The sequence below is a fragment of the Epargyreus clarus genome, unplaced genomic scaffold (genome assembly GCF_041222505.1).
Source record: "Epargyreus clarus isolate Ecla_fem2 unplaced genomic scaffold, WU_Ecla_fem_2.2 ptg000007l, whole genome shotgun sequence".
In the NCBI taxonomy this organism is placed as follows: Eukaryota; Metazoa; Arthropoda; class Insecta; order Lepidoptera; family Hesperiidae; genus Epargyreus; species Epargyreus clarus.
In genome coordinates, this window is record NW_027332215.1 from 25,926,919 (window position 1) to 26,172,461 (window position 245,543).

At 35.7% G+C, this 245,543-nt stretch overlaps 4 protein-coding genes, 1 long non-coding RNA gene and 1 other non-coding gene across 34 annotated transcripts; 4 read left to right on the plus strand and 2 right to left on the minus strand.

The window, feature by feature from the left end:
- The first annotated feature begins 2,316 nt into the window (after positions 1-2,316).
- Positions 2,317-136,250, plus strand: shaker (potassium voltage-gated channel protein Shaker). 8 transcript variants are annotated; one of them, XM_073075258.1, is made up of 10 exons: positions 2,317-2,530; positions 66,095-66,528; positions 67,226-67,246; positions 113,304-113,421; positions 130,624-130,727; positions 131,569-131,730; positions 131,841-132,484; positions 133,104-133,233; positions 134,819-135,024; positions 136,034-136,250. In XM_073075258.1, exons 2-10 carry the CDS (start codon positions 66,419-66,421, stop codon positions 136,075-136,077), a joined length of 1,539 nt encoding a protein of 512 aa, XP_072931359.1. In that variant the 5' UTR covers positions 2,317-2,530; positions 66,095-66,418; the 3' UTR covers positions 136,078-136,250. The 8 variants fall into 8 exon arrangements, with proteins under 8 accessions (XP_072931359.1, XP_072931366.1, XP_072931360.1 ...); XM_073075259.1 differs by lacking the exon at positions 2,317-2,530 and adding an exon at positions 65,749-65,848 and having other exon boundaries at positions 66,092-66,528; XM_073075260.1 differs by lacking the exon at positions 2,317-2,530 and adding an exon at positions 65,750-65,844 and having other exon boundaries at positions 66,092-66,528.
- On the minus strand, positions 92,137-94,001 carry LOC140743738 (uncharacterized). Its single transcript, XM_073075266.1, has one exon. It carries the CDS (start codon positions 93,918-93,920, stop codon positions 93,564-93,566), a length of 357 nt encoding a protein of 118 aa, XP_072931367.1. The 5' UTR covers positions 93,921-94,001; the 3' UTR covers positions 92,137-93,563.
- A 2,603-nt stretch (positions 136,251-138,853) lies between the features above and the next one.
- LOC140743742 (uncharacterized) lies at positions 138,854-153,854 on the plus strand. The gene is made up of 2 exons (XR_012102508.1): positions 138,854-139,027; positions 144,746-153,854. It is a non-coding gene; the product is annotated as an uncharacterized LOC140743742 (long non-coding RNA).
- Positions 153,855-156,218: 2,364 nt separating this feature from the next.
- Positions 156,219-170,386, minus strand: LOC140743740 (protein angel). Of its 15 annotated transcripts, none has more exons than XR_012102507.1 (11): positions 170,209-170,311; positions 169,071-169,536; positions 168,737-168,873; positions 167,694-167,851; positions 167,301-167,465; positions 164,315-164,532; positions 163,866-163,955; positions 163,467-163,587; positions 162,578-162,798; positions 159,458-160,913; positions 156,219-159,420 (listed from the first exon to the last, which is right to left on the minus strand). XR_012102507.1 is itself a non-coding variant. In XM_073075274.1 (11 exons), exons 2-11 carry the CDS (start codon positions 169,502-169,504, stop codon positions 160,760-160,762), a joined length of 1,566 nt encoding a protein of 521 aa, XP_072931375.1. In that variant the 5' UTR covers positions 169,505-169,536; positions 170,311-170,339; the 3' UTR covers positions 156,219-160,759. The 15 variants fall into 15 exon arrangements, 14 of the variants coding, with proteins under 14 accessions (XP_072931375.1, XP_072931371.1, XP_072931374.1 ...); XM_073075274.1 differs by having other exon boundaries at positions 156,219-160,913; positions 169,071-169,358; positions 169,491-169,536; positions 170,311-170,339; XM_073075270.1 differs by having other exon boundaries at positions 156,219-160,913; positions 169,071-169,367; positions 169,491-169,536; positions 170,311-170,339.
- Positions 161,469-161,582, plus strand: TRNAL-CAA (transfer RNA leucine (anticodon CAA)). The gene is made up of 2 exons: positions 161,469-161,506; positions 161,538-161,582. It is a non-coding gene; the product is annotated as a tRNA-Leu (tRNA).
- Positions 170,387-175,500: 5,114 nt separating the features above from the next.
- Positions 175,501-239,049, plus strand: Vps13B (vacuolar protein sorting 13B). Of its 8 annotated transcripts, none has more exons than XM_073075284.1 (88): positions 175,501-175,676; positions 185,216-185,336; positions 185,486-185,663; positions 185,814-185,877; positions 186,038-186,222; positions 186,435-186,573; positions 186,818-187,008; positions 194,391-194,566; positions 194,999-195,184; positions 195,839-195,979; positions 199,083-199,285; positions 199,518-199,648; positions 199,826-200,039; positions 201,357-201,450; positions 201,774-201,912; positions 202,165-202,299; positions 202,561-202,680; positions 202,788-202,848; positions 203,121-203,275; positions 203,519-203,595; positions 203,790-203,918; positions 204,251-204,450; positions 204,969-205,054; positions 205,135-205,409; positions 205,591-205,664; positions 205,769-205,787; positions 206,232-206,375; positions 206,714-206,829; positions 206,906-207,012; positions 207,275-207,458; positions 207,928-208,059; positions 208,290-208,353; positions 209,086-209,231; positions 209,620-209,728; positions 209,820-209,866; positions 210,040-210,169; positions 210,598-210,695; positions 211,022-211,201; positions 211,328-211,434; positions 211,673-211,784; positions 212,044-212,197; positions 212,532-212,657; positions 212,790-212,900; positions 213,171-213,321; positions 214,751-214,869; positions 214,961-215,042; positions 215,131-215,350; positions 215,570-215,852; positions 216,381-216,502; positions 216,694-216,838; positions 217,202-217,325; positions 217,531-217,640; positions 218,227-218,408; positions 219,308-219,472; positions 219,667-219,859; positions 220,203-220,486; positions 220,678-220,754; positions 220,984-221,177; positions 221,579-221,706; positions 221,882-221,970; positions 222,735-222,865; positions 223,187-223,338; positions 223,489-223,614; positions 223,961-224,072; positions 224,439-224,618; positions 224,854-225,009; positions 225,315-225,416; positions 225,754-225,845; positions 226,181-226,376; positions 226,811-226,972; positions 227,197-227,362; positions 227,858-228,000; positions 228,381-228,446; positions 228,702-228,741; positions 229,306-229,385; positions 229,696-229,735; positions 230,182-230,277; positions 230,697-230,845; positions 231,013-231,253; positions 231,389-231,606; positions 231,879-232,014; positions 232,466-232,673; positions 233,468-233,538; positions 233,654-233,838; positions 234,775-234,921; positions 235,824-235,919; positions 236,008-236,076; positions 236,482-239,049. In XM_073075284.1, the coding sequence occupies exons 2-88, from the start codon at positions 185,250-185,252 to the stop codon at positions 236,650-236,652; spliced, it is 11,925 nt and encodes a 3,974-aa protein (XP_072931385.1). In that variant the 5' UTR covers positions 175,501-175,676; positions 185,216-185,249; the 3' UTR covers positions 236,653-239,049. The 8 variants fall into 8 exon arrangements, with proteins under 8 accessions (XP_072931385.1, XP_072931388.1, XP_072931390.1 ...); XM_073075287.1 differs by having other exon boundaries at positions 236,485-239,049; XM_073075289.1 differs by having other exon boundaries at positions 233,654-233,739.
- Positions 239,050-245,543: the final 6,494 nt, after the last annotated feature.

Sequence of the window (245,543 nt, forward strand, 5' to 3'; positions counted from 1 at the left end):
ACTCGTACATATTTTCTCACTTTTAATTTCCTAATTAAAAAATAAGCCTTAAAATCATAAGGCAAAATTTTTATCGTGTTTTATAGATGATTTTTTTTTATAATATGGGAGTAACAGACGAGCATGCAGTCCACCTGATGGTAAATGGCTACTGCTGCCCATGGACATCTGTAATCAACCCCAGATAGGATTGGATATTCCTACCTGAAGTCAGCCACAGATGCGCCGCTACCCCTGAGGATTAAGGTGGTAGGCCTCGGAAAAGTATGTCTCCCTTACCACACCCTTCAAACCGAAACACAGTAGTACTTAACACTGCTGTTATAAGACAGAAAAAAGTGTTGCGGTGGTGCCTCCGGAGTCGAACCAAAAAGGGTTCTACCACCTTCAAACCATTAACATATATGTTAACATATTCATTTTCATAAGTAATAATCCTTTCACCTCATATGGTTTCTTCATGTACACAGTTCATTTAATATCCCTGATAACAGTAACGTTAACTTTGATTATAAACGTTCTGTGTTTTAACTAAAAATTAATGATGATATTATCTTACTTTGGACTTGTTAACGATGTATTTGTTACTATTAAGTATAAAAGACTTTTGACTTTGTGACTTTGATCTCTTTGTGTTACAATAGATAAAGACGTTCAGCATTATTAAGTTACTGTTCTGTCTGTCCTGTCCTGTGACTTCGGCTGATGATGGCAATATAATTTAACACTTTCAGTCATATAGGATTTCACATACTTAATGACATCCATTTGAGAACCTTTGTGAACTTTACTTTGCTATATCTACTGGAACTTTGTTGTGACTTGTGAAGTGTTTGTAAACTGCTACACCAGAAGATTATAATGAAATTCTATGTTTTCTTTCTTCTATTCTTTTCTATGTATTACAAGCTCACGAAGATTTGTTGGTGTACGACGTGTGAATTTCGGTTTCCTATTAATAACAATCAAGGGGACTATAACTTTTTAATCTTATTAAATTTTACTAAATATTACATCATTTAACATCTTTTCATTTTCCTGTAAACTGATTATGTTTTCGTAGATATTAAAATTTGGTAGCCAGAAAAGTAAAGCCTCTATGTGGACTATCAACTTAATCATTTTATTTCTGAAGGGTTCCCATGCCCGTTAGATAAAGGGCCCCATAATGGGATATGTGAGATGAAGTTTTCGTAAGTATTGCGCATAAACAGTAATTGTGGTTGGCGTTGCCTTGAAGTATGTCATGTTTTTCATTTTGGGTCGTAGGTTATATCCGCAATGCCCTCCCTCGAGACTGGATCGTAATACTGACTGTTCGGTTTTGGCGCACACTCCTTTCTTCGTGTCCGATTTACATTTTCATTTAGGTTGCGTCTTTTAATAGTGTACTGCATGGGGGTAAATGTTGCCAAAAACTATCGCAGATCTACTTTTAGGTTCCTGAATTGGTACAGTTTAAACATTTGAAGAGATTTATATCAGCTATGATATATTTTATGGAAGTTTGTCAAGGTCTCTCTGCAGTTGCAATAGCGAATTCATGTTTCCTAATACGTACAAAAAATAGCTATCTATGATGAAATTGTTATAGGTTGTATAATAAGAGTATATTTTATAGCACAAAAAGCAGTGGTAAGACAATATTTTTTATTTTGAAACAAATTATTAAAACCTAGTGTTGTGATTTATTTTCTAATATCGAGAGCATATATTGCACCCATGATTACGATATTTCACAGAGCAGTAGGTTGAACTAACTCCGACTCCAACTTCCACCTGTAAGCCCGAGGTCGTTAAGCCCGGCCACGTGTGTTCCGCTCATAAACAATCGTTCGCTTCCTGAAACTTTGCCTTCGTCGCTTTTCGTTTTAAACCACAGGAACTCCAAGTTATGATTTACTTTGCACCTGATTTCCTGTTTAGTTTGAATCTGAATGTTAGATTCAATTTAGCGGGCAACTTTAAGCTTCGTATAATAAATTACATCCATTAATAACTCGAACCTCTTTAGCTAAGTTTACTTCGATACTTCAAAGTTATAAGCGTGTGGAGGCATCCCTGAAAGTACGAGAAAAGTTTATGAATCGCACGTCGACGACGTCCGCGACGGCAGCAACATGTGGCGTGTGAAGGCGGCCGGAGAGGCCTTAGCTCTTTGTGCGGAATGTTTCCGCGCCGAGGGCGGGTAGAACGCAAGAATGCGGCGTGCGTGCGGACGATGGTGCGGTAGGGTGCGCGGGGTGCGGGGCGGTGGGGGATGCGTCGTGGTGCGGGGCAGGCGCGGGTTGGCGCGTGCCGCAGTAGCGTGGAGGCGCCGCCGCGGCCGCTCGCCGACCACGCTCGTCGCACCAGCAGCCGGCAGCCGCGCCCGATGTAGCGCGTCCCGCCGCCGCGCCACTCGCTCCGCGCGGTAGTCACTGGTGGTTCCCGCTCGACCCCACGCCATCGCGAGTGCCCTCTCTCTCCGCTCCACAAGTTCAGTGCAACTTTTCGAGTTTCGCGGACAAAGCGCGGGCAAGGGCTGCCGGTACTTATTGTTGCGTCTCCCGCCTCACGCTTATTGTAATAAAACTCTCATACACTACTCATCGCTCACTTGCGTACGAAAGATTGTTTCTGCATTGCGAATTTTATTAAACAATATCCTCGAATTAACTTTCAAATTTGTTTCAAAGTTACTCGGTATTTTCATGAATAGCAAAGTTAAGTCGCTTACAGAGTTATGGTTAAATTTTGACTTACAAAATTTGCCCGCAAAGTTCTTAATTCAAGATGGGCTCTAAGTCACCGGAGAGATTTTCTTATCACGAAACACTTGTCACACCTTTAATAAAAGTATTACGACCAATTTGTTACATTAAATATAGTTTGCGGTAGTATTTGAAATGCCGCCAAGATATCACTAGAAAGCACCATCTACACACCGATTAATGTCACCAAATGCGCCATTAAAGTAAAGATAGTCCCTACGTCATATTTAACCTATATTTTAAATCCGTTGTCCTTTTTATTAAAAATAAACATATGATCTTCCGCTTCAGACATAGTATAACGTAATAACAGTAATAGGCGCCACGCTTTCATTTTAGTGTTTCCTAAATTCTGATAAAACTTCACACAATAAAATTACCAAGAAGCAATATATAAAGGAATCCCTTCAGAAGAATAGGAGCCCAAACACACTGCAAAACCCGTCAAAAGCCTAATTGTTATTAATATACGTAATGTATGACCTTAATAATAGATATAATTAGTATGAAATGTTTCTTAAAATAATATAATCTAATTTTATTGGGGGAGAGTCCGACATAAAAATCGTACCCACATAAGATGATTGGCAAGTGTCAAAACGGTATAAACCTAACCTATTATACATACATGTCACGCATTATTGTCTCATTTCCTACGGGAAGATTTATATAAGTCATACACGTAGCGTATTTCGCCGTCCCCTTACCGGCTACCTTGTCGGTAAACGTCGAGATAGCGAAGCTTCATTATTATTGCCCCGACCTTGGCTCAATATTCTTAAATAGTCCTTGGTACTTGCCAAAATCGTATTTCACGTTGATAAGAAAAAGCAATGTCATAGATTTCCACAGGCCTTAGTGTAAAATTCAGACATACTCAACGTTACATAGGTTGAGGGAAACAATTTGTATCGTTTCTATGTTCTTAATTTCAATGAGGTTTTTATGTAATCGACATTTTTCTGTAGATAGTAAGTTACAACGTTGAACCTAAAGCTACTTCCACAACTCATCTTGGGTACTTTTGAATGGACCTAGCAAGACCAGATTGTAATTCGTAAACTAGTTTCCTAATAAATAAGAGTATATTTGTCTTCATAAAAGCATATCTTTTCCAAGACAGCGTGTAAGTAGTATTGAATTGCCAAGAGTGGCCCGAATACGATATTTGTGTCGTTTAAATCAAATTAACATCTTCGCTTGATAGAATAACTTATGTGAAATAATAACATAACATGCGTGTGTGATACAGGTGACAAAAACCACTTTTAGACGTTTCCTATCAAGTAAATCAATATAAACATGATATCATGTTAGGAATTGTGACAATTGTGAGAAAGTTGTTCTCGATCTAATTTGTTTACTTTCTTCACGTTGTATTACTACGTTATTTCAAGACATAACTTTTCAAGATTTGTAAGAATTAATTCTTAACAAAATCTTACTTATTTAAGTGCCAATTCACAACTTCGTGACGATAAATATTGCGTCAGAATATTCGCTTTCCAATTATCATTTCTCTTCTCTTGTTTCTATTGTAAAATTCGTCACAAACCGCATCCGTTTCAAAATGAAAGACAATGCCTTTCCTGATTGATACTTTCCCCTTCTTATTATTTCTTTCATTTTCATTCTTTAATTTTCCTCGTCACCCAACATTTTTATCCTCAATATTCTTTGATTGATTTCCCTCGTCCTTAAAGCAATCGGATATTTATTATGCTACGATTCAGAATTGTATTTAGAAAAAATATATCGTTCAAATTATGTTTTTATCTGAAAACACTAAAGACAACACACTAGTTTAAATATATTTATTCTATATAGGTATTACAATTCATATGTTGCAAAATTACGAAGCATTTTGCTGTCTTTGCTTTATTATTATTACTCGTAGACACAAGATTTACTAAAGAATTTTGTTAAATTTATTACTATAATATACAAAATTACATTTAGCATTAGATGTCGTAGTGGATAATATCACCAACATAATTAAAATGAGACATCTACATTTAAACACCCATTAGGTTTAGGGATTCCCTTAAATCGGGATTTGAGTATTCAATTTACTTAGCGATATTATAATATCCGAGAACAATCACATCTAAGCAGACAGTACACAGTTTGAATTCAGCCATTTAACCAATTTCATTTAGATGTTCTTATCTATTTGAGGGAGACAACGCTCTGGCTACATCTTAACTGACGGTCCCTCCACTTAAAATAAATTCCTTTTGCAAACTAATAGCGTTAGGATGAGCGACGCAATGTGACTTTACACGTGAAAATAAATACCCATTTAAATTAATCCTATAGAATTCAAACAGTCATCTCTCTGGTTCTCATTGCCTATTTATATAAATTAATTTCGTATACTTTTTTCTTGGATCAGACAATGAAGGTCTTGTATAACACCTTCGTAACCACGATAACAAGGAAATTTTTAGGAACGAATATAGATACATGACAAACGCTCGGTACAATTGTAAAAAGATTCTCTTACAACAATTTTCTATTGCCTCTCACATTTTAATAAGTTTTCTGAAAGTGTAATAAAACAGATTTAATCTCACACCAATATTTAACGAACAGCGATAAAGTTTACAGAATATAATAATTATAAATGAATATAATGCAGTTTATACAGGCATTTTAGGAGAATCTATATAATTTCGTTATTATTATATTTAAAGATGGTTCGTATGTACAGAAGTGGTTACACAGTAACAATATCTCAATTTATCGTCCAATATACCGTAGTATTAAACTCTCAAATTATATTTTACGACTGTACTTTAACGTTGATGAAACATGGCAAGTTCTTAATATTAAGAAACTTATAGATGTCTGCAAGCTCGCAAAAGTTTCTTAAATATGGATTCTAAAAATGCGTCAAATTAAGATTGAAGCAGACTTTTCGATAAACTTTTATAAAATAATTATGTTTTTCAATAGGGAATTATAAGGTTAGAAAAATGACACGTTATTATTTGTTCTATTTTTTCACGTATTTAGTCTTTAAGATTAAATGAAAATAACTCATAAGTACCTACACTGTAGTGAAATCCAATCGTGATTATGCTAAAGAGTATATTGTTTACTAATTCCACAACAAAAATATATTTATACGATACAAAGTCAGTACTTCATAAACGCTGTAAAAGACGTCATATAAATAACTAGCTGACTCGGCGAACTTTGTACCGCCTTAAAATATATTTATTAAATATATTTCATATAAAATATAGCCTTTGTAACTCGTGGATAATGTAGCTTTCGAATGGTGAAAGAATTTTTAAAATCGGTCCAGTAGTTTTTGAGCCTATTCATTACAACCAAGCAAATAAACAAAGTTTTCCTCTTTATAATATTAGTGTAGGAGAGTCATATTCATCAAATTTGGCTTCTAGCTTATGAGATTATCCACTTTCTTTTGTAACTGTCCTTGACATAGGTGAATTCAAGTAAGTAAAATATATCAAAGTCTTCTTCATAAATTATAGATCTATAAATAGATCAGTAGCATCGTTAACAGATTAAAATCGATACCATCTGCCAGCGGACTGGTATTGGCAAATAAATCGAAGCTCGGAAACACTGATTGAATTCCCCATTCATTCGTAACCGACCGTCCTTTTTTCCGCCAAACGATTGCTTTTCCAATGCGCAAAGTGCAATGTGCGAAATCGGTTAAAACCGCTCGCACAAAATAACAGAAAACATGTGTTTCGGTGAAATAGAGAGTTTTTGTTTTTAATTTCTATGCAAAGTAACTTTATATAGTTTCTAGCACTACATCAGGCATAAACATTATATGTAAAGCTACCCTGGTTTATATAATGGCATAATGTTTGTGGACGGACTTCGGGGTTGCCACCGGCATACCTATTCCTGGTTGAATACAAAAGTGGTAAGCGCTACTGTATTCTGGTTTGAACCACGTGGTAAGATACTTTTCGGGGCGTTTCAACTTAGTCTTAGTTACATTCCTAAACTTATTTAAATCATACACTTATTGATATCATCATTGCTTGCATGATGTGCAACGCGAATTGACCATTTTTGATTTTTCATGTATTTCTATCATAATGTAATGAGGAAACAGCCATGCGCCGCTCACAAAACCATTTTGAAAACATTTCACAAGTGACCCTGAAATGTATTTCCACTTTCTTTTAAAATACAGAGTATCGCAGAGGTTCCACAATATGATTATTTTGGATATTAATTGAGAATGTTCTAAAATTAGTTTTGATTTTGTAAAAAAGACAATAAAAATAAAAAATGTAAAAAAATCATAGTCAACCAATTTGATTAAGTTAGGATTATTGAAGTTCATACTTTAAAATCAGTCAGTACGTATATTAAAGTCAGCTATGATTATTTTTAATAGATACTTATACCTAAAGTACCGGATCTGGGATTCGACTCCTGGACTCTAAGGTCGGGCACCATAGTTACGTGAAAACTAGGATAACTATTCCGAAATAAGAAATAAAAAAAAAAACAGAAAAAGGAAAAAAAATATGAACAACTCTTTCAAACCAAACCTGGAGATCTCTGTATTTGCAAGAATAGTCCCTCAACAGACAGATGTGATGATACGTTATTTATATTATATTATATATGTGCGTAAGATATCATCTTAGTAAATTTAACAGTAGTACAAAATGTTTAGTATATTTTTTTAATCTTATATTTGGACATACATACATACAAATCACGAAACATTGGCTTGCGATAGAATAGAACTTGCGCTCTTGTCATTTCAGTTTTCTTTATCGTAAGTGTACATACCTACGTACAACCTGTTTAATTCGGCGTTTTAGCTATTCCGACGTAACACTCAATTATGTTATATATTATGTTACAATAATATATTGAAGAGGGTCTTGACGAAAAAAATGTTTTAGTGAGAATTTATAATATTTTCCTGATTTATCAAAGCAAGAGATAATTCATTTCCAATCACTTTCTTCGAAATTATTTGCAATTCTATATCTATATATATTATTACCTTCGAAAAATCAGAAGAAAACCAACACCATACCCGAGATTAAGAGCAGTAAGCAAAATTAGGAAAAAGTATACACAAGCGTCTAACTATAAAATGTATTTTTACTTTAATTTCAAGAACTAGTCGCTTTTGATCTAGTTAAGATCAATGTATAAAGCATAAATTATCCCAATTCGCGTCATCCATAATAATGTGCGTCTTGTGACGCTCTAGTGAATCGTCTCGGCACACCTCTCGATATTAATATTCTTCGGTGAAGGTTAGACAGTGGACCTCTAAATTCTATTTAAATTTTAGTGTACTTGTATTCCTAACAACATTCACTATGCCATTTAATTCCCTATGATTTTACAAAATTAAGATATTGTGGCCTCTCGGATGCTACACAAAACAAAGTATGTTGAAAATGTATGTCAATTTTAATGTATTGTGTTAAAACGTGGTTAGAACTGTTGAAAGATCGCAACCATTAAGCGAGGTTAGCATTTACCAATATTTAATTGAAACAAGTATTTTTATGTTTATTACGTAAGTATTATTACGTAGTTGACAAAGATAGAAAACATTAATCATATGTTCGTAAAACAGTGCATCAGTGCATTGTTTTCATATGTTCCTTAGATATGAATTTAGTATCCAGGAATGTGTCTACTTGCCGCACCTCACGACTATGTTAGAGCGTAATGTGTGCTAGGTAAATACACTCCAGTCACTCTACACTCAGTCTAAATCACTAAAACGTTTCAGTTCGAATACGGCATTACTTCTAAATTTTTACAATGTCAAAAATTCAACCAACTACAATTGCACAAAATGACAACTTATTAAACAAACATCATCTTCCTGAATAATATAAAACACGTTAATTAATGGAATAATAAAAGGTTGAAATAATTAAACAATCGTTTTCATTGTTGTAGTTCGCTTCCTGAATATATGATCACAAATATCATTTATAAAAATTATTACCTTTGATGTGTGGTTCAATAGTTACCAGTTTGCAGTTCGCAGAACCACCTCGCCCAGACTTAATTCAGCGAATGCATTTCATTGACCGACATAGCTGACTTCATAAAATATGAACGTTGATTTTAACACTAAATACACAACAACAATGTTTGACGATACAATTGAATGTTAAAAAGCTATGCTTAGCCACGTCACCAATGTCAAGAAACTTAAATTGGACATGAATCATGAACATACATAAATAACTTTTATTTTAAATAATTCATTGTAAAGGCACTAAATTGAATGTATTTAAATACATTCAACTAAGTGCCTTTACAATGAATTTTCTCACATACCTGTTAAACGAAACAGCATTATTAATGTTTGAAACTATCAAGTAGTCCGTTATTGTAGATCTTTTATTGATTTGTAGCGCTTTGAATTTGCATATTTTTGACACCATACCCGTCTATTAGGTGGTGGGTCGATGAACGACACATTTGCATCGAAAACTTGGTAAAACACGGTTACGTATAAGCCTTTGCTGATTGCAAAACGCCCTATTTATGTCTTCACAAATATATCCGAACACGGTCACGTCGCGCGTGTACTGCCGTTTGAGATAACAAATACCAAATGTAAATACTCGTAAGTTGGAAATGCAGAACATTGCTTATATCACCCCCAGAAGGAAGTGTGCCATTAAATTATCTTTTAGACCCTTCGCAGAGTTTCATCGCTTCTTTATGGTAACATATTAATTCAACAAGTTTTTGTTAGCATCTGAAAGATATCTGATATGCTTAATGTTGCTTTTTCATTCCGTCAAGTTTCAAATCACAATGGGTCTAAAGAAGTTTTCTATGGGTCTAAAGTATTTCAAGAGTACATAAGTAATATAGCAACATATCTATTAACGTGTTTTTGAAATCTATTCCGTAATGATGTATGATAAAAACGTTGTTACACTTGCTTTGCCATTATGTTGCATAGCTAAAAATCCAAAATACTAAGAGTTACTCTTCACGGGGCAGCAATAAAGTGTCGATTCTTCTTTGTAAATTTTACTTTGTATTATTATTTTTGTAAACGTAAAACCACAAAATGCGACGCTGTTCACATTTTTTTAAACAAATCGCTTAAAAAGACAATAACTGGATAACCTTGAATGAGTCCAGGATTAGACGTAACATCGTTAGCCCTTCCGCGACGTAATGCCCGTGATAAATCATTTCCATTCTGAAGGGAGCTTTCGGAACTTCTGCCCGCTTCCGAACTTCGTTGTGGAACGATCCTATCACTGTTAGGGATTCCATTTTGGAAATTGAGAAAGCAGTTCAGGTCGTAATAGGTACACAGTCTCATTTATAAATTTATTGAGCGAAAGTAATGATAAAATTAAATAGCACATTCTTTGTACAACTTTAATTAAGACATTTTGTACATTATGTATAAATATTAATACATTTTTCACCAAACATGATATTCGCATTCTCTCATCATTTACAAAGTTAGTGAGTCCCATATAGACATACGTATATATTCCACAAGATACGTTTAGAATAGGAAATTACATAAACATAAAAAGCAAACAAGTATTTTTAACAAATACATACAAGGTTTATCAATTACACTAAAAATATTCGCATTATAATTCTTATGGTAGCTAGTATTATATTGTGTGCAGTGTAACAGGAGGTGGTAGAATCCTTTGTAGTTCGACTCCGAAGGTACCACCTGCAGTTGTGTTCAGCTCAAAAGGGTGTGCTAAGGAAGATATACTTATCTAATGTTCCAACTTAATCGTCATGTACCAGTGCAACTGTGGACAACCTCAGTAGGAATCTAATCTTATCTGGGGTTGATTCGAGATGTCCATTGTCCGTGGGGGCTAGGTCTGTTATGTTTAGTTCTGGAATACTTTATTTGAGTTAAGTATTTGAGAGGTATCTTAATTGCTTTGTAGTCAATGCATTCACTTCTCATACCAACAGTTACATAAATGCTCTAATATTTCAAATACATTTGTATTTGTACAAACTCTTATGTAACTAATCCCGTAATAAGAAAATGCCGTCCTAAGAAACACACAGTTTGCAATAGATACTCTGTTGTAGTGAAACTAGTCCCCAATACCTTCCAAAAGCAAAATCTTCCAAAACGTCCATTCAATTCTACAAAGCTGCTTTTAGAGAGGCTGCCACCGACTCGCTTCCATACTTCATTCTTAATGAAAAATTTCCACTGAATCATTCTTCGCAGCAGTTCTTAATTTAGCTTATTAAGTTGCATAAAGTATTGTTAAATTCTACTGCAGAATTTTGCAATTCTCCCGCTGAAGAATGCTTCTTTATGCCTTACACGTGTCGCCATTTTTAATTCAACAAAGTAATTACTGCATTATTATTGAATATTACATTTTATTGTTAATAATCACGAAACAATAAGTGTTAATAAATGAAGCTTTTCGGAAAATTTCTGAAATATTAAATAACTTAACACAATGCCCAATTTTAGAGTTATTTTCACTAAAAAAACATTTAAAGTTTGAGAGGCGAGCGAGACGCGGTATTATCTTTTTTCAAACAATGCTAGAACTGGCATACTCTTAGCATATTTTTAAAACCTGTCGAACAGAAGTTATTCAGGAGGCGAATGCGGTCGGCGTTTTTAAATTGAAGTGAATAAATTGAGCCTTGCGACCGTTCGATGAGTTGCATGTTAATGGGAAAACTAGTTTTATACTACCAATTTCAGTATAAAGTGCCGAAACTTGTTCAAACAAGTTGGAATAAATTCAATGTTACCAATCTACTAGAACGTTTGATAAATATTTTTAGGTGTTTTTTTTACCTTATTTACGTAGAAATCATGAAATATATTATATTTTGTATAGGCCAACGACGGCACTTACAAAATGTTTAAAGTGAATCTCATTTCACTTAATTAGACTCCAAAATTAACCAGACAGGTTACATGTATGAACTAAATAAGTTAATGGGAATTTTTCCGCTTAGCAACCGTAGTATGCTTAGACGGATTTCGTTTTACAAATACACACTGGATAAATAAATAACTGGATAAACGCCACGATTATAACAATTACTCATACGTTTTTATTCGATAACCAATAGCAAATCGCAATCAAGCACTCTGTACTCTAGAAATAATTAAATTTTTCATCTCCACCCATCGTATCTAATGCACCGTACATTAATACAACTATTAGTCTTCAAGTATTTTCCAATCGCTCCCCTTTCGCAATTATCTCCAACAAGCAATCTCAATGTACACTGATTGCTGTGTTGTTTTATAAGAAGACGGGGCGGATAAAATACCGTCTTTAAAAACAGACTCTCCCCAAAGCTAAGGTAATAGTAATAATATGTGTTTTTCAATGTATTCGATTTCACAAACAACAAACTATTGGTTTGTGATTAGGTTACACTATATCATAACAGAATAAAACATATTTTATTAAGTATTGGTTAAGGTTACGTCATTTCAGCGTTGTCAGTTTTTGAGGAAGTCTCTGCCACCGAAATACAAGAACTACTAATAATGAGATTGATGGTATTCTTTGACTTAATAAGGTCGGTATATTTATTTAAAATGCTACTTATATGTATAATTGGATATGAATGCGAATTGGCATTATGTTAATCTTTAATAGATGAATATTTAAACTTATACGTAAAGTGGAAGATTTAAAGTGATCAAAGAAACGAAATTGCGAGTAGAAACTAGTTTTGTTAATAAAATATAAATTCTAAGGCGTGGTGTTAAGTAACAAGTCAAAGAAACGAAAGGATTCTTAAAGTAAAATGTTGAATGTATTTTAAACAGAGATAAACCAAAATTATTCTTCTTGAGAACTGTCGAAACATCATTGAAACGGTAATAAAAACTTCCCTCTAGAAGACGTCAACACAGCTACAAGCTACACGTGTCTCGTAGTAGTCACTTTATTATGTAGCTTTCCCGTGCCCACTTCGTTGAGCGTTAATTATATTTGTATGATGCAATTATGTTATGAGAACTAATAGAGAGCAACATTATATTCGTCTGTACTGAACCGTTTAGTTAGCGCACGCCGGTAAAGCATCACATCTTTCCCAATTTCCGCTGACTTGATATACATATGCCATTACTTTTCTCTGAACTTTTTGTTCAATCGTAATAAAATAATCAATCTATTCAATGTTTTGCCTATCCAAAACTGAAAATTGATAATGACTGTCTACCAGAAGTAATCAAATGTCGATCTTTTGTAAGCAAAAAATGGCATAATTGATTTTATATAACAACCGTAAGTGTTATCATATTATAAAATTTCAGTTTTAGCAAAACGTTTCTGTTACCGCAACAGTAAATTCGTCACGTTGGAAAAAATCTCTAACAAACCGAAATACGAGAAAAATTCTTTACTCGAAAAACTATTTCGTCGTAAATATCGAATATCTCGTTGCGTTTGTTATATTTTCAATATTTGTCAAAAAATACGCTATAAATCTTTAAGCTTCCTCAAACATTACAACATCGGACCACGACAAGCTGTCTGGCTTTTCTCTTACACATGAGTTATAAAACTACAGCGCAGCAACCAACAAGATTAACTAGATGCTATTAATACGACTGTTATCCTCAGCTTTATACGCCATAAAACGACTGCATTTAGAAGTAATGGAGCTTTAAAACCATTAGCTCTATCTTGTATTTGTATTTTAACAACAGATGCATAAACTTATTAAATTAAGTTTATCTCATTACAGGATTCCGTAGAATTGATATATTTTTTTTTTTATTTAGGACCATTTAAAATATATAGTGGTTTTTCGGAAAATCTTATTTTCCGTGACTGCTTCAGTGTTCGGCTAGGCCTTGCTCTTTTCATCACCTCTTTTCATCTTACTTAGAGGGTAGATACTTATCTACTTAAGTAAATACTACAGGTCTTTGGTAATCGTAATGGTAAATTTTGGTAATGGTAAAGTTACCATACTACAGTAATGCGAATAGGTTGAGTTAATTATTAAATGAAAAACAAATTTAACATATGCAAACACAGGACTAAAGCCAAGACCTTCCAAAATAGTGTCAATGTGTGCCACTATGCCAGCGCCACTCGATCGTAAAATTAAGAATTTCATTGGAGGGAGGTACCAGACGTCTGCTTAATTAATTCCCGTTTGCTATTTCATTGTTCTTAAAATCAATTATACAGAAACGCTCTACAGTTATTTCGAGTATGATTGAGATCAAAATTTAGTCTTCCGTTTTATTTTATAATTAAAATATCTGTCATTATTTTACACCATTATTGTATTGATTGACAAAGTGTTTTTCTTTGACCTTTAATGCTGCGAAGAATAACCAATTAATTTTAAAGTGTCAGAAATTCCTGTATTTTACTAGGATTTGAGACCAGAGGTAGCCAGGTGCTACGCCGGAGATTTCAATTGGAACGTCATATCCTCTTCAGCCTGGAACCCAGCTGGCCTGACAGAGTCATTTCCGTATCTGAACTACGTAATTCGTCTCAATAATCAGTAAATTAAGCATAACAAATACATGTGTTACATAAGTGTAACATATCTAAGGAAAACAAATTGTCCTGTCACATCTATTTCCGACTCACTATTTGGTCGACTGCATGGTCATTTTTTACAAATTCGTAAATATATGTATTTTCTTTTGTAAAAAAAAATAATTTGTACTTAGAAATTGTAATCTTATTATTTATTATTAGTAGCAGACTTCCTCAATGTCGTTTTTTGGAATCGACAACAATTACTGATGAATTACACCAACTGCTGACTGCGTCATAGAACGTATAAATTTAAACAACAGATATTTTAGAGTGATCGACAGTACCAATGTTTTGTGCTAATAGTCTATACGTAGAGTTAACAAACATATTGGGTAAAGACTTAACTATATTTTGTATATATATTGAAGTTAAATGTTATGTGAGGTGTGCTACGGCTCTGTTGACATATATTAAGCCACATGAAAGCTTCCGACATGTAACAACGACATATCTGGACTAAGATCGTGCCGTCCACTCGTGGAGAAGGCCTTAGAGAATATCCCGGAGAAATCGTGCATTACCTTTATTATTCACTTTGCTTTTCTTGTTACAGCCAACAATACTGAATTTATTTCTTATGACTTAAAATTAAATGAACTCCAACGTGCTAAGATTGATACCACAGAACTACATATCATTGTTGTCTACTCACGCGTCATAATCCGCCTAAATGGAGTCAGGTACCAATCCACCGTCACTAAAAAATGTACCAATAATCTCAACTAAACCGCCCGTAATGAGCTTATCATTTACAACACCATTTCGGCTATGTTAGAATTCATTTTAATATGCCGATGCACCGCAATAAATCCATGAAATTAAGACTGTGGATTCGCTATTCAATTTCGCGCTTAAACGCAAATTTTCTTGTGCAAGCAACTGAGCTGTTTATTCCGCGATGCGACGTACGAGCATATATGGGCCAAGATGGATAGTTGATAAAAGGATTATTATTCAATTATGCGCTGAAAGATATTTTCTTGGTAATCCTAGTAATTTTCAAACTATCGTCTTCAAGGAAAACAATATGTTTAACGCTAACAAAATTTCCTACTACGAGTTCAAGGTCTGATTTTAAATGCACTTCCTTATTAAATAATTTACTTCAACTAAAGACTTGTATCTAAACATAGTTTAATTTGCTTAATGATTTTTTGTTCAGCTAGCTATTCCATATAACAGAAATACTAATTTATATCTTGAATATTTATTGTATGTAAAATGACGAATAAGTGGATTACTAACACTGCATACAATTAAATAATAATTCACATGAAGATGAATTAATTGTAGCGTCGAGACATAGTGTAACCAAATTACCCGCGCCTTGATCTTGCGTCTAACTTTGTCGTTTCGACACTTCGCCCAAGGTTTATGAAACTGACCACGTCCCACGTTGAAATATATATGACGTTATACCTGCCTAATTTATAGCGCCAGAATCGGTTGATCCAATGAAACGAAATATAAATAGAAATAGTTATTTCAGATAAACAACACAAAATTATGACATGTTTCTTGAAACATATCTGTCCTAATAATTATGTTTCTTTAATCCGTCCGACTTGTGAATGAATTATGAAAGCAAAATGGTTTCATTACACTTTAGACTACGTATTACGTTTGAAGATGTCAGACGTGAAACATATTATGTACACTAATATATAAATGTGAGGATAACGTTGCGTAGTATTTACGCTTTCACAATTAAACAGAACCGATTATAATTAAATTTTACATTAAAACCGGTTGTGCTGTGAAGAAGTATATAGATTTTTTTCAAAATGAAATAAAAGGCTGTATCTACCTATTTACATATTTCACCCCAACTCCTAAGGGTATAAAAAGAGCAAATAAAGTTTGTAATGTGTAGTTCTTGTACAGAAGCTACATACAAAGATATTTTCAAAAATCCGACATACGTAGTTTCTGGGAAATATAATATGATCTATGATTCCTGTTACTACAAAAATATACACTTTCTAAATATAAAGGTCAAATGCGCTCATTTAAATTTAATACAAAATATATTTCTGTTTTAAAACCCTTAAGTATCCTGCTTGAAAATTTCGTCGAGCGATACCTTAATGCTTACGTCACAATTGTTATATTCGGGTACATAAGGTATATGTGACAAGAACACGGTCATGTCTAACAGATTTTCCGACGAATTTCGGTGGACCGACGAAATTCTTCCGGGCTCCGACAATTCCATCTGAATTCCGTCGTAACGTAAGACGCGCTCCGTTGTGCGGTGTGCATACTCGTCGGAGATGTCGCAGAATTAATTGCACACACCACATTCTGTGTCTGTGCTTGTCGGATTCGCTTACACGGGCGTAGTTCTCAATATGCAGTGTTTATGCGATAGTGGGTGATTCTACTTTGGCGCTTTGATTCTTCATACACCTAAAACGGAAATGTATATTAAATTTGATACGTTCCGAACCAGATTGTCTTTCTTTATGATCATAGCGTCGTATTTTAAACAGTACTTTGTATTACCAACGAAGGCAAGGTAGGCCGAGTTGAGTGCTATTTTTTCCGTAAAAAATTTGAAGCTCCTTTCACTTAGGAGATAAGAAAATAAATAAGTAAGCGCTTAACAAGTTTAAGCCGCAAACGATTTCAGTAAAAGGAGATTTACGTTGACCGTTCTCGAAGTTTTGAAATGCGCTTTTCAATACTGGTAAGTCCTGCGCCACTTTCAATAAAATTTTATACATAATACTACGTAAGTAACATTTTCTAAAAGTTTCTAAACATCGTCGAGCGAGCGAATATTAAATTCTAGGGAGCATGTAATCCTTAATCATCATTATACATTAGGAAAAAAGGTTAATTTCCCACTTGCCCTAAATTTCAAAAGAAAGTTAAACATTTTCTAAGCAGAGATGTATATTTCGTACTACCAAATTCCAAGTGCCCTTACTCTATTTGTGAGAAGCCCCAAGATCATCACATTCCGCCAAATACCTTCAAGCAATAATACTCAAAACACATATTAATAAAGAATGGATTGCATTTTTTTTTTTCTAAACGATTCAAGCCATGTAAATCGCAAGGTAACTTCATGCCTAATTGTTTTAAATAATAACATAATTTTATTTTCAGCAATGGGACATCACATCAAAACAATTATAGCAAACTATTTCACGAGTAGAATTACATATGTCCAATTCAGTAATACGGTAAGAAAAATATTCCCACTAACAAATTGTATACCGTTCGCATACAAAAATAAACACGATTAATATCTAGGGATCACAGAAAAAAGTTAAATGAATTAAAACATCAGTCTAAAAGCCTAACCGTTTGCTTTGCAGTTTATTTCGTAAAAAAAAGTGTCACGATTACTGAGCTTTCACAAAACCAACAAACGGGTTTGATGGAAAACATTTTGAACAGCTCGGAACTCGATGCAGTCGTGGTTTGCCGTTAAAACGCAGAATTTGCCGTAACTACTCGTATTTGTTGATTTCAATCACGTGCCCGGTTGGAACGCGACTGCCGTAGGAACAAGTAAACTGAGCTACAGCTGTTTGAGCGATCTGATACCCGTCATACAAAATGAAAAGTCAAAAAATACGATTCACAGTTGAAGCGGCGGTAAATTTTTCTAACCTATTTGTGTAATTCATTTTAATTTTAAATTCTATAATCTAATTAATTACCTGTGCTGAAATAATAAGTTTAACGAAATATATTGCTGATAATAATATATTATTCTACATATTTATTAAACTAAGTAAATTTATCAACTGTGATATTAATACAAATTATTCAACTATTAACTAATGTGAATTTTTTTCATGAATTAAGACACTAAACAGACTACCATCTACAAAAGTTTTTTATCGATCGATCATGTGTAGAATAAACATGAAAAATGTTTACGCGCCTAAGAAGTTTCATTTCAAAAATTTAAAGCTTGTAAAGTTTCTACACACATAGCAGTGTCTTAACAGTATTACAACAAAATCCGCTTCCGGGGATTCTATTCAAATCGGGGCATCTCAACTCAGCGGTGTATGAAAGCTATAGTATGCCCCCGGCGCGTGACACTTTGGAGCATATTAAGACGGCTTGACATTTGCCTCATGCTAGATTATTACACGAGATAAATAGCAGGTGTTCTCCACAGCTCGTATAATTGTCTCTCAAATCGTCTTCCTGGTAAGCTAGCAAATGTTATCCCAGTATATATCCTGTTCATTCATAATGGACAGTTGCTACATATAACGATTTGTAATTGAAAGTATCTATATTTTAAAAGACTCCGGATGCAATTAGACTATTAGTAAAATTAATTAAAATACTATTAGTTAATATTGTTTTGAATTCTCTTATAACAAAATCTTATATCGTATATAAATCAAAAGCGTTACCACCAAATACCAAGTTCCGACGAACAAATAAACATTTTAATATTATGGTTATGTAAATTATGATGAATAATTTACATAACATAACAATATTATTTTAATAAACCTTATATCCTATTAACCTCATATATGAGATATCTTACTGTTCTCTGTGCGCACTATATTAAATCTAAATTATTATTTAATTAAATCTAAAGATTTCGCTTCACGTATTAATATATAAATAACGTTTACGTTGAACGTGCCTACATAATTACACAAATCGGAACTTAATATGGTATATGATTGTCTCGTAATCCTACACTCAAATGCAAATAAAACATTCGTCTACAGTATACTTTGCTCAGGGAATTGAATTTTCCGTCAGATACTACATTTCTTCGTAAATTTAGATAAATATTGTGTTCTTGAAGTTCAAACATATTATACAACCGTAAAGGTTGATCTGTGTAGCCATTTCTAGTTATGCAACCCGATATTTGCCTCGACAACCTATGACAAGATCCTTACTTCCAGATAAACTAGCTAAAGTTAAAGCTTCCCTTTTCTTAAAATCAACATATGTATTCCGATAGTTAGTAAACATCGTTTAATCTCCTGGTAAATAATAAAAAAACATTTAAATACAACCTACAGTAAATTCATGTCGTATAACCCTAATAGAGCAGTAGAAATCGCAGTGAGTATGAAATTCTAAAGAATACTCTATTCGAGATCATGTTAATATCCTGTATTATCGAACCTGATACGTGAGGAGGAACTTTATCCAAGTTTCCGAGAGCACTCCATCGGGGATCGTGCAGTGCCGGGTTAAGCTGGCCGACCGCCTTACCGCGTCTTAATGCCTTGCCATAAGTGATTTGATCGAATGTACAATTTCTATTATAAATATATTTTTGGGACATTGTCCCCGAGTATGATTTCCCGAACAATATTTACAGAATAAACCTACCAATACAACGTTTTCAACCGCATGCAACTCCTTATAACATTTTATTTCTATTTTAATATATTTAGTTCATTATTATAATACTCGTGTTCCTCTTTTCAGTAAATAATTTTAATCAGTTGGGATTTTTTTTCTTTTTAATAATTTTTCGTCTTAAGTTCTCAAAAAGCGATAATCTCTATGTCCTCTGCATGGCAAAACCACATTAACTCTTAAATGTCTCACATGCTAACTGATAATTGATAATTAATTACATTAAACACAGAATAACATACAAAACAAGCGCTCAATCTATACGTTGCTTCCCTCCATTAGGAACTATATTGCGCTACACTCGGGAATTAACAGCTTAGCTCAGACCCTCTGCTCTATGATGTTCCAGATTGCATTGCCACAAGGTCGTGATGCTCCAATTTCCCTTTTATTCGGTAATCGGTCCCAGAAATCAGTTGCAGCTTTATCGACTTGAACAATCACACCGCAAACGAGAGGCAAATTTAAATTAAAAGTAAAGAAAAAAATATTTTTTTGTCAGAAGATCATCTTTTAGCGTAACAATATTTGTACTATTTTTATATGGTGTAGATTTCCTCAGATTGATAAGGGCTTAGAATTCTAAAGGTGTTCCTTTTGTACTATAAAACATGTACCTAAATAATAAAATTTTAATTAAGATCAATACGCACGTAACAACGAAAGATTGAAGTTATTACACACCTTTTGTCACTTGAAGAAAGCCCTCTTTCTTAAAGATATTTCGGATATATTCGTTCTACTAATTTCATCATCTATGTGCGATGCTTGAAATAATATACACAGTATAGGGAGGGTTCGAAACTCTAAAATAAAAGGCAAATTATCTGAAACTTTGGGCGCCCAATAGCAGTACACTTAAACATAGCAATTACATTTAATAGCTTGCACCTCGCGCCGCAATCAATTCGCTATTCACTAAAATGCGCCTCGTTTTCTGTTTAAATGCAAGCCTGAAATGTATTTTGCTATTACTCTTTTAAACTTCTTCCAATTTATCGTAACTCTATTCGGATGGTGTTGAAACAAATATTGATATTTACGCTAACGTTGTACAACGTTCATTTTTATACATAAAGAATACTTGACCATATTACATCTTAGAATATATTGTCCTTTAAAGTGGTTCACATGGTTCGGTAATTTAGGCTTTGCGATAATTAGTGAGTAAGTTAGTATCCTATCACATTAATCTATATAAATAAAAGAGGTCAATATGTGAACAAAATGTCCTGTAAACATCCTCGGATAGACCGGAATATGCACTTAAAATCCCATCAAATACCCATTGGTGCCGGTCCCAGTAAAATTTTTGGATACAAGAATATTTTGCGAGACTTCGTAATCTCGTATACAAATATTTTCCGTTAACAAACACTGCAATAAGTTTGTGACTCCTCTCTGAATCGAATCTTTTCAGGAATCTTAAAACCTCTTAAACAAAGTTGACTCATATTAATTTCATGCAATGCCAAGTTGTAGACAATCTTTTGTTTGGTCAGTCTTTCAAAGAGTGGGCGGCGACGAGTACCTTAATCAATTACTGTCGGTTGGAATCGAATAGCAGTAATATTGTCAGTGGAGCTTAATTAAATACTTCCGACATAATGATGTCTGGCAACTCACCAACTTGGTAATCTGCGCTAAACAGCCGACATTCAATCAATTATAAATTTCAAGATAAATTAAAGGATTTTTAATATGAAGTATCCCCTCAGAAAATATGGACAGGCTGCTATCGGCCATACCAGATGTATACAATATTGAATCATATCTAGCCGTCAACCAACCTACGGGCCAAGTATGAGTTATAAAATTCGGATGCCCTTGATAACATTAGTTATGTCAAGGGTTTAGGTTTCTTCGCAATTTTTCACTCAGTCATCATATCTGTAAAAGAATTAATCAAAGTCTACACAAGACTTGTACACAAATACCGTCAAAAAGCAATTAAAACATGGCCTATGAATATCCAACATAAAACAATAAAAAGCTAGATAACCGAAAAAGCCAAGGAAAAAGCCTCATGTCTCCTTATTGTATTAGTTATTTATACTTTTTCCACGTGAACGCACCGAGCATTAGCTGGTCACTAAGCCACCCGTGCCGACACACCAAAGCCGATTACAATACAACATCGACTATTCAATCAATACAACCTTCGTGTTTATGTTTTTATTGCCCGTACACCTCAGTTAGCTATATGGAATACGTTAATATTCCGTATCGGCCCGATCACAAAGTTTAAACTACATTGTCTAACTATTTGAGGCAATTTTGTTTTTGTAGAGCAAACAAGCTGTACGTTATTGTAGTGAATACAGCTTAGTTCAGTGTTAGGAATTTTAAATTATATGTGACTTCTTTAGGTCACTCTGTTGGCATTTGGCAGAAAATGAGCGGAGTGATTGATTGCAATAGACCATCTCCTAAATTTAATCGCTTAATTGATTATCAATTCTCAAACTTATTTAAAAATTTGTAACTTAAACAAAAGCTGCTTAGTTTCTTACTTCGGTGGTCAAATTTGTACGGATTTATTATATATTTAATGCTAATGGATATTAGCCTTATCCAAGAGACTGGGTTGTATTATTCTGACCGATAATCCACAACGTCTGTCCCAAAACAGATATCGTGATTCATTTGCCTCGGCAAGAATTGTACTCAAAACTTCCCTTAAACAACATTAATATTACTCACATGGCGTATTTATTATCTATTATACACAATTAGTATTTATCTATACTAATATTATAAAGAGGAAAGCTTTGTTTGTTTGTTTGGTTGTAATGAATAGGCTCAAAAACTACTGGACCGATTTTAAAAATTCTTTCACCATTCGAAAGCTACATTATCCACGAGTAACATAGGCTATATTTTATTTGATAAATAGATTTTGAGGCGATACAAAGTATGCCGGGTCAGCTAGTTTTAATATAAAGTCACATTGGCTCATATTGAATAATATTTTGTGTTTGTATGTTGTATGCAGTCTATAAAAATATGTATATTTTTAAAAGTCTATTTTTATTTTAGTATTACCTGTTTAGCGTCAACGTACCTAGTTCAAGTCGTTTAATGTTTCCTTCGAGTAAATCCCCACGATTTTCACCTTCAACCAGAAAGTACTCTAATCGAATATAATATTCTAACAGGATCGAGCCGACTATCGTAAGCCCGAGGTATTCTTGCGTGAATGAAATAAACCTACAACATATTATTAATTCTTTTCTCACTTTTTAATTTTGGAAATAAAAAGGATATATTATGTACTAAGTAATATTTTAAAAAAAATCAGTGTATCATGACACATTTTAGTAAACATACATAAGTAACCTAACTTGATAACTTCATTATAAAATAATAAAGTAGAGAACTGACAGATAAATTGTACCAGAGTCAAGGAAGCCATCTGAGTTCAATTAATGAAAATAAAAGTAAAGAACACTATTGTAAAAAACAAAAATATAACTGCTCAAATATATGCCCTTAGATGACTCCCCCAATTTTGAAGAATCAAACGACGAAATTGAAGAGTGAGACATACATTTGTGTTGTGATTACCTTCCGCAGTCATGTAATAATACGGTAGTTTCTTTGAAAATACCCAAAACACGAAATTGTATATTTAGTACAAATAGTTTACGCCTATAGTAAGTACTTTGACGCAATGACAATTATAAAAGCTTTATAGACATTGTACAAAAACGTAAAAAAGTATTTAGGTACTCGCAACACTCGATTTCTTGTATTGCGTCAACGTCAAACTTTTACTTAAGTGGTTTGTGTAAAAACTTAGGAAGAAAAATATTCATTGTCACGTTCCTATGGTATTCTTGTATTGGCTTAGTTTTACAGCACTTTAGTATTTTAGTAGTAGACGACCCGCGTGGTAGAGCGACCATGCGTGACCATGAGAGTCACCATGCCGGCCTGACGCGCGAAGGGTTCCGGGTTCGATCGCCGGCCAGACAGATATCTGAATGATGAATTTAGATGTCTGTTCTGGGTCTGGGTGTTTGTGTATTTGTCTTTGTGTGTGTCCATGGCACCCACCACACAGGGAATCCTAGTGTGGTGCTGTTAGTGTAGAAAGCGTTTATTTATTTATATATAAAAAATTAGAGAATCTAAATGTATGGACCTCGCGGGCGCGCCCGTCACTAAAGATTTCTTAAATAATTTTCTTTGAGTAACTTTTAGCCTCGAATAGTCGGTAGAACGAAATACGCGTATAATAATATAATCTATCCTTAATTTGATACTTAAGATACCCATTTTTATCGTCCATTTCTTTGGCCGTTTTTTGGATAGCAACATCTCTCGATTTTATGTAGCAGTTTAACGTGCTATGTTACAATTCATTGTACTGCTGAAATCTTTGTTCTTTAACTTTCTTTCTTTAGTAATAACAAGTTATAAATAACTATAACAGATGTACAAACAAGCAGCTGAGGTATGTTTAAAATTGTAATTTGTCAAATTAATTTCGGAATAAGAATATTTTTTTTTTTTCAAGTAGTTCGAGGGCGTGTAGCACTTAATGTCCGTCTGAATGGGAGAAAAAAAGTACTTTCCGAGGTCGCATTTCACATTCGTCTTGATTCTTTGACTCGTTAGCAGTGTTCATTATATTTCTCTCTGTTCAGCGAAGTTTTATATGGAGCAAGGTACCTTCGTCACGGTCTGATTCATTTTGTAATTTTATGAAAATTGAGTTACAAAAAGTGTGTAGTGCCCTAGTGTAGTTTGGAGATGGTAGAACCCTTTGTGGTTCGGCTCCGGCGGCACCACCGCCACACCTATTTCTACCTAATAACAGCAGTGTTAGGCGCTGCTGTGTAGCGGTTTGAAGGGTGTGGTAAGGGAGACAGACTTTTCCGAGGCGTTCCAGCTTAGTCTTCAGGGGTAGCAGCGGAATATCTAATCCTATCTGGGATTGATTACAGATGTCCATATCCGGTGTCCGGTGTGAATGTCATACTCTAAAGCTATAGGTTAGAGTCTCAGACTTGCTTCTTACGTATTCCGATGGTGTAAGTATCAGATAGTAATCATTACTAACTCCACCAATAACCAATTTAAATACATTTATAGGCTAGTTATCAACTACATTAAAAACAAACCACTACAAAACGAAGATATTCATGACTTCTAATATAGGCCGAAAAATCAAGCACAAAACATAATATATAGCAAAACAACAATAAACATGCGATTGACAATCAATACAGCAATGAAACTCCATATAAAGTACACACATAAACCGTAACGTTCGTATACGTATAACCTATTACACTGGGTATATTTAATGCACTTCTTTCCTATGGCGTCATATTTCTACGGAACCCTCGGATCTGGAACGCGTCCAAAAGCGACCTTAGGGCACCCGTCCAGAGCGTTAAGAAACTCATGTATTATCGCTGTTGAAAAGGGAAAATATCTTACATAATGAGACGAAATGACGACAGGCGACAGGTTATTAACGAAATAAACTGCTGCTATATGTGTGTTCTCGTTTGAAGTGCGTTACACAAGACCTTTTAATGTATTCTTCAGGTCTAGCAATACATTTGCATCGACTTCAGATAGGACTGTTCAGTTCTATTACAGATCTTCATAGTAACTCATCAGATAGAGTGCAAGCTGGTTGTTACTTTCTTTCTTAAAAAACAGTACATACAATATTATATGCACTTGGTACATATTAATATTTCATTATTCGAAAGAGCTTAAATCAATCATTCATTCGATAGTTTTAAGTACACTTTTGATGAATTTTATTAAAGCAATTATTGCAGAACTTTCACTTTGTTTTAATTAATTATTGTGCTTTGTCGCTGGCTTACTTTATAATTCAGTAATAGCATTAATTAAGGAACACAGAACATCACCGCTATACTACTACTATATGAACTTATGTTTAACAATGGTGCCCCCCCCCCCCATTTTAATTGTTCTACCATGATTCTTGTACCATAGTGTTTTTTTTTTATAACATAGGAGTCGCAGACGAGCATACAGCCCACCTGATGGTAAGTGGCGACTGCTGCCCATGGACATCTGTAATCCACCCCAGATAGGCTGAGATATTCCTACTTGAGGTCGGCCACAGATGCGCTGCTACCCCTGAGGACTAAGCTGAAACGCCTCGGAAAAGTCTGTCTCCCTTACCACACCCTTCAAACCGGAACACAGCATCGCCTAACACTGCTGTTATTAGGTAGAAATAGGTGTGGCGGTGGTGCCGCCGGAGTCGAACAACAAAGGGTTCTACCACCTTCCTTCGTGTAACTACATAGTTCTACCATAAAGGTGGTTCGGCTCTTATATTCATGGGAGACGGTAGCCACTTGCCATGAGGTTGACTGCATGCTCGTTAGTTACTTCGGTGTTATAAAAATATCTTATATCGATAAACAATCCATGGAATTTCCTACCAACCATGAGTTCCAAGCGATAATCTCCATTCAACCGCTAGCACTACGTTCAAGCCTGCGATCATTCCAAACACACAAGGCAATATCTTAAGGCCGCCTTTTTCCAAAGTCCACATTTCCGTAGCATCTCAAAGCCGCTATTTATTAAATACATTCCTCTGTGATGTCATATCTTCACAATGGCCAAGCTTTGTGTGGCCAATGCATTCAGCTTAAAATGTTCGGAGGTTTTATTCCAGCTATATACCAGTGACGTCATCTGCTTGGGATGACGTAACTCCGATACGGGCTTTGTTTTCGTATTGTGATACTGTAAGATGTTATGTTTTGCTAGAAATGTAACAAGATATTTCCTCGGCCTAGTCTTTCGAACTTATTCGGAACTGTCAACGATATTGGTTAATTTCTCACATCCTAACGCAAGAATTATTCGTATCTATAAGCGGTAGATGTCCAGGTTTCTGAAACGCCGAATGATTATTGTTTGCACTTTTTCAAGATTTTCTTGTACAATAAAAATATCCACACATTTGTCCAAATCAATTAGTAAGTAATCTGAACCAATCAAGGCAATCATTGCTTCTACATCCGTCTAATTGTTCCTACTTTAGCTACCCCGCTATTTGCGATGGTCTCTCCAAGGTCATATTTTTTATCATGTAACCATATTCATTACTCCCTTGTATATGGGCCTGTAAATATCAGAAACAAGTAACAATAAATGCACAGGTCAGATTCCCAATATTACTTTTCAACTAACATACACCGGGGTAAATCATTTCATGCCGCCCGTACGCCGTGAGTGACATATCACGGAATGAATTGAGTTACATATTCACGTGATGCAATTTAATACACGGAAGGGTGATTCGATTGCCAATACTGTGCAATGTAACAATGCATTTTACATTTTTAATTATTCATCCGTTTATTTAATAACGTAAATGAATGATATTTGTAATAAAAGACGCAAAGACCAACAACGCATAGATATCAATAACCAGTTTTGCACCCTTGTCTTTAAATATAATATATTTTAAAGTTCAACCTAGTCGATCCGAAAGTCGATGACAGATGTGTTACCCTTGAAGAATAATTTTAAAGGCGTTATATAAGAAAGTAAACGTTATACCACAAAAACTCCTACTTTAAAAAAGCTCTCCCCCTGTAGATCCGGGACCAGAATAGGGCTACGGTACCCTGCCTGTCGTAAGAGGCGACTAAAAGAGGGCTCCCGGGGTTGCGGGCGGCAAGAGTGGGAGCGCAAACCGCTTGGCCAGCGACCCCGGGAAGGACGTCGGTATGTGTGGTCGCATACCGCCGTGTACACCATATGGTGTGGCGAGCGTCATGCTCACCTGCGCGGAGCCCGACTGGGCAACGCGCTAAGAGGACTCCGGTTGCATTCCTTTTTACATCCTGGAGTTCTTTACGCAGCGCCGAGGACCGCCACCGGTGGGTTTTAGTGGCCAAAAAAAAGATTAAAACAAGCTCAAACATTGCTAGATCAAGGAAGTCGTTCCATCGTTTAAAAGATGTTCTCAATTCCATTTATATTTATCATCTATACACGATTTTATATCTAATATATGGATATATTGGTGTTTAAAATTATTGACGGGAGAGCAAAAATGCGTGAATGTAAAAAAATGTGTATATTTTGTTTTGTTAAAACCTTTGGAATTTCCTTAACTTATTTGTGAAACGAAGTGTATTAAAACTTGTATACAAAACAGTCTTTATTCGCTCCTTTAAAGGGTAGAGGCTGTATAATTGACAACGTGAGAAGCATTCCATCTAACTCCAGTCGAAATCCACCTGCGACCCTATTCAGCTAGACCGAAGTTTCTTGAACAGACACTTGAAAAGTTGTGTATCTATCATGTTTGAGTTAACACTATCTACCTCTATCTTGGTACTAAGTTTTAAAACTTAAGCAAAAAGAGGCAAATGACAAAACTTTCTTATAATAAACTGCGCTACAAAATTCCCGAACTCTTTAATACTCGTACAGTTAAAGAGACTTAAAATTTTAAAATCCGTTGATCCATTTTGTTCACTATAAACTCGACTTATAATTAATTTTTTATTAAAAAGACGAAAAGACCACCATAATTATTCGTTTATTGCAAATTATTTCATTAACTGAAACACAAAATTTTATATGGTTTTTTTTGAGTTTGCTAACCCTACTTTTCTTTTTATTTTACTGTTGACGACAAAAACAAGGAATAAAACTGCCTCTTGGATATTTAGAAGCTCAATGACACATAGTTCTACAAAGGTGGAAATTCAATTCTGATCTATAAATCCACAACTACTACCGTTTTTTCTTCATAACCATAAAGCGTTCTAGAGTGTTATGTATAAATTAATCCATATATATATTATAAATGTTCCGAATAAATAAAGAAATGGGAAAAGGTATTCTTGATTGTACGATTACTTTTACAGAATTTGCGTATTTAAAAACACTCATCCAATTTCAAAACGAAATAAGTGTTCCATTTACATCTTTATATGGGAACGCTCACTAGGAGCTAGCTCTGCACTGATACCTAAAATTACTTTAAAACAACTTTGACTGAGATTAATTGCCACTGGCGGTCACCCACTATTTCCAATTACCGGTCCAATGACGCGAGAAAGTTGAGCCGCTGGCGAACCGCGCGTCTAATGGTAACTGTAGGACCAATCGATTCGAAACTGATTTCACACTGAAACTCCACTGCGATCGTGGTCAATTTTATAAAGTATTTTCGATCTTGTTTCCTGGCAGATTTCCTATAGTGTTCACAAAATAGGTAAATTAAGAAATACATTTTCTGTAGTGGTCTCTTAATATATATTTTTTATATTAAATATGTAATATATTTAAAAGTTGAACTGGAACAGACGTAATCCTCTCTCAAAAATGTTGGTATTAGTGCCACTAATTAGGTTTGAAAGTACCTATTTTTCAAGATGGCATCAAGTTCTTTGCAAAGGTTGTAAATAAATAGTTTGTAGATATGTGCCCCTCCTTCTGTTGGTAAGACATCGCTACTGCCTGTGGGCTGTTAACAATCCCAGATAGGTTCGGAGTCCCACTTAGGAAGATAACAAATGCCTTGAAGTAAGTTAAACGTATCTCATATTGTTTTACTTGACTAAATCCTGCAAAACAGAGCACAGCGGAGAAATATGACGGTGGTGTCTTTGAAGTTGAACCAACATAGTTCTACTAAGTTTAGTTCTTACTTATAAGTGCAATGACACGCGAAAGTTAATTTCTGTTGTAACCGTAAAGTTAAGTTTAACATATATATACCAATCGATTAAAACTAATTTTATACAGTTGTTCAAACTATATAATTTGAGAAGTATACAAAAGATTGAACTTTTTGGAGATATTATTATTTTAACCTTTTATATCGAGATCTGAACATTTTTCGGTGTAGAAAATTGACACGTACGCTCGGACGTGCTTCGGTAGAACTAGCGCTATTGTCATAGATATAGCAAGCCTAAATATACAACGACGCTATCAAAATGTATTTCTATTCTATTTAAGGCTACATCCGTACATGATTGGAATACATCGTTTTAAAATATGGAATATAGTATAGGTATCAAATACTCGTTCGTCTTTTACGATAAAAAAACTAAAACTATGTTTGGTTTGTACGTTACTAGCATGGATACGTTGTAGAACACCACTCATATCGGTATTGAATACCTTTAACTTGTGATCCAGCGACTTTCGATAATATGAAACGATTTTAAGGAATAAGAAGTTTCCATCGATTTAGAAACAATCGCTTAGATACTCGTACGTAGAAATTAAATCAAATAATCAAAGTTAACTAACATTTTGCCTAACAAAGTTCACAACACGGACCTGTTCCCTTACCATGAGTTTTTACGTTTTGACAAATATGACTGTTTTGGTATTTGTTTACGGATTGGTCCATACGATTTCCAAGTTTTGACACAATCCGCTAGGGGCGCTGATTGGAAATTGTATGGACAAATACGTAAACAAATACCAAAACAGTCATATTTGTCAAAACGTAAAAACTCATGGTAAGGGTACTGATGTCATTTTTATAACGGTGAACTTTGTTACGCAATATATTCATATTTAAAACTGATTGTTTATATTAAACGTAATAAAAGTAAGACATACGGACAAATGAGTGTTCTGTTGTGGAAATTCAGTTAAAATCTCGAAACAAAATGGACAAGTGACGTTATCCGCGAGCCTTATCGTGTCGCTAGAAACTTCTCCAGATCTAAGACTTAGGTGAATCACTTCAAATGGTCTCTGTGTTTTATAACTTCCACTGACTTTAGTTTTAAAGTATTTTACTACCTACCTACAAATGACTCTAACCGATTCAAATCCAAAATAGTTCAGTTCCAAGTAAATTATTTACAGAATCTTCATCAATAACTTGATATTCTCAAATATTTCTGTAAATAAAAATGTCATTTATTAATCAATAAGCTAATGGAGCAAGCGGCGCCGTCGCTATTTTAGTCCAACCTTTTTATTGTTAGGTACTTAGTATTTATATTCAATCCTTTTTAAGCATCTCTCCACTATTAAGAAAGATTGCTTACGCCTCTACGTTTTCTAATGTGATTTGTGACATTCCTCCTTCCGACAAACCAAACCTACACTTAAATTAAGTTTCGTTAACCTACACTTAAATTAAATTAAGGTTCTACACTTAAATTAATTTAACTGCTCTTTCAAACTGCACAAATCAAACTTATTTTAGATGGTTTCATGTTTTTGATTTTTTGCAATTGGTTGAGCAAGTTTAGTTAATGTTTTCGTAGCTCGATGACGACCAAATAAGTACACATAAGTCAATAAGTAAGGAAGACCCATGTTTTTTTAATTACGCGAATACTTCCGAGCTTCGTTGGAACTTGGAGGCTTCTTTTAAGCGGATTATTACAAGGAAGGGCCGTGTCGAAATGAGATTCGAGTTTTTCGCCCTAAACTCTAAAAAAGTTTGTATATAGTGTACATTTTTACTTTAGAAATTCGCTTTTGAAATTCGAGCTATAAAACTGTAAACAAAATATAATGAAGTATGACATATATCGTTATAATACAATTATATTGTAGTGATAATAAATATTGCTATATTGACAAGGGTTTAAAAACAATACATCAAACGATAGCCGTTAATGTCATTTTTATGAACAGTTAATGTACACAAATGCGTAGAAATCAATATAAATATTATATACCTAAGAATGGTCCGTAAAACTGCGCTACATAACCTACGGGAACCTTATAAGACGACACACTATATTTTATTAATACAAATAAAAGAGTCATACCCCAAAAACAGAACTCAATATATTTTTCAACTACATCCAACACCACGCACACATGTACACATGTGGTAAGTACTCACAAGTCACCCTCTGAGTCGAGGTCGATCGCAGCAAACCCCAACTCGTCCTGGCACCCGATCAATACAGGTATTATACTAAACTTACTTAATATACATACGTTTGTGTCATTAGTTGTTTTGGTAAATTTAATAAGAGCCTATTCGACAAAATTGCCCTCCGAATTATTTAGTCACGTCTTATTTAGTATTTAATTAACAGGCGTAGTATAAATACTTAAAATTATATTGGCCCACGATTATATTGGAATTAAACTGTTTGTTTGTTTATTTCATTCAGAATTGGTTATTTTTTACACTTATCATTACTGTCCTACAGCTGGGCGGTCCATTCGAGAGTTGGAGGAGTTTAGGCTTCACACATCTTTGAGAACTTTTTTTAGATAACTCTCAGATATGCAATTTTCTTTTGCACGTTATTATGGCTGGAATAATTAGCTATTATGGTTTATAGGTATATTTATTTCAATCAAAACGCTACGAGAAATACGATATGTGTAGTATATAAATAAAAATAAATCATTGGCTAGTATCTGTGCTAGAGTAATAACATTTTGTTCCCGAAAATAATACAATGGGAGCTTCAGTCCAGCTTTGTGCTACCGTCAGCCGTGAAATTCTTTTGTCAGTATTGAACGCTCTACCGATCTTTTTGTTACGATTCAAATCAGTGGAAAATACAAACTTCGTTCGAATGTTAAAAACAAACTTATCTTGAAACAATGCTTAAAATGAATAATTGTATACATAAACAACAAAAAGAAAATACACCTTAAACTTCTTAAATAACGGCAATAACGATATTTTAGAAGCCTTAGTGATTTGACTACTACCACACCTCTTTCTGCCTTATTGCAGGTAGAAGTACCAGACTGGTTTAAAGGTAGAGAAACTTTCAGACATTCTAACATAATCTTTATATATGAGATTAGATATACTATTAGATAAAATATCCTATAAATATAACTGCCTTTCATTAGTACTTCAGTACAGATATGCATGGACACTACACCTTCAGTAGAGCCGTAGTAAAAAATAAACAAATTTATATTAATTTCCATTTCCCAGCTTATGTATTTCTTTCCAATAAATAAAATAGGTATTCAATCTGTCGGTTCGTATCGTAGCCAATATTTATGCCACCGACAGTACCATTCCTTGGCAATTTAATTTCCCTCTAGACTTGAATCTGCTAATGGCATCTTGTCATACAAGTTGTCTGAATATTCAAAGTACAAATCAGAATCTAGTGAACCGTTTCTTGACGATTGTATTGGTCAGGAATAAAGTATTTCATTTATTTTAAAAGTTTTAACTTGCAAGAGTCGCGTTTTATATAAGTTTTTCTGGTTGTTCAAAATATTTTTAATGAATATAAAAACTATTCCTTTTTGTAGCATTTCTGAGCATTATTAAAACAAGTTCGAATTGAATTATTTAAGTATAATTTGGCATCAATTATTCATTAACAAAAATATTTGTTTGCCCTTAGTTGGTACCATGACTAAAACCGACAACATGTTTATTAAATTAGCATTTAAAATATATCGCCTTAACTAAGTTTTAAATCGTTTAATTAAAATGAAATGATCTTTGCCTTCTGCCGGGAGTTTTCAAGAAAATGTATTCAGCGCATCTTCAGGGTGTTATATAGGAGTTAATTGTTTAGTCTATAACAAGTTTCCTTTGAATCTCCAGGTGCGGCTGCACAACATTAAGACTCATTAAGAAGTTTTCATAAAAACTGTACTCAGGTTACTATATAGATCACGCTGATTAGTTAAGTAGATGTTTATTACCCGAGTGCATGTAGCACAATTAATTTAGATAGCACATATTATAATCGAAGTAAAGTAAGTATATATTGTTTATTTGAAAGGTAGTTTAACTGGGGCGGACTACCGCGGCCCTTTCTACCGTGGAGCAGTTCTTACGTTACGTTGGAAAAGTGTGAACGATTTATATATAAGCCGACCATGTAAGTCCTCAGGAGTGACGATATACCTGTGATCGAATTATTGTAGAACACCTGTTCTATATATCATGAGGACTGCATGCTCCACGGCGTCTCCAATGGCATAAAAATATTTTTTTATGAGATGGAGACGCCATTTCAGAATATTTGTATATTCTTTATTTAATCTAATTTAATTTAACTTTTACATTATAAATGAAATGAAACCTACGTAGCTTCAGTTATTGGAGCGCACTTTCAACGATTTATGCATAGATTATACAGCTTATGCATGTCACAGGCCTGCATCCACCGTATTTAAAATAACACATCTTGTCATTTGAAAGCCCCTCATATTTAGTCGCTGGTAGAGTCTTGTAACCTTGTTACAAAACAGGTCAGCATAAAATCATAATAGAAATAGGTCTATGACGCAAACTAACAAAAACAGGCTGAATTAATTGTACACTAAGTAGCAAAAAGAGCGACTAATTTGGACTACTATTCCATTTTTGGATGGAACTCCACAGTGTCATGAAAGAACGGTAAATGAAAAAAGTCTACTAACTAAAAACGCGTGAACATCTATTGTCTGTCTGTTTAATTACGGGGCAGAGCACCAGTCTTTCCTCGGTGGCCGCACTCAACCTATTTCTACCACAGCGCTAGGAATTTAAATAGAATTTAGCCGAAAGATAAACCGCTTAATTGCATATAGAAATTATAATGCATAGACGAACATTTGAAAACACGAGTATATATTAATACACATGCTTGCACAATTATACATGTACGCCTTTACTACTATGTTTAATAGTATTGAAAAATAATAAATTCATGTCAGAAACAAACAATCGTGTGTGTACACAAAGAGCCAAAACAAACACATGTAGACAAATACCCTGGCTCATTTAATTATCTTTTTCACTGAGGATTTAACATTTGAAGTACTCTCAGGTAAATAGCAAAAATGTCATTTAATTTTTAATTTGTAACTTTATATTCAACTTACTCTTCTGGAAAAATTATTTCGTAACTTGGGTCCCTGATGTGGTTTTGTGAATGAAACACCTCATCGCGTCGACTGAAGTGATGCTTTCATTTACATACAACTATGAAAAGCCTCAGTTTTGAAATGTTGTTTCCATGTAATAAAATAAAATTCGGGTATACAACATACCAGTACATAGATACTTCTAGTTTTGTGTAATAATGCATTCTAGTATTATATACAGCTTTTATTAATAATATAACGCTTTTTCTTTCCAATAATATAAACGAGTTTTTTTATATCAGTACAAAAAGTTACTTTTCTATATAATTAAAATCACAGCAATTAAACCCCAACTATCTATTTGTTATACTTAAAATAATTTCATCAAATGAATAAGCACAAAAGCGATTATTGAAAAACTTTTCTCAGCTTTATAAACAGGAAAGTTGTCGAAAAGTAGAGAATGTTTCGAGAATATAGTGAAAAGCAGACAGTTTGGTAAAAAACTCTCCGGAAACGAAAACAATGGAGGCCAGTGGATCCAAACATTGCCAACAGTATTTTAAATCACTACTGCAGCAGAAATCTAAATGCTACAAAAGTTGAATAGAGAGCTATTCAACATTTTCAGTTGTAGAGAAAAGTAATAAAACTCTTTATTACGCATAAAAAATTCACTGAGCTTAACATACGAGTATATTCATATGTATTCGTTTGAAAAGTCAGTTTTTTTGTATTATGAATAGGTTAAGATTCGTGATCCTTTCTAGTTCAAGCTTATGTTCAAACACATATCTCAATTATAAAGGAGCGATTGCAGTATGAATTTGTGTGAATTGTATTGAATCTATTAAGATCACACAGTGTTTGTGATCTTAATAGATTCAATAATCCTCTGAAAGATGCATCTACCTTCTAGATCGATCTCTTACGACCGTTATTAACAATAAAATCAGTCTTTATAATTTCTGGTTAAAGACATTTATTCTCAAAAGAAATATACATTTCACTTTATGAGATAACTTAATTTAAAATAAACAAATAGTGAGCATGCAGTAAGTAAGTAAAACATTAAGGAGTTTTGTGTTATTAGAATTACTTTCGTGAATTTTATAGTTTCGGAGGACTTATTTTTCACAGATTATAAATACAGCTTCCATTACTGTTGTACTGCGTTGAACCGCTCGATAAATTAATGTAAGGCACTCTCAACATTTTTAGACGTTACAATAACTACAAAAAATATTCTATATTAAACAATAGGTTGATGATTAAGCATCGTATCATCGTAACCTCGGCATATAGAGTACCCACCTCCGACTGAGCATGTGAAACAGACGGGAACATCGATCTTGTTAATCTACAACTTAGAGGGTTTCTTGGCTTACGCCCGTTGTAAGAAAATCACTTAATATAAGATGGTATATGATGAATACGCTAATACCTAACAATAGCAAACTTTAGAACTTTAAGAAAATGCATCTATTTGAGATAACTACTCAGCTTCAATAATATTGGATTCACTGACAAATAAATCAGTATGCGAACATATTTACATAGTCATTATGATCTATATTGTTGTGATACTTCAATTTCAAAGGCAGCATTTTTTAAGGACACACTTTAAACTGTTTTGTGACGTTTTCTCGTAGACTCTCATTCTCTCTTCTCTCTCATATGCATATGTACATGTTTCTCTCTTTTTGGATGATCGAGTGTCAAATAAAATCGGTTCTAAAGTTATCACTTTGAACACTTCTATAGTTTAGTACTCGTTACTCGCTGTGGGTAGGTAACTAATATTAGGCAACCGACTTCCAAACACCCGCCTGTTTTCCTACTTTGTTTCCACTGTAAATATTTTCCTTTTTGTAGTAGGCGAGTAGTTTTACGGCTAAGTTTACAGTTTTCAAGCTTCCGAAGAAAACTATTTCTGTACTAAGTTTTTCAGAGATTTTTTTATAGTGAGATGATTCTTTATGAAGGTTTTCTTTGTAGCAAAGAGTTTACAAAATATAGTGTCCTTGAGGGACTCTCATAATTATGATAACGAATACTATTAAATATATGTTGTAATGTAAGTTAACTATAGTGAATCGGTTACCAGTCTTACGAGTTCATAATAAAAATATTGACGAAAAGGTTTAAAAAGAAAATTGTGCGCGAGCTGTACCTTTTACTAAACTCAAAGAAAAACAAAAATACACTTACACTCGCATTAAGATAAAAGCGAGAGAAACAAGAATAATCCACTTTTATCGCATCGGCAATTCTCCTTAATAATTGAGGATCGTTATCTCAAGATTCCCTTCCAGTACTTTTTCAGTTATAGAACATATACTGATGCTAGTATGGTATGGTGTGGTATGGTATTGTATGGTAAGATATGGTATGGTATGGTATTAGTGGGTACTACGCTATATTAAATGATAGAGTTTTAATTAAACAAATGAACATTTTATTTTTTATAATATAAGAGTAGCAGACGAGCATTTAGTCCACCTGATGGTAAGTGGTTATTGCCGCTCATGGACATCTGTAGCCGACTTCAGGTAGGAATATCTAATAGGAATAACTATCTGGTGTTGGTTGCACCGCTACCCCTGAGGACTGAGCTGGAATGCCTTGGATAAGTATGTCTCCCTTACCACACCCTTCAAACCTGAATACTACAGCGCTTAACACTGTTGTTATGAGGCAGAAATAGATGTATCGGTGGTGCCGCCGAAGTCAAACCACGAAGGATTGTCCCACCTTTACGTAGACAGTACTTTTTACCTTTACATAATGACGATACATCATTAAGGAGGTTTCAAAGAAACTTGTCTACCATACGTAAAATGCTGTTTCGGGTTCCTGTTTCTGGGTTCTGGGTTTCTGGATGATCTGGATGTGGTTGTTTAAGTACGCGTGTCTATGTGTGTGCGTTATCAACGTCATAAGAAATATAGGTCTGATCTTTTTGTATTTTGATAGTTATTAAAATGTTTTCCAGGAAAATGGTTTTTACACAAAAAATTACACAATTAGGATTTTATTATTATCCAATTACCCAATGTACACCTATGTTTTAAACCTGTGTCCCACAATAAATATTGATTGGATGGTATAAAATTTCAAATTACAATTAAAAAGGAGGAATGAAAACGATCGAGAAGCTTTCATTTGTCACTCGAAACAATACGAGGATAAGCAACCGCTTAATGCACTCGTATTCTCATTGATTTTTCTACCAACAATCGAATAATGACGTGTGCACGTTTGAACAATGGAGTGACTGTCGCGGCTGCTCGCGTACTGCCACTTAATACCGAGCCTGCTTATTACTGCATATGCTAATGTATTGATGTACGTTAAAGCGTTTGTAACTCAGCGGTAGTTATCGATTAAGTTTTTAAATCTAAAAATTTAAAGAGCTATTTGATCATTTCCACAAAAAAACGTCCATTAGACAATCCGTTTCATTGCTTGAAAATATACTTAATTATTCAAACAATCCATTTTAGTGTAACAGAATATAACCTCGTTTAATATAATAAATCTGTTTTCAAACAACTTCGTGATATTTACTGAAGTTTACCCATTTCAATTGTATGCTACGTAGACAGGCGTAGAGTATCTACACGAGCCGTAGATCGTCTACGTGTACGACCTACGCTACGCCCACGTAGGAGTGCGCAGATCCTACTGCCGACATCCCATTGTTTAGATGAGAAATTTTATATTTGATCTGCAAAGTAATATTTTAAACATGTCATAAAGCGTATTACCTGTTACTCAAGTAGATATGGCAAAATTCGTAAACACCGTATATGCGAGGTCCTCGACATTTTCATACTCTAAATAGCTGAAAAAAGTTGCTATAATTTTTATATTCTATTTTATATGCTACTTATCTCTTACAATAAATTTCAAAGTATGAAAAATCGTCACGGAATATGTCGAAACATTTTTTAATTATTTTTTCTAATAAACTAATAGGAAAGAAATACTGATAAGCGAATAAGCACCTAATTAAATGATCAAAAGAGGAACCACTCGAGCAGCTGAGCGCGAGGCTTCGAACCGCTGACTTCGAACGACTTGAAGAGGTTAAGAACCCCTGATGTGTCACGATCTGTGCTCGACCGCACCGACCTTATTGTAGAAGGAAATCATGGCCTCGTAATTAGTAATAGAAACAATTAATTATAAAACAGAAACACAGACATTCAAATTAATTAACTGAAAAAAGATATCGTAATGTAATGGGAAGACGAATCCAACAACACTGATAGAGAACGATACACATTTTGACGCCAAATAGTACTCTATTTTTTTGAAAATAACAACTATGTTTTACTTGTATTTTATACCCGTTTTTCAAACCAAAACCAACACCTATTCTGGATGAATATGGAGGCGAAGAAAGATACAAAGAATAAATTTTTAGTATACAAGCAAATGGTACATTTGTGCAAATAACATGAATTGCACATCATAATCTTAACTTATTATAATCCCAGTCCAAAACAGTGTTAGTCAAGTGGTATGCGTATAAAAACTCACACACTGCAAGTCCGGATTTCGCGTCCCAAACGAATTTTACTTATCTGTCACTTAACATCAGGTGGGCTGAGGGCTCCAGCGCCACTTATAATAAAATAAGATTACATAAAAAAAGGTTTTTACCTTTCTTTCGCTGATTATAGTTATAAAAAGTTTTAATAAAAGTCACCTCTGTTCGAAATTCAGAATTTTTAAACTTAGATATGTATAAAGAAAATCTGAAGCCCATTCGTAAGATGGATCAGCTATCGCCGTCAAAGCCGAAGTAGAAACTCATTTACCGTCCGAATGATTCATTTATTCAAAAATGATTCATGAATGCCTTTTGAGTCTCAGAAGCCAAAGGTTGATGGGTGTAAAGGGAAAGGAAATAAAAATAGAAATAAAAGTGATAGGATGAAATTTAATCAATTGTAAAATGGTTTAGTTTAATGGTAGTTCTGTTTTAATAGGATGCTAACAATCTTGTCCCTGTAGTCCCGGGACTAGAATAGGGCTACGGTATCCCCTGCCTGTCGTAAGAGGCGGCTAAAAGGGGGCTTCCGAGATTGCAGGCGGCAAGAGTGGGATCTCGAACCGTCTAGCAAGCGACCCCGGGAAGGACGGCAGTATGTGTGGTCGCATGCCGTCGTAAACACTACATGGTGTGGGAGGAGTGAAAACTGCTCCCCCAGGGCAGAGCCCGAAGTTGAGGACGGCCACCGGGGGGGTTTCAGTGCGGTAAAAATCCCACATAACCCGGCGTCGCTCCCACGTCGTCGGGTACCTTTTGAAGGTTTCCCCCTCGTAAACAAAAAAAAAGATGCTAACAATCTATTTCTATCCCACAAATGGCCTCTCCTAGAAAGGTTTGGACCAGAGTCGACCACAAAAGCTAAGTTAGACTTCACATATCTTTAAGAACATTTTCATAGAACTCTCTGTCCTTACCACTGTCCAGTTGTCCTTACCATTATTTTAGAACTCATGGCATTTGAACCTTGGCCCCTTCGATTGGAGTTCCTGTTCGAATACACTATACTGTCACAATAAAATATAATTACATTAAATTTTACATTACGTCATGTATTAAAAATATTTATTGCCGTAACCTCCAACCGCAGTGCTTTATTAATTTCTGAATGATGACAGTGCAGTAAATTTAATTGCATTTAACAATCTAAATGTATAACGTTGCAGGAATGTTCAGAACTGGTTTAAGATAATGCAATTGTTGTCTGAAGATGAAAGCTTTATCCAAGTATAAACTCGTATTATTTTATAACTGAGTTATCAATTAGTAAGAGAATGATTAACAGAAATGAGTTCACATAAGTTTGTTTTAAATTGAAATTATCTACAAAATCGGACTTTACGTTTAAAAATCGTCAAAAGTGCCTCTTCTATGAAAGCATCTCTACCCGGTACCACTTACCAACATGGACCGTGCATAGACTTGGAAAAAGTCTGCCCCTTTACATTTTGACCTATTTCGAGTGCAAGAGCAACAAGTATGTTCATTCTCCAAGGAATCCAGTCTTCGATGACCATCTTGTTGACCTAATTTATGAGAAAAACACAATGTGGTATCATAAAATGAATGAGATACATGCTTGGAATTATATTATATGTGTATACCTATAATTTTTATAATAAAGAAGTAGCAAAAGAGCCTGCCGTCCATAAGTCCTAAGTATGAGTTTTGACGTATTTTAAAAAATGTTTTTTTTGTATTTGTTTACATATTTTCCCATACATTTCCAATCAGCGCCAGAACTGATTGGAAATGTATAGGAAATACGTAAACAAATACAAAAACGGTCAGTTACTGATGCTAAGTGGCTATTGCCGTCCGTGGATATCTGTAAGTAACCCCAAGTAACATAAGCTTCTTACTTGAAGTCGGTCACGGCTGCGGTGCTTCCCCTGAGAACTAATTTAAAACATCGCAAAAAGTAAGCAACATCAGAGTCAGTACCCTTACCAGGAGTTTTTACGTTTTGACAAATATGACTGTTTTGGTATTTGTTTACGTATTGGTCCATACAATTTCCAAGTTCTGATATAATCCGCTAGGGGTGCTGATTGGAAATTGTATGGGAAAATACGTAAACAAATACCAAAACAGTCATATTTGTCAAAACGTAAAAACTCATGGTAAGGGTACAGAGTAGGACAATGTCTCGATCATTTATAAACTAATACAGCTACTCCGTTACTTTTGCACAGATAAAGAAAACGTTTTAGCAATAAATAGACTCAAAAGTCATTATAAAGTAATCAAACTCTGTTGTATAGATATTATTTCCGCTGAATGCAAGAAAATTTCCAGCTTTTATTTCTAGAAAGAATTCATTAAGGCAAGTTTTGCTATAAAATTTTGAGTAATTGAGAATCGGAGGATGAAAATGAAATTATTATATTCTTGAATTATATTTGTGTGCTACTCCTGCTTTAAAAATGGTTCATGTACTACTTCTCAAGTTAAATAGAGCATCCTTTTCCTGAACTCTATAAGCTCTCATTACAAGCCCAGTGCTGGGTACGGGGTTTTCTTACAATAAGAGAAGTTTAGGCCATAGTCCATCACGCTAGCCCAGTGCAAATTAAACTTCACACACTTTTGAAAATATTTCTAATTAAAAACACTCAGGCGGGTTTTTCCTCATGATGTTTTCCTTCACCGTTATAGCAAGTGATAATAAATACGTACATACCTTTCAAAACTTAGAGGTGCATGCCTCTGCAGATGAGGATCTCGAACTCCGTAATGAAAGGCAGAGTTTCGCCCACTACGCTGTTATTTTAAAATCTGCTGCACTGCTTTAAAACCTTATTACCAACTGTGAAACTACAATCTTGTATTCACACATCTGCTACCCTCAACGTAACAATTCAATTAATCACTGTAACTCTATGCTTTGGAAACGCAAATTAAATCCCGGGTAGACTCGCGAAGTTTAAATGAGGCCGCGATAACCGCGATACATAGATCATTAACGAAAAACAGGGAAAACGTTCAGTGTTTTACGTAAATTCGTATACTTACCTAAAACATTACCTAATGTATTTAACTTGCAGCTGGTGTGATATGTTCATCGTTTATAACTGTTTCTGTAAGGAAACTGAATTTATTATTTTTTTATTCTTACACTTCTTAAACGGATGTTGTGTTTGAAGATGAGTGCATGTTTGTTAGGATTTATAACAGATAATAATAAAAATAGAAATAATAAACGAAAAAGAAAAAAATGTTTAATTAATCACACTTTAACTGAAAATAAACGTTCGTATCAAGAAAGCAACAAAATATTTTTAATTAATAATGTATTTATTTATTTAATTTATAAAAGGATTTTTCGCTGAGCGAACATATCATCCCATACAACCACATTACGATACAATCCATTCATCATAAATAATCAATTATATGTAGGTACCATTATGTAATATTTTGTAATATTTACTTCTTAAAAGATTTAAATTTGCACACATACAAAGTTTCTTTTCGCATGTAAAACTTAAAGAATCACGTCTACATTTCGTTTAATATACCAATTGCGTAAAACATTTCTAGACACGGAGTCCAGAGATTTCGGAGTCCGAAACTTGATATCTGGAAACCAATTGTGAGTTACATTGCTTTGAGTTCTCCTTTGTAGTCGGCGTAAGCCTGTTAAATATCTGCTTTGTGATTGTCCAGTTCTATGTAGAAACACAGTACAGTAGTCTAACAACACTTAAAACAAATTTATTTTCGGTACAATTTTTAATTATTGTAACAGTACGAGTAATTATAATACGGACTAATTTTTTTCGAGCCTTCATTGACAGCATGTCCCTTGTAATATGTAACAAAACGAGTGCCGATAACTAACACAATCGAGTTTAATATTTAAGTATTGAACAGCCATTTATAAACGTACCCAAATTACACACGTAGACACATAATAAAACAAACATATGAAACAATTTACTACAATGGTTGTGTAATCACGGAAGGCTGTCCACAGAATTGAGGGCTGTAAAAACATTACCGTAAACATTCAGCTTAATCGACGATCGTTAAATGCTTTATAATTTCGGGGTGAACTGTAACACTTCAAAATTTATAACGCCTACCCTTCCACGCTATTTCAATCGTTTTCGAACTAAAAACAAAGGCGATAATCCGATGCCAACGTTGCGACTTTTGACTATTAAACGCCTATATATATAATAAGTATGAGAATTTCCTTCAAGTTTTGCCCTGGACTATTTATGAATTAAATAATAAACGCTTTCTACACTCACAGCCAGACACTAGGATCCCCTGTGCCGTGGGTGCCATGGACACACACATAAATAAATACACAAACACCCAGACCCAGAATCAAAAATCTAAATTCACCATTTAGATATCTGTCTGCCCGGGAATCGAAACCGGGACCCTTTGCGCGTCAGACCGGTATGGTGACCGCTCCGCCACGCGGGTCGTTTTACAAGTAATTACGAGGAATGCTGCGATATTTTGGTATCGTTACCCAGAAATCGACACCATATTATATATATTATATCTATATATTATGTAGAAACAGATAACAGTTTGCTCTGACGGCCGATTGGTAAATGAGGATAGTTTGACGTTAGTTTGTGGTAGTATTACCGCTGCATTTATTTTTATCTTGCCTTGATGGACAGTTGAGTAAAACTACGGCACTCTGGTTAGCAGGACATACATAAGCGGACATAATACGAGATATTTCGATTTGTTCTAAGGAGCAATAAATATCTGTGACCACACTCAGGTAGGATTACTGTTATTAGCAATGGCAACAATGACCACTTACATAACTTTCCTAACATAACTTTCCTATTTTGACTGAAAAAAATCTCCAAGTATAAAAACCTATTGACAATATTGTCTTTTTATAATAGCTAATCTTGAAAGCAATAATAAATTACAATATAAATAAATAATATAAAAAGAATGAACTGACTATCAGCTCTCTTTCTGTATCCACACGTGATTTTGTAATGAATTGTGCGAACCGTTTTGTAAAAGCTTAACGGTAAATGCGGATTTATGGTCCTCACAAACTTGCTACTTTTAGTATTGGCAATTCGCGTTTTAGTCATATTTTGTAACTTATTAAGATGAAAATATATGACCTTTATAACATTTTGCTTTGTATTGTCGCAGTATCGAAAACGCGCATTTAAACAATTACATTAATGCTGTATCACGTTTTCCGCGCTCAGTTTCTGGATCCAGCGTCTCAATGTTGCTGCAACCTGCGCTCTTACATAATATATACATTAAGCTTTTAAAAAGCAGCTCTATTGAAGTCGCCAATGCTAAAAATAGCGTGTCTGCTCAGGTCCTTAGTGCGATGCGATTTGTACTGCAATACATTTTTGTGAAGCAACGGCACGAACTATCGGAACGCGACATGCAATCCGCTGGTTTCCTGTTTTGTATACTCAAAAATCAAACCTACTTTGTGAAAAATATAGTCGTTTTTAACATGAATACGAGCACGACGAATAGCGAATTTTCAAAAAGAAACCACTAATTTGTATCAAATATGAAATCGGTTGATTTATACGCATTTCGTATAAGTACTTTGAGATTTCTTAAGTAAAGCTACGAGCTAAGTCTTTATAGGTAGAAAAGACTTTTTACGAAAATGTTGTAACAAAATAGTAAGTCTTGAAGGTGGTAGAACCCTTTATGAATAGACTCCTGAGGCATCAGCATCACACTACATTTGCCTAAATCATCAATGTAAAGTTCTGATGTGTTCCGTTTTGAAGGGTGTGGTAAGAGAGATATTATTATCCAAGGCGTTCCAACTTAGTGCTCAAGAGAAGCAACGCATCTGTGACCAATCTCAGGTAGGAATCTAATCTTGTATGGGGTCGACTACAGACATCCATGGGCAGCAGTATCACTTATTATCAGGCAGACTTCATGTTCATTTGCAAAAAAAATATGCCTTGCGACATATTGAGCACCGTCATCCACATTTCTTTTATCAGCTTTAGAAATCACAACGAATGTGAGTTTTAATTTATATGTCTTATTTTCGTTCTTTTTTACTTACGTTAATATCCAATAAATTTAAACTACTATCTAAATAACTGTGACAGAAATACGAGTGTTATTTATTAACTCTATTAGCCTATGTTTGTTCTGCGACATAATATTTTTTAATTCTCTCAATTTCAACCAATTTCCCTTACGAGTAAAACGGAATTGTTTATCAAATTAATTCCCAGCGGCGTCTTAGTACGGTAGCTGCATATGTGAGTTGATACATTTATCTACAGGTAGATAAAAAATAGTAAACTCACGCAATATCATACATTTGCCGGGAATAACAAAACGTGTAAATGTTTCTGTATCCCAACAGATTGTCGAACGAAACACGTAACAGGAAATGTCGGAAACATATAGCGCTAATGGCGGTACATTACGTGTGATAGGGGAGCATGATTGATTTATTCTAGAATGCGATTTATGTATCTAAATTGAACATTTTGATATAAACAGGTCCCAAATTCACTCATGGATAGTTAATTACTTAATATTCAGTAGTAAAGCCCAAGGGAACTCGACGGCTATACCCGACTTTAATTACGACTCGTAACTATACAAATAGTGTGGCCTGTTTGATATCAATCTAATGCAATGCCCTGTTGAGTAACCCAAACGGACAAAGCATATACATTACGGTACAAAGTGATATGAAAGACGAGAAGAAAGGGCATATTGTGCCGCAGCTCGTGTAGATTACAACCGATTTACAAACAAAGCAATGCCAGGTGCGTTCGATTGTTGGATGGGTGGCCGTTGGTGTTTAGGCTTCATGTGCGCTGACAGACTTCAAAAGTCACGTTAACTAATCAACTTGGGTTGTAATTGTTGGATAGTTTGAAAACAACCAATCCAGGTTGTTCTTCAACCAATCCGCCACTAAAGATTATGCTCCAGGTTATGCCCGTTCATGAGAAGATTTCTGCCCAGCAATCCTATTTAAGAATGTTTGAAGGGTCAGAACAGCATGGACTATCCTTAAGTTCCACGATCAAATAATTTAAACGGTCTATTACGTAAAGTATAGAGCCGAAATGTAGTTTTTTAAAGCAAACCTCATCGGAAAGCTCTCAGGTATTCTGTATAGTATATTTCTGTAGGTATTTCGCACCGAGACCGGATTTGCAACGATGAAATCCGTAGATCTATTAAGCTTACTGACATAAAGCACCGAATTAGAAAGATGAAGTGACAAAAGGCTACCCAAATCACTCAGAGGACCGAAAATAAGATTATGTTATAAAATAATTTTAGTAAGTAAGAGTAAGTAAAATCACGCTATCGCACGAGCGAGGCGTTTTATTTCGTTCATCTAATTATTTGGTTTCAATAAATGTTTTGAAGGTGGTAGAACCCTTTGTGGTTCGACTCCGGCGGCACCACCGCCACACCTATTTCTACCTAATAACAGCAGTGCTAGGCGCTGCTGTGTTCCGGTTTGAAGGGTGTGGTAAGGGAGACAAACTTTTCCGAGGCGTTCCAGCTTAGTCCTCAGGGGTAGCGGCGCATCTGTGGCCGATCTCAGATAGGAATATCTAATCCTATCTGGGGTTGATTACAGATGTCCATGGGCGGCAGTAGACACTTACCATCAGGTGGACTGCATGCTCGTCTGCTACTCCTATATAATAAAAAAATGTTAATTAATATTACTTAAAAAACTATTTTTTAATTTGTGGTGTACCTCCAAAAAATTTAATTTTCCTAGATGTACCTTGAACACAAAAGTTTGCGGAGCACTGATCTATTCAACCCCAGATAAGATAGGATTCTTACCTGAGACCGGTTATTGCAAATTGAAATTAAGTTTTATGCCCAGCAGTGGACAGAAGGGTCTGATGAGTCTTGAAATTGCCTATTTAATAAATCGTGAGTAAGTAAATGGATTAAATATTTAACTTGCTTGCATGGTTTAAGTGCAGTATGAGTGAAGCTGATTCATTTTTAAGTGCAGCCCATTTTAAAAACTCGTTTGCCCTATTTTAAAACTTTTGAATGCAGACTCATTCATTTTTTCAAAACTTTTCCCAATTTTTCAAAGCGATTTTACAAATGTGGATTTTTCACGACTTCCATACGATGGTGAGTTGTAACGTTATTTGTAATGGAAAGAATGGGAGTATATCGAGTAATCGATTAATTTTCTTAAGGCTGTTTAATTTAGTAGCCGAATCAATAAAAATCGCTAAGCAAGAAATAAATTATCTGTTTATATTCGATAGCAATGGTAAAGTTTTTACCACTACAACGAGAATAGTGACTTGAGGAACTTAAATGTATTAAAAAATATTTTCTACACGCACAACCGCAAAAAAGGACGAATACACTTTACCCAGACTCTGAACAGAAATCTAAATGTATCATTTACTTCTGGCTGGCCAGGGAACGGGCTCGGACCTCACTGCACCAGTGGTGATGACCGCTCAACCACGCGGATAAAATGGAGAGGGAACTATTCTAAATCAAAACCACTCTCCACACCACACCTCCACAAAATGAGGCTGCCCTAGACATAAGAGGGAAGAACTAGGCCTAAGACAATGTAGACAGACATACCTGAGACATTCCCACTTGACCTTAGATAGAACTATCTAAACTTTTTATCATTAAACACGCTCCATGCTTTATTATCAATTTCATAAAAAACCTATATAGATTGTAATATAGTAAAAGTTCCGTTTCTATTATAAGTTGCATTTGCTGTTAACAGCACTAAGGAGAAACAAATAAAGACAGTTTGTAACACCACCCCGATGATCACGAGGGTCTTGACGGCCGGATAAATCCGGATTTATCCGGAGAAAATCCCAGCGGATGACAATCTTGGTCCGACGGTGTATTATTATTTTTAATATCATTTAGGGACGAGGGTCGAGGCCAAGAATCTTTATTTGCTCCTAACCGCGCTCATACTAAAACATGTGTGCCCTTTCATATTATAATTGCCAGAGATAAAACGGCACCTTCATACATTTTTTCTTTACACATTCTAATCAGTTGGACTACAATCATATAGAATTAATTTTATACTTCAACATGCACTTATTACTGTCCCACTACTGAAAAGGTCACCTCTCAGAGAGGGATGTAGGTGATAATCGGCCATGCTGCCACAGTGCAAATTGGTGACTTCACACACCATTAAAAACTTTTATAAAGAACTTTTAGATTTTACATTATTTATGCATCGTTCTCGTAAGTACGGAGATCAAATATTGCCGTTTTATTTGAACTTGGATTAATTCATGTTCTTTGTTTAAAATAATATATGCCATCATTCATTAATATCTATAATGATTTAACACATTAATCTTATATGCTTTCGCAATACTATAGTCACTGTAGTCGGTAAATAAAGTAAATTCAATCAATATAGTTATAGATTAACAAAGGCTTTACCAACGAAGCCGAGTAAAGACTTCTAAAATATGGACTGCTCAAGACGTCGTAAACATATGGGTAATGAGTGCCCGAGTCCCTTGCATGCCAAGCCAAGTTGCCAAGTTGCCAACAAGCCAACTTGCCAACTTACCAAGGTAATGTTACGGTTAATTGAAATTGAATATGTAGGAGCCCTGAACGGTACACGGCTTTCCTTTTTGCATTTTTATAACCTACCTTGATTTCTGGTCGGATTTTAAATGTACTTCTTGTAACTCCATTGGGACTTAACTTGTATACTCATTGTTCACAATACCTTAATAGCAAAATTTCATAGTATAATACCTGCAGTAATCGTGTGCTATGTATACTCGTATATACAAGAATCGTCGGGGAAGTACGTAGCCGTCTATTATTACGTCTTATGATAGAAGTACCAGCGGCCGTGCTTAAGAAATAACTTGCATAGTTTAGTTACGAATCTTTGAAATAAATCATTCTTGCTTTTTAAACTAAAACCTGTTCGTTTACGGCCAACTTTCGATACCTTTTAAAGATATACTTGCCCTGAACCATCAGGTGGACTATTTTATTTGCTAACTCAACAATATTTATATAAAACCTCCGTATATTAATACAATAGCTCTCGAAAACAGATTAAATGCGTTTACCTCGTCGGCCATAGCGTAAATAGTGCCTGCTTTTTCGATATCAATTTACCTCGGCTTTTGAATTTATCCTTCTACCGAATGAATTGTTACGAAGTTGTCGCGCGGATGTCACTAAATTTGAATTCGACCAGTTTCAATAAATGCATTTATTTACGGGGCCATATTTCAGCCGAGAGCTATCATGCGATTTAAATTCACGGAGTTAAACGTTGCAGTTTCGATCTTTTAGAGTGTGTTTTATTCATTGTAATTGAAAAAAAATCAATTATTAATTTATTTTTAATAGTATAGATGTATGGATGGAAGGATATTAGAACCGGTTGATTTACATATGAGGTGACGATTTTAGCCTTCAGGCGCTATGCCTTCAGATGAATGCATCTATGATAGGTTTCAAATAAAACCCCTTTTCTTTATGGAGTTGGTTTCAGATGGGCTGCAGTAGTCATTAATCATCAAGGCCTTTTTTCTTTTATAATAATTGCTGCATGCTTGTTTGCTTCTCAATCTTATAAAAGGTATCCATGAACAACAGCGAAGTCTTTGATATCTAATGGGATAGTCTTTACCTCCATTACAAAATTTAATATAAAAGTTAACGTACAGGTAATTAAAATCTTAAAATTAGGGCACCTGATTACATGAATCACTAAAAACAACACATTACATATTTCATAACCCTTCCTGGATGGAAAGCTATTAGCTTTAATAAAAGCTATATATTCGCGTGAGAATTTGAAAGTTATGTAGCTAATTTAATGGTGCAATTATGTTATATGCAAATGATCATCCCTTAGGGAGATTGTTAACTTTTAACGATGTACAAGCGACCCTTGACAAGGGACTAGGTATGCAAAATTATTTAAAATGACTATAAAATGATTGTGCTAGCTATTTTTCAATATTGTATGTGTTTAAAGATAGGAACGCATTATCCAATTAGTTAGTAACCTTTAATTTCAGTAAATAATTATTTTAATTTTGTACAAAAATATAGACAATTCTCAATACATTCATCATAAATTCCAATTCAAAATTACATAAAGCGAACATAAACTATATTTTAAATTTAAAAAAATGTTTTAAAAGTGTCGAGTCCTCAATAAAATCTTATTATATTTGTTGGTATTTTTTATTTCTCACCAAAAAGTGCCGCCAAAAAATCAAGAATACGATTAAACAGAACGAGCTAAGTGGCATTTATTTCATCTGAAAAAGAGTAATAACTGGATCACGCCGAATTCTCTCCACGGAATTGCCCATAAGAAAATATTATTATGAGGGGTTTCAAAGAATGGAAACTCCACCAATAGCTAAGCTCGATCGTATCTCCGCACTGGCGTGAAGCCAGGATCTGTGTTGACCTGAAACTTGTAAAACCTTACCGATTTGTCCCACTGTGCACGGCAGAGAGATGGACAATAAAATAATTGAAATCACAGTGAAATACGATTAAGCTACATTTATATCTTCAGACACGTAACCTATCAGTCTTAGTCTTGTCGAACAAAATAATATCATCCTACATATACAAAGTGTGTGAATGTATTTCATTTCATTTCCATTCATTCATTCAGATTTCATAACGCGACCCCACAACTCAAAATTGTTAATAACGTTCATATTAATGTACCATTATTAAAGACAGGGTATTAAACTTTAATGTTTGATGTCCCTACTCGTTTACAACTATGAGGAAGTTTTATTAAATTCTATATATTTAAATAGTAATGTACTCGTATTTTAGGTGCTGTACTATATAAACTTATATCAACATATAATATCAAGCAGACTCCATAAACTTCTATAATAACACAAAGTAATTTTGTTTACCCATAAAATCATTATAATTTAGTTTTTTTCTTAAATAACTAGTTACTTATTTGATGGTAGAACAAGTCATTCTAGAACAAGTCTTAGTAGAATCGTTCCAATCGATAAAATCGGGTGGGTGTTACGACTTCTTGTTTACGCGAATGTTTCGTAGAATTCTCATTCTACTTAAAGGATAAACATTTAAGAATTTCATATTTAAACAGTTAGGTAACGATAGGATTTATAAGATTTTTTTTATATTAAGCCATTATTCATTTCCCAAAACGGGCAGAAAACTTCCATCGGGCAGAAAAATCTAGGCGAAATAGTTACTACTCTTACACTATTTGTACCTTACATTATTTGTACTCAAAATGACAATATATACAGAGACTATATGACATAAAACATATTACACAGACTTTCACCCATAGATATAGGATGTCAAAGATACACAATGTCAGATTAAACGCGTTACCAAAACTTATAGTTGTATGTGTGCGTAATAGTGTTGTTACCTTCATATTTTTTATCGATTAACATCCAGTATTAAGTTGGCAAAGTAGCTTTTGTGTTCAAATTATTACAAAAAATAATGAAATAATAATTTATTAATATTATAAAACATAAAACAAGTATTACGAAATATAAAAAATTAAATTAAACGATACATAACTCATAGAAATGTCTTCCTCGAAATATTTGCTACATATAACTGCCGATTTATTATTTTTATCCATTTGTCACGAACCTCGCTTGATCGACTCGGTATCCTTGAAAAGATATAGGTGATACAAAAATTATTCGAGTTATAATAACAGGGTATTTGACATAAAAAATCAGAATATGTAAATTTCGTTACTATCCGTGAACCAAGTTTATGTTCTGTTTATATAGGAAACAAAGGATATAAAGGATATAAAGGAATGATATTTATTTTTACAATATATTATCGACACATTATCGATACAATATGACGTCACCATATTGTCAAGCCCTAGCGTGGATTAATAATTTAGTTCTCGTATATATTTTGGTAACTTTACTTCTAGCTATAAAATATATGTATTTATAGCAAGATAAATTAATATGAAATTGTATAAACTATGTATAAAACCAACTAATATGAAATTTGACGAAATATTGCTTAAAACCCTGGGATAGAAAAATCGTATTTACCTGTGAAACGTATACTTTTGTGGATTATTTTTCCTTGTAACAATACACTTAACAATACAGCAAGACATCATTGTAACCAAAAATCGGAAATACATAAATAGTAGTTTGATTTTCACTAAAACATTAAAACGTCTCGTAGTCGGGGGAGCTTAAGGCCGCTTATTCGAAGAGAAATTGACACACTGTCACTTTTGTTGGCATCTCTTTCTCTCTAGTAGATTGTCTATATGAGTTGTCATATGTCTGTCTCATGCTTTGTTGGTCTTTAGCGTAGCGAAAAAATTCTAAGTCTATGCTTTCACCCTATTATCTTCTTAAATGGGATATCTGAATATTTTGACAATTAGACATGAGTGATAATAGAGTGAATATCAATCATGATTCCGCATACATACGATCAAAGTTCGTGCTTGACAATGATTGACATACAGGTTTTGAAGGTACCTGGTGGACTCTTTGTGTTTCGGTTAAGGGAAAACATACTATTTCAAGACGTTCCTACTTAGCCCCCAGGGGTAGTGGCGTATCTGTGGCTGATGTTAGGTAGAAATCTAATCCTATCGGGGGTTGATTATAAATGTTCGTTGGCGGCCGCTTACCATCAGGTGGATTGTATGCTCATCTGATACTCAATATCGATGTGAAGTTTACTATATGCAATATTTTCGATATTAATACAGTCTAACAATTTTATTTGCTGATTATCTAACGAAAGCCTTATTTTGAGTTAGCTTATGATTTTAAGATTACCTATTCTATCGTATTCTTTGAAGCGTTGAACCATATAGCGACAATGAACAGGTTGAGATCATTAGACTTGTGCCCAGCTGACATGTAGGGTTATCAGTCAAATTTACATGCGATAAAGTCATAACATGCAAACATAAATTATGTATTGCACGACGGTCATGCAAGGCACTTTCAAATAATTGCGTTCCTCGGTCGATCATCTGACTACTATTTTTATTTATTGGTTGTTGTTCAGTTTACACATTTAACACGCGCGCCGAACGGTTAGCGCGATAATCGGTTAATTTTAACGCGAACTATTAACAACAAACTAAACATAATACTCGTATAACAGAAGTCAGTTGATTATAATATCGGGTTTTACTCATTACTCTATTTTATATACTAAGAAAATTGCAACTGACGATAATATTATAATAAATATAATCAATTATAACATATATACTACAAATGCTTCAACAATTTTACAAGAAGTCAAACATTAAACTGTTCGTTTCCTCTTAATTAAACAACGAAGAAAGTCATAACAGTATGTCTTCAAAACCCGTTAACCTTCCAATTTCGCTTTATAAAATAGCTCCACGGAACTAATTCCAGTCCGTTCTACTCATAAAGAATAGTAATAATTGCGAAGAGCAAACCTCCTGCGACCGTTTAAGTAAATTCCTGTCGAGACGTCTTCGCCTTGGACTAACTGACAGATTAATATTCGGAAGTTAATCTCGATATTGCGAAACGAATAATCATAAGTCTCGTTTAATTGCTATTTTAATTTCTAAAAGGACTACACAGAATCATAACAAAATGAACGCACGGGAAGAAAGGCATTTATTATAAAAACAATATGCTAATGATTCTGATATGTGATGACGATGTTAACTGGTACCTAACGCACCAAACTAGATTAAGTCTATAACGCATCTGTAATTCAGATGATGGCAGATGCGTTGTTGCCTATGGTATAAACTGATGTCTTTTAGTATAATTACATCACTATAACAGCAATACGAAATTAATTTAAGCGATACATTTAGATATCTTTTAAAACGTGTTAAATTTAAAGCCATAAAGTTTTATGACCGCATGCTTCGATACCGACATTATCTAGGCAACCGTACGAATCTAGCTTTTCGATCGGTGAAATTGTGGTTCCAAGCCAGTAAGTATAAATCATTTTTACACGCTATTTTATTGAATCAAATGTGTACGGTTTACACAGTGGAAAATGGTTCCTTCCGCCCGTCGACATCCCCTGTTATCATAAATACAACAATATACGCGTTTCTCGCATTGAAAAGTAAGTTTAAAAACCCTCAAACCAGAACACAGCAGTGCATAACTCTGTTATTCTTAGGCAGAAATGGGTGTAGTGGGCTACCACCGTAGTGGAACCAAGAGAACCAAGAAGACCTTTAAAGAAACTGCATTCCTGCATAGGGATGCAGATAGCTAGGTAGAGTAAGTAATCAGTCCGGTCAGTATTTGACATTCACTCTCAATTTCGTTTGTCATAAAAGCAAAGTCTAAGGTTAAGAATGTCAATATGCAAGATAATAAAATATATCATTGGACAGTCTAATCTTATTACCTGGCGAGACGAACGAACGAAATTTATGAGGTACTCATCCGAGATGGTATTCCCACCTCGTAAATGAATCGCTCATAGATGGACTTACTACTTTAACTGATGCTTCAAGCGCTTAGGATCGAAATTCACTGTAACTTCTTATTTAACTAACTTAAAAAGGTTATTTTATAATAATGCTACTTTGCTGTACATAGAAATCAAATCTTGTGGATACATGTACAGCAATATGTCTAAATCTAAATAAGCGCTTTTTTATAGATTACAATACCACTTGTGGGTATGAATATGGAAAGTCTGGTACTCCATATCTAGCTCCTTTAAACTAGGTTTGTTTTTATATAGAGTTAAGACCTACAATAACATTAAAATAAAATGACGCACAAACTTATTGGATTTAAAATAATTTCGCTATTACGAATTGAGACCCGATATTGTGGACACAAACAATAACCGGAATAAGTTTTGATAAGAATTCATCGCCAGTCGCTTACTACAAGTTGTACGATCGACGCTTAACGAAACCCGTCTCCGTCGCTGTATTTGAGGAGAATTTAAATTATTTTGCATATCCCGGGACCAGTGAGGCCGTATCTGAGAACAACAGGGCAAAGCTTTGCCGCCGATCTCTCATTGTCGTTTCAATAACAAATTCGCTGGCGAATTTGCATGACGCGCGAGGGATTGACGGAGTTTGGATTAGAATTTGGTTAATAATGTGCCGATGGTCTGATTTAAGTAAGTTAAAGTTTACTAAATGACAACTTATCTCTTATTACATATATAAGTTATCTTATATACGGACAATATTTTCAACGGAAACAACCCTGGGGAATATTGTGTTGAATTATTTTATTTGCATCCAATTATACTTCGCATGGGCAGCGGAGATCCTTTTAAATGAATTAGGCTGTAAGCCGATTACCTACTTCTGTCCAATTTAAGGACAAAACTCAAATACGCATAAAATTTTTCTAAAACTCAGACCGACACATCAACTTGATTACAAATAATTCTATAGATTAGCTTTAGCCAGTGACTTAGACGTGTAAATTATAAACTAATATAATGCAAACGTTAAGACTCTATTTTACTCCCTTATGGTTGATTATCTAAAATGTTGAAATAGATGTCTCATCATTTCTCACCATAAAGCCTAAAATTAAGTTCCAAAATTAGCGAATTTACAAACATTCAACCCCGACATCTCCTCTCGCTTCCTCCCCGCCCTAGGGGTGGAATATCAAAAATCGTTCCTTAGTGGGTGCCTACGTCGTAAAAGGAACCTATTGTCAAATTTTCACTCTTCTATCTTCAGTAGCCTGCAAGAAATCAAGTATTTTTATAAGTAAATATAGATTCTAAACTGTTTGTCTGACTCCAAGTGTCACAAGTTTCATCAATGCAAAATCATGACCAACCGGCCGTCAGCTTCACAAGTAGGCCCGGAGCCGGCCCTTGACCTAATTCCAAGTTACCATTCGCTTTTCTTTCGATTTACTCGTTGCTTCCTTGTTTCATCAATTGTTCGATAGCAATGTGTCATATGTATCGGAGCATTACTCCGATTGAACGAAGTTTATTTAATATTTCATATCACGTACGACGTACCTATTGAAAAGACAACAATTAAAGAAGTGTGATATATATATATTAAAAAAATTGGGTTTCGTCTACGTCTTCGCTTATGCATTTCATACATTGGATAAAACTCATTTTATGTCGGAAATTAATTGCTTGTTAATTCATTGCCATTGTTAAAAATGGCTTTTAGATTTTCATTTTAACAATTGCGCTCACTCTAGTTAATTTCCCACGCTCTCGTATCGCCCGTACTGCATTCTTAACGGGATAGCTCAGCGATCCATCCAGCTCGTCGGAATGAATAGCTGAGCTCTCTTTTTAAATAAATTCCCGACAGACGTTCTCGAATATCTGAGCTCAACGGGCTCAATTTGATTGACAGTAGCAAAAAGATTCCGGTTCAACAAATATATCTTAGACAATTAAAACTCTGTAAGTAATTAAAAAATCCCATATCATTAATCATCAAATATCGATACCCTGTAATTCCTTCAACTTTTTCAGCAAAATATAAGCCAATCTAATCTAATTCACGTTAAATATTCTTTTTCCAAGCGATATGATTAAACTTTTTAGCTACATAATCAGATAACGGTTTTAGATCGAGACATAGACCGGGTCTTCTCGATAAGATCCAATAGATAAAGTCTGAGCCATAAGCACGCTCACTTATATGCTAAAGATATCAATTAGTTATTTACTGGACAATATACTTATTTGTACACTTAAATAACTAAAATGTAAAGACTTTTAAAAAATTAAAAATATACGTAATATAAACTTTATCTCCTATTAAAGTCTTACGGTTTTATTCATAAAACAATGTTCTTACTTATCATTAAACACTTACTCAATAATAAATTTAAAACATTTTCACTGCCCAATTTAAAGTATCCAATAGACAACAAAATATCAGTCGCAAATAAAACAAAACGTAGGTATACTCTTCTCCCTTGATATCACTTTAGCACGAGAAACTGCGACCCTTTAGTATTACACTGGGTTTTACAATAAGCGCAAGGGGGCGACAAGTACATATATTGCAGACCTACTGAGGACCCACTTCCGACGAAAACTCAAAGGCGTCGTTCGTTTAGCTCACTACGCTTGCATTCGAAATGGACTGAAGTATACTTTTTGCTTAGAACGGAAGAATTTAGAAATGCGCATCATTTAGAAAACCATTTTTATTTTTAACTTTGTGTGCCGATACGTTCTCTTACCAATAGTGTTAATTGCTGCTGTGTTCTGGTTTAATATCCGAGGCGTTCCAACTTAGTCCTCAAGATTAGCAATCTGTTGCCAATCTTAGGTAAGAGTCAAATCTTATCGATTACAGATGTCCATGGTCGGCAGTAGCCACTTACCATCAGGTGGAATGCACGTCCGTTTGACACTTCAATGATATAAAAAAATGTGTTATATACTTTATTGGGGCAATAGGACTTAACCTAATTTAATATAAGCTCCTTTGATTTTATTTATATTCCCAGACCTTTTGTCGAACAAATCATATCTAGTCAGAATTTGAAATACAAATAGAAATACGTCATCAGATTTAAGATACGAATATGAGTAAACAAACTTTCATTGGGCATTGATAACAACAAAATTTATAAAGAAATCGACGAGGTAGAAATATATTTAATTTTTTTTATTCACAGTCGCATCAAACTTAAAAACAATATAAGAAAATTTTGTTAGCGATACTGTGAAAGAAAATAAAAGAAAGACTTCAACTAGGTTTGATATTTTCATATATTATGCAACCGTTTGACGCCTGCTCGGTAACTGCGGATAGACACATAAATAAATCTCTCGCCTTCAAAGGGACCATTCACCACGTACATCCATTTCACTCACACACCACCTATCTCGTTTCCACTCGAACCCCTCGAAGGCAGGACGCTTTTCGGCACAAAAGACGTCTGCACGAAATAATTCTTTTGGGACCCAGCGGGGTTAGAACTGTAAACATTTGCACCCCAAAATAGTTTTAACGTGCGTGCGTTAAACAGACGTTTTAAATAAGGTTTAACCCACAGAAACTCAACTTTTCAGTTAGCGAAAAGTAATAATACGCACAAACAAAAGAGATTAAGTGTAAGGCGTAGGAAGGCCGAGCTCTGGCCGAGCGATTTTAGGCAGCTTTTTCGTTAGCTTTAATATCTGTACTACAGCGCTACTGTGGACTGAAGTCATTTTAGACTCTTAAAGCCGCCGTTTTATATTATAAGATTGCTCCTTACGGGTGAGTAGCGCTTCAGTATCCTCCAACACACATCGACCTAGATGTGTCGTTCGAGCTCGGGCGACGGTAAGCCACTGGCGAGTGTCCGGTCGTTGGTCGCTGGTGACAGTCCGCAGCTGTTGCCGGCGCCGCCTGTCGCCCGTACATTTGCTTCCTTCGCTATTTTAGTACTATCTGTATTTATGCATAACTTCTTTCCTATTTCAATTTGATTATAGATGCTAAGCAGGGACCATTTGTGTAGTTGTTGCAGAAGTAACGTAGTAACTTCTATCGTAAAAAACCTAATACACAGATTGATAATAGCGTGAATATGTAATGACATCTATTACGTACCAAATAGATGTTATGTAATATTAATGCCGTAAGTGCCGTAAAAAATTAACTCTATCAACGTAAGCCACACGTCGTTTATCAAACGCTGCTCCAACCACACATCCATCTCACATCCGAATTACGTGCAAAAACAATTTACCCTGACATTGTACCGCGGTCTGCGAAACACTCGCCAAGCCTCATTAGCGTACTATTCCAATATCAACTCATTATATCATTAATGAGGTCGACTTTACAACGACAACAATCTGTTATGGAATCACGTTCCAATAAATTCACTTTAGGCCGTTTATAGGTATATTAGGTCGATATAGGTATATTAGGTATATTTTAAAATGCAAATTTCTATGTTTAGATACAATATCGAAGAAAAATATCACTGTCTAAAATGATTAAAATGCCTTACAATAATTATCAAGTGTACTATCATTTTTTAAGTGGATGTGTATGCAATGTCTTACTTTAATTTCAATAAATAACATTATTCACTATCGGCTTATGGAACAATAAGGTCACTGAAGCCTTTCAATATAATGAAAAAATAACTAAACTATATTAGTATTTTTTTCTGCTTTAGAGACGTACTATTACCGTACTTAATTTCGTAATTCTGTAGAACCACATAGTAATTTAAAAAAGAGAATTGTGAAAATGTATAAAAAAAGAGGTTTTATGTAAGCAAACGTACACGCGCCTCTACCATGGTTTTATTTAGTATGCAATATGGTAAAAGTGCAGAACTACAAACACATAAACACATACACATTATTTGTCTCACACGGTTAAAGCTGTGGGTACCGAGCGCATTTCCTTCGTTGAAAACCGATTTGTCTCCAATAAATGTAGGAGTTCCCGGAATAGCCGAGTACAGTGACCATGTAGTCGATATGTACGGACATTCCGAACAGCTGTGAGCTCGGCATTCTCCGCTCGGCCAATCGAGACACTATTTACAATGCGGTGACCAACTATTTGCTTTGCGGAGTATTGCATCTTCTACTTTATGTTCAATCTTTTTAAATTTGTTTACATGTCGCGGTAATAGAGAACGGTCGAAGTGCTCTTGTTTATTTAGCAATTTATTCAATTTTATTGCTGTTTATTTAGGCCTTACGTTAAAATGTTTTAGAAATTATGAATGTTTCAACAATACTAAAATGATTTATTTTATTTTTCGGGTATTTGCATGTCGTTATCGTGATAAATATAAACATACATATAAACCGAAGTTTGAAATGCAGACATAAATAATAATGATTGAATGTTATTGGATTTACAACCACAGAACGTCCGCGATGCTCCGTAGCTCTTGGATTAAGGGATATATTCCGGTCATTAATTTAATTTATCTCACATTTACATTGATGAATAATTAATGCTAATTATTATTAATAATTATATTTGCAGTTAAATAACTAATCAGATTAATTTATAGTATCAACGTTTTCAAATAATTATAAAATGAAATTGTTTCGAACGCAATTGAAAAATAATATGATGCCACTAAATATATATATCCATTTTTACGTCATAACTTTTCTTGTAAGTATAAGACAGTCGCCCAGGTTACTTATACTATGTCCCTGTAGTCCCGGGACTAGAATAGGACTACGGTATCCCCTGCCTGTCGTAAGAGGCGACTAAAAGGGCCCTTCAAGGGTTGCGGGAGGCAAGATTGGGAGGTCGAGCCGTCCTGCAAGCAACTCCGGGAAGGACGGCGGTATGTGTGATCGCATACCGTCGTAAACACTAGACCAGTGTGGTGAGTCCTGAAGCTCACCTAGGAGGAGCCCGAAGGGGCAACGCGTTCAGAGGACCCCAGTTGCGTTCCGTAGAAGATCCCGGAGTCCTCTTGGCAACGGTGAGGACGGCCACCGGGGTTTTAGTGCGTTAAGAGTCCCACATAACCCCGTGTCGCTCCCACGACACTGGGTACCTTTTGAAGGTTTCCCCCTCGTAAACAAAAAAAAAAACTATCTGTACTGAATAATTAGTCTAATAAATAATTAATAAATGAGAAATCTTTAAGATGTTATATCTATAATACTTAATTTGTTCATTTTATTCGATAGTAAAAACAGCTATTTCATGTTTAAAGTCGAAAACTCAATAACTTAGTTGTAACGATTGGAGACTTCACAAGAACGCTATTTTTCAATAGACGAATAGTTTGAATATTCAACCGATGAGTGAATAGTGAATATCTTTTCATGGTCTCGCCTCATACATCATTCATGGTGCGCAATTCCTTTTAAATTTTTAAATATTTTATTGCTAGTTCCGTCAATTCGATTTTTTACATTATTTTATCGATGCTTCATGTGAAATCTTAAGATGCAAAGCCACACTCCAAATATAACAACGCAACAACCGCGCTCTTTCTTTTAAAACATCTATCTAAAGTATCTTTAACAGCGCTAAACCCTTATAAAATGTTAAAGAAATATTTTCTCAGAGAAAATAACAAACGAAATTAGAATTAAGAGTTCCTTTTAGTAAGTATAGGTATAAATGCAATAAATAAATATAGTTAATAGAACTAAAAAACACGATTTTATGATAAACTCAACTAAAAAGTGCTTTTCGAAAACTGATAAGTGGAGCACCCGACGCTTTTTCCACAATTATACTATTTACTGTTCCTTAATTGATTCCTAGAGAATTATTTTCTACTTTTTAGTTGAGTTTATCATAAAAGCGTGTTTTATAGTTTTTTGAACTATATTTATTTTATTATTTTTTAGTATTTGTTGTTACAGCGACCATCATTATGCATCGTCTGTAAAAAAATCAAGTGTCTATCTATTACGGTTTAAGAGATAAAGGCCTGTGACTCACGAACAGACCGCGGAGGGTTTCGTTTTACCCTTTGAGTACGAAATCCTAAGAATTTCTACAAGATGTCATTATAGATATGTTTCAGTACATTTGAGTTATAGGGAAGTAACATTATATTTTTTCAAAACTAAAAATCAATCCAGTAACTTTGCCTGAACTGCCCTAAGGCGCTTTCTCTCGCCTCGAAAATCGTTAATCCTGAGGATGTTGATAAGGACAATGGTACAAAATTATTAAAATCGTGTATTGTCATCGGTTTTTGATACTTCTTCAAAATTTTGAATTAAACTGAACGTTCAAAGTAGATAGAAACCGGGTTCAAAGATTCCGTTACTGTTACGTACATACATACATACCTACATACAACCCAAGCTAATAAAAGTGTGTTAAAAAAAGACAGGAGCTTTGCAGCAACAATAAACGCGATAGTGGTGACATCTTAATGAACACTTAATATTCTAGTAGCATCAACGAAACTTCCTCGTTCCAATTTAAACTACTTGTTGCATACATTTTTTGTACAGTTTTCTGATGAATCGTGAAATAGTTTTACAGTATCCTCCTGTAGGGCTGTCCACTGACAATAATTACAAAATTATTATTAGGATAGCAGTCGGAATGATATCCCCTGATGTTGATGAAAGGTGGTAGAAACACTATGGTTCGACCAGTACCCTTATATGAGTTTTGCCCATACATTTCCAGTCAGCGCCCCTAGCGGACTATATCAGGACTGATTGGAAATGTATGGAAACTACGTAAACAAATACAAAAACAGTCATTTTTGTAAAAAAGTAAAAATTCATACCAAGGGTACAGGAAAGTACATGGATGTCGGTGTAATATTATATAAGGTGACCAGTTAGTGAGCTGTTAGAAGTACCAATGCATCTATTTGGGGGGAACCCCTGAGACCTTTTTACCAATGTCTATGGGTAGCAGTAACCACATATTATCGTTATACTATGCTGCTTGTTATTTTCATCATAAAAATCAATCAACCTCACAAAATGTATATAATGGGAATTAAGAAATTTTTTACTAATATTTTTCAATTAACTAATTACCTCCATATGAAATGCCAATAAACTAAAATGACAATTTTAAATTCATAACAGTTTATAAAATATAATGTAAAGGTGTTTTAGTAAATTTGGCGCGCCATCCTTATTTTTCTGTTGAAGATAAACTTTTAATTGCCAGACAGTTAAGTGATTTACTTATATAATGAACTGTTTTTGATTACTTAAATGTATGATAATATTTATATTATTTAAAAGGTAATAAAATCTGTAATTTACTAACCAAAGAGACTCCACACCATAAAAAAATATATGAGCGATGACAGATAAATGACAAATGAAACATATGTAAATTTGTCAGGGCGTTTATTACAAAAATCGAGTGATACGGAAGTATTTGGAGAACATAGAAAACGTTTCGTTCTCTCGTATATTATTTGTAAATATTTATTATTTGTAGTATTTTTAAAAAATAACATTAGCTATAGCTCTCTCTCTCTAAGGTGATACACAAATATGAATAAAAAAAACAATAAATACTTGTAATGAATAATGTAATGACTACTTCTTCTTAATGAGCCATCTCTCAGTTCATTATTTTACTACCTGTTCTAGCATTAACGTACCTTATAACATTAGGGATGACAACGATTTTGTCTCGTTAAAACTTGCACCACCGGTAGCCCGCCGCCGAGCGCAACTTTAAATTCAATATTGCTACCCTTATTCACTCTGCGAAGTTAAACTTTAACTTACAGGTACTTAAAACTGCCGTTTCGATTATCAGTTCGTGTAGCGCAGGAGTTCCGGTTTCTATACCCAAGCAAATATCTAAATTCACATCAATTCAACTCAAAACAGCGACCGATGATGTAGAGGTTTTAATTAAAAAATACTCTGTATACAAAAAGTCGGTTAAATGTACTCATCTATTACGTATGGAATATAATGATTTTGTTGTGGTAACGGAGACATACCTATGGTTGGCAATTAATATTCTCTTTCCAATCGTATATATATATGTAGAACTTACTTACCTGAGTTTATTCAAGCAATGAAGAGTTATTCTAATCTTTTCGGGTGTATGTTTCAACATAAGGAGGGTCACTGAAAAATAAAAGTGATATTTTTGTAGCAAAAACTGGTTTGGCTGACAGTCGTAACATATTTCACAGTACATTCTGCTCTTTGTTGGCTTTCGAATGCTCTTTCCCACATGCAACCAATTTTGTCTTTTGTTTGAAAAAAACCAGATCAAAGCAAGCTGTTAGCAATTTTCTCGTATAACCCAATACAAAAGATATATGCAGCCTTTGATTCATTATTTGGAATACAAAGCCAATAACTGTGTTCAAAAAGTTGCCATCAATTAATTCCTGTTACCTCTAATATGACCATACAATGTGCTACCATGCTGATGTGCCGATCAGTAGATTTGTCATACATTGTCCCTGTAGTTCCGGGACTAGAATAGGGCTACGGTGTCCCCTGCCTGTCGTAGGAGGCGACTAAAAGGGGGCTTCCGGGTTTGCGGGCGGCAAGAGTGGGAGCTCGAACCGTCCAGCAAGCGACCTCAGGAAGGACGGCGGTATGTGTGGTCGCATACCGTCGTAAACACTACATGGTGTGGAGCGAAAACTGCTCCCCCAGGGTGCAGGGTTCTGGTTGTGTTCCGTCGGAAATCCCGGAGTTCTCCAACAAGCGTTGAGGACGGCCACCGGGGGGGTTTTAGTGCGGTAAAAATCCCACATAACCCGGCGTCGCTCCCACGTCGTCGGGTACCTTTTGAAGGTTTCCCCCTCGAGAAGAAAAAAAGAAAAAAAAGATTTGTCATACATAGACTGTATATAGGAGTAGCAGACGATCATGCAATCCACCTGATGGTAAGTAGCTACTGCCGCCCATGGACATCTGTAATAACCCCAGATAGGATTAGATATTCCTACCTGAGGTCGGCCACAGATGTGCCGCTGCCCCTGAGGACTAAGCTGAAACGCCTTGGAAAAGTATGTCTCCTTTACAACACCCTTCGAACCAGAACATAGCAGCGCTTAACACTGCTGTTATGAGGTAGAAATATTGTGGCGGTGGTGCCGCCGGAGTCGAACCACAAAGGGTTCTCACATCTTCTCAAAATATAACTACTGTACCTCAAAATATACAATCGAACTATATACTTTAATACATAAGTACTTTGTTTCTGTTAAATTAGCCGCATTTTAATGAATCTCTCGTTACTATCATCAAAAGTTTTATGAATATTCAATTTTCATACAAAACTTTTATCGGTGTGAAAGTTTTTCACTGAAACATCCGCCATCAAACGCTTCTGTCATAACTGACACCCGATACTAACCGACTTATCGATGAAAACACTCTTGTTAGACATGAAGCTATAAACTATTTTTTCTATATATAAGAATAATTAAAAATATATGAAATAAAATTAGATGTGAACACTATAACCGAGTGGTGGCAGTGTGTTATGTTAAGGGCGAAAAGCAACAATCGAAAAAGTATACAAATACCGTTTTTTGCGATCCTGAATGTAATATCTATATTAATGTATATTTTAAATTTTATTAAAAAACTACGTTTATACACTTTACGTTTACAACATATGTTTGTCTTCTAGACCCGTCACTGAAATAAAATTGTAATCGCTTGGCTATCGCTACCATTAATCTCCGGCGGTGAAACTGTTACCTTTCGTAGTAGAGGCTACAGGAATAACGTCTCTCTAACAGGCAGGACCTAACACGGCCGCTAGTATATTTTCCACCAACACCAAAAAACAACACATATCTCAATTTTGTTCGTATTTTATGCATGTCATAGAATCTGTGAAGTACCATTTTTTATATTCTGGTATCTGCGCATTCGATCTTTTTTTTTTTATATTTTATTTAGGTACGTCAAATCTAATATACCTAAAAGTACATGTATTTATCATCTCCGATACACTGCTATCCTACAGATAAGCAACTATACGATGGGAAATATTTCGATTTTCAAGCTTTTGTAGTATCTCGGGCTCAGGTATTGTATATAATTCATATGTACACAAGCCACCATACAAATTATATATTTTCTCAGTTAATTGTAAGAAAATAAAATATCTCTCAAAAACCTTAACTCTGTAAAGACAATCAACGCTTGACGTAAAGTAAACAAAAAATAATTTAACTTTTTTTCGCACACGAAGCATCATAATATGAGGGCACGAGCTATGTCTTGGGGTCGCTATTTATCAAACGCGATTTTTTTTTAAACTTCCTTTAATTTCTGATCTACAATTAACGTTTTTTCCCAGAAGTAAATTATAGAAACAACGCAAATCGTAGGTACTAATAATTTATTAGAAACAATTTTTAAATGTCGTATGCATCGCGCGTTTGTAAATGTATTCATGATTTTACGATCTGCCATCTGAAAGATTTATGTTTACGAAATTCACATTACGCGTAATTTATTTACGGATGTCTGGCGGGTATTAATTACGCTTGTTAAGCGATAACACATGCAGCGGGAATCACCATGCACTAATGCAACTCGAATGTAACTTATGTAATCACCAATCGAATCAGCAGATGCAATTCCTGTACAACGAATGGGGAATCAAGTATCAGAAACGATATAAAATACGCAACAATAAGTTACAATAAATCAAACGTGTAATGTAAGGAGATAGAAGCAGTTCCAGTCGTCTTATGATTCGATACAATAATTAGATTGTGATGTTAAAAACTGTACCAATGAAGGCGTCCAAGTATTTCGAATTAGGTAGCATAGTTTACGCATAGCGGTGTGTTACACGGCAACACGCATTGTATATAGAGGCGCGATGTGTGCGTTGGGGGTTGTGTGGGTGATGACTATGGGTGTGTGCTGGTCGGGTACGGTGTGAGGGCAGGATGGCGGCGGTCGCCGGACTGTACGGGCTCGGCGACGAGCAGCGCGCGCGCCACCGTCGCGGACAGGCCAACGCCGAACGCTCCGAGTCGCGCGATGACAACACTGAGGCGTAAGTTGCATTTCACTACCGCTTATACAAACAGCAGGCCTAGCACTGTATGTAAAACATACATAGATGAAAACATACTCAAGAATCCTATCGTGATTTACTAAAATTCTATCTGAAATATTTTTTTCTATTGCGCTTATGATATATTATTAGAAATTTCATGCGACTTTAGCATGATTATAAAAAATACGTATCACATGAAATAAGATATATAAATAAGTACAAATAAAATATACATGCATTTATTGTGATAAATCCAAAAGTAAGTTTACAAAAATACTGAAATACAAACTCGACACTGGGCCTTTAGAAGCCTAAGATTGCTTTAACCATTGAAAATATATAAAGTAGAGAAATTTCGAGATTCATGAGAAAAATCTGGTATGATAAAACAAATTATAGTTCTAGGCCTGCAGTTCTTTATAAGTACCGGCATCCTTACACGATGTCATCGAACACATCGACCGCGACTTCGTGAGTGTTACAATTAACATTACTCAATTGGCAATTACTTTACATAAATTCTTTTACTTATTTTTATCTATTAGGCATATTGTTCATCGCTTTGTTAAAAAGTATGTTATAAAATAGTGCATGTTTTGAAATTCGAAATTTAAATAGGAACACATGTCGTAGTTTTAAATATTTTCTTCCTGATGTAAACTGCTTCTTAACGTTCTTTATAAATGTTATAAAGGTCTTACTTGGATTCGTTGCCGTAAGTCTACTATGCCAGTTGTGATACTTGTTCATCAAACTTGTTTGCATTACTGGCTCATTCAGAAGTAGAATGGACTTCGTAAGCTTGCAATCCATCATCAAAAGATTGGCAACTATATAAAACTGTTTACAAAAATGTCCCTTTTGGACATATCACACCACTAACTAACAAGGCGAAATTTTGTCAAAGCTTTGCCAAGTACTTAATATCATTAGAATCGATATGAATGAAAGTGCTGCTAATATTTACCGATTAGACATATAGTTTAGTCAATTTTTGGTTACAATAAAATAAATGTATTATAATATCTGCTTCAATTTGATCAAAAAAGTAGAGATGTTAAAAATAATCAATTTTTATTTTAATCGATTGTATAAATTACGTGTTTAAATCTATTTTTACAAACAGTTCGTATCTATGCAACGGATGAAAAATCTTGAATTAAGTTCATTACATATAAGTTGATTAAATAAACACGGTGCCATGCCGGTGCCGGTGTAAATTTAATAGATTTATAAAAATCAATTATTATTACTGTAAAAATCGATTATAAGAATGTGCATATCATATTATAAGAATATAATAATCGATATTAAATAAAAATCGATTATTTTTTAACATCTCTACAAAAAAGGCATACACCAAACAGTAAAGGGCTAACTGTAAATGAAGTTAGATTCGACATTTGGCAAAGCCTTGCAGAGTCATTCTGTTAGAACTAATACAAATGAAGGCTTCGACGTAAGGTAATTAGCTAGCAATATTCAATCTTTTTTCGTGCCATCTGTCAATTTACTTAACGTATCTTTGCTTTGATTATAGCTACTTTATTTTTACGTAAGTTGTTTTCATAAAACTGTAGATATCACTATTTTATGTTATTTAGAATATTTTATACTTAATAAAAGTCATTTCTTTCCCATCGCTGGTCATGTGTCTCTGTAATCATGAAGATGCGAAGAGCACTTCTTTTCGACGCTCCCGTGTGATCACTGAATATTAATTCACCGGCATTGATTTTCATTCGACGAAATCGCTAGAGACTTCATACAATTCCAAAAGTATGAAAAAACGTTCATTAAATGGGAATAGTTGCAGTTGGCTAGTGGAAAAGTAATTCAATTAGAACGAATACGGACGAGATACCGGTCTCGTAAGCGAGTGCACTCTTTTATTATTTTTAACATTCCGGAGTAAAATCATTGAGCTAAACTTGTGTAGTGCGACATTTTGTGTAAACTTAAAAACCCTTTAATAGCCCACTGTCAGATAATAAATATATGATAGAAAAGTTCTACCTTAGACACCATGCGTGGTTGTGCTATTGGTTACAGTACATAAATTATATTAGAGGAATATGCTGCTGTCCATCTCTTGATCTACACCAAGACATAAGCCTTATAACATGATATATGTAGACTATTAACATTATATAAAAATCTCAAATATTGAGTAAAGAGCTATTCTAAGCCAACACCAAACCAATTTTAGTATAATCGATGAGTTCATTTTGAACACACTACATTTATGTTGTTTGCTTCTAATTATTTTAATGCATCATAATGAATAGTCCGGTTTAAAAGAATGTAATTAAGTAAAGCTCAGCAAAGTCATTCAATTAGACAAATATGAGGCCGGGCAGTGCTTGACTGAATGCAAGTGATTCTATTAGCGATCGCGATTCAAGCGCTAAATGAATAGGGTGTTAATAATCAATCTATCCAAGACCTATCCTATCCTACAAAAGACTGAAATTTGTCAATTTTTAAATACTACACTATTCAATTTAGATTTTTGGTATAGAATAATAGAAATGATTGATTTTATTAATAACGGACATAATAAGAATGAATGAATTTGTATGTATTTAGTTCTAATACTCATTTAGAGTTAACATAATTATGTCCCTGTAGTTCCGGGACTAGAATAGGGCTACGGTATCCCCTGCCTGTCGTAAGAGGCGACTAAAAGGGGGCTTCCGGGGTTGCCAGCGGCAAGAGTGGGAGCTCGAACCATCCGGCAAGCAACCCCGGGTTAGGACGGCAGTATGTGTGCTCGCACGCCGTCGTAAACACCAGGTGTGCGGGAAGAGCGTAAACTGCTTCCAGGGCAGAGCCCGACCACGGCATCGCGCTCGGAGGACTACAGTTATGTTCGGCTGAGGACGGCCACCGGGAGGGTTTTCGTGCGGTAAAAATCCCACATAACCCGGCGTCGCTCCCACGTCGTCGGGTACCTTTTGAAGGTTTCCATCTCGAAAACAAAAAAAGGGTTAACTTAATTAAAACTTAATGAACTTTTTTATACTACTCTTTGACGGTAGAACTCAGAGGTTGAACTCACTCCGGTAGCATTACCGACATAGCTATCACTAACAACGATGCTAAGCACTGTGTTCCGATTTCAAAAGTGGTAATACAAAAACAAATATACTAAGCGTTCATTTTCAATTCTGAGGGTTAGCAACGCATCTTTCTGAAACCACAAATAGGACGTCATACCTATCTGGTCAATAACATTTGTCCACAGAGGGCAGCGGTTACTTGTCAGGTGGATTCGATATATAAATAAAGATCACTGATAATGAACTAAGTGATATTTGAGAAGTATTTGGTATTTGAGACCTACAAAACGAGCAGCTCAGCGAAGTTATTCAATTAGAACAAATACCACTGAGGGCTGATCTTCAAAGCGAGAGAAATTGCGCTTCAACTATTTTTATCGTTCTACTGAAGCGAATCATCGCATAATGACTACTCCAGTAGGTACTCATATATAATCATGCGCTAATATCTAATTTTATTGTGTAAACTATTATATCCCTCAAATGAAATGTAATTTACAACCAGGAAACGTAGTTGTGTTCGTTGGAAATATACCTCAGATTTTTGTATCACTCTCTTAGCTGTGTAAAATGCTTAATGAACTAATTATTTTAAGTATTTTACATGGATTAATTAAGAGGAATATAAGAGACAATCGTTAGCATATTAACTATACTACCATGAATTATATGTATATTTGACGTGATTTAAATATTTTCAAAGGCTTGCCAAGTTAATAGCATGTGTTTTAATTTTAACTTTATATTCCTCTTTTAAATACAGGAGACCAAAAATGTCACTCCGGCCTTTTATACCATTTGTAATAAATTCAATAAAATTATGTACGTAAGCAGATCTCTTACATTTAAGTTAAATTGGATTTAAAAAATAATTATTTCATAAGAAATGAAAACGTATTTGAACTGCCGCGCGCGTTTGATTAAAAATAAACACATAATGTGTAATCATAGTGTTAATCCGATCAACAGGTGTTTGACTTTCCACTTTGCACTTTATATTTTCCATTTATCCGTCAGTTCATGATAAATAAAATAGAAGTAAATTTTATAAAACCTTCTTACGTTAAGCTGTTTAACTCGAGGTTCAAGGAAATAAATAGTTAGGAAATAGTTCAGAAATATATTAGATTGCAAGCGGTCATAAACTAAATCAAATTCTAGAATTTACCATCCACACTCATATTCTGAAGATGAACGTTATCATATACAATTTGAAAAAATGTATATTTATGAGGCGGCTACTTCGCTCAAAGACTAAGCCTTGCCGTTTAACAAGGAAACGCCGCCAGCGTTTTGGGAACCATGCCTCACACGGCAATTTTAGATAGTTTATTTTATTTATGATTTTATCTTTTTTAATATTGTTAATTAGAAATAATTTGTATATATTTTAGTTTTAATAATTTCTTGTTATTTAGTAATAAAATTAAGATGTATTTTCTCATATAAGTGAGTAGTACTCTTTTTGGAAAATAAATATCTTTAACCCAATATTTATGAGATTTCAAAATAGATTTGATAGGTTTTCAGATTCGATGCCCGGCCTGGGAGACATTTAAATAATTTCTATTTAATTAAAAAGTCGTTTAGACTTTAGGCATTCGTCTTTGTGCGTGTCCTTGGCAATCAACATATGAAATCATAACCTTAAATTTGAATATTAAGAGATAAAGCGTTAATGATATTAGAGACTAACTTAATTGATTTCACGGACAAAGTAAATAATATTTGGTTGATTATATAAGAGTTACAGACTAACATAAAGTCCTAATGGTGGATATTGGCTACTGCCGCCCATAGACATCTGTCAATCCAAGATAAGATTAGATTCCTACCTGAGGTCCGCCGCAGATACGCTACTACCTCTGAGTACTCAGCTAGAATGCCTCCGAAAAGTATGCCTTTAAATATTTAAAATCGAACTTTTTCACCTGGAATTAATAAGCATTTGAACCAGCTGTTGGTTCCAACCTTTATGAATCCTGTTATATGCAAATTTTGTCGTAAAAGGGGCGGCCCAAGCAATACGTGTGCTGTTATGATTTTTCCGACTCTACATCCGAATATATTAAGATCAAGGAGCGATACTGTATATGCTAAATAGAGTTGTAACGACAACATGTGAAGGTATGTTAACTATACGTATTAGAGTGTTAGCGTAAATACTCGTAAATATAATCCTTATTTACTATATATATATGATCGTAAATATATTACGGAATTGTTTGTTTCAAATATGACACGGGAACACCGTTTAAAAGATATAAAAAGGGTATCCTTACTTATTCTTAAATTAAGTTTTCACGAATAAAATGGTTCTCGTCATAGCAAGTGTTATTTAAGTTTATTGTGTGTATATAGACGTAACTTATAAGTTTTCTTTATAATTTTCTTTACCCCATCGGCTAGAAAAATGAAAGTTGAACGATGAATAATAAAACAGCATGGAGCCGCGATCACTTTGCTGAATATTCTCAGAAGAAAGTTTAAGTTAACAAGTATAAGTTACCGGGCAATCGGTTAGCTCTTAAGATTTGGTTTAACTGGCGATTTAACTTTGAACAGTTTACTTACTATAAATGTTTTATAATACACGTTGTACATTTTAGGGACTTAAGTAACAATAGTACCTATGCATATACATGAGTTGCCTATTCGGTTTTTAAACTATCCTAGGTGTTACTTTTTTTTATAATATAGGAATAGCAGACGAGCATACAGTCCACCTGATGGTAAGTGACTACTGTTGCCCATGGACATCTGTAATCAACCCCAGATAGGATTACATATTCCTACCTGAGGTCGGCCACAGATACGCCGCTAGACCTGAAGACTAAGCTGGAACGCCTCGGAAAAGTCTGTCTCTCTTACCACACCCTTCAAACCGGAACACAGCAGCGCCTAACACTGCTGTTATTAGGTAGACATAGGTGTGGCTGTGGTGCCGCCGGAGTCGAACCACAAGGGGTTCTACCACCTTCAAATTGTCAGATATCTAAGAATGTTCAAATTATTTCAAGTTTCTTAACTTATCCTTTTCTATACACCACCACTACCAGCTATGGACGCCATTTTTCTTAAAATACCGCCCAGCAAAAGAATTTATAATACTTCCTGTAACATATGAGTTATATTTTATCTGAATTTTAATGAATCCGTAATTTATATCTTCGCCCCAATATCCGATCAAGGAAAATAGGTATAAGAGAAATAACTCGCAAACTATCTCAATTACCCAAGAATGCTTACTATACTATACAAGTTCTATCCGTTATTACATAATAAACTTATGTAATAAACATATCTATACAAAGTTGAGGAATTTTATACAGACTTCTGTGCATGAAGAATAAATTCAAAAGGAACGGAGGAATGTCCATGGAATTAATTTTTATTGCAGCATCAACATATTGTGGAGAACTCTTAATATTCCTGATATAAAAAGTCCCTTATTACGTTGTTACAATGTCTTTCGGCGTAATTGTGACCATCATGATACATATAATTACTATACAAATAATAATTCTGTCAGCAACGGCACTTGCCCGACACACATTTAGTGTCTGTAGACAAAAACGAACTTTTAAGCTGCGCCGCGTCAGCCAATGACATAAAATTTAAGTTTTGATACATAAGTACGATACAATATAATAGTATTCCATTTGAAATCTTACGGCCGGATGGCCTGGAAGTCATGACTAATTTTTTATTTGGACAATAGTATCTCGTTAATCTTGGGCAATCGTCTCGTGTTAAGGTTCTTTATTCTATTTCTACCTCATAACAGCAGCGTTAAGTTCTGCTGTATTCTGGTTTGAAGGGTGTGGTAAGGGAGACAGACTTTTCCGAGGCGTTCCAGCTTAGTCCTCAGCGGCGCATCTGTGGCCTTCCTCAGCTAAGAATAATCCTATCTGGGGTTGATTACATATGTTCATGGGCGACAGTAGCCACTTACCATTAGGTGGACTGCATGCTCGTCTGCTACTTCTACATTATAAAAAAACAAATTCTTCTGCTCACCGCTCCGCTAACTTTTCTCCTTGAATGCAAGCACACTCTTAGACTCTTAATCGAAGTGGCTACGTCTGCCGACCGGCAGCGTTACGCTAATTCGCTTAGTCAAGCCATCGGCCCCTGTTAAGCCGGATTCCTATTGCCCTAACTACTATACTTTCACTTCAGGCTTTCGTGTGGGTCTCAAAATTCATTGTTATTTGACAAACATGATTTTTTAACGAACTACATTAAATTGATCCTCTTAATTTGATTAATATGTCGTAACAAAATTATGTGTATCGAAAATGTCACCATGTCAGGTCCCACAAATAATATGTATAATGCAGATATTGAATCAAGGTATGTGCTAGAACCCACTGTGGGTCACTATTTGAAGCACAATTACACGTATTTCTGACTTTTTATGATAATACTCGTATGAGAATAGCAAACGGACATGACTCTAACAATAAAACACACGTTTAAAAGCTATCAAAATGCAATCGGTAACAATCTATATTAATTTAATAATTATACACGTAAAAGAAACGAATTATTTATAGTTAGTAATAACTTATAATGTTAGTAAATGAACATTTATTATAGAATAATATATTGAGAACTAAATAACTAGTTATTATTTTTACGTTCCCTATAAAATATTCACGGAAGAAAATAAACTTATTATAATTTTTTTTTTCGAACAAACAATTCCGTTTTGGGTTCGTAAATAAATAATGGTTATAGTAACCTATTTAATGAAGATACTTTTACATGAGATATACGAATTAGGGGAAAAATATATAATTCACTCGCTACACAAAATTTAGTCCATTTTTTAGGCATTCTTTACGTCCTAATTTGAAATAAAGAAAAAAACATAATGTTAATAAATTATTCTGAATCGATTGTTTCTTATACAGAATGTGAGATGTGCAATGTAATTTTGTATTTAAACCATATAATAATTATTTTCATAATCATAAATTTAATCCTTTATTTCCCGTTAAACAATTATTATCTCATTGTGAAAGATCCTACTGAACTCAACGTCAACTCGAGAAAAAGCAAAATACCGAAATAAGAGATATGAACATGTGAAAGGCCCAAAACAAGGCAGGTTACCTTAAATATTCAAACTCGAAATTACCCTGTGAATACATAAAATTTGGCATTTAATTAAAGTTTTGTCCGTTGTGTTCAGACAGACCGAACCGAACCATCTGTCTAACTCGAAATTTAATTATCTCCCAGTCTTAACTCACAGTGCAAATGTTGACTTTAATAAAAAGTAACGTGACTTAAGGTTCGTGCTTGCAAACAAATTGTCTTCAGTCAAGGGTTACAGAATGCCACTGTAACGTGAATAAAAATAAACATAACGGTAAATTTTTGTAGTGACATATTTTTGTTAATTTAATAAGTTAGCGGTAATTGCCTATATTTTTATCCTAGGTAATCGCGGTCATTCAAACTTTTTATAGAACTGAAGTAAGTACCCTTACCAGGAGTTTTTACGTTTTGACAAATATGTCTGTTTTGGTATTTGTTTACGTATGGGCCCATACTATTTCCAAGTTCTGACACAATCCAATAGGGGCGCTGATTGGCGGTTATATTTGTCGAAACGTAAAAACTCATGCTAAGGGTACAGAACAAACGTGCAATACACTCGATGGTAAATGGTCGCTACTGCCCATATAGATTTATAACTGCATCCAGAAGCCGATTATAGATGTGTTTCCAGTAATGAGAGCTGAGATGGTAGCCTCGGATGTAAATTAGCCTATTCTTAACAGAACGAAGCTTTGTTTTATGTTACATATGACACTCAAACTCAAGCCATGGGTTTACGCGCCCTTCACTCAGTAAACTAAGTAGTAAAAGTGTAGCTAAGCTTGAAAAGTAAAATCATGGCCTCGTTCCTCAAAATTTTCAGTTTTAAGGCATAAACTCAGGCCTACCTGGCCTCAGACTCATTAACCTCCTTCGATAAACGGAGGACGACGTAACGATCCCCGGAGAATATTTTATCTATCAGCTACACTAACTTTGAAAGCATTTGGGGGTGATCAGATATTTAGTGCACGACTTGTAATCCTACATAATAGGGGTATCACTTCAAGTGAGTTATTTAATGTTTCTAAACTCTCTCAATCTATAGTAGAGATAAATTTGTTAAAACTTATCATAATACTAATGGGCAGTTCAAATCTTATTTAAGTAGTTAAAAAGATCGGATTCCAAAATTAACCTGTTTAGTATTTATTAGTAATGGAGTAGTAGGTATTAGTAATTATTTTTGACATTATGTAATAGAAGAAAAACTATAAGAATAACATCTCATAGCCAGTTTATTATTCCAGTATCGATACAAAAATCCAAAAGAACGTGTTTGCTCTCCATATTCCACATTACATACAAGTATTTCTAGTACTTTAGAAATATATATTACATTGGATAAAACAAACGCAAACACCATACAAAAGAGACAAATAGCATGTTAAACACGTCAATTAATTTCATTACGTTACAGAACAATAATGACGAGGGTGCTTGAAATTACACGTACAGACGATGAAGAATTCACGCCATCTAGCGGCAAGTAGCAGGACTAGACGGCTTAGGTTCCACATTTCTGTTCACGCTGCTAGCTCCACCTAGCGGACATTGTAGGAAACAACGCCTACACAAAACTGAAACGCCAGTTTCGTTCTACAGACTCTATTTTTTGTAGATGTCTCTATTGCGCGGTAGTACTACAGCTCGCCGATAGAGGTCGTTATTTCGCCTTCGAGTTGGATTCCCAACAGAACCAATATAGATGGCACTCCTGACAACACTTTTAGCTTCTCTCATGGATTAGTTATGCAACATTTTAGAATAAGTTTTATAGATATTAAGCACTTCTTTCATAATGAGCCATTCACATTTTACTACAATATGCTATTTATCATACATTATATATACGAGCATTGGTTTACGAACAAATCATTACATTACATGTTTGAAATCGAATCACAATAAAATTAAAAAATACTATTCTTTAAAATTAAATACTTATTCATTACGTAATCCAAGTTGTAGTAGGTCTCCGGTGACTCACAGCGATGCTTAGAGCAAAGGCTTTATCGAACTAAATCGAAATTAATATGGTTATAAGGGAGTCGAAGAAAAAACAACGGTCTACTATTTCCATAGACTTTCGCTGCGCTAATTATTTCTTATTACACAAAAGTGACATATATTTTCTTTTAAAAATACAATAAAGTATAAAAAGGTAAAAATATATAAAACCTATCCCTATTGTCAGCCAGCAGCCTGCATCGCCAACACAAGTAATTATATCGTCCCTGGGAAGACTCAATGTCTAACATGCCAACACGCCTTCTTTGCGGGTTAGTCTTTTAGCCTTTCCAGTGACGATATATAAAACCCACGACTCCTCTACGAAAAATATTTTGTTCTACAACGTAGCAAACATTCGTAGATTGTCGTAGTAGATCGCGTAGAGGCTCTACAAAAGCGTAGACACGTAGCAGATGTATCGTGTTAAGTATAGTAAGTTTATTATGACAGATTTCTGATATTATTCAATATGTCTACCAATTTTTATTTACTTAACATCTTCTGTATAAATTGAATATTTATTAGGCACAATATCTTGTCCAATCTAAGTAATTAATAACTTAAAGATGAATAACAAAATTACCACGTATGAATGTTTAAGCATTTGCTCCATAACGTTAATAAGATTGCTTCATACACGAGTGAATATTATACTTTTTATGTAAGTGAACCGTGTAATGTAATTTACTTTGAACATTAACACTTATATAATTTATAGAAGAGAAATATGCAGAGAAACCGTAACACAGTCTCCGCGTGTTGAAGGAACGATCAGACGTACGATATTACTTAGATTTTTCTTATAATTCTTCTTGCTTTAAAAATGTTAAACTAGTGTTATTAGTGTAGTGCGATTTATGTTTGCTCAAATAATTATTAAAGTGCGGTTTCTTTAACATAAGAGCCAGTAATGTAACCAGCTTGTTTTATGTAACTCGAGTACTTATATTTTTCAACTAATGATATTATTGAGTTAGCCTTGTGTATATGTAAACGTTAAGGAAGAGAGATGCTTTTGGATCGCGGGTGGCAACATGTCAACGGAACGTCCCAGAAGTATGTTTAGTGTTCACCTCGTTAGTAGATAATGGTAGAAATTGTCACATCCATTTTTTTGTTCGAAGTTGGCTATTTCTTGTAAACACTCGCAGAGCCACACTACAATTGACTATATTGTGGGTGCCATGGACACCCACAAATTCCACAAACTTCCAGACCCAAGACATATATCCAAATTTATCACTTAGATATGTGTCTATCCGAGATCGAACCGGAACCCTCTGCACCTCCGACCCATCACGAGTCATCAGTTAACTAAATTCGTGGATTAAAACAACGTAAATATCATTGCCTATACATCTAGTGTTATCACCGGTATAATATGAGTTTAAATTTTCATTTCCATAATAGATGGCGCTGTGCATATTAATCCAAAGTTTCAGCTTTTATGACATTGATCAGTTACGTAATAGTTGGCGTACATAATACAGAGTTTACATAAATTTACATTATAAACGTTATCGGATGGCAACAGAATGTTGGAAACATTGTTATTAGAAAATATCGGTAATGCCATTACAGACAAACAAATAAAACCCTTAAGGACTCTTTAGATGTTACAATATTAAAAAAACATTCTAATCAGCAAATCGAAAGTTTCATTTTCTTAAGAATATAATTATTCCACGGATAATCGACGGCTGCTTATTAAATTTTTGTAATATTCATCACTTATAATATTATGCACGTCAATTTACTTAACTTTCGACGAGGGAAACGTCTCCAAAACAGAGCCGTCGTTCAATGTGAAAGTGAACGTTGTTTGCTCCCTCAGATTGTAACAGTAACTTTCACTGCGACGCCATAACAGGCGTGGGTGGTTCCTGTCGAGACCGCGCGGCACCGTGGGGCGTTCACCCCCGCGTCGGGAGCTGAAAGGACAACTGGGCTTGGCCTTGCGACTCTAGGTCACCATAGTCTACTCACTTGAAATTAATTCACGGGGCCATAATATCACATAATCATAATTGTGATACGCTTGATATTTTCTTCATTGATCTTTATCTTGTTGAATAGTTGACCATTCATTTCGTGTCATTCATTGATCTGTCACCAAATTTAATTTATAGAAGCAAAGTATTAATTAATGATGATCGTAAAAATATTAGAGTAATTATATGATCGGTTACTATGGTAGGATGCCGTTTATAAATATCTGGTAGAACCATACACTTATTTTTCGCTACGCTAATCAATTTTGGGAATGCGTTTAAACTGACATTGAGTATCTTTGATATCCTATATCTCTGGGTTAACGGCTTCGGACGCTGGGAGGTACATTTAGTGTGACGCTAGTAACGCACCAGTTAAAGCACAAGGACTTCTACTTTTTTCTTTTTTCTTGTACGGTATGTTTGAACAGTTTGTTTAGATGTTTGTTTTGATTATTATTGGATTTAATAATATTATTATAATAATAAAAAAAATCATCATGTCTTTAAACATTTTGACAATAAAATTTGATGACGTCCCAATGAAACGGAAAATAAGTCCGTACGCAGGATTACTATACTTCTATCTATCTTAGTATAGATTAATTAGACGGTCGACGGGTCGATAGAAATATAATAACTTTATACGATTTAAGGCGGCCGTCGTTGGTAAATATTGAGTAAATTTAGAAGTATTCCCAGGAAATGTGTATCTCTTTAAATTATACTATAATTATCCTTCGAAGCAAGCGATTACCACTATTAACAGTGACGGAATGAAAGCTCTTTTTGAATCAGATGTCATAATTTCATTGAACATACATTTTTTTAATATATTGTTAAACAAAACACCAAGAAAACGGAGTTGATATGATTAATACGGTTATTTTTACCTTTAGCACATACAGGACTTTTCGCTAAAACATCATAGAGCATTGTAACCCCATCGAGACAGCGTGACGTCAAAGCTGCAGGTTCGAGCGGCTGGTCAACCGGCGGCGCTCCCGGCGGCGCTGCGGCCTTGCGTATCTGGGTCACGGGACAATTGGCACAGTTGGGACTCTATCGGTTTCTAGGGATGGCTATTGTTGAACGTAAAAGATTTTTTCTTTTCTGCTTTACTAGCAGGTTTTAAAGCCATGGTTTAAATGTATGTTATGCTCGTGTGTAGAGGATTTGGTGTATCCACAACACTGGTTTGATGCGAATTGGCACACTTCACGTATCTTTGTCAATATAAAAAAAAACATCAAAATCCTTTACGTTTTTCTCAAATTATGTATATGAAGGAAAAGATATACAATTTTTCTATACAAAATTATATTATACCTCTTTCAATTCATCTGTGTGAATTTAGAAAATACTAGGACGGATTTGGTTAATGTCGATCTGTAAAAATATAAAAAATATGGTTTAAATTTTTTATGCCAAACTCTTGTCGTTGTTTTAATTTCCTTTGATATTCGGTATGTGGAGTCAACATATTAAGAAACTAATAAATAGTTTTAGGTTTATTTTCATGAAATATTTCATATGCACTTCAAAATTAGTTTAAAATTTCGAACAGTGTCAAATAGTCTATTTAAAAGTTCAAGTTAAGGTATAGGAAAGTTAATTTAATAGAAGCCCAACTCCAAAAAGCAGACCAGTCTAAAAGCTAGACTTTAGTTGAGAATTTCATGAAGTTTCACAGTTATATAAACTTCGTTCTTATATAAAATTGGCTCACTCTATCTTTTGGTTGTTACGTAAAAGGTCTTTGATAAAATACCAAAACCATTTCACGAAATATATTTGAACCACATATTATTCTCTGTTTTGTGTTCGAAAAAAATCCGTACCATTTCTGGTATCAAGAAAGAATAATACACAAATGCTGAAATAAAATAGAAGGTACTTCGACTGCGGCGGGACCACCGTCGACGTAAGGCAAACAGACCTACTTCCTATCTTCATGAGTAACGACGCATTTAGCAACGCATCGGCTTTAACTACTAGGTCATGCAATTTGATTTAAGTTGCAGGTAGATTTTATATTGATTAGAGATTAGATACTAATTATATTAAGTAATTTGCCACATTGCATCTGTGAATCGTACGAGTATTAAGTGAGTGAAATTTATGTTATAACATTATTTTTTCAAAAACTTCTCCCATAAATCATCTCAAATTTTTATGTGAGACAATATATTATTATAACTATACATATATTAATATTTATTAAGAGTATACTATTTTAAACTTTTACCAAAAAATTGGTGTTCTAAACTTCCTGAGCATTTTCTCCAGGCGGTTGCCAGTTGCTGACCGCACGTTCAGGATACGATCACGATCAGCTACGCATAAAGATTTACTTCGACGAAATCTACTGTTCTGATCGAACGTTGTCATGTAAATGGAATGGAATTACTTCTTTATATAAACGGTAGAATTTCTGCCTAGTAATAGCAGGTGTTAAGCGCTGCTGTGTTCTAGTTTAAAGAGGTACTTAATACTTTTCTGTAGCATTCCAGCTTAGTCTTCGGGGGTAGCGCAGCACCTGTGGCTGAACACTGTTGGGTATCTGATCTTGTCTGAGGTTGATTGCAGCCGACTGTGGGCTGGACAGGTACTTAACACCAGGTGAACTACATATTAGGTGATTTAAAGCCGCTGTGTTCTGGTACGAAGAGTATGGTAATATCTAAGGAGACCATTACGTGTTACTATTTCCGCCTTACCGATTTCAGGATTATTAACTAGGTCAAATCAGTTGCACATCAGTAGTGACCTCAAATATGACAATCTGTATACTACACAAACATATGCTGCTTAAAATAAATATACATAAGCTTCAACATATTAATCGCACCGATGGAAAATGCATGCCCAATTGTTTTACGGCCTTTGTAATCGTTTTCAGTCATTTTATGCTCGGTTCATAAATAAAATTTGCTCGAACTGAACGCGCTGTATACCAACCAGAAATAATAAAACAAAAGTCCTATTAAAAACTATAAAATTCTAGTTCCCACTATTCAGTGTTTGTGAAAACATTTCACGGTTGACACATTTTCCACATAGTTTTCAGTATACAAAACACTAGTATCTGCACTTTGCTCCGCCCGATTTCCAAAGGTATGTGTTATTAAATTCTTAATGTGTAGATCTTTACACATATTTGAATTAATTAATTTAAGTCCTTATGATTTACTTAATGTAAAAGCGTTCTAATTTAGTTACTACCTAATATGAAGTTCTTTTTTTCTCTATGGAGACTCTCTATAATCAACTATAATCAATTAGTATACAGATCACTTCTAATCCAAAGAACATGATAGAGCATGTCTAAAATATCAAATATACTACCACTGAAAACTCAACTAAAACGTGTCATATAATCTTCAAACCTGAAAACAGTAAAACGGTGCTGCCAGTACAGCCAAAAAGGGTTCTACTACCTCTTTAAGGTTTTCTTGACTTCATCCCAACCTCAAATACCACTTTACAAACAGTATCCACCGGTATCCATTCTCTAACGTAACATCTAACCTCTAATTACGAGGCTGTCCCGAAATCCGGGACAAGCCCCACTTTTTCGTTTCCCGGAGATAAATAGGCCACGCCCCCTCCCCGCTGTGACGTCACGCCGCATCACCCGCAGTGCACACTTCGCCTCTCCCCCCCCCCCCCCGCCCCGCCTGATACTGTCAAGTGTCAGATTGCTAACAGATAATCAAAACGTGAAGGCCGTGCCGGCGATTATGTGAATGCAATTACAAAACTTAAATCGGCTAACTTCTTCAAAACTTCTAATAACAAGCCTGAAATAGATGAATAATGATCTCTAGTTTAACCGATTTCTTAGAGGTCACAATGCTGAGTCAATATTAATTTTAACGCAATCCGAATTATTCAGAATTTTGACTGATGGCAAAAACTGATCTGTTTTAACGTAGATTAAAGAAAAGTAATGATTAACCGACATTAAACGGAAGGATTGAAATTCATTACAATTTGCACTCTAAGTAAGATAGAATTTAAAAACCTTTAAACAGCACCGACTGCCAATATGTGACACTAAAAGCTTGCAAAAAATAATGTATATTTCTGCATAAATTGGGAAAAATTGATTATCCTAGAGTACGCTTGAGGCGTACTAAGTACAGCTTACGAACACAGGTCTTTGTTACGAACATACTCACTCCTAACAAGAAAATGTACCCAGTTTTGAGAATTGAAATAGTTGCGTAAAAAAGTTTTGCCACGTCTCCGTGCTAAAATGTCCCTAAAATATTTGAAATAATTATTTATTAACTACGTAAATTACGCAGTATTAGTTATTTATTCGTAAATTCTCTAAAATGTTTTAAAAATTTCTCTAAAAATGTTTTAATTTGTCAAGAATTCAAAAAAAGAACTTACTAAAATATGCCGTTTGTGGCTTTATTTAATTTCAAGGCGGCGAAGTATCTTTACTAATCTATGGTTACGAACCCATAAGTTTGTTATCCGCCTCCAACGTACTAGAATGTATAAGTTTATATCAGTTTTAGTTTGACAAACTGTTTTGGCAAACAATTTGATATAGGTTTATTGAAGTTCATGTTAAATATTACTTCCAGCGCAGATTGTAAGACAGAATTGGAATAGTCGGACAGATCTACGCTAGACAATTCTCGTGCCAGAAATTCCGAAGGTACTCGCCATTATACTCACGAGTGATTTACAGCTCTAAGAATTTTGTTTTCTGTTCCATCATTATGATTTTAAACCAAAAAATAATTCTTCTAGGCGATCCACGCAAATTATAATTTATAATTAATGTACTCGTATTATTAGGTAATAATGAAAAAATAAATGTGACGCGAAATAAATTAAGTGTGAGTTAAAAGACAAGTTCTTATAACAATAAAGACAAATATTATATTTGACGCAAAAAATAGCATATTTATGAATTTGTTTGAGGTACCTAGGATACGATAAAATTAACTTATCTACTTACTAACAACGTTGTCTTTCAATTCATTGCTACATGCAACAACCTACTTAAATATACGAGATATATCTTTAAATTATCGATACGAACATAAAACATTAATGGAAGATAAATAATTAGCAGTCACATGCTCCAACTCAATCCGTATTAATGGAATAACAAAGTTAATTCCCCGATACGAGGGTGGTTTGATTTCTCGTCTCGACACTCGCTCTGTTGTTCTACATTTTGCCTTTGTACTGGCTGCCAAGCGGCGGCTTAGTGCGGCTAATGCCTTGCTCAAATAAGGCGAGGAATCTTGGCATACATGTTGGAGTGATTTAGCGCTGTTTAACGTGAGAATCGATATTAAAACGTGTCAGTGCTGTAATACTACAATGATTCTGAGTTGACTAAATGTATTTTTTTGGCGTTAAATATCCATATATTTAACGCCACGCCATCGTGGCTTAAATAATTGACTACTGTTGTCCTTTGGGTTTGATTACTGAGATTTGATCTTCAAATGAATACGAAGTTTAATCACATATAATTTATAGTTAAATATATATATAAGCAATAAGATACATTTTAACATTCGAAATACAGTTTGTAGAGATATGGAAAAGCTACCAGGTTGCTGGCGGAAAGCTTGTAAAATATGTTTTAAAGGAAAATAATTTTCATTAAATGGTTTAATTAGAAGTGAGAACTGCACTCGTACGATTTAATGCCCGGTAGGTCATTACGTGAAGTACTTAACTACTTAGTGGCTCTCATAAAATTAATGTCTTAATGACTTTAAAATAATATATTTTAAACGTAATAGGTTTAGTTATGTACTTCTAGCGTAATATGTTACATCCTAGTTAACTCTTACTGTAAACTAGTATCTTACTGCCACTTAAGGACGCAGGAAGTGTGTATCCTCCTTTTTAGCTCCTCCGCAAGGTCTGTCTGTAATATATTGGCAACAATTAGGGTTAACTACTCACACATATCTTGCTCCTAACGGTAATCCGTGAAGAACCGACTGCGTTTCATACTCATGCATGTCGTATTTATAGACATTATTTATGTTTAACCAACGCCTTCGAAATAAACTTAAACTCTTATAGGAGATTCTTCATATTTTAATAAAATTGATACACATTTCAAAATTAATAAATATAGATCAAAAAATTAAAAAACACGCTTTTATGATAAAATCAACTAAAAAGTAGAAAATAATTTTCAATCTAGGAATCAATTAAGGAACAGTATATTGTATAAAAGCTAATAAAAATTATAATAATAATGTTAAAAAGGGTACATTTTCTTTAATTTTTCCTTCTATAACCAATATTAAACTGATTCTTAGCTACAATGTGTATGAATACAGTGACAATACTATCAAAAATGTCTCTCAACTATCTTAGTCAGTCCTGAAATAAAGTGTCCACAGAGTAAAGTACCTACATTTTTTATTCACGTGTAATTCTGTCTAAAGTGGGACTCTACCACGGCTCCGACGCTTTACATTTCTCTTCGCCTTTTTGTACTTTTACGCTGCAATGCTAGAGAAAACGAATACCAATTACCAGCCTTTTTCGGTAATGTATATCCTTAATAACTTACTATTATTTTAGTACAACATAATAAATTCCTTGCTCTATTTCTTTATTTTATTTTAAACGTATCCCGATGGTTTCTACATAGCTCACCATAAACGTTATAAATAGAAGGATTCATAAATTAAGTATAAGAAAATCCACTACTTTTCAAAACGCTTACATATTACAAAGTAGTTAAATGAAAAAGTAATTGACATTTAAGAAAAGCAAGCATTATCGTTACATTTTAGAAGTTTTTGTTCATTATCGACAATAAAGGTATAATATTTAATTTATGCAATTAATTCATTTTATGCCATACATTTTAGCGACATCAACAAGATTACGCTCAGGCTAGACTCGTTTACGTGAAGTCCTGCTTAAGGTAAACCCTCTTAACGTGGGTTGGAGCTAACCGCAAAGTTTGCAAAGATCAGTGAAATCTACTAATCCGCACTAGGTCACTCAATCAGCGTGGTGGACTATGACTTAAAGTCTTCTTATTCTAAAACAACCCAACCCAATGGTCGCAAAAAATAACCGTTCATGGTGATAGGCATCCGCGGTGCCGTGCTCGTAATATGATTTAACGGCAAATACATTTCAGTAAATTCATTCCATCGTGCTTCATCCCAGTTTGACTGACAGTCAGTCGCCGTATACGTCCGATCAGCGTCGATCATTGCGTCGCGTATAAGAGGATATAACAATTATGATGTACCTGCTCCAAATTGGGAGCCGCCTCGGAAGCGAGCCGATCGATAGCTCGTTGGTTGTCTCGCTCGCTCTCCAAGAGCATTTCCTGTACTGGGACGTGCGTCGAGCCCGTGACGTCCCAAATTACGATTTCGGGACTCCTGTTTTATACGGTTTTCGCGTTGTATTTGTACAGAACAATGCAGTGTCGTTATTGTACTAACCTAAAGTCTCTGAAAAGGTTTTCAATTTCAATTTGGTTAAGTAAACCTTAAGAAAGATTCACATTTAAACTTTGCAGAGGACGAGTGGACCTGGGCAGATGTTGTATTGCCACAAAAATAGGTCTTCACTATCTGGTCCAAGAGTGTTCTACTGCAACACTTATGTTACCCACGAACAGAAATTACATTTTTGGCATATTGGCATAAAACTTCGGCAATAACTTTCTAAAATTTCATAGCAATCAGATTGCTGCAATTCATAAAGGATAAACGGACAAATATATTTGATTTTCATTTAGATTTTCCTTACGTAGAACCTTGTCAGGGTTATCTCAGATTAGTTTTCAAACCGTATTACATCTAAACCTTTAACTTGTGTACAACGTGTACTCTGGTGATTGAAAACCCTGGCGCATGTAATTTAAAACCTAAGTAGAGTCACGTGTAACCTCGACCTGCTCTGATAAAAAGTAATATGATGTCGCGTAAATGCAAATACGTTACATTTTATTTACTGTATATGATAACATGATGTCTTGCTGGTATGTCATAAATGATATTGGGTTAATTTCTGACGTTCTGAGCCTGGATTATTCTCTTAATGCACACACGCAAAAAATAGAAGTTGTAACTCAAAAAAACCTCATTCTAAGAGGAGATCCGTGTCCAGTACAGTACTTTGATTATTTTCAATAAATCATTATACTAAGAGTACCGTCATCGTAATCTACGGAGAATTCTTGTAAACGGCAATCAATTAACTAACCAGCGGCTTTCGACAGGAGTGGCAAACGGCTCGCCCGCGACAACTTGATCGACAGTTATCGAGTGGCCGCGAAACACGAACTATTCGAAGAATCAATGCCAAGTGCAACTTTCAATGTAACGATGCCGCGCCTCGGGAGTTTGTGTACAAACACGAACGAGTGCACATTAACGGCACTATTAATATATTTATCGCTATTACTGCTATGCATTTGGTTTTGAAGGGACGGAACGGATTGTCGTAATGTAAAGTAGTAATATGAGCGATAAGAGAGGAACGCAGAATGCAGATATTGGAATTAAATAAATAGAAAATATTTGGCTATTATTTTTTTCTATGTGTATCTCTTTGCTTCGTAAAGCACGTTATGCTTATTTATTATTGGATGGCAGTATTTAAGGCTTATCTCATGGACTGTTTCAAATATTCGACATGGATTGGTCATTAACTTGTACTACTTCGCGTTAGAACAGCGATTCCTCTCCTAATTGTGGGAGTAGAGCCACAGTCAAGTGATACAAACGTTCTATCTGGACCAAATAACATAAACACTGAGTTTGATCGAAAAACCACTCGTATTATCATGTTTCATTAAAAGTTTCCAATCGCATGCACTTCTCTGCAGATTGCCACTTACACAACTTTCAATTGGCAATTTATTTCTTATTAGGAACCGATAGCCTCCGTCCGCTGCTAACTAAAAGTTAAATACTTTACACGGAAGTTAACGAAGACAAGGTTTTTAATAACCACGAACTCAGAGAGTAATTTTATTCAATTTGCGACAATTTCATCGAACAGTGTTTAACTTTAATAATGTGAAATTTATTGGTTAAACTAAGGAATCATTTTTATTATTAAGTTAAGATTAAAACTACTTCGCAACACATCCGCTACAAATATGTATGATGGTATATATTTTAAACCATGCAGTATGTAACACCCTCCCTCCCTCAAAGGATGCATGCAGATGCAAAAATTAAAAATATACACCACCATACATACCACCACGTGGTGGTGGTGGTGGTAGTTTTAATCTTAACTTAATAGCATGGATTTCCGCAAGGTAACGCCTGATACAATTAACTATCATTTTTATTCCCTAAAACTAGTAACGTATTGATGACCTGTATATACCGGACCGGTTAATATATATGATCGATGATGGACATAGCTTGTAAACCATTAATATAACGTCCGTCAAAATATAAATTGTTCTAGGTAAATAATTAATGTGGTTTAATATTATTCCGTTCTAGTATACGAAAACTTTTATAAAATATCGCAGACTAGTACAATCTCGGAACAAATAACTTAGGCACTTAGAAACAGGATGACGCAATATTTCGCACAATGTAATAAAAATGTACAGGAAATATTGCAATAGTTTTCTCTGGGCACCGGCAATGGAAAGTTTTAATTATTTTATGTTGGTTAAAAATTGAATTCAGCGGCGAGCGTGGGCGATGTTGCGCTGCACCAAAAGTTTTGTGTCAACACCACCTTCGTTAGCGCTAGTAATATTAACGGCTGAGTTGGGTCTGTAACTCGAAAATTTGGTTACATGCGAATGCATTTTTCTGAGACTTTTTTTATTTCACAAGGCGCTCTTTTTGATGACATTAAATTTTGTAATATTCTGAGAGTGATTTGAAGTTTCACAGTCTGTCTAATATTAACTTAAAATGTATTTCTAAAAATATTATTTAAAAGTCACTATATTCTATAGTCACTACGAGTTCACAGTGGGTATCAAAAAAATGCTGCAACAATGACACAGATCAGACAGATTAAACTCTGCACTGTGCAAGAGAAAGTCAACAACCCTTAAAATTAAAATCTTTCGAACCCTCTCAGTTTCCTTTTAATTGGTGTCTAGTAAAAATAAATAGAGACTTGTTACAATATTTGTAATTTGTGTGTATTTGTGTTGACGACCCGCGTGGCGGAGCGGTCACCATGCCGGTCTGACGCGCAGAGGGTCCCGGGTTCGATCCCCGGCCAGACAGATTTCTAAATGATGAATTTAGATTTCTGTTTCTGGGTCTGGGTGTCTGTGTATTTGTCTCTGTGTGTGTCCATAGCACCCACGATACAGGGAATCCTAGTGTGGGGCTGTGAGTGTAGAAAGCGTTTTAAGTTTTTTTTAATGTAATTTATATAAGTGTGCTATGTTGGCGAACCTTGAATAAATAAATAAATAAATACAAGTAGCTCACATAAACCAGAAAATATTACATACTCGTATCTTAAAGCTACTTCCCCTACAACCACGTTGTCCTCGCCGCTCGTACGCCAAAGGGAAATAAAAAGTATGCAGGCCCTGACCCTACCTTGAAACCGAGTGGAAATGTATAGAAAATACCGGTACATTTATATAAGTACCTAGTTGCATAACTAAAATTCGGTGCCAAGACCAATCTATATATTTTTATGGCATTTAATGCAGATAGACACACAATCATCATCATTGGTATTGTTAATGTATAAATTATGGCAATGTTCCGACTGACATCATCACCCAGCGGAAGCCACTGGTGATGATGGTGACACTGGTGATACAAATAGTGGTAGAAAAATATGTAAGTAATTTTATGCGTAACTTAATACTATTGTTCTTCATTATGAAACAGGCATTCTAGCTTCTTGAGCTCCATCATTATGGTAATTTATGTAAAAATATTTACCTTAGGTATACTTTGGATATAGTTCTTAATTATAACATAAAGTCCACGTAAACAAAGGCGTAGGCGGAAGCTACAATATTATCAAGACTGTGAACAAAGCTTCATCAAGTATAATGGACCATAACAGTTGGACTGCTCCGGGCTAATTTACGTAAGAAGCTTGTACCGCTGAAACAAGACAGATATTTTAGGTCCCAAGCTGGTGCTGTGCCGTCCTACTGATTCCTGTTAGTTCCGTATCTAAAGTGAAATGCAAATCGGAATGCATATGTAATTACTACCACGCTACTAATGGATATCTTATCGTCATTCGGTCTCATGAACTCACTAACTGACCACTTGTCATATCCTGAGTTCTAAAATATTTTTGAAAGACGTTGAAAATCTATTGTTTACTTGTATACACTGTTCCGTATTGCGGTGCCATTGTAACGCCAGCAAATATTATTTGGAAATACAACTTATACTTGAAATTACAAAATACAACGAATATTTTATTTTATTTTTTATTTTTTATTCTTATTTTATTTTTTAAGAAATTATCATGTAAGTGAATGTATATTCTTATGGGAATAAAGATATCTCAAACCTCATATAGATTTGGGATATCCTTATAACATACATGGAAGAAGACGATATATTGCTTCACTATAATCGCAGTAAAACATATTATTCGAATCATTAAAGTTATTTATATTTGGTAATAAATATACATGTTGAATAATTTACAGTATAATTCCATGCGACTATGTGACAGGTATTACCCAAAAGTATGAAAAATGAAGCGTGTTTCATATTTTCCAAAGTTAATTTTTTTCAGTGCATATTGTTTTTATTACATTATGGAATCCTATATAAAACATTAAGTTTTGAATATCTGATATTTTTAAAATTTCGCACTAACTTTTTTCTCAAGTATTTTGTCTATTTACACCTTTAGTGGAATCCACTTTACTGTCTGTCCTGACAATTTTATGGACGTCAGGGGATCTTGTTAATAGTTCTACTTCTCGATACATTACACTACGGTGGTGACATGAAGGCTTTAATCCTGATGAATGGGGTAAAGTGTAAAACTTTATTGCATTTCTTTCCGAGGGAGCCGTGACCGTGTCGGCTTTAATGTAAGTGTGTCACGTGATGTTTTACGCGGTTTACTGAGTAATAACAATAATAGGGTTCTTAATTCCTATGTTTAATTTCAGAGCAAGTAATAAGAATTCATACTATTAATATTGCTATTGCTAATAAATATATGTGACTTTTAAAACTATGTCCAACACGTGGTATTTTTTCCCCATTTTATTAGGTACAACATAGCCAAACTTCGATTCGAAGAAATGAACTCTGCAATATTTAATACTTATTTAATAATCTTTTAAATAACTAAACTAGAATTAGAAAAAAGAATAACTTTGTTAAGGCGATTATTAGTTTTTAATTATTCCATTTAAATAATTTAAATTCTTAGATATCTGACAATTTCACTACTACGAGTCTACGAGATTTGCGTAGGTATTTTCGTAGCAGTAAAATAAATACCTCGCTCGTAGCAACTGTAGCAATGAATGCTACGAAACAGTCATTCAAGGAATTGGAATTCGAAAAATAAATACGTATAATAATGAATATTACGAACGAGGTCTACTAAAATATAGTTTATGTACTTTGGTTCGGGCACTATCGGAGAGCAGGTCGTACATTTTTATCGCTAAAAAAATATTCGAAGTGAAAAACTGGAATCATTGAATTATTAAGAACACATATATAGTTTCATAACCACTGCGTCAGTACGACGTTGGCAATATCAATACGCGGGTTTCAGAATTACCGTAGTGCAGAGATATGGCGATGTAGCCATGTCGATTGCAACTATAAGAGGATTTAGGCCACTGACTTCCAAACTTTGGCACGTTTTGAACTGGTTTGGGCTCGAAAGCCACTTGGCGATAGCACTCGTAAAATTGATTATTTATGACTTTGACTGACTGAATTTCAAACTTATTGTACTTATTTTTATAGTAATATCGCGGTGAGTTCCAGTCTTAAAGAAGTTTTTTAAAACGATTCAAAAATAATATATTACCTTTATGTATACAATACGTAATATATCAGCGCCATATAAAAATGCAATTTTTCACATACCTAAAAAGATTATTACTCTGTAAGGTTTTGCAATAAAACAGGAACAATTGATATAATAATATGTTTATTTCATGTTTTTTTCATAGATTACAATATTACATTATATTTATAAGACTCACGTATTATTTTGATAACATACATTTCCAAAGCATTGACATTAATTGCAATTTCTGTACATTTGATGCGCTTTAGTAATTGTATACAGGTTGAGCAGCACTGGTCTCGTAAATGTGTTTGGATTCCTATCACCGGATTATCATTTGTCAACAGTGTAGTACAAACAATTGGAACGATTGCGCCTCGCAACCAAGCGATGCACTAACAGGATTACCAGACAACTGTCTGTCATGGAGCCCTATTACGAAACGGTATTACCATGCGGACAATGTATTACTGTGTTACAAAACTGAACTTGACTTTGGTTACCGGTAGAATGGTATGTAGTATGAATGTTAGATAACGGATGCTTTACTTATTTAAAATAATTTATTTTGTGACTCTACATTTTAATGAAAATTTTGATACGCGTATGGATTTGTATTATATCGTGTATGCAAAAATGTATTTTAATATAATTTTTGTAAGTTGTATGAGGAATTATATTGTTTTGTCACTTATAGTTTATCGAAATGCGATGCGAAAGAAAATATTTGAATATATCTACTTAGTTGTTCGGCTTAGTGCAGTTAATGTCCTCTGCTGGCAAGTGCACAACCTACTGTTTCACTTTTAGAGCCACGTGACGTGTCCATTCATTTATTTCATAGAAGGCGGCGGGAAGGTTCTTTAAGTAGTTTCAGTGCGGTTCGTGCGGCCAGCACACGCGGTGCCGGACATGTGCACCCACGGGCCGGTTGAAGGTCGTTAACTTTTTATCAGATCGAACAATTTGACTCGCGAGCTGCATTTACAAGCGCGCCTTCTTTTCTTTCGGATTAGTGCTGGCTCGGCACTCACGCTGCGGCGTGCCGATGCATCACACCGAGTCTGCGTTGCAGTCGCCCGCCGGCTGCAGGCTGCATGCCTCGCACAGCCTCGAATATTCACCCGCCCCCGGTGTGATGTGAACGCTAGCGAAAATTGTGCCGTCGGAGGTCGTGGGGAGTGTGATGTAACGATTTTATTGTAACTTATTCGTTTTGATTCCCTCTGCTTGTTTAGCGATTGTGCCCATGTTTACATAGCGAGCTTCGCCGTAGCAATAGATCATCACGACGCACGGCGCTTTGCTTATATATGAGTGACAAATGTCACCATTCATTAAGTATTCCCGCACCCTGTCGAGAGCAAAAGTATATCAGCCATTACCAAGCGGGGTTTCGAGGTTCGCTATGTTTAAAGCTCACGGGAAAGTGAATTAAACACCCAGAAATACGAATAAGGGCAAGGAAAGCGAACGCTTCGTTAGGAGGTTGGCGTCTTGCAAGGCGTCGGTTCCGGCGTCGTGCGGCGTGCGGCGCGCGTCGTGCGTCGTGCGGCACGCGTCGGACGCGGGACGCGCGGGGCGGCCCGTTCCGCGGTGCAGTGGTTGGCGCGCGGTGTCGATACGCGTGCGGCGCGCGCGGGCCGCGGGCGGGCGGGAGAACGCACGCGCGCCCACGCCAGTCCACCGCCGACACGCCACGGCGACGCACGCTCCCGCTCGAATTTCGTCCGCGACGACCACGCGACTATCCGCGAGATCATGACTCGTCACACTCGGTGAGGCGCCGCCGCACGCGCCCCGCTCGCTTACGTAACTCCGTACGCCGGTCTCGGTCAGCTCGTCCGGAAGTTTAATTTTCGCGTTATCTGCAAATATTAAGAAAGAATCGGCGAGCATCGGAAAAGGCGCGCACGAACGGGAGTTCGAGTCCGGCGGGCGTGCCGCAGTGTCCGCGATGCGACCGCCGCGCCGCGCGCTCTGAGCCCATTATGCGCGGCACGGACGCGCGGGAGGGCGGCGAGCGGGCGTAGCGGCCGCGGCCGACCGCAGCACGCGAGCGCGGCATGGCGCACGAGTAAGGTGGCGGCGGCCGCGCGCGCCACCAGCCGGCCGGGGGGCGCCGCGAGCCAGCCGGCCTCTCCGCCGAGTCCTCGCTCCCGCACCGAACGCGCTCCGACCCGATGACACATTGACGTTGAGCAGCCACCATTGCTCGCATAGAGTTGGTCGAGAAATGGGGGCTGACGCCTGTCCTCAGGCCGAGGCAGGAATGCCCCCGGGCCCAAGAGCAAGGCGAAGACCAAAGGTAGGTACCGACGTAGCTCATAAGCGAACGACGACGAACCCGGGGACGGCCGGAAGGTGCGGTCTGCGGCCAGGACGTGGCTTGCGTCACGCTGGTGGCGATGGTCGGCGAGCGGCCGCCGGCACACGCCGCACAGCGCGCCCGCGGAACGTCCGCTGCACGCGCTTTGCTCCACTTCGGCACATATGTATATCGACGTTATTATGGAATATTTCGACATGTGTTGGTGAGTGCTCCGAGGCGGCCGCTACTAACGCCGACTAACCGCTTGCGGAGCGACACGCAGTCCGGTGAGTGTCGCCTTGGGTCATCTTTTCGAGTCGACCTACTTTCCATCATTACAATGTTACAGCGTTATTTATTAGCGTATGTGAAATTCGATGTGTGAACTGTCCATCGAGAACAACGTTTCACCATCGCCTCTCGTCTTATTAGACATCTGCTGGCTATTGATTTATCTTCCATGTTTTATTCCATTATTTTAAAAGGACGTCTATTGAATTTGTAGCAGCCGAATTCGAAGCTATGAGAATATCGATGATTAAGGTGGTAAAAATGTTATATACGCGACGTAGCGGCGTGCTGGGCGCGCGTTGAGAATATTACGTTCGGATGACTCTCGGTTCACATCAATAAAATTACATGACTCGATGCGCGTACTTTAATCGTGTAAAATAAATAACTCATGGGATATAGCTTCCTGAGTGCGTACATCTATAAAATACTCGAGATGTTATAAAACCTTATTACTTTGTATTACAGGAGGTAAATATAAAATGTATTACGTATCAGAACAACATTATCTAACGTCGCTTGAAATTTGTAAGTGTTTTTCCATTTTCCAAGTTTATGCAAGACATCTACCCACCCACCAGCCGTCAAAAGTCCATTGCTGAACATAATTATGCCTCCCCTAAAGGCTGGAAATTGCCATAGTCACCACACTTGGCTTTGCGTGTTTACAGGCGCCGCTGCCTATCTCCTGAATTAAGTACCGTTGTCCGCTACGACATTCACGGGAAGGAGTGACACTTTAGTATGATGTAATTGTAAAATGTGACTGCCTCTTTTCCCTTCATATTTATTATAAATAATCCGAATATTTAATAAAGAAAGGCAATGCATATTTTACGTAAAATTATTACTGAAAAAGATCATTTACCAAGCTTACGTAGAATGTCATAATTCGATAAAAGTATTATCACTACTACAATTGTCTAATCAAAATCATGTCAGTAAAATAGTAGTTTCGTGACAAAAATATATTTTTTACAAATACTTTTTAACCCCAAAAATATTAACCATTTACGAAATAAAAAGAAATATGCACGAAAATGTACCATCCTCCGTGATTAACGGGAAGGCTGGTGCGCGAGCTTTAGACCGCAAAAGCAAAAACCTGCAATGCGTGACACCTTGCGTAAAAGTTCTACGAGATAGAGGCTGTACGCACCGCTTACAATAATTTATTTAGTAAATTGTGCTGTATACCTACCTACCTACTCATTTATACAAAGAGGTGAAAATTATAAAATATTGGCAAAATTACACGTGTCACATAGATTCGGACCATGATGCTGGAAACGAGAGAGGTCCAAATTATCCAGTAAAGATGAACAAAACACAACTTAACTACTCAATTACAATACTATTATTTTTACCCATTTCTCTTAGAAAGAGGCTTGAAAATACAAGATACATAGAAAATATTTTTTTCAGAAGAAAAACCTAAACAAAGTACAATAAGCAAGTTAATTACAACCGGTTCTCTTAAAGCTACGATAACGCAGTCAAAGGTTTTATTCAAAACCCCTTCGCAGCGCAACTACAGAAGGAGAGCGGGTAATTGTATTTGCTCTGCCATCTTCACAAAGAGAATTGTTTGTTATTTTGCATTCCGTACCACGATTGTACTTTCGAGCGGTGGGTACGAATACAAGTAATTTTGAACACCGACAAATAAAATCAAAGGAACGAATTTAAAATACATAATAATGTAAAAACTGAATAATGCATTAAATAAATTATTAAACATATTATTTTAGAAATTAAAGTATTACACGTGTAAGCAATCAACCTAATGGTAACAGGTCACTACCGCCCGGACATTTGTAACAGCGTCCCAACTGAGATGCTATTTAATCCTGAGAAGTAAATGCCTTGCCACGCCCGTCCGAACACAACGGCGCTTAACTGCCATTAGAGGCAGGAGTCGATAGTCGGTGGAGGTAAAGTTGTTCATTTTAGTTCAACTACAATAAAAACTTTACCTCCACCGATTAGATACTCTAGAAGTAGGTATTCTGTTCTAGAAGCAGAAAAAATATGTAGTAACAATTTCAAATCAAATTCCCCGAGCGCATATTAATTCCGTTACTATGAAAGTTACATAATCACAGCCCAAGTCTATTTCAGATAATTATATAATCCAGTTTTTATTTATGAAACCTAATTCTCTTTTGCAGAAAATCATAATATTTAAATCATACCGTTTTAAATTACGATCCACATATTCTGTACAGTTTGCAAATTCCATATATACCATTTATTTGATTACGTACTTATACTACGATCATTGCAATATCATATGCATATAAAGTCCCACCAGTGAACACTGCGGCGTTCAGCGAAAATCTAGTGGATAAAATCAAGTTTTGTTATAATTGTGTAATTAGCGAATCAGGAAGATTTGGGCGTGATCTGGTCGTTACTTAAGTTACGTTTATATTACTTTTATGAAATATTGGAGATTTCTAATGGCATCCTCTGGTACTGTCCGTTTTATATGAAGGAACCATGAAAGCCTTACCGACAGCCTGCGTCGCTTCTACGCATGAGTCTTACACATTTTTTTCGGAAATTTCACACTGTTTTAAAATTACTTTTTATTTCAAATATATTTTCCATAAATGGTACATTATAATCTAATGTTTTATTACTAAAAGGGCCGGTTTACTAAAAGTTTGAAATATGTATTATTTAATAAAGTCCAATTATTAGAACAAAGAACATAAAATATAACCTTAGATATTCATTACGGTAATGCAATTTGTCGGTCAGCGGGGTACGAGCTAGATCCTCTGAATGCATAATTGAATGCGCTTACAGCAAAAGTCGCAACAAAGTCGAGATAAGCCCAGTTATATAACACCGCCCTACTTGCATATCATTACCCGCCTTATCATCTTGCTAAGAAAATAGGGAAATTCATTTTTAATAGAAGCATTTTTATGTAATTGAAGTAGGAAATGAGTGCATGCTCATTTCGCCTCACGTGACATTTAAGTGGTAACTGTCGCTCTTCACGTAGAAACTAAACCGAACTAGAATAATATCATGTAACTAGTGTGGTTAGACCAGGAAAATACCTTCTCCTATTTCTAACGTAAAGTAGTTCTGTGTTTTAGTGGAAGATGCCACTATCTATCTCATATGCGTCCACACGCAGGCTGGCTTACATATGAGACGCTTATGTAATCGACTTCTGGTACCATAACGGGGATGCAAGTTTGCTAATTGCATCGCTGTGATAGTAAACATAAAACATCGTTTCACAAATAATTTTATTTCAATATTTTTTGTAACTGTTTTACCTATCGACCGAGAAAAGAATCTCTATCGGATAGGTTCTAAAAAGTAAAAATAATGACAATGATCATACACATTGCAATTTGCCATAATTTAACTGACACAACGCGTAATCGACTCAAAGCGTTTGTAAAGTGTTCAAATCCGCTCACATATAATTAGAATCATCGTGGAATGTCCAGGAAATCCGGTTGATCTCGTTGGAACATGTGGGCGGGCTGCGGATCCCGGGCTTATAGGCTCACAAGGCCTCCAAACCTGTCGGGCTTAACTCCATAATTTATGGCTCCGATATAAATGATATATGCACGTTATATGTGGATTCGCACGCGTTATTGCCACGGGTTTTAAAGAATTATCTAAAATTCGTCACCGTCTGTTAGCTCTATAGAATACGTGCTTGGATTAGCTGGTTTTTCAGTACTGGCTATGATAGCAGGGCTGGATCTTTAATAAAATAAGGATATTTACGAACGATACAATATTATCGGTAAAGTATCCGAGTCGGCGATTTTTTTTTTACAGTATTTGCTATAATTTTGTATGTCGAGTTGAACGTACTTAAAGTAATTTCTAAACAAATTATTACTAACTAACGCTGGGGCAGAACATCGTTATAAATTTTTTAAACATATTTCTAATTTTCGGAAAATGTATTTTATCACCCTATTACAAATACTTTAAAATATAAAATATACAATTACTACTCGTACGTTATATAGAATTTGCATAGAGTTAAATTATTTGCATAGATATATACTAAGGAGGAATCACTATGCTACGCCACGCTATGCGATGCTACGAGCCTACGTTAGCCTACTTAAGTGAAGTTCTCTGATAGCTCCCTCGTATATATTGTTTAACTTCTGCATAATTGTGTGACGCAGTGTTAGAGGTTAATGATTAACATCGATCTATACTAGAAGATGTCATATAGGATACGTACGCATAGTTGAGTTGACACCGAATTTATTTATTTATTTAATTATTACAAAATCCACAGCTCTTAATATCATACAAATACATTTCTTATATAGTATTTCTTACAACCAATTACGGATTTACATTTTTTTAATATGAACTTATAAAACACAACCGTCACTAAAAACGCTAAACGAGTACAGCCTATTTCTAGCGGGAAGCAATGTTAGCATTTACGACGATCTTAGTCCAAAGTGCGAAGCAGCTATGATCAGCGTGTGGGCAACTGCTGTTCTATGTGGCCTAGGTTATAGACGCCCATGGGCAGCAATTAGTACTTAACATTTTATGAACAAATGCTTGTTTACTACTAACATTTTATAAACAAATCTTCCGTATATAATGTTTATAATCTTACTTCTCGGTCTATTGCTCCCTGGACCTACATTTCACAAACAGAATGAATAAAACTTCATTAAGGGCAGAATCCGCAAGCTACCCGTCAGCCGCATAGGTTTTTATTCACACGACTTATATTTATTCGTGGCTAATCTAAGTCAACCTACTTATGGTGACATATACCTACTACATACTGCTTACTTACCGCTTAACTTAGATGTTCATTAACCCAGTTCCATAAGTTGACGTGACCATTCGTTTGTTACATAACTTTATTTATTATAATTCAGTGGCTAAGGGGATGTTAACTTCTGAAGGTATCTGACCTCATAATACTCCCTTATGATGACAGTAAAATTTAGTTTTAATGTTACACGGCAATACTTATGTGTAGCGAACCAACATAAAAAGGTCTCAGGGATAGTCACGCATTACTACAAATTTATTTAACAATCTATATACTTGGAATAACATAGCTGCAATATTAACGAATAAAGTTGCATAATTACGTTAATTTCGACCAACATACATATGTATATGGATATACCATATACATATGTATGTTGGTGTTAATGTTCCTGTTATTTTAGTTTAATCGCTAAATGGTTTAAATAATAAAGCAATATGATCTATTGAACTTCCTTATTAGTGAACGTCATCCGGATAGCATTAAATACATTTACAGGTAGCTTAGATATAGATATGTCTAATGACATCAGATGATACCAAGTAAATGTACCTACAAATGATTAGATAAACGAATAGACCTCTATTTAACCTTAAAAACCATTATGAGGCTTACAAATGTTGTCGGTCCTGATATCTTATCCCTGTAGTTCCGGGATCCGAATAGGGCTACGGTATCCCCTGCCTGTCGTAAGAGGCGACTAAACGGGGGGTTTCTGGGTTGCGGGCGGCAAGAGTGGGAGCTCTAACCGCCTGGCTAGCGACCCCGGGAAGAACGATGGTATGTGTGACCTCATACCGTCGTACGCTCCACACGGAGTGGCGAGTTTCATAAGCATCTGGGCGGAGCCAGACGGGGCCACGCGCCAAGAGGACTCCGGTTGCGTTCCTTTGGAGATCCCGGAGTCCTCTACGCAGCGCTGAGAACGGTCACCGGGAGGTTTTAGTGCGGTAAAAGTCCTCCATAACCCGTCGTCGCTCCCACGGCGTCGGGTACATTTTGAAGGTTTCCCCCCTCGTCAACAAAAAAAAAATGGTCCTGATATCTGGTAAACAAATCAGTAGGTCATATAGAGAAGGTACCGTTGTGGTCTCCACGATTTAGAGACTGGCCCGCGATAAATTTTAGGGGGCAGCAAAATTTCATATCGCAATAATCGGAACACCTATTTTTGTACACAAACAGTCATTTCTGTAAAAACTGATAAGGTACAGTATTCATATTACATATTCGAAATCTATTTGATTATTTTATCTATGGAGATTGGAAACGGATTGTTCGGTCGGTTGCTTTTAATCGTATAATAAATTAATACATTTATGATTTGCTACTGCTGAATTAGATAGCAGTTGAGTAGACGCTTGATTGATCGTTGCTGGCACCGGTAGCGGACCCAATATGCGTCACCAGGTATTCCCTGCGCCAGATACAGCACCATCACTGTTTTTGTGTTCCACGCTATTCAATTGACTTCAGAAATATTTGACGAATTGTGGGGAATTACATATCTTATCACCTTAAAAGTCTTAAAAATATATAAAACTAGCTGACCCGGCAAACTTTGTACCGCCTCAAAATATAATTATCAAATATATTTCATATTAAATATAGCCTATGTTACTCGTAGATAATGTAGCTTTCGAATGGTGAAAGAATTTTTAAAATCGGTTCAGTAGTTTTTGAGTCCATTCATTACAATCAAACAAACAAACAAAGATTTCCTCTTTATAATATTAGTATAGATTTAATCTCTCCGTCACTTTATTTATAGATCCTAGTAGTGGATATGACGTATAAAGATTCCGCAAAGTAATTAAAAAATTAAGACATATTTAAAAGAACACAAATCCGACTACCATCAAGACTTTTGCTCTTGTATCAAACCTGACTACGAAATCCCACGCGAGAGGTAACTGAAACGTGTAACAGTAAAATTACTTTTCTCATTACACCGGCGTTATTTTTGTTTGTTTTCTCAAGACAACGTTTCTAGTGGAATCTATCAAAACGGCGTACGCAACATTCGTACTTAAGACAATGGAGTTACGTAACAGGTTGCTACAACGTATTGCACTCGATTGTACAGGAAACATTGTGGTGTACGCGCCGCTAAAATGTTTACAAAAAGTCGTCCGACGGTTACGATACGTCATTCAGTGGAATGGGATTTTGACGAAGTCATAAAACCGTACGCAATCGGTCGCTGCGACTGAATTCGAGTAATTCACACTCACTAAAACGTGATGAAAAGTTCCGTTCCCTCTTATCGGTCTAAAAATGATTTGGGTACTGTCCCAGCTACAACTACGACTTGAGTAGGTACGTATTTTGTCAACAGGGCTTAAGAAAAAAATCGGAGATTTATCTACGATGTTTAAAAACAGACGCAACGTAAATTGACAATCTAGACATTCGATATTCTACATACAAATAAATACGATTTAAATATTAATGTTTTTTGCGATTACATTTATATAATACGTACAAAATATGTAGTTTTTACCTTGTGAAAGCTAATAATACCCTAACCCAAGTAATATAATAGAGTCATTTAGAATAATTGCATACTCGTAACAATGACAAATACAATGTATGAATTATTCACCATAGAGTCCACTTAACTAACATAACTGATGCAACTTACTTATTGATCAACCCATTAGTACTATTGGTTGCAGTCTGACGAGCGTATTACGGGAATAGTGTATATAATATTAAACATTGTGGAGTTCTATTTCCTCGTACACATGGGAAATAATTAATTGTTCGTGTAACGCGATACCTTTGAAGTATGTGCTAGGGATTTCAACCATCGGATGGGTATCGGTATTAGGATCACTAGATCCCGTTCAATTTGAACAATGCTACTGATAGTTTACAATATAATTTGAATTATTTAGAAATATGACTGTACATATAAAATTAATCTATAAATGTAAATATTAATCTATAAATTGAATACGTTTTAGAGTATGACACGAATCTTCTTCACTAATGATCACTCTCCAACTAGTGGAAGTTGGCAATCAACTCTACATATTTCTTTTTCGTGCATAATTATGACTTCAGTAACATACTCTAAAAGATTTATATTATTTATTGTTATTATTATTAATTGTAAACCGATACCATGATAGATTGTGAATCATCCCGGGATTGTGGGATCCCGGTAGCAAAGCTTACATCACTAGTGTTACACTATTGAACCGCACATTTGTACGTACGAACGGTAAGTAAATATTCATGGATTACAAATGGCGCTCACGAGTTTAAAACGGCGGACTTTTAGAATTAAAAGCAGTAGCCACCATGGCGCGCCCGCGCGAGCAAATGGTGTACGAAATGGACTTCCGGGATCGGTTTAATGATTTGGGCATCGTCACCGTGTGCCGAAGGACTCCAAATCGAAGGTGCTGTAGGAACTAACCATCATCAAGCTATTAGTATAGAACTGCGTGTGACTGCTTTCAGATTGAGCACGATTTACTTATTTGCCTTGTACCAAGTGCGCGTTGGTTAAAGAACTTCTTAGCATTTACTCGTAACCACACCGCCTTACCTATTTACAACTGAAAAGTGTAGATAACTACAGAAGTGTAACGCCGCTTTTGTGAAAGGTGTAGGCAAAGAGACCCTCCATTTTGGTCCTCAGAAATATCAATACTCCTGTGATCCAAGTAGGACTTCTGATATATATTCGATGTATATTGATCTATCTTCTGGAATAGGTCACAAATGTATAAAATCGAAAGTGAACATTCCAAGATCTACTTTATATTTGCATCAATTTGTAGTGGAATCTTATCAAATCCAGTGAACTTAAAATGCTATATTTGCAAACAGCGAAAAATTATGTTCGAAATTTTACTACTTTCCTATAAATATTTTGGAGGTAAACACAAGAAGCCATATCGTTGTGTTTCAACTTTTCTTCTGTTTTATGTCTGTCTTTAGAGCAACACTGAGCTCTTCATCGGAACGATAAAGGCCCGGCGCGACCACTATGCTGTCAAAACGTGTGTCAGTTCTGTCAGTGACGGGCATAAAAACAAATCTAAATAGATACCGCGTTTCAACCATCTACCTACCATTTGAAACCAAGCGTGCCATGTTTATAACCAACTACGACCACGAGGGTGACCTATCTGATATAAATAATCGATTATCGATTATTTATATCAGATAGGTCAAATAGATAGATAGGTTACTCAGTAAACTCAGTCATTCGATCTAGTGAATCGATCACTGGTACTGTTCGAATAGTTATATTTAAAAAAATACAATAACAAACTGTGCACTTTTTTCTATAATAGTTTTGTTCTCCGTTTTCGCGAAATAATTTATTGGACGCAATGTAAGTATACTAAGTCGTCTACTTAGATGTTATGTAGGCGATCGATGCCGTATCGTGTCGTTATCTCCCAATGAAAAAGCACCCATTGATTGATGTCGAATACACAAGTACCCCGTGCAAGTTCAAAGGTTGCGTAATGACTCAACTCTTTAAGCGCTTAATAGCATGCCAAATTTTTAGATGATGAATGATCACGTTCTCGCAGATAAAAGCTGGCAAACGACGATGAACGGAAAAATAATTATAGTAACCAATAGAACGACCAATAAACAAAAGCTTAAAATCATTCGGTTTTCAAATTATGGTGCTGTTCCGCACTACACGAGGAATCGATGCTAAAGAATAAATGAAAGCAATAATAAAATTTATTTTTTTAAACTTAAAGTCCAGGAACCATCCAGCATTGTTCGCGGGTTCTATTCCTGCCAAGGGACCAATTTATTAATTAATTTATAGATTGAACAAATGGAATTTTAAATTAAACCTATTTGTAGATTTTTTCTTTTAAAGCGTAAATTCGCGGATAAAACGATACGAAAATATAAACATATTTCCACTGGTAATTAAAAAACAAAGTTAAACATAAAAACAGCTGCAGAATAAAATGAAAAAGCCAAAATGAGGACTCGGAACAGTTTAGATAAATTAACAAGACCACAACTGCGACGAGCAAACCGCACTGCGCTTCGGTTCACGAGTACTGTCTCATTATTTATTGACCGGGGCATATTAGACAATGTTTTAATTGTTGGTAAATTGTTCTTATCTTATTTAAATTACAGAATTGGTTCGAAGGCTTCTCTGAAAAAAAATCTGCATACGTTTAACCAAAACGCATGCGCTTAGAATTTTGCGGTGTATGTTTTATAACATTGGTTTGCCGTAAATGCAATGAATAAGGTATTTTTACTTTAAAATACTGATTTTTGATTTTTTATGAAAATAGGTATTAATATATGTTATCGTTTCGTATTTTTGGGCCTTTCTTGCACAGTTCATTGGAGCACAGTTATTAAGTAAGTAAACAAAATTGTAACAATATAGCCAATTAAGTCAAGAATTTTCTTACGACAAATGGGGATTGACCAATTAGTCGATCCGTAAAACAATTCCATGTCGCTCAAGTTTCAGCGGGAGTCGGGTTCTGGTGGCTTGTCAGATCCGAATTTAAACCTTAATTGGAGTGGTTCGAATAATTACGACTACTCAAAATTCGGAAATTGCAAGGAAAACCCGAACGTCTCTTCCGTCATAACTTGTCATTTGTTATTTGATCTCAACGTTTTACTTATATAATCTTAAATGATTCATTTATTCATTAATTAATGTTCGATCGTGACCATATCGTGACAAATTAAAGACCCTTAATAAGAGTTTGATACAGTCCGCTAGGGGCGCTGATTGGATATGTATGGGCGAATACGTAAACCAATACAAAAACAGTAATTTTTGTAAAAACGTAAAAGCTCACTAAGGGTACAGAGCGGACACAGTCAAGATTCTCATACAGCACTTTCATCCCGCTTCACGCAGATACCTCAGATCTCGGATTGATTAACGATTGACATTATTCCTGCATAACTTATTACCAATTTGTAATAAAACGTGGGTGAAACTTTTCATTTTTGGTCTATTACTACTATATAGTTGATTGTTTTTGGATGCGAATGGGTGTTCAACATTTTCCGTCCAAATCTCGTTAAGACAGCGTAGTCGTTTCATTTTGAGCTGGAACTGCTGACATGCCCGACATTTCTCTCTAAGTATGTTTAAATATGTATGTATATCCTTCTATTGTGAATGTTATTACAACCTAAAATTAAATATGACCCGATCAAGAAACACAAATTTATAACAAAATTAATAACTGTAATAAAACAGTATTATTCAATATCGTTCAAATGTCCTTGAACATATCAATGTTATTTCAATGACGGTTTTAATTAATTTAAACTTTGATCTTTGCCTCTGGCCCCGATAATAAGTCGATAATTGAACTGTTGTGGAATAATTAAAACGGATATCAGATTATTTAAACTGGGGAATCATCATTGTTTCTGCTTACTACGAAATACCAGTAACAAATAAATAGGTATTTTATCACGACGTTTAATAAAACAAATTTCAACCCATTTGGTTCAGAAGTTTCGGAGCAAATTGGCTGTAACAGACGGACGGACAGACGCACAAGTGATCCTATGAGGGTTCCGTTTTCGCACGGAACCCTAAAATGACTAACATAAAACATACATATGAATTTATTGTATTATCGAATGGAGACGTATAAATTTGGCCACAACTAACAACAAACGGTAACAATGAAATAACGAAGGAAAACTACGTATGACAACTTATGTGGTAAAGCGGTCACCACACCGAGATCGTTTGCCGAGTAGTGGAAGAAGTACCGGCTTCAATCTCCGGTCAGACAAACATAGTATTAAAATTAATTAAAATTACTGCTCTGCTTGTCCTCTTCGCAAAGATTCTTTGAGTCATAATTCAAATAGAGCTGTGGATATAAAAAGTATTTACCAGTTCAGTAGGATTTTTTTCTAAGTGTCCTACAGTATTAGGCGATGCATTATATAAATGTATTGTTTATATAATGTCCAAAATCCAAGTTAACAAGGCACTGGACAAACAACGTAAAGCTAATATTCGCCAACATGCAAATCCTTTCTACATTATTTTGACAATATTCTTAAAAGAGTAAAATTAAAGTGCCATACCCACTTTTAATCAGACACTTGACGGAAACCTGTACATGTTTTGAACTTTTCAACTAATTTTCATATCGCAAGTTTGGATTATTTTACAAGGATAATATTTTGCAAGACAGTAACGAGAGATATATTGACAGTTGAGGTATTTGATTCATATATTTTCAGTGAAAGTGTATTTTCAGTGAACCTTTCAATGTTTGCAGACTTACCGATTTGATGTGGTGTACAAGAAAAAAGTAACATAGAGTCATAATTATTATTAAGCGGAATATCTGCCCAGACAAAACAATAACTATAGCTAGTTCCTCTGTCGCACTTTAGTCATACAGCGTTAAGTACATACATTATATAAAAGTTTACTATACATTAAAGTATAATGAACTGGGAAGGTTTCGCGTCAAAAGAGATTGATGTGCCGATAATATGAAGCGTCAACGGAAATTGGTCTATAAAGAAACATCTGCCAAGTAACGACGCAAGCTTCCTCCATCACAATACACCCCATACCACAACCTCACCTTCCCCCGAGTTTAATACTTATAGGATAATATATTATTACTATATACATTTAGTCAAGTGGAGTGATAGATCTAGGGACGACTACGTTATTACTTGCTCTGAATAATCTGATTTTTCAAAGACGCACATAGCGTATTAGAAAAATAATTATCACTTGCTTAAACGGTGAAGGAAAACATCATGAGGAATCTTAAAAAAAAATCAAAGATACGTGAAACCTACCTATACGCGTAGGCCTTCTCTTTCTGAGAGATAGGTATTTATATCAGTAATAGCTATCATTATTTTCATTTTATCAGAATAATGTGGACTTTTTTACAAGTTTTTTTATTGATAGATAATTCCATAAAATTGCCGTTAACCATTGCTCAACATTTTCCTTGTTCCCGAAAGGCTGGATTAATTTTTAATAATTGGTACTAAAAAATAAATCCAGATATCGAAATAATAAGCTAACAAAGCAATCTCTGATTTCGGAAAAGAAAATGCATTCTAATATAAAACATTGAAAGGTCAAGATAACTTTGCCAGAATGATACTCGTTAATGACAAGTTGACTTGTTAAAGACAGACACCCTTTGATCCCTTAGTCGCCAAGCTCTTTCAGCGCACGAGGAGTGAGGTATAGCCATATACTAGCCAGAGCCTCTCGAGCTTTTAGTGGACTTTACTGTTGTTTTAAAATTAATACACTGCAATATAATTTAAGATTTTTTTTTCCATTTTATAAGAGTGACGTTCCAATCACTTTTTACGTTCGAGGTACGTGCGTCTTACGTAGTCTTATGTACTTAGAGATCGAGTACGTTCTCATTTTTACTGCTGTATACCTACAATAACCATTATTTTATATATCATGTTTATATAGCACCAATTAAACACGTAATTACTTAAGTAAATTTATTCTCAGCACAAATAAAGTAATATAATAAAAGCATCTCAACAAAGTTTTCAACAAACAACCAGTACAGATTTTATACGTAGAGAAAATTACACCGTATTTACAAGAGATCTTGGGCGTCGCGACCTACTCTCGAAGCCTTTGGTAAGGCTTCCGCCGGGCCTTGGGAGTTTAGCGACATGGAAACCATACGAACAATGCTCTCGACAACAAAGCGGAGCCGCGGTCGTGGTCGCCGCTCGCCGACCATTAACTTGATTGCCCGCGGGATTCTGTCGCTAATACTAAAATATATTCTTGAAACTTGAGAACTTGGCGTTATTTTTTGTTTTTAATTACGGAAGTGACGCTTGTAACCGCTGCATTTTCATCTGGTTTGCCGGCTGTTAGATACTGGTTAATAATTTCGCAAATACTAACTCGTAACCTATTCTCTTAAATTGATCTCTGTTTGTCTCTACAAAATCTAGGTAGAACAGCAATGCAGCTATTTGGAACTAACATTCCACGGCAAATACTAATCAAAGGCCTCTAAAGCACAATTAGGTATAGCGTTGGTGTCATAACACACACAAATATACCAACTGTCTACCTTCTCGTGTTACTATAATAAGAGTGAAACTAAAATAAATCGAGACAAGTTCACAGCCACTGCGGTCGGCCGCAAGATACTTTATAGACTTGCTGAAAATACCACTGCGAATGAACCGACCTAGTTATCTATTTCGGAACAAAGCTAAAATATCATCGCTTGCACTTAAACATTTTCAATTTAAATCCTGTAATGATATTGACGAAACAAATCATCTTATGCACCCAGCCAAATGTTTTTAAACGTAATATATATAAGATAATTATTAAATTAACTTGAACCTATTAAGAAAAGACAATTTTTTAAACTCTATACATAAATAATTATAAGATACTTGTAACGAAGCTCTTTTTTATTACATAAAAATACTTAATTTTATTTGTTCTCCAATGTAATTGAATAGTCGAAAAGGTATGTAATAATTAAAAACTTGCATAAAATGTTAATGTTGCCTGTAGTCACTGGCAACCATAATTTTTCCATTAACCTTTTGAAAGTTTTACTGTCCACACCGTGTAAACACTTCAATGTTTTCATGTTACGAAACTATGATATTAAATCAATTTATTAATAAAATTGTTGCATCTACTTAATTGCGTCATACAACAACATTAAAGCTAACACATATTGCAGGAATATATTGAATAGCCAATAAAAGCCATTTTTACCATGATTTGACAGTATATCCGAAATAAAACGATCACTGAATGATTTTTAGTCAGCAGTATAACGGAAGCCTTACCCCTAAACCCTCGGGATTTGATCATCAAATTTACCATGGAATTCCTTATAATAATATGACGTAGATGAATACTATACCTATATATATTTTTTGAAAACGTATGCCTTAAAAAGGTCACATATACGAAAGCTTGTATTATTATAACACCATGACACACCTCTATCTGATACGTCTCGATCACTTTCATTCATTCAGCATAGCCAAAGTATTCATCCACACGTCCGTTCATACGCCGATCGGACGAGAATAACAAACGATATCTGTATAGGAGATATAATAAACAAATTATAAAACACTCAACGCCGCTGCTATAATTTTTTAGAACAGGTTGCACAACAACGCACTCATTACTGACTCGAGCTTGATAGTTATTTATTTAGTATTTTTAAATGGGCAATAGATCTTAAAACGTTAAAAAATATATCGTCTGAAATTAACTGCTTACTTGAAAAAATGATTAAATGTACTCTTAATTTCATTCTCTATTTTAATAATCACATTTCAAGCCTAAACGATTTCTTTTATATTTATTATGGCATAATTAATATTCAAGTATTCACTAAAATTAATTCGTTACAAAATGATAAAAACATAGTTATGGTCGATTGCTGCAATAAAACTGATATGTTAATGTCTGTTTATAATATACTCGGATGATAATATTCTTTGAGAAGATGCGTTGTTAAAATGTATTTTGTTTCGCCTGTTTAGCAGTAAGCAGGTTATGATCTGTGGCTACTTTTTATGTTTATTTTATTGAAAATAACTACATTATTTACGTAAATGTTTGTACTTTAACTTTTATGTAAAATTGCGTTGAAATAACCGTAAACTTGAGTTATGCGTATTTATTAAAATATTTAATTTGTTGAGCCTTCATTATTTACTCAAACAAACTTGGCGAGTAAACAAACATTTCAAAAACACACAATTATTAAAGAAAAATAAGAACCAAAAACGTGACGAAGAGTAAAAGGCAATCTTAATACTCAACTTCAACACGTAGGAAACGTGCTCAAAAATATATAAGGGAAAGTTAATAACTTAAATAAAAACAAAACAACAAGAAAATAAAGCACTTACATAACGAATATGAACATTAATGTATGGTAACTTGCTCATTTGAGGTAAGTTAATAGCATTAGCAGTTGCGTGCTGGAATTATGGATAAGCGCATGAGGTATATTGGAATTAGCTTAATAGAATCACTGTTATGAGTGGCGCAGGCTGCAGTCACTGTCAGCGCACCACGCCGGCTCCCCGGCTCCACGGGCTCGTATATTACATGTGATAGAATGTATTGTGCCGTAGGAACATAATGCCATTAGTGTAGTCTTGTTAGCGGTGTTCTTGTACTTCAGTTGGAACTTATGTCAGCGAATTTTCCGCCTAATGTACCGAACAAAAAGTTTATCAAGCGGCTACAAAAGAAGCGAGAAAACAGGTGATAGCTTATTTCCAGATAGAAATAGTTCGTGGTGAAATGTATTAGGAGACACAGACGTTTATAATTATTATACTTTATTCTGTATATCGATTATAAGTCAACTGGTATAAGAGTCATTAAAAATATTTCTACGTTTGAGGACGACGTCGTAACCGAGCTCGGATGTTCTAATCGAAAGCAAAATAATTGTAACAACAAACCATAGTAATTGGATTGCAGAATTCCACCAAATTAAAGTGCGTACAGTTGGACTTTTTTACGGATATCGTGCATGCGTGTCAAAAACTTTTGAAATGGCGTGATTTCGTGTAAAGCAAACAAAGCTGAAAAATAAAGTGAAGTATTTGCAATAGTAACATAATGTTTTTGTGATGCATAATATTTTATTGCAACACCTACCAATTGTTAGACTTTCGTCTGTTATTAGTAATTATCCTGTTGACAATAATCCTCAATAATAATGGAAGCCTCTAACTCATAGAGGAAATATATATACGTAGGTAGATTGATATGTGAAACGGCAGTGAAAATGCTTTCCGCTCGACGAGGCCTTCGGCCGGCGTCAGATGACGTCCGGAGCTGTCACTCGTGTCACAACGCGCGCCGTCGTAAGCGCATCTATTATTGTTATCCATGCCCACATTACGTTTGGCGTTCCCACCTATTATTAGACCAACCTTATTTTAGAGGCAGGCGGTGTTAGTGAATGTGCCGTACCTGTTTTTCTGTTTTTTAACTTTTGTGCACATCCTAACTGTTTAACGGAAACCTCTCTGTGAATTATAGACGCGGCTTGAAATTCTCCTTTACAAATGTAAGCTAGCATACACAAGCGTTTAAATCAAAATTTCCGTCAATTGTGGGCTCGGTTCAAAACGTAAACACGCCCGAAAACAATAAACAGGTTTCTTACATCGCTACAAAGTTGCATGAACCGAATGTGAAGAAATGTCCGGTGGCCAACTTTACTGAAATATCTCTTGGTGACCCTGAGTAGGCACGTACGTTATTTACTAAATAAAAGTAAGCAAGGAAGTGCGGCGTAAACAATACGAAGTAGATTGTTTCTAGCATTCCCTCGATTCTGACGACCGCCGCGGTAGTTACGCTACAATGCAAATGATTTATTTTTGAAGTTTTGTAGCAGTAAATAAATCGGGAGTGTATCGGCCGAAGCATTGCACTCGCCGACTGCCGCTCCCAGCAGAGCGCCCGCCCGATAAATCAGTTCACTGCAAATGCTCAACGAATTTATATTTGGATGAAGAATTTCAGCGTATTCGCTGTGTAGCTTCGCAACACCAAGACTTTAGTGCCGGTGCAAAGGTGTCTACAGTAATACACTTATTGAAGTGTATTTTCGTCCGCCTAAAGTTAATTTGTTTTTTGCTTTCTAATCTTAGGTTTAATTATAGTATTCATTACTTTTATGCAATGTTTACTATGTAAACGAGTAAAATATACATGATACTGTGTTTTTTCTTATAAAAAAGGACCTATAAGACGTTAGACGTCCAATGTTAAGGACGTAATACGTAGCTAAGTGGATAACGGCCACTGAGATAATCGCTTATAATGGGACGCAATTTTATTCAGATAATTAAGCAAATAGCGATGTCGCACTCACCCAAGTACTGAGAGGCGTCGAGTGCTTTCGGGCCCATATTAAAGCACGTTCACCATCTTCACTGAAGTTCCGAGTTTTCGGGTATCCTCGATGAACGAGCCGAACACTAATTAAACACGCAACTTGTATCGCGATTGTTAGCGACAAGTAATGATAATTATAGTTTAATATTCATGCATACAAACGTAATTATAATGAAAGATGTATTAACGTGTTACACTTTCATACAGTGTTTTCATTTAATGATAAGTCCAATATTTTGTTGTTTAAGCAAATGTGAATCAACCACATCATATTATTGAGTTGTAGCACATAAAAGGTGTCCTAAGTACTTATTGGTAAAGTCTACCACAATCTTATCACCAAAATCAACGTTATAAAAATTGATTAGGTAAATTAATCATTACGCCCTTTCAAATATTATTTAAATTAAATAACTTCAATAATGATGAAGTAATAAGTGATATAGGTAGTTGTGTATTCAATAGCAGCAATTAAATGATGTACGAAAATACTGTTAGACGAGACTTAACTTTACTTACTTCATTGATTTCGTTAATGTCCCCTGTGGACATGTATCGAGTTTAGATAAGTAGGACTTTATATTCATTTCCGAGCGGCAGGACGTGAGCTTTTCCATATATTTGTTGCCAGCTCCGGCCGGAAAGCTTTCCGATTTCCGATAGTCACGTAGCGTTCTACTCCGTGATTTTTTTATTGAACTATAGATCGAATTCAAATAGACGCTTTCGCCCGCAGTTCGCTACTCTCATAATAGATACATAGTCTTATTTGTATTGAAATGTTTACTCTCGCAAACAAATTTTCAGAAGGCCTACTGGACAATTGTACTAGAAATAATAAAATCAACTAGCACATTCTTACACACTCAAACACTTAACACACTTCAAATTTCGACTGAGAACGAGTTATCGACTAGCGAATAAGATTATCATTAAAATATTGATTATTAAATATTAATGTTCTTTATATGCAACACCTACTTCGCTACCAAATACTCGTTGCTCGGTTGTTATCAATATACCTACCATTTATTATAGAAACCGAAACAGACTATACTCGTCGTCGGGAATCTGTCAACGTGTGGTTGGGGGCAGAAACAAGTTAACGCCCAGTTGATATGACAAATAAGTATAATATAATAGTATAGTCTGTAACGGCATTCAGGAATTAAGTTAATCAACGTGGCACCGGTATCTAAGTGAGTACAATTTGAAGTTTGAAGGATGTTTGCTGGAGTGTTTCGTATAACCGTGTTGTTTTTGGTTGCAGGTCGCTGCCGAAACTTTGCAATCAGGACGAGGAACAGGGCCGGCCGCCCCAGGGCGGTGTGGTGACGTTCGAGCCGATCCATCACGACCACGATTTCTGCGAAAGAGTAGTGATCAATGTGAGTACCCTTAAACCATTATTTACTAGTTCACTTGCGATAATCAGTTTTATAGGTTCATCAATACACTTAGACGGTAGCTTCTGTCAGATGACTGAAAGAAAGTCATAATACGAGTAATTAAACGTTTATTATAATTGTAATGATAGGTAACATATAATGTAACACGTGTATATGTTATATCTGCACAAACACTTCGATAGATTAAATTTGAAGACTTAAATGGTTGAAGAAATTTTTTTTGACTTAACCTTTGAAATATTAACGTATTTTCGACCAATTTCAGAAGGTATGTTTCAGTTACAATTAATTCGAAATTATTCACCAAAACAGTTTCCTAAAAGAAGGTAAAAGCTATACCCCGAATATCCCGAAAACCTACACTTTATAATAATTAATAAGGAATCGTTTGATACAGTTATAACACAATTCTTAATAAAATAAAAAAGAGTATGTCTTTCTGACTAGCACTAATGCTACATATATTTTATTTATAATCTGTTAGGTCACGCTTTGCTAGCGAGGGTCGAGTAAGTCACTTAACTTGACACGTTCCGAAGAACGGGAATGGATTTGCGTCCACTTTCCAAGAACACTTGTTACAACAGAAATAAAGAATCCAATATCTTTACAGTATGTATATATCAAACTTATATAAAAGAGCAATAAGGGCAATATATAGTCTGCGGCGTGGTGAGTCCCTGAGAGAACTTTTTCCCACTATTAATATATTGACGGTACATAGTCAGTACATCTATGAAAATATAATGTATGTAAGAAAACACACTGATATGTTTGAAAAAAATAGTATCCACCATAAACTTAGAACCATACTAGAAATATAAATAAACTATCAATAATTAAATACAGATTATGTTAGGTGGGTAATTTTTCATGGTATTCGCTACTACAATAAAATACTCGACCGCATCTTGAATGTCATAGAAAAAAGTTTAAACTTGTCATAAAAAAAAACGTTATGTAAAAGAGCGTAAAAGTGCTCTGTAAAGAACCTATTTTGAATAAAAAAAAATGGATTTGATTTAAAAAGTAAAAGCAATCTATCTGATATGAGCTGAGCAAGGGTGCCAGACCCTTGATCTGAATAACTCCATATACAATATTTTCTGCCTGATAACAGTATCTGCTGTGGTCTGGTTTAAAGTATGTCGTAAAAGCACATTGACTTACTAGCTTGCTGTTTCCTTTAATCAAGGAAGTAATTATTTAACTACTCGGGGACTTTAATCTGTGTATCATCAGTTGTGATCATTGTGTTCTTGTTGCTTCAGAGCGTTGTAGCTTTAATACGGGGAATAATTATGAAGAAGAATAAATAATGTTTTTATTAAGTTTGTTACTTTCGCTTTCGAATGAAATTGAATAACCCGTCATCCAGCAAACCAACTGGTTTCAATCATAGTTTGAGCTATATACGACTTTTGAGTGGGTTTCGCGCAAAACTAGTAAATGTGCTAGGAAAGTTATGCAATTTATTAGCATAATTTAGTGATCGCAGTGAATGTAATTCCAGGGTCTGACCTATTTATTGGCGCGCTAAGACATGTATTAGAAACAGCTGTGTTTAGCTCGTTACCGATCTCGTGGAGTTGAAACGTTACATTTGAAAAGAAAGCATATTTGACACTTATTGAATGAATACAAAACTGTATTTCTTACAATGGATGGGCAATGTACGCATTTTCTTTCAAAACAAACATATTTCATGAATCATTTTACAGTTGTCCTAAAAGGATTTGGTTTCATTAAATACAAACACATCAAATAAGTAAAAAAAATAATTAACGAATTGTAACAATATTTTAACTGTAGTGCTTCTGATTGAAACATTTTTTTTATATCGGAAACCACGTTTATAGGTAACTTCCCAGTTCAAACAGCAGTATAATAACTATACAAGTAACAATTGTTTACATGAACTCCTATATCGCTTACAACTGACCGTGAAAGTAATTAAAACGAGTTGACAGACGCTAAATTATTACATTTCCGATGTCACTTAGCTCTTCGTTGTGATGCAAATAGCTTAACCGGATATCGTATATCCGGTTATTGACACTGCGTGGTTGTAAACAATATTTGAGACATGTACTCACACTTTTATGCTTATAAATTTATCTAACGAAAAATACTTTAGTAATGTTATTTGAAATTTTAACATTACAGTTTGAGCCAAAGGAAAACTGTTAAACTATAGTTCACTAAAATATTTGAACATTTGCGTGATGTTTTTTTTTAATACTGACTTGTAATTTTCGTAATTATAACGTATGAAAAAAAATGTTTGTGACATTGTGTAAGCTTTTAAAAAACCTTGGCATTCAGGTTCGTGCATTCCGCAACGTAACATTAGTATAAAATTTACCCTTATCATAATAACAAACCATTTAGTAAATGACAACCTTGCAAAAATTGCATAGAGAATTGTGTACGAAGCTATTGTCTAAATAGCATATTGCAATAATATACAGGTACTGGATTTTAATTGTGATTTAAATAAACATTACTATGTAAATTTCTCAGCTTACCAAGGTTACTAAGCTGCATTACCTACATGTAACAACCTACTACTGGCTTACAACTAAAAAATATTATAAAGCTATCAAGCCATTTGGGTTCTAAGGCGTGCCAAGAATGATACATATGTACGTGTGTTTATATGTTTGTACATATGTACGTACTTAAAAACAAAAACGTAACGAAATTATTTATATACCTACCTAGTTAGTTAGTCTTGTGCTTTCTTGGTCACTGAAAACTCAGGATTCTAGCTATTATTAATAACGAAGTTACATGGGGTCGAAAATGTTAATGTTATTGTAGCTTATGTTAGACTTGGCGTCTGCGCCGTGCCTCCAGATAAGCCGTCACGACTTCACGACACGACTTTTATAATTTACACGACGATATTTAGCTGTTGGTCTGTTAACCATCAAAAGAGTTCTATATGAATAAATTTTAATTAAATAAGATTTTATATAAAAACGTACTAGTAGATATTACTATTTCTTTTCGTAAGGGAGCCTGCTTATCTATATTATCATTGTGTACAGCAAGATTTAGTAGCGTGTTCTATAATAAATGTTTGAAATCCCGATCGTCGTTAGCCCGATAACAATCGATCCGCAGATAATAGGCGAGCGCTAGCTAACAGAGGCCATAAATTACTGAGATTAAGCTTCTGTTTCTATGTTGCCGATACACGAGCAGCGAGCGGCGATAAACATTCACCATGTAATTTGTGGCATTGATAAGTATAGTAGAAGCTTTATCATGTAAAGGTTCCCAGACATTTGCATCACACGACAACTAATTACGCGACCGATTCTACATAATGCGAGGGAGCCTTCTGTGTTACCGAAGTAGCGAGCCTTTTTTAAAAAGTATGCAGAATGGTTCATAGCATTGAGGTCGGCTTTCGATGCTTTGTATCCCTTAAGACTGAGTTCGAATTTCTGGTATAAATAAATAACTTTGATGGATGTCTCTCAAACCCAATCGTCGCAGTGCCACCCGGTAGAACCATTAAAGTTTACTTTTTGTTATTTTTTTTGTATCTTTGTAGATTACTTGATCTATCATAATTCATAATTCATAATACTTTATTTGCATAGAATAAGGTTAACAAAGGTCTTATAGTTACAAATTTTCTCTCATTCTGCCGGGTCGGCGTGCAAATTATTATCGTTATTCGGTCGCCGATTACTAGCTCAATGTGAAACAAGTCCTTATGTTTCTTCATCAGCAAACACTAGTGCTAATTAATCAAACGTGGTTCTAGTGGTGGAATCGATCAACGGCCTATTAGTTATCTATTGATCTTGTTATGTTTCTCGATCCCCGCCTTATTGCTTTCTTTTCCTCGTCTTATGTTGAGTCGTTCATATTTGCGACTATTTGGGAATAACAAAGGTGGCAGTACGTCCTAGTTCGACTCCGAATGAACCACGACTACACCTATTGTCTGCCTTCTAACAGCAATATTAATAATCGCTGTTGTGGTATGCTTTAAAAGTTGTGGATAGATCCAGCCCGCAAATGGCATTGCATCTTAATCACAGATGTAGCCGACGTTCAAATTCAAATTAACCATGAGTGAGCACTTCATAGACTGCATGCTGCTAAGCTACAATATGTATTTCAAAATGTTAACATGTCATTATTGACAGTTTTGTCACGGACCTTGTCTTCAGTATTACATCAGCAGACATAAGAGAAAAGGATACATAATATATCTTATATTTTACGACACCCATAGCTCGAGTTCTTTATAAACAGTTTTACTAAAACTGAACGTTAAACCAAACATAAGTACTCAATGAAACCCAAACAATCGAGTTAGCGCACTAACGAGGTAGTAAATAGCGGTAATTAAGTGCAATTGTCTGTGAACGAGGTGTTTACCGACACACGATCGCTTGCAGCCGGTTAGCGGCATCGAGCTGCTAATGTGTAGAGTAGGTAAGTATAGTCCGCGTAAAACTGCTAGTCCGCTCTGAATATAGAAATAAATCGCGTCGCCATACAATTTGTTATGCAGAGCAACAACTTCAGAGCAGACTAGCAGTTTGGCGCAGACTATACTTGTGCAATTTTCACACGTTACAAGTCTTTAAAGTGACCGACCGTCGTGGCGCTCTAAATTCGTAAACTACAATGACGAATTAAAATCATACGAATAGTTAGAACTCTTCTTGGTTCGACTCCGACGACACCACCACCGCCGTACCTATTTCTTCTTAATGCCAGTGTTGAGCGCGAATGTGTTCTGTTTTGAAGGCAGTAACCACTTATCAGGTGAATAGCATCTACTGAACCTAGACAGATATTCAAATTAATTTTATGCAGGTACAACATATTACAAAAATGTCTTCGACGACTGTCGATCGTGTAAAAACTCTTTTAACTATATGTAAAACAATACGTAACTGAACACACCTAAGCTAAACTAGTGGTCTAAGATCCCGATATAATATGTTTATATTTTTTTTAGACAACCCATTTGCAATATAATTATCGACATATTTAATTCGACTTAAAATACTTTTCATCCATTAACCAGCTCGGTGAAGGTCGTCTTATATCGGGATCTTCTACTATAGATATGGATGTTAGAAGTACCTTGAAACAAAGGAACAATAAAATAAAAGAAAGTATCGTTTTCTTTCGTTCAAAGATCAAATGGAAGAAAATTTCATAAAGTTGTGTTGCGGCAAACAATAGAAACTAAGAAGAAGAAACTGCTATTAACTTACAAGAAAACTTTAGATTAAAAAGGAGACCACGCACACTGCTCATACTCAATTAAATGTTAACAAAAAGCCAAACTTTTCATCTTACTTTTTGCTTAGTTGTATTGAAAATATAATGGAATCTTGGTAGATTCCGAGAATATTTCATTTTAATATACATACACATCTGTCTAATAACAACAAAGATTTTAAATATTATAATACAATTTAGCGGCCTTGTGTGATGTTCGAAAAAGATAAACAAACTAAGTACAGTTTTACTACGCGGTAACTAGGTGATACTTAGTCTTTTGGTTATTTGCAAGGGCTATATTGCACAAAATAGACATTAGGAAAAGTCAACAACAAACTAACCTGCAGCAATTAAACTCTATAGAATAATCAACACTTACTTCTAAATGCGATGGAGATAAATGAAATCAGCAACAAACTCGGCTGTTAGCACAGTTTTCGTAGTTTCCGAACACCTTTCTCCGCTAACTTAATAATGTACGCTCTGGGCAACTCTGGCGAACTTCGCTTCGAAGCCGAGATCAAGTTAATTATTCAGTTGATTCAATGTGGACGCATATTTCCTAGTCCAAATATATTTGCGCTACATTCAGGCTACTTTTGTTAAACAGAGGAATTGTAAATTTATGTATTTTTTGTAGAAGTACGATGAAATTAAACTAGTGATTCTTGAGCTAGGCAGATCAACATACAGTTTTATTATTTGTAACAATAATATACAGCTCATGTTTGTAAATATGTATTAAAATGATACCAGTCACATTTTCACTTTTACCTACTCGCAAGTACGAACACTTGGTCCTAACGTAGAACGCCGAACATATGTCGGATAGTGCGAACATCCAGTTACTATATAAACACCAGCATCATCGTACAAAGAGAACGCAAAGATAGAAACGCCTTTGATGTTTCAATTGTAGATAGTTGAATAAACTATTTAGAGCTCATAGATTTGGTCGATGAGGGCTTTTAGTATTAAACTATCTTACGCTATGCGTTACTATTATCGGTACTAAATATAACACGTAAACAGGCGAACTAATTCATTACTAGGTGCAAGTAATATTACAGGAGCTTTTTGCCAGCAAATTCATTCACGTTACGTTGCATATTGCATGATATATTTGAATATTACCTACGTGACTTTAAAATATACCTGTACACAGCTGGTACAGATATAGAATTGCAACGCAATCATTATGAAAAAATAAGTAATACCTTGTGAAATAATGTTATATTTATATTTATGAAAATAATTCTTTTGAATGTTGGAATTAAAATTAACAGTCATGTCGCAAGCCAGTCAAATATAAAACCAAAACAGAAAAACAAACAAAATAAAGTTGTATACGTTGTATTGTTTTATAGTGTTTTTTTTTATTACTAAATATAGAGCTCCTTTCGTGACTGAAATAACCCAAGAACTTCAGACGAATGTTTTTTTTCCGGTCTGAGTGAAGTGAAGATATGTTTAACTATGAATCGCCGCAAACGCAAACCACTTCAAACTCTAATATCGTGCAAAATAAATTAAAACTCAATTGACACTGTTACTTAGTAACGGAATTTGTGCTGTTAATTCTCATTTAAATTTAGAATCTGCGGCGTGCCTCACGTCGTTTCAAATAAACATCGTGTGACACAAAGCGAGCGTTGGAGTGTGGACGAGAAAAGAAGACCTTAAAGAGGCTGCCTAAAAATACTGGCGCAGAAATAGCTGAACTTGCATATTTAGCGAGCTAGGTAAACACGCGGGAGGTCGCCGCTCGTCACGGCTTCGTATCGGAAACGTGGACGCAAAATATCTTTATCATAATGCTAGCTATCTTAATAACAATGTCGAAATAAACGGCCGGTCGTGAATGCTTTAAGCCAGCTTTGTGATTTCATTCATTAGTGAATGGTTGAAATAAATAACAGTGTGTAAATGACGAAAGGCTAGCTATCGAGCCATTTAAAATATATATACATATATATTAGCCAATCAATGTAATAACTATATGAAATTTATTGCTCTCAAATTTACTTAACCCTGTTCAACAACAAATGAATTTCTTTCATAACACAAATATAGTTAGTCGTAAAATTTAGTTAAACAAACAGTTAAAGAGACTTAGTAAAATAAATTAAAGGAATGTCGTTGATGAAATCATAGATCTGTCAAATGCAATAATTTTCATAATTAACTAATACAATATTTCTTATTAGGTACATAACAATAATCTGTAAACATTAAATTATTTCACACTTTACTAACGGAAATGTAACGAAGAAATATTAAAGGCATATTAATTATAACATAACAATGGTAGTTGCTTTGTTCACCTCACTTTAAAATCCCAAACAATAACAAATAATACAGAATGAAAACAAACGAAAATAACTCCAATACTATTCACCTCTTAAAATACAGTAGACATTCTAGACCTTGGATGGATGGTACGCTGATGTAAGAACATTGCATTTAATTTAACAATATTTAGTATAAAGAGATTGTCAATTGTCAATATTTGGTAGATAAAACTTTTATACGTTACATATTAATAATGGGCAATAATAAAGTTACAGCCAGAGAAGTAGCTCAGCATTTACGTATCTACTTACGAGTATATCCTTTTTAAATGATTGCTAAGGATGTTTATTAAAACTGGCTCAAAAACAAAGCAATGGTAGTAACAGTCATGTTAATAAAAATAATCATATTTTTATACAGTGTTGTTATGATCACTTGCATGAATTTGATGTTAGTTACACTTGGGCATTAAATAGCTGTCGCGGCTCCGTCAGAGCTACAAAACATGGTTGCGAAACTAACTATGTAAGCGTGCCGCGCGTCATTCAGTAGTGTTGTAACCAACATTGGCCTATACGTTTGTGTATAATCGCACTTTAACTCACTATCGCGCTCAGAATTGGAAGCTTATCCCAAATTTTATTACAGTATAGTGCAAAAATAATTCATTATAATTAAAATCACTTCATATTTTTCTAGTCACACACAACATACACAATTTTAGTACAGGTGGTTTTATTTCTTGCCAAAGTAACCTCACGCTAAACTAAACATTAATTAAACAAAATGTAAAACGATTATTTTAAAAATCAATATCCGTTACATCACTAACACGTCGCGAATGTTGTAATAAAACATTAAAACCAGGAACAATTCGCGGTCGGGTTTACAGCGTGTGCCGTCGGCGTATTAATTATTAAATCTCTTCATAAAGCGCTCCCGCGCTGCAGTACGCATCTCGCGCCCTTGGTGAACACACAATAAAATGTATTTTTGGAGCAGGCCATTGCCAACCGCGAGGAACAAATGCTGGAAAGAAATACGTACGGTACGGCGGTACCGCGATCGCCTCGTAAATCCGATTCACGCGACGAGACGCATTCGCAACGCCCGTAAACATTCCCGCGCCACAGGAAGCGTAAACACCGGAACCGTGCACTCCCGCCCCGATACCGGGACTTTTCCATTGTACCCAGATCCAGACGAGTTTGTTTACATCTCCCAAAGTTTATTATTGCTACAATTGTGAGGCTGCGTTGACTGAAATAATATAAAACACGTGGGCGACGCCAACGCAGTGCAAAGCAATAATATTTAACGCATATGCAAAGTAAATAAAATTCGACGCTCTATTTATTTACACTGTCATAACTAAATCTGTATTAAACATATTTTGTTCGTAATATTTCATATTTTAATATTAGAATACGAATGAACGAAATGGCGTGTCGTTTCAAAATTTTCTGATTCAGTTGAAAACGGAAGCTGGGAGTCTCTAGCAAATTGACTGTCAATTCGAACGTCAAAGCTAAAAATTCGCCTAAATTTTGCAAAAAACTTATTCTCGGAAAGTACCTATGAACCGGCCGGTGTGTATGAGTGAATTTATTTACCTTGTGGATAATACTGTAATTTAATTGATGTTTATGCATATCACAGACTGTCATATTTATGGAGATGGTTCAAAGCTTAGTTTAGTGGACATAATAACAAAATGCACTTAATACATATCACGGTCACGAACTCCTGTGAACACAAGATATCCTTCTCATTATTTGAATTAACATTTATATGTCCTGCATTACTTCTTCTTAACTATTGTGATAGATTTGTTACTTTACTTTTAAAGGGACAGTGAGGCAGACAAATTCCTAAAGTTTTGGTTCCAGAAGATGAATATAAATTTCTATTCTGGACCTAGGTTATCTAAGTATGTCTACTCATCAGCAGTGAAGCATGAGCAGTCGAAATTTAGAGAATCTTATTTGACCCACACGATTCAAAAATAATAAAAAAATATGAATAAAACATTCAAAAACATGTCTTTTTTAGAAAAAATAAACTACATTTGGAGTTTGTGACTACCTAACAAAGTGAAACTAACGAAAACGAAAAATCAATATACATAGAGTTCATTACGATTGCACCAATCGTAAATCATCTAAAGCCCAGTCCGCTTATATAGACAGTTTGTTATTAATTTTTATAGTCCAATAGTACTATATCCAACGTTTTAAACATAATTGTTGATTTCCTTTCATTTTTAAACGTGCATTTGGCACGTACCCACTCATTAAAAATATCCAGTTGTGTAATTACCGCGTGCCTATCAATCAAAATACATTGTTTCAATCGATTTGACTGTCAATAGAAGCTCACAATTAGATAATTTTATTTGTCAGAGATGTAAGTACTATACCCATAGACCTGTATTTTCTACTATACCTTTACCTACCACTTAAAATATATTTTCCATGCGCTATAAGTCTGTTAAGTTTTCTGAAAGGCCTCTTAATATCCTGTCAGATAAATACAGTTGAAAGGACCCTTGAAGAAACAATTATTAAACATTTCACCTTAGGTAATGCGAAATGACAAGCCCTGATAATTTGAAATCAGTAAAAAAATGATATTACTATTAAAACTACAAAGTGATATATAAAAGTTTCAATTGAAGTATTGCAGACATGGCCCCGAAGATCATAAGGCGAGATATTGAGTTCTTATTGTTTGAAACAACAAGAACTAATCAAAGTTATCTCGTGGAAACTTATAGAACGAGAAACTGTTCAAGATAAATACAAGGAGAATATAGGAATTTCACAAATTAATGTTTAACCACAACGTTATGTCAGGTCTGCCTTGAGCTCCTTCAAGATATTATCCCTCGTATAATGGAACTATAAAAGCCCGAACTATTGTAAATCATAAATCTGCAAAAACTTATTTACCTTTTTATACAAATGAAATCTTCATAAACTATTCAACTTTGTAAATCGGATTACGTGATGTTATTACTCACTAAACCTTATAGAACTAGTGATCTATCTGAAACCAATCGCAGATGCATTGCTATTACCAGAGCATCAAGGTGGTCTCTTTATATGTAAGTCAGGCGGCATTTCAGAAACTCAAAAAGTACTGCACGTTAGATATAGGTGTAGTCGTGGTATCTCCTCGAACTCCTAGATCGAATGTATTCCTGTTCAAACTTTACTAATATAAATATAAATAATGCAGTAATTTAAATAGAGGTAGAAGACGATAGAATCCCTGTCTTCACGAATTCAAAGTAACTTTGAATGAAGTTAGAACAAAATCCGACATATTTTCTTTGGAGTTTACTTTAACTTATACCGCAGTAGTTATTGAAATATTTATCGCCGGCTCTCACGTTCCAGGCGCCCATGTTTTCTCTCTTGCCTTGTAAATCATGTTTAACTGCAGTACTTCGCGCTGTTTCGTTTATTTCAGCTACAATTCTTTCAACGCTCAGGTTCGTATTGGGTTATGTCGCTTTACTAGTTCGGTTTAATTTCGCTGAAATTTCCGCTGAGTGATTCTCAACTGTGTACGTTGGGACCGGTTTTCACGTCAATTTGGAATATTGGAGCTAAGTCCCTATAAAAGCTTGTTTGTACTCTGAATTTCTTGACGTTACGTATAATATTTTTTAAACGCCACCATTGGTGGATTTTATTGTTATCAATGACTCATGTGAATGTAATTTTTTAAAATACATACGTTGTAGTTATTACATTGGGATACAATGACAAGATGCTTTTGTGCTTTATTATTTGTTTTTGGTACGTAAATAATACATTCGTTAAGCATTCAGGACTTTTATTTGAAAATAACATATTTAAACGGAATACTTCTTACTTCAACTATTACTTATATTACCTATATAAATAACAAAACTTAAATAATTCGATGGATATAGCCTGATATTTCATCGAAAATATCAGGCTCGCAAAAATCAGACTCGAACAAATCATACACAAACAGGCGTTTCATTTTCATATGACACATGAAGTTTCTTAATCCGGTGCACGTGGCTTCGGTAATGCTGCGACTGGAGCGCTCGTTACGCGAAGAGGCAGCATCTCGACCCTGACCCGCCAGGCCTCGCCGGCACGGTCCGAACGTTCCACAAACTTGAACACGTTACACATGTCGCAAATAGACAACCGGAAACAAGATCTTAAAGGGCTAGAAGTATGATCGTCTTGTGTTGTCTTCTTACTAAGATCCTACTTCTCCATTTTTACCTACCGACAATTCATTTGAACAGAAAAATAACAACAGAATAATCGACTTCTCATGAGGTCCCCTACAAAAGGCAGGACAATTTTCTGTATTAGTTGCACCTTTACATATGGATAAAATTGTATACAACCTTTCAAAATTGTAATATGAACTGGCTGAATATTTTAAAAATAATATATTTCTTATTTTAAACTATTTGAAATAAGTTCTTTTGACATGACTATACATTGTATTTGGTCTTTGAATTCGATTCGATAACACGTCCGATGATCGATATCTAAACCGTCTGTCGATTCGTCTTTGTTGTTTGCCGTTATCTTCGCCGCTATTGTGTATTCTTGTTCAATAGTTTCTGTGAACACAACAGCAAGCTTCACTTGAAGTGCACTGGTCCGTGGCGATAATACAATACAAAAGGCTTAGAACTCGAAAATCTTACTATTCAAACGCTTTAGCCAATTCATTAAATTATCTATGTAGTATAACTTGCTGATTGTATTATGATGTCGAATATTTGATCGCTCCGATGTTTATTTTAGTTTACGCCGGATATAAACTTAGGCATCGATAAGCTTCATAATATTCCTTTGTGTATTTCATTTGATTGTTCCACTTCACAGTAATGTATCCGGCAAATTAAGAGGAATTTATTAAATCAGAAGTAATTCCAGATTGGGCCTTTGGTATTTACGTAGCTGCTTATTTATGTAAAAAAATCCCCTTTTCAGAGCAGATCTAAATATACCACTGAAAGATACAAGGATTTTGGTATTCAGTCCGTTCCTCGAGCAATCATATCTAGAGAAGCATGCAGTAGTAACTACCGTCTAAGTTCTATTATATAGACCTTGTTGCCACTAGTTGCATTCGAGGTTTCAATTATTTTTTTTTTTGTTTTCGTTAAAGATCGAACTCTCTCTGTCTACTCTAGATGATCGCTATAATTACCTCACATAATATCCCGCCTTTTTGTTTTGTTTTAATTACTATTTTTCTCTTTTCTGTACCCAAAAGGTAAATACTATTAGATCATGTTGAGCCAATCAATAACTACTTATTTAATAAAGTCTCTAGAATCTTCTGACTTTACATGTACCTAATGGAGCTGGCCTAATAACATTTAAACTGTAGATAGACCTAATAATATTTAAGTATAACAAAATCAAGAGACAGGCGAAGTTTACTTGTAATAAAAATATTAAAATCATATCGTCATTTCCCTATGGAGATCTCAAAAACTTCCGAATCAAGAGTGGAATAAAACATAATAGACAGTCTTTTGTTTCCGATATAGAAATGGCAGAAACCTGTAAAACAACGAACAACCGAACAGCGCGCATCTTGCTAGTAATCATGATAAAACAAACTGGGATCACTAGAAATATACATATACAGAACGAATTTAATATACAGCATCCGTCAAATAACGTTACGATGTTCTATATCGATGAAAAGATAACGTTGAGCAAAATGAATCAACTGTAACTGAATTGGACGTCACCCTACATAACGCTTTGTGGTTTGGCTTCAGAGGCACCACCGCCACACCATTTCCTTCCTAATAACAACATTCTTCAGCTCTGTTGCGTTCTGGTTTTAAGGGTGTGGTAAAGGAAACGAGTCCCCAAATGTCGAAATGCATGTAGCTCATGCGTTGTAGCCCTGTAGCCAACTTCATGTCTGTTATTTTATCTGGGATTGATTTCAGACGTCCATGGTATGCTTGGAGTCGCTTACTATGATGTGGACTGCATATTCATTTTCTACGTTATGAAAAACAATTATACATACATATATCATATTAATAATACTTTGGCACGATGTAACATGGTGAATATTCTCGTAACATAATTGACACGCGCGCCACGTAAACTCCTGAACATTTAATTGCAGGAACTACCTCCTGCGGGGCGCTAAATTGTACACTTAGATTGATAATTCTTCTTAATCTATCACTGTTGATATAATTGACAATAGACAAACATTTAAGGATCATACAAATGTAACAAAACCTTCTGCAATCATCACTTCCGTCGTTGACATTCGCCTAGCAGTTTCAAAGCCAACGGTAAAAAATATTAAAATAGTCAATTGTAGAGATACATCGCTTGCTTATGAAGTCATGATACTAGAGCTATCTTGTAACATTCAATATACAATTGTAGTATACCTAGTTTACAATTGCCTAAAGTGCCTACATCGTTTAAGCATAATTAACTTAAACGACGTAGAATGTCGGCAACCTACTAAAGTCCCACTGCTGGGCACGGATCTCCTCTCAGAGTGACAGGAGTTTAGGCCATAGCCCGCCGCAATGGCCAAGTCCGAATTGATAGACTTTACACACCCTTTAGAAATTTTTTTATGGGACTGTTACGCGGGCCTGGGATTCGAACCTCGAACCTCTCGATGGAAATGTCGAGTTACTAACCCCTAGGCTATCACATCACGAATATTGCAAACTCGTTTGATGCATTTGCTTTGTTTAAGTCTACTTCACTGAATAGCAGCACTTAAACACGAGTAAAACTTAGCAACCTTACTAAAAGTATAAACATTAGTCGAACCAAGTTGCTGGCTAAGAAAAGCAAACAAGAACTTTATAAGAAATTCGTTTCATGAACAGCGTCTGTAAAACTACTTCTCTCATATTATAAATTCTCTCCACAATCTTTGAAGACCCGCTGGTGTGTGAAAGGTGCGCTTTAGCGAGAAATTTGTAGCGCACTTAAGCGTTCACGTTAGAACCACATAAGAGAGAATAAGCAGAAATGCCACAGACATACAAGTAATGCCTATATCATGATTTTTATATTATATGGGTCTTAGAGGTATGTAAGTACAAATACATTTTGAATAGTAGGAAAGTCGATTATACGTTATCATACGAGTACTTGGATGATAGGTGTAATTAACATAGTCTGTTTTTATTATTTCATTGTTTGCATGTTACAATTAATCAAAAAAAAATCATACGTTTGATCTTCACTACCTCTGATCTGATAATGTATAATGGTATGAAATTATTGACTTGTATACATGCAATACCATTTATGACGTCATCGCAGTGTTGTTTATAAGTTTTTAGCCGACTTCCCAAAGGAAAGAGGTTATATATTCGTCGCGTATGTATATATATTTTGATACGCATATGTTAAATTCAGCCCATCCTCAGGCTAATTACTTATTAATGTAAATTAGTTCTCATTTAAGTGAATCGTAATAAATTAATTTGAGAGTAAATGGTCTTTAACTACATTATTATTTAAGTTTCTTATGTTCATATTAATTAACACTCAATTATCTTTTATTTTAATAAAAGTTTAAAAAAAATATAATGATATTCATTGTACTGTTATTTATATATTTGACACGTTTACGTATAAAGATTTCTTAAATAATAAATTCAGTGACACTTGTGTTAAGTGGTTAGACTAAACATGTATTGCACTTTTTATTGCATATACCTTCGATCACTAATAAGAACATATACGGTTTTAGATGGTGCATACGCTGATGCCTATCAATACTGTTTTCATTTTTCTTACGTATAAAGTTGTATCTCAGATTAATCTAAAATGCTTTTGTTTGCCTTTTATTGTAGAAACGGTAATCTGTGAAGTTTCCTGGAAAATATATAAAAAAAGTTAAAACATACTAGTACAAACTTTGTAAAGCTAGTACAACATTATATAAAAATATTCTTAGAATTCTACAGAGAATTATTTCTAAAGCTGTTTGAACATTAATTACGCTCTCTTGTAAGCCTCCGTCTGACATGTCGCTTTATACGCTTTTGACATGTCGCTTTATACGTAAAGACCGCCGAAATCTTGATTTTTTAATTTGGAGCATGGAATTTGATGGAATTTGTAATTATTAATTATTTTGTTGTTATTCACTTTAGCGGGATTCCCTGACTCTCACTGCACATAGCACACGCATAACTCTTGTGTGGAATTCGAACAAGTTATTGGAGCACTAAATATTTCCACTCTACCCTCTAAGACAACGATACCGTAAACTGCATATTCAGTATTCAAAGGTATTTATAGCAGGTCTTACTGAGGAATATTCTATAATTCAATGATTTATATTTTTATTTCAACCTCAAGAAAAAATTTGCAATGCTATTAAGATGTTACACATGACTTTCTGGTTCTTTCTACAGCACAGAATTTTAAATCATGTAGTAGAATGATACTTACATTAAAAATCAAAACAAATATTGTGGTGATGTTTCACCAAACTTGATGATGATGATACCTATGTTGGCAAAATTGGCTACTGGTAGAATTCCATTAGCTTATTAGCTTTCGATGGGTCAGAGTGCCAACCTAACATAAAAAGGCATAACTGTGTGTATTTTTAAACAGCATCTCTAACCACCTAGTCTTAGTTTAGCTCCCCGCGTATATTTGTGCAAGCTACCCACAACCCGCCTCTCGTATAACCATTGTACCAGTGTTTGCTTTAACTTATATTCGGTTTGTTTAACCAACTGTCAAGGCTCTTCTGTATGTTTTCTTTTATTTAAACAGGGCTACCGAGCTCTATAATGTTAGGCCAATTATTCTTCAGTATATTTAATATTTTATCTTACTACAATTACCAGTTTGTCATTTTTCACCAAGTAGGGTAACTTGCTAATCGTAGCTTAAATATGTTGATTTTAAGAAATATTGAACATCTGTGGCCACCTTTCTGTAGCATCTGTTTCTGATTAACATTAAATCAAGTAAATTATAGTTTAATTAGAAATAAATGATAGTTTTCCATCGATATTGAATATGCTGAGCTCAACGGCATGTCCTCCCTGCCTTATAAGCAGCTCTAATGCTCGGTTGCTACTTCAATCATATAAAATTAAAAAAAAAAACGCACAATCCATAATAATTATAGAGAAACATAATTATGTTTTAACAAAGACCTGTATGAATATGTTCCACACGAACATGTCACGACAACATATATTTTTACGTCATATCTTTGCTGATATGATTTAAGATTTTAAGACTTAAAATCTCTGGAATAAAATAAATAATTTTTCATCAATGACCGCGGGACTGTGCCAACTTCGCAAGAAATTTAATTATGTTAAGACGTCAGCTGAAAAAACTCTATCTTGTCTGATACACCATTTCATTTTTTTTTTTGGAAACAGAGTTGTTTTTATTTTGAACTAATACCTATCTGACTATATTGTTTAGTGACTCTTTGATTTAAAAGTGAAAGAATTAATGACAAATGTCATACCATGACGGGCCATCTCGTGATCCTCAGAGAGATAATATTATAATCTAGAGTTTTTTGAATATCACTTATATTATATGTTTTTTTCTTTTTTGTCAACAGGTCAGCGGCCTGAAGTTCGAGACGCAGTTGAGAACATTGAATCAGTTTCCGGAAACTCTTCTCGGCGATCCCCAAAGACGAATCCGGTACTTCGACCCGTTAAGGTAAGGAAATGCCGAGATCTACTTATATAACAATTGCAGTCATGATGTAAATTTCAAGTTTCAGCGTTAACTATCTTTTTGACAAGCAGTTTATGTGTAGCTCGGGTGTCGGTATGCGTGGAACTTCCGTCTACGCGTGTATTTTGAGCATCCAAACATTGTTCCAAACAATGTATGTAATTTTTTTTGACTCATTATATTACATAAATATAATTGAATTCAGTTTCTTTTCTTATTTAAGAATAACTTGCGAATACATAAGCATAAAATTTATTTTGGAATAATTGAAAACAAATCGGGACTACGTTTTGTCCGCCCTTCTTATTCATACATTTAATTGTTGTCTTCATACACCTGGTACACGTAGTCAGTTACAAACAGGTTAGACCCCGCCTGCGTCTAGATCGCACGTGTTAGACGAGCGCAGTGGCACACAAAAGCATATTATTCTATACAATATGTACCCGACGACCCGCGTGGCTCCAGTTCTGTTGTTCCTGTTTCAAACCCTAGCCAGATTCGTCTGCCCGTAGATATCCATATCTAAATAAATAATTTAGATTTCTGTTCTGAGAATGGATATTTGTGTATTCGTTTAAGTGTTTATGGCACCCATGACACAAGAAATCTTAGTGCGGGCTTATGAGTTTAGAAAGCGTCTTTTTTTCACGGCCCGTGTCTCCGTTACGGTGAATGGAATGGAATGATACTTGTATTATATACCATTTCGTCTAAAATGACACACATGTGATACGCTTTATAAGTGTAGATATAAAATAACTCCTTTTTGCCATTTTTTGACTATTTTCGGAAACAGTTTAAGGTATTATTTTCTTTTTAGAAACGAGTACTTTTTCGACCGGAACCGCCCATCGTTCGACGCCATCCTGTATTACTACCAGAGCGGGGGACGCCTGCGCCGTCCCGTAAATGTACCGCTGGATGTGTTCTCGGAGGAAATCAAATTCTACGAGCTGGGGGAACAAGCAACCAATAAATTCCGGTAATATATCATTATGAATTTTATGATTCCAAAAAAAAAAAATACAACATCTCATAAAAGGTTAATTTCTTATTTTGTTACATCAATAAGTAACATTTTTTCTATTACAGTGAAGATGAGGGTTTCATTAAGGAAGAGGAGAAGCCCCTGCCATCCAACGAGCGCCAACGCAAAATCTGGCTGCTCTTCGAGTACCCTGAGAGCTCCCAGGCCGCGCGCGTTGTTGCCATCATCTCGGTCTTCGTCATCCTCCTGTCTATTGTCATCTTCTGCTTGGAGACCCTTCCTGAATTTAAACACTACAAGGTCTTCAACACCACCACCAATGGCACCAAGATCGAGGAGGACGAAGTCCCGGACATCACAGACCCGTTCTTCCTAATCGAAACCCTATGCATCATCTGGTTTACATTCGAGTTGATAGTTCGATTTTTGGCATGCCCTAATAAGTTTAACTTCTTCAGAGACGTGATGAACATAATAGATATAATTGCGATCATACCGTACTTCATCACCCTGGCCACCGTAGTCGCTGAAGAAGAAGATACTCTGAACTTGCCGCGCACTCCAGTATCCCCGCAGGACAAATCTTCAAACCAAGCCATGAGTCTCGCTATTCTTCGTGTGATTCGTCTCGTACGAGTCTTCCGGATCTTCAAGCTGTCGCGTCACTCCAAGGGTCTCCAAATCCTTGGACGTACTCTCAAGGCGTCAATGCGTGAACTCGGGCTTTTAATATTTTTCCTGTTCATAGGTAAGAATCACTGTCAAATACGAATACTAAATACATTTAAATTTTATATGATATTTTTCAAGTTAACTTGAATGGTTAATACTTAAAAATAATATTAAACGCCCTAGCAGCTATTACTACAATCGGCAATCGCAAAATTATAATCGTTAAATACTTAACTATGAAATAACAAGTCTCATTAGATGTGTTGGAGTAGTTACGACGAGTCGTAGGTGAATCTTTAATTAAGTTAAACAAACTGAGATAGGGTTATAAACAGTAATGCGTGGTGAGTGTGTCGTTGGAAGCACCAAGCGAGAAGCGCTTGCTGGCGGCCGCGACGCCTCCACGCCGCGCGGAGCGACGCGAGCCCGCTGCAGTCGCGCGTGCACAACATGCTTTGTGTTCGCAGGGGTGGTCGTGTTCTCCAGCGCTGTCTTTTTTGCCGACAAAGATCGGCCCGATACCAATTTTTCCTCAATCCCTGACGCGTTTTGGTGGGCCGTCATTACGATGACCACCGTCGGCTATGGAGACATGAGGTAACCCCGTCGTGCGACCCGCCCGCGCCCGCTCGCACTCGCTCCCTAGCACTGAACGTTCCACTGTATTCTCCGTTGGTGTGTGCTTGTTCTTAAAGGTGTGGTCCTGTTCTCCTCTGCGGTGTACTTCGCCGAAGCTGGAAGTGAGAACAGTTTCTTCAAATCCATACCTGATGCGTTTTGGTGGGCGGTCGTGACAATGACGACCGTAGGATACGGAGACATGACGTATGAAACAGCGACTTCACCCCTTATTTCATCTCTGCCTTCTCGACATTTCATTTTATTCTACAACCCCACATCGGTATTTTAACACTGTCGTGATTTCTTTCGCCGCATTATATAACTTTTGCTTTAATTTCAATTTATCGTCGGTTCGCCTAGAACTTAACCGATCATATCACGTTTTAATCACCCTTCTATAAATTTTTTGCACGTATGAGACTATTGTTATTTCTTATTATTTTTAATTTGATTCTACTTTTTACGTCATACTTTTCCTGAACTCTGTCAATTTTACATAAATGTATAGTTGCGGAATATTCCAATTACTTATTATTATTATAATGACCGTCAATTATAGTGTTTATGATACTTGTATAAACAGTGTATCGTCTGTGTGACAATCGCCCCTTCCAAAGCGTATTCATAAGAGCATTTGTTGCGATGCACTTCAACTCAAATATAATTAAAGATAATTTGACAAGTATCTCCCTCGAATCGAGTTGAAGTGTTCTTGTCGGTGTATTTCCTACCTCCTCCTCTCTGGATGTATTTCCTCTGTAACGCTTAAGCTGAAATATATGTGCATCCACCCTTTTCTTGGTGTTGTGATTGTTACAATGGTGTTGACACAATAGTTTATCGAAAATGGTGATCATTATCAGAATATAAGTTAACATCACCACAGTTTCTTTAGTTTCTCATGTAGGGCTGCATTTAATTATTTGCTTTTAGCCACCACAGTCCTCTGCAAATCACATGTAGTTTCATTTGCCGTACCGAGTTCATTTCTTTGGAATGTTCTGCAACCATACACTTGCCTGCAATATGTGATGAGTTCACATTGGAAATTACTATGTAAAATTGATGTTTTGTTCAGAATATTCATTGCTTATTTTTGTCGTTACGCATTAATTCGTTACCACACCATTTTCGATAGTCAGTTTAGATAGATATTAGTTGAAAATTGCATGTATGTAAGGTGCTCCAAGTCAATTATTTAGGTTTTACAATTTATAATTCGTTTTTAATGTCAAACAACAGTTATTTTTCATTTAATTTATATTTATGTTTTTATATTTCTTGAATTACTACTTCAAACGCTTTGGCCAAAACTTTCAACGAATATTATAGAACAATATATACTTTTATCTGGTACACGTGTTTGAAATGTAACATGAGTATATTGTAGGCAAAGTTTTGGTTATTGTGTGCTCGCGTAAAACACTAGCTGTGCGATAAATTCTCTCCAGACTGCTGTGACGAGCTATGGCGGGAATGTGTGGTGATGAATGGAATTGTAATGCTTTGCAAAAAGCAGCCGTGCGATTATTTCAGGATTTTTTGATGATTAGGAACATAGGGTGTTTTCTTATTATTTTATGTAATATTTTTTATAAAACTGAATTTATATTATTTCAGTGCAGCACCACTAGGTTCTCATTGCGTTATTATGAAGCATGTCGCTTTATCATAGGGTTCATTTGAAGCAATTTTAGATATGATGATCACGATTTGTTTTGTTTTGTTGTTAGTGGCAACTTGCGATTTGTTTAAACTATCAGTCTTCTAATAATGTGTTTTATATTAGGCCGGTTGGAGTATGGGGAAAGATTGTGGGTTCGCTTTGCGCTATCGCTGGCGTGCTCACGATCGCGCTGCCCGTTCCTGTCATCGTGTCGAACTTCAACTACTTCTACCATCGAGAGACGGATCAAGAGGAGATGCAGTCGCAGAATTTCAATCACGTCACCAGCTGCCCGTACCTGCCCGGCACTATGGGCGAACCCTACTTGAGTGAGTAAATAATCATATCTCGCACGGTGCACTATTCTGAGCCATTCTTGTATTTTTCGTATTATTATACCGTAACATTAGATATAGTATAGCACTTACTAGTTAACATTTATTTTTAGTGATATTTTATTTTAGAGTTATTTTTAAAATACTTGAGGGTCCCAAAAGTGCCTTACTATTTTTTATTTAGGTTAATACTTAGGTTACCTCAGAGAAAAGTTAACGATAAGTACAGGTTATGTCTTAAATTTGCACACTTTAGTGAACGAGCTAAAAGTTAATATTGTATGAAACTCTATTCTTGTGCGGACGTGAATATTCTGATAAACAACAGACTTGTCCGATGGGGGTAGGGTAAACGACAACCGACGATTGATTTTTTGCCAAATTGTTTATTCGTCGATTGATAGATAAATATAAAGTATTATCATGAAGTTTCTTGGCTCATTTCCAATGCCAGAACATTATTTAAATAGTATGAATTAAATTGTACGCAGCGCCGATAGCCTGCCAACATAATACATAATATAATGATTTTAGTTGACATGACGTTGTTCGGTCATATTTCCACGGATTTGGCAATCGTAGCCGGTCAGACGAGACCCCAAAAAGCTGCTCGGCTCAAGATTATCGCCGCCTTTTCCCACTTCACGTGCGCCCTCCGCCTCTCGACCCGCCGCAACTTCAATAGAGTTAGTTTGCACTTCAACCCTACTTGAATTTTATACCGACTGTTAACTTAGAAATAGGAAAACTTAAATGAGAAAGCTAATTTCCTACGAATCATAGTCTATATTTATACCGAATATTGCATTTAAAGCAAACGGACGGCGTACAAAATTCAGAGCACACGGTACTTGTATAGGGACCTGTTTTGGCACATTTACCATTGATTTGCGAGTCCTCCTCGTGGCCCGTTTCAGTTAAATATGAATGGGAAGCTTTATGTTTGCATGTCGCGCTTTTTCTTTTTATTTATTTCTTTTATTTTTGTTTTCGGCACTTTCAGGTGGGAAGGACGATGAAAAGGACGAGTTATGCAGTGATCAGTGACATTTTGTAGTGCCTTAGTCGTAGTGCGTACTCGGCGTGGACCGCGAACTAAACAGTTATCGACAGGGACGATCTTTGTGATATTAACGTGTAAGGCGGAGTAGTGCAGTGTTCATGTAAATATTAGTTTAAGTGATGTAAAGATGCGATAATAAAAATTGTTACATATTTTCTTTTTCTCTTTTGTAATCGCATAGATAGGTAGGTACCTACATACATATGTATGTATTGCTAAAGAATCGACGCGATCAAAGTCGTCAATAGTCTTTCATTTCTACGAGACCCGATCGATTTTCTAGGTCACATTTATTTAATTTTATATACAAATTACCTACTTGTTGATGATTCCATATTAAAGGCAAATAACAAACAAATTAATGAATCAAGTACTTTAAATATTGCCTAAAACACATTTTTGTTTAATCTTTGTCGCTAAACTGTCGATAATAAACTGTAATATCTACGTAAATTATACTTCTGATTACTAAATAGAACTAAATAACTAATTTGAATATTATACTGTAATTAAAATCATGAGACTTTAAAGACTTTTAAATATGGCTTTTTAATATGATTTGGGGACTATGCGTTAGTGAAAAAATTATGAACATATTATGGAAATATGTTTTATAATTTAATAGGTACGTATATATTTTGGTTTCAATTGAAGAATCATATTATTATGAATCATATTATTAGAATCATATTATTATGTTGTGATTAGTCAATCTGCAATAGGTAATATAAAAATACGTAGTTCTTTTACCGTTACAGTCAACATCTGTGGTCAAAATTACAGAAATCGGTCTAGTTCTTTTTTAATTATAGTAAATTATTTAGTATTCATAATTTAGCATGATTACCTACAAGAATATTTATCGTAAATGACACAATAGTAATTAGTATTTTTTGTTATGTTATTATGTAGGTATTTTTTACAAAATACTGCTTTATAATAAGTTTCTTATTTTGCTTGTTTTTTTTTTAGCATTTAGGCATAAATGTTGCACCTGGAATTGAAAAGTAAGTTGCGTTTTTATTACATTTTCTTCATGTGCCGCTTCAGTTTCAATAACTTACAAATGTAGCATTAAGAATTAATGAGGTATACTACCTAAACCTACACAGTTAGATATTACTGATGCACTCCGTAATCACTTAAACCATATATTTTAGTCTCAATTACAGAAAAATCAACTTCGGATATAGGTTAGTGGAATTTATGCTGCATTTGAACTGCTTTTCTTCCTTTATATTTTATGGTAATATAATTCATAATTTTACGGGTATATACAAATTCAAATTCAATCTCCATTTACTCAATCCGTACTACATCCTTATAGGTAGGTATATTTTTGTTATGAATTAACTCAAGCAGTGAAAATGTCGCAACGGATATGCACACATATCCGTTGCGACATTTTCACTGCATTATTATAATGACAGACACACTTCGGGCAATACTTGTTTACAAATAACAATAACAAATGCTCTATATTAATGTATTCAAATTATTCAGATTAATTATAATAATCATTCATGTGCCCTTAACCATACAAAATTAATAACAAAACATACATTATGTTTCTAACTCCACCGATAGATATGTGCAATCAAATACGACTTATGAATTCAATTTAATTTGATTGATAATCATATTAATGCGGCCTTACTGATTGATTGAACCATTAAGCTTTAATATCTAGGTACTACTATTATTCATTTAATCAAATTGGTTAAATTAAAACATTTAAACAATTTTGTTGAAAGAAGATGTGTTAAGTATTGCAATATAAATCAAGAATGTAATTTCAACTACAAATGGAAAACGTAAATTACTTATGTACTGATGGAGTACAAAAGAAGCGATATTAATATTAAACGGTAGTTAATGCATAGTAAGTAGCTCGGGGTTCTACTCGTGCAGTACATTTTCGATTGAACAATCTTTAGCAATTTCTTCTTCTTTGTACAACCAAGTACTAGTAGTTTGGATTATTCATATATCTAGTTCTTATTTTGTTAACGTAAAGATAAAGATTCCATATCTCAATTTGTACTTCGCCTTTACCAAAAATGTTTTATTTAAGAGCTAGCCCTGCTCACACATAACATTATTTATTGTTATAGTTTGAATTATGTTGTTCTAACATAACACAAAGTAAATTATATTACTGAAGTTTTTTTTTTAAGAAAATCGGCAATACAAAATCAATTCTGTAACAATTCGGTTATCTTGAAATGTAAGAAAGATAGACAACGTAAGCTTAATGGGGTAGGTTATAGGTAGGTTTAAAATGTACACATTTTTCGACGAATATTTCACAATCTGAGCTTGTATAGTTTCAGGGCCGATTCAGAAGAAGTCGTCAGTGAGCGACGAGTCGTCATCGGACGTGATGGAGCTGGACGAGGCGGCCATGGCGGACCAGCAGCTGGAGCTGAACCTGCGGCGACTGCGCGAGGAGGAGCGCCTGCTGCTCGAGCGGCAAGCCGCCATGGAGGCCGGCGCCGTGGATGACTTCACGGCTCTGCAGCACCAGGACGCGCTACGGCTTAATCATGTAAGTACCTTATAAATGTCTTAGTCTAAAAGTTTAAAGAAGAACCCTATGTGATTCGCCTCCGGCACAAGGCATTGTAAAGTTCAGGACTAGCGACGTACCTGTTATCTACTTTCATTTCATTTCAAAAAAGAAAACACATTTTCAATTGTATTGTTAACCCTCTGAACGATAACGATCTCAATGGTACGATCGGTCGCAGCTCCGCCAGCACGAGGTGCAGAAGCAGCTGGCCATGCTAGCGGCGCGCGCGGCGCGGCGCCAGCGGGCTCTCGACGCGCAGCGCCTCGAGCGCGCGGAGGCGGCGCGCCCGCGGGCCCTCTGCAACGTGCGAGTCAACCACCTGCACGCCGTCGAGGCCATCGAGACAGACGTCTGACCAACAGGTGGGTGGCCCCGATCTCAGCGCGCACACTCCGCCAACCTAACCTTACCGAACATAATAGCCTTTACCCGAAACTTAAAGTAATATTAAAGTGATTTTGAGTCGACGTTGAAGAACACTATTTTACCTATAACGGCAATCAACTTCCATAACACCGTACACTAACAGTATCCTTAGAACTTGTCCTTAGATACTTACCCAAGTCAATTATAAGTCTATGTCGTGTATGCCATGGCAATGGTAAGGCTCAAACTCAAACCACATTCTTAATTTCCATATTATTATACAGTTAAGACAGTTATGGAGTGAGTTTCTTCTACTTCCTAGTAAAAACGTTTTGTTTATAAGAAGACTTTCCTCGTCATCCATTTTTTAATTCATCATAGAAATTCGCATCTCATCCATCCATCGAAATCCTTTATAATTTAAAATATTTTTATAAATTTATTAATGCGTCATTATTACATTCATTTCATTTTATTAGACAACCATTCGGCTGGACTGCTAGAAGGTAATAAAGTATCAACATGTTCACTATTCATTTATTTACTTCCATAATCTATACCTTTTTAAATTTGTTTTCTCTTGAATGCTTTTCGGTCTTTGATAATAACAATATCCGAGACTTTAGCAGTTTGACACTTAAAGTACACTTTATAAATCGTAATAATAGAGTGAATAAATCTTATTTTTCTTAAATACAACATTATGACACCTTTTATAACTGTAAAAACCATTACGATCGAAGAAAGTTAATAAGAATTTAAGTAAATTACGTTATATTTTTTTAATATCAGTCATGCTGAATCCTTATTAATGTTCGGGTATTATATTAAATACCAGAAAAAAAAATATTATTTCGGGAAGTTCACGATTATAAGTAAAGTGATTTGTTTTCATTGAATGCCAAACTGCTTAGGTCTCGCGAAAGAACGAAACTGTTTTCTTTTGCGTATTTACCTTATTTCAGTATCATTGTATGAAAAGCGGCAATATACTTTTCAGTTGGACTGCAAACAAGTTTATAAATTGTCTACATATAAAAGGCTTTAAAATTGTGCAATGAGTATGATTTCATTAATGAATAAAAAAGAAGCGAAATCATAGCTTCTAAAGCAATTGAAAAGAAAACTGGTGTAATCATTTCGCGCGATGCAATAGCTAAGAGAGTGCCGTTTGAAATAGCAAGCACCTTGCGCCGAGAATCGACTTTCAATAGACAGGTCTCATTGGCTCCCAGGGGATTAAAGCGTTGCAACCGATACCGTTATTGACACTGCTATCCGTTAGCTAGAGCTCTCCCGGGATGGGATCCATAAATTGCAGCTCGAAGCGAATAAACGTCGCTTCCTCCATTATTTATTAACATAACCCAGTTCGATTCTGCTTTTGTTTGCGTATTCGTATTGAATATTGTTTAACTTGTCTTTCGTGATATAAAAGATGTATTGTATAATGCATCAATAAGTTATAGGACAAACGTTGCCCTATGTACAGTGGCAAAATAAACGTAGGAAAGAACTAACTCCATAATATAAAGATTATGATTTACTACTTCCATAATATTAAGAATATGATGAACTCTCTTAAATCAGAATTATCGTGATATAATCGTATTGGGCGTGTGGAGATGTCTACGATGTATTTTCATGATTTGACAAAGGCCTTACTTATGCAGCGAAAAGAAGGGATTATTTTTTTAGACGCAGTCTTATAAAGTAATCTAAGTTTTGAAATAGGTACAATCAAATATTAGCGGAGGAGAGATTGGGATATTGGCCCTTAAGATTATTACCTTTATTCAAGGAGCGTAAACTGGGTTTTTATAGAAACAAACCGATACCGGTGACAGTTTCTTAACTCTCGCACATACGTCCTCCCGTTAGACGTAACATTTGCGTTTGATGATGAAATTAAGCACATTACCGAGGCAATGACAGCGACAATCATTTGTGAGGTTGGCGACGTGCTGATCGGCGTGAATGGATGCGGAGGGCGGGATCGATACCCGCAGTCCCGCGCCCGTGACGTCACGCCGCCTCGCGCCACGTGCTCCAAAACTACACCGTTGTCGACTCCTCGTCCCAGCATTAGCAATTCACGAACGCAGAATGCGGGCCACTTCCCTCGCTTGCGTTCAAGTTCACACTCCTGACACCAAAATAGAAATAACCAGACTACTTGGAAATATAACGCAGCGGAGGCCGTTTCCAAGCGTTTATTAATAGAGCTTTGAAATTGATTTGTGGGTTAATTATCGTGACAACTTTATCTATACGAGGTGATATACTCGTACATATTTTTTAAAAGAGACTGTTGTATGAATTGTTTTTCATTACTGCAAAGCAATTAACGCTAGAATAGCAACAAAAGCAAATTGAAAAAGATGTGAAATACTACAAATCTATCAACAAACCAATATAATTTAAGGTTTTATGAAAGACAAGTGACATTTTTATAAAATAATCAGTTACATATTTTTTTCTAAGAAGTACAGTAACATGCAATATTCTATTCAATTACCTAAAATGTATATGGACACAATATTTTTTTTACTTTATATGATTTTATTGATTGGACCACTGGTCTGGTGGGATATTGGACTCCCTACAGTAAATGAGAACTTAATCATAAGTCTCAGAGCTGCTGCCTCGGCACAACACGATGAATTTTACACACACATTTACACACATCGTTTTAAATCCCCATCAAAATTTTACAAGTGCCTCATTTGTTTAATAATATATTAATATTCATCATTGCATATAATCATTTATATTCCTTTATATCCAGTTTATATATAAAATTGATAAAATAAATTAATCAGAAAAATAGTTGCACACCAGAAATTTCATCATTGCAGGTAGACGTTTAAAACTAACCACCTATATCTTTAATTCTATTTATTAAAGGGTATTTTTCTTTCTTTCCCCTTGTATTCTAAGTAAGATAATCATTAAGCTCTATTTCATTTATATTTAAGTAATTTCTATGAGTATCTAATTATCTACTAATTCTACCAACTTCTCCTATTATTTTTATATAAATAATATAAAATTTATAAATGCGACATATTAATGGTATTTTGAATTTTGTACTTCCAGTCGTTGTTGAAGTACATCATTCGCACACCAGCACTGTGTAAGTTGAAAATAAGATAAAATTATGCATGTACCTTATGCCATGCTTGCAAGAAGCCAGTGCGTCAACTTAGAACAGATTATATTGCAGTTAAGCTATCGAGATATTAGATGGATGACACGGAAACAAAATTGACTTTTTGAACTAAAAATAAACGTTATAAGTTTTAAAGCAAATAGTAAACTAAAAATAAGTACAGATATTGAAGCACGCAAGAATAAGTCGTTACCTAGTTTACATCCGTTTAATAATCTTGCTATCCTTGTATGTCTCACTGGCCTTGTGTAATCCTGGCATTAGAACCGATGTTCCGTGGAACACAGCGGAGCGGTGATGTCTGAAAGCTAATTAAATCACCGACTCGAACTGCAAGTTCGGGGCCTTGTTGACGACTGTAGTTACACATTTTGGAGTATTACATTTCAGCAACTTTTTACAGTAATGCAATCACGATTCGAAAATAATAAAAATTAATTTATGCTGGTAATAGCTTTAAAAGACGAGACGACTCGACTCAATTCGACTCGTAGCATGTATTGAGATCGCGATGCTACGAAAAATATAGAATGCAGCACACAAACAGAAGTTGTGCCTTAATTGCTAACAGCACTATTATGCTGAAAAAATTATTTCGTGAAGCATTTGAGACCATTTTGGTCATAACGTCTACTTATTCCACATATTCAACGCTTTCAACCGATTTGCATTAGAAATCGTCAACAAGGTCCAGAAGCCTAGGTATTGGCTCAGATATCTCGCTCAGCTGGACGTTGATGAAACTGCGGCTTATATGTATACCCGCCGGTCTTACAAACTATATAAACAGTAATTGTTTAAATACAAAATTCTGCATTTCATAACCATATCAGAAATATATTGGGAAACATGATCTTATTCAGAGGAAGAAAGCACGTGCACCGGCCATTTCTTGCACCCCATAACTACCATGATAAAAGTCACTACATTATTAAAAGAACATGCAACTGATGATAAGCGAAAAGTTTTATGATATTAAATGAAAAATGATTGTCTTGTTTTATTATAATAAGATATTATTTTGTATCTAAGGGTGTTAAGAGTGGAGGTGCTCGTGAATGATATCGATGACAGCGTCTCGGTCTTTGAACCTCGCCTGATTTCGACCGATGGTTATTCTCGCTGGCTGTGTAACGTTTTCCACCGAGTTATTGATCTGTGGGCACCTTTGTGTTGTATGTGTCTGTTTTCTGTGACGTTTCTTGTTCTGTCCCACTCGATTGGCAACCAGCTCGCGACCGATACTAACGTTCCGTCGTCGAGCATCAAAATTACCTCAGATAACTTCTGTGTTCCTATTTGTTACGTTGTGAGTTGTTATTGTGGACTTAGAATTTGTGTCTCTGTGGTTGATATTACTGACTAGCATGTGATGACTCCCTACAAATGTCGCACGACCTTTAAAATTTATGTTACACAGTCGTAGCAGTCTTACGCTTGCGTGATACTGTGAGTCCGCCCGAATTTATATCTAACATTTTCGAATCGACAACCAAAATTTCCTTACAGTTTGACAGGTCGCCCTCAAAATTCTCTTTTGGTACAATGATCGGCGTACAGTCCTGTTAGAGGAATTGGCATGGGTCAGACGACGACACTCAGTACAATTGGCATTTCGGGACGAGGAAACAACGAATCACAATTCGGTCGGACTCGATTACAATTCTAGATTGATGTATAAATAAACACGATTGGCATATTGTGGTGAGTTTGAAGTTAGTTCGTCTACCACCCACATTACTTGGAGCGCTGCTTGTTTATATGAAAATGCCCAAAATTTTCTACGTTAGGTATAGTTAACGTCAAACTTGCTGGCGTCAGCGAACATTAAATGACGGACGCTTTCGACAATACCACGTGCACAATCTCCCGAATATTCTTAAGAAAGCCTAAAGTTTGACGCGAATTATACAGATTTTGAGCAAGTTCTAGCGTTCCAAGGAAGGGCCTTTCGAGTTTAGCGATTGATGTGCAGATGGCGTCCGGCATGGCTTGATGGTCCCCGCTGCCGAACCTACCGTAGCAGATGTTGTATTTGTTTACATGTTTATTATGTATTACTTAGACATGTTGACGAAAATTAAATTTATTTACATTATTCGTTTCAATAACTGCCTTATAACTGATCATAGTAATGATTATAAATTTATCAAAAACTGCAATTTCAGTTTTAAGGGTGGCAATTATCATAATATATCTACGAATATGTCACGAAGTTGTCACTCGGATCAACACCACGTTACATGTGAAAATAATTTTTTGAGACAAAGTAATTGTGGTGAAAGTGAACAAAATGGGAATTATTTTTGATTTTATATCATTTTAACAAAGTCACAGCTTTAACACCCGGCGTGGGTGTAGGTAATTGTATGTTATTGTATGTAGTAATTGTAGGTAATTATATCTAAATAAAAAGAGATATGGCAAAACATTATTTCTAAGGCAGTGTCACAATCTACTAAAACGACTAGTGAATGACAATATTTTTAATAAATTTGGTTTTAACTGATCGTTAATACTGTCGTTTAATGGCGCGTTTCAGATAAGGCGAGCGGTGCCGAGACGGCCGAGCCGTGCGGTGCGCACGCTGTGTGGCGCGGCCGGCTGCCTGCGCGCTCGCCGCCACTGTGCCACGTGTGAATGACCACGCTAAACGACTGCCAACCTGCGCCAGCCTCATGGTCTTCTCTCATCGATGAACTTGTAAAAGTGCTTAGTTTTATCACCGTTAATCACATACAAAATGTATTTCTCCGTAATGACAGTGGATGTAACCAGTCACGAAGCATATATATATATAAATAGTAATATACTATGACCTTCTCCACTACGATGATACAAAATTAACATCCGCCTGCCGCGACCGCGATTTCCTCGACCTCCACGTTTGTAAATAAATTCGGAACGCTTACATACAGCTTGAACACTTTCTATATTTCGATACACGTGTACCTAAGGATATGAATAATTTTAGTGTAACAGAAGGACTAGTCTTATTAATAGGCCTACTCGTACTTATACTCATTTCCTTTCGCGATAACGTGTGGAGCAAATTCGAGGGAATGACGGTCGCGGCGAGGCCAACACGAGCATGAGCCCGGAGGCCGCGCCCACCGCAATGTGCGCCGACGCACTCGGCGCGGCCGCGCGCCCTTCGCTGCACCACCGTACCGCTAGTCGCCTCCAGTGACAAGGACACTCCACTAGCAGGTGACCGCCGAGCGGTACACGAACGCGTCCCACTGTCGACGCGCATGTAACGTATTCGTTAGCACACGAGTGCTCCTGGGGTCGCGCCCACCGGCGACCCGCACGTTCGGTCCGGGCTGCATTGCGCCCGGCCGTGTTGGTTGGTTTCGCCGCAGAAGGCTGTGCATCGCCCCTTCGGCGGGATGATAGGCTTTGAATGTGATCACTATCGGATTGATTTTCGAACGCATGCGGTATCGATAAGGAAGGATTTATGAATGGAGGACGAGGCCGGGACCGAATGTCGCCGGCCTCGCTAGCCTGGAATGTAGTTATAAGTTATTTATGTTATATGTTGTGAACATTATATGGTTATAAGCGTGCAAAGCGGTACCACCGCCGCACACCACCTTCAAGTTACTGTGTGTTTTGTAACAGCCTCGGATACCGTTCCACGCGCATCATTTTAACGTAGTTTACAGATAAAACATAGCGTTTAGACTGTTATATGTGTACTTATTTATAATCGGCTTTAAAATACTTTGTTTCATTGAATACGGACGATTGTGAATATCAGCGACGGAGAGCGGAGTGTGCGGTTATTGGATATTAAAATAATTTTGTCAAGCAAGTCCTCTTAAACCAAGCGTAAATCACTCAGTAATACTTCTAATTTTATATATTTAATTAGTTCTGTCAAGCAATTTGCTATTATTCCTCTATGTTGAACATTTAGAAACTGTTGTAAGAGTCGTTTATCGCTTGCTTGGCGAGATTATGCAACCGTCGCTGACCGCGACGACGGTAGCCTTTAAATACATACATATCCGATAACAAGTGAATTTATCATTATCATTGTTACATATTTATCATAACCGAGAGTTTATCTAGAGACGCAATCGACCAAGATTCCCGAGCTTAAGCCAAGTTCCAGTAACTTAGCCAGATTTTGAAAGTCGGGCGAAATTTCCGAGCGGTACAGTTAGGCAAGTAATTATGTGAGCGATAATATTTTTTTATCGCTGTCGTGACCTTCTAAAACGTTTCTTATGAAATTAGTTAATTAATGAATCTTAAAGCATATCAAGATAATTGCTCATATATTTATTTATGAATAGGTATAATTGTAATTTGTGTATAGGTGGTATACTTGTAATTTGGATGTAACTAATGAGACTACTCCGACAGCGTGTATATTTTGATTATATATAAATGTGTTACTTCAATTAGCGAAAATTATCAATTATCTTATTCAAGCAATTATCTTATTCTAAATATTCAAATTTTAATTTAAGCTGAATAAGTTCGTCGAGGTAATATCGGCTTGCATAACTACATGCCCGGTCAGTATGGCAAAGCATGCGTACTTCGTTTTTAATTGTTTCTTATTAGGACGAGAAAGTTTTGAGATAATTTGTATCATATCATTAACACATTTCATAGCGTTAAACATTTAGACGAAAAGACATATTTATGCCCTATATTTAGAGTAGAGTAGCGTAGCGATATTGAAAGCATAGGTTAAGTCCTCCCGTTTCGTGGTCCCTTATATTTTTCCGCCGAACTTGTACTCGTTACCCATGGCTAAACCAGAATGAATAGACGCGACTTTCTATATTCGTTAGGTTAATACAAGGAAGAATAGGAGCTGTCGTATATGTAACATTTTAATGTAGATGTGCAGTAGAGATTGTAATCGAGTATTGATAGAGGCGCGCGTAACGGGGCGCGGGCGCCCGGGCCCCGGGAAATATCGTAACGGCAAGGTATTCGGATTGAAGCGGAAACGTAACAAATATCGCAAGGCGCCCTCGTGCCGCTACGCGCACGTTTTTGCCAAATATATTATTATCATATTAAGTAACGAATTCGAATATTTAACCATTATTAATGTGAATTTATGTGTCTATATGTTAGGTAATAAGTGATCGGTGTCATAGCAATTATAGCCCAAGTTATACTTACTTATAGTCCTGAGGTGTGATGCCGCTTCCACCTCCAGCTTCACTCTCCCGGCGCTTGATCATACCGTCATTATAAATTAATAAACCTAGAAAAGCGAGAAGAAAAGGCAATACGTAACTCGACCGATTGAAGGTTTCGTCTATTTGTAATGGCGCGAGATTCTCCTCAGCATTCCTTCTCGATTTTATCACGTAGTTGTCAATATATTGTCTCAGAATTATTATAAGTGTACGTTTGTGGCAATACATGTATTCGATATTGAAATCAGATTTTAGTTATAAGTTCCGTCTGGTTATCACGACGTAGTTAGCTATGGCCGCGCGCTTCCCGTCGGTGGCTGAACGGTAGTCTTCATGCTTGCTCGTGTAAACCAGGCATTAGCGTGTTGATTTCTCGTGACATTCAATAGATGGATTGTGGTGCAAAAAATGCAATGCAAAAATAGAATTAACGTTTAAAGTTATATTGATCTGGAATAGCAAACAAATTTTACTGAAGCTTGAAAAGAACCGAATCATTCAGTATACATAACGAATATGACTGTTTATAGGTTCAAATGTCTGTTTCATCGAAATTAAAAATAAAAGTCTTGCGACTGACGGCTAAGTGGAGCAATTTTCTGATCCCGTATAATTATATCGTAACTACGGAAAGGCGCCAGAAGGTGACAGCAGCATCTCTTGGTGCGCAGGTTATCAAGCGAGGCGATAACAAACGATTATTGAAGGCAATATAATTATTTACCATCGAAAGTGTCTGTCGGTACCTCTTTCGAACGTCATTTAGTATAAATATGTACTTACAAAATTTACAACCTTTTATCATGTTTGGAAGAAAACAGGCAGACACTTTAGACGCAGAACTTCATATCAGGTGTTTTAGAGGAAATGAATTTTAGAGTCATGTAGACTAGAAGAGTCATTAGGAGTACAATCTGCTTGCACAACCAAAATATGTGTCAGCATTTGTTGGAAATTACCGTAAGGATAAATCTAACTGGCAATTACATTTGGTGCAGAACTAATTTATTGAAGTTGTTTGTATAGAGCTGATTAGGTGAGGACGGCGTGGGAATTATTTACTCATTAGACTAATATTGTACCTAAAAAACGATACAAAAGGGAAAACTAAAGTGTTTGTTAATTAATGTTAGTATCTTTCTTTCTGTTACGGTCGGATGGGGTTCAACCATCGTTTATTTTCAAATTGTTGACTCGGTATCTACTATTGGAAAAACAGTCTTTGGAAAAATATATCAGAATGTAGGTATGTTTATTCATAATCGATCGTCAATAGCTTGTAAACAAAAATGGGCAAGGTTGACAAATAAAAAACAAAAGGCACTGAACAGCTTTGTCTTTGCCTAAAGGTGCCTGTCCATCATGGAATAATACTAGCATAACAATATAATGGAATGAGCAGACACTTTTGTTTTTCTGATTCAAGATCAATATTAGATTAAAACGAATCATCAGTTTCTGGTGAAATAAAGAAATGATTGTAGGTACATAAAGACGTAATGCGTTGTTAAATTCTGGTCTCATCGAGATGAACGCAAATACAAAACGTAAGTGACTTAACTCGAAGGACGATATCTTATTATGCTACAATCAATTCGTTAGCATCAATTTTGCACCACAAAAGGATAGTAATATGTTTTGGGTAACCGAGGCTGTTGCATTTAACTTTATTGTGTCCATATTACAATATATTTGTATGTTTAAATGTAGTAGACATACATGTTGTGTAAATCCTTTTAATATACAGCACTCGGGTCCAGGTGACTGGTCTAATGGAATATATATCGGTCAAACATTATTCCTTGTGTTACAGCTGTTTCACAACAATATTTGCAATTATATTATTCACAAGATAGTAGTTCTCACCGACTTTTTTGGTTGAAAATCACTTTTATTGGAATGAATCACGTTTGTTAGCTTTTTAGTACCATCCAGTTGTTTATTTGTATTCGAATATGGGTGATGTGACGAAAACGATTAATTAAGGATATTTCCCCAAGGCTTGTTGCCGTACATGAGGCTATTAGCACACCTTTGTATAATACTCATGTTGGCCAAAATTGTAGTTACGCCATGTTCATTTAGGCGTATTATGATTTTCGCTCAGTATTATTAGTTAATATATCATTATAAATGTACGTAGTATATGTACAGATTCGAGATAAGTCACGGGCCCAGTGCGAAAAACGTGTAAAAATATTTGCTCGCTCCCACTTTATATCTTGAATAGATTTGCTTTTGAGGTTCAGCACTAACAAAACACTTCATATAGACAAGGTTAATTTACATTAATTCAAGAACAATCACCTAATACATAAATATTGAAATATTGAAAAAAGTTATCGTTTTTTACCCAGCTATATTAAATGACATCTATAAATACTTATTTAATGTATAAATTTATTTGTATTTGAATTTTTAATATTGATAATATGACCATAAGGATATGGAATACTCAATGAGCGTGGATTTGCTCTTTTTACCAATTACAAATCGTAAAAATTAAAATTAGAACGAGGTGGCATGAAACGATTTAATAACGATAGAGTGGGACAGAGCAACATGTACTTTAATAGACACTATCTACTTCTTTTCGACTCACATAAACGAGTCCTTATTAGATGGTTATGTTTCTATGTAATTTTATCGAATGAAATTAATATCGTAGTTACTTAACCACATAGGTTTCGCTGACGGAATCACATTTTTTCTATTAACTTGAGTAATCTGTCTTAGTTAGGACAGCAATACCTATAATTCATTACGAAGTCTGATATGTCCGTTATGAGAAACAGACTGTATGTAATATGGTCTTTAGGAAACAACTGTATTGGTAATTTTATCTGTAAATTTAATTTATTTTAAGATTTATAGTTAGGCGACGTCCGTATGCCGTTTGGATTTCGGACGTCTTGAATTTGTTTTCTATGTATATTTTGCTTTGTAATTTGGCTAAGACGAAGGGTCTTGCCGTTCGCATGAGTTCTGAAACCATAATGGGACCCGGATACAACTTCGCCTTCGACTTAGGTGCTTCTACGCGCTATTGCGCTTGATATTCTTGTCTAATTATTGCAATGCGGATATAGACACAATAATTATATGTTAAAACTGCTGCATTGTCCTACAAAGCTCCCGATGTACAACGAGCCGGAACAACGCCACCTGTATCACCTATAGGGGGCGCCGCGGCGCAATGTATCTATCAAGTTTTATGTCGTAAATATACATTCTATCAGTAGTCTAATTTTCCATTTTACTTACCCCCCTCTCCGTCCAGGTTTAAGCGTGTTCATAATAAATACATTGAATATTATCACAAAATATTCTGGCGCCGACTTATATCCATTAACATAATTATAAATAAATAAATTATTTTGTCTGGAAATACAAAATTATTAAAGGAAATTGTTATCCAAAGTATATTGATTAATAAAATAAAAATATTTTTTGCTTTTTAGTATAACCCGGTATTAAGATTGTATACAAAATGTACTCGTATATTGTTTTACTATTACTTTGTATCGCTATAATGATAAAGCTAATGTAATATTTAATCAAGTTATGCCACAAGTTTGTTACACGAGCTTAAAATTATTTGGGCGTTTAAATAATAACGCTAATTATATTTCTACTTAAATTGATCACTTAAGATAAGTCGATGAATGAGCGATTTCTCTAGTTACCTAATTACTTAACTTCTTACAAATATATAAATCTTAAGAACTAAGCATAAGGCTTTATATATAGTATATACTAAAAAGATGAGATCTTATGAACTAATCTGAATTTTCGCGATAATTTATTATAATGTCCATCCAGTATTATTAGATAAATAGGTGTAATGGTTGAAGCCATTTTCTAGCTCCTATAGTATTTTAAAGTAACATAGGTTCACTAATTGGCCAACAGATATATTATATTAAGGACAAATTTTAAACTCTCCCGCGCAAGGGTCCCATTCGTCCTAATCAATGTTATGTAAAAGTGCTCCTTGTTATATAATTATCAGTTTTATTTAAAATAACAAGCATACGCCCTTTCGGTCACTATATTATAGATAACCTATAAGCTGTCCCAAAAAAGGGTGCATCTCAAAGGGTGGAACCGTGGCCAGATCGGATCTAAGCTATTAATTATCTTTAAAGATAGGATTCCCATTTTAAGTTTAAAGAGTTTTACACAGTGTCACAAACACTCTGCGGTTTTTAACATTCCAATCCCTAATGTTATTAAAAGATACCTACATTATGTCATGTATTTTTCGAATACCAGCTATCTTCGCTATGCTAAATATAAAATATGATAGGTGCAACATATCCATTTCATGATTGACGGGTTTCAGGACTCATGTAACTGCACGACACTTTACTTAAATGATATAACTTCCGATGGGAAATTCTATTCAAACTACTATCACTTAGTTTTCTTCATATTATGTTATTTTTTTTTTTATATTTTGTTTTAATATAAATATAGAGACATGTAATTTGTGCTGGCGTCCGTGTGGTATTGGGTTTTATTAGTAAATCATCACAAATTGTAAATGTGTGTGCCAAATGTTGAGAAATAGATTGAACATTTTGACGAAAAAATAAGACCCACGTGCAATAAAATTACTACCGTTACCTAGTAATTTTTAAAATGTTCGTCGTCTTATACACATGTTGGGATAGGGCAATTATATTTATAGGTACATACACATACATACTACATTCAAATTGACATCAAAGAACTTTTTTTGACGTTTTGTGATTGCGATTATAATATTAAAACTAGGAACTTCTAACACCACTATTTAATACAAGATTAAATATTACTCAAAAGGTAGGTCGCGAACTCACAGTAGGAACCACTTATCAAGAGAGGCTACATGTTTGCAACTTCGTTATCAAAATGACTCAATACCACTCTGACAACAGCGTTGGTGTGTCGATCCCGTCGGTAGTGGCTGCTGCGGAATATAGTGCCAGGTACTAACGTACCGGGAGCACTGCGGTCGGTGATCAGACTTCTTTTTAGTTATCCACTGCGTCCAGTAACCGAGGCCCTACATTTATTCTGTTAAGATAAACTACGATCGCTTTGTACGGCCAAATCTCTCGCGTCCCTTGTATTTAAACTTGATGCCTTCAACTACCGATTTTGTATACCTATTCTAACACTCGTTCAGAAATTCCATTCTAATATTGTAAGACATTTGGCAAATGACATACACACCTAGACTAACTTGCCATACTAGAACTATAATTTATTATCAAAAAATTATCTTGTGGCCTTGACATACAAGTTTCCGTTTCCACATGAACTTTTGCTGGAGATAGTACCACTGATAATACTTTTTAATTGTAAAAAATATTTCCACGAACCATCATTAAAACATACCTAATAAGGGACACAGTTGTATAATCACCTACAATATAACAGAAATTTCCTATCACCTTTCGTGTCCAAATCTCTCCGGTAGCTATAATGGCAACAAGTTTAAATTTCAAATAACGCAACGTAATTTTAATCTTACTGATAACGAGGCTAGATCGTTTGTATTATTGGCGACGCTATCATTAATAATCTTAAAAATTTAAATATCCATAACCGCAAAAGTCACAACAGAATTTAAGGCATGAATGAATAACAGCTATGGCTTGTGTTACTATAAATTAACAATATTAACATTCCATTCCATTCCATTCAAGTTATTTGCGGTGGATATTGAATTTTCCAGTCGTTATAAATGACTTTAGAGCCACAAAGAAATTGAAGTCACATTACAGCGATTTACCTACCTATTTCTCGACAAGCCCCCGACTCTATTACTGTAAAGAAAATGTATTATACTGTCTGTATGTGTCTGCATCGTAATGCGATTTCATCATCCGACAAAAGATATCCTTTGTGGTTCAATAGCATTACAAGTCCGTACATGCGAGTCAAGCATCACGGCATAATAACCCACAAGAACAATACTTGAAAATAGGACCTAATAAAATTGTTAAAACAATTTGCTATTCTATACGTACAGCTAATGTTTCGCTTACTTGTGTGTATTACAGTTAATAACCGATGGAAATTAAATGTCGGAATTTTCAAAAATGTGTAATTTATCATGAAAAAATATGTTTAGATTATAATACTAATATTATTGTTTCTTCTTATGATTCCCATGCTGTAAATAAAGATGTAGATATATTTGGAATCTATTGTAATGAGAGGTTAACATCAAGGAATCTATGTAACCATGCAATAACGAGTATGTTGTAACATCTTTATATTATATTTGGTATATTGGTATTATAATGTATTGTAGCGGTCGCCACATGTCCAAACGCTAGCTTATCCCTACGATACGACTTTAGGAGCTTTTTTGAATGTTTACACTTTCATTTCACAGTGCAATGCTGTTACTTTAATTTCATCTTCTTTATCATTTGTAATCTAACATTGTATAAATTATTCAATAAAGTAAAATTGATGTTCTATTTGACTTTTATTTCTTATTACCCCTTTGAAAGTACCCATACATAAAATATAACTAAAAGGAATACCCACATCTTACCTACATTTCTGGTAGCAAAGGGTAGATTTGTAAATAAAAAAATATAACAATATGAAAACTATTAGAAGAGAAATTAAATATGGCATAACTAATGAAATCGCATATAATAAACATATTATAAACCAAATCCGAATAACGACCGATATTAGAATAGCTAATCATTAGAGGCGTAATACACCAATGCAAATAATTTTAATCAATTGATAGCGCCATCTATCGTCCAGTAGGGAGTATCTCAAAACATAATTCTTGGGCTATACTAGATAACTAAAAATATTACTCTTGATATTTAAATATTAATTAGAGTTTAAATAATAATTATAGATTAGTTGTAGGCAACCTTTGTCGGCAATTATTGCCGTGTTACCGAAAAAAGGCACAACTGACATTTTTTTGGTAAGTTTTTTTGGTAAGAGTTATATATATATTCGGAATCGGGAAAAAAGGCCTATCTGCCTGATTTTTTGTGGATTTTTAGCTACAAAATTAACAGAGATAGCATAAGCTTAAAAGGCACAACTACACCATTTTTTAAGTTTTATTACAATAAAAGGGCATATTGTAAGATATGACTGTTATTTCACCTTTTCATTTTTAATATATTTAATTGAACAGGCATAACTGACGTACGTTAAATATAAAAGGCTTATGTGGCAATTGTGCTTATTTTTTTCTACCAATACTCTAGCAATTAACTTAGAAAGAAAAGTCACAACTGGCAGTTATGCCCTTTCTATTTACCCCTATTATTTATTTCTAACAATTATACATTATCAGCATATTATATATTATACAATACCACTGCAGGGACATAATAAAATACACATCAAAGTATAAAATATAAATATTACGAACTAATTCTAAAATTTACTATAAGTATTTATTCTAATTATTTGCAGTGAAAAGGCACAATCGAGTAAAAGTGCCTTTTCATCGTATCATTTTAAATTTTTACCCAATTTTTTACAATTAAAAGGCATATTTGGTTATATGTACCTTTTAAACGTAATATTGCCCTTTTAATGTTAATTTTTTTTTAAGTTAAAAATAAATATGCTAATTATTAAGTATATCCATTAAAATTAAAAATATTATATAACTTTCGTTGTATGCATACTTAATACACGCAACTTTTAACTTTTACACAATTCAGGAAAAAACACTTTAAACGTGTTTTTTAACAAATTCAAAAAATATTTTAATCTCGATTTTCTCAACATTTGCAAAATGTAAGTTGTGCCTTTTGTAATTGCGACGGCAGAATAGCCACAAGGTAGTTAAATAAAGAGCAAACCTAGTTCTTAATGTTGATTCGTCTCTCTATCGGTACCAATTGGTAATACCGCGATGTCAGCGCTCCGTTGATAGATGGCGCTGTTAGCATTTAAGACGATCTTGGGGCAGATGGACTGCTACGCGATTGTCACTTTAGAATTCGGACAGGAAAATATTATGTGAATATTACAATGTTGTAAAATACGAGTAAATACGTAAATTATAAAGCTGGACACGAGTGTTACAAATTGTAAGACACTGGATAAATGTCCCTTAGACAGACGTATAAATAGTCCAATATTATTTTCTGTGCGTGTGGCGGTCTTGAATAATTTTACAATTTACCCAAGTAAAATGTTTTTACGTTTTACGTTAACTTAATAAAATTACGATCTTAAAAACTTAAGGTGTTATTCAATATAATAAATCATTTTCAAGAATACGATTTTAACGTACACGACGTACGACATTCGTAATAATATGCAAAATATTGATAAACACGTTCGTTAAAATTTTCCACTTTTAAATAATTTTGTAACCTGGCAAGACGCACAGAAGACCTGATAAAATAAGCCTTCAGGTTCATAAATTTCGATTTATCTTATTATCAAATTATATAATATCATGTTATTCATAACTTAGGTTCCTAAAGAGCCTCTCCTGATATAGTCCCGGACCGCAAACACGGTCACGAGACTATAGAGCCGCCTGTTCCCTATAGATACCTTAGACTAAGGCTCGTTTATAAATATTGCATAAAACTAAATATTTATGATTTTAGTTTCGTTTAAGTATTTTTTAACTTATAAATATTTTAAAGTTATTAAGTATGACTCTTCATATAATTACAGACAATTAAACTTGTTATTACGTAATTTATAATTTACACTTTTATATAAACCTACATAGTAAAGGTCCAGTATTTCATACAAAGAAGTTAACGATTTCATTTTGAAATTGAATATAATATGAAAAACAGGGGAACTCAAGAGAAGAATAAAAAACAATCGCGATTTGTAGCCACTTTATTAATCAATATTCATGGTAACACTGAATCATTGTCTTACATGTTATGTGCACACAGAGGTAAGTATACAGTAGTAACTTCTGGAAGTCGTTTATAATTATAAAGTTCACATCAAATACATGTTTGGATGACTACAAAGCTCGCTACTTACTTTATGAAATGTATGTACGTCTGTAAATTCTAAATAATTTTGCTCCCAAAGTTTTCATGTCCAATACATAAATACTTAATGGACCGTTTTGAGCCGAAACTGATCGAAAATAGTTATTTTTATACTATCCTTAATTCCTAACATTGATTATTCATTGTATTGTATTCCAGGGTAGCTTGATGCAACAATAGTCACTTAATTTCCCTTCAATATTCCTATTCTATAACATTGACACATACTTTTCCGCCATTTATATACTTGGCTTCGTAAAACGACACTGAAATATTAGTAAAAACCAATTGGATCTATGTATTGTTATAATAGTACATAGATCATACATATGACATACATAAATACTAGAAAACTGAGCGCATACTTGCGTTAATACTAAATACTAATATAATAAATGTACGATTGTATGATGTAGAGTTAGGACAACAAGACAACAAGTTTCTATATGATTTTCGTAACGATTAGATGGTCGATTTCATCCTCACCGACTTGCAGTTGTTGCTGCTTTTAAAATATTACCAACATTAAGCAGTCTGTGTAGTATGATGAACACATCATATACTTTTTGCATGATATTAAAGTGGAAACTCATTGTCTCGGACTTACTCATAACTTACAATCGTATGGAGTAAACATAGACACACATCTTAAAATTAGAGATTATCATAAGCCCAGCTATGGGGTTAATGTATAGTAGCCATAAAAGATTCTTGAAAGTTTCTTAGTACACAAATATGTACGTCGGCTTTAAAGATATTTATCCGATTTGTGATCATACCTATAAAGAGGTAATGGACAGAAACTATTTTTAAATGATCGCGTTATTCTAAACATAGACTTAGTCTACATAAAGGCTGGCTACTATATGGCTGGCTACTGAGGTGGATTTCGAAGAATGGTTCTATTTTTTTTTTTATTTTATATTGGATCAATACAGATAACACGGTACAAATACATTGGAAATAACAATATTTCTGATATTAGCAATGCTAGCCTGTGTCAAATAAGACATATAGCCGTTTCAATTACAAATTTAATGTAAAACCGTGACCAAATTATACGAGCATATTTCTTCGAAATCTACCTGTAATAACGACCCTTTCACATTAGGTGTTAACCATCAGTTTCTAGCGAGGAGTGTCGCCTGAAGACTGATAAGAATTAATTCGAGAGTCCGATATTCAGGACCCTTACCAGTGTAAAGTGGAAGTAAATGTTACATGTACGTAGACGTACAAATTCGTGTAATTTGGCACAACTCCAAACTAACAGTGACTCGTGTTGATACTCTATGTATCAAATAATACATTTTATTTTAGTATTAACTAACACATAGAGTAATAGGATTTTTAAAATGTCGCATCATATCGACTTTATAATATTTTATTAGCCTCACTAGAATACAAATTGTGAAAGGGTGTTAATCAGACTTAAAGTGTAGATATATACCGATTACTCTGAAATGTCCTAAATTGCAAAAATTGTAATATACGTACAAAACCATAAAATCAACAGTGTTAGAGTCAGTGTCATTGCGTCCTCAAATACAGTACAAAAATAAGAGTAAAGAGTAAGTCTGTAAAGTCAATAAAAAATATAAAAATAGTGAATTGACGATAGTTTACAGGAATTTTTTTTAGTTACACTTCTAACTAAATATAAGTTATGATAAGTTGTAAAAACTATGCGGATGGCATTAAAATCACCGTCGGCGGAATCGCATTCCAAACGACGCCACTCTTGCGGCGAACATGATACTTCCTTCCACGAGACTACTTTCATGAGATTTTAAGTATGTCATTACCATAAGAGAACGTTATACATCCCTGAGGTATTTCATTTGTACTCGACGCGACTAAGACTGATTTTTCACCAGTGATATGCGAGAAAACTATACTGTCGATGTGTGTGAAATCCACCGATAAGAACGCTTGATTTTAGTCGTTTAGATTGCCATAGCAAAGGCGGGATTGATTCAACAAAGCTATGTTTTTTTATAAAGACGGAAGCGACCCAAGGATTGAATTGTTAGCCACCACGCGTTTAGCACAGAGTGTAAACATAACATCATCGAAGTTTAAATCTTCTACCCGAATACTCGCTTATCGCTTAGAACCCTCGCACATCCTGGTGGAGAAGGACCCTAACAGCACTTTAATGTACTTCACACACCACCCTAATAAAATATATTTACGTTTCAAAGAGACCAAACTATTGTAGAAATTATTATTTTGTCTCCGGCATGGAACAAAGAGTAAATACACGAGAATGATATGTCTGAATAAACATTATATTTTTTTAGATTTATTTTCGTTTTTGTAAGTGACTTAGAAAAATAAATTGGAAGACAATTGAAAGAATTTGCCAAAAGTTAAGATGGGCATACCGGCAATCGTGCGGCTAGAATAACGATCTCATTTAATACTCGTGTGCCCAATTACTAGTAAACGTCAACGGCAATGCCCTATTCCGTTTTCTATTTTCCCCTCAAATCTGATACAAAAACTTTATGCTAACGATAAAACCATTTCAAATATTTTTTCTTAACTATAAGATAAAACAAAATTTTAAAAAAAGAAACATTTTATCCCACCAATAAAATCCAAAGTGACTTCCTGAAGTACATACAATATGGATAGTATGCAGTTATGAGACCTGTCGCAGTTATGTTTACGATAAAATTAGTCTCGTGAGAGAAATGGCTAAAGATGCACTCATTAAAACCCAAATGATATTTTAAACCCTCACAACTCCAAACAAAAAAAAAACATAATCGAAATCGATTTATAAATAAACACGTAACATACGTAGAATTTCATGTGCAATACGCTAAGATCAGTGGTGGGATTACCATAGCACACACCGGAGATAAGATTTGACACGGAAAATATTGGATTGAACGGACAGTTGCAACACTATCAGTATGTGTCCTATCTTTATAATTATAGATACAACCGACAATATTTTATGTATTTTTGTAGTTAGTAGTCAAATACCATTTGGTTAACGCATCCAATTGTACCTGTCATCTAAACTCTAATTAAAAATTTAAAATGGACTCTATCAAAAATTAAAGGAGAATCAACTTTATAATCAAATGTAATCACCATATGTATTAAATTATTGACCTAACGTAGTATAACTAACACAAAGTAAAATTAGTACGACATACCTCGGCTCCACTTTAGTAGGCCGCGTGTATATTTTTATTTTATTATAATAAAAGCCGAACTTCGAAAGACATCCAATAATTCTAAGTTCTTTCGTACTATGCTAAGACAGATTCTCCCCTCTAACCCCTTACAATACCATATATATTACCACAGTCCCATTTATTTATTCGGCATTTATACCCGTAAACTGTCGATATCATGTGCTATGTAAATCCCACCATAGGAAATATTTTTGCGACAAATATTCTTTTGTCAGATGCTTAGCAATCACAACTGATAAATAATAATAAAACAGATAAAAACAAAATTATGTACAAAACTATTTAGGAAGTTTTAAATCCTTAAATGTAAAACGTCAATAATAAAACCTTCGGTATACACTAGATTTAAGACTAATTATAAAAACATTTATAATGTGAATACTATTTAAAGGTACATCACTATTATTTAAGTTCTGTTCCCGAATCTATCAGCCGGAGAATCGATAATTACCGTCGCTACTTACGTCTGATGTATTGGATAATACTTAAAAAAATCATAAGAATTATAGGAAAAACTTATTAAAATATATAAGTATATTCATTCAATAACATCCTCATACCTTAAATAATAAATTAATTAAATAATTTATCACAAATACAAATGTAAAAATACGAAATTATTCAAGAGATTTTTAATTATAAGAGATATAATCAAGTTACAACTTACAAAGTCATCGCTTAGACTTTGAACATCTGGAAGGAGTGTTTGTCATTATTTATAGTTAGTTAAGCCATGAAAAATAAATGAACGAACGAAAATGAATTATTTATTTAATCACTATAGTCTCTGTTTGTCGTCAAATTATTGAATAATTACATTTCGTTACGAAACACTTGTTTGGAAAATTAGCACATTTCACATTTGTTTACAAAATTAAATCGATAATCAACATACACTATTTGTGGGTTTAATCAGGCATGTTGATCAAACCTATAGTGAGACGTAAGTAGCATTCAAAATAAAAATTAAAAACGAATTTATAGGTACAAAAAGTCAAACACAAATCTAGAACATATTAAAAAACGATTCGAGAACAGATCGTTTCGACTAGTCGATTTTCAATCGACCCGATACGTTATATATGGAATAAATGGTTAAATATTGGCACATGTAGGTTGCCAGTGTTCTTACAGCTAGTTGCGCGGTCTAGTGAGCCACAGTGTTCTCGCGGATCTCGAAGTGCGCGGCGAGCACGAGGTGGTCGGAGCCGTACACGTCGTTGGGCAGGCTGCCCAGCACCTGGCACTCCAGCGCCGTCGGCAGCCGCAGGCGCTCCAGCAGCTTCAGCTTGTTGCAGCAACTGCGTGTGGAAACGTTCGGTTAAGGTAGCTAACACCCTACATGCACCCTGGTAACACAATAACCATACGTATTTCAACTAACAGCAGTGTTAAACGCCGCTACATTTCAGTACGACATGAAGCATCTAAAATTCTTAGTTGTAGCAAAGCAAACAAACCAATCTCAGGTAAGATACAAATCATATCTGAGGTTAGTTAGTACTACTATCCATAGGTAGGAGTGGCTTAAAATCAGATGTAAACTCCTTTGCTCTTCAACTTTTTAGTAATATATTGACAAAAATTTACATTTTTTTCTATAATATTAGACAATTCAAGTTATTTAAATTCTAATCACTTTGTTAGTACGTATTCAAATACTAGAAGCATAATATTTGGTAGAACCCTTTGTATGTACATGGTGTATCAATTTAATTTATAATATGAGAGTATGTATTAATGAAATGCGATCAGAGGCCACACGTACCTACATACATTTTTTTAAAATACAGTACAACACTTTGAAACATTATATTTAACGAATATGGTTGCGAAATTCGCCAGTCCCAACAACTGTCAGGATGGCCGAGCGGTCTAAGGCGCCAGACTCAAGGTATCCCTTGCCTATGAAATAGGTCGAGTTATTCTGGTCCTCTCTGAGGGCGTGGGTTCGAATCCCACTTCTGACAAAATTATTTTTATTTTTTATGTTTTTCCTTAATATTTATTTATAAAAATACGTATTTTTAGTATCATATACAAATTTTACAATTCCAATATTTTATTTTTATTTTTTAAATTAAATTATTCCGAATTTTTGTTACTGTCATATTCTACAATTGCGTTTCTTTCTTACTTCTCTTATTTATTTATATTGACAGCTTAAACCAGTATTAAATGAAATAGCTGTTATCTTATAAATAGCAATGCCGCAATAATGATAGATACTACATAATATAAAGAGCTTGCTATCCATGTGAAAGTTTTAATTATACTCGATACTAAATCACGTTTATGTACCAATTATGACACAAACTTGCATCATTTAATAGTAATAAATGTTTACATAATAATAATTAATTACAATTAACTGAGTGTTGATATTATCATAAAGCAAATAAATAAAATAACATAATTATGTTATACCATGTAACAATTTTAGCATTATAATATACTGTCCATGACGACCCGCGTGGCGGAGCGATCAGCATACCAGTCTGACGCGCAGAGGGTTCCGGGATCAATCTCTAGCATGGCAGATATTTCAATGATGAATTTTAATTTCTAATTGTTCTGCGTCTGGATGTATTTGACTATGTGTGTGTCTATGGCACCCATGAATATGAAGGTGGTAGAACCTTTTGAGGTTCGACTCCGGCGGCACCACCGCCACGCCTATTTCTGCCTAATAACAGCAGTGTTAGGCGCTGCTGTGTTCCGTTTTAAAGGGCGTGGTAAGGTGGTAAGGGAGACATACTTTTCCGAGGCGTTCCAGCTTAGTCCTCAGGAGAAGCGGCGCATCTGTGGCCGACGTCAGGCCCCTTATCTGGGGTTGATTACAGATGTCCATGAGTGGCAGTAGCCACTTACCATCAGGTGGACTGCATGCTCATCTGCTACTCATATATTATATATATAAAAAATCCATGACACAGGGAATTGTAGTGTGGGATATAAAACATACCTGAAGTACATATAGTCGACGGTGATCCAGCGATCCTGGAAGGTGGTGGCCTCCTCGCTCTTGTTGGGCTTGGTGCGCGGGTAGACCGAGGCGAGCTTCAGCGGGTGCTGGATGATGGGCGTGTTGAACATGAAGCTGTGGCGCATCACGTCCGGGTCCGGCGGGACGGTGCCCGGCTCCGGCGCACTCGGGTTGCACGGCGCCAGCTCCGAGTTGTATATCTGTGGGTTACGTACATTATCTTATCTTATATATACAATTCTCGTGTCACAGTGTTAGTTACCGTACTCCTCCGAAACGGCTTTACCGATTTTCACCAAATTATATACGCATATTCAGTAGGTCTGAGAATCGGCTACTATTTATTTTTCATACCCCTAAGTGATTCGGGTTGTACACCCTTAACATTTTTTTATTTATATGGCAACACAATGTTTGCCGGGTCAGCTAGTAATATAAAATAATGTCGCGTCCGCACACTTAAAAAACCTACAGAACTTCAACAATGTGGATAAGGCGCTTGACTTGATTTATGTAGGTTTGCAATATAATGTTAATTAAATAAATTAAGCACACTTCACTCTTCATAGGACTTGACAAATACTGTTACAATCATTAAATATGTATTGAAAATATAAAATTGATTCATAATATCTCCTAAATTTATTTGTAGCAATTTTCAGTGAATATATAAGTAATATTATTAAAAGGAAGGAAACACAATTAAAATTTCTTAGAGAATATGGCGAATGGTTTGCCACTGAAGATATTTTTCATTTTATAGCTCTTTTTGATCAGACATCTTTAAGAACAGTTGCAAAGACCGAAGTGTGCCTTATTTTCGTTTTTACTAAACGTTCAGAGTCCTCAAGTTTATCGAGAAGAATACCTTAACCATGCTGAAGTCGGAGAGCACGCCCCTCGGGCGGTTGATGTGCACGGACAGGTGCTGGCAGTTGTCGGTGATGGCGACGCGGCGCCAGTCCAGCCGGTCGCGGTATGGGATCGATCTGTAACGTACACCCACACTATAGCCAGAGAGACCATGAGATATTGGAGCCGCTCCCACTTGTTCCAGACGTCATTGTCAAACAATCAACTATAATCTACGAAAATTGAGGATATGGCGTGCAAAAAAAATGTATTTTTAAAACAAATCTATTTGTTTAGTTCGGTTTTTTGAGCTGACCTTAAATTGTAACTGAAGCAATTTTTCATACATAAATACGAGATCGAGCTGTTGTATTTAAAATTTTGGAAAGTAATAAAAAGTTTTTGTGATACTTACGAGATCTTGCCAGTATCCAGCAGCTTAATGGGGGCGCTCTCCGGAATGGAATTGAAGTCACCCGTCAGTATGATTGGGTAGTATCCCGTACTGGAAGAGAGGAAAATTGTGTTAATAGAAGTAAAGAAGAATAATTATTATGATTGTATTCCAAAGACTTCCGAAGACAACGGAATGTCTAATCAAGTACAAAAAAAAACCAGTTAACGCTCAATCATTTAAATATTTCATAAAGTAAAAGGATGAACTCCAAAAACGTTTTCGCTAAGGGCACATTAAAGAAACATAACCGTTTAAACATATGTAAGCTAATTATAAATATAAATTAGCAGTAACAATTAAACTGTTTATATCTGAAAATCTCAACGCGTAAGCCCTACGCAGCGGAAGCAGCAGAATGATTGTAGTAGCCACGTGCACAGCAGTATTATTTCATGTTACACGCTTACTCCTTTCCATTGTCCTCATCATAGTAGGCGAATCTGTCGAGCTCGGCCAGCAGCACCTGCATCTGCGCGAGGCGAACGTCCGTCCGCTTGGGGTTGTACAGCAGGTGCGTGGTGGCCACTACGATGGAGGTCTGCGGGCAGTCGCGCGGCACCAGCCTCATCATCAGCCCCACGTTGTCGCGGTTCAGCAAAGGCATCTCCGGCTGGTAGTACTCCACCTATACAACACACATGGTTTATTTTAGTAATACACGACGACGCCCATGACCAGCTTATTCCATACTTCTGCCGAGTCACGTTGATCAAGAGGGTTTGGATAAACTTCAGCTATAAAAATTTGAAATAACAAATATACGATCCTGAGACTCAATCAAATATATCATAAGCTCTGAAAGCGATACGTTTGCTATACTGCACTATATACTAAACTAATTTTTAACATCAGAAATATCTGTCTTATTTCTGTTTATATCAAGACAGAATTTTAAAAATGCCTTGTTTTGTTATGAAAAGGATGTAATTGAATATAAAAGATCTTACGTATTTCTCAACGGAGTAAATGCCAAATCATATTTTTATGAGGTATCAGCTTATTTTGGATAAACGTACGCATTGTGTACTTACGATTCGGAGGTGACAGATATTTGAAATATTTATTTAAGCAACATAATTAGGTACCAGGGTATTCATATTGAAATAATGCCTATCAGCACGTATCTCCAAACATGAATATCTTAACCTGTCGTTGACATGAAGTACATAAAAGATTTAAACATACATTTGTGTCTCTTTAGCTGTACTGTTCGTATTGAAACTCTAACACGTAATATACAGGGTTACAGGGTAAGACCTAGATAATTAAGTGTTTCCAACTTCAAGGCATTTGAAAGGAAAAAATGCCATGAAAGTTATTCTGCACACAAATTAAACATTAACATATTTTCATTTCCATGAAAAACTTAGAAAAAAAATTCCTCATAGCCCCTTCCAGTTTTATTTTTTAAAACTACAATTTATTTTCAACAACATTTTCGTATAGGGCACCGAAAAGCCAATAAGTAAGATATATAATATCATTTTGTAAATATAAAGCTTACCTAATTTAAAATCAAAGGTGATATAGTTTAATTGCTATGTTGCCTTATTTTTCTTACAAAACAGAGTCCGCCTAGGTAAGTCGACAATTTAACGTAAACAAATACGTCAATATACCTTCCCTACATCAAGGAAAATACTAATCTCCCGCAACTGTACGCGAATCGTCTTAGAAACAAGATAACGGCAATCAAACACCTAAATAAACAAACACATAAGTCTTAATTCTGATAATCTATAAGATAATAAGTAATAATAACGTAATTGAAAGAAATTTCATAAAACACATCGGATTTCTTTGAAAAGAGTCTATTAAAGTCGTATACATACTTGCAGGCGCCAAGTTACAAAATACGTGAGGTATGTCATTGTCAGACCCTAATAAGAACGTAGGGCGGGGTCCAGCGTTTAAGGATATGTGTATCAACATATAATCTCGTTTCCTTAAATGGGTACTAATGAACCGGTCCAACAATACAATTGAAGGGAACATGTTTTACTTATACTTCGAAATAAACTTGTTAATATTATTGTGTACTTTTAAAACCCGATAGGTGTGTCAATCCAAGCCTTTAAGATCGCTGGGCGAGGCCTGAAGATGTCTACATCTACTCGTACGATCAGACACACGTGTTGTCTGGGTTTACAAATAGTTACTAAGGAGTGCTGCAATTGTAATAATATAAATATTACAACTTGCTTATTGCACGTAATAAGTTATCACTATTAAATTGTGATAAGTTTCAAATGACAGCTGTAGTTATATGAAGGGTCGATTCGGATACAATTGAACAACTCGTGAACCAAATACTTTAAATAGTACTTGTATACAGTATACACGTATACTACACATCATTATATTAATGTGTGCCGAAGTCCTTATTCTGAGGTGATCTGTGTCCACTGTGTCGATGCGGGATTACTTTTCTCCTTACGACTGTTACTAATACTCAATCTATTGAAAAAAATAATTTTCAAAATTTAGAGTATTCACAAATTGACTAATATCGATCAATCTTTGGTACGAAATATATTAGTTTTAAAGGCATTTTTGTTATCATAATATTATTTGGATGTAAATGTAAATATTGCATATTAAGCGTTAGAACAAAACAGTAGGTACGAAGATATAGAGGTGTAAAAAATATTTACTGCGTCTAGAGCTAGAGCAGTGTACTTTAAATAGGACATGGACAGAATAACTTTATCAATTTGAGCAACGGTACAAAACGTGCGACCCGAACATGGCCCTTGGGAATATGCGCCCTTGACTTATCTTATAACCACGCTATAGGTACCTATCTAACTGCTTACAAAAACACCAATATTGAGCACAAGCGACCTTCGGCACCGGGACCGATCAGACAATAATTTAAATTCAGTATTTCTCAGGATAATTTCAAGGTGTCGTAGGATTACCTATTCGAGAAAAAATTAGACAAAAATGTATTTTTACGTGTTCAGTAGGACGAAAAGCCCACAGAAGGAGAGGGTCGTTAATGTTCCTAAAGTGTTTTCCAATTTTCTGTTAATACGACTCTATCTGCATATATTATTTATCAGGACGATCACCTTTCCATTTTCTTTTTTATTAAAAGAAGAGTACCAGACAAGTACACCTAATGTTAAGTGGCTAATGCCGCCCATGGTCCTCTGTAATCAATCCTAGATAAGAGTAGATAATTATGTATCCCTTACCACACCCTTCAAACAGAACACAGCAGCGCTTAACATTGTTGTTATTACTGGAACCACAGGGGGTTCTACCACCTTCAAAACATAATTTAGTGATCAAATCGGGGCTCTTGAAATCGATTATACATTTATCCCAGGACGTCCCGACATACAGTTTATATACTTAAATTATTATTAGTTAGATAATGCTACTTACACTGAGATGATCATCCATGTCAAAGACATCCCTTTTAAAGTAAATGGCGCATCCATCCTCTCTGTGACCCGTTTTTTGCTTGTAAATGCCGTAGTATCCACTTTTCTCAAATTTGGAGTAAAAGCTCTTTATATGATGTGATTGGACCTCTTGCAAGCACAGAATCTACAAACAGATTGAATTCTTTATAATAACTACAAGCAATAACCATGTTTCATAAAGAAAAAAATGGCTTCATAGACAATATAACAAATTTAGATAAATACAGAGAAAAAATAACCATTCAACCAATTAATGTCCTTGGAGTATCATATCATCAACTTGATTTAAAATTTAGTGCATAGGTTATAAAACAGAATGGTGTTGTGAAACAAAGCAACTTGGGATGCTTACATCAGGATCCAAATCCATAATCTCCTTGAAGATCCTATCTGACCTCACTTTCCATTCGAGATCTTGTGGGTCACAGTCCGTGTACAGATACGGGTGGCACTCCAGCAGGTACTGCGCCAGCACATTGTACGAAACTACTCTGAATCTGAAAGGATCACCTGAGAGGCAAACATTTATCATTATCATTAAAGTTAAAATTGATATGCCAAAATATTATTAGCTATTAATACTAAGTAAAACACAGTTATTGTGGATGGAAACTCTTTTCCATGGATGAAACTTGTATGTCCCAAATCTTTTTATTCTTAATGCATTCCTGTGCCATTCACAGTTTATATTTTCAGTTTTTAAGCAGGAAATTTTTGGAGGTAACTCTTATAAAACCTCTAGTGTGAAGTCCCACAAAAAATTAGAAAGTTTGTGAAATTTCAATTTAAATCATAATTAACACTTTAAAAAAAAGAGGAGGTTCTTTGTCAGCTGTGTACATTTTTTATCATAACAATTTTATATCATAAAAATAGTAAGCAAGTCCACTTGGTATTTAGTTGCTTCTATTATGAATGAATTTCTTTTAATTATAATATAATACCCGGCACGAGTCGTGAGCAGTGAGCACAGGTGGGCAGTAGTGGGGGTAAGCTCGCGCATGTACACTTTTGGCCAGTCGCTAAAATTGCACGAAAGTGTACAGTAGCCGAATGATACGCGAGCCTCCAATAGACGATGTGCATTGACTGAGGAACCAATCGCATGCAGCTCGGCACCCCGCCCCGCCCCCATGGCTTCTTCATTCCGCCAAAGAGACCGAAACATTAACTACTGCGTAGCTGTCAGTTGTGCTCACGACTCATGCCGGTCACTATACATCAATCAGGTTATTAAGTCACTAAGGGCCAAAAGTCTCACCAAGGTGGAACAATGTTTCAGAAAGACTGTAACTTATCTTTTTAGTTTATTCCCATATTAATATCTTCACAGAGTAGTGGTGCTTGAGCCCTGCACCACATAATATAATGTAAAGTATATAACGAGAGATATACCTTCTTTGTTCTTCTTGGAAACATGTTCCCATTTCCGGAAGTCTAGGGGGATTTTATCTCGTCTTTTATTAATAGGACGGTATGTGGATGTTGATGCCGTTGGGAATGCATCCCAGTCCATTGAATTCTCATCATCACTGTTTAATAAAAACCATATTTTATGCTCATGAATAAAATGCTACAAAATTAAAATTTTATTCATAATTTATTTGTATTCTGTATTTTTTTACAGTTATAATTTATAATTTACAGTACCTAAAGTTTGTATTGAAATATAAATTGTTTTGAATTATAATTCATCTATTAGCACATAATTTTTAAAAACATATCTTACTCCTCATAATCTCCTCCGGGACTAACATAAACAACACTCGGCAGCAGCTGATTATTAAGTTGTCTGGCAGCCATAGCTGCACTGACACTATTCTGGGGTCGCTTCAGTCGAAACCTTTTTCTTATATTCACTAACAGCCTCGACTGTAGGTGTGTGTGAGTGAATGGATCAGTTATTGAATATCGTACATTCAATGTCACGCATGACTTTCTTCGACAACTCAAATGGGAGTATCTTTTCACATGTGTTGTATTATAATTTATGTTCTCACATGTGAGCCTCGTGTATCTGCAAAAACTGTGAGTCAATTTCAGCATAGCTCTACTAATAATCATAGGGATACATGATATACACAACATCAAACTCTACACTACTATATTCATATGACTAGAAACAACTACACAAAAACTAGTGCTTTACGTAGCTGTCCACATGGAATTTGCTCTGTGTGCGTCACTTTTCTGAGCTGCAAAGAAAAATACATTCATTACATATAGTACCTGCATGTACATTCATGCCAATGGTGACTAGTATAAGACTATTAGCAAGTTTTCTATCAAAATGCGAGATTTAGCTGGTGAAGATGGAGGAAGCAAAACTTTGAATTCTTGGCAACAGTAACTGGGACACGATGCTAAATGAAAACAAATACATTATAACACTTTCGAATAAACATTCGTATTATTTTTAATAAGCCGACGCCACAACAGCTCAGAGCACTCCGAAGGTGAGAAATCGAAACATTCTATGGCGCATGTCTCTATCGATCGATATGCTGTTCATTAAAATGGCATCCAACAAATGCAAGAACTATATTTTTGAATAATATCGACATCCTGAATCCACTAACTGCTTAAAAATGTGGTGATTTGATACTTTATATTCAAATTATGTTATATTTTTATTTTCAATACTGATATATATCTACGATTGATCAGATTGATGACTTGAAGTGTTGTCCGGAACGCCCTTATCTGATGTAAAGTTTATAATATTCCCCACACAAAGTAAACTTATATAACTTTTGTTGGCCCACAACAAAAAACAAATCGAAAGCATTATTAGCGAAAAACAAATTTAAACACATCTAGACGAACATTTTTTGGACAATAAACAACTGAATTTTGAATGAACTTACATGCACGTAAACAAAGCCTTAGCTTAGAATTAATTGATATAAAGAGCAAAAACCATGACGAGCACCTAAAATCTACAAATACATTTTTACTGACCCACCGACCTCTCGTATCGCACACACACCACACAGAAAACCACTGAAACAGACTAAAATAGTAAATATCGATTTTACACTTACAGAAACGTCAAGGTAGAATAATGTAGATAAGAAAATATAATACATCGAAAAATCTACTCGTCTGAAAATTAGATAAGTCACATTAATCTGATTATCATTGAATTAATAGTCGGCAATTAATCCATATTTATTTATTCCTAAATTTATTATATAGAGGGAAAAATAATGAATAAATATTGTTAACTGTAAAAAAAATATTACGGCTAGTAAAGACTCGTATTATAGGAGAAACATTTTCCTGAGAAGCTTAAAACAGTCGGGTAAAAGAAAATATAATTTATTTGTTTAGATTTCAGTACAAAATGTTATAATATTGAGATATCATTAAAATCGATATCTATATATGTATATCACCATGGAAGTTACAATAAAGGTCCAATCAGCATAGATTACTCTTAACGATACTCTTTAGGTCAAATGTTGAAATAATATAAAGGCCGATTGATCATATATTAGTTGTAATATAATTTCTTACTTACATAAATGAGGAAATAAATGATTTATTTTTCTTTAAACATAGAATTTTCTGTTTAAATATTTATCGACATTTTTCGACAAATATTATTCAGGGGCCTCATTACTTGTATCATATTGACAACTGTTAATGACAATTATGAAACTATTGACAACTGTCACCCCCACTCATAGATATAATATTATACTAATAGATCTTCGATCACTATTAGTGATCGAAGGTTGCGTGCAACTTATATAAAATCTTTTCCGACCTCACTTTTTTATTGTTGGAGTAATATTTTTTGGGTGATTTTATATATGTACATTTTGATAACGTCTTGTTAAACTTATTTTTATTTAAGTTATATCATAGGCCAATCTATATTAACATTAAATATATTCTTAAACTATTAAAAAATTTGGACACATCAAAAAGTTCAGGCAGTGATAACATCTCGCCTATATTTTTTGTAAAATGTGCTGAAGTCTTATGTAGCCCTATAGCTTCTATGTTTAATAGATTTTTTCAGAATGGTTACTTTCCTAAAGTCTGGAAACAAGCTCATATTGTACCCATACACAAAAAAGGTTTAAAAACATCAATAGAAAATTATCGCCCAATATCTATCCTTAATGTTCTTAGCAAATTGTGTGAAAAAGTTGTTTATAAACATATATATCCAGTTATTGCTAATTCTATTCCTAATGAACAACACGGTTTTGTGAAAGGTCGATCAACAGTCACTAACTTAGGAGTGTTCATTGACCATGTGTCGAGTGGCATGGATGATGGACATCAAGTTGATGTGATCTACACGGACTTTGAGAAGGCGTTTGATCGTGTAGATCACATTATACTGCTACGAAAATTATTAGTATTGGGTATACACGGTAACCTTCTCAGGTGGATTGAGTCATACCTCATTAATCGTTCCCAAGCAGTCGTAGTAGGGGGATCTCGCTCGGACTTTATTGAAATATCATCAGGAGTACCGCAAGGTTCTATTCTCGGTCCTCTTCTGCATGTGTCTTATTTATATGATATTAACAGTTGTATTAAAAATGCAAGTTTGCTTATGTATGCAGACGACACTAAAATTTACATGAACGTAAGAAATATTAAAGACTGTCTTGCATTACAGGATGATCTCAATAGATTGGGTCGTTACTACGTTAAAAACCGAATTGGTATCAATTTAAATAAATGTTCCTTTGTAAGCTTCACACGAAAAAGATATCCCATTAACTATACATATCAAATAAACAATGTCGACCTTACTAAAAATTACTCTGTTCGGGACCTTGGTGTTGTTATTGACTCCAAATTAACATTTTCTGACCACATAGATACAGTTGTAAATAAGGCTTATAAAAACCTTGGCTTCATACTAAGAGTAAGTCGCCCCTTCTCTGATTTAGGTTGTTTTAAAATCTTATATTACTCTTACGTAAGAAGTATTCTTGAATACTGTAGTCCTATCTGGAATCCTAGTTATGTAACTTATATTAAAACATTAGAGAACATTCAGATCAAATTTATGAAACACCTCAACTATCGATGTTCTCATACATTCTTAAATTATGAGGATTCATGTTTATATCATCATCTCATGCCTCTTGAGTGTAGGCGCAATGTAATTGATATGGCCTTTTTGCATGGTATTTGTAATGGGTACATAGACTGTCAAGCTTTGCTATCAAAATTTTTGAGTTTTAATGTTCCAAAAAAGCGTACAAGGCACGCGGGAAAATCTTTATTCGCTGTCGCTCAGACCAAAAGTAATTATGCACAAAATTCACTCGTCATTAGATTACAAAAAAAATATAATAAAAGATTTAACACAATAGACATTTTCAATACAAGTAAAAATAGTTTTAAAAAAGAGGTACATAAAGTCCTTAATAATCTCCATATTAGTGACTAAGTAAACGTAAAATTGAAATATTATTAGTAGGTATATAAATTATAATTAACATCTTTAGTATATAGATTATTATACATATGTGTGTGTTTATCTTTAAAATTAATTATATATTTATAGTATTTATACCTGTATTTATATATATTAATACCTATTTATAAAACTTACTTATTCGTGCTGTTATGTTTAAAAAATTGTAAATCCGTAATTGGCTGTAGGAAATACTATATAAGAAATGTATTTGTATGATTTTAAGAGCTGTGGATTTTGTAATAATTAAATAAATAAATAAATAAATTATAAAGAGGTAAAGTTTGTAATTTTGTTTGTTTGTTTGTAAGGGCTAATTTTCGGAAATACTAAACCGATTATGAAAATTCTTTCGCAATCAGAAAGCTACACTATTCAGGAGTGCTATAGGCTATATTTTATTATGATTGAACAAAATGTTCACAGAAAAAAAATGGCATAATTATGTATATCAAGTCAGCGGAAATTGGGAAAGATGTGATGCTTTACCGGCGTGCGCTGATAACTATTTCTGTATTAGATGTAACTATTTCTGTATAAAATGTAAATAAAGAAAGCTTGCGACATTTCTGTAATCTTTAGAGGAAAATAAAAAAAACTTATTAGTAACGTTCATAGTTTTTTTAACGTATTACAACTGCCAAAAGATATGAAAACTCCATAAACTGCTTCAATTTATTATACAGGTAGTTAAGTGACTACTACAATTTGTTTCATAGCTACATGTCTGCGCGCATTGATGTTTTTCTTTCTTTTATTTATTGCCGGTCTTCACCAGTATAATTAATCATTAGCGATTGTTTCCTCTTTAAGTCACTGACTGAACAAACTAATGAACAAATTTCTTATTGACATCTTTATTTAATCGATATCGATACATTATTAACAGTAACACTGGCGACGCACACTTTGGCATTTCACACATACATAAATAATCAGTTATTGGTCTCGCTTGACGTTTCATATTGCCAATCTACCCTACGTCAGTAGGATAAACAGTAGGAATATACAGTAAACAGACTAAAATGATTTTTACATTATAAAGTAATTATGGAAACTATGAGATTTTAATACAATTTCTACTCGAATTCAAGCAAATATATAATATTTATTTTTACTCGACTGTTTTAATCTCTCATTAAATTAATGAATCACATCTCAATCACCATCGAATTTAGCTAGATGTCATTTACGGCCGTATTAACGCGCGCCCACATACTCGACGAATGGCGAGGGAAGTGTGCTCGGATGTCGCGTTGCCAGGTCGTTATGCCCGTGTCATCCGAATTTATCCGATTTTTATAGTGCGTCTACACTTACTATACTCTTTGGAATGCACCTATTTGTTCACAATTTCGATTCTCTGAAATCGTGGAAAAATCAATGCATTGTCGTACTTCGGTAGGCCGAAATACCGATTTCCATGTAGTGCGAAAGTGGTAGAACCCTTTGTGGTTCGACTCCGGCGGCACCACCACCACACCTATTTCTGCCTCATAATAGCAGTGTTAAGCGCTGCTGTGTTCTGGATTGAAGGGTGTGGTAAAGGAGACATACTTTTCCGAGGCGTTCCAGCTTAGCGGCGCATCTGTGGCCGACCTCAGGTAGGAATATCTAATCCTATGTGGAGTTGATTACGGATGTACATGGGGGGCAGTGGCCACTTACCATCAGGTGGACTGCTGGCTTATCTGCTACTCCTATATTATATAAAAAATGTTCCGGGACTAGAATAGGGCTACGGTATCCCGTGCCTGTTGAAAGAGGCGACTAAAAGAAGGCTTCCGAGGTTGCGGGCGGCAAGAGTCGGGAGCTCGAACCGTCCAGTAAGCTGCCTCAGGAAGGAGAGCGGTATGTGTGGTCGTATACCGTCGTAATCACCATGTGTTGTGGGTGGAGAGAACACTTCCTCAGGGCAGAGCCCGATCAGGGCATCGTGCTTGTTTATGTTCCGTCGGAGATCCCGGAGTTCTCTAACAAGCGCTGAGGACGGCCGCCGGGGGTTTTCAGTGCGGTAAAAATTCTACATAACCCGGCGTCGCTCCCACGTTGTCGGGTACCTTTTGAAGGATTCCCCCTCGAAAAAAATTCGGTAGGGTCGAGACCACTATTGGAATAACCCCCGGTTACCACAGAAGACAAACATACTATGATTGGTAAGAATGTCATTTCTTTTGGTAAGTTGGTATGAAATCTGCGTTAGCTTATACGTCAAAGTTCTTTTTATAGGGGAGTGGATGAAGGTTTGTGTTTTATCGACTAATATATAAATATCGATTACTGAAGGGATAATATTCTTTAAATATCTATGTTTTCCTTCGAACATTCAAATGATATCTTTTCACATGAACACTATTATGTACAGTATACAGTGTATGTGTTCTCATGCTATATATCGATAATTCAAAAATTTCAGAATATATTAATATAGGGGAATCCTTTTTCACCAAAAAATGTCAAAGATATTAATTTTGACGAACTTTTATTTTGCCGAACTATTATTGCTATAGAAGTATGAACATATTTAAACTTTTGTTTTGATTTTTCATTATTTCCCCATAGTATACTACTAATATTGTATTACTATAGTGTAAATAATTAATTGCGTAATTATGTGAAAAAAAAAGATTTTATATCGATTCACTACATAAATATATATTACTTAGCATCGATTAAATGTCGTATCTTAGATTATATCGCATCCCTACTTTGTGACTTCTGTGACAATCGGCGACTGCGATCTGGCAAGTCGTTGCAGTTCTACTGATAGTACTGATAAATTTTGTTTGTCAATTTAGGTCTTAAATTCTGAATTGATGAGTGTTAGAGTCATGTTTAAAGTAATGTCGCTCCCCGGGCACCACGTACCCACCTGGTAAACGGGTAAGTCCCTTATATATTATAAGTACTGCCACCGGTCCAAAATGGAGTGCATAAAGCAGATATCGATCGATACTCCCAACATAGAGAACAAGTATTATTTTGTTTTTTTTTGCATTTCATTTAGAAGTCTTATATTGAATAATATCGAATGTAATTGTTGCTCAATCCAGACTGACACAGTTTTATGCATATTACAAGTAATACAACTCTAGTCAGCTCACAAGCTGATGTGGACTATACATAAATCAAGAAAGTAGATATGTGTATCTACTTTCTTGATTTATGTATAGTCCACAAGACGCAAGTCTGTGGTCCACAGCAGTAAATTTACCGTAATAAATACTTCTGCATTGAAATTACTTTGACAGTAACAATACCCACCCTATTTCTATCATGAAGCAGATCTTACGTTACTATGGAACAGTGTGGATGCCGGCTGACTTACATATGAGGCGTCGTCTTAGTCGTCAAGACCGGCAACGTGTCTGTGATTGACAATAGGTAGAAGCCCCAATCTATATGGAGTTGGTTACAGATGTCTATGGGTAGCAGTGATGTCTTACCATCAGTCGGCATGCTTGTTTGCTGACTCAGCGTAATAAAAAATCCCTACAAGTGGTTATACTAAATTAACTAGCCATAATGCAACTGGTTAACTCAGTCCTCGTCTGAGACGATAAAAGGTAAGGGGGTGACGACAAAGGAGGTGATGATGCCATAATAATTCCACTATGTGTGGAACCTTAAATGATTTATAACACAAAATAAAGTAATAAGCTGCAACTTCGCATTTGAAAATATTGGGTTATTCGGAAAGTCATTTCGTTTATTTTTGTGAAAATGAAAGACCATGTCCAAAAAATATTGCAGTGATAGCAAAAAATAATAATCGGAAGGCACCAGAACTGGAGAATATAATAGGTGTGGTAGAGTAACTTATTCGCTTCGAAAATGGATCATTTGGATTCCGTGACGCTCCGGGAGCAGATCATAGACATCAATGCGACGACGCAAATTTTTCATCGTGAGAAATCGGAGGACTCATATATCGAACTTCAAGCTTAAATCCAGGCCTTTCAAGTGGTCATAAACCGTTTATTTCCATAAATTTAAACTCTGGCCGATCTCACGTATTGTTATTGGTCGGTTTGCATTAACTAATGCCTTTATCAGCCTTAATCGGCCTACCAGAAAGTGGTGCATCTTCGACTTCAAAATTGCCGGATCTAAATTTTGTAAACCAGTTCTGCCACTGGTGTACTGACAACACATCTTCTCCATACCCATTAGTTAATTATTTTTTGACTTGAACAGTATTTTTACCTTTTCTATAAGTAGTAAAAAAGTAAAATATGACGAAAATGCTGCTTATTGCTCTCCATATTTAAAAGGGCACCCACCAAAAACTATTGCATAAAATCAATTGAACTTATTCACACACAAGCCTTGCTATATCAGCTGTAAAACACATAATGACAATGCGACTTAAGTGTGAAGTTAGCTGTGAAAAAATATGATTAAATCCTCTAGCAGTGTTAGCATCTGCGATCAGTCTGTCTGCGACTATAAACAGATGTGTTGTGAGTCTTATAAGGCTTGTAGGGAACTGCTCCCAGCGGAGCCGACCCTTTCTTTATTTTCGGACTATTAGTCACGCGTCATCGAACATATCCCGCCGCTTGTTAAGATGTAATTTTGTACTTGTTGGATGATCATAACATTAGAGGTACTTGCCGTGCCCCATAGCTGTATACCATATGTCCAAATGGGTTTCAGTATTGTTTGGGTTTTCCAGGTTTTTGCAGTATTATAACATTTGATACTTTCCATAGGTCTGGAAAGTATCCAACTCTTATTACTGCATTGAATAACATCGTTAAGTACACCATAACTTTACGCGGTGATTTGTTAAGGACCTTTTTGTCGATCATATCGTATCCCGGAGCTTTATTGCTCTTAAGTGACTTGAGGTTTCTATATATTTCACTGGGTGTCACTAATTTCAGAGGTATGTCCAGTTGGAGATCATGGCTGAGAGTGAAGTCGATGTCTGTTTCATCCGCATCTGGTGCAGCATCATTTGGTGTAAATACTTGGCTGAGGTGCTTAGCAAATACCTCTGCTTTTTCTTGGGCAGTTCTAATCCACTGACCGTTTGGTGACCGTAAAGGTGGTGTTTGTTGTAGTGGCCGACCAAGGTTTTTACAGGCTTTCCATAATTAGAAATTGATGTGTTTTGTTGCTGTTAGTCCTTCCAGATAGCTATCTACAGCAATATTGTTTGCTTCCTTAATAAGCGTCTTGAGTTCTTGGAGAATCGGGAAAAACCTAAATTACTTTCCGAACAACCCAATAAGTTCAATTTGTGATTCCTTTACGTTGCTTATTTTCTCTCTTTTGATTTCAATCTGTCAAATCAAAATGATAAAAGATGGTCATTATAGTGTTTCACCATCTTTATTGAATTACTATCTTATTATTAGAAAAATGCACATGAAAATGCATCGTGCCATGCCAATTGTTATATTAGATGGTAGTGTATGCAGTATGCATAACGATTGGCAGTCATACCTTTGACTGGGTCAATGAATTAGTGTATCTTGGCTCTTTAGTAATGAATCGAAACGATGTATCTTCAGAAATAAGCAGGAGAATGATGGAGGCCAATAAGTACTATTTCGGCTTGCTAAGATACTTTCGCTTAAAAATACTTTTATGAAGCATCAAGCTTCTCCACTACCGTACTAAGACCGATATTCATATACGGATCTGAATGTTGGACACTGAACAAAAAATATGAGGATTCATTACTAGTATTTTTTTTTTTAACTATGATCTGTCACACCTGTGGACAATGATTAGTAGGTTGGTAGGTGTTTAAACATGGCATGCTCGGCATGTGACCTGTGTCACATCCTACTTTACAATCCATAATTACATTTTCGTTTAAGTATGTCTTGGGGCATTCTTCGTTTCAGCCTACGAATCGTGTGAGTTTCTTTCATGAGGGTCGTTGCCAAGGGGTTTGGGTGGTTTATTATTCTCTTCTGGTAGGTTTTAGTATGTCGTACTATTTCTGGCCTTACTGTGCTGACTTTCAGGTCGTGTTGTAGTTGTTCGTTTGTGACGTACCATGGAGCATTGGTTATCATTCTTAGTATTTTATTTTGAAATCTTTGCAGAATTTCAATATTAGAGTGAGAGGCTGTTCCCCATAACTGGATGCCATAAGTCCAGATTGGTTTTAGTATACTTTTATACAGAAGAAGTTTATTAGTCTATAGTCTGATTCATAATTAGGATTTAGGTGTCCAAAATGTAAACAATGGTGTTGACCTACCAAGAAATGGTAGTTTCTTATTTTTGTCGATATTAAAGTAATACAACAAAAATAAAATTAAGACTAATTCACATTTTCTAATATTTATATCACTTCAATTTCGTCCCATACAGTAATAATAATAAAAAGTTTATGGTAGAAAATTAAAATGTGATAATGGTAACACAATCGGAATCCAAGACATTTCTTGTGCTGTCAATTTTAAGTTTCGTAACTGATATTATTATTCATTTTCGTGATTGTGATCGAACTCGAATGTTTTCTTGTTTACACAATACGTTTACCTATCCATCTCGAATACATCTCGTTTACGAATATACACAATTTAACAAATGCGTTATCATTTGTTAAATTGTGTATATTTGTTAAATTTTCGTTTTTTGTTGAGTTTGTTAAAGTTTGTGTTTCTTGTTAATTTTGACAGTGACATTTCTTTGTTTACATTTTGGACACCTAATTATGAATCAGACTATAGGATAGTTGTGATCGTCGAGCTATTAGCCAATAGAGTTTATGTATTTGTAGACCCAGTTGTTTACGTTTGGTGAAAATATACTTTTGCCATGTCAGTCTTTTGTCAAGATGTGGGCCTAAGTATCTTACATGATCTATTTGTGGGATATTAAGGTTATTTAGTTTTACTGCCAGACATGTACCCCTCTTCAAGGTAAAGGTAACATTGACTGATTTGCCTTCATTAGCTTTATTCGTCACTTCTTGAGCCAGTATGAGATATGATTTAGGCCATCTTGTAGAGTTTTTGACGCCTCTACAGGGTCCTCATGAGAAGCCAAAATGGCAGTATCAACAGCAAAGGTTCCGCTTGTTATGCAATTTGATGTTGGTAGGTCAGAAGTATAAATTAGGTAGAGTAGGGGCCCAAAACACTGGCTTGTGGGACAGTGATTTTATTTTGAATAGAAGTCCTTCATGCCACACTCTGTCGAAAGCTTGGGATATGTGTTTGGCGTTATAGTCTCCACACGCTAATGTTACAATGTTTAGCTTCTTGAAGTGTTGTGTACATGATTCTCTCGATGTAATGTTACAGATGGATCTCATACACCTTTTTTTGTGCTCGGAAAACAAGACCTTTATTTGTTGAGTTACCCCAAAATATTACACCATACCTTAAAATGGATGAAACATAACCGTGATACGCCATCAATGTTATTGTCGTTATAAAGTCCTAAGAATTTTGTTGTATCCGTTTCTATTCTAATGTCATTTTCTAATTGATCAATGTCCATGTTATTAAAGTGTAAGGTACTGTCGTCTGCGAAAAGTTTCATGTGATGGTTTGTCACTTGAGGTAATCATTTATGTATACTAAGAATAATAGTGGCCCCAATACACTACCTTGTGGGACTCTAAATTTATCTTTTCTACGGTCAGATTTATATATAACTTGATGACATTTACTTTCGAGGCATAGTTTATTTACTTCAGTATGCTGGTCTCTGTCAGTAAGGTAAGATTGTATTAAGTTATGAGCAGCACCTCTTACTTCATATTTATAAATTTTGTGCATCAATATATTGTGGTCTACGTGATCGAACGCTTTGTTGAGGTCCATATATAAGGCAGTAGTTAGAATCTTTTTATCCATTTTTGTCATATCTTCTGTTAATAAGCTGTAAATGGCCATGTTTATTAATTTAGTCTTTCGAAATCCAGATTGTGGAGAACTTAATATTTTACTTACCTCTAAAAAAATAAGTTAAGTTATATATGACTTGTTCAAATATCTTAGACATCACAGGAAGTAGTGCGATAGGTCTGTAGTTGTTGATATTAGACCTGTCTGCCTTTTTGTATATGTAGTTGGTTTGTTGATAATTGTAGTTGTTCAGTTTTATCTATGGTTCTACGTATTAATTATCTGTCGTTGGTATTAATTTGATTCTTTAGGCTCGCAATTAAAAGCATAGAGATTCTAGTTTGAATTTTAGTTCCGTTGTCTACGTGTCGTTCGCGGTGGCCGGACCCTGATGGCTTCCGCCACCGAGATTTTTACATTGTCGTCGAGCTTTGGAGTTGCCTGTCGCGCTCGCGCAATTTACTCCAAAGTTCGTTGTTTTGTCTTTATAGTTATATACTCCGAAGTAGACTCCACTTATTCGTATTTGTAGCGTTATTTTAAATTCGTGTAAATTCATTGTTCGCGATGCAACGTGCTGTAAGATGGACGCCACGTGAAACGAGGAAGAAGGTAGAGGTAACTGGTAGACCATTCCGAGATAAGACTAGCTACCTCGAGCTTAGGGTGAGTTAAAGGTTGTCTCTGTAGTTCCGGGACCAGAATAGGGCTACGGTATCCCCTGCCTGTCGTAAGAGGCACCTAAAAGGGGGCTTCCGGGGTTGCGGACGGCAAGAGTCGACGGCTCGAATCGTCGGGCCAGCAACCTCGGGATGGACGGCGGTATGTGTGGTCGCATACCGCCGTGAACACCAGATGGTGTGGTGAATGTCGCCTAGTGGACTCCGGTTGCGTTCCGTTGGAGATCCCGGAGTCCTCTGCGCAGCGCCGAGGACGGCCACCGGGGGCGTTTTATTGCGGTAAAAATCCCACATAACCCTGTGTCGCTCCCACAGCACCGGGTACCTTTTGAAGGTTTACACCTCGTTAAAAAAAAGGGTGAGTTGAAGGTGCCTTATACCTAATACAAGAGGCTGCGCCCATCAACAGCAGGTGAGTGTGCGACTCTATAGCACATTGCATCTTATTTTCGTATACACAGTCCACTTAACCTTCTTCGGGACACGATCATCCTGTTCATCGAAGAGAGGAACATTCGGTTCCTTATTCTATTTCCTAGAATAATTCATTTGCCCTTCGCGGGATTCAGACATTGGTTCTTGAGCCGAACTCATACAGTAGTATCTGGTTATTTCGGGAAAATAACTTGTTCAATGCACAGATTTACTATATGACAGATCACCGGTGATATTATTTGTGAGGTATCTTTAATTATTCTTGTTGTGATGTACCATTGATAGTATTTCTAATATATTTTTTTACAGTTCGTGTTCCAAAAACGGCGGATTTTCAATCCAATTTTCATCCCTTATTTTACGCACTTAGGAGTTTATAACTCAAAAATTGGTCAACTACAAGTCGAACTCGCGAACGAAGGGTTTCGAACCGAATTTTAATTTGTTGTTTTATTTTTAGTACCTATCTGTTATCATAGCAGTCATAGAAGTGAATGCATTGTGTAAATTGACAGACGGACAGACAGCGGACTCTTAATAGTAGGGTTCCGTTTTTACTCTTGAAGTACAGAACAAGAAAAATGGTGAATAAGTGTTTCATTATTTTTAAATAGACAATCAAATATATATCTTATATATAAAACCCTCGTGTCACAGTGTTAGTAACCGTACTCCTCCGAAACGGCTTTACCGATTTTCTCAAAATTTTATATGCATATATTCAGTAGGTCTGAGAATCGGCTACTATCTATTTTTCATACCCCTAAGTGATAAGGGTTGTTCACCCTTAACATTTTTTTTATTTATATGGTAATAAATCGTTTACCGAGTCACCTAGTTTTTTTATAAAGCTTTCTTCGAATCGATTCGAACTTTCGAGACAATCTTTCAAACCCTACTAATAACGTAGTTTTTCGAAAACTTTGAAATAGATACATATTCCGTTATATGTAACCAGAAAACCAAACACTATATTTCAAACTGTTCATTATAAGTTAATAAATTCAACCCCTATTTAACTTCTTAAAGAGTTTCATTGTCCTAAAGCAGTGGAATACGTATTTTAATATTTTTTCCCAATGAATATACCTATGGGAATATCGAACGGACTTTACTTAGTAACGGCCCGGTTTCTCAATGAAAAAAGTTTTATTTTAGTTTTATTTAGTTTCAGTTATTTTATATCAGAGGAACAAGTTTGATTTTAATATTAACTACTATTAACTGCTACTACTACTTCTACTAATACTTCTAAGTAAGAATGAAACATTTTTTTTTAATTTTCACCTTAATGACTATTAGCGGTTTAGAAACACTGGATTATTTTGCGTATCAAAATTTTTCTCGCAGACACCGGGACGAAGAGACGGTCCCAACGAACAGTTCGAAAAGTGATCTGTTCGATGTAGTAGCGGGGCTTGGTTAGTCTTGGTGTAAGTATGAATGCTCCATGTGCTCATCGTCTTCTATTATTTCCTAATTAGTAGAGTTCGCGTAATAGAGTTTATAACATTTGGTAAATTTTTATCAATTTCTACAGTGGAAAGTTTTGAAAGGTTGACTTAAATAATTTCGCTATTACAAATGCGGAAGGTCTCGGGACGTGATCAATAACTCATCCTATAATAGTGTGATAGTTGTGTATTTATGTAGATGGGGTGGGTTGGAAGATGGGCGAGTGGGCGAACTACCCACGCCTGGCTTTCGCGAATGTTCGTGATTTTACGACGGCCGGTATAGACGCGGCGGGTGCTGTGCAGCGATGGGTGGGTGGTAGCTCTGCCCGGGGATGCAATCGAACATGCATCTCGCGCTTGCGTCAATTTATTGATAACACCCCTTCCATAAATTGCAACTAGGCAGAAAGGATATTCCGTTTCGAGCCGTCCTGCCGGCCAGGTTCCTAATTCCTGCCGAGTATGACACTTCCCTTCTACTCTTCTGAAGATTCCTGTTTAGGTAATTAATCTTGTGATTCGTACCTACTTTTTAGTCGTAAATACCTCAAATTATTTCAGCTTGATAGTAAATATGTTTCGGTATATTGGAATTTAATCAGTGTTACTCGTTTGTTGCGTTGTTGTTATCAGTGAAATGTTTTAATTAGGTATGTATTGAATACTATTTTTTCTTTTGTATTATTAATAATTCTTGAAAATTGGCGTGATTGTGATTATTCTCTTTTAGAAACGGTGGATTTTATTACCCGTCTTTGTTGTTAATAAATAATAATAAAATCATAAAGCGAGCTTTTAACTACGCAGTTCTAAGCTCGCATAAGGAGTACATGGCCCGCCATCTTGTCGTAAGCACAGATTGAATTGCGCGCGCATATGCGTGCGCAAACTGCTCTGACTCATCTGTCTTTTTTATTAAATATCTTTATAATACGTGTTTACGTATAGTCTGATTCATAATTAGGTGTACAAAATGTAAACAAAGGTGTTGGCCTATCAAGAAAATACGTTTCAAATGGTAGTTTCTTATTTTTTACTATATTAAATTAATACAACAATAATAAAATAATAATCTTAAAAAATTAAGATCAATTCACATTTTCTAATATTTATATTACCTCAATTTCGTTCCATGCAGTAATAATAATAAAAAACAAGGTTTATGGTAGAAAATTAAAATTTGATAATGGTAACACAATCGGAACCCAGAACATTTCTTGTGCCGTCATTTTTAAGTTTCGTAGCTGATGTTATTCATTTTCGTGATTGTAATTGAACTCGAATGTATTATCGTTTTCATAGCGCGTTTGTTAAATTGTGAATAATTGTAAAGTTTTCTTTTTTTTGTTGAGTTTGTTAAAGTTTTTGTTTCTTGTTAATTTTGACAGTGACATTTGTTTGTTTACATTTTGGACACCTAATTATGAATCAAGACTATAGGCTAGGTGGGTGCTGAAGTATTTGTTAGTACATGCTAAGTAAGTAAGCAATCTTTGTAATTATTGATCTACTTATTTTAACAATAAGTACAAATCTATATTGATCTCGAGTGGTTTTAATTATTATTATTCTCAACTGGTATTTTATCTCTACTCACAGATTATTTCAAATCAGCCGATAATCTTTATTTAAATTTTTAGTATAACAACATAACATAATATTGAATAATAAACTTGAAAAATATATATATTTACGCCAAATACGTTAACACAACGTTTCAATTTTGATCGAAACTTTAAATTAAATTCAAAGAAATTAAGATTCAAATTTTCTTATTTTTTACTTCTATTTACCTTTACCGTATCTAAAGGTAAATATGTAGAGGTAAATAGTATTTCAGTTTTGAGGAGCTATTACATCCAAAATGACAACACATATCTTATACTGTGACTGAACCCGACATCAAATAAAATTATGATTAATTAGTATTGTCGTTCCTTATAACATTTTAATTTTTTGTAAGAATTTTAACGTCCAAAAATAATCAATAATAAATCTTCACAATAATATTTTATTTTTATGTGCAGGATTCCTTTGTGAGTAAAGCGAAAAGTCACCAAGATGTTCAAAGTAGAGTCTTATGTTAGCCCTATCTTGCTCAGCTACGTCGACAAGTATGTCCGAGACTTCAAGCCTGCGGATGCCCAGGTATGATATAAATAAAGTACATGAACCAATTTTGTGGTGCTACTAAAATTTGTATTACTACTACTACTACTATAAAATCCTGATTTCTTTTTCAAAATATAAAATACCTAAGTAGTGCTTAACATTAAAAGTGTATTTTGTGTCCCCAGCTGTCGCTGTGGGGTGGTGGAGTCACCCTGCACAATCTGGTGCTTAAGGCCGACGTGCTGCAGCAGGAGATGGCGCTGCCCTTCACCCTCGTGTCGGGGCGTATCCACGAGCTGCTCATCCAGGTGCCTTGGACAAAGATCATGTCCGAGCCCATTGTGGTCACCATCAATACTATAGGTGAGAAGCCCTTTAAGAAGAATGATGAATTTATACCTTATTTTTCATTAATTTCGTGCTTATAGATAATTCTTACTGTTTTTCACTTATAATTCTTACTCACTGACTAATTAGATTTACTGACAAATGGTGATTAACTTTATTTTTCAGAATGCGTGCTGAGTCTCAACCCGCGCAATGAATTTGAGGAAAACCCTTCTTACGAGCAAGTTAGGTGAGATATTTGAATATACAATGTTACCGATAACTAACATCACTTACATAAAATAAGCTGAAGATAAATAATAATAGTATCGTCATTTTCGTTCCTATACTGTGCCACATGTACTTATTTTTAATACATTTTGAATAATTCAATTGTGTGTATGTTTCAGGAACGAGGTGGTGGAAGCGCCACCGGGCTATATGCAAGCGCTGGTTCGCCGCATCGTGAGCAACATATCCGTTCGCGTCAATTCTCTCATCGTGAAGTACGTGCACGACGACGTCGTGCTCTCTCTCAACGTGAAGCGGCTGTTCATAGACAGCGTTGGACCGGACTGGAAACCGGCTTTTACGGGTAACTTGGATTTTTAACAACTTGAAGTTGTACATTGTCTATTTTTTACTATTATTGCGTGAACAACGGATCATAAACAATTTATGAGAAAGTTTATGCAAACAGTATTTTATTCGGCCCTTCGGGTCAATGAAAGTATTGATTAGTGATGTTAGGCTACTTCAGTTTAGTTTATTTGGGTTTGGTGTATAATAAAATGTTTATTATTATAGATATTGATCCGTGTGACCCGGTAGTGCGTCGCCTGGTGCGCTTGGACGATCTGACGTTGTGCCTGGACCGCAGCGACTCCGACGGCAAGATCCGCCATTACCAGGAGCCACTGCTTTACCGGTGCCTCCTCGAAATCAGGTAATTATTATAGCATTTTTATTTTGTCGATACTACCGTATTTTAAACGACGTTTCGATCCCATATACTAGATCCCATATATAAATATTAGTTGCATTCATACATTTTATAATATGTTTTCTACCAATATTTTTTTACTGAATTTGGTATTAGAATTAATTGTAAGTCAATCAATTTGAAACGTAATAATGTGTGTGCTTTAAAATTATTTCTATTTAACATATAATTTTCAATTCCGTTTCAGACTCCTGACGACATTAATGTCGGTGAACAGCCGAAAGGCGAAGAACCTGTCGATCCAGCTGCGTTCGAGCAACCTGGAGTGGGGCGTGACCAGCGAGCAGCTGGTGCTGCTGCTGCGGCTGCTGCGCGAGCGCCCGACGCCCGCGCCCTCGCCGCTCGACAACCAGTTCCCAACTAACAACTCGCATTCAGGTAACTCTTACACTACATCACTTTATACTAACCAGATTCCCGCTCGCCTGTTATTGTACTAAAATAATATGAAACTATCTCAACAAAAAATTAGATGCACATTTTTTGAACATACACGATAAAACGTGTGGTAAACAAGGTTCGAAGTGTTCGAACTTCGCCCTCAGGGGTAGTAATGCATTAGTGGCCAACCTCAGGTAGGATTTGTAATCTTATCTGAGGTTGATTTCAGATGTCTATGAGCGGCAGAAACCACTTACAATCGGGTGGACTGCATACTCATTTGCAACTTCTACATTATAATAAAGTAAATATAATACCCAATATTACAAGGTCTATTAAATAAATCAGTAAACCGGGCGAAGTACAACACTTGATTATGCGAAACAGGAATAATTTCTAAAGCGTTATACGCATAAGCGATCATAATAGGCAATCCAACGTACTAAGCTCACAACATGCTATGCAAATTTCATTCACTATGCGACCTGCTGTGCAATAATGCTGTTACATAGTAAGGCAACGCTATGTCATTCTAAAATCATATGCCATCCTAACATGCGATAGCGATATTTCTGATTTATTAGCACAAAAGTAACTAAGTAAGCAAAAAAGTAAGCGAGATTACATTACCATTCTATTATGTGTAAGAGACGCTGGCTTTCATATTAAGTCGCAATAAAGAATTTCTTAAACGCGTGTTAAAAGAATGAATTTATAATTATCGTGATTACAGTTTACTCTCTCCATACTACATAAATTGTTGTTATAATACAAATTAACTAAAAATCTTCCTCATATTGTATGTACATTTGCATTCAAAGCGGTTTTGAATAGTTCTACAACAAGTGCTAACATGGAACTCGTTCAGTGCTAGAAGCGAAAGCAAAGAATTGTTGAAATAACTTTTTATAATATTAAGTAGTCAAATGTTTTTAAATAACCCTATGAAAGCAGTTGCATTAAAACGGTCGATACTTGCCTAGCCTAGCCTTGCTTTGCGTGCGAAATAAGATTTTGTGGCGACATCTATACAAATCTTTGTATATTGAAATATGTTCAAAACCTACGATAAAAGATTGTTAATTGGCGATATTTTTCTCGAACAATGCTTGTTGCTGAATGTTTTGCAAACCATTCTTTTTTATGGAGTCCATCGAGCGCGATAAAATGAACATGTTAAAGCAGGCATGCTTTACACCAGCCATTTCAAGTAATTTCTGTTATTGATATTCCATTTATCCAGTGTTTTTCCTACCAACGATCGACATTTGGAAATTTCTGTGTATTAGAAATAGTCCAATTTTGGTCTATTATAGTTAGCGACAAACCATAAAATAGACTATGTTCATTCGTTGGCCGTTGTGTAGACCACACGATCAGTGTCTTTATTGATTGATGTTTGAAAAATGCTGTTCAAATATCTAATCAAGTTAAAGCTCGTTATTTTTTTCAGTGCATTCGAAGACCAATCATCCGATAACTACAATATAGAATAAAAATATTTGTAATATTTTATTTGTCTCCTATTCGTTTTTTATAAAACCGTTAATATTTAGAAAATAATTTTTTAAATTCAAATATTACGTTAATAGTAAAGATATGAGTACAAAAAACGGCAGACAGAACAGAAGACATTGTAATTTAATTTTATTTCTGATTAGGTAAACTCGCGGTTACATCCGCGTTTTAAAACAAGATAACTACATATTTAGATCTTGCCTAAAATCTTTATTTTTAAATCACATTAAGTACAAATACAATTAAAGATATCATTTGCTAAACTATACAACCCTAAACAAAGGACCCTGCTTTTTAAGATACAGGTGAACCTAAAATAAGTATCAAGTAAATCGCAAAAATGGGCTTGATGACAAATTTTGAACACCCCTTATATAATGTAGGTACATGTCTATTGATTCCAAAAATTGTATTATTTCGGCAAATATGCTTTCAACATATTATTTTTAAGTAAATAATTTATTCCTCGATTTTTCAATACTGTCATCATGCTCGTTTTGTTTATGTGGTTTATTGCCTAAAATATTCTTCACAAAAATTTGCATATTATTCAAATTCAAATTCAATTCATTTATTGCAGGATAAGGTGGTATACATGCGTGAAATACATAAGTTTTGTGCTCCTATCCTAACCCAAAGGGTATGCAAATATGTCATAAGTATATAAATTACATAAATTCTAATTAAAATTAACCTAAATTATTTAAATTAAAACAGGACAAAGCATACAATAATAACATTAAATTTTCATATTAAACTAATAATTATACAATAAAATTGCATGTCAGAACTAATAAAAAATATTTTCTTGTAATGGCCTATACTCAAAACAGACAAGATAATAGAAATAATCGCTTTAGTCAATGACATTAAAAAAATCATTAATGTGGTAGTAGGTCTTGTCAACGAGATACTCATGTAATTTATTTTTAAAATTTTGCCTGTCACTTATATGCCGTATAATTTTTGGTATTTTATTGAATATCACTGGAGCTTTGCAAAATAAACTTTGTTTAAATATATGAGTGTTACATTTCACAGTTTGTAACTTATCCTTAAGACGGGCTCTTGAATGAAATTTAAATAACTCTGGATTACGTTTTACAAATAAAGCGCATTCAAAAATATACATACAAGGTACAGTTAATAACTTTAGTTTTTTGAAATAAGGTTTGATTGCAAATTGCTCTAATGCACTTTTTTTGCGCCTTCAAAACTTTTTCTTTATCTGTAGAGTTACCCCAGAACATAATACCGTATCTGAGAATAGCTGCTACATGACCATGGTAAGCGGTTAATACCGCTTCACGATATACATTTTTTTGTAGTTTATGTAGAACAAATGAAAATTTATTTAGTGTATGGCAGATATAATCCATATGGGCTTTCCAGTTCATCTGTTTGTCAATGTGTAAACCCAAAAATTTAATTTTCTCAACGTGTTCAATTGTCGTACCTAGATAACTAATATTAATTTTAGAGCTAACGTCATGTGCTACTTTAAAATTCATTATCTTAGTTTTATTTAAATTAATTCTCAAATTATGATTATTAAACCAATGTATAATTGATGTCAACGTTTCATTAATGTCATTTTCCAAATTCTTAATGTGATTACCAGTAAACAGTACGGTGCTGTCATCAGCAAATAATGTCATCTTATGTTTTGTAACTTTCGTCAGGTCATTAATATATAATAAAAATAACAAAGGGCCCAGTATACTGCCTTGGGGCACTCCATATTTTAATTTTCTAGGCTTAGACGAGTAATGTATTTCTGTTTTGGTATTTCCACAAATTTTGCTGATTGTTGTTATTTGTACTCTATCACTTAAATAAGATTTTATGAGATTTTGGACGTTACCACGAACGCCATAACTGTAGATTTTATTTAATAGTAACTTTTGATCGACGTGGTCAAAGGCTTTGGATGGATAATATCCATGGATAAAGCTACTACTGGCAATTTTTTATCCATATTTTCCATAATCGTCAATAATGAAGTATACAGGGTGAATTTTTAAAACGGGCCTTCAGGGCCAAATCCGAAACTATAAGGATTAGCGAAAAATGCTGAAAGGAGTTACGAGGCCGATTTTGATAAAAACTAAAACTACATCATTAGTTTTTTAAAATATCTTTTACCTTACCCGGGAATCGAACGAGTTCATTTTGAAAAAAAAATACACCTCTATATTATTCCACTATCTGATAGTGTCGCTTATAAGGATCAAATTCTGGGAAGTAATGTTATGTGTCAACTTAAAGGAAAAGGAAAATTTTGAAGAAAATACGTATTTTTCCATACATTGGCATAATAATTCTTAAGGATTATACATAACAAATGATTTATGTATAATTCTTTAGAAACAGACATAAGTCATACCATTGAAGAATTTGTTGGTTAATCAACTAATTATTTGATGTTATGATTATGACATACGGCTTAGTATGAGAAAGTAATAGTTTGGCAAATAAGTTACCGCCGTTTTTAGGATTTATTTTTTAATGAAAATAGATAACTGATTAAATAGTAAATTCTTATTGTCTGTTGTTAACAACTTCGTTTCAACGTTAAATATGATTTTCTATATCTCTTTTTTTAGTAATCACTCGGATTTGACTCTAAAAGTAATTCTCGCAAATTGTCAACTTTACATCTGTATTAAACGAAACTCCGCCCATAGCAAGTAAATCTATTTTAATGGTCCTAAAAATAGCCTTAGCTAAGTCGGTCATAAAAATAGAAATTATTGGGAAACAAAACGTCCATTTCGAATGATTAGAACATTGAGCCAAAAAAAATGTTAATACACGAAATGTTTAAATTAATGAATGGCGGGAACTTAACTGCCAAATTAATATGAAAAAATATGTATTTTCTTAAAACTGAGGCTTTTCCTTTAGTTTGTCATTTATCATTACTTTCCAGATTTTGATCCTTATAAGCAACACTATCAGATAGTTGAATAATATAGAGGGTGCATTTTTTTTTCAAAATGAACTCGTTCGATTCCCGGCTAGGGAAAAAGTTATTTTAAAAAAGTAATGATGCAGTTTTAGTTTTTATCAAAATCGGCCTCGTAACTCCTTTCAGCATTTTTCGCTAATCCTTATAGTTTCGGATTTGGCCCTGAAGGCCCGTTTTAAAAATTCACCCTGTATAGTGCATCATTTGTAGAGCGATTTTTTCTAAATCCATATTGCTCTGAAACTAAAATATTGTTTAGCTCTACATATTCATACACAGCTTTGTAAATTTTTCAATTATTTTAGAAAAAATGGACAACAATGCTACTGGTCTATAATTGCTTACATCCAATCCGTCTCCTTTTTTAAATATTAGGCTTATTATCGAAGTTTTTAATTTGCTTGGAAAGACTCCGTATTCTATACATTTGTTTAAAATATAACATAAAATAGGTGAAATTACTTTCGCACTTTCTTTAATAACTTTTGTAGAGACACCATCGAAGCCTACACTCTGCGTGTTTTTTAGAGAGCTAATTATTTTATATATATCTTGTGGTGTTGTTGGAAGCATAAATATTGAATTTAAAGGTTAGGTTTGTTAAGATTCGGCATGTTTTTGACGTTATATTTACAGTTGTTTTCTTGTATAATATCTATAAAGTAATCGTTGAATTTTGCCGCAATGTTTTTTGGATGTGATAGCGTTTTCCCGTCAATATTTATAGTGGATACTGAAGCTTTTGGTTCGTTATATTTGTTATTATTTATTATTTTCCAAGATGCCTTAGACTTATTTGCAGCCGAATTTATGTAGTAATTATTTTGTGATTTCTGAGTAAGCTGAAGTATATTTTTGACCCGTTTAGCGTATATCTTATAATTTATTTTATTACTGTCATTAGGATTATGCCTATACTTCCATAGTAATGCTCTCTTGCGCTTACTACATGTCTTAATGCCTTGTGATATCCATTTGGGTTTTATTCTTATTGTTACTCTCTTTTTCTGCATCGGGAGGCTAAGACCATAGAACAATGTAAACATGTTATGAAATTCATTGAAAGCAACATTTGGATCTTCCGCTGTGTCAAAATGTCTGCTTTATTTATGAGGCCATTAATATTCTGATGAAGTACATAATAATGGTTACATACGAAATAAATCATTGCTATCATTGCTCTGTGTCCGATTTTTAGTCAATATAATGTCAGAGTTTATATTATTATTAGTACCACAGCAGACCCTACTTTCTATACAATTGCCATTTATTATTACATTCTTAGTTCTATTACACTCTAAATGGAAATTATTCATATCAATGGTAGTTTGTGTACTGTTATCTTTATAAATTCTTTTGACCATGGACGCATTATCCTTACTAATATTATAAATCCGAAAGTAACTCTGTCTGTCTGTCTGTCTGTCTGGTTGTCTTTTCTTCACGCCCAAACCACAGAACCGATTTTAATGAAATTTTGTACAAAGATAGTCTGAGACCCGAGAAAGGACATAGGATAGTTTTTATCCCGGAAATCCCACTGGAATTAGGGATGGCGATCTAAGATCGGTTAATCGCAGAATCGATCTTTTGGACCTAACCTTTCTTGGATCTTTTGGACGATTATTTTAATCGATATTAGTAAGGATTGAATCGTAAACTATGCATTTGATCAAGTGATGATCTTTAGCAAAGTTGAAGGTACGAATTTTCAGTTCTATGTATGTTAGTATGTTATATTATTTTCTTTTAAACGCAGGCGAAGCCGCGGGCAAAAACTAGTTATTATATAAATTACACATAGCTCGATAGCATTTCATTTGATGTTTATAATATATACCTAAGATATCTCTTAACAGATATCTTGCAAAACAAAGAGGAAAAATTTTTTTGTGAGGTATATTTCTGGTGAAGTTAAAATCAGTATAAGCAGCATTATCATAGTTATTGTAGGTGAATCTAATATGGTAATTTATTTTTTTTACATGGAGATACTGGTTTCTGGGAATTTCACCAATGAATATATTTGTGTTGCTTAAATTCGAAAGCCACAAATTTAGTTTTGTTTTAAAGTTAAATGGATTTTTGTCCCTACTCCCAGCTAACAATATTACATAGTCATTTTTAGTAAGATTAGAAATTTCAGATTTAATTGAGCTAATAACGTTTTCTAAGGGGGCATTCGGTTTAATAAAGCTAGTTACAAAATAGTCCGTTCCTAAATATATATAATATTCGTAAGATAAGCTATGGAAAAAACGAATTGTCCATTAATTGTGAAATAGTTTTGTCAACGTTTTATTTCATTTTTTTTATAGCGGAAAAACTTGTCGCGATCTCAAAAACTTCAATCAATATACTCGTAGATTTTATTAAAAACGAACCGTTGTCTAGAAAAATAATTATACCCTTTTTCGTTTTGTTTCGGCCGTATGCACCACCGTCACACCTATTTCTGCATAATACTTTAATAGCAGCAGTGCAAAACCCTACTGTGTCCTAGTTTGAAGGGTGTGGTTACACTGCTCACCATATATACAGGAGCCACTCACTATAATTGTCGTTTCTTTGAAACTAAAAGTAATGGAATGTTAAGAAACCAAATTCAGCCTAAAATTATAGATCCAAAAGGAAAGGAGATTAAAGGAGCTCTTCCTTTAATCTCCTTGCAAATATAATCTGTTAGTAAATCATTACTTTGTGTGGAAACAATGTAATAATTAAATTAATGCAATTTTATATGCAAATTTGTTTTATTATTCATCTTTTCAAACCAATTTCGTAACATTTATTTAACAATATTTTCCCAATGTTTAATCAACTACTAATCAACTCTTTATAAGTCAGTATGTATAGCACTTATTTATAATTTCGTATTACATCTTTTCAGCAGGATCATCTTCGACTTCCCTGGATCAAGCTCACGTCGAGACCTGGACCGATTGGGCCTGGTCCTGGATGCCTTCCTGGACCTATCAAGAGGACATAGAAGAGACTCCATCTCCAGCAAGACAGTTCCCCATCCTATTCTCTGCTTTTTTAGACAAACTGTCATTCGTCTTCAAGGTGAGTGGGAACTGCTAAGTTATATGATTTATGTCTTGAAAAGCTATTGTTATCTCAACACAAGTAGAGTTGCTCATGCATTGGTGGCTTTGAAAAAAAGCCCTTTTTGCACTTTTTTGGAAGAGTCATATGGCGCTCGAGGAGTACCTTAAGTGGTTCCTGTGTTAGAATGAGGGATTGATTGTTTATATGCCACAATGACTTACAAATTTTATATAGTATCTCCATTGATATTTATCTCTATTGTTACAATGTGACAGTTAATCAACAAAATTGCACAATTATTGTATGCCCACCTGTGGTGGGTATATGTTTGTACCCATGTTCCACAATAAATTTAATTGATTTGAAAATTTTAGTATAATTGTTAAGTTAACAGTGTTCTTATGACATAGTTCAGTAGCAATAAATCAATCCGTAATGTTCTCGCAGGTGATGGAGACAGAGCCGGGCAGCAGCCGCAAGCGCGCTCGTCCGCTGCTGGAGCTGAGCGCCACGTACGGCGCGGTCACGTACCTGGTGTGCGCGCCCACCACGCTGCGAGTGCGCGCCGGCGCTCGCACGCTGCTCCTCGTCTCGCACGGCAAGTGCACCTGCGGACACACCGACCTCAATGCGGTACGCACTCTGATAATTCGCGTTAAACTGCCAGTCCGCTCTCCATATAAAAATGAATCGCGACGTCATAGCAAGTTGTTTGACTACACCTGCGAGCAACAATTTCAGAGCGGACTAGCAGTTTGGCGCGGACTATACTATATTCTGCTGTATCTATAACTATAAAAAACATTATGCACTTATAAATATTATTATATCGTTAACAATATTTCTACAACTACTACAACGCTCCAAATGTGCAACGGTGTTTGACGGCACCGCGGGTAGCGACTTTTTATCGTCACTTTAGTCAAACCTTTCGTACCACAGTCTTGCGCTCCAGAACAACTTAAAATATTTGTCGAGTCAGACTGCGCTATCCAAATTCGCATGATGCATTTGCACGCCGAAAAGAACCTTACCTCGAATCGAATAAAATTTGCCAGTACAAAACTTGTAGTCGATTTCTTGCGAGAAGTTCGAATGATTGAATTGAATATTTTGTTCGGATGAAAAGAAATATGCTGCAACTTTGAGATAATTTAAATTGATTACAAAGTAGATTGCAGACACCATTTAACATCAAAAATCTTACTTTACAGTTTGTTTATTCAATAAAATGTTGTTATTATAAAAAATAATGTGTTACGATAACGAAATTTGTATTGGTTTCAGTTACATGGCAATCCCACGGTGTTTCTAACCACCAACTACAATTTGGAAGATGAGTTCGAGTGGCCTGAGGACGTGGTTGCCGTTAACAACCTCGAAGTAACAACTATAACTGACGAAGATAACACGTTTCCTCAATTTATTGTGAGTATTTTTAAAGTATGGCCAGCATTAGGGCTAATTTATTTAGCATAATTGATGTTACTGTCCTGCTTCTAAGCACAGGCACAAATATATGGGTTTAGCCCATATCAGCCCACTAATAGACCATCTTGTACCAAGCACCAAGTATGGCTTAGCAGACCTCAGTCACTCTATTTCTTAACTTTCGACGATTTCTTAACTTTACTTACGAAACACTAACTTGAATACATTAAGAACAATTTGTTTTCTATCCTATACATTACCTGGATTTTGTCATATATATAGTTAGTCTGGCCATAAATACTGTTAAAATTAAAAATAAACAATATATGACTTTTGAATCTGTCGTTTTTATACGATTGTTCATTGTATTTTCTTATTTTCGTGCCAATATATTGTAAAATATTATGTGATATTACAATGGAGTGGAGTGATAAAGAGAACCGAATGATTGTGATTGCTTTACATAAAGTAAGTATGGAGCCAAATACAACTTTTAATATCCTCCATATGCTTGGTATTAGTCAAATGTTTGTGTATCGGGCTACTGATAGGTACAATGAACCCTCCTCTGTTTTGTGATAGAAAAAGATCTGGCCGTTCACCCAGTATTCTTACGAAAAAGGCGATCAAAGCATTAAGGAAAATAATTCGAAGAAATTCTGTCCGAAGGCAAAAGATTTTATCTCGGGAGATGAACATAGCTCCTAGAACCATGTCGCGTATTTTAAAAAATGGTTTAGGACTTGCAGTCTATAAGAGACGTAAGGGTCATTTCTTAACTGATAATTTTAAAAAGAAGAGGGTAGTAAAATCAATACAAATACGTAAGCGGTACGCAAATGGAAGTCACAGATTTTTTTTTCTTTACGGATGATTTTTTTTTACAATTAACAATATTTTAACAAACAAAATGACCTTATTTATGCTAAAAGGTCAAAAGAAGCTTCCCAATTTGTCAACAATGTACAAAGTGGGCATTATCTGATTTTAGTGATGGTTTGGTGAAAGGCTCTCTATGAAGGAGTGACTGCACCATATTTTTCTGAAAAAGTTATCATAACATTAGCACAAATGTAACAAGATACCATTCTTGAGAAAGTAGATAATTCCCTTAATAACACCATGTTCGATAACCAAGAATGGTCCTTTTAGGAAGGCTCGGCGCCAGGTCATAAATCTCGATCCACCCAATTTTGGTTAGAACCGAACGTTCCGGACTTCGTGAAAGCTGAAGACTGGCCGTCACTTAGTCCTAATCTTAATCCATAGGATTATGATTTATGGTCCGTTTTAGAGAGTAAGGCTTGCTCTAAACGTCATGATAATTTGAAATCCCTAAAACAATCCATACGATTGGCAGTGAAGAATTTTACCAAACAAAGAGTGCGTGCTGCTATTGATAACTGGCCTGTACGTTTAAAGGACTGTATTGCAACCAATGGAAACTACTTCTAATAAGCTTTATATATTTTTAATGCTTTAATATCTAAATATATATAACACAAAGGTGACTGACTGACATCTATCAACGCATAGCCCAAACCACTGAACGGACCGGGCTGAAAGGAGATGTTTCAAAATGTATGGGCTCCCGGCCACCTTTTGTACACTATACTAAAAACTAAGAAAACATGCAAAGAACAATTCGTAGGGGTTCATTTTCTTCAAATCATGTTCGTTTAATTGTTTAAAACAATAATTTGCACTTAAACTTGCAACACAACAGTGGAAAAACATCATGGCGGTAGTGATTACCGTAATAATGTCATCTGTCATTCTGTTTTAACTTACTATATACATTATATACTTTTTAATATATTTTTTACGCATCTGGACGTAGATATAAAAATATTGTATTGTATATATTGAGAAACACTACCTATATTTTATAAACATTAATTATATTTACTTTCACAAATCTTGACTTAAAACAAACGTACCAAAATATATACTTCTATACTAATTTATTTTAGTTAAAACATTTATGTGTGTAAATAAAACAACTTTAAGTACACATATATAATATGTTTTATTTATTCTTCACTTATATACATATTTTATTCATTTTCAATATCTTCCCTTGTCAATATTTTCATCCAATCATGTGGCAGGTTCTGTAATATCTGTAATAAACCGGTTCTGTAATAAACATAGGCTGGGTAAACAAGTAAGGTAGAATCAGTCCAAAATCGTAAGCAGCACAGAGCAGAAACTTATTCAGGATTGAAATGGAATCTTCTCATCAGTACATTTTTATCCAACGTTTACATTTGATTCCACTATTATATTATATGTATATATCCACTTTTACATATATCAAATTGACAATTGACAACTTCTTCTTTTTTAATTTGACATGTCACTTACATCCATAGATAAGTATGCTTACATCTATAAAATCAGATACTATTTAAAAGGTGGTTTTGTTATAATTGTTATAAATAATTAATTAAATTCAGAAATAATGACGGGATACACAAAAGTCAGGTTATAAAGTACTAAGTTAACAATAACTTTACGACAAAAACAGTGAAATATAGAATTACCGACATCCAAAGAGTATAGTAACCTATGTGTGGGGTACACATAGGTTCCCTGACCGACATCGACAGTTTTGAAAACTTGACATTGACAGTATTCCGCCATATTCAATATTTCAATGAGGAATGGTTATTTTAAATAATTTTAAACAGGAATACTTAAATTATAAATATATATGTGTATTTTTCTTCACTTATACAAATTCTTCGTGTTTTTTAGATAAAGTGTACTTGAGATGGCCGAAAATGAAACATCTCCTTTGGCATGCAGGTAGATGTTATTACGTAAGCATCCGCTAAGAAAGGATTTTGATCATTTTTACCCCCAATGGGATAAAATAGGGGATGAAAGTTTTTATAAATCGTCTTAGTTAATAATATTTCTTCGTAACGCGAGCGAAAGCTCGTTAATGTATAAAACTAACACACTATAATACTAATAAATGTCAAGTACAATAAAAAATGTTGTTTTTCTTACTTTGTTTGTGTAAATATTTATTGCAGGCTTAAGTATTTATATGTTAAATAAAGTCCAAAATAAAATAATTGTATCTTTTCAGAACGCTGATGACGAAATCGATACGGGCGATGACGGGCTCGTGGACCGGCACGGCAATTCGCCAGAGTTCAACCGCAAGGAGGACATGGAATCTATGTGGTTCCAGATGATGCCGGTCGTCTTTGTACAATATGAGCACGACAGGGACCCGATAGTGTCCACCATCGATCCCTACGATAATCCACCGCGAGACTTTGAGCACAGGTATTGAACGCAACTAATAACTAATTATAATTATAATAATTTTATTTTAGTATACTGCTAAGCAGTATACGAAATAAAATTATACCTGTTTTTTTTCTCATTTCAGTTCTCCTGTGTTCATTACTTCGGTAATAATAACTTTGACTGGAGTTATTATGATGGGCTTGTATTGTTAAAATTACTGCTATGTCTACTTCATAAACAACTTTACTTAAAATGCTCTCTTTCTTAGCGATTGGAGGGAAAAAGTTTTAATCAACGTGTCAGTGCGTCCGATCCTGCTGAACGTCGGCACCGGCCTGCTGCACCGCCTCGAGCCCATCCGCGAGCTTCTTAACAACTTGCCACCTGTCGTTGAACCAGGTCAGTGGACATTCAATCTTATCATCTAGATCAATATATAGACACAATGCCACTTGTGAGCGCCAAACCTTTATCTATTGTAACTCGTTGCACACACTGATCAAGAAACATTGTTTGTTGCTGATTGGTGAGGCAAATGAATACGTTTATATTAACAAATTCCTATTATTATTACAGAGCTGATTGTCCGCCCACTGACGTTCGAAGAGTGCGAAGCGTTGACTGATAACTTGCCCGAGCGCAAGGCGTTCATCAGGTTCAAGGGTTTGCAACTCCACCTCACCCCCTGGGATCATTCGCTCACCGAAGCACCGGCCGCACCATTAGCAACTTTGGAAATTGCAATCGGCAAGATTGATTTCAAAACACTTGGACCTTTATATCCGGACAGGTGGGTCTATATTTATTGGAATAGAATACATTGTTTTAGAAGATTCATTAGTTCTTTGTATGTTTTTTATCATTATAAATAACAATATTTTAAATCATCGTCAGCGGATATTATCAATATCTATTGATATACAGGGTGAATTTTTAAAACGGGCCTTCAGGGCCAAATCGGAAACTATAAGGATTAGCGAAAAATGCTGAAAGGAGTTACGAGGCCGATTTTGATAAAAACTAAAACTGCATCATTACTTTTTTAAAATAACTTTTTCCCTAGCCGGGAATCGAACGAGTTCATTTTGAAAAAAAAATGCACCCTCTATATTATTCCAGTATCTGATAGTGTTGCTTATAAGGATCAAAATCTGGGAAGTAATGATAAATGACAAACTAAAAGAAAAGCCTCAATTTTAAGAAAATACATATTTTTTTCATATTAATTTGGCAGTTAAGTTCCCGCCATTCATCAATTTAAACATTTCGTGTATTAACATTTTTTTTGGCTCAATGTTTCTAATCATTCGAAATGGACGTTTTGTTTTCCAATAATTTATATTTTTATGTCCGATTTAGCTAAGGTTATTTTTAGGACCATTAAAATAGATTTACTTCCTATGGGCGAAGTATCGTTTAATACAGATGTAAAGTTGACAATTCGCGAGAATTACTTTTTAAGAGTCAAATCCGAGTGATTACTAAAAAAGAGATATAGAAAATCATATTTAACGTTGAAACGAAGTTGTAATCAACAAACAATAAGAATTTACTATTTAATCAGTTATCTATTTTCATTAAAAATCAATCCTAAAAACGGCGGTAACTTATTTGCCAAACTATTACTTTCTCATACTAAGCCGTATGTCATAGTCATAACATCGAATAATTAGTTGATTAACCAACAAATTCTTCAATGGTATGACTTATGTCTGTTTCTAAAGAATTATACATAAATCATTTGTTATGTATAATCCTTAAGGATTAGTATGCCAATGTATGGAAAAATACGTATTTTCTTCAAAATTTTCCTTTTCCTTTAATTTGTCACATAACATTACTTCCCAGAATTTGATCCTTATAAGCGACACTATCAGATAGTGGAATAATATAGAGGTGTCATTTTTTTCAAAATGAACTCGTTCGATTCCCGGCTAAGGAAAAAAATATTTTAAAAGACTAATGATGCAGTTTTAGTTTTTATCAAAATCGGCCTCGTAACTCCTTTCAGCATTTTTCGCTAATCCTTATAGTTTCGGATTTGGCCCTGAAGGCCCGTTTTAAAAATTCACCCTGTATATTAATTTGTTTTCGGTCTTAATTGTAGAGTGTGCGCGGCGGCGTGTCAGATGGAGCTAGAGAAAAATATAATAAGAGATCAATCACATTTAAGATTCTGCATTGCCATCATGGACGTAGTGGTGAGTACCGCTAACGACCGTTTATTATAAAAACGATCCACGTGCATTTGTTTAAGATAAGGCTGACCATCTTTAATAGATAGTTTTCTGATACATAAAACATGATGTACCAGTATTGTTATAAAATTTACAGACTTGTTATTTTTATATGATAAAACTCACAAATTTTCATTGAAAGGTTCATTCTTAATTTTGGTTACGGAGAATAACGTAACTTAACAGTGATTCAATCTGCTTGATAGTTCATTAAACTATCAACATATTATGATTTCATAAACAAAAACTACAAATATGATTTCAATACATTACCATATGTTTGACAGGGCCGTCTGTCTACACCGACGCATCGTCTCAACCGGCCGATCTTTAAAGGCGCGATCATATTCTCCGGGCACTATCTACTGCACAGGGAGCTTTTCAAGGAACCGGAGCTCATATTCTTTGGCGATTCGGTTGTATTCCGTAAGTATATTGTGAACAGAACTATAGTAAATATCCAAATTTTGCACAGAATGCGCGCAAACAAACAGGCAACAAAATATATTTTTAGTAAACACATTTATATCATAAGAATAGATAAGTGAAAAACGTATATTTTTTGTAGTAAACTTTTAAATGCTAAATAATCGCCATTTAAATTCTCGTCGGTTTGATACGGATACTCGAAGGCTTTATAGTAAATTGTTGTGCAGTAACAAAACATGATCGTTGCAGCGGCGGAGACGAGCGTATACATGACGTCGCCGGCGATGCAGACCGCCGCGGAGGTGCTGCGCTCGCTCTACTACGGCCGCCACTCCATGCTCCTCAGGGAGACTACTGTCGCTGAAGACGCCATGCAGGAGAAAGGTAATATAACTAGCGTTTTGCAAAATGTCCTTGTTTAAGTAAACTCTTATCACTATTAGCGTGTTCTACGCTCTACAAGTAAAAAGATATTTTCTGCTTTCTTAAGGATAATTACTTCCGAATGAATAACATGGTTTTATAATATGTATAGAAAAACAACTCGTAAAAAATTATATGTTGGTAAAACATAATGTTTAAAATAAGTTCATATACTTACTTAAGTATTATTCTAGCTAACGTAATATTAATATGTTTTTTCAGATCTTATTGCGATAGACGGCTACATCGCTGAACTGTATATTTACCCGCGTTTCTGCCATAAGACTAAGTGTGTGACCATCACCGTTCAGTCCATCAAAGTCACCGGCGTCGAATTGAAAAGTAAGTGTTGCGTCCAAGTTAAAAAATTATAACATCTCTTAAATAATATTATTTAATAGCTTTTCCCGAAATATTGGAGTTTGCCTTAAACCTGAGATATATTTCAGATGGCCAGGAGAAAAACGTAGCTTGGGTGTTCTCTGCTCCAGACTACGAGATAAACCAACAGTAAGAATTATTTTTTATAATATGTTATGATATTATGGTTATATTTTATTGCATTTATTTTTTCTACTCTTCATTGACACTTTACCTCATTGACACTCACCTGCTATTAGACATAGGTTTTACAATAAGAAGGGCCTACCCATTTTATTGTTATTTATGTTAACTATTATTATTAAAAAATAAAAATCTAAAAAAATATATTAAAGTTCCAAAAAGTTATACAGAAAAATTGTGTCAGCGTAATAATGAAACGATTGTATGATTTGTAACAGACCATGGATGACGCTAAAGATTCAGATGTGTGAAGAGCCGAGCATGCCGGGCGCTGTCGACTATGTGTCGGTGGAGATCGAGACGTGCGCCTTCAGCCTCGACCCGATGCTCTTCCGGTGGCTCACGTACCGCCCGCGCATGCGGCCTGATGCTCGTAAGTTAAAAGATGGATATTATGATATATTTACATTAGAATTATGTCGGAATGTTTACTATCACCGACGACTTCTTACCACACAGGAGCAAATAATGTTAGTAAATGTGTAATATATAAAATCTACATTGATCTTTATTAATAATTGATTCGAAGTCCATACATGTTTGATGAAATAATATGGTATGTTAATCTTATTTATGTATTAAAGCCACCAAACAAGAAATACTTATTTTGTTACAGCTTCTACATTTAAACAAGATTCTGTAAAGTCGGCGTCTACATCAAAATACTTTATTCGACGCCGCACTACTCCTCCGGTAAGTATGACCTTTTTAAATGTTGATCGATATATTAAAGTTAGTTTCTGTGGAAATAAATTATGAATTATGGATGTGATTATATTAATAATATTTCGGAAAAATTGATAGGGTGCGATAATTCAATTAGGTTTTGGTTTCTCCGCGTGTATTCTATGTATAACGTGAATAAATATATCATAATTGCATGTCAGTCGTCGAGCGGACGCGGCAGCCGCGCGGGCTCGGCCGCGGAGTTCGTCCACACGCGCACGCGCAGCGCCGACTCGGGCAGCGAGCGCAGCGACCGCCGCGGACCACCCCTCGCCCTGCTCGCCAGCCAGGTCATATTGATTCCAACATCGAATAGTATCGCTTATAACAATCAAATTCTGGGAAATAATGGTAAATTACAAATTAAAGGAAACGGCTCAAATGTAACGCCTCGAAAAAGTGTAACTCTCGTACCACATTCTTGAAACCAGAATACAGCAACGTTTAACACTACTGTTATTAGGCTGAAATAGATGTGGCTGCCTTTGGAGTCGAACCACAAAGAGTCCTAACCATGTTGTAAGACTATTTTTTTTTCATCCAGTTGCATACCGAATTGATATAATATTTATTTATTTCTAATATTCAAATCATACGATTTTAATATATTTGAAATATACAGATGAAACCGCCAGAGAAGCTATGGGACAATGAAAAAATGTTGAATCTGTACAACCGACTGCGGCGCACGTTGATCCGCGCCGACATAGCGGCCATGCTGGTGTACACGGCGGCCAGCTCCTCGTCTGCGCAGCACTGCCCCACGATGCACGACGCCATGGAGCGCCAAGCCCGCGAAAAACAGAATGTATTCGTTGTAAGGTAAACACTCTTTACCATTTCTTTTTTCTGCGTTTGTTCGAGTGAACATGGTTTTTCTATCGTCATCTTATGTTCAAGTTAAAAAGTTGAGCAAATGTTTATAGCTATCATCGCTACAAGGCTACCTAATTTTACAATGTATGTGATGTACATAATTACGACCTTTATGTTTTAAGAAGGCACTTACTATTATTCTATTATAGTCAATTACTATTATTTACTAATTATTCAGAATTTCTAATAAAGAAAAAATAATGTTTTTACTACTTTTTATGTGTTACGTTTTGTCCGAATTGTTAGTTTTATAAGCGTTGTATAGTTTTAAGCGTTGTATAGTTTTATGAGTTTTGTAAGCGTTTTATTGTTACTAACTGGTAGCTAAGTCGCTTAACTTACCAACATGACCTACAAAACAATATGATCGATCACACATATATGGTTAATTAAGTAATAAATAACAACTAATTATATTAAACAAACGAGCATACCTTACATATTTTCATTTATTGTCCTTGTAGCTTAGGTCACTGGGTGATGACCAGTTCTGCGCACGACGTCTGGGAATATATTAACATTGACCAACCCACTATTTTACCCGGAACGAGTAAGTATTAATAAGTTTTTACGAATTACCTTATTCACAGCAATAAGTTATTTTGTATAATTGTAATTATCCGTACCCAGTGAAAGTGGAGGACAGTTTCCCTTGGAAGTTCCTAATTACGGACTTGTCGAGCTACACGCTGGAGACGTGCGTGCCGACGATGATGACGGCCAAGGACCGCGAGATGGTGCGCATCCACGCTCAGGCGCCGAGCCAGATGTGCTCGGTGCCGCGCATCGTGCTCAACGTGCTCAGCTCCTCCATGACCATCTCGGTCGTCAAGAAGACCGCCGGCTCGCGTCCGCAACCCAAGCGCCCCGACGCTAAGCGACCGCCGCCCTCGCAAGATGACCAAGTAAGTTATGTTATACAAATAAACACATATATTGTATACACATATGCACTTAGCAAGTATATAAAACTATTTTTAAAAAATTGTAACCTTTGTTTTAATTCAAAAACAATTAAATATAAATTTCAATACTTTAAAACTATACTTTTTAGCAATCCCTTCACTTTTCTACTTTCTTTTTCAGAAACAAAAGTACTTCACGGGTGGGGTTAATTTTACGCCAATGACTCTCAGAGATTACGTTAGGGGCCCGAGGAGGTAATACTTCAACTTTCTTTTGTCTTTGTTTGGCAAATAGCCTTTTTAAATTAAATTTCTTAAACATAAAGATTATGTTAATTAACGTTTTTTTTATGTTACAGTCGTCCAGGAACTCCAGAGGTGAGTAGTATAACATTACATGATTTTTACAATATTTCAATACAACATACAAAAATATTTACAAATCTTAAATTGTTTAATGATTACATGGGCAAAATCAGTAAAACAGCTTATTAACTGTTTTGAGGTAGTTCGAAGTTGCAATGCATTCTGTCAGTATTAAATGAATCAATCTTGAATGTTGTTACGAAGAAAATTTAACATTAAATTATAATAATGTATCTATCCAATGTTTTGCCAAAGATTGTCATTTGACTATTTCTTTATACTAGATTGCCAAATTGCGCTCATTAATTTGATTTGAATTTAAATGAATCGCGTCGCCATAGTAAATTATATGACTACACCTGCTCGCAACAACTTCAGAGCGGACAAGCAATTTGGTGCGGACGATAAAATTGTATAGAATAATGATGAATACCAGACATCGGTCGTGTAACGCAGGGTCTCGCGAGCCCGGAGGCACGCGCCGCGCCGCCGGAGCCGGCGCCGGACGGGCAGAGCCGCGGCGACGGCCCGCTCGTCTCGCTCGGCGTCTGCATCCACGGCGACACGCCGCCTGTCACTATCAATCTCATGCACGACCAAGTATGTAATGCGTACATTCCGGTCACGCCTGATGGTCAGGGGTTTTGTCTATGAATCAGGAAGATTCCATTCCATATCATACAGATCCAGTGCAAATAGATTTAACTAAACTTTGAAAACTTTTTTATATAATTATGGTCTGTAGGTTTTCTTACGATTTTTTCCTTCATTGATTAAGCATGTAATAATTCTATTAATTTCTTAATTCATTCATTCATTAATCATTTTCAGGTTGTTAAATCTTGTATATGTATAGACATGTTTCGAGTTCGAGTTGAAAACATAAAGGCCTTAAGGGCCGGTAGTTTTGGTACTGATCATGTAACGTGTATTCACAGGTGCGTATCATTCGCGCCGCCGTGCATTGCCTAACTCACATCTGCGCCCTTCTCAAGAAGCCAAGAACGCCGATTCCGGCACCGAAGAATCGTTCCGATAGCGTCTCGCTTACAAGGTACATTTCTGTTGCATTCATAACTAATAAATTGTTGTTTATAAAATTTCTTGAAAAATCTTTATTCCATTTATAGGTCGAACACAGGACTTGAGCAAAGGAGTTCATCGGAAGAAACTCCCACTGAGAACCCCTCGGAGCAACTGATTCCAATCTTCCAATCGCGTAAACCTGACGATCATTGTGAGTATACATGTTATTAGGATATAAAAAAAACAACAGGTTCAAATTTTTCATCCTAATTTTAAATTCTGACTTTTAGATGCAAATGAGATGGAAATAAATGAGGTTTTTTTTTCATAATATTTTAAGTGTGTGTATATAACAAATGTATGTTAGTTTATGTGCTGACTGCTGACTAATGCGACATATTACCATATTATACAAATGTTATTTTTTATCAGATAAAACATTTAAAAATATTTTTTCATTTCGCCTTTCACAGTGAAACAATTAAAGACCTTTATATGGCTGCAATGGGTGGTAAGCCACGCCTCGGTCGCCTTTTATACGAAGAAAATGAAGATCTCAGTTGATTTGGAGGACTTGATAACAACCATAGATCTCCAAGAGACCTATGAGCAGTTCCGGCTCAAGATCGTTTCAGGCACTATTTACCATTTCAAACCGTAAGTAATCAGATTCACACGATTGGTGCTTAATTTCATAGGTTATTTACCAACATTGTTTATTGATATACGAAAAACTATATTCATTTAGATTCGGATTCAAATATGAACATTGGTTTGATCATTATTAATATCCAGAGAAGTATTTTTCAGTATTAACACAGTTTAGGATAGTTTTATATTAATAGATATGAGACTGTTAGAACTAGAGTAGCCTCACTACAAAAACATGATTTACAATATGGAGAAAAGTAAAAGTGTATAGCCTGCTTTGAAGTTGTTGCGTGGAGGTGTAGTCATACAATTTACTATGGCGACGCGATTCATTTCTATATTCAGAGCGGACTAGCAGTTTTACGCGGATTATACATCATTTTTAAATTACGAAAATACAGATAGGTCAAAAATGATTAAAATGCAGTTAGGCCACTCTGGTTCTAGCAGCCTCATATGTTCGTGGGTTGCGCAGGTTGAATGCGGAGGCCACGGATCCCGCCGCGGGCTGGGAGCCGGGCGTGCTAGGCGGCCGGGTGCTGGAGACGCGCGAGCCCGCCGACGGCAAGAACCTCAATTTCTTCACCACCACCGTCACCAGAGCGCGGTTAGTTGAAAACTATATTTCTTCACCGACCGCGAAAGTTTATTGTATCAATTACATAACCGTAACTCACCCATCATTTCATACCACATCTTGCACGTTCATAAATATATTTATCAAACACAACAAAAACACCACAACTAATTATATTGTAAGTAAACGAATTGTTTGACATTAAACTTTTTAAAACTAATATAGAATTCTCATTTTAATAAACCAATTTTTACTTTTAGTTTTGCCAACCTACCGGCAAATTGGCGTGAGGATCATAATATCAAGCCGTTCCGACAAACACTCGTAAGTACCTACAAGTAAACAATTTACATTCCCTATTATAAAAGTATTGTGTGTGCGTATATAATATTATTATATATATTATCATGTATTTTACTGTTGTTGTTGCTTTGACACGCTATTCTTACAGCAAACACAAGATGCAGCAAGGGTAGTATAAAGGATAGTGTCATCAATAATTCGTAAAATACTACGAGGGATAGTAAACTTTTATGAAACTCTTTATTGGAATACAAGCTTTATTATATTCTAGCTGACCCGGCAAACTTTGTACCACCTCAAGATCTATTTATCAAATATATTTCATATAAAATATAGTCTATGTTACTTGTATATAATGTAGCTTTCGAATGGTGAAATAATTTTTAAAATATGTCCAGTAGTTTTTGAGCCTATTCATTACAACCAAACAAACAAACAAAGTTTTCCTCTTTATAATATTAATAAAATATCATATATTTTTTTCGTTTTTTGTGATATCGTATTAAACGTTTAATAACAAAGTTTGCCGTTACCCAAACGGAAAGAGATCGATGTAGAGTTGCGATACCAAGTCCGTGCCGAAGGCCGAAGAAAACGCTCCTTGAGTTCCCACCGTAAATAGGACTTTAGCTTGGGATTAAATAGTTTATAATTGTCTGTGGGTTGCATTGAGCATGTAGCATCACCATGAATGCCTGTATTTTATTTCCATATCACAACGTTCACGGTATGCATGAGTGTGTTAACTTGCAGGCACAGAGAAAGGAATGCATGTGGGAGTTGTTTGTGAGCATGGCGCCGCTGGAGGTAATCCTGCACCCAGCCCTGCTGGAAGCCTTCACGCTCATCGGCGAGGCGCTCACCCTGCGCTCGTTCTGCCCCGTGCAACTCGACCGGGGGTCAGTGCCACTAGCTATTATAGGTGTTGAAGCAATCACGGCTTAGCGTATAAATAATGGCGTGGCCGGTTAAAACACTGGGCTATCAAACATGAAACATAATAATTTATTGTACACTTTTAATATAATTTGTGCATTTTATACCTTCCATGAATGACATGAATTTAAAACTAAACAATAATCTTATGGCAAAAAACATCTTATGGAGCTTATGCCGGATTTATTATAGAAAAATATTAGAACAGTTAACCTGGTGGATTTATGATATAAAATTACCTTGATCGTTCATATAATTTGTTTGGTTTGAGTAATTTTGTCATGCTAATGTGGGAAAGACCGTATATTAATAACATTTCGAATAATATTTTAAATGAAAGATTGTTTTCAGTGTGAACCCATTGCCGATGCCGTTCTGCCACGTAGACCTGAGTGGAATGCGATTAATCATCAACTCGGGCGAGGCCAGCGGTCGCATTGATGATACGCTTATAATATCTGTAAGTGTACATATTAATTAACTTTAACTTATGACATTTAAATTTTAACGGTTAAAATTATGTTTATTAATTCATCTACTTCACCTTTCAGGTTGGAAATATAAAGACGATACCGTATCCGGATAACCCTATATGCAGGTATGCTACATAATTTCCCCTTTTTCAGTTGTTGAGATTTTTTCGACGTATTCTAAAACGAAAATCCTATAGGGAAATTAAAATAATTGGCTAACTCAGAATTTAACTACGTAATACTGAAGTATTGATCGGAGCATAAAACTTCGGAGTAATGCGTTTACATGTTTGTGTAGACGTTCCGTGAACACGGCGGGCGAGGCGAGCTGGATCCCCGCGGCGTCGGGCAGCGACGGCCGCCAGCACGAGCTCATCATTAAGGGCGTCAGCGTCCGCTCCGCACGCATCCGAGAGCTGCTTTCTCAGGTACTCGGGACGATCTATTTACACTACCTGTAAATAAATGGTCTTTTATTATCGGCCTTATCTTATACCTTAACCCGTTATGCTTAGTAGTTTGTTATGAGACAGAATCCGTAGTGATAACTCTCTGAGGATTTATAATAGTTGGAAAAGAAGAGAGTTTCTGGAAGTCAGGAGTCGCTGGACGAGATGAACCGATGATCTGAATAAAACAGCGGGCAAGCGTTGGATTCAGAGGGTGCATGACTAGTTAGAATAGCGTCATTTATGGGAGGTATAGACTTAGCAAAGTACTTTAAAAGCTAACTGGATGGATTGGTGAATACCTAGACGATAGACATATAAGAAATACAAGGATAAATGTTTTGTTAACTCGTTTGTCATTATGTTAAATGTTTTCTTGAAAGTTTAATATACATTCTTTCCGACAGATTCTGGAAGCGCGTACTAGGAATGAGCGTAACGTGAACCCGGCTGCCAACTGGGCGGAGCCGCTCCCGATCGTCACCATCACGCCTATGTTACATAAGTAAGTAATTCATATAATAATATAATTAAAACTGTACTTGTATTCATTTTACTATTAGCTTATAGAAATATGTGATCGTGTAATACTCTTGTTATGATGTTGTTTGGTGTTAACATATACAATGAGCGAACTAATTAATTATTTATATAAACTATCTGAGTGGATAAAACAAGCACGTAAATTATGTTTTCTTAAAAGTATACTATGACATAATTTTTCACCTAATAAAAAGTATTAGTTCGTTGTATATTTTAACCTATACTTGGTTACCACTCGTGGAAATGATTACTTAGGCCATCCTGAATGATGGTTTCCTACTTTATTAGTGTGGACGTTAACGGCGTGGTCGCGCCGCCCATCTACTGCAACGGCGGGCTGGCGTGCGGGCCGGCGCTGGAGCTGAGCGTGCCCAGCGACGTCGCCGTGGAGCTGAGCGTGCCGCAGGTGGGCATGCTCACCCGCGTGCTACCCGCCATGCAAAGCGCTGTCTGCGACCTCCGTTATAGGTAACCTTCACTGTACTATCAATCAATTTGTTACTTACGATAACTCATTTATTGATGTATTTATAACATCTATTTATTTTATGCCACATAATTGGTTTGATATATAATCAAACATTATAATTGCAGAAGGGATGAAACTCCGACCATTCTGAACATAAAATCTTGGTGCCCTTTCTCGAAGCTGATTGTATTCGATGAAGAACCAGAGGAAGAGGAGGGATTGTTCGACGAAGGTAAACAATATATTTGTTATATTTTATAATAATACATTTGAAATGTTAGATATTTACTAAATTTAGTTGCAATTAATAACTTAAAGCTAAATACTTTAAAATATACAATACTTTACATAATATGGCATGAAGAATATTTTATTAATGATTGATTGAGTAATAGTTTTATTAGTGAATACTTTGAATATGTGACAATCCATTTATAATGATGTATTATAAAAAATGTGTGTTTCGGTAGCTGTGGGCGGCGTGTCGGACTCAGGCATGGAGTCACAGCCGTCCACCAGCTTCATGGAGCCCCAGCCACCGCGCCTCAAGAAATCTGCCTCCGGGGTCACTAATGAAATACTGTCAGTACTTTAATCACTACACATAATACGATGTACCATACTGCTTAATGTGAATTACATTTTGTGACCAATTCTTATTCTAGACTCCTTAAAAACGCTTGTATCTCATGATTAAATTTTGAAGGAATTTTAAATTGTATTGTATCAAAAAGTTTGGTAATTTGTAATTTGTCCTGCTGGTATTGTTAAACTTGGCGGTTAGTATCTACTATATTTTTACAGTTTTATATTTAGTGGCTTACTTAAGTATTGTATGCAGCGTGGGTCCACTGGATCACGTGGAGGTGTTTATGGTGATGGGCCGCATCGACGCGGCTCTGTACGTGCGCGACGACCGCTCGGCGAGGGTCCGCGCGCTGCGCCTGCCCGCTCGCAAGCCGTCAAAGGAATCGGCCCCAGAACCCAACATTAAGGTAGCTTTGGCCTACAGTTTTTAACACTACTACTAATTTTATTAACAGTTGCATTTGCAGATTATGAGGTGAGTGACGTGGTGTAGGCTTAAGCTCCCTACAGAGGGCGCCTATTCTTCCGAGTACATTATGCTTTACATTAGACTCATATTTTTTACGAATACTGCTTTTTCTGTATATCGTTATATGAAAATATTATCTGTGAGTCTTCAGACTGGATAAATTCTACAGAAATAGCACGTAGAATGAAAAATTCAATAGACCCCTTCCCCTTCTCCATCATCCCATTAACCCATCCTTAAGTTCCTCCAATTATTTCCTTTCTTGGTAACAGATCGTGATAAACCCGATCCAACCAGATACCACTCGTAAAGATGATAATGATTCGACAGTTGGAAGCAGGAGCCTCACGGAGACTGTTAGAGAAGCCGACGTTGGCAGGTCTAGACTAGATATAGTCGTATGTATATTCAATTTCAATAATATTAAATTTGCCTTTAACATTTATTTGGTAAAATTAAATAATCAGCTAAATATGTAATAGAATATTGTCATATCTTTTCTGGTGGATTAATAGAAACAACGTTTTCAGGAGGACGTCTTGTACGCACGTAGAGCGCCGAGTTTTATCCCGCTCGTACATGCGACGCTGTTCCAGCCGAACCTTTATTACTGGAAGAAGAAGTCTTTCAAAAAGTTACAGGTGATTTCTTAAACTATCATCCGGTCTATAATTTGAGAATTAATTAAGTTTTTACTTAGTATTTTATATTATGATGTAAGTATTTACGTACGCAGTGTAACTTACACTGAAAGAGTGAAGCATAAAGTAACCCTTATGTCTAGGTTAATTGCTTAATATTTGTCTACCTTCTATAGTAATGTCAAATAGATGTGTTTTAATCACTATGAACACACGGAGTAGTACACGGATATGGTTAAATAAAATAAACATTGAAATGTTGTGTTGCAGTTTTCGCTGTTCAACGCGTGGGTGGCGCTGGGCGAGGGCCAGGATCGCAGCCTCTGGCACGAGCCGCTGCTGAGCACGCGCGACGGCACGCCCGACCCCGACACCGAGATCCCGCCCTCGCTCGCCTGTGTGCGCTTTGAAACCGTGCCCAGTAAGTGTGTCCACCTTATTGTCACCAACTTGTCATATAGTTTCACTTACCGTCATTATGTAATGGGCAATAATTCCTCTGGCAGGATATAAAATCTTTTTACTCCTTAAATATTAGTGTTTTGGAAAAGTGTCGTATTTAACTGACTTCGAAAAGAATTGATTTTAAACATTTATTATTTTGAGCTAATGTATCTAATTTTACATTAATCAATAACATAAGTATTCTTGCCTAGTATTGTGTGTGGGTGTGTGTGTGTGTGTGTGTGTGTGTGCGTGTGCGTGTGTGTGCGTGTGCATTTCTATTTCTAAGGGGAAAAATACTATTACGTATCATAGGGTCTAGATGTTTTGGACCTCGTATGTCGGACTTGGCCTGGTAGCGACCTGTACCGACTAAAAACCGCCTCTCTCGTCTACCTTCGTTGTTCCCCGTGGGATCACCGTTAAGTATTTCTTCACGGAGGAAGGTCTTAGCTGTTTATACGCTGTTTTCATCTATTGATTGGCTACCAGTCATTCGAGCTCTTTCTCTTTCTTGGACACGTGTGCGTGTGTGCGTCTTTGCAAGTTAGACGGATCATATGACAGTGTTTTATGTTTTTTTAGTACTATTTGTAGTAGACATAGCTTTCTAACTGTTAGTAAATTGCTAATAGAGTAGAGGTTTTCTGTACAATACCTTCTTCTTTTAAAATACATAGTTTTAATTAACCCGCGTTGTGCACGTTCCAACTGAAAGAGTTTCGTTTTAGTCGCACCTCCCCAGATCGATATACAATATGTCAGTACTGATTGCACCAATGACACGTATATTTGATTTAAAAGCGTATTTTGTGAATTATCATTTTTTGGAACTACATGTCTCAATGTACTAAAAATCCAGTTTAATTTTGCAATTCTCTTAGTAATGTGTTCAATCTGGGGATGCCATGATATTCTTTGATCCACCACAACTCCCAAATACTTGGTATGACTAACTTTATTTAATATTGGACACCCGCAGGCATTGTTATTTACACATGTATGTAGTTTTATATCATAATCTATAGGTGGTTGTGTATGATTAGAAACACTGAAGCAAATATAGTTCGTTTTGCTGGTATTAAGAGTAAGGAGGTTACTATTTAGCCATTTAGCAATTTGGGTCATTCCTAGTTCAGCTCTTTCTTTAACCTGTTGCCATGTCTCACCTGTAAAGATAACGGCAGTATCATCAGCATATGATATCACTTGTGCATTTTTGATTTTCAAATTGCACAAATTATTGATATACAACAAAAATAGGGTAGGCCCCAATACCTACCGCAATACCTCAGCGTCATCACTCGGTCGGTTCTATGTTCGCCTACATGTGTTGTCCATTCATAATTTTATTTAGGTATGGATCATTATATTATATTTATTTATATGTTACGGTCATTCTACAGGTATATTGGCGATAGATCAGAATCGCGACTATTGGTCTGTAAACGTGGATATCGACAGACCCGTCATAGTAGACGTGAATGATGATAACATCCAACGCCTCAAGAACATAAATAAATTGGTAAGTGATGTAAAACTCATGCCTTAACTTCCCACGTGATTAATGTGAAATTATATTTTTGTCAACTTATTTTAATCGTTTTATTTCTCAGATCGAACGAGCTATAAATGGCGACAAGAAAATAAAATACGTTTCTAAGATACCCCCGCTGAGACGATTACGTGGAACCCTCAGTAAGTTCAATGTAAAATTAAAACAATATAAAAAAGAATACAGTTTCAGTTGGAACACGAGTTACAATGAGCACATTTTGTTCGATAGCGGGCAATTCGATCGAGAGCATCACGTTGAACACGGTGCAGCTGCTGGCTCGCACGTGGGTGCTGCGGCTGGGGTGCGAGGCGGTGCGCGCGCAGGCGGCCAACGCGCGCCGGCCGGAGCGCATGAGCGCGCGCGCGCTGCTCGACGCGCTCACGCTCACCGTCGGGCCCGAGGAGTCCACGGAGCGCCGACCAGTACTGCTGCATCCGGTCATGATCGGGTCAGTTGGTTACTATTTTATCTTACTTACATATCGCCCATATATATGTTATATATATATATTCTATTCACATATACGTCCTGCGTGGCAGGCACAGTGCCAATACAATCATTTTGAAGAAGATCTACTCTTAAAACATATCTATTAATTATTTAACACATTAAGATATATATGTTATGTAGTATGTCGCAATAACAGTTATAAATCTTATCAATCCAGCATACAAGCAGAGGCGGCTTGGGAGCCGTGGCGCGCGGGAGAGCCGGGCATGTCCCCGTACGAGCCGTCCGTGCGCATCTTATTAGACGTGAACGAGTTCGTCGTCGATATACGTCCAAACGACATCATTCACCTCATGCAATTCGTCCAGAAAATCGTGGATAAAGATGTGAGAGATGTAGATGACTCCGACCAATCACCCTCGTCATCCCCTGTCCAATCCCCCTCCCCGTCAAGTATACAAGAAGAATCGGTGGAACCTGACAGCATCGACAATGATAAAGTATGCACATTATTTTATTTTTCTTTATTACCTATGTAACCTCTCCTTACAATTTTTATACAGAAACCCTATTTTTTTGGTTTGTCTTATCCATAAATGCCCTTCGTTTAAAATTTAGAATCTTTAGAGATCGAAATAATTATTTTTATTTTCGTTTTATTTAGCTTAGATAGGTTTGTAGCGATCAAAAATACTTTTATATTTGTAAATGTCATATAACAAAAACAGTTATATATTACAGTTTGATTTCCGGACAAATGTTGCATTGTTGTATTGTGTTGTTACATTCGTTTTTTTTTTTCATTGTTATATAAAATCTCTCGATTCGTATTCTTAATAAACTATGAACTATGAACCTTTGTCCCGAATGGAATATTACGTATCATGTGATCCTTAATGAATTTATATTTTGGACTGGTCTTGGAAATCAGTGGATTCATTAAATAGTTACAAAGTTAATACATTACAAATAGCTGAAGTATGTTTTATCAATAGTAACGTATTAAACCGAGTGTTTCACTACGCTAGGATGTGGAAAACCCGGAAAGCGGCGTACTAGCGAACTCGGCGTTCCGCAGGCGTAACATGATGCTCGCGTTTATCGAGGACATCAGCATGGGGAGCGATGCATACTACAAGGACGATCTCAGGTATGTGTTACTAGTATAGGTCTAAGAGCCCTCGTAATTTCTTATTTAACATCGTAATATTCAAATTTCGAAACTATAGAGTTCTTGGCAGAAATGAAATGCATTTATAGTTAGTTATAAAATCCAAGTAGGCAAAGATAAAAAATGGCAATAAGATTAATACAACAATTTGAAATGGGTGTTTTGCGTAGGAGTGGCGCCTTCAAGATAATGTCTGGCAGCGAGGCGCGCATGCCGATGGCGTACGAGGTGTCGGTGCGCGAGAGCACCGTGGTGTGGCACTACCCCATGCCGCGCAGCATCGCGCGCGTTGTGGCCTATCCGCTGCCGGACTGTGTGAGTTATCTTACATCTTTCGAGCTTCATACTCAAAAAACAAAAAAGACTGAATTCAATTTTGTTCTCTACCTTCTCGTCATTACTCTGAAACTGATGGTCCTAAATAGATGAAGGTGAACCTGAGTGGTGGTATAGTGGAATTATAAGGAGTGCACTCTGTGCCAAAGGTACACAAAAATTACAGGTATTGTAAAACTAGGTCACCACATGGTATCTACATTTATTTGTTGGTTATTTGAAATGTTTTACATGAAGTTTTGCTTTAAGTCGAATTTCGACCTCGGGCCGAATACTTTAAATTAATTATGTGTTTGTAGCACCTGAAGGGGCAATTCATATTGATGAAATAATTTTATACAGGATGAGGAAGTCGATTGCGTTCTGGAGTGCTTCAATCACCTCCTCAATCGCTGGGAGTCGAACGCGTACTTTCAGATCCCCGTGTCGGAGTCGGGGGAGTATAGGCTGACTAGGTCGCATTCCGGTAAGCACAAACGTTTATTTTAATGAACCTGTAATTAGAAATACGAATGTTAAAAATAATGTATTTTTTTTCATGATGTTTTAAATTATTAATTAAAGAAAGAAAAATGGACCTTTAATAAAGACTAAAGTAATCAAGATCTATACTATAATATGAATAGGTATAAAGCATAATCTAAGATATATACATTTTTTCATTATCACAGATAAAGTATTCGCGTTTATTTGGCGCGTGCGCCTGGTCACGCAGGAAGAAGAAAACCTGGACATGTTTGAATTCAAACGTAACAAGTACATCCCACAAGATGACCCTGTTGTAAGTGATTTATCTGTAATTTATTATTTAATTTTAGCGTGTTTCATTTAACTTCATTATTTTTTAAAAGAGAAGTTTGGGGCATATATTTTTTTTTGGAGAATTATACCAACTCATACCTAAACCTACACTAGCTCGCATAGCAAAAAACTTATTCTACAATATTAAAACAAAGCAATAAACATAGTTTTAAAATACAAATAGTTTACATAATAAAAACAAAACACAAAATTTTACATTTTACAATGTTGACAATGGAAAATCCCTAATAACTTCTAAACGGATTACCCTAATAACACAATTACTTTTGCCCTACCGTTCTAGACCTAAACCTACCAAATGACATAAATACAACACAATTATATCTATATAAACACAAAATCATGTTTTCAATTTACGTAATATTTGGTGGCGTGAATTTACCTTACAAAAAAAATGTTAGGTTCTTTGTAGTTTTGTTTTATACTGATTAAAATAGGAACCTGTTATATAATTCTAACTTAGATAGCCACTTTAAAACATATTCTCTCATTATTTTTTTTGTGCTTATAGTGTGTAAAAGGTTGTAAAACATGTTCGTATGCAGGTGCGTTTCGCGTCCCCGGCGGAAGAGTGGTCGCAGGCGGGCCGCGTGTCCGGCGAGCAGCTGGCGGGCGCGCTGCGCATCGACTCGTACCTGGCGACGCGCCTCACGCCGCGGCTGCACCTCGCCGTGCGCTGCGCCGCGCTCGCGCTCAACGTGCACAACGGAACGCCGCCCAGCGAGCCGTGAGTCTTTTTTATAATATAGGAGTAGCAGATGAGCATGCAGTCCACCTGATGGTAAGTGGCCAGTCCGCCCATGGACATCCGTAATCAACCCCAGATAGGATTAGATATTCCTACCTGAGGTCGGCCACAGATGCGCCGCTACCCCTGTGGAGTAAGCTGGAACGCCTCGGAAAAGTATAGCTCCCTTACCACACCCTTCAAACCGGAACACAGCAGCGCCTAACACTGCTGTTATTAGGCAGAAATAGGTGTGGCGGTAGTGCCGCCGGAGTCGAACCACAAGGGTTCTACCACCTTTCGAGTCTACTCCGAACACCTACCCCACTCTAATGCCCGTTATTAATAATGAATGTATCGATGTTTAGCCTATAGCATTTCACAATTTATTTATACAATATATTGTTAAATTTTAATCTTTGGTAGGTAAAAAGAAATAAAACCTTATTAATAAGGGGCCTACTGAACTTCATATATATAGTTTTAATATGTTTTCATTTCAATATTTTAAATTATATTTTATTATTATGAAATGTATATTTGAAACGCCATGACTGCCATGAGGGTAAGAAGTTCCTCATAACTTACACACATAATTTTATTAGCGTTGCATCGTTTACTTTCTGACGGTCGACAGGCTTAATTATATTGCGATATGGAGAGGGTTTTTATTTATGTTATGTTGTAAAAAAGAAAGGGCCAAATATAAACATATTGTTGTTGTTATTTTGGAAAAATATTAAATTTTCAATCTGTTGTACCTCGTACTTTAGGAACAAACTATATTCTTCTTTATTATATGTTTATTACGGCACCGTTAGATATAAGTTATGTCCAATGACTGAGAGAGGTTTGAAAACAACTCATTTAATTGCTTCTCATTTCTTTTTTTACTACAGTCCGGATTATCCCATATACAATGACATCAAGGGCTTCGAAGGCATCTATGTTACAAAATCGCAGCGTAAATCGCACCGCGCTTTGTCGTTGATGGTGCAGAATGGATTATTCAACATCACTCGTTCATCCGCGCATAGGATGATGTCTTACGAGTGCCTCTTCGGGTGAGTATCTCGTGATTTATAGAAAATTAAGCAACGTAATAAATTAACCGTTAAGTATTCTCAATATTGGATATTCTGTTGGTTATTTATATTATAAATTAGTTCTAACACTTATCTTTTTACGAATAATTTCAGCTAAATTTTTGTAATTCCAAGTTTTCTAAGTTGAATGTAAACAATTTTGTTGGCATTAGTGTGGACATGTTCGAATCCGAGACGGGCACGATGGAGCGGTTGGTGGATGATTTCCGGCTGCAGGGCGTGTTCGCGGACGCGTCGCAGTTCCGCGCGCGCGTCCGCGCCGGCGACGTGCGCGTCACGCTCAACGTGCCGCGCGTGCACACGCTGCGCGTCCTCGCCGAAGACTGGAGTCAAAACATTAAAACGGTATGGTTATCACCAAACTGCTACTCCGCTCTGATGTTGTTCCGAGCTTATGTAGTCGTACAATTTGCTATGGCGCCGTGATTCATTTCTATTCATTCAGAACTGACTAGCAGTTTTACGCGGACTATTATTGTCTCCGACTTACATCCTTACTTGTTTATATAAACCTTAAATTGTTATGAGTAAATAATGGTATTTGACACTAATTTTGTGAAATGTGATATTATTCCTACATATTTTTTACTTTTCAAAAGTAACATTTATGAATTATAGATGAAGAACAGCTTGATATATAACACTTTAGTGGCATTAAAATAATCACACTTATTCGTTCCAACATTAGTACATCACAAAGCCTCAGCATATCGAGTACGACCAGTCTTTCTTCGTCAAATGCATGATGGAGCCGAGGTCACCGGCCTTGTTGAAGCTCTGCCTGTCGGAGCAGCAAGAGATGCCCTCGACCTCTTGGAACTTGGAGCGTATCAAACTTGAGGAGGCGTGCAAGGGGCTGGAGGGCCGCGTGTACCTGTTTGTGACCAACAAGTGCGACCTGCCGCTGCGGGTCGGCCAGGAGGGCACTGACGAGACCATCCTCCTCGAGGCGGGCACCACGCTAGCTTACAGGTTAACTATCACATGTTGAATGATTTTGACGTTGTATTGATTATAACAGCGTAGACATATAATAGTAATGGGAGTTTAGTAGGTTTGTTGTGTAGTTAACCATAATTTTGGTTATATGATGACAAGTAGTTGCTATAAAAATATATATATTTTTTATAAAACGTGTTGTATACATAATTTAATCTTTACAGATGGAAATCACCGCTGGCTCCCAAGAATTTACAGATTGCTAGGGCGGGCCACTTTCCTAATTGGCATTGGACAACAGGTAAATATTATTTTCACATATATTAATTAGCAAAAAATAAATTAAAATATAATATAACACTGATTGATAATAAATTGTTTTTTATGTATATGTTTGATGTGATTATGTTGGTTATACCTAATATTAAAATGGTAAAATTAAAATGACTTGAGTATAATGCATAAAATAAGTAATACGCTATATAAATTGATTGTTTCCAAAAAGCTAACCTCGTTGCCTTTGTCACAAGCCGTTCCATTCGAGGTGGGCACGAACCGCGTGCGGTTGGACCGCGATAAGGAGGCGGCGGCGGGCGGCGCGCCCGGCCCGCACTACGGCACCTTCGTACACACGCACGTCGAGGACTTCGGCGGAAGGAAGCATATGTCCCTGTGCGGGAAGGTGTTGCTCGTCAACATGCTGCGACATAACCTCTGTTACAAGGCGAGTGGCTTCAACTATGATTAGTCGTATCGAAATTGATACCTACACACATTTTTCGGTTGTCACTAATATATATATAACAAGTATAACATAACGTAACATATATAATATGCATAACATCTCTTTTTGCTTCCATAGGAATATTATAACAATTCTCTTATACCCCTAAATATTTATACTATTGAATTTCTTTAGCATATATTTGGGTATCTGAACCTTGGGGTTCAGACTCAAAAATTACCTGATTACGTTGGAACCCCAAACGTGCTTATCGCGTAGTTAATTAGTTTATATCCCATTGCCTAAAAAAATATGAATGCGAAAGGACTTATTTTTTTTGCCAAGTTCCTCGTGTTGGTTCCACTATTAGAAAGCAACGTTGTGTTCTTGTTTTCCTGTAGGTGCGCGTGCGTGACCCCAAACTGGAAGCATCGTTGGACGGCATGCGCGTGGTGGCGGCGGGCGAGCTGCCGGCCGAGAGCGTCGGCCGCACTGTACTCGTGCCTGACTCCATCGACACTTACATAAAGTGAGTGGCGTGAACTCATAGCCTTACCTACGTGTATTCCCACAAATAAACACTCCTATATATAATTCAATAATATGTCATTTTCAAAAAAAACTGTTTTAAAACTAATACAAAATGTAAGACCAATACAATGTTAGACATTTACTTCATTAAATAACGTTTTATTGTCCGCCAGGATTAAGTTCGCATCTCAACCGAACGGCTGGACTGGTGACATACCATTAAAGGAATGTCCTAAACAACACGTTCCTTGGCTCGTCAAAGGTAAGTAAATATTATGTGGAAAAAAATTTAATATTGAAATAATCGAACAATTCATTTGTTAATCTTAATGGAATGTGTATGCTGCAGCCATATTTTTACTCAACATGATTTCATGATATTGGATAATTATAGTCGTCACAATTTAATAGGCCCATATTGACACATGCCATCGTAATGGCATTAAAGTCAAAATCTAAATATACAATAACGCAATAAGTGTAAACAAGAAATTGAATTGGAAGTTTACGCCCATTTCCGTCTACAGCTTGCGTCTTTAAACCATTCGGAAGAAATCATAATCGATTAACTTTTAAATAATCGAAACTTAGAATTACCAATAATTAATTATTTGTCCCTTTTTTTTATCATAACAACAATTAAATAATCGAGACTTTGTTCCTTACTGAGTAATAAAATAAAAAAAAACAGGTTACGATAGCATGAGCGATGCGTTATCTAATCTTCTAAAAAAGATTACATCTTAACTTACGAAATAATTTATTTTATTTTCTCTATTTATTAAATCTTTTGATGATTGAGAAAGATATCAAACGACTATTCTGTTAACAAAATATTAAGTATATTATACAATACGATATGGGGTTGTAATCGATTTGTCGTAAAAATCGGTTTCTTTGGTTATCGATTTGTATATCACATGTATAATGCCGTAGCGATGACATGTGTCAAAATGGGCCTATTACATTGTAAGGACTATAGTGTATGTATAAATAATATTATTTTTTGGTAATTTGCGCGTGCAGTGCCATCGACAGGCGACGTGCCGTGCGTGTCCGTGTGGTGCCGCGTGGAGCGCACCCGGTCCGACAACCGCGTCACCGTGCTGTTCTCTCCCATGTTCGTGATGCGCTCACATCTGCCGCTCGATGTCGACGTGAGTGTGCACATACATATTAACGTGCTATTTTTATTTTTCTAGTCCTTATTATCCTTATCTATATATATATAAATCAATTGCTGTTCGTTAGTCTCGCTAAAACTCGAGAACGGCTGGATGGATTTGGCTAATTTTAGTTTAGAATAATTTGTGGAAGTCCAGGGAAGGTTTAAAAGGTCAATACGAAATATATTTCATAAATAGATTCTGAGGCGGTACAAAGTTTGCCGGGTCAGCTAGTTTTTTTATATAATTGTTATAAGTATGTATGGCATGTTCAATATTATAGTAATAAACGATAATTTTAAATTGGTTTAGGTGACGATGACGACGGACCCCATAGACGCGGACGAGGAGGAGGAGGCGAGCATGCCAACGCTGACGCAGAAGGCCGCCGGCCGCGGCTACATCACTCACCTACTGGCACACGGAACTACAACCGTTCGACATACCTTAAACTTCAAATACAGGTAATACATTCCAGGAAGATCTTGCAACCTGATTTTTCTGGTTTTTCAATGCCGTTCCAGTAATAGTAAACCAGGACAACATTTTCGTCAATATTACCGCTACTAACACTAAAAATATTATTTTTATTTATACAAAGTAATCTGGTTTAGATCGATTGACTGCCAAGTGACGCGCGAGCCAGTGCCGATGCACTACGGCATGACGGAGAGGTCCGTGTTCGAACAACACTCACCGCCCACCAACGCAGAGGATATGGCTTCAAATGCACTTGAGTGGTAACTATTTTATTTATAGAAATATATTGTAAAAGGCCAACTTAACTTTCATTGACATTTTTCATTATATCTTAAATATTGCCGTGGTTAAGACTTTATCAATAGTAAACCTCTACTCTCGATCTCGATCCAACATCTTGAACTCGAGCTTTTTCGACAATCATGTAATATTAGACCTTCCTTTGAAAACTTTTGTGGCAATTTCATATCATCGACTATCAACATCCCCACTCATAAATATCCACCGAATTGCATATTTAAGTATCGCAATACGGTACATGGTTCTGCCACAGTTGGCAGGAATAGAGATGTACCCACTTCTACACTTATGTTGTATTGTATCCAGGTTGAAGAAGGGATGTCGTGCTGGCGAGAACGACTGGCCCTACTCACCAGTGCGCCGCCATTGGCCTAGCCTTTGGCAAGCAGCCACTTTGCAACCCCGCACTGATATTGTGGTAAGTGCCTGCATTTATTATGGGAGATAAAAACAGATGATAAGACTTTCAATTGCTTTTTAAGCTCGATGACAGCCTGTGGAATTTTCTTGCGTAATATGTTTCTACGTCACTAATAATGTACTGTGGGTACATGTACAACAGGTAGAGCATGTACAAGTGTGTCTTGCAGCGTTTATATTGCCTGTGACGTCGTCAGTTGTCCGCGAAAGATTGCTAGTCCGCTCTGAATATAGAAATGAATCGGGTCGCCATAGCAAATTGTATGACTATACCTACTCGCAACGATTGCGGAGCGGACTAGCAGTTTGGCGCCGATTATACCAGCTTAAAGTCAAGAATATAGTATGTGTTGTGTCCTTGTAGGTGCGTTACTTGCCTGTGGAGTGCTGCGGCGGCGGGTGCGGGCTGGCGGCGCACCTGATCCCGCGCGCGCTGTTCGTCAACGCGACCCCACTCACGCCCACGCTGCGCTCCAGCGACGCCGCGCCGCTCTGCGCCCTCGAGCCCGGCACCGTCATCGCACCGCCCTTCGTCATCGTTGAGGTAACATACACTACATAACCATATACATGCTTGCGCACACAACTCACGTCTTACGTCACGTCACTCTAAATAAATCCAAATATAAAGTAAATACATCCAAATTGGAAGCCACAATACATTTATATTTTCAAATTACACAAAAATATAATAATAAGGTTGATCCTTATACCATACCTATACATACCTAATATACTAATGTTTTCACTTACTTATCAAATAATGTTTATTGTGTCAGGAACCGTTCTATGTGTCGATCGAGGAGGAACGTCAGCAGTTTCTAAGCAAAGTGATGCGCGTGTCCCCCCTCGAGCCCGGCGTGTACGGCACGCTGCCGGCCGGACATCTCGCCATCGACCGCACCACAGACTTCGCCATACATTGCCCTCAACGGGTAATAACTTTATATTAAGTTATTTTTTAACATACTCTCCCATATTTCTCCCATCTTCTCCATTAACCATGACATTGCAATGTATTCATTGCAAAGTCATGGTGGTCTCAAACAAAATTTTGTAAGAAATATCTATTTATAGTTATAACTTACGCTATTTGTCACTATCATACCCTACATGAATTAATTTATATTTTGTCTATACCAACGAGCAAATAAAGACTACCAGCAGGACTTAAATATTTTTTTATCTCTGTGAACTTTTCACTTACATTAAAAAATGTCTATTATAATGTGTTCGCTAGGTGGCGCTGTTAACACTTCACTTCAGCATGCACATGGAGATCAACGTGTTCGGCTTGACTTCTACCTACATTTTCATGAACAAGCTACCAGAAAGTATATTTGTAAGTATTGGATTTTTCTAAAATTATCTATTAAAGAAATATGAGTCTGGCTAATTTCATGTTGTTGTTTTATTCCATAATATTAAATTTAAAAGATTAATATAATTGTATCAATTTACTTAATTAATGTAAATGTCAATGTAATTGTAAATATGTATATAGAGGCTGAATAAATGAGTAAACTGGAATTAACTGATTTAAATGACATGAGATGAGATAGACATGAGAATAGAATCCTTTTACAGTCATTAAAAACTTGATAAAACTATAATAAGTATATTATACGAAAGTTTTTGATGGTTAACATGTAAGTTCGATTTTTATTGTGTGATTACAGATATGTCCGTTGGTGGTTACGTATTCCCCCGGTGATCCACCAATTCTCCAACCCAAGAACTTTACTTTGGTTAAACCATGTCTTGATGGCTAGTAAGTGTATTGTTTTAATGATATTTATAAGCAAAATTTCGATTCAGTAATTTAAATGTTCAGTTCTCAATAAGGTTTACAGAGATTCATAGCAAGAGTATAAATAAATAATACATATTTAATTTCTGGAATTATTATTTTATATGTAAAAAATGAAAGCCCATTATTTACGTAATATTTTACGTAAAATTACATTATAGTATGACACACTGCTTTGAAACTGCTGCTGTAGTTGCAGTTGAAATCGTGGGACACAAATAGTGGCGAATAAAGTTTCAAGACTGAGTGATAATTTATGAATAGGATGAAATTGACACATTATGAATGTTATGCAGCATGAACGCTACCCGTCTCACGCACTTCTGGCTGAACGACCGGCATGTGAGCGACGAGCTGGACGCCCTGCGCATGTTCTTGTGCCTGTCGCTGGCGGCGGACGGCGGCAGGCCGGTGAGCGCGTTCGTGCCCATCGCCGTCGGCCGCAACGTCACGCGCCGCTCGCTCGCTCTACGCGATCAATACGGAGATTCGGTCAGTGCTCTCTATAACCACTTCCCATTCTTTTGCTCTACCTTTGTCTTTCTTTCATACAAACCCACAAGTATCTGTTTCACATATACACATAGACCTTATTTATATAGAATAAATTGTTTGTACTCTACAGATAAATAAAATAATAACTAGAATTATAGCCCATATGAGTGAGCTACAAAACCAGTTATATTTTGTATTTAGTTTAATTACAATTTTATTGTTTAATCAATACGTAAGATTAAATTAATTGCGTTCATTTTTAAAATCACAACATGATAATAGATAATACTTCGATAAAGCTGTAATTACACTGTTTATAAATTTAATATCGTATGGTTTAAACGAAATTTTACTCTACACATAGAAAAAAAAATCATGATGTGTTACTATGTAAGTATAATTATGACGTCGATTGTTCCGCGCAATGTCAGGTGCCGGTGGTGATAACACAAGTAAAGCACGAGGGGCGGTGGGTGGTGACGGTAGCGGCGGACGACCACCCGCAGTACGTGGTGCGCAACCACACGCGCCAGCCGCTCGCGCTCGCGCAGCCGCTCCACAATGACCGCTACGCGTACCACGGAGATGTAACTGTACGTACTACTTGCTATTTACTACTTTACTGCCATTTTAATACAGTGTTTTCGAAAGAAAATGCCACTACAATGTATAGAGGGTTTTATACAAAGCTAATAAGGAAATGACAATCTCGCTGCCGACCACAGATAACATAACATCAAAGTTTGAGAGCCACAGCAGTGGTGGATATGTACAATTGTTTAACTCGCCATAATCATTATTTGGCCAATATAAACAGGCTGTGGTGGAGGCGGTGGGTTGCAAGTGGTGCTTCGTGCTGCCGCCGGGCGATTGGTCGTATTACTCGACGGTGGATCACATGGCGCACCGGCCGACCAACTCAGAACCCAATAATGACCTGATCCCGCCGCGGGATCCCTTCCTTGTCGTGGGACGCCTGCTCGGTACGTACCCCGCGAGAACGTTGATCTAGATGTATACTTGTTTTGAGTAATAATTGGTCAAATGTAGGTCGAGATAATGAAGCTGACTTTTTTTCTTTCTTCTTGCCATCTTATTTCATGTATAGAAACAAGATGGTAAGAATCAAGAGAAAATAAATATATAATATATTTTACACTTTCTCCCAGGATTATCTCACTTAAAGACTTGCTGCTATCCGGTAGTAGTTTAAGAAAAATAATATTCGAATTCGAAAATTATCAACTTCTAAGTGCTTCCTCTGTAGCCTAAGCCAAATAATAAAAAAAAATTCTAAAAAACGACCCTTCTATTTGCCCCTTGCGTTTTTCTATATAACGTGTGATTTAAAAAAATACGCCATAAAACATAAACCGTCTTTTTGAATATTTTCTCTATTTAAACATTGGGTATTTTAAAATAAAATCGATACTTTTATACGATTATTTGAATAAAATATGTACGTTTTTTTTAAATAGATGAATTTGAACCGGAGTGGAGTTATCCAATTCCAGTAAGAGACGGGGACCAAATGGTCCAAATGCTTCGCAGTACAAACTTCAAGTTGCGCATGCGCGTCTACCCGAACTGCACCAACGTCGACCTGTACGATATCGACGAAGTGAGTGTTTACACAAATATTTATTATTTATCTAATGTATTGCTTATTTGTATGGATGTTGAATGGCCTATTAATCTAGGTAAGATATTTTTCATTTCTCTAATTTTATTCATATTTTTAGTATCTGACTAGTTCACAGCTAGCAAGCCCCAACGACCTGATGTTAAAAGGCCATAGCCACCTATAAACTATTTACCTTACTACAGTTGTACGACAGCTCTGGCCTTAGCTCATAACACGATATATCAACTTAAAATAAAAATACATATATTGCGGGAAATCTCTATTGGTTATGCCATTTGTGTTGTTACATTTTTGTTCCTTTATCAAAATGTCAGCCATGAAATTGAAATAACCTTACCAGGTTTATTTATTTTCAGGATGATCTCTCCGCAAGCGAGATAAGAAGCCGGCTGGCTCGCAACAACGCCGACGAGCACGATGAAGTGAGTGATACGTTGAATGTTTAGATAATTTCCATAAAGCTCGAGCGTCGTGAGCGTCCTGAAATAGAAACTACAAGACGCGCTATCCTCTATAAAGATTTTTTTAGATCCATGTATATTAGACAGCGTTTTTCACTGTAGTTATTATTATTTTGTTTAATTAGATAATAGACTACTTGTGAAGTGCAATAAAATACTATTTGTGGTATAACGTTTATATCCAGATTTTATTCATACAAAACATTTGTCTTTCAGCTTTCGCCGCTTCTACAAACATTTTTTTCTGATAACCGCCGTAAGTATTATTTTATATAACATTACATATCTTTGAAACCATGTTGCGTTTACGAGATACAATTTACAACGTTAAGATAATTTTCAATATATAACATATTTTAATACACTATTATTTCTATGCCTCTGTAAAATATGTATAATCATTATAATAGCTGCTTCTCATGATAGCGTTGATCAAGCGAAAACAGAACAGAAGTCTTACGTAAAATAGACCATAGACATCTTCCTAAATGAGTTGAATCTTATATAGCTATTTAATTCTTCAAACATCCCTGTTACAAAAATTCTCAATCAGTAAATGGAATGATTTTATTAGCACACTGAAAAGACAACTAATTTCACTACTGCAGAGTGCAAAAGAGTAACATATGACGATTTGCTCAGTATATAATAGTGATGATATGAGGTTGGTGGAGATGTGAAAATTGTAACAACATTTTTATGTGGATAGCAATTATTTCAATATATAAATTAATCAACACTTACGACTAAGCGACTAGAAGGAACAATTTTAATCATAGTCCACACTCGTCATTTATGTAATATACTTGCTTTCATTTAGTTGTGGATGAATTGGAGACGAACTTAGAAGATGTGGAAGAAGATACGAGGATGATATTTCCTCCGATTCCTCTCCCGGAGGTAATTACTAATTTTAATTACTATAGAGGATAATGATTTATTTTACAGGATAATTATAACTTATAATATTACGAATTTGGGTATTGATAATCTATTTATAAATCCATGTTAGTTTTAATGTAATGTAATAAAAATATGTGATCATAAATATTCCAAAACAATGTATTACATTATAAGAAATGCTACTATGACAGTTAATAATAAATAACACAGATACATCCTAATTAATCTTTCTATGATAATCATAATAATTTTCCTGGAAAAACTGCTTCTAACTTTAATAACAGTATCTTTGTATTTTGTACCTCAGCTCCACAAAGTCGAGAATGTTGGGATACTCCCGAAGTCAGGTAAATAACTATTTACCTACCTATTGAACTCAATACTTTATATTTGTGAGTGTGTGTTTTAAACGGCGCAATGCTTTTAGTGCCGCCTACTTGTACACAGACTGGCCTGTCCTACCGGTCAGCTCGTTGTCGTTAGACAATGTGTAACTGATATTATTTGCATTTTTATTTAGATTCTGCCATTTTTCTTTTGCGTTTTATGTAACGTACATAGAAATATTCATAGTTTAAAAATGAAATCCTGAGCGATTACAATTCTTATTTTATTTTCTTATTAATCTATTTCTATGGTTAATTTATGTGTAATCCAATAACCTGCTTTTGATTATGTATTTCGTGCATTAATACGAATATATGTGTAAACGTCTGTAACCTTGTAGTCGAAATTGAAAGAGGCTTTTGCTTGTTTTGTTTATTTGCTTATACTATACATTCGATGTTTGTAGAAGAACAGGCCCCGGAAGCAACTAGTACAGTTACGGTCTCACAAATGGATTTCGACTCTGAAACTTCATTTGCACAAGTCGATATGGAGGCAACAAGTTAGTATGTTGTTACTATGTGTTTATTTCTTTTTGTTTATACCCATATTAATTTATTATTGCAGTGTGCTTTTGCAAAGTATTTATAAGATAATTAAATATTTTTAAAGTTGTTAATCATATAATGTTAAAAACGTTATGTGGTGGTACATACAAGATAAGGATAAGGTGGCGTTTTACGTGTACTATATTAACGTCCAGATATTGTTGTGCTGGTACACACACAACAGTCTTTAGGTATTGCAGGAAATATGTGATATAATGAAATGAAATAAGTGTGTCTATTAAGTCTACCAATTCGCACTAGGCCATTGCGAAGGACTCGACGTAAATCTCTTTCACTTTGAAACCCGTGTCCAGCAAGGGGACAGTAATGGTTTGTGGACGTTGTGATATAATGATGTGGTGTGTCGTGTTAGATTTGGACGATTCTCTGCCGCCGTACACGGACTGGCTGCGCGCGGTGGCGGGCAGCGTGTCGGTGCAGGTGGCGCACTCCAGCACGGCCGCGCCGCTCGTGCGCCTCGTAGCCGAGCGCGTCGGGTTCCTCATGCAGAGCAACGACAAGGTCGGCCATTCCACCCCATACTATTTTATACACGATGAGATTACGCGTTTGTACATTTAGATATACGGATATTATTAACGAGACGTTAGTTTTAATTCCTGAATACATATTCTAAGTCGAATCCATAGTAGTGAATGTTTTATTACATTCCTCATATTTCCCCACAGACACTGCACACGACGCTCTCCATTGGCGACGTTCAAGTGGATAACCTTCAGCACGAGAGTCAAATGTACGACTTTCCTGTTGTTGCGAGTACAAGCGACGTGCCGCGTCCCGACGAGAGCTTCCCGCCGCTGTGGGGCATGCTGCTCGCCGACCGCCACTTCGACACCCGCATTCAGGAGTCCAACGTGGTGTTCCGCACCACACGCACTAGATATCACGTCATCGGAGGGAACTATGAGTGTAAGTCAGCTAGTGATTTTTCTTTAATTGGACAGAGCCATTAAAGGGGCCTGTTTAAAATACTTCTTTTGAATCTCGATTGATAACCGTGTATCCTGAGTATCTGAATATAGTGTATAAATTATGTCCGGGTAGCGCTGCACGACGTGGACGTGTACGTGGGCCCGCTGTCGCTGTACATGGAGGACGCGTTCGTGCGCAGCGCGTCCGAGCTGACGCGGCTGCTGGTGCCGCCGCCGCGCGTCGACGCCGAGCGCATAGCCACCGCGGAGGCGCAGGCGCTCTACCGGCCCCTCTGCCTCAACCACATACACGTGCACCCCCTGGACCTCACGCTCACGCTGCACACCTCCGTCAGTATATCTTCCTCCCCTTTCCCTTCTTGATTATGAGCAACTCAGAATACGGAGTATTACTGTAATAACGCATTTGTCGATTTCATACATATCTTGATTCAGGAAAATTATATATCCCTCGGTATGTTTTTGCATTACGTAATACAAGTAATAAAATAAAAAGATTTATATTAAAACCAATAAAAATAACATTGATTGTCACCAATATTATAATCCCCTAAATTTAATAATTACTATAACAAATTATAATTAAATTAATTTGTGTATAGTTGCGTGTGTACATCGCTCTGGATAAGAGCCCGCTGCGGCTGTCGGCGTTCCGCTTGGACAACGTGATCACCACCCCTGACCGCTTGACGCACGAGCTCACCGTGCACTATCTCTCGGGGGCGATATTTGGCGCTGGTGTGTACTAAATATATAAGCTATATGTAAATATTTAATTTGTCTGATGGTTATACATTCCAGTGAAAAAAGAAATACATGTAATTTTTGTTACGAAGTAGAATTCTTCGTAGGTCGAGTTCGGCGGCGGCACCACTGCCATATTTACTTTTGCCTAGTAATAAAGGGAATCAAACGTTACTTAGTTTGCGCGGTATGGTAAGGAAGACTTGCTCGAAATATTTACTATTTCCTATTTTCGACGTGCGAGCCTACTGACTTTCTGGTGTAGATAAAGGGGTTAAGATCAATAGAAATCAAATACAAATAATTCTTATCGGTGAATAACTTTATCCCGAGCAATAAAAATGACTCCCGACGATCTAGGCTACGTTAACGTGTATAACGCGCCAAAAGGAATGTTGACAATATCTCGTGTGTATACGTGAACAAAACGTGGTCGTTCGTGCAGGTTGGGTGGTGGGCGGCCTGGAGTTGCTGGGCGCGCCGGGCTCGCTGGCGGCGCGCGTGGCGAGCGCGCGGGGCGGCGTGCGCGGCGTGGCGTCCACCGCGGCCGCCGCGCTGCTGCGCTCGCTCAACTCCTGCGCCGGCTCGCTCGCGCGCAACCTCGACCTGCTCGTCGGCGACGACGAGCACACGCGACGAGCCGCCGCCGCTAGGTTAGCACCACGCACACACTACACTCAGTGCACAGTACACACGTTACTTTCATGTTATATTAATTTATAACGTTTAAATTTGTCAAAGTTCGTTGAACAAAAAAGAACTCTTATAAAATAATAATAATAATATTGTAGTGTGTACAGTTTTGAGGGGTAAGGTAAAGTCGTTAAAAATAACCAAACCCAACGTGTGCAGTTTTAACACTAAATTTTATCAAGTTAAGTACATATTCTAAATAATGAGTAGGTGTGTGTGCGCAATACATATGTACGTACATACATGCAGTAAAAAATGTGCCATCAGCTCAATAATGTACAATCTGGTAGCTCGTACGTCCTGCCTACTCAAGTAAGGAATAAAGTAAGATTTTTAAAACAGCGACTCTAACGCAAGCCGTACCGTACACATTTATTTTGTGCACATCACAAGTGAATATAATTGTCAATTAATTTACTTCTTCGGTTTTTAATTACCTATGATATAGGACCAATTTCGTTGTAATTCCCAATAAGTTTACATACCAAAGTTTTCATGCATTGTAATATGTTCTTAACTTAATTCGATAATTTGGTTTATATGTACTTGACCAGCATACTGTTAACCCTTAGAATACAATTTCATTATACATTATTGAATGACATATTTGTCCTTCAAGTCAAATTTAAATCATTAAGATCTACAAAAAATAGGTATCTGTCTTAAATCTAAATATTTTGCGAATTTGAAACTTATAGCTAATATTGTGTACTTTTATATATTTGCGAAAATTAACACGTTTGCCCCTGTTTAGGAGAGTGGCCCCTCAGACATTCGTGGGCGGTCTTTTAACGGGAGTACAGAATTTTGCCGTCAACCTCTTGGGTAAGTTAATGCTCATTACATATGTAACATTTTGTTAGTGAATTGTGGTTAAGTTATGTCTGTGAACCAGATAATTATTGTGTTAGTGACCATATGGGGGTGTCATTTGTTACAGGCGCGGTGGGCGGTCTAGCGCATCACCCGCTAGTGGGCGTGGCGGTGGGCGAGTCGAGCGGCGCGGTGGCGCTGCGGCGCGGCCTGGTAGGGGCTCTAGTCAAACCAATTAGCGCTACCGCCGACCTGGTGGCCTTCGCCGGTCAAGGCCTGCTCTCGCAGACCGGCTGGGACCCCGACCCGGAGGTAGGTCTCCACCCGCCACGTGTCGGTACCTCAACTCGTGGCGACTTCGATTTACATAGGCTCGCGGTTGTCCAGGTCAGATTAGATGCATCCCTAATCCATTCGGTATACTCGCCAATATTCACGCTCGTGTACTCGCTGTGCTCGAGTTTGATTAGATGCAATTTCTTAATTCGCCCAGCCTTAATTTATAATTTATTATTATATTTATCGTTAGCGTTCGGTTTATTTTCTATAACACGATGTGAATTGTTAGCCAACTTGCCCCGCATTAAATAGTAATATGCTTATAATAATCTAGCAACAAAGTATTCTTTTCGCAATCTTAACATCGACAGCTTGTCCGATATAATATGCAATATGTATGTCGATGGTACAAAAACTTAGCCCTCGTAGATCCCTTTATATTGTAATATTTATGTACGCCGCCTTGAAACCTGTAATATGTTTAACCTGCCTGATAATGCATTTGCGAAAAATATAAATATGTAATCAAGCTGCGTTCTATCTTCTAAACTTTTTTGATTCATTTTTTTTATTGTTGTATTACGATTTATTTTGTTTTGAGTTTGGTACTGGCATAAAACGTGTGTGTTTTGTTCGCAAACTTAGAATTCCATTTCTATTTTTGTTTACCATTCTGTGTGATCATCCTCTACACTTGCATACATGCAAGTGTACCGAGTACATACTTATGACATGTGTGCGCGTGCAACACGTAATCCATAAATAGTCACAATTTAATTTTCATAGCTGATGACAAGAAACAATGTACTTTAACGTTTAAACATCTTAAAATCTCTTTATACACAAAAAAAAGATCTCTGGTACTGCCATATGGCCATATTGTAAGTGGAAATCATATGTGACGTCCACGGTGCGGAGGGTGGGCACGAGGTTTTAGGAGGTTGTGTGACGGTGGGTGGTGTGTTGCAGCAACGCGCGGTGCCGACGCCGCCGGAGCCGGAGCCGTGGCGGCGCGACTGCGCGCGCTGGGCGCTGCGCCTCACCTCGCTCACCACGCTCATCGGCGTCGACGTCATCTCCGACGACGCGCAAGTCCGCATCATCATCACGGACAAGGTAACTCTTATTGTACATAGATTAGTAAAGATTACTCACTCCTAACAAGAAAATGTAACCAGTTTTGACAATTGAATTGTCACTGTCATCTATTATGTGTCTTTCTAAAACATACAGCATTTAGGTGAAGAAGAAGTCTGTGAAATATCTAATAGAGTTAATAACCTTACCAGATTGTCTATGTTCCTGCAGATTTCGACCAATCAATCACTCACCAGCTAGAGTGCGCCTTTGGCGCGCTGTCATGTAAATGTCATAGCGTTTGTGAAAACTTTTCGATAAACAACGTCAATCTTGAAAGTTTTTTAAAATTGCAAAAAAAATATAAATACAACCTGTATTGTATTTGTTATTGGCGGGAGTATAACCGTCCGCAAGTAGGAGGGGCGACGCGGGCGGGGATGCGGGAGGGGAGGGGAGCGGGCGCCGGCGACATTCGGGAAAAAAGTCATCGGCGAAGACGCGCGCGCGCTCCGTACTTAATTTATCATAAAAAAGACAATTGTGTGTTTTGTCTGTATGTTTTATTCAACACATAATACATGTTTTGTTGTAATGCAAAACATCAATATTTTCGTGTTTGAAAAATATGTAAAAAATGTAGTTATTAGAGTATTTACGAATGAAACGATATTTCTCCGCACTTTTTCTTCGATTTCGTGTCTTAACTGCGCATGTCGGCATTGTTCCGCGGAAATTACACTATGACAGCCATTAAATGGCTGTTTATTGTTATGAAATGCAAAAATGATACGATACGACATAACACAATACACGATACGAATACGATAACATATGGACCAACCATTTTGCAATATTTTATGTAAAAGTTTCCGTTTTTACGCATGTATACATTGTGCCTTTAATTTATAAAATTTTATTTTGTATATATTTGTTTGTAGTTTTTGGTAATGGCCGAACCAACCACTGAGCGCATAGCGGAAATGATTGACTTCCGCTTCTGTAAGCTGGTCTACTTCGACGGACAAACGCTTGAGGTACTGGCATTGTTAATTTTATGGTACTATTCATTATGTTTTATTTTAAAATGCAGAATTAATTTATTTTATTTTTATTTACTTTCAGTTGCGCGTAACAAAACGCCATTCTCATAATGATTCCCACGGGTCAGATGGTGAAGATCTTACGCATAATGTAAGTTGATTATAAATTGTTTCGTATTTTTTTCCCTGCTAGTGTATGTAAAATACACTACTTCAATGCACAAAGGACATTTTTAATATGTAATTTTCAGTCAAATAATTAAACTTTAGACATCAGGTAATAAAATAACATTCATTAAAGTACGCTGTAGTAAAAGCTTCCTACGTTTGGGTTAATAGTGAATTTGATAGATTATTCGACGCGATATTTTTATTTAACATGTAAATATTGTATGTACTGTTTTGTATTAATTAAATTATTAGTGACACTATGACATGGGAAGGTTAGTTATGGTCGGACGAATGTGTGTAGTTCAATTATCAATATGAAAGTATGTTTGGATCAATGTGGTCGGTCGTGTATGATTGCAATAAGATGTGTCGTGTCGTGTGGCAGCAGGCGAGTTTGGCGGCGATGGAGCGCGTGGCGAAGTACACGGGCGCACGGTCGTCGGGGACGGGGCGCGTGCTGGTGCTGCAGACGCCGCCGCGCCGCGCGCCCGCGCTCGCCGCCGCCATCGCCGTCGCGCGCCGCCAGAGCCAGCCCACGCACATCATGATGCTGTGAACCGCGCACCGCACACGCCGCACACGTCGCACACGCCGCACACACCGCACAACACACACAACACCGCTCGAAAGATCCAACGATCCGCCTTCATCGATAACCAGGAATCTCGATCGATCGATATTCGACGACATGTAGCTGAACTAACAGTACCGGGCTGGATTTAATCTAACGTGCGAATGTGCGCACTCCACACGACTCCTGTTCGATCGTTTGATGTAAGTTCACTCTTATATGTATAACTAATTAAAACTATTGGTCGATGTCTCTTGATCTCCTTATCGATCAATGTGAATCGTTGAACATAGAAAACATCGAATACACAAATAAACCAAACGCGAGACGTACATTGATTGCTCTATCTATTGTAAACCAGGTGATTTACATTATACGAGTACACATACTTCCATGTAACTATTATAGATTACATATGTCAATAGCTATATTTGGTTTATTTGTCCAGTAAGAAATGTTTACTACAAAGTGTGAAGCGGCGGTAAACCAACCATGCTACTGTATTGCCGGAACGCACCGCGCTATGTTATGCTCTTTTTAACATCAATAATTTTGTTAAAGAACTACTTATTAGCTGGCCGTTTGAACTGCGTAATACACAAATCTAATCATTCAGTTCAGCCACGCTCGCGAGGCATGTTGCTTTGCGTATGGGAGCCGCTCAGCGCGGTGCGCTCCGGCCGCCGGGCTAGTCAGGCGCACAAACGTGCCGCCGAATTATACGCAACTCACTCTATTAAAATTTGTATTTTTATACCTCTCCTATTTATAATCACCTGTTTTTATTCTTTATAAAGATTTTCGAAAGAATGATTTTACCAAATTTTTATACTTAAAATTCTACATATCTCGGCTCGTCAACGTTGTGTATAATTCGGCCTCTAGTTGTAAGACTTAGTTGTACCGAGGTAAACGACGGCAATTGTCCGTACGGCAGTCTTAAAACCGCACCGGCAGCCGTCTCTTATAATAAGACGAGCCACGTTTTGCGGTAGACGCTCACAAAGATTAGCTTGTAAGTACTGTAAACCCTTTTTCATATTACTATTTATTTTTATTAATTTATTATACAATCCCAATAAAACCTCGCCGATGAACTTTACAGCTAAAATTTTATATATTGCCAACGCGACATTAAACGGTCCTATTAAATTATCGCATTTAAATCCCGACAACAGTCTGGATGTTTTCCGAAGTATAACAGCAAGGCTGATGCCGATCGCTAAACGTTTAGCAACACATTGTCGCAGAGACCTAAAAATAATTAGCTATAAGCTATACCCATATGCAGTTAAAGATCATCGGTGACCAATTATCCTATTAGGTCGTAAGATATGATAACCGATAGTCATAAGGATCTATATGTAAGAACGCGGTCACCGCGATTCCTCTCGGTCCCCCAACACCACCGGGACACCACCGACACACTACCGCACACTACAGAGCACACGTCGCGCCGGAGCGATGGTCGGTGACGAGACTCGCACTCCATCGCGATCGTCCTCAGAGGACGCTGATTGACAGGGATAGAGATAGGGATAGGCGACACGTACAAAGTATGTACATCTTTGTATACAGCGCTAATATAGCGGGAATTTCATTAAAAAAATAAAATGACGCGCACCCGGACACTACATTATAGAATGGCAGGAAACACCTTGAAAGCAAGACTTTAGACACGACTTAGGTACGATACATGACAAACGTAAACTGACGATACACGCTGGTACGACGACACCGTGGATCTTGCAACTTAACAAATGAATTGGCTTTCGGATGCGACATCTATATTATAATCATAAACTGTATTATTTGTGTAGGCGTTTGTCTACTTAGTTTAATGACGTATTTAATCTGTATGCGATAAATTCAGTAATTAATGTGAATCCGTCTCCCAACGACCTGTGGCAACTGTTGTTCAGTAGTAAGATTTTAACGTAAGCAAATTACACAGCTTTAGTTTACGAGTCGACTGTCGATAACTACTGCACTCTTGATGTTGCAAAAATAAGTGTTTATTGTTCTAGAGTTGTCGTAAATGTCATTATTTTTATTCTGTGTAATGCTACTATGAATGAGAAATCATGTCGTGCAATACCTACATCTGCTGCACCGTAACAAGGGGCGTAGTCCTAATATTCTATCATCGCGATCATATCTGAGTTAACGTCCATTAACATTCCAATTCGTACATTTACTTACTCTAACACGTTTAGTTTTAACAGTAAATTTTGATCTCAAGCGATTAGACCGACTGATTTCAAAGACATGAATAGAAGATGTGTCGTTTTGCTTTAATAAGTTACTAAATATCCATAAGACCTTAAATCGCTCTTTTCCTGTTTCAGCATACAGTATTATCAGTAGACTATTTAAATACAATTATGTAGTACCAGGCAAAATCACACATCCACAGGTGCAAACATATTACAGATATACACATTCTAGTACCGTCATATAAAGAACGGTACTAGTAAAATACTATTAACGTATAATTAAGAAATATTTGCAATCTCTAATTAATCAACATTTTCGAATCAATTTATAAGTGTCTAAATAAATGTGTCAAAAAATATTGTGTTTCATTTATAGTACATACCACTCTTTACCATTGTTTACTTATTACCATTCTTCCTCCAGTATCAAATAATTAAAAATTGAATTATAAAGCTTAATTTTCCTAAAATTCTGATTTGTAGAAGAAATACACAGTGATAATTAAAATATTTTAATTAAATTTATTTATATTTAGAATGATCTCGAATAATGGACTTAACAGCATATTTGGGGACATTAATAGCTGAGATCCACAGCTGAGATCACTTTCCTAGCATCATAGCATCAGCATTACCACAGTATAAGGATATACTTATACTGTGGCATTACCAACTTGATTACAACGAGTAACTTACCCACACGTACTTTAAAGTGAACACTGTTAAGGCACGTGCATGAAACTAATGATTATGAACACGTGGAAGTCCAAGCAACTAAACACTATTATAGGTACTTCTACAATGTGACCTGAGTCTAACAACTAACAATTCATTCAGATTGATAAAGTTTGTAATTTGGTTCAAATCGTATTAGAAATATCTGATATTCTTATTATAATTTAAAGATGAAAACGTCTGGAATATCAATGGATCTATGTTGTATGGAGAATGTTTATATTTGTTTAAACGTCTTAACTATAGGTCTTGCTCGTTCGAAAAACCATTATTTCTACGTCGTGAATCTCGTGATGTCAGTGCGTTGGTAAATATTGTATGGCATGGGCGCTGTAAACCAAATCTTTTAATTATTATCGAACTGATATCATACCGGCATGAAACAGCGATTATCGTTTCAGCTATGAAAACATAATTGTGAATTTTAAAATAGAGTTATAAGATGTACACTGAATAACTATTCAGAATGACATTATACGAATAAATAATAATCGTAATTCTTTGTTTGTTTTTGCAAAATCTATCTCAATTGTGTACTTTTACATTTGTGTTGTAACATGGTGCGCAAAACCTTGTTGCCCCATTTGTAAATATAATATTATAATTAATAAAGGAGAAGGTAACCCAATCAGACGTTGTGTAACGCTACAAAATGAGCAGTAATGTTGTATGCATCTGAACTATATATAGGCACGCGACCAGCTGAGTGCTGGTTTATGAATGGCGAGACTCGTAAACTCTAATGTCCGCCTTCATAACTGCTTACTTCGGCCTAAAATAGAACATTATACAAAAGAAGGACATAGTAAAGTGAGTACTCACATAATTGTAAGATTAGCCACTTGTATTAGCCAGTTCCTTTAGTACCTACTCATAGCTGTAAGCGTGGAGAAACTTATGATGTTATTGCTAAAACCTCTCTAATGGTACATGTTTAGGTTATAAAGTCATACGAGTATAATTAATACTTAATACCGACTACCGTAGATATGCGATAAATACATTTGTATGGGAATGTTAGCAATATACCTGTACACGACTCATGTTTTCTCTACCTATGTTCACCCTACCTACTCTTAAAAATATATTTATTGATACATATCAACATTAACATCTTTTTTCTAATTTCATATTTATCGTATCTTCTTTCCTTTGTCTATCTTCTTCTGTGAGGAGACACGTGTATATAATATCTTGATAGGTCCTTAAATTGCGTCTAAAGTATTGACGACAATAATAACTTGGTGTTATTGAGAAGTAAAAGTTGAAAACAACCGTTAGTTTACTAATATCCTTCTGCATAAACTTATATTATTTTGTATAGGAAGTAGAATGGAAGCTTTGAAGGTAGAATAAATCACTCCTTGTAAATATTCTATACTCCAGCGAAAATCTGTAGTTCCGGGAGTAGAATAGGACTACGGTATCTCCTGCTCGTCGTAAGAGGCGACTAAATGGGGGCTTCCGGGGTTGCGGGTGGCAAGAGTGGAAGCTCGAACCGCCCGTCAGCGACCCCGGGAAGGACGGCTGTATGTGTGGTCGCATACCGTCGTACACACCAGACGGTGTGGCGAGCGTCAAGCTCACCTGGGCGGAGCCCGACGGGGCAATGCGCTAAGAGGGCTCCGGTTTCGTTCCTTTGGAGATCCCGGAGTCCTCTACCCAGCGCCGAGGACGGGGGGGATTTTAGTGCGGTAAGAATCCCACCTCGTGCCGCTCCCACGGCATGGGGTACCTTCAAAAAAAGGTTTCCTCACGATGGTTTCTTTCACCGTTATACCGAGTGATATCTAATTCGTTTCTAACACGCATATAATTTTTGAATAATCAAAGGTGCGTGCCTGGGAGTCGAACCTTCGACCCTCGATTGAAAGACAGCGTCACAACTCATAAGTTTACATTACTGCTTAAAATTATACACGTGAGAACGGCTTTCAGTTACAAATAAAATTAATGTGTTTAATCGAGTTTGGAAATTTCACCCCTAAAATAGTGTACGTTAGAACGTTTGTATTATTACTTCAAGCATAACCCAGGCAAATGGTGGTTTTATGTAATAACTGGAGATGAAGGATTTGATTGTTTCTATGAGAAAGTTAAGCCTTTTTTATACTTATTTTTATACTTACGGTTACCTAATAGGTAGGTACTAATATAATGTCGCAATCTACATATAGGTAAATTACAATGAATATTTAAAACTTAAGTCATATAATGTAAGAATTTGGATAAAGATTGTCTATTTAGAGTACTTTATAGTCTCCAATAGATGTAATAGCTGAGAGCATCGTTGTATTAAATGCACTAGAGACTTGAAACATCCTTTGTTAAATTGCCCCAGCAGCAGCCAAGTGCCTCAAGCGGATCGTCGAGGACAGAGTTGAAATATTCAGTTAAATTGCATTCAATACTTTAGTAGCCATTCCATGATAAGAGTGAATATATACGCCCATGGCATAAATAATAATAAAACGGAATAATTCGTAGATAATTATGCAGTTCGTACACTTAGCGAAAAAGGCTATAGTGCGATTCATTGAAATTTTGATACATTTCAAAGCTCATAGATAATTTCATGTTTTACTTCTCGACATACCCTTAATCTTGAAATGTTCTTGACTTCTTTTTATATGGGTTTCTATGTAGGTTCATTATTTAATTATATTGTAATATCATTTAAAAAGCACCTAAGCTTACACGTGAAGATACTTGACAATTTAAAATTATATTTTGTAATCCATAATTTTATAGGTAGGTACTTTTGGTAAGCCAAAGCAATATGAAAAGATTCAGCTGTAGATACTATATAAAATAGACCGGACCTCGGACCGGACGCTTCACAATTGGCCACATTGTACTTTTGACCGTCAAAACATATTGTCCAACAGTGGAGCTCAACCTTCAGTTATCCTCCTGCTCACTCAGTAACTTCCTGATTCCCATATTACAAGTCAATTTTCACAATAATTTTCTAAAGCAATAAATCAAATAAATTGCAAGGTAGGTTGGTACTTACAACTCGAGGGTATTGTACCAATTCATACGAGGCAGCGACAGTCTTAGGGCGGTTTGCGCCCCTGGACATTCTGGCGGATATGAGACACACGGAGACACGGGTCTTCAATGAGATCCACATCCTCCGTCAGAGGACTGAACCCTTCGACGGAAAGATAGTCGTAGTGCTTCGGAGGAGAGCCAGAAGGTGCTCTCTGAGGTGCTGGCGCGATCGACTCATGGAACCACATTGTATACGTCAACGGGTGGTTGACGCGATCCTACCGAACCTTGTGGCTTGGCTAAGGAGTAAAGGTCGAGTGACTTTCCACCTGACTCAGATGCTCACCGGACATGGCTGTTTCGGTGAGTGTCTGTGCAGGAGAGAGAGGAGACGGCCCGTAGTCACTACTGTGGGCAAAACGAGGATTCCACACAGCACACGCTGTAGTACTGCCCGACATGGGAGCCTCAGCGTCAGATCCTCGTCCAAAAAGTTGGCGAAGATCTCTTTCCGGCGGCCATTGTTGGGGCGATGGTTCAGCGCAAAGAGGACTGGGACGGCATGATCACCTTCTGCAACGAGGTCATGTCTGCGAAGGAAGACGCCGAAAGAGCCAGGGAGCGCGCTGAACCCGCTCGGAGGAGGCGCCGCCGCAGGCGCACGTAACGCCTGCCGGCTATGTCCCTGTAGTTCCGGGATCTGAATAGGGCTACGGTATCCTCTGCCTGTCGTAAGAGGCGTCTAAAAGGGGGTTGCGGGTGGGAAGAGTGGGAGCTCTAACCGCCTGACTAGCGACCCTGGGAAGAACGATGGTATGTGTGACCTCATACCGTCGTACGCTCCACACGGAGTGGCGAGCTTCATAAGCAACAGGGCGGACCCAGACGGGGCCACGCGCCAAGAGGACTCCGGTTGCGTTCCTTTGGAGATCCCGGAGTTCTTTACGCAGCGCTGAGGACGGTCACCGGGGGAGTTTTAGTGCGGTAAAAGTCCCACATAAGCCGTCGTTGCTCCCACGGCGTCGGGTACGTTTTGAAGGTTTCCCCCTTGTTCAAAAAAAAAATTTTGGTACTTACAAAGATAACATTTTTCGTAGGCTTTACCTATCCTTTGACTGTCAATATTGAAGCAATTCGCTAAAAGTACTTAGTAAGTGTATAAAAAGGATAGGTATATTGAGAGTTCTTAAGATCATTTTACTTGCACAATTTTATATTTACAAAATTTATATGTGTATTATATTACACAAAACGCAATAAAATATTGCATACGAAAGTATTTCAAACCATCGATTAACATCTTAATGTGTGCTGCTAGATTTAGGTCTGGATTTAGTCAATGTGTGCTTTTACACTATAGCGTTGACCGTAGAAAATGAGCTGTTGGTAGTTGTAAAGACCACCACATACATATTTTTAACGAACCAACATTAATTACCTTAACGTATGTTTTTTTTTTGTAAAAACCCGACAAATCCACGTCTACACGACATAATAGTGACTTCCGGGAGGTGTACTACGTTCACGTGGATTGAGAATGTAACGTTAATCGTAAATCGCCATCTTCGATACGCAGCGCTTAACACCGCTGTTATTACTCATTAGCCAGAAATAGATGTAGTGGTGGCCCGGAGTCGAACCACAAAATTTTGTGCCACTTTCAAAGAAGATACCTATATTCATATCTATAGGTAAGCAAGCAAGTTAATATAGTAAGCTAAGAACTTCAATAAATCAGAAATGCGTGCTCTGGGAATCCGAACTGGGATTGCGAACGTCGGATGTCCAAATAAAATTAAGTCATTTTTTTTTATTGAAAAGAGATTCTTTACAGAGCACTTTTTGAATGTCAATAAAACTACCACCACTACAAGGTGTTTCGTTATGGAAAAGAAGAAGAATATTATTTAGATTTTATTTATATTTTAAGTCTCATTCTATGCGTTATTCGGTATTATATGTATGTATTGTATGATTAAAATAAATAAAAACATATTTTCATTCAGTCTCGTGCTCGCATATCCACCAATTGTTAACCCATCTCCTTTTAAAGGTCTGCCGGAAGATATGTCATTAGGAATAAGCATTACCTTTGCACAAAATTTCATTTATAAGTCTTTTGGATCAATTATCTATATAATAATAATAATAATAAGAATGGTCCACAGTAGGAAACCCAATTTCAATCTACGGTCACTGTTAAATAAACTTTACTAGGTAGGTATTAATTATTGTCAATAGTCAACAGTACCTAGATACTTCGTAGTAATAGTAACTATAGCAAGAACTCGAACAAAACATCTAGTTGGACTTTAGCACGTTGCAAATAAAATTCATTCACTTTGAAACAATTGCCTACGCATTTTGACGTCACGCACTTAGTAATGTGACGTTGTTTTGCTTTATAAACTCAAAAGCGTAGCGTGGGGAATTACGTATATAGGTATAGAATATAGGAAGAGCTTTGAAACAGTTTCCGTCGAGATCTTTTTCGTCGAAATATATCGCAGGGATTAGAGGCATGGATACGGGGCGGCGATGTCAACTTCCGCTCCGGTTGGAATGAAACCACGCTACACCACTACATAAACTCCATTTTGAAGTATAATTAAGTACCTTAAAAGAGATGACCATTGGGTTATGTATATACATTGTTGAAATTATATTATATTTATTTTAGCAAAGCAGGTTAAACTTGTTGGAAGTGGTTTAATACTGTGAGCAACGGGCATATATTATGATAGAAATTTCCTCATTCTTGTAGAAAAGAAGTAACCTGTTACGTATGGGTAAAACCCCTATGCGTTAAAAATGTATTCGTCGAAATTCTTCTAAGAATGTCTCCCTGCTAATTAGTCGCATGCACATTTTTATATATATATATATACCTAACGATAAGACTGACGCGCTACCTGATGGAAAGCAGTC

Bases quoted from the DNA above. Each gene is read 5' to 3' on its own strand.
- shaker (XM_073075258.1), top strand. From the start codon at position 66,419: ATGGCGGCGGTCGCCGGACTGTACGGGCTCGGCGACGAGCAGCGCGCG. The intron at 113,422-130,623 runs GTGAGTACCCTT...TTTTGTCAACAG, and splicing joins GCGAAAGAGTAGTGATCAAT to GTCAGCGGCCTGAAGTTCGA. The intron at 135,025-136,033 runs GTGAGTAAATAA...CGGCACTTTCAG, and splicing joins TATGGGCGAACCCTACTTGA to GTGGGAAGGACGATGAAAAG.
- Vps13B (XM_073075284.1), top strand. From the start codon at position 185,250: ATGTTCAAAGTAGAGTCTTATGTTAGCCCTATCTTGCTCAGCTACGTC. The intron at 201,451-201,773 runs GTGAGTACCGCT...TATGTTTGACAG, and splicing joins TTGCCATCATGGACGTAGTG to GGCCGTCTGTCTACACCGAC. The intron at 203,276-203,518 runs GTAAGTTAAAAG...ATTTTGTTACAG, and splicing joins GCGCATGCGGCCTGATGCTC to CTTCTACATTTAAACAAGAT.
- LOC140743738 (XM_073075266.1), bottom strand. From the start codon at position 93,920: ATGCGAGCAATGGTGGCTGCTCAACGTCAATGTGTCATCGGGTCGGAG.
- LOC140743740 (XM_073075268.1), bottom strand. From the start codon at position 169,429: ATGTTGTGTATATCATGTATCCCTATGATTATTAGTAGAGCTATGCTG. The intron at 167,466-167,693 runs GTAAGCATCCCA...ATCTGTTTGTAG, and splicing joins TTATGGATTTGGATCCTGAT to ATTCTGTGCTTGCAAGAGGT. The intron at 163,588-163,865 runs GTAAGTATCACA...TGTACGTTACAG, and splicing joins CTGGATACTGGCAAGATCTC to ATCGATCCCATACCGCGACC.